Here is a 288,358-nt window from a genome sequence, read left to right on the forward strand (position 1 = left end):
AGTACAGTACACTGTTCATGGTGGATTTCATAAAACTCTCATCGTGGTGATTTGGTCGATCAAATCATTTGAGTGTTCAATTTCATAGACTTTTGAATAACAATCAACGAATTGATCGGTCTATCAAAGTTTCATGAAACCCATCGTTAATTAATCTGAATCAACGTTTGTCAGATTGAGATCTTTGAAATTAATCTTATAATATCTTTTATTTCCAGGGAATGCAAAGTGTTTTCTTCAATAAGGGAGAGAACTGTATAGCAGCAGGAAGATTATTTGTGGAAGAAAGAATCCATGACGAATTTGTGAGAAGGGTGGTGTCCGAAACAAGAAAGATAGCTATAGGAGATCCATTAAATAAATCTACATCTCATGGTCCTCAAAATCATTTAGCTCATCTGAACAAACTTCTGGACTTTGTTGAAATGGGTAATTATTAACAACTTTTTATTTTCAAGACTAGTCATGACTTACAATTATTCATTATACAGGAGGGTATTCCTTTATAGGAAGTACAAACGAATATGATCATTATGGAAAAAAGTCACATAAATAGGGACCCGAAAACGCCTTGTTTTTGAGATAAGGGGTGTTAGAGTTTGATTTTTTTTTTTCAGTTTTTTTTCCATAGCTCCCTTCCTTCCCTTCACAAAATATTCATCTTGAATGTGCCATATAAATTTTCATCATGTGATCATTTCATTACATAAAAATTAATAATAATTAATATAATAATTTTTCTGGAAGACTGCCCGATTCTTTCATTCAGATCATTCGTTGGTGGATTATAGGTTGTTCAGAAAAATGTGGAAAGAAATTTTGTTTCGGTACTAAACTTCTTGGTTTCTCGTAGTTTTGTCGCATCTGGTACCGATTGCGAAAAAAAAATTCCCTAGTAATCCTCAGGAAAATCCAAATTTTTATAAAGAACCAGTTAGTGACCAGTTTTGGTACTTATTCATAGAATCTGTTGAGTAGATTAATAATGATTCGATGAAATGTTCTAATTATCACGAAAAAGTAGGACTACAAGAAACACCTTGTAACTCGAAAACAAAGCTTTTGTTTTGGGTCAAGGTTTATAGGATTTTTTTTCCATGAGATTATTCGAGGTATCTCTCATTTTCCTTTGTACCTCAAATTTAGGAACTCCTGTATATATAAAATATTCTGTTTGTACTTTGTTACTTATTGCCAAAATCTCAACACATGTTCACTTTCAGGTGAAAAAGAAGGTGCTAGATTGGAATATGGAGGAAGGAGGTTAAATAGGCCGGGATACTTCTTCGAACCTACCATTTTCAGCCATGTAGAAGATAATATGAAGATTGCAAAAGAAGAATCTTTCGGACCTATCATGATCATAAGCAAATTTAGAAATGGGTAAATAAGTCACTTAATTTTAAAATTTGCTTATTCAAAAGCTTGTTTTTTTGTAGTGATATCGATGGTGTCTTGAAGAGATCAAACGCAACAGAGTATGGCCTGGCATCAGGAGTATTCACCAAAGATATTGGCAAAGCCCTAAAGTTCGCTGAAAAGGTAGACGCGGGCACAGTATTTATCAATACTTATAATAAAACAGATGTAGCAGCACCATTTGGAGGTTTCAAACAATCTGGATTCGGAAAAGATTTGGGAGCTGAAGCTTTGAATGAATACCTGAAAACTAAGTGTATAACTGTGGAGTATTAGGATTTTAGTGATATTTATTTTAATATTAGTGATACTTACTATATAAATTATAATTTATAACGATGATTTTATTTATATTAAAAGTTTTTTCTTTGAGTTCAGTTTTCGAAAACATCGCCATATTTGGTCCTAAACAAATTCTCAACATAGGTAAATTTAAAAAAAAAACTGAAAAAATATTCAAATGAAATTTGGTTCAAGAATAATTTCGAAAAAAATTCCCTTCTTTATCTATGCCCTTGAAAGTAACAGGGTCTCCCGAAAGCAACATTTTCGGCGCTTGTTCCCTGAAGACAGCTAAAGCTATATTAATATCTCGTCAACAGGTCGTCAAGGCAACGAACGGTCAAGTTCGATTCACTCATGACACTTGATTAGATTTAATTATGCAGGTTCCTTATAGACGATCAGAGCTATTCTCACCATAACGTGATCTAAAGCTCTCCTTCCAGTTCCAGAGTTCTAATGAACTCCAGTATCTGGGATGGCTTCAAGGACGTTAATTCCTCACTTCTACAAGTTTCGTGTCCAAAGCAGATTTTGTATTGGCTAGTGATGACGAGGCATTCCGTCACCAGGTGATCCGGAGTTTCTTTCTCCTCCCCACAGAATCTGCCCTCGTCAACTTCTGCTAGACCCATTCTCATGAGGGGTTTCCTAAAGCGACAATGCCCTGTGAGGAATCCAGTGAGGAGGTGTAGTGTATTTTTGCTTAGATCCAGATACTTCTTGGATCTCGCACTGTCAAAGTTTCGAAGAAACTTTTTGGAGTGATCCTGTAGCATACTCCTATAGTTAAGGGTGGTCCTCCCAGATGGAGATTATTTTATTTCGGTGCTCAGTCGTAGAGAGGGTGTGGGCTAAACCAGAATTGATCGAAGGAACTAAACAGAAAAAATAACAATTATAATTGAACCTTGAAAATACAAATTTCGAATACTATAAATACTCTCGTTGTCACTCACTTTTTGAAAACTTAACTTCAGTTCAGTGAAGGCCTCCCTGGGGATGAACCCTTCCACCTGGTTCAGTTGTCTCAATTTAGAAATTGAATCAAAAATCTTGGTTACCAAAATCAGTTGTTGAGTAGAAATCAATGTCAGGATCTAAGGATTGCCAAAATTGTGCTTGCCAAAATTTGGAAGTGTTTCCAAAAAGTAGTGGTACGAAATTTTGAGATGTTTCCTCAAAGTAGTAGTCCTAAATTTTGAGAAGTTTGCCAAAATGTGGTTTTTGATCGCGAAAAATAAATCAAATATTTATCACCTTGATATAAGAAATGGCAAAATAAAATATTGGTTCAATAAACGTAGATATAGGCAACAGAAAAATGCTCATACGATGCATTTTTTTCTTTTCTCCACAGCGAGAAAAGAAACGAAGAACCATCAGGCCACTCAGGATTGGAAATTCTTGATATTGCGAGCGCACCCTACCGGCTGAGGTTTCCCTTGAAGAGGAAAACTACAGTGGCGTAACATGTAATGTGGAGCGTTACATATCCCTCAAACTTCCAAAAAAAAACTTCTGAAACGGAGATTTTTTTTTCCTCGCTATCATAATGGAAATGAATTTCAATGTGTAATATGTCTAAACAATTAAATGAGGTAGTTTGGCGCCAGCAAGTTTGGAAACTCGCGAATTTCAAAAGATAAGTGAAAGAAACAAGGAATACGTAGCTTTAGGTAAAAATGAAAATTATTATAATGAATAGTTAACAGTTACAATCGAACAGAGCCAGATAGACATAGTATTTTAAGGTGAATAGGTTCATAATAACTGTGTTGCAATAAAAAACAATAGTCTTGCATCGGAAAGTTCAGACACAAAATTAACTAGATTCCGCGATAGTGTTTCTGTTAGAATATTACTTCATCCGAACAGATTACCGAGAGAGACAACCAACCCTACACTTGATAGTGTTATTGCATGTCGTGCGGTGGCGCTACGAGTCTGCGCGTGGCGAGGCCATCAAGAGAGAAAACAAGAATGAACCTTCGATGGTCGAGAGCGAACGTCAGGCATAAGACTTTAGAGTGACAGTCTCTTCCAACCTGACTTCTGTCAGGTCCTTTCGTTCTGCCTTGTGAACTTTACTTGCTTTTGAGATAGAGTTAGTTGTCTTGAGAATAAACGATTAATATCATCATATGTGTATTAGTGAATACTCTGTATTTATATAACCCAAATATATATAATCCAATAGGTTATAGGCTCAGTGCACGCTTTAAACTGCGCGACAATGTAAACACTTATTCTGAAAATATGTTGTGTAAACAACGAGAAAAACATTGAGGTAAGTTGAATTTCAACTTAATTATGAGGCTAGAGATATTTTAGTTAGTTCGGTGAATGGAAATGATTTGTTTCATATTCATTCCTGAAATGGAGAATTCCTGTATTACAGTATATACTATATTTGGTTAATGTGTTTACCTATCTATTAGACAAGGAATCAACTTTGATTCTTAACGGTTATTGACAGTTGATGTTTAGAGAAACGAGATATTTTGCTATACACAAGTTTTATAGATTTAAGTGATAGATTCAGATTAGAGAAATGAGATATTTTGCTATACACATGTTTTATAGATTTAGATGATTATGATTCAGATTAGAGAAATGAGATATTTTGCTATACACATGTTTTATAGATTCAGATGATATTCAGATTAGAGAAATGAGATATTTTAATATACACATGTTTTACAGATTTAGATTATGCAGATGTAGATTCTGCATACTCATTGTATCAAATTGATTTAGATGTTTGTAAATTCAGAGATTTCACATTCATCATTTGAGAAAGTTATATTATGTGAATTTAGAGTATTTTTCAGAGTCATCATTTGAGAGATGTACATACATCATTCGAGAGGCTTACATGAGGAAATTTTAGAGTGTTTATTTAAACCTTTCAGAGCCTGAGATTATGTAAACTTTAGGAATTGTGCTAACATACTTTCTGTTTTAGATTGGATAATTTTATAAAATTTACATACCACACCTAGAGTATTGGAGTATGTAGATTTGAAGATTCTACATACATTGCTTGGAGCATGTAAAATTGGATGTTTCACATTCCATAAACATAATCCAGAGATGGAGATATTTTGAGACTATATATATTGATGAAAAATTTGGGGAATTATTTATTTCACTAAACTACAAAAACTGCAGTATGGTAAGATTAGTGATAACTATTATTTCAGGGCTTCTTTCATACAATGCTTGCTGTGCTGTGTTGTTTGTTTGTAAGCTAGGGATATTATAGGATTCAAGTATTCATCCCGTATTTGTAAAATGGCCATACCTAACTCAACAGGTTTTCATTGCAGTGCGTGATACCGCTTTTGTAGTAAGGTTTACAAATATGAGGTGGTGATGTTTGAAAACTTAAATAACCCTGTTTCGGATTGTATCAGATTGCTGTGCGTCTGAGGCAATTCAGAAGCACGAAACAAAATTTTATATCTTATACCTGGTAGTAGATGTACTAAGAGAGCATATAATGCACAAAAATCTTAAAATACATAATATAAATATTTTGTTTCATAAATCCTGAAATAGATGGCAGCCAAAGGAAATCAAGGAAAACCATTGGTGGATTATCATAGCGATTCCACCATTTCCGTAAGTGCAGAAGATATAGGTTTCATGCATTACGAGGAAAGAGAGAATTGTCAAAACCAATGTAAGTCTTTCATGCAATTAATAATTGCCCATTTCCTTGATCTTAGCTGACTAGAAAAGTATCAACGAGTGATACGTAGATGAGAGATGCTAGAGAAATTTTAGAGTCATTACACAAAACCCCCTTTTGAGAAATTAGAGATCTGAGAGAGGAGAAATTGTCGACAATGGAGAGAGTACAATAGAGAGAGTAGAGTTATGAGAATATAAGAGTATGAGAAAAACCAGGTATATAAAAATTATTCATGTTACAGAGGTAATGAGAATATTTTTGAGATTAAATCTTAGATATTTAAGAGTTTGAGAAAACCCAGCTGTATTTAATAAAAATTAATTCATTTCACAGAGGTGATTAGAATTGAGAGAATAATTTTTGGGGTTAAATTCTAGAATACGAGAAAACCCAGGTATATAAAAATTATTCATGTTACAGAGGTAATGAGAATATTTTTGAGATTAAATCTTAGAGATTTAAGAGTTTGAGAAAACCCAGCTGTATTTAATAAAAATTAATTCATTTCACAGAGGTGATTAGAATTGAGAGAATAATTTTTGGGGTTAAAATTCTAGAGTACTAGAAAACCCAGGTATTTAAAATTAATCTATGTTGCAGAGCAGAATTCAAATTTTAAGATCTGGATGGACAGTCTATGATCAGAGCTTTTTGACAAACGATTTGTTGGACGTCATAGAGCCAAGTACGAGTAACCAAATTTTTTCAGAGGCTAACAAATCCAAGAGAAGTAATTGAGTATGAGATATTATCATAAACATAATTGAGGAGAATTACTTAAAAGAAAACTTTCAATATCCTAAGACCCTGTTGAAGTAAGTAGAGGTTTGAGGTTCTCCAGGAAGTGCAAGTCAAATGCGACACACACACTTCAGGTAAGAGCTCACTCGTACTCCACTAAAATGGAGAAACACGAATCGGTCGATGATTTCTGTGAAAGATTCGACTCGATAGTATGAGAGTATGAAGCTTTTGAGGTGTGATTGAGCTAACTGCTCAAAAAGATAAGATCTGCACTTTATCAGGCTGCATTACCAGGCATATCCGAGTTACGAGATACAGATCTGACCAGGAGACAGACCCCAAACCAAGAAGGTAATTTAGACGAGATCAGAGAGATTAGAGGTTAAGAAAAGGTCTGAAATTGAAGAGGAGATTCCAAAAGTTCAACGGGTACTTGAATTAAAATGCTTCCGTTGTAACAAAGAGAGACACTGGTCAACTGATTGCAATTTGAGGCAACAGAGTAAGTAAGTGATTCTGTTTCGATTGTGGGACAATCGAGTGAGAGGATTGCATTAACAATGGTGGCACGAACGAAACGTTAAATTTAAAGGATCGAGTAGAGGTAGGTTGAACAAGCCAAGTTTCAACACTAAGAACGAAGCCACGTAGACCAGAGAAGAATGAGAGAGAGTAAGAGATTCAACAAAGAGGGTCGCTCCAAGGCAAGAAGGGTTGGAAGTATAAAGCATAGAGAAACTAAAACAGGTAAACTTGATTCAATCATTAACTTCTTTGCAGATTCTGTAGCAACAGACCATATCATAAATGATTGTCTGACTTGAGAAACTTTGAGAGATGTCAAAATATGAGTATAGAGAGCGAATAAAACGAGATAGCAGTCATTGTAATCGATAGTAAGGGTGAGTTAATCTTATATTTAGATTCTAGAAATGAGAATACTAAGAAATTGCAAAATGTATTTGCAGAGAAAGAGATTTCTGAGAATTTACTTCCCTTACGTAAACTCGCAGACTCTGGGTTCAATATTTACTTAGATGTCCAAGTCCTAAGAGTTTACAATAAGATTAATAATGAATTTGTTTTAGAGAACAGGTCCTAAGAGTTTATAATGAGGTTAATAATGAAATTGTTTTAGAGGACAATTCCAAATCCTAAGTGTTCACAATAAGATTAATCATGAGATTGTTTTAGAGAGTCGAGCAACGATAAGCGAAGAAGATGAGATGAGCTTGCAATCGCAGACACATTCCAATAACGAGTTATTAGGTTCGGAGGGAGAACCAGAATCTGCGATTGGGAGGGAGAAGTAATACAATCTCATCTTTTCAACTAAAGAGAAAGTTCTACAAGTTTCAACTGACAAAACACATGAAACACAATCTGAGCAACAAGAAAAATTGGGATTGCAGTCATATCAGTAGAGAGGTAATTTAGATCGATAACTTGGAATCACTCCAAAACTTAGAACGTGAAGTATGTATCATATCGACAATGGAAAAATTACATTTTAAAGAGACAGGATGAGAGCTGAGAAACAACCAGTCGACGCACACTGACACGATGGGACTTATTAAACCACCATCTCATCCAGGTCAGTAAAGATTCATTAATGTCTACATAGAAGACTATTGGAGACTTGCTAAAGCATATCCATTAAAACAGAAGATGAGTTGGCTGAAGCATTAAAGAAATTCTTAATATCAACAAGAAACTTGTTGGAGAAAAATGAGAAGGTATATTATATCAGGTCAGATTAAGGTACAGATTTACCGAAAGGAAATTCCCAGAAGTACTGAGTAGAGAAAATATAGAGAATGAGAGAGCGGAGAGGTTTAACTTGACGATCCAAAAGAAGGTTCGTACATACATTTTTGATTTCAGACTACCTAAGAGTATGTGGGAGATTGGTATTGATGCATCTATAGATGTGTACAACAGAACACACAAGTCTATCAGATATCAAACACCGTTGACAAAGTTTGCACCAAATGCAAAATGCCACTTTGATCAAATTGAGAGATTTTGGATGTATTGGAAGTATTTGTAAGTATTATTATGTATTGCGATGTTCGCATACATTAAGATTCCAAAACCCAGCTTGAAATTTGGATAATGTGCCCTGAAAGCTGTCCTAGTGGGTTATACCGCTACAGGATACTTGACGTGGCATTCAAGCTCGAGCTACATGTGAGATTTAACAAGAAACTTGCCTACAAAGATGTTTATAGAAATAAACAACTTGATGATACTAAAGAAAATTACAGACCCAGGAAAATATAATCGACTGGGATTGGATGAAAAACTCGAAAGAGCCAAAATAAGGGAACTGCCGATCAAAAGGCCAATACCCTGCTACACTTAAAGAAAATCGTAAAGGACGTAAGCTATGCAAGGTTTCTTAATTACTCAGAGAATAGTATTTTAGAAATTGGGCTAAACGACCTCGGTCGATTGCCTTTGGATAACTAGTTATCAATAAAGATCAGCTATTAATATTATTATTTTAGGTAAATATGAAAAAAAAACCGATAGAGAAGAAGATATGAGGTTTTGCCTTATTTCTTCATTAAATCGAGAACCGATTAAATTCGAGGAAGCTATAAATTCTAGAGAAGGTCATTTATGGAAGAAAGCTATAAAAGAAGAAATTGATTCCATGATACAAAATAAGGTTTGGATATTGGTAGATAAAGAGTATCTTCAAATATCTGGAAAACGGGCAAACATTATAGACTCGAAATGGTATTCGAAAAAATTAGAGGCAAATGGTCTTACACGATACAAAGTAAGATTAGTCATACGAGGCTTTAAGGTCAAAAATATCTATGACATTAGACTTCCTGTAATTAGAGCTACATTTGCAATAATAAATAAGTATGATTTACATGCTTGTCAATCAGAAGTAAAAACCTGCCTTTTTAAATGGCACTATAGAGGAGATCTATATGGAGATTCTTGATGGAGTAGACATTGACAATGAGATCAAACGATCTTATGTATATAAACTCCGGAAAGCCCTATATGGACTGAAGATAAGACCAAAGAGATGTAATAAGAGATTCACTGAAGAGATCTAGAAACTTGGTTCAGAGAATGATATACATGAATCTTGTTTATATACATGGAGGAGAAATGATATAAATATAAAGAGAAACCGAGAAGAGAGGTATATAAATCAATCAATCAAATTATACCATGAATATATTAGATAGATTAAATATGAATGACTGCAATGCTCAAAATACTCCTATGGTAACCAGACAGATTGAAAATAGGATTAAGAGAAATCAATCGGAGAATCTACAAGATGACTCAGATAAACTAAAGATGAAAAGAGTTCCTTATAGAGATGAAAAGAGTTCCTTATAGAGATGAAAAGAGTTCCTTATAGAGATGAAAAGAGTTCCTTATAGAGAAGCTATTGGTAGCTTAATGTATCCATCAAATGGTAGACACTACGTTTGCTGTTAACTATTTAACGAGAAAACAAATGAAGCCGACCGAAGCTGATTGGAAAGGTGTAAAGAGAATCGTCAGGTATATGAAAGGTACTGTGAATTTAAGTCTTAAATTCACCGCTCAAACTGAATACTAAGAGGCATTTACCGATGCAACATTTAGAGACCATACCGACTTGTCATCAACTGAAGGGTATGTTATTAGATTGTTTGAAGATGTAATAGCTTGGAGGAGCCATAATCAAACCTATGTCACATTGTCCACTTGTAGAGCCGAATACCTAGCCATGAATAATGCCTATCAAGAATTAATAACTCTTGACAAGGTACTTAGATTTGTGATAGGAAAACTGATGTTTTCTATAACAGTCTGGTGTGATAACAAATCCGCTGGAGACTGCACCAAGAGAGATGGTGATCACAAACTAAAGGTATTTGATGATCGTTTAGATGACGACCTAATACCTAGAGAGAAATCTGGACTTAGAAGACATATGGCTGAAACACATGGTGATTTCATAAAACAATGTGTTGAAGAAAAGAAAATCACAGTGAGATGGATTCCAACCAAGGAGAATGTGGCTGACATAATGACAAAACCTTTAACCATCAGACGGTCATAAGAGATTAACTCAAAAACTAATGATTTAATACTAACTCATTGAATTTTTGTTTTCAGAGTATTTCTAGGGATTAGAGTATAAACTAATTGAGTTCTGTTTATAGATGAGACTTGGAGTGGAGGGCTGGTTGTAGTTCGATGATGAAGGGAGGGAGTGTTAGAATATTACTTCATCCGAACAGATTACCGAGAGAGACAACCAACCCTACACTTGATAGTGTTATTGCATGTCGTGCGGTGGCGCTACGAGTCTGCGCGTGGCGAGGCCATCAAGAGAGAAAACAAGAATGAACCTTCGATGGTCGAGAGCGAACGTCAGGCATAAGACTTTAGAGTGACAGTCTCTTCCAACCTGACTTCTGTCAGGTCCTTTCGTTCTGCCTTGTGAACTTTACTTGCTTTTGAGATAGAGTTAGTTGTCTTGAGAATAAACGATTAATATCATCATATGTGTATTAGTGAATACTCTGTATTTATATAACCCAAATATATATAATCCAATAGTTTCTCTTTTGGTTTTTTCTTTCTCCTGAAATTTTTTCTTGTAGGTTACTCATGACACCACTTAAATGGTTAAATTCAATTCTGTCAGTTCGTCCGTCCATCCGTCAACAGTATTCCGATTATTCAAATTTTCTTTTTTTGTCATTATAGTTTCATTGTCATTGTTGTATGGGGATACGGGGTAAGATGACGAATGAATATAGTAGCTCCTCTTTCATTGGGGAATGTTTATGAGCATACGGCATATAGTACAATGTAGAGGAGTGCCGATTCCTATACACTGTGTCCGTAAAGTATGGAACAAATTCATTTTTAGCTGAACAAATCATTTTAAGGAATAATTCTGAAACACGTCGATTTTTTATTTTAATTTACCGTATTTTAGAAAAATAATCCTATATACAGGGTGAATTACTTTCGAGTAATGACGTCACCGTCATGTTTTTAAATGGAACAACCCCATTTTGTCTCAATTTTCCGATTACTCTAGCTGAGTTGATTCCTAAAATGTATCACATGTTGATTCCAATTGGTACAGGGTGGACAAAAATACAATAGTTTTGTGTTTCATAAATTCATAATTGAGAAACTCATAAATGCCGACTGAGGAGAGAATACGTATCAAATCAATTTTATCACTGAGACACTGAAAGAAATCCTTCTTGAGATTGAGATATGCATTATCCAAGTCAACATGAACCTCCCTAGATGAAAAATGTACAAAATTAAATTAATTTTCCAGTATATGTGACTGACTGAAGGCATGAATCACTCTTACCTAATAAAATTAGATTCAGTTTAATTTTATCGAGCGATTCAAGATTAAAACCAATAAAATTATCGATTAAAAATCCAAAAGCAATGGATATATTCCCCATTGTATTTTAATGTATGGTGACTAGTGCCCTCTACCTGATTCGTTCCGAAGTTAGCAATCGTTAGATCGGTTCCCATCTAGGATTCGAAGATTTCAACACTACGTTGAATTATGTGTATTCATCATGACTAAGCTATCATAATCGATGGCAATACCATATAACTTCAAAGTATTTTTTTTTATTTACCCCTTAGTTTCTCTTTGAGAATTATTTAATCGAATTCTCTCTGATGGAGAGCAGCATAGGTACCTATAACATGTCCCACTTTCGGTTTCCATTTCAAAAATTGTAAAACAGTAAACAGCTTATTTGGAAAGTTGATGAGATAATAATTCATAAAATAGTGACTTACAATTCTTATTAGACACGAAAATTAAATGACAAAATTAATGATTACGAGTGTCATCTCTGATCTATCCCCGAAACGAAATATTTAGTTCAACTAATGCTCCATAGGTGACGTCCCTGAACTGAATTCAATACAGTGACTTAATAAACCACAGTGGCGACAAGCGTGGTCTTGTTTTTGATTAGCTGAGCCTAAATATGGCGGCTTTTTGTTTACATTCTCTATTTACCTGATTTTTGAAATTTATTTCGTATGTAAGGCCAATCTTATTTAGTCACTGTTTTTATTCTTCAGTTAAAAAATTCGTTCTATATACAATCAAATACTATCAGGTCCAATAATTTTGACTTTGATGTGTGTCAGTTCAGTTCAGTCGAATGTATTCTTAAGTTCTATGGTTCTATATCCCCATTCGCCATTTTTAGGCTCAATTTGAACGAATTGTCGCCACTTTGTTTAATTAAGTCACTATAGAATTCGATACAGTGACTTAATAAAACACGGTGGCGACACCAGTGGTCTCTGTCGGTTTCTTAGCCTGAATATGGCGACTTTCTTGTTTGCATTATCGGTATACCTGATTTTTGGATTTTTTTTAAATGAAAGCCCCATTTCATTACCTAATTCACTCTAATAGGTTTTCTTCACGGTATGAGGTATGAGAATTATTTTGAAATGTAATAAAAGAACTTCCATAAGAAATATGTTAAATTGTTTGAAATTGATGAGTGTCAATCAAAGGATTATTTATAGAACATTAGATTTAATATTCAAAGCAAGGAATAAAATGTTACCTGAATATCTGAGTGAAAACCTAAAATTTGCTAATGAGATACATAATTATAATACACGACGTCGAGATGATTTTTACATAGAAAAAGTTAATACTACATTAATGAATAAATCCAAATTTAGCAGGGGATTAGTTATCTTCAATAATCTACCTGAAAAGATCAAATATTGAAATAATTATAGAGAATTCAAAAAATATTTAATGAGTTATATTTATGAAGAATTTAATTAAGTTAGTGGATTGTATTTGTATTGTTTTCAATAGCCGAGTGCTAAATAAAGTTTATTATTATTATTATTCAGTTGAATACCTTTTTTCAATAGGTAAACAAATCTATCAGGCTTATTAATTTTAAGTCAGTTCAGTCAATCGTATTCTTAAGTTCTATGGTTAAGGCCTCCCCATTCGCCATTTTTAGGCTCAATTTGAACGTATTGTTGCCACTTTGGTTTATTAAGTCAATGTAGATTTGGATATGGTCAATTCAAATTTTCTGTTTCGAAGTAATGTACAGTTTGAGTTATATTTTAAAGGTATATATTTTTTCAAAGCAAGATTTCTCATAGGAAATCATCTTGAATGAAACACTTGCGCGACAAATATATTGCTCACCTACGAGGTAATAATTTTAACTGGTTTTCAATAAAAATCAATTTTAGAAACGGGTTGAGTCAAACATTATTCAAAATTCATAATTCACTCTGTAATTAAAAAAGTAGTTTCCAAGTAATTGTCATTAAATTTAGTTCGAGTACACTCTTATAATGCCAAAGAGTATTGGCTTTGCTATAATCACTTTTTGAGGTACACTGGGTAATATATTAAGAGGAACGACCGTTATTAAAAAAGTTGTCGAAAAATTTTATACAATGAAAATTCCAAACAGAGTAACGATAAGAGACACGTTGGCATTATTTTGTCAGTGTACAACCAAAGGCATTGTACAGAATATCCAAAATTCGATGCTCACTGAGAGCATCACAAGAACTATAAGACTCAGAGAAAAATCTTCAAGGATTCCTGAACTTCCCACTGACGTGGAGACCACATTATGTATTTAAAAGGGTTTGGTTGTACCGCGACCTTAAGGTCGGTAGAAACCACAAATACATATAAACAGTTCTGGGGTTTCCAAGGGCGTTATTGATGGCGAATGAATGGCTTCACATAAGTTACTTACTTACTTTACTCATTATTATTATTAAGTGTACAACTTTGCTTCCGCCGATGGCTATAGCGGTAAGTGGTAGTCGAAATAAATAGATCATAGATGTCATTCATTAAATAATTAGGTATTTGTGAACATGACATTTGACGTCATCGAAAATATCAGTGGATTTGTGTTTGCATCATAAAGTTCTCGATTAAACATGTCAGCTTACGCCTTACGAGCCAAATTCTCGTCATTTGTGGGAGATTTTATTTTCTGCTTTAATACGAGGAAATCTGCGGCTGAGGCTCATCGAATGCTCTCAAATACCTATAGTGAGGCCGCTATTAGTGAAAGAACGTGCCGAGAGTGGTTTCAACGCTTCAAGAACGGTGGCTTTGACGTCGAAGACCAGCATGGCTGTGGAAGAGCTGAGGTTTTCGAAAATGCAGAATTGGAGGCATTACTTGATCAAGACACGTGTCAAACGCAACAAGAATTGGCAGGATCATTGAAATTGAAAACGCCTGAAAGTCAAGGGAATGTTTCAAAAACAAGGAAATTGGGTGCCGTACGAGTTAAAGCCGAAAGATGTTGAACGGCGTTTGTTTGCTTGTGAACAGCTGCTTGCAAGGCAAAGACGAAAGTGTTTTATGCGTCGCATTGTGACTGGAGATGAAAATGGATTCAGTACGATAATCCCAAGCGCAGGAAATGATGGGAATATCCCGGCCATGCTTCCACGTCGACGGTCCAACCGAATATTCACTGTTCTAAGGTAATGCTCAGTATTTGGTGAGACCAGCTCGGCGTAGTGTATTATCAGTTGTTGAAACCAACTGAACCATCACAGGCGATCGTAATCGAACGTAATTAATGCGTTTGAGCCGAGCATTGAAAGACAAACGTCCGCAATACAACAAGAGACATGATAAAGTGACAGCATGACAATGCTAGATCCCATGTTGCGAAAGTGGTCAAGACATACTTGGAAACGTTGAAATGGGAATTTCTATACCAACCACCATAATCTCCAATTTTTTCAGCACGGGATTCGTATGCTGCCCAAAAATAGTAGAAAGTAGTGACCAGCGATGGATAATACTTTGACTCATAAATGTATAACCAGTTTTTTTTAATAACTTTAGAAAAAATGCCGGAAGCATAGTTGTACGCCTATGTATTAAATATTGCATAAACTTGAAAAGTACAAGGCATTAATTATCGTTCATTCAATTATGAAAATTGAATAAATCAGAGAATTGATAAGGAATTCTCCGAATGTGAGTTTGAAGGTATATACATAATATACCCGATGATAACCTTTCACAATCCCGGATAATGTTTCGAAAGCTTGTGAGATAGTTCTCCTAAATATCCATTTTCTATACATTGGCAGAAATTGAAAGATTGGTTTCAACTTAACCACATCCTTTACCATGACGCTAAACCTTCGATTTCATATTTTTTGCTATTAAAATTTTATTCACTCCTTGTATATAATATTTACCACCAGAAATGAAGAACATCTTCAAAACGGACAGAAAATAAATGATCTTGGTTTCAAATTATTCATAAATAGATTTTTTTTTATATGTGTCGGAATTTTATACAAATTGGAGGAAATATTTAATTAATACTATGTTCCGAATTGTTTGAAATTGATTTTTCATATATTTTGACTTCCTATGAAGATCACAAACATATTCTAGATATACCTATATTCTCCAAATTTTTCAATATGTTATTCGAGACGATTGGAATGTATAATTGAGAAAATTGGAAAATTCAAGGGGAGGCCTATGTCCAGGAGTGGAGCAAACAGGCTGTTGAAGGAGGAGGAAGGAGGATTTGAGATAATGGAACATAAGGGTTCTTCCATACCTCACCATGAAGGTTAAATTCACTCTTAAATAAGCTGCCATCAAAGGAGCCCCTTATAAAATAGGTATCATCAAAAGTGCTCATCATCTCACTTGAACATCTGAATTAACAATTGCCAGAACCTGTTTTGGATGAAATTCCTTCGTTTTATTTTTTCAATAATGAAATCACCAATTGCACCAAATCTCATTGCACCGTTTCGAAAAATCAACAAGTGATTAAGGTCTTATCGATTTGCCGAAGTTCAAGGTGATTCTAGAAGCGAAGAATTGATAAGCAATAATAGTAGTCATACTCTATAAGTAAAAATAAAAGATAAAATTCTGTCGAATTGCCTGAATTTCTAACTTCTTAACCATATGCAATCAATGAAACGAAAATTACAGTGACCTAAGTAGTAATTTAATTATGGACTACTATAGAATACCTACTGCATACTATGATAGTATCATCACAAATTTTATGGAATGGAGATCCATAGAATTTATGTACAGCGTGGGCCACGATCGATAGACTTTTACGAAGGACGGAAAGTACGATTTTATTGAAAAGTGGGTTTTTCTGCACCTATTATGTTTTAGTATGTCTCTTTGAAACCTATGATTTAGAACAACCCTGTTGGATTAGCAGTAATAGCATCGGAATAATGAATTTCTGAAAAAAAAACTCCATGATTAACCATCATAAATGCAATTTATCTAAACGATTTGACGGTCAAGTCAGAGAGATTATTCGATCGATAACTGGGAGGTCAAAGATTGGAAATCCTAGGGGCAGGATTCTGACTTAATTCATGAGTACTTTTCGAAATGTTCTAGGAGATATTGAACCAACTTATAGTAACTGACGAAGAAACTGCAACACCCAGAAGGAGCTGTATAAATTTTAATTTTTTTTTTGCAAAATCATATCGTAGATAGTACAACACGGAGTAAATGATTGAATTCGGAAAAAAAAATCGTGAAGGATTTTTCATGTGAAAAATTTTTGTTACTTGAATATTGTGTCGTTTTTCGCAAGTCTTTTAAAATTAACAAACCTGCTGTTCGAGGAGATCCAAAATCGATGTTTGTTTGTTGTTAAAATGCCTATAGCACGTGTACGCGGAATTTATCGCCAGCTATGTGAATTTGAAAGAGGTCGAAGTATTGGTTCACGAGAGGTTTGAAGTAATCATATCTCTTTTAATTAATTTGAAGATTAATTGATAAGAGTAGTTTTTCCTCCACGATTTCGTGCCAAGGTAGGGTCTTCATTTCGAGAAATCGCTAACCGTACGAACAGAAATCTAGCTACTGTTATGAGATGTTGTCAAACGTGGTTTGATAATCCCCAAAATCGAAAAAGAGTAGGCACTGGGCGTCGAAGGGGCACAAATGTAGTTCAAGATGGACGTCTAAGATTTATGGCCATAAGAGACCGATTCGCGACGACTCGATCTTTGGCTGATGAGTGGTTAGGAGAACAAGGCCATCCTATAAATTATGTCCGAACGGTTCACCGCCGGGTAAGGTCTTTTGGACTGCAGCATTATTGACCCCATATTGTGTTACCTCTGACGGTTGAGTATCGCCGGCAACGATTTCAGTAGTACAGAGAACGTCAACATTGGAATGTGGAATGGCATCAGGTCGTCTTTTCTGATGAATCTCGATTCTCCTTGGGTGCACATGATGGCCGAAAAAGTGTTAGACGACGTCGGGGAGGAAGGCGTGAACTTCAGTTTGATGTTGAGCGTCATGTAAATAATAATAAATAATAAAGACCTTTATTATTATTATTATTATTATTATTTACACTGGACAGTAGGCGTTATGGTATGGGGTGCTATTGCATATGCAAGTAGGTCACCTTTAGTCTTTATTCAAGGTTTAATACCTTGAATGAAGCTGCGTTACCCTCAAGAAATAGTGGATCAATATGTTCTCCCTTACTCTTACCGGCTAGAGAATCCAATATTTCAGCAAGATAATGCCCGACCTCATCTTGCCTGAGTTAATTCAAACTTTTTCGAAGCGACCCATGTGAATATTCTGCCATGGCCGCCCAGATCACCCGATCCTTCGCCCATAAAGCATGTTTGGGAGATCATGGGCAGAAGGCTTGGAAATTTACCCCAGCTCCCACGCAGCTCTGAGACATGAAGTACAGTTAGCTTGGGATAGAATCCTTCAAGAAGAAATAGACCATCATATTGCATTAATGCCGAGACGTGTTGGGGAGAGAATAGATAATCGCGGTGGACAAACAGATTATTAACAAATTTATTAAAAATAATTGTAAACCCTTCTTTTTTTCTCTTGATCTTGCAGTTTCTTTGTCAGTTAATACAGTTAAATCTAGCTAATCAATGCTGGATTTTAAGCACTTGAGTTGTTGTTGACTTTCACAGGACAATAAGGATAAGAAGATACTCGAATATTGAATAAAAATAATAAATTTCGAAAATGTGAAAATTTCCATCATTGAAATGACAGAGCCTTCGGAAATATTTTTATATGAGCTGAATATAGGTCAACAGTTATCAAGGAATAAATAAATACCAAAAATATAAGTTTCACATGTGGCCAATGCCTCCTTCATTTAAATTTACATCAGTTACTATTCACGATAACATAATCAATTAGTAATTTGCAGTTGCATATGAACGATAATATTAGATTACAGATTATCAGACAGAGAAAATGAGAAAATTTATTTATGTTTTGTATGCGAAGCGTAAAAATTAATATTATTATTTTCTTATTAAATATTTTTTCACCTCACTTCAAAATATTCTCGAATTGAGAAACATAGTGAGCATTTGAACAAGAAAATGATAAAAAACGATAAGCATTATACCAAATTGTTTACATTCGCTGAAACGAAAAATGAAGAAAATAACTCTAACAATAAGGCAGGAGCTTTGGAGAGCACGCACGATAAACATTATACCTACCAAATTGTTTACATGTGCTGAGAAGAAAAATGAAGAAAATAACTCTAACTCTAACAATAAGGTAGGAGCTTTGAAGCTTACTCTATTCATGCTCCGATTCAATTGTTCCCTTGGAGACCACATAACTATATAGGTTATATGTGTGGCCTTCGAGAGTGCAATTAGCTCGTGTCACTTATTTCTTTCTCGATTTTCTTCTTGAATTTTATAATCCTAATGACGTCATTAGTACTAAACTTTGCAGGAGATTTGAAATTGTTATTTTCACATACACGCAAAATTTCAACTTGGTTGAAGTTGTGACTGAAATATCAGGTTTTTATTTTATAATCTGCTTGAATCTCCTATGATTCCGATAACGTTATCAATCAAAATCCTTCTGTAACGAAAATCTTCTCATTTTTGTCTTTATTATATCTTTTTATAGAGCATCTTCACTTCTTCACTGAAGATGAATTTGTTTTGAAATTCGATTTGAGGTTTTCAGTATAAGTCAACAATATCGATTTCACATCAGAAGCTCAAAAAATATATGCAGTATGAAGTAGTTCTTTTTAGTCGAATGCAATCAAAATGTTTGTTGGAATAATACTGCTATCAATGCCAAACAGAAATAAACAATATGTATGATTCCTCCAATAATTATTTTATTATATCAACAATTTACGATGTTGCCGATGTGTTATTTGGAATGTCATCTAAATTTGATATTTTAAATTCAGTTCAACAATTACCTACTTAATTTATACCAACTACATATACAGGGTGTCCCGGGAAGAATGCGACAAACGAATACCATAAATTAAGGTCATCATGAAGGACCCGTATCAAGATGTTTCAATCGCCTGAGTGCCTTCGTTGGGGATATACAGGGTGATGTTCGTCTTATGAATGAAATTTTACAGTTCGATAACTCTTTAACTAATCGACCGAATAATTTCAAATTTTAAAGTTTTGTCACCCTTTCCTATCGCCTTCCTTCAACATTTCTGAATTCGAGTAAATCAGATCCGGACTTGAAAAATTTCTAACTTCTCTTATTTTCGTGCATACTGGATCATCCTGTACGTAAACATTATGATTTTTTTACGTTTTCGGAACCACAAAGAATCAATTCATTATAAAAATTCTAAATCTCTGCTTGGCACGGTTATACAGGGTGATCAATAAATATTCCCTTATGAGTGAAATTTTTTTAGTTCAATAACTATTCAACAAATCCTCCGAATAATTTCAATTTTTCAAGTTTTGTCGCCCTTTACTATCGCCTTCTTTCAATATTTCTGAATCGAGTAAATCAGATCCGGACTAAGAAAATTTAAGACCTTTTCTATTTTCTTGAATATTGAATCACCCTGTACGTTGATATCATGATTTTTTTTTGTTTTCGTAACCACGAAGAATTAATTTATGAAATGAGAAAACTTATGATATTGATGTACTGAGTGATCCAATATTCACGAAAATAGAAAAAGTCTAAAATTTTGTTAGTCCGGATCTGATTTATTTCATTTCAGAAATATTGAAGGAAGGCGATAGTAAAGGGCGACAAAACTTGAAAAATTGAAATTATTCGGTGGATTTGTTGAAGAGTTATTGAACTAAAAAATTTCACTCATAAGGAAATGTTTATTGATCACCCTGTATGACCGTGCCAAGCAGAGATTTAGAATTTTTATTATGAATTGATTCTTTGTGGTTCCGAAAACGGAAAAAAATCATATTGTTTACGTACAGGGTGATCCAATATTCACGAAAATACGAAAAGTCTTAAATTTTGTTAGTCCGAATCTGAATTACTCGAATTCAGAAATATTGAAGGAAGGCGATAGGAAAGGGTGACAAAACTTCAAAATTTGAGATTATTCGGTCGATTAGTTAAAGAGTTATCGAACTGTAAAATTTCACTCATAAGATGAACATCACCCTGTATATCCCCAACGAAGGCACTCAGGCGATTGAAACATCTTGATACGGGTCCTCCATGATGACCTTAATTTATGGTATTCGTGTGTCGCATTCTTCCCGGGACACCCTGTATAGAGAAATTTATGTATATTGACACAAGGAGAAATATGAATATGCGAACCTATAATAGCTGTAAAGGTTGTTACAAGGATACATAGGATTAAGGGGATCAGAATATGATAATGCGCTGTTCTAGGAATTAGTCTGATTTATGAAAAAATAACAAAAAAATTATACACCTTCCTAACATCAAGAAACCTAATCATCTAATCATGTACACTTGAATACGTAGGCGTACAACTTTTCTTTCGCCGTTTTTCTCCGAAATTCGAGGCTTCGTTGTAAGAAACTGGTTATACATTTATGATTCAAAGTATGGTCTACTGCTGGCTACTACTTTCTTCCATCTTTCGGGCAGCGTACATGTCCCGCGTTGAAAAAACTGGTCATCGTTTGAAGCAATCCACGAACCGATCTAATTTTTACTTCTTCATAAGACCGGAACTGCTGGTCAGCCAAGCCGTGTGCCATTGATCGAAACAAGTGATAGTCCGGGGAGCAACGTCTGGAGAATACGGCGGGTAGGGTAGGACTTCCCATTTCAACGTTTCCGAGTATTTCTTCATGCGAGCACTTTATCATATCTCTCATTGTATTGCGGACGTTCGTCTTTCGAAAGCATTTATTGCATTCAATAAAGATTGCCTGTTTTTGTTTCAGTTGGTTTTAACAACTCATAATACACTACGCCGAGCTGGTACCATCAAGTGCTCCGCATGACCTTGGAACCGTATCCTCATGATTTTTTGCGCTTGGGATTATCGTAATGAACCCATTTTTCGTCTTCAGTCAAAATCCTATGCAGAAATCTCTTCCGTCTTTACCTTGCAAGCAGTTGTTCACAAGCAAACAAAAGCCGTTCAACATCCCTCGGCTTCAACTCGTACGGCACTCAATTTCCTTGTTTCTGAAACATTCCCATGACTTTCAGGTGTTTTGAAATGGCTTGTTGCGACACCTTAAATGATCCTGCTAATTCCGGTTGCGTTTGACACGAGTATTGATCAAATAATACCTCCAAGTCTGCATCTTTGAAAACCTTCTCTCTCCCACCGCCATGCAGGTCTTTGACGTCAAAATCACCGTTCTTGAAGCGTTGAAACTACTCTCGGCACGTTTTTTCACCAATAGCGGCCTCACCATAGGTATTTGAGAGCATGCGATGAGCCTCAGCCGCAGATTTCTTCATATTAAAGAAAATTAAAACCTCCCGCAAATGACGAGAATTTGGCTCGTACGCTGACATTTTTAGTTCAGAATAACTTTATAGGATATCGCAAGTCACGTGTGCATTTTACAAGCTTTTAAGAATCGTCAGTGCATGTCGAATCTTGTATAGGTCTATCACAAAAGAGTTCTAGTGCTTGAGCACAAAGGTCTATATATGAATTGTAGATTTATAACGAATTTTGAACGAGCCTGTAACGATACGCTTCTTTTACATGAGTCATAAAACCTCCGATCAGTTCATCATTAAACATCAAAACATGTTGGAATCATTTTCGGGGATTCACAATTCAATATCGTAGAGCAAAGTTCAAAAATCTCTGAGTTTTTGACATGCGAAATTGAAGAGTAGATAAGATGAAGCAATTCGACTTAACTATGATAAACGACGCTTACACCTATGAAGAAAATTTGAAGGAATGAATGAATGTCACTTGAGCGCTTGTTCAATTAGCATCCTTAAGACCACGAATTCATATTATAGTTTCAGAAAAAATAAAATACCTGATAACGTACCTGGAATTTCAGAAAGAATTCATATGATGTCAGGTTAAATATCATTCATCGTCGACAACATCGAAAAATATTCATATCGAGAGTGTGAATGGCATCATAATAAGCTACATTTAGTAGCGAATATTATTTCGCACTGGTTGCTAGGTAAGTTGCTAAGCAACAAATGCGAAATGAAATATTTCTTAATCGATTTGCTATTTTTGATATCAAACACTGGGGTAGCTTATAGAATAAGACAACAGTTCTGTGATAGGAAGCCGAAAGAAAAATGTCAGTTTGTGTAAATATAATTTGGCTGTTATTTTCAACACTAATCATCATTGCTTTTCTAGAATTTTCAGTAATGAAACCTGTAAGAAGAAGTTGTTTTATTTCAGTGGACGTTATAGTTTATATAATTGTTGTTTTGCACTATCGTTCATCTTTAGACATACTAGTGGAATATTTTGTTGAAATCTGCATTAATATTATGATCTCATCAATTTATTTTGAACCTAGTTTTTTTGTCATTGTTATCGTCGTGAAAAACAAGTTGTCTTGATATGCAAATTCAGCTCTATATCTTCGGTAACAAATACTCTCTCAAATTGCCAACTAACAAGGGATTTAAGGAATATTACATCTTAGGAAGATTTACTATTTGGAGAGCTGGCAATCTTCAGGTGAATCCGTTCATGGCTGTAGTCGATGGATCCAAGTAAAAAATCCAAGTACAATAAAATACTCGGCACATAGTTCATTATTTTTTTCTTACGATAAAATCGTCAGAAAAACACCTGGAAATACCTATTGATTTCATTAAAAAATATTTTGAATTTATCACTCCAGCATTATTACCTTCGCAGGATCTGGCGATATTAGTTATGTATCGCGCATTTTAGTCGCAATATACCTACAAGGTTATCCACCGCGATGGTCTATAAGACGTTTATAACGGATTATATAATTAAGGATTTAGAGGAATCTTCTTAGAATGGTTGCTTAGCTTCTTGGTGGGTGACTCAAATTTGAGTAAGTATGGTGTCAATATCGATGTTACTCAGGGATCGGTGTTGAGGCTTTTGACCCTTCAGTTGGGAGATATGCAAATTTCTTCTACGGAAAGTGTAAAATTTTTGAGTTAACATCTCGAAATTTGAAATGGTGTATTAACTGAAAAGCTCAATACATCCTATTATGCTATAATTGCTATGAACTATGTTTGCCATTGAAATATTTTCTAGAATCTATATGTATTCTACAGTTTAGTTAACAGTCATTCACAATATGACATCTCATTATGGGGAGCTTCTATCGACATAAACAGAATATTTATAGCTCAAAAAAAGAATAATGCGTATGATTTTCAATGTCAGTCCACTTTCCTCCTGCAGGCCGCTCTTTATTGAACATCGCATCCTGACGGTTCCTTGTATTTATATATACAAATGTCTTATGAATACGAGACGTAATCTGAGAAACTTGGTTTGATCGTCGAACTATCACAATTATTTTACGAGAAACCAAAGAACATTGTCTTCCATAAAACAATAAAATTTGTTTTATAAGGGCATTAAAATTTTCAATAATCAACCTGATGAAATTAAGATTTTAAATGAATTCAAATTCAAGGATGCCATAAAGCGTATATTAATTGAAAAAGCTTATAACAGTGTGGGGGAATACTTGACAGATGACAGATGGTCATTTCAGATGATCCATGTTCACTTGTTATGTTTTAAAATTGTATTATATGTTTGTGTTCATTTTTCCCTTAAATATAGCTTATTATATTGTACTTCATCATATATGACTTGTTCAATACATTCTTTGTATTGTCGAAGGGATCAATAAAGAATTATTATTATGATGGGAAAACAATAATAATTTTTCTTCTTCCAAAAATATTTTCAGATCTCTACAACTTTCAGTTATACCAGAAACAGACTAGGTACTACCTCCTTATTTCGAATGGCACACCCAGTATATAACTGCATCATTAGAGCTTTCTCGATAAAAATTTCGGGAATATTCCACACCTTGGGTAAGTACTCAACGGTTCATGAGGAAATAGGATTCTCATAAAAAAATGACGGCGACGAAGACTCACATGTTTTTATTATTTCTGCAGAAAGAGATTTTTTTCGAAAAAAACTTTTTCATTTCCGATTCTGCTAATATGTAATTCCATAAGACCAAAAATGTACAGGGTGTTTATTCATCAGAACTCAAAGTAGAACCTATATTTTTCATGCTTGAGGTCAATTCTATGGATACACAAAAAGGGGTTACCCAAGCAATGCCTATACCTACCAGGAAAAACTTTGAAATACAAAAAAGTTGCTAGTCACCCCACGGTGATGAAATAAGTTGTAGTCGGTATAACTGGAAGTTATAGAGATCTGAAAATATTTAAGGAAGAAAGATCATTGTCTCTAATCTCAACATGCAAATTTTTAATTATGATTAATTTTCCATAAACTTCTAATAGTATGCACACCGACAAAATTAGAGGAACGGACAAAATCTCAACAAAGTTTGTAGTTCATTTTCTTTCGAACCCTTTGGCCTATTGTGGAAATGTTTTTTATTGTAACTTGATTCCTGGGGAACAGAACTGGGGAAATGCCATCCTCAGTTGCTTCATTCTATGTTATGAACAGGGGTGAATAAAAATAGTGCAAAAGAAGCTCTTATTCAGAACAGCCTGTGGAGTGAATCGAGATGTTGCCTTATCTTTTTAAAACAACTAATTTTTTCATGTAATTTATGTATCATTGTTTTAATTGAATTTAATTTCAAGAGCTTCACACTTGAGAACATTAATTTCTCGTTCAACGACAATGTATCGATGTAATTTTTCTCAAAATCAAGATATCTCTGTTTCTGAATGACTCCACAAGGTCTTCATTTTTTTTTGTTAAACCCTTCCAAGATTAATGAATTGTGCTGAATATGGATTATAATTCATTAACAAAAGGAATTGAATAATAATTTCTTCTTTTTCCTCGAAATATTGTTCAATTACTATGTCAATTGGACTATTTCATTTATTTTCACTGGATGTCCATGCGACTATTCACCTTTGGAAAAACAATAACATTATCAAACTCTGTCTAGGGAAGGGGTGTAACACTGTTATATAAATTCCAGTGTTCTATATTTGAACGTAAATTTTGTATCGATTTAAAGATATCTAAAACGAACATTATTCACAAAAAGAAACTTGCTTAGTATGGAAATATAAACTCAATGAAATAAATCTCATTCTTGTTTTCCATGATAGGTTTTTACTCACCTTTTTATATCACTGAGCAGTTGAACATCACTTGCCCCATGGAAATCCCGAGATCGAAATCGAAAATTCAGGTGAAACAGGTTTTCGGGAATGAGTAGTTACACCGCGTGTGCAGATTTACTAGCCTGGTAGGAATGTATTGAAATTGCTCCGTAAGCCCCTAGTAAAGACACAAGGATATACTTTTTTTTTCTGTGATTTAGACAGAAAATCAACAAATCATTTCACGATTTTTTTTGGATCAATGCATTCGAATTTCTAGATTTGTTGAGAAAATCTGAGATTCGTGTGAGCTGAGTTAGCAAGGAGTTGATTTTATCAGGAATAACATAGGTCACAGTCCGAGGATATAAATGTTGGTCGTTGGGCAGTGCACTTCAGTTATAGTGGACTATGGCTCAGCTAAGGCCAAACTGTGTGGGCCTTGCCCTAGTTCTTTTTATTGTGTTTCAATCAACCATAGCCCTTCGTGAGTACCTATATACTGAAATCTTCGAAAATCCACGATTGCGCTAAAAAACAAAATGAGCAAATTATCTCAAAACATCATAAACATCGATGATTTTCTTGTCATGAAAATTTTTATGGAAGAAACTTTTCGTTAATTTGAAGCTTCTTAGTTTATGTTAGATTATGTTATTTGTAATTAATTAGTTTCCACTTCCTCATTTATATAGATCATTTCATCTCATTGAATTTTTGGCAGCATTTGAATTTGATTTCAGTAGAATTTTATTGAAAGATCTACGAGTTTTATCACTCAACTCCTATTTTTTGACTGACGTAAACTCAGAAGCTTTTAAGCGCTCCTTCATTCATGCGAGAATTTTGCCATTGAAGACCACAAAACTGTATACCAGGTATATAGGTGAATGTGGACTCCTCGGGCGCATGAATGAACAAGTATTGAAAAGCTACTATTTTCCCCATTTTTCCTCGATAATCTGCTAGCATTCTCTATGGTTTTGAGGGCGCTTTTTACATGAAATTTCGCACGAAGTTTGGAAGTGTCATCCAATAGATATACAGGGTGTTACTTAACAGGAGATACAAAAGAAAATGACAGATTTCCTAAATAATTCTGAGAAAAATGTCCTATAAATATGGATTCAAAAATTTTTTCGTTATGTTTTCGAGATACAAGGTGTAAAAGTTTGATTTTTTCTCAATTTTTTTCTCATAGCATCTTCAATCCACAAGACATTGAACTTAAATTTGGCATATATTTCAATTTAAAGATTCCATCATGTGATAAGTTGATTTTGAATGCAAATCTTTAGGGTGACAATTTTTTTGGAATAGTGCCTGCTTCTTTCTAACAGAATCCAAATAATTAAAGGTCCAGTTAGTAAGCTGTGATGGAAAATCATTTATAAGTTTTGGTACTTATTTACCCAATCTGTAGTAAAGATTGATAAAGATTCGATAAACTGTGTGATTATCACAAAAAATTGGATTTTAGGAAATTATCCAAGGAATATCTCAACTTCCTTTGAATCTTCTATCTTGGAACACCCTCTATGCATACACGCTAAATCTCAAATAGATTTTATATGTACCTGGCCAATATTCTACTTGAATTTTTCATGAATCTGATCATAATCAGCTTGAATTTCTGCATGGAGCTTGAAATAATTCTTTTTTTTATCAACACCCAAAATCTCTACTCCATCGGTTTGGTGGTCACTGAAAGGTGTAACTTTTTTTCCTTATTTTCCTTTACTTTTAAATGATTTTGCTTATGCCATTATTATGAAACTATACAAGAGGAGAGACTTCAAATTATCATTCTACATCAATGTGCAAATCTTCAATTAAGTGGTATCTGCAGTTTTGAAATAAACAAAATTTCGAATGTCCAATTAACGAACATATCCCCGGAAATCGAAATTCGAAGCTACCCTAAAAATTTCGAGTTTCTGGGTACTTCCTTCAGTTCGTGAGGTATCGTATATTACGGTAAGACAAAATCGAATTTTCTGAGGACATATTCGTCATCAGTGCGTAGACCTTATCATTGAAGAACATTACAATTTCAAAATTCGAAACTTACTGACATTGTGACGGAATGATAGAGCTATCTGTTCGGTGAACAAGCGCTCAAAAATAATTTACTGCAAGCTAATTAATTATAAACGATTATAATTTCTATGGGGTTATCAGAATGACAGAAACATTGCAAATATAACTCTAAACTCTACAGTATTGATAAAATCGTTTGAAAATTGTGAAGCTGCGGCATCAGAAAACTCGGTCAATTCTATGTTTTCAATTTGAAAACTATAATTAGAACACAAATGAACGGAAACTGTACACAAGATCGAATTGATCATAAAATCATCATAATTAATGTTATTCAATGACCACAATGAATTAAGCAAAAAGAACAAATTTTTCCATGAGATTAGCTTACTCTAACCAAAGTCGTTTGGTCCTGAGCTCATAGTAATAAACATAGATAGATGAAGCATATGTCATTTTCAGTAAGCAAATTTTGTCTCCAACATGAATTATCAAATATGACATGAAGCGCGCGGAAATGAAAACATATCAGTGATACGATATTTCACTCAATTCGCGAGGGTCTCCACAAAGAACGCACTTTTTATGTCCCATATTGAATCAACGTTTCATTTTAACTCAAAATATATTGAAATAAATACCTAAATATATCAGAAATTCAGAAAACAAACTTCAAGTGCGCCAAACGACGTCAAACAAGCGATGACACTAGGGGAGCAAATTAGGACAATTAGGAAAAGTATCGGGTTCCAAATATTCAAATTTTGATATTTAATAGGGAATCACTCAAATAAATATATTACATTCAATATAATATAAATTCATAATGATATAGTAAAATTGTGGATTTGAAAATACATCACAATCCAACAACGTGATCTAACCATGTTGAGGCATATAAAATTGCATATTCTTCCTCTATATATGTTTATTACTCTTTGGTCTTGAGTAACCATAGTAGGTTTTCGAAAATTCTAATGTAACAGAAAAAAAATTCTTGTTGGCTAATTATAGTTTCTCTTCAGTAGGGTCCTGTGAACCAAACCAACATTAAGTAGTTTCAGTTTTGTTTTATAGGTATTCCAATGAAACTTATCATTGTATTTCCGCTCCTCTCAGCAAAATGTGTCATTAAATTAATTATCTGAATTGGATAATGGCTCCAGTTCCTCTGATCTCCAATGCGGTCCAGAGTTTAAGACAATAGGTACCTAAGCGCAGAAAGTTCACGTACAGTAATTGAAGACAACACTGACGGTACGTCTGTACATGGAAAAGTTCCGGATATATTTAATTGAAATTTAATTGTTAATAAAAATATTTTGAGGTTGAGCTCTGTAGACTAGAATAACTAATTGTTAATTGGATACGGAGAACCTATTAAGCGCTTTTCAATTTTTGCGCGTTTGTTTTAGAGATAATTGAATTATTTTCGAATTAGTGTTATAATAGAATTCGGAGTTCGAAACCATCAACAAGAGAAAGAAGAGAATATTTCGATTATAGCGAATACACCGAAATGTCTTTACGTCGCCGTTCTCAACATGTTGGCTTTTGTCCTTCAACTACGTGGAAAATTTTATATCCCCAAAAATTAATGAGCTAAACATCGATGACATTTGGTTCCAACAAGACGGAGCAACTTTCATACAGCGCATCAATTCATTGCAAAATCAATTTGGTGATAACTGTATTTCCAAAAGTGGACCTGCTGACTATACCCTTGTTTTGTGACTTAACGCCACTCGATTATTTTTTATGGGGTTATGTCAAGTCATTATCTTATGCCGACAAACCAGCCACTCTAAAAGCAGTAAAAACTAATATTCAAAAGACTTGAAATTTGGAATATTCAGCTTAACTTCAGAATGCCAAGGTTGAGTTCATTAATAAAAATAATAATAATAAAGCTTATTTGCTTTCAACACAACCTAATATAATATTCTATAAAATATTGCAAATAAACATTAAAGGACATAATCGAACCTAATTTCAAAACTGCATATTAGTTCTAGATGAAAATTTGTATTCAGATATAAAATAAAAATTTCAAGCTTCGTGTAGAATTTTATGTTAATCGCATAACAAAAGCCATAGAAAAGCTAAGATGAAAATCGAAAAAAAGTTACCACAAAACCGACAGGGTTGAAATTTTGAGAATCGATATTGAATACTAATTATGAGCTGATTATATCATCCAAACATTCAAAACCTTAAGAAATTCAAAAAAAAAATTGAATTGATCATTGATAATAATCATTTTAAGGTTCGTGAAAAATGTCGTGTTGCTAGCGCCATCTAAATCATAGATAATTATGCGAAATATCGAAAAAAAAAATAACATTTCAGTTACTTCAGTCCCCATAGGGGACTTGAAATATCAATTTCAAGCTTGATGCAAAATTAGAAAAGTTAAGCAGAAAGCTATACAAATCGAAATCTCTGGTGAAAACATCAAATATTATCACAAAAGAAATGAAAACAGGACAGTATTTCAAAAAAGTTATATAAAACATTAATTCTTCGGTTTGCGTGAATGAATTGTGTATTTGTCCATGGCAATAAGGATATTCCTGTAAAACTTGTAACTTGTAAGAAATATAGGTTCCGAAGTCTGAAGGCAAAAACTCAATAAACTGGGTACTACCCTGGAAATATTAAAACAACAAAGAAGGTTTTGAAGGTTTGTATGAAGTGAACAAACCCACAAAATATAAACCAAATCGGGCTGTTGATTTCCAAGTTATGGATATTGCAATTTAGGCCAACTTTCACCCTTAATCTCCGAAACTAGGAATCATAACATTCTACTTCTCTGATTTGAAGTGAAGCTTTTGAGCGCTTATTCATTCATGTCTCAATAATTGCTGTCTTGGATATACCTATACATATACAGTGGTCTCCAAAAGTGTTATTGGTGCATGAATGAACGATTCTCTTCCATTATAGCATTGGATTTTCAATAAAAGAGGAAGAATCAGGCTTTATTAGAATTAATTTTTCATTTTTTTTTGTTCATCAAAATATTTGCTCGAGAATTACCAGAATAAATATTTTTGAAGGAATTCAACATATCATAAAGTTTTTGCTCTCAGTCTTCTGTCTCAATAATTATTCTTTAAAATAATGATGTTATTCTTTCGATATAATTTGTATCCATAAACCAATAACTATAAAATTTCCGCAGAAAAATGTCAGACAGGATGTTCTGGAACAGTAGGAGAATTAAAGTTCACTCCAGGCACCACTTACAAATACGATTATGATGGAAAAGTAGACATACACGTCTCAACTGCTGAAGGTCAACACTCTACAACTGAAGTCAAGGCTACTGTCCTCTTGACTCAACAAGCTGACTGTACTCAAGTGCTGAGACTTCAGAATGTTCACATTATCGGACCAGATGGCAAGGTACCTATTTGAAAAAAAACATTAAGGATGTTTGAAGGATATTTCCGGAAGGTGGAGAACTTTTGCTTCAAATGAGTTTCATAATTAGGCTTCCAATATCAATGAAATTGGTATTATTATGCTTGTTATAGGTGAAATTTTTGTTTGAAGTATAATGTGGTCGCATCTCATTCCATTTTTGCAAACGTCTAGAAAATATATAGAGGTAATTCTTGAAGTATGTTAGTTTTAGACTTGTTGGTGGCTGTCCGAAGCGTGATATACCACATGAACAATTGTTTAGGAGATTTTAAAATAATTCTCTAGAGCAGCATCGTAGGTACCACATCGGTATTCAATTCTCCAGGAATATACACTCAATAATAGACTTTCTCCATTTACTATCTCTAGTTTATCAGCATGTTCTTAGAATGCCTAATGTACGCTACGACATTTTAGATTTCTTTTCCACAGTCTAATTTAGATTATATAATATTTTTAATTTTGATTTTTAATTTAATAGCCTTTTGATTTTATAGGCTTCATTCTTTGTTTGTTGACTTTCTTATTCTGTAATTGGTCTCGCCTATGAAATGATGTAATTATTGAAGAAATGAGACAAAATAAATATAACCATTGCGATAACGAAAGAGATCTACAATGTTGCTCTCATAGCCCACTCTAGAACAAAGGACACCCTTTTTGTTTTCCACATTCATCTATCCTCAGCTTCTCCCATCCATTTCTTTTGAACTTGGTAGGTTATATCATTCGCCCAACGTCTATGTGGTCTACCTCTATTCCGTTTTTGTTCTCTTGGTCTCCATTCCAACAGACTTTCAGTCCACTTACTTTCTTGATCTCTGACTATATATTCTGCCTAGCTCCACTTCAGTCTGGCAATCCCGACATTGACGTCTTCGTCTTTCATTCATCTCCCTATGTCGTAATTTCAAATTCGATCTCTCAGGCTTACTCCCAGCATGGCACGCTCGAATGCTCTCTTTGTTGTTCGAAGTTTGTTTGCGGTGTTTACAGTCAGAGAAATGGTTTGAATTCCATATTTCATGACGAGGAGAACAGAGGAGTTGAACAGATAATCAACCAATTTCCTAACCAAAATAATCTAGAATAGTAAAATCGACCGTTACAGAAACTAATAAGTTTATAGTTCTCTACCTCCAAAAATGTTTCAATCGGGAAAAAAATCAGCATCTTGTTCCGGGAGAATTAAACATAAATTCCTTTTCAGAAACGCTCAGGTATACAAAACATCGAGAAGCCAGTTGTCCTCAACAGCAACAATGGTGCACTATACGAATTCATCTGTACTGAACCAGGAGAGAATCAAAACTCTCTGAACTTGAAGAGAGCCATAGCCTCTTTATTCCAAGCCAATACCGAAAAAAGCACCGAAATAGATGTATTTGGCCAGTGCCCCACTTATGCAACAAAAATTGTAGATGGCGACACAACCACCATCACTAAGAACAAAAATTTAAACAAATGCGCTTTCCGTGAAAGCATCACCAATGATTACTTCACCTCCACATTCAATATTCACAGCGACATACAATCTAGTCCTGTTCTCAATTCTAATTTTGATTCCAAATTGAAGATCAAAGCGGGAGTATTAGATTCCGCCAATGTTGTTGAGAACTATTTATTTGTACCATTCTCAATAGGTCAGAATGGTGCGAAAGCTACAGTCGAATCTAAATTGACCCTCACTGGAACAAGTAAAGACAACCCATCCACCAAATGTTCAGTAGCTAAGTCCATAATCTTCGAAAATCCACATCCGGTAACCATAGCCAAAACAAACATGAACACCATCCTCAAGAGTGTCAAAGCAATATCAGATAATCTTGGAGCTGTGGTAGAGGATAAAGTTGCTCTAGAATTCATAGACCTAATTAAACTCCTTCGTGTGAGCAAGAAACCTGATATACTCTCTGTTTATAATCAAATCAGGTCTGGTTCAGGATTCTCTGATAAGGAAGCCGTGAAGAAAATATTTTTGGATGCTGTGTTGACTGCTGGAACTGGTGATACTATCGAAGTAGCAATTGAACTATTGAAAAATAGGGAACTTAGCCCTATGGAGGAGAAACAATTATTCGCAGGTCTATCTAGGGCACGACATGTTACTGAAAATTCGATCAAAACAGCAACAGATCTTATCAATAGAGCCAACCTGCCTAAAGAAGCATACCTAGGAGTTGGAGCTCTTGCTGGAAGATATTGCGCACAACACGAATGTGAAAAGGTTGATGCCGTCAACAGGATAATTCAAAAATTACTGAGCAAACTGGGTGATTTGAAAGCTGCTAATAGAAAAGAAGAAAACGATATGATATTTGTCATGAAAGGACTAACAAATATTGGTTTTCTGAACGACGCAATACTTTCGAAACTTGTATCCCTGGCTGAAGACAAAAAACAACCAGTGCGCCTCCGAGTATCTACACTTGAAGCATATCAAGCAGCTCCTTGCAAGGATAAATTGAGAGATAGTGCCTTGAAGATTCTGAAGGACATTCAGCAAGATTCTGAGATAAGGATTAAAGCATACTTGGCACTGACTTTGTGCCCCAATGATAAAATTGGAAAAGCTGTTAAAACTTTGTTAGATAACGAAAAGAGTCACCAAGGTATATTTCCGCTATAGTGATAGTTTCCTTTGAATTAATCAATTTTATTTCAGTTGGAGGGTATATTTCGAGCCACATAAGAAACCTTAGATCCTCGACAAATCCAGATAAACTACTAGCAAAGACCCATTTGGGATTCGCTCACACCCCTAATAGATTCCTATTCGATCCAAGGAAATACTCTTTCAATGGCGAATTTTCCTACTCCTTAGATGCACTTGGTATGGGAGAAAACGTTGAGGCAAATGTTATATACTCCCAAAACTCCTACCTCCCAAGATCGGCCAATCTGAACCTAACTACTGAGATTTTCGGCCAAAGGTTCAACTTCTTGGAACTTGCAGCTAGGCAAGAGAACTTAGATAAAGTAATCGAACATTATTTTGGACCCCAAGGTGTTATCAGAAAGGCTACTCTTCAACAAAATTACGACCACCTTGCTAAACCTGTAGCAAATTTTTTAAAGAATTTGAAGGAGAAAGTTGATAAATCCCTACGAGGTAATTATTTTTATCAGTTTGAGTGAATATCATTCAGAATTTCTTCCTATTTCTTCGAAGCTCGTCGAGATGTTTCCAAAGCAGATATTGAAGCTATTAACAAGAAAATTCAAATTAAAAGCAACGAACTCGATAAAAACTTGGATTTGGACATGAGTATAAAAACTTTCGGAAATGAAATTATATTCATGAATTCTTTCGACATTACTGAAAAACTTTCACCCCAAGGCATAATCGATGGTCTAATTAACAAGCTCAACAGTGGACTGGACAACTTGAAAAATTTCGAGGTAAGCAAATTCCTAAAATTATGGTCTGATTTCCTAGTTCATGTTTTGATATGTGTTCACAGAATACAATGAGATTGAATCTTCATTTATTGGATGCTGAACTTTCCTATCCAACATCTCTTGGTTTTCCTCTAAGATTAGGAGTTGATGGTGCTGCCAACATCCAGGTCAAAACTTCAGGAAATATCGATGTTCGTGATATTATCTCCCAAAAACCTGACAATGAAATGAAGCTCAAAATGTCCATCATACCTAGTGCTTCAGTTTCTATTGTAGGTAGATTTACCTTCGATACTCCTTTAATCGAAAATGGTTTGAAGGTAGCATCCACCCTCCACACATCAACTGGTGGGCAATTAGAAGTGAAAACCTTCAACACCCTTGGACTTGATGTAAAGTTCTACGTACCCGTACAAAAACAAGAACTGATCGGTTTGAAACATCAAATCATATATCAGTCTAAGGAAAATGGAGTCATCACAAATAAGGACATAAAATTCAGCCAAAACAAGGACTTCCACATCTGTGTTGATCACTTGGCTCCTTTCATCGGACTAGAATTTTGCGCTGATGTCAATGGTCCTAACCTATCTGGAAAGAAAGTGCCTATCTTACCATTCCCATTATCTGGTAACGCAAAACTAAGTATTAGGATGGAAAGAGGTGATATCGATACTATCCACTACAGGAGAGAAATCATATCAACAAGTAAGCATCATCTTTCATTCAAAGACAATCAAAAATATTAATTAACGTTAATTTTTAGAAGATGGCAAATTGGGTGTGGAAGCAACTTTGGAGTCTTTGATCCAGAATGAAAAAGCTGCAGGTTTGAAAGTGGAAGCCTATTTATCCCCTGAAACGTACATCAAAGCTTCTCTCACTTCGCCCATCAAGAATGCAGAGGCTGAAGCTAGATTGGTATTCAACGATAGAGAGAAGGTACTAGCAGTATCACTCAAAGACGAAAATAAGGTTCTTTATTCCGCTAAAGCTGGTATTCAAGTTGACAATGGTCCGGACAAAACAGTTTATCATCCCATTTTACAATATACCACCCCACAAAACAAATGTGAGTATAATTGAATACCCAATCCAACTTTATAATGACTACATTGAGGGGTTTGTGAACTCATGATATTCCTCGAAACCAATATGAGCACAATTGAAATAACTGAAAATGCCAAGGAGCATACAATAAGATTCGAAGGTTTTGTAATAGTATTCATATATAAAGGTACTAAAAAAATTATGTTTGACGTTCGCTTCGGTGAAAAATTTGTTTAGAAACTCGACTACCTACTTGCAAAACCTTCAAAATAATTTCATTTCGTTACCGTTCAATAATAATGAGTATTAAGACTTACTGCTCAATCAACTGACATTCTTTTCACTTTTCAGCACCTCAAACACCTCCTTTCCACATTGAGGGTAAAGTTGTCGCAGTCAGAAATGGAAATGATATAAAATACACTCTAGATGATATCACGTTAGTTATCCCCAACCATAAAAACATAGTTCTTTCAGGAAATTTAGGCACTAAAGGGCCTGCTTATTTCACAGATGTCAAGCTATCTGATGGAACTATTTCCGGTTCTTTGGCAGGTATTGATCAACTTAAATACATTAAAAAAAATTCATTCGAGTCATTCTAATTTTATTGTTAATTTATTCACCAAGAACTTCTCGTTTTGCAAAATCTAGAACTGGGTGCAATATAAAATTTTAGTTCACTTCGAACTTTCATCATTTCAGGACAACTAGAGTATCATCCAGATCTAGTCAAGATCCAACTTGAAGCAAAGAATTCCTTACAACCATCAGTCAATTTCAATGTTAAGGGGGAATTCAAGAAACAGAAGAACCCCGATCTTATTTCCAGCCATATTCAATTGATACATGGACCTGATCTTGAATCTAAGACAAACGTCTTGACATTGAGCAATAGTTTATCGGTTAAAAATCCAAAAGATCCAAAAGCTCTTGAAGTAATCACGAAGAACAAGATCACCTATCCGTCTTTCAAACTTAGTGGTAAATTCGATCTAGAGAAAACCCCTAAATCCCTACATTATGACACTTTCGGTCAATTCGGAGATCTAAAACTTGGTTCTGAGCTGAAAGTAAAAGTTAACTCCAAATCTGTTGGTGATTACCAATTGGAATTAGATGTCTATGACCTCAAGAACAAAGTAGAAATCAGATCAAGTAGACAAGTTGTCGGGCCTGAGGATTCCAAGATAAGTAGTTCTATTAGTTTGAACAAAAAGAAGTTGGAAGTCACTGGAAAAGTTAAACATCGAGTGAAGCCTGGAGATGTTAATATTGGAGCTGACTTGACCATGAAAACACCATACAACAAAAACCCATTCAGGTGAGTTCAATTTTCAGTATAATACGATCAAAAAGGTCTTTTCATCTAGAAGTTAATTGTATTACAACAAACTTGCTTCACTAATTCTACAAAACATCATCTCCTAATATACACTTGAATGCTGTTGATTCTGTTAATTAAGCTACCCTTCAGCTAATTGAAAGAATTGACACTTGACATGTGGAAGATAATAAACATGGAATAAACATTAATAGATGTTTTCCATTTCTGTCACTAAGATTAAAATATTAGAATAGGAAATCATTTCCTATTTTCACTAATTGATTCTGTATACTTTTCCACCTCAGATATTCTGAATTCATATGCAACTAATTTTTACATGAAGGACTAGATATATTCAAGAACTAGTGTCTTCTGAAAGGGTTTAATTTTGATATGTTAGCATAGTTCAGTTTTCATCACTGCATCATATGTGTTTTCAGATTGAATGGTCAAGTGAAAGTAAACCCTAGAGATCTCGATACACACTTGAAAATCCTTTCAGGAAAAGTACCTCTGATTGACGCTTCTCTCAAGGGCAACCGAGCTGGAGATATGAATGGTCACGTCAAGGTAAGAAGAATTTCAAAATAGGGAGTGGGTTTATTCCATTCATTTCGGAAGTCAGTTCATTTCGGGACAGAAAATTATATTCAAATAAAATTTCAGGTGAATCTCAAAGATACTGTAGCTGTTGAAGGTCAAATATCTTCAAAGAAGGGAGCAGGTAAAGGAAACCTTATGGTTGACTTCAAACCACTGAAGAAAACTGCAAAACTTGATACTACTTTCACAATACAAAAGCCTAAATTCAACCTATTGGTCAACTTTTATCCAGTATTCAATGAAAACCCGAAGAAGAAGATTTCGCTCAACACAAACAATGAGATCACTGGAACCACAATACATTCCAAGTGAGTATTTAGTTTCTGCTTCAAGATCTTCCAAATCATGGGTTTTTTGAGAGCTTGAGACCTGTAAATATTGTTGGAATGAATTTTTATTTAATATGATTTTCGGCATATGTCCACCGCGACTACGAGTTACATAGTCCATTCGACCAGTCCAATTTTTCACTACTTTTTCCAATAAATCTGGCTGTATGCCGTCAATGGTGGCTCAAATATTGGCTTCCAATTCTTTAGGTGCTGCTGGTTTGTTCGCATGAGCCAATGACTTAACATAGACCCATAAAAACTAATCGCTCACTATGCCGATTATTTTGACCGTTAAATGGACAACGTGCTTTATGAACTTCGTGAACGAAAATTTACACAATTTTGAAACTTTTTTTGACGTTAATAGATTTATAATGAATTTCCAAACTTGCGGTTCGAAACAATGATAATATCCTTGCCACTCTGTGGTAATTTGAGCTACAAAACTCTTTATTTAATTCATTTGAACTAATTGAGGTGATAGTTTTTCTTGTCTATCCCTTGCAAATCCTAAATCACCAACTGAATATTCCACATCATACAACATAATATCACTTTGTCTATAGAACTAATTTGGATCTTCTTGGAAACCAATTCTCTGTCAATGCTAATGCTCAAATGGGTAACCTCTTCAACGGCAAAACTACCGCAGATGTAGACCTCAATCTACCAGGACCCCTTTATCTGTCAGCTAAGCTCACAAGAGATGCCACAACAAAAGACGGTCGTGTTAACAGTAACACCGAAGTCATTCTAGGACAGAGCAGTGACAAGGCTACTCCAGGTAGAAAACTAACCATAAAAGCACTAGCAAAGGACACAAATCTCAAGGAGGGCGTTATGGATATCAAAGTTGATGTAGATGCTGACGATTCTAAAGGCAAAACTGCTAATTTGGACCTAACTCTGAAGAGACAGAAGATCGACGATAAGAGAATTTTGAAAGTCAACGTGAGTTAAATCTTTAAATTCGAATTTCTTTTCCAAACCATTACGTAATGTATCGTTTCACAGAACAAAATCACTAGTTCCCTCTTGAGCAGTCCGATCGAAACAAACTATAATGCAGAGTATTCTAAAGCTGGAGGTAACTTGGACTTGAAACTCTCTGTTGACCCTAAGGCTAGTCTGAAGATGAAAAGTGAGTAGAATATTATGAATCTCCAAGCTTTCACTTCTCTTCAACTATCTACCTGTTTTAGGTAAAATCACTGGTGATACATCAGCTTCACCAAAATCAGGCTCAGTGGATGTTGATCTTACAATTCCATCGCAAACTCTATCCAATGTTAAGACTTCCATTACATTATCGTTAAAACCACAACAAGGTATAGTTGATCTCAATGGAAGCCTCAAAACAACAAGTGTAAGTAAACTGAAGCATTTTCATGATATTCATATCAGTCTTCAGGGACCACTACCAAAACAGCTTTTTGAGGGACGCAAATGTAATCTGATAAACAACATTTGTGTTGATATTTGTTCGATTGTTGAATTGAGTATTTGGTCGATATACCTGATAATAAACAGCCATTTAAAACAAATCATACAGTCGTAACGAAAAAGAGATCAATAATTCCCAAGAGAAATCACATCAGTTTCTTTAGATTAGGCTTAATCGTTTATTCAAATTTAAGTGTGAATTTCAATATCACTAATGTCTGAACAATCTCCCAAGATTCCTCAAGACCTCTGCAAAAATAACTCGGTATCAATACTTGCTCAAATTGACTAATTGATAATAATTTTTATTATAATTAATAATTTTAAACCATGTCCATTCCAGAACGTTGCTACTCTCAACATCGACACCTCGGGCAAGTTGCATTTACAAGGAAACAAAAATAGTGGAAAAATTAAGGTGAGTCCAAGCTACTTCAACAAGTTAACTTCTTGAACATCAAATCATTTTTCATATCCAGGTCCACCAAGAATTGAGTAAACCTATCTCTATGACCATTGATGGTTCAGGAGGTTTTAATGTAGATACCGAGCAAATGACAGGTGAAACAAATGGAAACTTGAAGATCGTCTTGCCCAATAAAAGCGTCATCCAAGGGAGCGGAACCATAACAAGAGTCTCACCCAATGAATACAGCCTAGCAGCGACTCTAGATCTACCTACTAAAACTTACAAATCTAATAAGTTGAACGCACTTATCAAACGGTCAGCTGATAACAACATCAACACTCAAGCTACTCTAGAAAGTGATGGTCAGAGGACCACATTGAACTCGGACTTGTGTTTGAATCCTCAAGAACCAAAGATTGATATCAAGTTATATTGTCCAAATGGAAAACTCTCACAACTTTATGCAGGTCTCAAGAAACCCAGCAATGATAGACTCATGGCAAATATTAAGGTACGAATTAACTTCAAACCCATGAAAATAAATTACCGAAGCTCTCGACCATCTCAGATGACGTGTTTTTTATTTAGTGCTTTATTCATGTTCATACAAATTCCAGGTTTAAATATGTATAAGATTAAATAGCTCTTCAAAATGTTTCAATCATCAATATTGAAGGAGGAAATGTTTATTTCCAAGAAAAAAGTTGAAAACACTGATCATTCTCCTCCAAATTTGATAAGATTTCGATATTTCTTATTATTCGAAATGATTCTTGGAACTTAATAACCTTAAACAAATTTTGTCTTTCAGGTTCTGAGCGAAAGTAAAGACTTCCTTCTAGAGGGTAGTCTGGATTTGAACACAGAAGATTCAGAAAACGTGTACATTCAAGTGACAGAGAACTGTCCCAAGCTTAATATCAAGGATGTTGTCTTGAAGATCGGTGGTAACATGAATACCGTTAACATTTTGTTAACCTCAGCCGGAAAGAATATTTTATCCGGAGAGTAAGTAAAGAAAAGTTAATCATTGCCAAAACTTCAATATGATTTATATTCCAGTGCAAAAATTACCACCCGTCAAGAACAAGGCAAAAATATCGTTGAAGGGTCCGGTGATTTCAAGGTCGGAAATGACAAGAAAACAGGCAATTTCAAATACATCCGTACCATCCTAACATCCGATAAAAATGGAGAAAATGGAAATGAAATTTCTTTCGACGCAACTATTGGAACTAAAGCAATAGATGCCGAAGTCAAAATCACCGATAAGGAATTTAGATATATGTACTCCTTCTGTGAAGCTTCTAAGCAATGTGCCCATATTGAAATCGATGCTAAAACGATAACGAATGGTGAGTTAAACGTTAAATTACATTGAGCAACATAAGGGATTCACGGCTTGGCTTGATATTCAAGATACTTGGCTCAAACTCAAGCTCAAGTAGCTTGAGCTCGAGTTCAAGTCAAGTAGTAGTTGTTCAATGTTAAGTCAAGTACTTAATGAATAAATACTTGACTTGACATTGAAAAACTACTACTTGATTTGTGTTGATTTCAATTCAAGCTCAAGCTACTTGAGCTTGAGCCAAGTAGCTTGAATCTCAAGCCAAGCCATGAATCCCTTAGGAACATATAAAAAACCAGTGAGGATACAAGACTGCTTTAAGAGGGTTTACCACCACGTGGTTTTCCGCTTTATCAGTTTTCATTAAGTACCCATTAATTTCCCTTGTAGCGAAGTTGTACATATACTTTATCTTCTTTCTCCCTACAAAGCATATAAGTAGAGGGCAGCACTATATGATGGTCAATTCTTTTTTTCACAAAATTATAATTCTACCTCTTTTTTTTTTTGGTTTCTTCCACGAATGTTTTAAAAATATATTAGTTCTTGTGAATTGAACACATCATCAATTCTTTTGGGAGAAACGAAAAGTTACCTCTTTTTTTTTATTTGCAAATTGAAAATATTGTTATTCTCCAATGTAGATTATTGTTTGTAGAAATAATGTGAAAACCCCATTAAATCGATGGCTGTAAGAGGAAAAATCGATAATTTCGTTTTGAACTGAGTCACATGCTGGTATTCCCTCTTAAGTTTTTATCTATTGAGGATTCCAAAAATTGAAAAATTTAGGGAAGCACTGATATGAAGTCAGTGTGATTGAAAAATTATGGGAAGATATTTTTTCAGGGTTCGTCCCATAAGCTTTTTTGTAGTACGACGCTGGTGGATTCTAACATATGAGATGAATTCTATATTCTGTTCATAAAGTACTTTTTCTCGTAATAAAATATTTGTTATGAGTCGCTACATTCAAGTTCCTTGAAAATCAACATAACGAACCTAACGAAGCTATATTTCAAATTTTATCTTATCATCTCCAAAGCTGAAAGAGCTACGAAAAAAAAACTGAAAAATATCTTGAGATTTTAACGTCTATTTTCAACAGAAAAATACAGCCCTGAAATCATGATAGTGAATCTAGAACCTAAATGAGAGGTATTCTGAAAATGCGATTACGGCCGGCAGATAGGATGGACTCAAAGAATTTGAACAATAATTGGTCTTTAGTTAATCGTATCTTATCGTTTGATATAATTTCCGGCTTAAAATTCGAAAATTGCAGATATCGTGAAGAAATGATATATGACTCTGCTTTATATTCAATGAAATTTTAATTTTGGTTGCGTTCAATAACAATGAATAGAGAAGGAAGTTTTAGAATACAAAATATTAAACAAACAATAAAAAATAGGATGAGAAAATAAGAACTCCTAAATGCGTTTACACGATAAAAGTTTGTGAAACAGCTGAACGAAATACAATTATATGAAATTTTCACTGAAAAATTCAGATAACCGTGAATAAATTTTTTCTTTAAATGGTTTTTTGTTTCCGAATACTTATTTTTTTTTCATTTTATTGTATTCTGATTCTTCCTTTCTGATTGACTTGTCCTAATCTCAAACATATTTTTGCATCTTTTTCTATATTTCCGATATACCACATGTAATATACCTCCCTTACCTCAAAGTGATGTTGGAAATGGAATTTTTTAAATAATCATTTCTATTAAACCCAATATGGTACATCCATTCCTCACATCATATACCTACACTATCAAGACATATCCTTGCCAATACTGCATAGTTTTATAACATTTTAAAAATTGAACATTTACAAATATCCACATTTTCTACAGAGATCGCTCGATATGATGGTCAACTTGAAATCAACATCGATCTGAGAGTATTAGGATTACCAACTGAGTTTGGACTGAAATCCGTCACTCACAGAGACAATTTCCTCCTGGACCACACAGTAGATGTCCATTTTGAAAATGCCGCCAATAAATACAAATACAGTTTATCGATTCATCCTTCGCAATTTGAAATTTCACTTACTACTCCGAACAGAATTATTTCATTGGAAGGAACTGCAAATATACCCAGGTAAATAACCTGAAACCTTCAATAGGACTTTCAAGACTCGGAAGAAATCAGGAATGCTAATAAACTATATTTTCAGAACAAATCTTCAAAATGGTGGTAGAGCTTCGGGAGAAATAGCCTTCTACACTGACAAAAAGAACAATCCTCAAACAAAATCATCATTAACTGCTTCTGTGAATGTTGATGTTCCTGGTAAAACAGTCAATGCTGAGGCCAAACTGAATATCGTGAATATGAATAGGGTGAGTAGAAACAAACTGTCAGCAGACTTCAAATTTCTAATGATATACAGGGTGTCCCAGAGGTCGACGTTGAACAGAATTATGGTTACATTCAACAGAAAAATATTGAAAAAAAAATCTTAATCGTGTATTTTTCAAATCATATTGCATTTATTCATTCTTGAAAATGCACACCCTGTGATGATTTTTGAACTCCTGAATCTTTACTTTTTCCAATTTTATTTTTCGCATGTTATCCTCAATAGTGCTTCGAAAACTTTCCCGGTCACTCGGGAATTAAAGGGAATGAATAGGCCAACATACTTTCCAGAAAAGGAGTACAAACTCTTTTCAGTGTTCTGAAATTTGTCTGTGGTATAGACAAGTGTACATACAAGAAAGAGTTCAGGAGAAGGAAATCTTCCAGGATTGGATCATTCCAAAAAGTTTCTCCGAAACTTTAGCTTTGCGAGATTCAAGAAGTATATGGATCTTAGCAAGAATATACCGCACCTTCTCATTGGATTCCTCACTGGGCATTGTCGGCTTAGGAAACACCTCATGAGAATGGATCAAGCAGAAGATGACGAGTGCAGATTCTGTGGGGAGGAGGAAGAAACTCCGGATCACTTGGTGACGGAATGCCTCGTCATCACTAGCCGACACAAAATCTGCTTCGGACAAGAAACTTGTAGAAGTGAAGTATTAGCCTCCTTGAAGCCATCCCAGATACTGGAGTTCATTAGAACTCTGAAACTGGAAGGCGGGATATAGATCACGCTATGGCTAGAATAGCTGTGATGGGGGGCACAATAGACCATTAGGTCACAGAGGAACGGAAAGTCATTAATTAAATCTTAAACCTGTAACCTTCAATTCTCAGCTTGAATAATAATGTCACTTTTCGCCGAACCAACTATTCAAAATTGATATTTCACTCAAATGCCTGATCGATACCTAGATCATCAAGTTCTAGAAGAAGAATGAATTTCCTTACCTTACGAGGATGTTGTACTTCAAGCAATTGAAGGAGAATTCGGCAATTCAGCGAAGCACAGAAGTTCCAAAAATACAGCTCACTGACTATTGAAAAAAGATGAGCTCCGTCCATATCATGAGCAGCCAGTGAAAACTATGAACGTAGGGTTGCTTTTTGCCAAACCATTCTACAAAAAAAAAACGAGAACACCTACAATTCTTAGAAAAAAATGTACGGTCGGATGAATCGGCATTCAGAAAAGATAGTTACATGTACCTACACAATTAACACGTGAAAATCCAATTTAATGAGACTAAATAGATCTCAATTCTGAACGGATGACTCATAGGACTGTTCGAGTTACCAGAAGTCTCAAATGCTGAAATTTACATAGGTGTACAACTTTGCTCCCGCCATTTTTTCCGAAATTCGAGAGTTTATTGTAAAAAACTGGTTGTACATTTATGATTCAAAGTATTTTCCATCGCAGGCCACTACTTTCTCTCATATTTCGGGCAGCGTACGAATTTCGCGTTGAAAAAACTGGTCATCTTTTGGAGCGATCCACGAATCGAAACAATTCTTTACTTCTTCATGAGACCGGAAGTGCTCCTGTTTCATTGATCTAAACAAGTGATATTTTAAAGAGAATACGACGGGTGGAGTGGGGTTTCCTATTTCAACGTTTCTAAGCATATCTTGTCGAATTCCGCAACATTTCTCGAGCATTGTCATGCTGTTACATAACTTTATCATATCTCTCGTTGTATTGCAGCCGTTTGTCTATCAATGCTCGGCTCAAACGCATTAATGGGGTTCGATAAAGGTCGCATGTAATTGTTTCAGTCGGTTTTAACAATTAACAATACACTGCGCGGAGTTGGTCCTACCGAATACTGAGCATGACCTTGGAACCGTTAATATTCGATTTGGCCGTCGACGTGACCAGAATATCTCCAAGATTTTCTGCGCTTGGGGTTATCGTAATGAACCCATTTTTATTCTTCAATCATAATGCTATGCAGAAATCCCTTCCGTCTTTGCCTTGCAAGTAGCTATTCACAAGTAAACAAACGCCGTTCAACATCTCTCGGTTTCAACTCGTACGACACCCAATTTCCTTGTTTATGGAACATTCTCATAAATTTCAGGCGTTTTGAAATGGCTTGTTGCGTCACCTCCTAATGATTCTGTCAATTCTTGTTGCGTTTGACACGAGTTTCGATGGCTTGACGTCGACTTCAGGGACACCTTTATAAGAAGTGATCATAACCGCGTTAACTAATTTTTACTTATTTCTAGCCATTGACCATCAAATATACCAGCTTAGTGCCAAAACCTGATTTGATATCGTCAGGATCACAAGAATTGATAATTGACATTTTCGCCAGTCCTGATCAAAAAATAGTTGCTTCCCAAACACAGTCTTCTCAATACGACAAAAACACACATAAAGTTCAAGCTCAGACTTCAATAGTCGTGAAGAGTACTGGCTTGGGTATCGACATCGTTACAAATCTTGGTGCAGTATTGGATCCTAAGGTCCTAACTGGTAGTATTAAAGCTAGCAATCATATTGATTTGAATCGTAATAAATACGAAAGTGTTTTCAAATTATCTGCATCACCTAAAGAAGCTTATCTCTTAATCAAGGCTCTGAATAATTTAATCCTTGAAATTCAGTCTGCCATTACTTTCACCAAGGGAGAAATAGACGTCAATTCTCAAGTAACAGGCCTTGGATTTGAGCCAATAGAAGCTGATCTCCAAATAAAGAATTATAATAGTATTACTTTCACCAGGTTCATCAAAAGTGAGTAAACTATAAATGAATTCTTTGAATAGTCCGATAAGTTGATATTGGATATCGAAAATGAAAACTATAAAAGTATAATATCTGTGAAGGTGTTAATATGATTTCTCAATTTTTTCAGGTGATCCAAGTAACAAGCTTGTGGTCCGAGGATCTGTAATACTGGGTCAAACTGCTGAAGTCGCAATCGAACATAATTCTAAACCACTTCTCCAAATATCGATTGATTTGAGTGAAAAAAAATTTTTGAAACCTACTTTCAGAGTGGAAGGGGATGAGTTGAAAAAACTTTCATCTAAAATGAGAACTATTGCTCTCAACCAACTGAAAGAAACTATAATTAAAGTGAAGGAAACTGCCGAAAAGTTAGGAAGAGATGGAAGTGCCTTATTGGATAAAGCTAAGCTTTCAGTTCCAGATGCCACCCAATCTGTACAGTTCTATGAGAAAGAGGCAGCATCTTTCAAGCGTGAACTTGCGTCAGACAAAACTCTTCAAAACTTGGGTAAATTATTGTAAGTATGAAATAAAAAAAATTGTTCAGATAATAAGTGCGGTTTTTATGTCCAACAGGGATAGTGTTATCGATAATGCCTTCAACGTAGTTGGCAAAGTTATTTCAGAAGCTTGCCATATTATTGAAAGGACAATACAAGCTACCGTGGACACAGTTTCTGATGTGTTGAGCCATATAAAAGCCGCTCTACTTCCAAGACTCCAAGTCATTTCTCAGGAAATTCTAGAAGCTGCGAAGAATATCGCTGATAAAATTGCTGATATTGTAGCTAGTCTTATCGTTACAGCCAGTGAAATATTGAAGACTTTCGAGCCGCATTTGGAGGTTATTGTTTCAACGGTAGCTGATGTCTTACAAGACATCGTCAAAGCTTTATCTTCGTTCTTAGAAAATCTAAAAGATTCAGTGGTCCAACAGATGAAACTCGTTCAAACGAGACTAAGTCAATCTCCGATCGTCGCAGAAATCAAGGCTCAATATCATGATGTAAGTTTATGTTTAAAAGTGATCCTATACGTGCATTGTATTATGTTGAAAATTACATGGAAATGGAATGCCAGACATAAATTAACCATTCTCTCTTAAATCACTATTTCCGGTACTTTATTGACATAATGTAATAAAGGATTTTCCACTGAGAGGTTTCATTTTGAAACGAGTATATTTTGTGAGAAATCAATGGATATTTATTTCATTGTTAAGAGGAAGGTATGCCATTGAAGATGGAAAACGATATCAGCCAAATGGCCGCCTCTGCTACGGTTGCAGCACCATATCTTTTTCATGAACTTTTCCACATTTGCGGCTGTATGTCTTCAATAACTCCATTTTATCTTGAAAGTCTTGAATCGATTGGGAAGCATATAGACCTTATTCTTTACGTTGCCCCAAAGAAAAATGTCCAAAGTCTAAACTCCCACTGAAAAATTTTCACCATTCATGTAGTGAATTTTAACAATTTCATTGCGTTGTTGAAGCGTGTATCGTTCCATTTTTAGTAATGCCGTTGTTGAAAAAGGGGACAGCTCCAAACGAAACCTCTTATTGAAAAATCCTTTATATTGAAATAATATCTCACATGAATTTTCAATTCAAGTTATTGAAAAATGGTCTACCATCTAAAGACGTATTAGTGAATACAATGAGAGCAGCATTTGGAGTAGTCAGAGAGATAATTCCTTTCCCAGAAATACAACAGTTGATTGATGAAATTTCAGGATATACTGAGAAGGTAAGTGAACTGTATATTTCTCAGTGAGTGACCTTTAGATTCCATAAATGTTCTACAGGTGCTAACGAACCAACCTGTTGATGATATGGCTGAAATTAAGAAGATAAGTCATACTGCACTGACTCTCGTAACCAAATTATCTGGAGTCGTTGTCAAGGAGATTGTTCCAGATCTGCTACGAAACTCGAAGGTAAATAAGATATTCCATATGAGTCTGATCAACCAATGGAGTCAACAACTTTTGTGAGAGCGCTTATATGCTATTTCTTTGATATTTCAGATACCAGCTATGAACTTGGAACTACTCAGAAGATTACCTAGTCTTGGAACAGTGAAGGTATCGGCACTCAACTATTTACTACAAGAAGATATGACACCATTCGCAACATTCCTCCTTCGTCTGATTATGTCACCACGAGAATTCATGATTCCTTCCGAATGTAAGTGGAGGCAATTTTCAAAATACATATCCCTTACTTTTAACTATTCTAGTGAGCGCTATTGTTGCCCTGTCTGAGGTATTCACCTTTGATGGCAAGATCTACTACTTACCTGCTGAAAATTGCAACTACTTGCTGGCGGCTGATGCTGTAAATGGAAACTTTTCTATTGTGGGCCATTTCCAGAACAAAATATTCAGCGGTGTCACGTTGACTGATAAATCTGGCTCTATAACACTCAAACAAGAGAAGAAACTTTTACTTGACAATGGTGAGAACAATTATTTTTTCCTTAAAAGGTTAATGTCGTTGTGATTACTGATTGATTGTTCTTTCAGTTGAAGTACAAGTACCAGTGCAGAAAGACACTTTAAGAGTCTACAGAACTAACGCTTTCTATTTCATCGAGAGTAAGACTGGAGTCCAGATAGTATGCGAGGTTAACTTCCTTGGTTGTGATATCAAAACCTCTGGATTCTACCGTGGTCAACTCAGAGGCTTGTTAGGTAGGATAGAGAAAGAAATTATTATATTAATCAGTATACAGGATATTCTGAGGAGTCAGAAATAGTGTTCGAAATGTGTCCTAAGTATAAGGTGTAGTAAAAAAAAATCCATTATTTTCTCATGAAAAACAAGGTTTTAATTACCATGGTACGAAAGATTCGATTTAGGTTATATATGCGGCGTTTTGTTAGATAACTTGTTATTATTTTGAACGTAATATCATTAATACTCTCTCCTAAAAACCCTCGTCCCTATCGACAAAAAATTGAGTCAGTCGATTTTCGCAATCCCCAATTGAAGAGCATTTTTCACCTGCAAAATTATTGTCCTTGTGCAGGAAGAGATAGTAATCACTTGGTGCCAGGTCCGGACTATGAGGAGGATATATAAGAACCTTCTAACCAAGCTCCCGGGGCTTCTGGCGAGTCACCATTGATGTGTGTGGCCTGGCTTTGTCCTAATGGAACACAATTCCTCTTCTATTGGCGAAAGCTGGCCGCTTCTGTGCGATTGCTTTCTTCAGACGGTCCAATTGTTCACAGAACACTTTTGGGTTAACAGTTGTGCCGTACGGGAGCAGATCATAGATGACAATTCTCTGCTAATCCCACCAAACTCACAACAAAATCTTCCTGACCGTCAGTCCAACCTTTGCCCCCGTTTCCGCCGGCTCACTGTGTTTCGACCACAACCGTTTTTGCTTGACGTTGTCATGAGTGATCCATTTTTCATCAACAGTCACCAACCGCTTCAAAAATGAGTCGATTTTGTTGCAGTTAAGCAGCCATTCGCAAATGGAAATTCGATCCATGAGGTTTTATTGCGTTAACTCGCATAACCCATACATCGAGCTTCTTCTTGAGACTAGTCTTATGCAAATGTTTCCAAATGATTTTTGTGCAATCTTAACAGTGCTTGCATGACGGTTGGACTCGACAATGTTCATGATTTTATTAACGTGTTGGTGGTGTATCTTTGACATAGAAATTACCGGAACGGAATCGATTCAACCAAAATTGTGCGTGATTGGCTGTTACAGTATCAGGACAACAAACACTATTTACATTTTCAGCCGCCTGGCTTGCATTTTCGCCTTATCACAAAACAGTCAGAGAAGATTTTTCAGTACGAAATCTCATCTTTCTAACGCCACCTAGTAAAACCCAATCGGACTCATACAACGTTCGATACAGATAAGCCATCTATTGAAATAATGATGGATTTTCTTTTACTGCGCCTTATACATATGTTCTCGTATCTCTTGGACGAATATACACTGTTTCCTACTCCCCAGAATATCCTGTATCTGCAATTAAACCCTGTTCTGTTATTCACGAAACACCATGTATAATTGCTTATTCAACTGAAATCTTATACAGGAAATGGAAATAACGAACCACACGATGATGGCACCCTTCCAAACGGCAAAATAGTAGATAAATTGAACGACATAGCCTCTGCTTATACTATTGGTCAACAATGCGGATCATTGTCGCTGAAGGAGATCGAAGAGCCGAAAAGCGATCCACAATGTGAGAAGATGTTTGATTATGAGTCTTCGTTGAGGTTATGCTACCCATTCGTGGACCGAAAACCTGCCAAGAAGGCCTGTGATTTTGCTGCAGCTCAAGGCGTTAAAGATATTCACAGAATGATTGGTTCACTTTACTCTTATCAGTGTTACAAATCCAATGTACCAGTGGAGATTCCCGAAGACTTGAGTAAGATATTTTCATTATTTATCGATGTTATATTTTATTGTTATTGATAGGAGTTTCGACTCATCCGAAAATGACACCTACCTATTCAGTGTCTCAAATTGCTACAATCATTTTGGACAGATCTGAAGCTTCCATGATTTCATTGAGTTCTTTTAACAGTAGAATAATTTTATGTTTGTCTTGTTATTTGTTGAGGGAATCTGAGACAAAGACTGGCTAAATATCACAAATTCGATTCAGTAATGAATTCAACATTGGTTTTAACTGCATGAAAAAATAGTATATTGTGCAACAAATGGGGAAAGCCCAACTTTTCTCGCGAGTGTAGAAGTTTGTGGCACGAGCCTGAAAGGCGAGTGCGGCAAACAAACGAGCGAGAAAAGGACTTTTCCTACAACTGCTATGGAAAGTAACGTATTCTTCACAGCTTACTCAATTTCAAAACTATGTATTGCTCATACTGTTGGAAATATTATTCCCCACGGCACTTTGCCCACACCTCGCTTGGTAGACCAATGAAATTGGGCTTTTGAGTCGTTTCTATGGAAACGCAATAAATTAGCACATACTGTCAACGAAGACCATTTTGATTTGAATCAAGTCCATTACTTGAATTATTGAAATTTGTGCAGTTGTAGGAAAAGTATAGTGTACAACATGTGGAGAAAGTCCTTTTCTCGCTCGTGTGTTTGCGGCACTCGCCTTCAAGGCTCGTGCCACAAACTTCCACACTCGCGAGAAAAGTTGGACTTTCCCCACTTGTTGCACAATATACTCTTCTCCACTGTTGCACACTATACTTTTCCTACAACTGCACAAATTTCAATTATTCAAGTGATGAACTTGATTCAAATCAAAATGGCCTTCGTTGACAGTATGTGCTATTTTATTGCGTTTCCATAGAAACGACCCAAAGCCCAATTTTATTGGTCTATCAAGCGAAGTGTGGACAAAGTGACGTGAGAAATACTATTTCACACAGTATAAGCAATATATAGTTTTGAAATTGAGTAAGCTATGAAGAATACGCTACTTTTTATAACAGTTGTAGGAAAGATGATATTCTTAGAAAAATCTCCAATAAGGAAATGGTCAAATTCCTCCTCAATTGTGAAAAGGACAACGGATCGGATTTTTAAGTACACGATTGAAATTCAATGCAAACTTTGATAAACGTTGTTGACGAAAATGCAAGAATTGAAAAACTTTCTAGGTGAACAATGTACAAACTCCATAACACCAAGGAAATTGGAGGAACAATTCAATATTCAATTGCCTGGAAAGTCAGCTGATGTCCTTCTCTTGGTGAACACTGATAAATCCAATGAGGCGCTTTATACAGAATATGCACAAAGCCTAGTAACAGCAATTGTAAAAGAATTCAATAGCAAGGGAATAAAGTGAGTAGAGTGTGATTTTTTTTTTTAAACGTTTGAATCATAAATTATAGATCTTAATACCAATAAAAATCCTAATATTATGATTGGTCAGAAATAATGAATTCGAGAACATAAACATAATTTATAAATTTCAAATTTTTTCACAGCGATGTTGTGTTCCATTCTGTTGTCTATGGAGGTCCAAACCAAAAACCATCATACGTTACTGTTGGAGGACAAACAACATTCAAAGATAAGGCTCCAACTCTCAAATTCAAAGAATCGCCGAAACCCCAAAAATTAGTAACTGGAATCACAGACATCGATAGAATCATCAGTTTCATTTATGCCATGATGCATGATTTGAAAATAGCCTTAGGTACGAATACACTCGTAGATACATGAAGCATTATTCACTCAAAAAATGTTCTCTAGGTCTGACCTTGGAATATAACACCTACGCCGACGCTACCAACTATCCCTTCAGAGTGGAAGCAATAAGAACTACTGTGGGTATCAGCAGCGACCCTTGTGAAGAAGGACTAATAATTCCTCTCCAAATTGCAAAAGCTATTCTCATGAATAGGAAGGATATAAATATGAATTTGATAAGTCCAGTTAAAGATCTGAAGGTTAAAGATGCTCAAACTACCAAGAATGTCATAGGTTTCAATGCAGAAAACGTGATAACGCTTAGCGACGCTGCTTCCAAACCTACAGGAACTCCTGCTCTCCAGAAAGTCCTGGCCTACAACGATTTGTGCGCAGATTATACTGTTGGTGTAAGTTGAATTTGAATACTTGACTTAAATTTAAGTTAGAGGTAATCCAGCATTCTTTACGAATTGAGGTAATTGGTTTTCTAGCTGCAGTTGGGATGATAAAGACCAGCTCCTATACCATTTCCAAGGTTGTCTTCCCAATGATCGGGATGTATCAGTCTATTCTCTTTTGAAATCTTTGCCAATCCATCATCTGACATTCTGTCAACGTGATCTCTCCATTCCCTCCACCTGATTCTTGTCCATCTTCGAACATGCACAATATCCTTTATATCTTCTTTTCCTTTCTGGTCAAATAATGTAGGTCCGCTTTTGATATTAACATTCGTATTTCAGTGGTTCTCAAAAGATGCTTAGTCTTCTATGCTGTGGTCTCTATCGCGTATGTCACAACTGATCTAACGCAGGTCTTATATATTCTGACTTTATTCCTGATACTCATATTAACCCCACAAAAGAGTTTATTTTACTTCTATTATTTCATTATCATGAATTAGTGGACAAAATTGAGCTAGAATCAAGTAAGGCATTTTCAGTGCAAACCAAAAAATCATAACCATGGCATTCTCTTCATAGCAGGACTTATCATCTAGGCTGATTCATTTCTTAAACCGAACTCAAATCGTGATGCAGAATTATGGAAAATCGCCTCTTGTGTGATCTATCACACATTACATTTGCAAAACGTCCTGTCATTTTGTTACCTCCACCATTTAAGACACGGTACTATTTTCCCAAGAACTAATAGAGTGTAAGATCTACGATTCAGACCAATTTTGGAATTCACGAAACTGATTGTTCGATCAAGCTGAATCAATTCAAATTGAATAAGAAGACTAAAATGCTATTTGTTTATAGGTTGGAGGCAACGCTTTTGTATCAAGCAATATTATGGCGAATAAGGACAAAAAGGATCTTATAGCTCAGACAATGGCTAAAACTATCGTGGATAGTGCAATCAGTAAAAAGATCCAAATGGAATGTACATGTAAATATACTCAAGATCACCCTGTCAATCCTTACAATTATTGTAAGCCAGTGGATATCAAAGAAGCGTAAGTCATTATAACAATCAGATATGTGATGATAATTTGAATTTGGTTAGAATTGAATTTACCATTATGTTTCTAATAGGTTTTAATTAATATTGAGTTTCCTTTCAGGTGAATACTACATGCCAAGATGTTCTGAAACTTCATGTTCACGTCCTCATAACAAGTATTTCGTATTACGAATAATGTAAATACCACTATAATAAAACACAATTTCATATTTTGTCTTTTTGTCATTATTCACACTCCTCTGAATCAGATCATGTTAATGGATCAAACTCACTTCGGTTATATGAATTATGAAGGAATTTGATATCGATGAATGTATGAAATGAAACCTACATATATGAAATTCTAACTGACTAAATTGGCCATTCGACAGATTTTTCGAATTCCCTCAAATCATTCAGTGCTATTCATTGAGCACACAACACAAATGGTAGATATTTGGAATTCACATAAGTATATCTAAAAAATATTACAAAGAAGTACAGTGTGTTTTTTTAGAGCTATAGAACTTTAAATTGCAATAAAACAACGATGGATTATGCGATTGCCATGAATTTTATTTATCCGCAAGATAATCTTGTGACATTACATTTTAAATATGATTTCTGGCATATGACCGCCACGGCTGGCTCGGATGTAGTCCAAACTGGACGTCCAATTTTCGATGACTTTTTCCAACATTTGTGGCCGTATATCAGCAATAACACGGCGAATGTTGTCTTCCAAATGGTCAAGGGTTTGTGGCTTATGCGCAAAGACCAATGACTTTACATAGCCCCACTGAAAGTAGTCTAGCGGTGTTAAATCACAAGATCTTGCAGGCCAATTCACAGGTCCAAAACGTGAAATTAGGCTGTCACCAAACGTGTCTTTCAATAAATCGATTGTGGCACGAGCTGTGTGACATGTTGCGCCGTCTTGTTGGAACCACAGCTCCTGGACATCATGGTTGTTCAATTCAGGAATGAAAAAGTTAGTAATCATAGCTCTATACCGATCACCATTGACTGTAAGGCCATCATCGTTTTTGAAGAAGTACGGACCAATGATTCCACTAGCCCATAAAGCGCACCAAACAGTCAGTTTTTCTAGATGTAACGGTGTTTCGACATACACTTGAGGATTAGCTTCACTCCAAATGCGGCAGTTTGGTTTGTTGACGTAGCCATTCAACCAGATCGCTAAACAAAATGAAATGGATGTAGTGCGTGATACGTATTCCGCACAGAACCATTATTTTCGAAATAAAATTGCATTATTTGCAAGCGTTTTTCAGGCGTGAGTCTATTCATGATAAATTGCCAAACCAAACTGAGAACAAATCACTTGACAGCTGTTGAATCGGTCGCCATCTTGAACAGTAATGCCAACTTAAAGTTATATACCTCGAAAAAAAACACCCGTTATAAAAGTTTTTCCGCCCCGGCCCGACCCGCCTAATGGACGCCTAGCGTTAAAATATAAACTCAACATTTCCAGGGCAGTAGATACTTTGATTATTGGGTTTTTTCCTTTCGACTTTGAAATCTTTATTTCTTACAGGTTTTAGAGGAATATCGTTATTGTCATAAAAAAATACATAATTTAGTGTAATGGATTCAATTTACACTTCGAATGGCAAAATTTCTTCGAAAGAGCAGCAAACGAAATAATTAAGGTTTTATGTTACTTTTTTGAAATACGGTCCTGGTTTTAGTTATTTCGTAATAATAACTTTCAATTCCGACCGTCAAAAATTATCAATCATAGCTTAATTTCCAAGATCGACAAGTATTCGACAAATCAGGCTACACCGGCAATATTGTCAGTTGTTCTTGAGTGACGAACACGGTTTCGATTCTTCACAACACTCATTTGTCCCAACAGCTCAAATTTTTCCACCAGTTCTACGATTGCCGGTCGAGAAGGTGCTTCGTGACTACTCAAAAGTGCTTTAGATTGCAAACTGTGACTGCAAAATTTTCACCATTTTTCGTGAAATATGAGAAAGCACTGTATCAAGCTGATAGTGTTCGCGCGTCCCTAAACCATAGAAAATTCAAGCTAATTATCAATAAAAATTACCCCATATTTATATATTAAATGAAATTTATTTTTTTTGAGGTGAAAAAATTTCCCAAATGTTCGTGACGAGGATCGAATTATCAGAATCCTTCACTTTGATGAACTAACCGACAACAATAACATCATAATAACTCACTCCTCATGTATAACCCGTATGCAGTTGAGGTCTCACGATTGACGAGCTCTCAAAAGTCAGTTTTTTCACGAATTCTTTCGTTTTGGAATAATTAACACCGAAAGCACTAAATGCTTTGTAAACAGCCTTTGTTCATGCTATCGTAATTTACGTAGAAACACACAAATAATGACGAAGATTTATAATAAAGACTCGAAAGTTTGTTTCATACTTTCAACCACTGATAACTATGGTAATTCTGATAAATCTATTTATTGATCAATATGGAAGCTTTCTCAGAAGACTCACGTAGTATAGAAACATTCCAAATAAACAGCTGGAATTTGATCATTAGGATGTTTTTAAGATGGATATCCAAAAATGGGATTCAAAATTTATTGAAAGTTATATTTAATTAGGAGCAATTTTATTCCCTTATCAAATATTGAGGGAGAGGAAAATATGATTGAAAGATAAACAGGTATCAAATCTTTTTCTGAATTCTATTTGTTTCTCTATTTATGCCGAAGGTTCGCTCCTAGCAGATAGATCAACACACAGCTGTTGTAGGTGGCCATGAAAATTATATAACATTTGAGTTCCATTTTTCGATAAAAATCCTCTTTTGGAAAAAACCGATGAAAATTAAAGAATATTTCACTAATTACGACATAAAGATGCAAAGAAGGAGTGAAAAGGTTATCGGTGTTTTCAAAACCATTACTTATTTACGATATGATCAAACAACTTATTTATCGAATATGAAAAATATGGGAATTTTCTTCATGAACAACAATCAAGTAGCCCATAAATCTCAGTATTTTTTCACGAACTAGTAGAAAAACAACTAACTCACAAATGATAAACTTACACTCACATTTTACCATAGGTTTCAATATACAGTGTGTCAATTTGAAGAGGTATCTCCCTTGATATAATGCAGAAAGAGGTAATCTTTGATTCGCATGGGCACATTTTATACGTTTGGTCACAATCAATTTATATCAAGCCTGTGAGCGTGATGCCAACAATTTTTAATTAATAGGGGGGTTGAGTGACCCCTTGTTTTGAAGGTAATTCGAGGGTCTTTTCGAAAATGCCTTGACATTTTTTGTTAGTATTTACAAAAAATTCAAAAAACGGATAAAATAGGCAATAGATCACAGATCATTACCGAGAGAAATGGATTGGTAGAAGAGGCCGATTGAATGGCCACCACTCTTCCCAAACTTGACACCTCTGGATTTTTTCTTTTGGTGACATTCAAGGTGGGTCATGCATGTATAAAACACAGCCTCGAGTTGTAGAAGAATAGAAAGTGAGAAAACGCAGAGAATATCAAGATGAAGTTTTCCAAAATGCAAAGGCCGAATTTGATAAGGTTATATTTCCTACTACAAAATAATGGACGAATTTTCATGTTCCATTGCAACTCTTGCTGTCGTAACTACTCTACTATTTTTCTTTATTTTTTGAAAGTATTAACATGAAAGATCGAGGGTATGGCATTTTTGAAAGGCAATCGAATTACATTTAAAACAAGGCGTCACTTCCGATTCGAAATTTTAGGGGTTTTCCTGAAATTTTCAAGTAGAATATTCCATTCGAGAGTAATCGTCTTCACGACTGTACTGACAGAATTGAATTTGATCGCAGATTCATCATTAGTGAGTTGAGTTATATTGTTTGGGACCATTCAGACAAAAACCAATTATCAAAGAGAGAACATTTCCACAATAGTTGAAATTTTTTAGTCAGGTTAGATTTATATAACTCCTCTTCTAGAGTCGGCATTAAGGGTGAAACAGTGAAGGCGCCTCTATTTGAGTAGCGGCAATTCGGCCCAGTTTGCTGGCCGCCTTCCCATATTGCATCCTTGATTCTTAAAAACAACATTAAGATGTTTTGCTCCGCTGCGTTTTTAAAATTTCTTGTAATAAAAATCTCCAAAACGCCGCCTGTATAAATAACACATGGCAACCCATCCAATATACACAAAATTCCCTATTACACTCATTCAACGAGGGATAAAATTATTAAGTATTTCACAAAGACGAAAAACAACACTACCTACGCTTCGGACTTAGATGAAGTCGATATTTTCAACATATGGAAAATTCCTACGATTTTGAATTCGAAACTAGTTAATGATGAAAGGAATAATATATTAGGTATAAAGTCACTCAAATATCTTATTAAGCTCTTTATTAAACTTGGCCTAGCTTTCGGTCATTATTCGGTGGATTATACCTACTTTTTAGATTTTAATTGTATGACCAGGAACTTTTATTAAAAGGTGACTTTCATTGTTATGGTTCTGCCTACCTTTTCATTGTTAGGTCCAGATTAATTTGCCCTGAAGATGGCCATGTAAATGACCGAAAGCTAGGCCAAGTTTAATAAAGAGCTTAATAAGATATTTGACTGACATTATACCTAATATATTATTCCTTTGATCTTGTTGCAAAGTCGATAATTCTTTTCTAGCTAGTTAATGATAAATGCCAAATGTTTTCAACGGAATACATGTTTGTAATTCCAATTAGTTTTCGAAGCAATACTTAAACTTCGCATGCCCTACCGTCCTTTGTATTTTGGGGTGTGATAGGTAATCATTCTTAGATCGTTCGCAGTGTCATGTGGATATTTGGTGCTGTTTTTTTTCTGCGAGGGAGTATGGAGATCATGTTGATATCATTCAACAGGGGCGCCGAAAAAATCTTTGCTTCAGGCGCCAAAATTACTCGCGCTTGCCATTCCTTCTTCGATTAAAACGCAGAATTAAATATATTTTTCTGTTATTTATGATCAATAATTTCCATTCACACAAAAGCAGGGTTATTATTCAGCTGAGAGAAATTATCCTGATCAATTGGAAAGTTTTTTTTTTTGAAAATATGCCTGTGCAATTCCTTTCCTATCGAAAAGCAAATTATTGAATGAAACCTTTGTAATTTTCATCTGTTGAGAAGGCTTATAATAGAATCATTGAACTAAGACATTTTCCATAGCACTCTCAGATACTTACCCTCTTTATTATTGTAAGTACTTAAAATAAGTACTTAGAGAAATTAATAAGTTTATCGGCTGTTTAACAGTATTGCTAGGTATTATATATTCGGTCAAATTCATTGAGATTTGCTATCTGGTTTCATATGATGCATAGATATTAACACAAATCTGTTTTGAAGAACTATTTTTTTCAACCTGAAATTTCAATTGTGCCTTACCTCTCAGTTCCTATCCCAAACGATTTATAAGTTGAAAATTCATTAATATCAGTTTATATTCAAAAATAACATGAGTTAGTTGAGAAGAAAAAATTCATTCATCTTCATGGAGATTAGGTTAGCGTTAGGTTCCGTTTTTTGAAAATCTTGATGATGAATGACCTAGTACTTTCGAATGATATTCATAACTTTCATGAAAATGAAACCTAAGAGTCCTGATTTCCACGAAATATTTGTAGAATTTGTATGAAATGAATTTTTATCAATTGAGGACCAAATCCATCAAATTCCAATATGAATTATATTAAATTTTGATTAGGATTGCAACAACATTCATCAGAATTTTTCCATTCCTCCGATACACAGAATAAAATGTATACTTGTAGGTTGAAAACTTCATCAGAATTATAAGCGGCAGTTAAGGAACAAATTTCTGCGAATGCTCAATTGGAATTTTTCGATAACCTTTCAATCCATGCGCAAATTTTGGAAGACTTGTAAACCGAAATATACCTCATTCGAAAAGAACTTAATTATCTCTAGAACAAAGAATAGCTTGAAGAACAAACACCAAATTAGCTCTAAGAGAAACTTCTTATCATCTTGTCAACTATGGTCAAGGGTCATAAACTATACTATAAAAGAATTATCTCTGGCTTTTAGCGTCAGTTATGGTCAGCTATGGCTCAACATAGAAAGAGCTGGGGGTCATACACCCTAGTTTTTGTGCTTGTGTTGCAGTGCGCTTTAGCTATTGGTGAGTAAAAAGATTTGTGCGAATTCGGTAATAATGTGAGAAAAATCCCAGATTACGAAGAAAAAAATAAGTGCGTTGAGGAAACCTAGTGAATTGTGCTGTTGCCATACTTCGAAAGTTCAAGTTTCATCATTATAACCTATTCTTCCACTCAAGAATTCAATCTTCGAATTTCAAAGGTTTAAACTCAGAATATCGAAATTTTAAGAATACCATGTAAAATTCATTAATTCAATTTGAACCACTTAGTTAAAAAGATATTAATTTACGAATTCAAATTTCAAATTCAAATTTATTTCTAGAAGTTATTAATAAATATAAATATATGGTACAAATATCGCCTGAGCTGTAAACAGCTTGTGTGCTACCTTCTCTACCTATTACAATTATATGGAACGCAACTTCATCAAATTACATTTTTTTTAGCATGAAAGAAAGAAGGTTCATTCAACAAAAAATCATTCAATATTTCTTACAATGATCACAACTATAATAAATTTTGAAATAAACAAAATTTTATGAGCATAAATTGCAGAAGGTAAATCGACCTAAGCTACATAAAGAAATGTATCTTGTGTGCCAATTATCTCTCCCCAAAAAAACAATACATGGAGGTTTCTATTTGGGTTATTCACTATGAATTTTTTTTCATTAGTTGAGTTTAAACTTTAGAATGCAAAATTTCAAGAAGTTTGCAGTTCATTTTCTCTTGAATTTTTTTGCCTATTCAAGCAAATTTTGTTTTGAATTGTAGCTTGATTCCTGAATGTTCGAAATACCGTCCTCATTCACTTTGATTTTGTTATACAGGGTGAGACTTTGACTTGTACATATATTTCAACCGAAGTTTCCTGAGGTCAAAAGAAACACTTTTTTCCTTTACCATTTTTTCCGATTCGATTTTTTTGCTCACTTAGTATAGCGGGTGTCTGGTATAAACCGGTAATGAATGTTCGGAAAAGATTCATCACATCAATAAAAAACTATATTCCGAAAATCATTTCCGTCGATTTCATTTGCGAGAAATAACTGGAAATTACATTTTTTTATAGATTTTCAACAGCCTGTATCTTTTCTGAATGTTTTTTTTTTGCAATTGCGATATTCTAATTTTGAAAAGGTAATTTGAATGGATTTTTCATTGTATCAAAGAATGACAATCATACAATGTACTTTTTCGTCAATAGGTATATTTAAATTTCATTCTTTAACTCCTTTTCATTGATATTATAAATCCTTGTCCCTTAATATCACGATTCTAATATTGAGTCTTTCTCATTTCGATGAAATTTTCAATTTAGTTAGTTAGATGATGTATTAGGTATACATCAACTTCATCGGCAATTTCAATGAATAGTAATACATTATTGATAAATAAATACAACCGATCGAATAATTACCCGAAACATTTCATTGATTGAATGAAAATTTCTTGTCTCAATGAAAACAATTAACAGATATGTTAAATGACTTTCATTGTATTAATTTTTTTGCTCATTGGTTGAAAAATGATAACTTAAATAATCAAAACAATTAATTTTTTCCTAGAATTTATGCACACTCTTGGTTCAGGTTATCAATTGAGATTAACTTTGCGATTTAAAACATTTCTTTCTTGTTCTACAACAGTATGTACTATATGAAGTGTAATTTCTGTTCAAATTAATATATCGCAATAAATAAAAAGATGAAATATTCAGAAAAGATGAGACAACATTTATGTGATCGTGAACATTCTTGTGTCTAAGGTTCATTCCTAAATAAAAGCGTACTTTTCATTCTTTTTGTTCATTTCTGTATATATTGAAAAATGAAGAAACTGAGAACGGAATTCGAACAGTTATGAAATTAGCCGAAGGGTTCTAGAGAAATTCTACTGCAAACTTCGTTGAGATTTCATCCGTTCCCATAATTTTTGTATATTTTATGGGTGAATAACATCATACCGATTTTTGTTAAATAATAAATGTTTTTATTTTGACTGTCGTGCAGCTCTCAATTCAACTAAGAGTTTGTGAGGTTTATTAATGTCTTCTTTCAAGAAAATACTGATAAATTTTAATTTTTAGAAATGCTTTTAACATTCGACTCTGAAGTCGATATAAATACAATCTATATATTTTGATATAGTGTTTAATTTCTCGGAAAAATCTATTTTTTGCAGATATCAAATAAATAATTCATTGGACGCAAATCTTGAATCAAAATTTCGGAACGCTTAATTAGATATAAGCATTCATGTTATAAGTAGTTATTCAGTAAACCTACGAAAATACATATTTTGAAATTGTTGAACTTTTATTGAAAATTATCAGTGATTTCTTTATTTCATGTCAAATATTTTTTTAAGATTATTGGTAAGAAACCTTGACATTTGAGATGAGTTATATCGGCAATATGTCCTGTTACCCATAACTTTAATGATAATTGAGTTCTGATAAGAATTCATTAGAAATTAAACTATTTGTGAATTTCTATATCTATCACTGAAAAAATTCCATCAAATTTAGTCATTGTCAAGAGTTCAGTTCAAAGTCGAGAGATTAAGAAGGATTTGAGGATTCGAAATCAATTCTATAACTGATCTAGGACCAATCAGCTTGAATTGAGTATCTATCGCGGATATCAATGAGTCAAGTTCATTCTCAATAGAGAATTAGTAATCAATAATAGAAGTGTCTTTGAACCTGGAATAATAATCAAAATGAAAAATTTTGTTCTTGTTTTCCAAAACTGAAGATGCTCATCGAAGTAGTAGGCGAAACGCCAGGTGGAAATCTCAACGATGTTTGTAGTTCATTTTCTCTTGAACCCTTTGAGCGATTTTAGCAATTTTTTTTTTAATTTTATCTTGATTCTTTGGGAACCTAATTGCTCAGATATCGTCTTTTTTCACCTGGTCTGTCAACGAATCACTCCATAGTGTGTTCTGAATAAAAGCTACCTTTCCAAATGTTTGGTTCACACCTGTATATAACAAAAAACAAAGTGACAGTTATGAACAGAATGTTCATGAGAAATCAAGCTACAATTTGATAAATAATAACTAGAAACGGCCAAAGAGTTCAAAAGAAAATATACAACAAACTTTGTTGAGATTTTGTTTTTCCCCCCTAATAGTGCCGGTGTGTATATTATACAATTGGTTCCAATTTTTTATTCTGGAGGAATTGCCTTTCATTCCAGATATTGTGAATTGTAGAAATCGAAGAGGGGTATATTTTTGAAAATAAAGAATCAAAAATCGGAAATATTTGTTGGTAAAATATTACCCAATTAAAAAAAAAATAAAATCCTTTCCTAGTTTTTGGTGGATTAACTTAATAATCACTTAGGGATTCACTCAAAGAATGAGGCAATAGTTAAATGTTCGGTATTCTCTGATTGTCATTCAATTGATTTCGTTTTCTTTTTTTCAGACAATTGCAGAACTGGATGTGCCAAAGGTGAGTTGAATTAGAATTCTCCGAAAATAAAGAAAATCATATTCTTCTTGAATTCATTAATTTCAAATATATTTGTACCTATTCAATTAATTATTTACGCCGAAATTTCAGATTCTGGACTTTTAAACCTCAAACCCGGAACTACTTACAAATATGATTACGACGGCAAAATAAACATCCAACTATCTAGCGCAGAAAACCAACAAACGTCCACAGAAGTAAAGGCTCAAGTTCTTTTGACTCAACAACCTGATTGCAGCCAAATTCTGAAACTGCAAAATGTTCAGATTATTGGACCCGATGGAAAAGTCAGTAAAAACTTCAAGCTTTATTCGATAAATAACTACTTTTACCAAGGAGAAATACATGTCTGATTTTTTCTTTATTGCAGAAACGTGTTGGTATTCCTGATGTCGAGAAACCCATTGTCTTGAACAGCAATAATGGAGATATCAGCGAATTCATTTGCACCGAGAAAGGGGACACCCAAAACTCTCTCAACATCAAGAGAGCCATTGCCTCACTTTTCCAAACCAATCCAAATAAGAATTCAGAAATTGATGTTTTCGGCCAATGTCCAACCCAAATATCTAAAACTCAAGAGGGCGATGTTGTTACCATTACTAAATCGAAGAATCTCAACAAATGTGCCTTCAGAGAATCTATCACAAATAGCTTCCTGAGCTCTGCGTTCGATATAAACAGTAAAGTTCATTCAAGCCCAGTACTTGACTCTTACTTAAATATCAAGCAGAAGATCAAGGCAGGAGTTTTAGACTCCGCTAACGTCGTCGAGAATTACCTATTTGTTCCTTTCTCAGTTGGTCAGAGCGGAGCCAAAGCTACTGTTGAATCTAACCTTGTACTGACTGGAACAGGACATGACAAATCATCAACCAAATGCCAAGTACCCAAGTCCATCATCTTCGAGAACCCTCATCCTGTCAATCTACAGAAGACAAACGTGAACGTCATTCTCAAGAAAGTCAAAGAAATTTCCGAAAAACTTCAAACCAACGTTGAAGACTCGACAGCCATTCAATTCATTGATTTGGTGAAACTTCTCAGAGTCAGTAAGAAAACAGATATATTGTCTGTTTACAACCAAGTGAGGTCTGGTGTCGGTTTCTCCGATAAAAATGGTGCTAAAAAAATCTTCCTCGATGCAATTTTAACTGCAGGAAATGGTGATACTATTCAAGTCGCTATTGAACTTTTGAAGAACAAGGAACTTGGTGTTATCGAAGAAAAACAATTGTACTTTGGTCTCACAAGAGCAAGGCATGTAACCGAGGCTTCTGTTAAAACTGCAACAGATCTCTTGAATAGGCCTAATTTACCACGTGAAGCATATCTTGGAATTGGTGCTCTTGCAGGAAGATACTGTGCCCATCACTCATGCGAAAATGTAGATGTTATAAACAGAATCATTCAGAAGTTCTTGGGTAAATTGGGAGATCTCAAAGCAGCCAACAGAAAAGAAGAAAGTGAAATGATCTTTGTCCTCAAAGGTCTAGCTAATATTGGATACCTCAACGACGCTGTTCTCTCCAAACTTGTCTCTTTGGCTGAAGATAAAAAACAACCAATTCGCCTGAGAGTTGCTACGTTAGAAGCATTTTCAGCTGCTCCATGCAAAGATAAACTGAGAGATAGCGCCTTGAAAACTTTGAAAGACATCCAACAAGACTCTGAAATCAGAATTAAGGCTTACCAAGTTCTGGCACAATGTCCAAATGACAAAATAGGAAATGCCATCAAAGTTCTTCTGGAGAATGAACCAAGCAACCAAGGTAAAATAACGTCCTCCAGAAAAAGTCTTCATAATCTTCATAATCTTGATTTTTTGTTTTTTTTTTAGTTGGCGGTTATATTGCTTCTCACATCAGGAACATCAGATCGTCAGCTAATCCTGACAAAGCGTTGGCCAAGACTCATCTAGGATTTATACATACCCCATCCAGATTCGTGGTAGATCCAAGAAAATACTCAATCAATGGTGAATTGTCACACTCTGTTGACGCCTTGGGTGTTGCCAACACCGCCGAAGGAGACATTATTTACTCTCAAAATTCTTGGTTACCGAGATCAGCAGCATTAAACCTAACAGCTGAAGTTTTCGGACAAAGATTCAACTTCTTAGAAATCGCTGCAAGGCAAGAGAATTTGGACAAAGTTCTGGAACATTATTTAGGACCTCAGGGTGTTCTCCGTAAGGCTACTCTTCAACAGAATTGGGATAGTGTTTCCAAACCAGTTCAAAGCATTCTCAAGAATTTGAAGGAAAAAGTGGATAAATCTTTGAGAGGTAACAATATTGAAGAATTTTTCAAACTCTTATTAATAAATGGATCTGTTTTTCAGCTCGTCGTGATGTTTCTAAAGCTGAGATCGATGAAATCAACAAAAAGGTCCACATTCAATCCAATGAATTAGACAAAAATTTCGATTTGGACTTGAGCATCAAAAACTTTGGATCTGAGATCATTTTCATGAGCTCATTCGACCTTACTGAAAAATTATCTATCCAAAACGTGATTGACAATCTAATCAAAAAACTGAATGAAGGATTGGATAATCTGAAGAGCTTTGAGGTGTGTATTCAAACTCAATGAGTATGTTGTCATTGGATCTAATTTACCATCATATTCCAGAAAACTTTGAGAGCTAATTTGTTATTGCTTGATGCTGAATTGTCGTACCCAACCTCCCTTGGATTTCCTTTGAGACTTGGACTTGATGGAGCTTCAAACATTCAAATCAAAGCAGAAGGAAATATTGATGTCCGTGATCTTTTGGCAAAGAGTGATGGTAACGATGTTAACTTCAAACTATCTCTTATTCCTAGTGCAACCATCACTATCGTCGGAAGATTCAGTTTGGACACCCCTCTCTTAGAAAATGGGCTCAAAGTTGCCTCAACTATTCACACTTCCAGCGGGGGTCAATTGATAGTTAACACCTTCAAAGGTGGTTTAGGTTTGGACGTTAAATTCACAACGCCCGTTGAGAAACAAGAACTCATTGGTTTCAAACACGAAATAATCTTCCAAAGCAAAGAAAACGGTGTTACCCTCCACAACCAACGCCTGAAATTCTCACAGAATAAGGATTTCTCCATCTGTATTGACCACTTAGTAAATTATGTCGGTTTGGAATTCTGTGCTGATATCAATGGGCCCAATTTATCTGGAAAGAAGGTGCCAATACTTCCATTCCCATTCTCAGGAGATGCCAAAGCCAGTCTCAGAATTGAAAGAGGAGACATCGATACCTTCCATTATAGAAGGGAATTCATTACTGGCAGTAAGTTCAACACTTCGAAATGTTCGAAATTGATCACTTTCAAATGATCCTCTTTACAGGTAAAACTGGAATCGAAGCAATTCTCGAAACTTATGGAAAATCAACAAAGGGAGTTAGCTTGAAAGTAGAAGGATACATTGCACCAGAACAATACCTCAAAGTCAATTTCAACTCTCCCATAAAGAATGGTGAAGCCGAAGCCCGTATAGTATCTAACAATAAAGAAAAACTGATTTCTGCTTATGTTAAGGATGAAGTCAGTGTATACTCCGCTAAAGCCGGCATTACCATCGAAGGTGGTGGTGATAAGGTTATTTATAAGCCAATTCTGGCATACACCACCCCTGGGAAAAATGGTAAGTGAATCTTAATTTCCTTGATGAATTCTTCAAGCTAATGATGACTATTATGTTTAATAGGACCTCAAGTTCCACCATTCCATGTGGAAGGTAAAATCATAGCTGAACATAAGGGCAGTGATGTCAAATATCACTTCGACAATCTGAAATTGGTCATCCCGGGCAAGAAAGACATAAGTGTTAATGGTCTTATCGGAAGTGATGGACCTGGTTACCAGGCTGATGTTACAGTTTCTGATGGAAGCAATTCTGCAACAGTCAAAGGACATCTCATTGCCCAACCTCATTTGCTCAAGCTCGATGCTCAACTGAAAAACTCACTAAATCCAGATCTCAATTTTAATTTCAAGGGTGAATTCAAGAAAAATAAGGACCTTGAACTGATCTCTAGTAACATCCAACTCACCCATGGTGCTGACCTCAACTCTAAAACTAAAACTTTAACCTTAGTCAATGTGTTCAGCTTGAAAAATATTGGCAAAGATGCCCACCTTATTACCAAGAATAAAGTTACATATCCTCTTTTGAAAATCAATGCCAAATTCGATTTGGAAAGGACTACCAAGTCATTGGACTACAACACACTTCTACACTATGGCGAAATCAAACTTGGATCCGAACTGAAGATCCACATCAATGGCAAACATGTTGGTGACTATCAACTGGAATTCAAAGCCAATGGTTTGAAGAACCACATTGAAGTAAAATCTTCAAGGCAGGTTGTAACCATAGATGAATCAAAGATTGCCAACTCAATCTCCTTGAATGGAAAGAAATTGGAGGTCAGCGGTAAGGTTAAACACCGTGTTAAACCACATGATATCAATGTTGGGTCTGATTTGATGATCAAAATACCAAACAGCAAAACTCCATACAAGTAAGTGCCAGTTTGAGATTATCTCGTAAAAAGCATCACTAACACTTTTTTTGTAGGCTTAATGAAGGATGCAGAATTACCTCGAAAGATGTAGAAATCTACGTTAAGCTCCTTTCTGGAACTAGTCCATTGGTTGATACCCTTTTAAAGGCTAACAATGTTGGAAACGTGAATGGCCATATCAAGGTAGAAATATAGGACAATTCGAAAAGTGCCAAATTACCTACGTTCAATTCCTTCATTTCAGGTTGATTTTAAAGAAATTCTTCATATAAACGGAAACATCAAAGCTCAAAAGGGAGTAGGAAATGGAAATATCTTGGTAGATGCAAAATCTTTCAAGAAATCAGCTAAATTAGAAACGTCTTTCAATATCCATAGCCCATCTTATAATGTAGACATAACATTATACCCAGTTTTCAACGTAGACAAAAACAAGAAAATATCTCTATCTACCAAGAATAAATTCACCGGACTGGACCTCGATTCTTCGTAAGTTCAAGGCCTTAACTCTTTACAAACAATAATTAAATGATATATCTTCCCTTACAGATCTACATTGGATGTGCTTGGTAGTAAAATTATCCTGAACGCTAAAGCTCATCTTGGCAATCCAGTTAACGGAAAAACTCTGGTAGATGTTGATCTCACCCTTCCATCTCAACAATTTTTGGCTGGAAAAATTGTTCGTGAGGCTTCTAACAACAATGGTTTGATGAACATTGACACCTTAATCTCCCTGGAACAAAGAGATGCAAAGACTGCTCCCGGACGTAAAATTGTAGTTAAAGGAATCGCTAAGAATAGCAACTTCAAAGAAGGAATCTTAGATTTGACCATAAATGTAAATGCTGATGATTCCAAAGGTCGCAATGGCAACGTCGACCTAACTATCAAGAGAAAGAAGATTGGAGACAAATGGAATGTCGATATAAATGTAAGATAAATAAACGAAAATCTAAACTTTAATTTCAACTCTATTTTTCAAATTGTAGAACAAAATAACTGGTTCTTTATTGAAGCATCCAATAGAAACCGTATTCAATGCCGAATATGAAATCTTAGCAGGAAATTTCAAAGTGAAAACAAGTGCTTGCCCAAAAAGCTATATTCAAGTACAAGGTATTATGATCAATCGGAAAAAATGTACAAATGGTATCTAAGGATTTCTTTTTTCAGGAAAATACGATCTTTACGGCAAGAAGAATCCTATTTCTGGAGAAGTCAGCTTTGAAGTTGGAACACCACTTGAAATCCTATCCAACCTAAAAACCACCCAAGCTTTCAAGATTTCAAACCTTGAGTCGAATCCTGTTTCTGCGGAAATTTCTGGTTCCCTCAAAACAGTCAGCGTAAGATAAAATTTTTTTGTTTGATTCTTGTTCTAACATAACAATATAATAGTATTCCTATTCAAAAAACTTGAAAGTCCCATCGACTTGAAAAAATGGCAGCATTGGGGTATAATCCACCATGCCAAACATTTTTACACTTCAATAATAGTAGAAAAAAAACTACGCTCTATAGCATATTTCAATTTCAGTCCATTCCACATTTGAACATCGATACCAAAGGAAATCTCAAGATTGAAGGAAACAAAAATGTTGGCAATATCGAGGTAAATATTGCTAATTTTTCAGAAATCATATCGAATTAACTTGATTTTTCATTACAGTTTGATGCTCAGTTGAATAAGCCTGTTCAAGTATCCCTCACTGGCTCTGGAAACTTCAATATTGACTGGATAAAACAAGCTGGAACTATTAAAGGAGATTTTAAGGCTGTTCTTCCACAGCAAAAGATAATTCAAGGAAGTGCACTTCTAACGAGAAGCGGTCCCAAGGCTTATCATCTAGAAGCCAGCGTACAACTACCAATTGAAAATCACAAATCTAATAAATTAATAGTAGATACTAAACACGATGGAAAGGACATCAGCAGTCAAGTCCAACTGATATCTGATGGGCGAAAATATCTATTAAATACTGAACTCAGCTTAAATGAGAAAGCACCAAGTATAAGTTTGAAATTAGTTCAGCCTGATGGAAAAATCAGTGAAGTCAGTGCAAATATAAATAGGCCTAGCAATTCCAGAGTTTCGGCAAACCTAAAGGTAAGCTTCGAGAAGATGTTCTGAAATAAATAATTCACTGAAAATATATTCTAGGTGTTATGTGAATGCAAGAATTACCTGCTCCAAGTTGGTTTAGATGTAAATACCGAGAGTACAGACAATTTCTACTTCCAAGTTACAGCCAATTCACCCAACCTTAACATCAATGACATCCTCGTGAAGATTGGCAGTACTACAGGAAACAACAACTTGGACGTTTTGATCACATCAGCGGGAAAGAATATTGTTTCTGGAAGCGCGACAATATCATCACGTCAAGAGCATGGAAAATTGATCATAGAAGGATCCGGAAACTTCAAATTGAAAGATAAGAATCAATCAGGAAACTTCAAATACATCAGAACTTCCCTGACTACCGATAAAAATGGGGAAACTGGCGAAGAGATAACTTTTGATGCCACTCTTGGAAACAAAGCACTTGATGCAGAGCTAAAACTGACAAACAAAGAATTCAGATACTTGAATTCTTACTGCGAGGAATCAAAACAATGCGCTCATATCGAAGTCAATGCGAAGACAGAAGTTAATGGTAAACTCTAAAAGAATGTGAGCAATATAAATATATTAACTATTCTTTTCATCGTAGATCTCGAACATTTCAACAACCAAATCGAAGTTACCATCGATCTTCGTGCCTTAGGAGTACCAAATGAGTTTGGACTTAAGGCAGTCACCAAAAGAGACAAGTTTGTTTTAGACCATACTGTAGATATTCACTTCGAAAACGCTCTTAATAAATATCAATACAGCGTTTATATCCATCCAAAACAAGCTGGTATCTCTTTGACAACACCTAAGAGAACAATCGCACTAGAAGCTAATGGAGATGTAGAAGAGTAAGTTCCCGAAAAAAAGTTCTTAGATATCTATTTTAATTAATTTATTTTCTATAGTTTCAGCCTTCATGAAGGAGGTAAAGCAAATGTAGAGATCGCTTTCTACACAGACAAGAAGAATAAACCAAACTCTAAATCTTTACTCAAGGGTCTCATCAATATAATTATACCAAAGAAACACATTGACGCAGAGCTGAGTTTGATTCTCATTGGACAAAACAAGGTTTGTCCCTACCTCATGAATAATAATACACTACAGTACAATATACGTTTATAATATATTTCTTTTTGCAGCCTCTTAGCATAAAATATACCAAAGATGCTAAACAAGAAGGTTTTGCCTCTCAAGGCTCTGAAAATCTCATCCTGGATATATTTGCTGTTTCAGAAAAAAAAATTGTTATTTCTCAGCAATATTCAGCCAAATTCACAAGAGAAACTTATAAATTCGAAGGCGATTATTCACTGACTGCCAAAAGCACAGGATTAGGCATCGATATAAGCGTGAAGAGAAATGCATTATTCGATCCCAAATCTTTCCTTGCTAGCTTTGAGAGTTCTAGCACTTTCATTATAAAGAAAATAAGACACGATTCAATCCTTAAGCTCACAGCAACACCTAAAAATATAAACGTCTTGCTGAAACTCCTTGACAAGATCATTCTTGAGGTTAATTCTGATATCCTCATACAGAAAGGACTAATCACGTCCCACACTCTCATCACAGGTCTTGGACTCAAACCTGTAGTATCGAACCTGGAAATTATAGACTACAACACAATCAAATTAACGGTATTCTTGAAAGGTAAGTGGTTTTCATTAAATTTTTCAACGATATTCTTTGCTCAACGTAATCAAAATAGAAGTTACTTCTGTACATTTAATTATCAGAGATTTGACATGGTCAACCAAGATTCTCAAACATTGTCTAATGAATAACTTGCAATTATACTATAGACTTTTTCGGATGTTTCTTCCATTCTCCATGCTGAAATTTTGCTCATTTCAGTTGTTTGAGCAAAAAGTCAGTACTCGAATCAATTGAATTTCATATTGTTAGAAAGCTGAATAACTTTCATATAACTCAGTCAATTGCTGAAAAACTATATTCAAATGACAAATATCATTAAAAAATTTTCCCCGCAATATCAAATTTGGTTGAATTTCTCACATTATCACAAATTCTCTGACCCTAACTCTGATGGAAAACATGCCGCTGCTAAATTGTTTTATTGCAACTTCATTATTGTATTTTGTAATAACACAAACTACCAAATAATTCATTAGCTAACATTACAGTGCTTAAATTATTTATCATAATTCCAGATGATGAAAATACTAAACTATTAGTCAGTGCCGCTTTGATACCTGGACAAATTGCCGATGCTCGGGCTAATTTCGTGAATGGAGGAGCTAAAAAAGAACTCTTCCATGCCACCCTCCAACTCGATGAAAAAAATTTCCTCCACCCAGACTATGCTTTCAACAACAACAACATACAAGAATTCGCAGCTAAGGCTAGAGAAGTTTCAGAAGTAGAGTTGAAACAACTGTCGGTGAACATCAAGGAAGGGTCACAAGTACTCACTAATGACCTGAAACAGGCAGTGGAAATTGTTAAGGAAACCATACCTGATGCATCGAAAACGCAACAGTTCTACCAATCAGAGTTGAACAAAATAAAGGAAGAAATAACTTCTGACAAATCTTTGGTACACTTTGTTGAAATTCTGTGAGTATTATTCAAGACGTAAAATCAACTGGTTAACTGACTTTCCAAATGTTTCTTCTAGGAAAAATACCATCAACGTTTTAGTGTCAACCATATCTGAGATCATCACTGATGTGAGCCTTATCGCAGAGAAGGTTTGTGCTGCTCTTAATGGTGCTTTCTCAGGAACTATCCAGACCATCCAAACAAAAATCCTCCCCAAACTGAAGGAAATTTCAGAAGAATTGGCTTCAGCGCTCAAAGATATCAAAGACAAATTATCTGATATAATTTTCACTTTAATTAGTAAAGCTACTGAAATCGTCGAGATTATACAACCACAGCTCAAGGCTATCGCTGCCACATTATCAGAAGTATCTGAGGAAATACAGAGATTTATTGTCAAGTCATACGAGAGCATAAAAGCCGCTATCTTAGAAGAAATCCAACACATCAAGGATGAAATCAAAGCTTCCCCTCTCATTGCTAAGATTAAAACTCAAATCGACGTTGTAAGTTCGTATTTATTCGATTTTTGATCGAATATTAATTATTTATTTCCCAGATCATAAAGGAAGGGCTACCCTCTCAAGAAATCATAGTCAACACTCTCAAAGCTGCCGCTGGGGCTATGAAAGAATTTGTTGTTATTCCAGAGTTCCAGAAGGTGGTTGAACTGATTGAGGAATATCTTGAGAAGGTAAGGAGAGACAAATGAACGAATGAATTGTAAATAACGAAAATCTACATTTTAGAAAATAACAAACAAGCCTGTAGACGACGTTCATGAGATAGAAAAAATTGTGAGGGTCTCCATCCAGGGTCTGCAGAAGTTGACATCAGCTTTCACCAAAGAAATTATTCCTGATATCTCCAACAAATTTAGAGTAAGTGTTATCTCTTTAACTCAACGTAATCCTCAGTGTATAATTGAACGCTTTTAAGGTCCCTTCAATCAACCTTGGACTCCTGAACAGATTCAGACTAGAAAACGGCGATATCAAGATTTCTGCTGTTGATTATTTATTGAAAGAAGATACCAAGCCCCTGCTCAAGTTCTTATTGAGACTTGTTTTCGTACCAAAGGACTTCCTAATTCCAAGACCATGTAAGAAAAATATAATATAATCGTGAGTTTGGTAATGGAAAAAATTTCATTTCAGTGTTTGGAGCAATATCGTCAGAGGTGTTCACATTAGACGGTAAAGTCTTCAGTTTGCCTCGAAGCTGTAGTTTCCTCCTTGCAAATGACGCTGTAAATGGTAATTTCACAGTCGTTGCCGAGCGTACTAACAAGAAATTGACTGCAGTTACGTTCAGTGATAAGTCTGCAACAATAACATTCAAAGCAGGAAAGATTCTGTTGAATAATGGTAGGTTTATAATGTGTTTTTTTTCTACACATACTCTCCTATGAAGATTTGCTTATAGATAAAACACTACCACATTTCGTTTTCAGTTGAAACTGATCTTCCTATCGAGAAAGGAGGTGTACACGTACACTACTTGCCAAGTATGTATGTACTCGAAAGTCCAGTGGGTGTGAAAGTCTTCTGTTCCTTGACAATGGTAGGATGCACTGTTCAAATATCTGGTTTCTATCATGGACAACTTAGAGGGTTGTTTGGTAAGGAATATATAATCCAGACGTCATCGAAAAGGATATAATCAAATTGTTTCAATTACAGGAAACGGTAACAACGAAGAATTCGACGATTTCATCCAACCAAATGGCAAAATCACCAGCTCTGCATCAGAGTTTGTGTCTTCGTACGCCCTAGGCAAGCAGTGCTCAAATGTAAAATCTTTAGAGGGTAAAGACGCCAAGCCTGATCCGAGATGTGAGAAGTTATTCAGCTGGGACTCTCCATTGAGCATTTGTTATCCATTCGTGGACCGCAACGTGTTCAAAAGAGGTTGTGAAGTTGCTCTTGAAACTGGAAACAACGAGAATGTTCTCGAAACCTATGCATCCCACTACACATATGCGTGTTGGAAAGATAACATTCCAATGAATACGCCCCCTGAACATGGTAAGTTCTCTATTTGATAAATTCAGTCCTTACTAGATTTAGAATATTTCAAATATGTCACAAGTTTCCACTAAAAGACAATACTCATTTAGCCTTAAGAAGGGATACCACCACGTTACGTTCTCCTGATCTGTCAATATTTTCCTAGATGAGGAGAGAAAAATATAATGCCTAACGATTGAATGATCATAAAAGTTATGAATATTACAATAGTTCCAACTTTCGTTCGAAGAAAGTAAGAGTCTTTTCAAAAATTTTCACGAAATTAGAGTTACCCAAACTATTATTTTTTTTCATTCGAAAATTAAAAATATGATAATAATAATATTAATAATAAATATGATTGAAAATACCAGAATGTAGATTATTGTTTGAGGAAATTATGTGAAAATCCTATAAAAATTATAATTTTTCTATTTCTAGACCTGAAATGCAAAAACTCTTTAGTACCACACAATACCGGTGAGAAATTCCAAGTAAAACTTCCAGGGAAATCAGTTGACATTTTACTAGTAGTCAATACGGATAAAAGCAGTGAAATTTACTACAAAGAATATATACAACCTTTAGTCGGTAAACTGACCGACGAATACAAATCCAAAGGAATCACGTGAGTTATCAATTTTTTGAAATATAAACCAAAAAAATAACAATGCCTTTCAACAGCGATTTAACCTTCCAAATACTGACATATGGAGGTGAACACGAAACAACGACCTATGTTACTGTCAACAGCAAAACATCCTTCAAGGGTAACGCACCTAACCTCAAATTCTCAGATAAGCCGAAACCTTTCAAACTTGTAACTGGTATTCATGATATTGACTCAGTAGTAAGGCATATTGCTGTGGCATTAACAGAATTGAAAGTTGCTATCGGTAAGTATAAATATAAAAAATCTATTTTTGGTCTCTATCCCTCTAATGCTCCTCCATGGATGTTCAATGGAATAAAAGGAATTTACGTTATGTATGCAACTCTGATACTCAATCAAACAGAATTGCTGAGAATTAAAACAGAATCAAACAAACTCATTTATGAATATATTGAGCATTGTGGTATTGAAAGAAATGAAAAAACCCATGAACTTGCAAAAAGGGCATCAAGATTAATACCTGTTGCCAATTCAAGGCGGCGGTCTAACAATGAAAGTGAGAAAATAGAAAAACCCTCTGGAGGAATACAAAGAACTGACGTATACCAGAAAGGTTCTGAATCTACCAATAGCTGAGCTTCGGGTAATTTTTGAACTGCTGACAGGACACTGTCGGTGCAAATACCTCTTGTACCGCATAGGTAAGTCAGCAGATGAGATCTGCTGGCTCTGTGGAAAGGAGGTAGAAACAGCCGAACACATAGTATGCAAATGCACGGGGCTGACTGGCCTAAGAACCACTCACATGGGAAAGTCAGTTCTGGATACTCACGAAGTAATAGCCAAGGCTCCTAAAGATGTCGTCGTTTTCATTAAGAGCATCGACGGCCTCCTTGGGTTTGTATGAATAAGTAGGGTTAAGAACAAGAGATCAATTTGGTCACAGTTCCTGGCAGGCTTACAGAGCTATAACGACCCCCTGTCCTCTTTGCCACTACATAGTTGAATATTTAAAAAGTCAGGATACGAATACCAGTGATGAATAATAATGACCTTATTCATGAATATGGGAACAGTATTCACATGGTATATTTTTATATAGAGGCATTTTGGTTCATTGAGTATCAAAGTAAACAACGAATTACGTTAAATTTTATATAGAAGGAGGATATTCATATTTTGGTTTTCAGGAGGACATCTTCCCTTGCCTTCTCATTTGGAAGGCGTAACGTATCCATTCAGAGCTGAGGCTTCCAAACATATCGTCTACTTGTCAAATGAACCATGCCCATACACTTCCTTTATCACTCTGTTATTGGCACGTTTACCAGTGGAAATAAAGAATGAGCTCACTTTGACTTACATTTCCCCACTTAACTTGAAGACTAAGGACTCAAAGACTACGAAAGAAATCATAGGATTCAACTCGAAGAAAGTATATACTCTCTCCAATCCATCTGGAACATCCCAGTTGAACGATGGATTAATTTACGAGAATATCTGCGCTGACCAAATCGTTGCGGTAAGTTTTAAGACTTTTCCATTTATTATTTCATTATTAACTATACTCTTTTTGAATAGGTTGGCGGTAGCAATTTCGTTGGAGAGAACTTGTTGGCCAATAAGAACGACAAACAGAAGATACTGGACATAATATCAAAGGATATAGTAACTCAGACTCTTGAAAATGAAGTAGTTGTCGAATGTACTTGTGGCTACTCCTACCTCAATCTGTTCATTCCTCAAAATAGGTGCAGAGGTCTCAGATAAGTTCAGAAAATAATTTTCGATATTATATGCCAATATCAACAAAGTATTCAGTCCACACAAATGTATATTGCAATATCTACAAGAAAGTATTCATGCTTCACTTGACTGTTAAGATTGACACATATAATATAGGTTACGAATGTTTGAATTTTATATTTTATAATAAATATTATTTACAATAAATCGATCGTTATTTCATGAAAATACCAATTTGACATTATGAACATAAATGTTTAATTCTAATTGCAAAGATGAGAGAAAAAATTTAAAAGTATGAAAGGTTTATTCAAAAATGTACAAGTTCTTCAATAAGTTCTGATATATTTACAAAATATTGAATAATACTGGTTGTAACTTTCAATTTCGAAGTTATAACTTAACTCTTAAAAATAGGTGAATTATATTCATTCACTTATATACAAAAACTTAAAAGATATGGTTCTAAATCAGAATTATCTTTCGAACAAGAATCTTCAATTTGGTAGTTGATAGAGATCTGAGAAATATCCTGGCGATAGATTGATTCTGGAAATAGCTTCTGATTCTCATTATGTACGAACGCTGAAAAAGAAAAATATATAAGTGAAAGATTTACACTAGATACAAATGAAAATTAGAACTATGCCAAGAAGAAATTATTGCCTTCATATTGATGTTTTGACATTGTGGGAATCTAACATCAAGAATGTAAAGGTGGCATGTTCGACACATATTTTCATATTATATGTTTTTAAAGAATAATCTGAATCAGTTGTCTATTCATGACACATTTTCATACTCCTTTTTCGAGATGTGAAACCTTAAATTTGGTATTTCTCTCAATCTTCTAATGGAAATTGGAAATTTTTTTTCAAATTCTCATAGCATCTGCATTTTCTTTACCAAAAATTGAAGATAATATTTCTTCTGGGAGTTACATTTCATACTCATATCACCTCTAGGCACACTACAGATTTTTAATTAGTGGCCAGTTTGATCGGTCTTCTGAATATAATGGAATAAAAGGCATTGGACGTCATCATAGACCTAACACCTTCTCTTCTTGTGATAGATATATTCATTAGATTCAGGGAAGCTACCGGTAGGTCTAAGATCTAAGAAATATCTGAGTCTTGGCAAATATATGATACGCCTCCTCTCTGGATGCCTTACAGAGCATTGCCACTTCATGATACTTAGCCTATAGCAAAAAAGGACGAGTGCAGATTCTGCCAGAAAGAAGAGACTCAAAATCGTCTGGTCACAGATGCGTCGTCATCACTAGCCAATGCAAAAAATGCTTCAGACAAGAATTATCCTTGAAGCCATTCCAGATACTGGAGATCACACGAAATCTGGAACTGGGGGGCGAGCTGTAGAGTACGACAACTGAGGGCTATATCAGCTCTGATGGCCAATAGGCCATAAGGTTAAAGTACTCTGAAACTCCCCTTGAAGCTACATCTACGTCTAGATATTTAAGTAGATCAGTCTGCGCACTTGCTTATCGTTCCATTTTATACAATAGACTGATCAAACTAGCGACCGAAATTTCAGTAGTTATGAATAGAATTAATACAACGTAATGAAACTCTTAGGGGAATACATACCTAAATATACTCCGAAATGAAGACCTTCTTCAAATCAGGTACACTTCCAGCATAATGAAAAGGTTGTCTGTCATTATTCTCGAAATTCTGTCGATGTACATATTTACAATTTTCAATCACCCAAGTACTTGCATTCGTGTTAGGCAAATACTCGACTGATTTGATTTTCTTTCCTATGGTATGGGTACAATCTGACAATTTGGAACCTGACCTCAATAACTTCTTATTCTTATTCTTTTCATTTCGATCTTCCAAACTCATACGAGAGTTAGAACGTTTCACTTCATGTTCACAATATTGTCGATCCTCCAAAAATGCTTGGAAGTTTTCTAGAGATCGTTTTGAGTGTACCCTCTTCAAAAAGGAGGAATTGGTATTTTTCGGGGCAAAGCTTTCCAAGCTTGTGTCACATCTTGAGTATTTGGCTAGAAGCAAATCATTGTTGAACTTTTCCAAATGGTTATTGATATTTTCTATCATTTTCTTTTCGTTGCTTGGATTGATCTGAGAGCTTTGATAGAAATGAAAGTCTTCATTAGCTTCAGTGGTAATAGAACAACTACTTCTAGAGCTCAAAGTATCGAAATTGGTTTGTACAACATTATCGTCGTATTCTTCGTCTGAACTTGAGTAGTCCAATATTTGTTCGTTACTTTGTTTGATCTTAAGTTTGTCATCAACTATCGTTAACAAAGGTTTACTACTATTACTCAAACCACTAGCACTCATCTTTATTTCACTCAAACTGTCTTCACTCTTACTCAATTTCATTCTATTCAGTCTAACCAAGTTTCTAGAGTTCTTCAATATTGAGTTGTTCAAACCAGAACTGACGTATACTGGATTTTCCTCGATGTTATTGATACCCAGACTCTCGTGGCTAATGGTGTTCCTCAGGGGGAGAGGTTGGAATACCATATTGTTCTGGTGGAGGGCATTAAGCTTCTGATTTATATAGTTGGGACTTAGATGGTGAAGGTTTGAATGGCTCGGGCATTGGTCAGTCTCACAGTTAGGACAGTTGAAGAGTGGCATATCTGGCCTCTTCAAGTGGGATGTGTGAAGTGATGGGTTGGAAGATGTGTCTAGTTTGATACCTGAAAATTATCATTACTCAATAATTCCATTTGTAAAATGGTCAAGTATTATTTTCTATTAATTCAAATACTATATTATGTGAACCACCAGAATTTCGGGAAAAGGGGATATCTATCAGGGATCCGTGTAGTTGTTATTTGTGTTTACGTCAGATGCAAGATTTGAGTTTAAGGGTGTAATATACCAATGCAATTTCAGCACTTATTAATTTCATTTCTTTTTTTTCGATATGTGGGTGATCAATTTCGATGTGTGAGTGTTCTTTGGAAAATCAAAAATGATTCCAAAAAACAATCAACTGCATTTCGCCAATTAATGATCTTTCTCGCTAAATTTTTAAGAAAAAAATAGTGGCGACAAGGAATTTTTTTAATAATTTTTTCCTGCAGAAAAATATTTTTTCGGAAAATCCTTTCTCATTTTCGATTGTCTAAATACGTAGTATTAAATGACTGTTTTCGGTTTGGTCCAAAAATGTACAGGGTGTTTATCAGATGACCATGAACTTGCAAAACTAAAATTCATCAAAAGTCAAGTTTGTCAAATTAAAACTCATATTTTTTTTTATTTCAGTCGATTATACGTATAGAAAAAAGGGGGGTTACTTGAGCAAACCCTATGAATGTTCTGAGGGTGATCGAAAGAGAACTTTAAATGAGAAAAAAGCACAAATTCTGTGGGGAGTAGTCTGTGACTTCCGGAAAACACAGAAAGAAACGAAAATTCGATATTTCGATCTAGATTTGATATGTCTTATATTGTAATTAATTGTTCGTCGCGGAAGTCACAAACTACTTCATTTTCTTCTCATTTGAAGTTCTTTCTCGATAACTCTTAAAATATTGATTGATATTGCTCATTAGCTATAAAAGGCCATAAAAAAATCAAAATTGTTATTATGAAATTTTTTTCATATCGAACTACTCAAAATGATATTCACCTCTTTGATCTTTGTTCCTGCGATAATTATGTATAACGGGTAATCTTCCATCAATGCTCGTATAAAGAGAGCCATTTGTTATTGGGAATCGATGTTCTACTGTTTGGAGTACCTTGATGTTCCTCTCTTGGGCAATTTGGACGATTTCGAGGCTTTGAGGCTGACTCCCAAATGGTCGAAACTTTCCATCTAACCCAACTATAACAAAATTCATCGTAATACACAGTGCACAATGGAAAATTGAATATCATAACCCATTAGGTTGAATGATATGTTATTATGTTGATTAGTACAAACCATGTGGAAGTTTCTCATCTAGGTGGCTCCCAGAACATTTGTAGGCATCTGATACCCAATTGCTGAATCGCGAATCGACCAAACCAAGTCCAATGGGAAGAAGAATATCTTGAAGGAGTCCTAACCAAAGTACCACTCCTGCAACTGGCCATGGGTAGATCAGTTGGGGACACAAACAGAGAATCTGAAATGAATTAGTTTATTAGAATATAAGCACAAACATTGTTGAATGAGAAATAGCGGATTTTCAAGGCAATTCTACGTTGTAGATATCAAGTGAACTTCGTCGAAGATAATAATGATAATAATAATAAAATTTATTTAGCAACCGGCTAGTACAAAAAATAGAAAATCAACACAACAATAATATAATTTCATTTCTCTGAAGTGGCTATTCAATCTTCCGCAGAATGCACCCAAAGATGGTGCCGTCTTAATTTTCTCTGGGAGACCATTATACAAATGAACACCCTCATAGAACAAGGACTTCTATAAAGAAGTTGTTCTCACTGTGCAGATATTGAAGTTTTTTGTTGATCTAATATTGTAGTCATAAAAATTTCCTCTTCTTTCTAAGAAATCTTTCAGAAATCGTGGTACAAGATGTACAAGCTCCATCTTGTAAATTAGGGTTAGATTGGCCTTCTTGATATTTTTTTCCACAGATAACCTGTTCAATTCATTATGCATGACTACTACAGGTGTGAACTTACTACATCTTAGGATTATTCTTATGGATTTATTCTGTTGAACTTGAAGTCTACTTATATCTCCTTGTGTACATGATATCAGCAGTGCAGAACAATAATTAAAATGGGGCATAAGGATTGTTTTGAAGACCTGTCTCCTGGTCCACTCCGACAAAAATGCAGAAATACGAGCAAAAAATGATTTCCTGCACATATAGTCAATGTGCAGAGAAAAACTCAACTGCGGATCCAATACAACACCCAGATATTTAATCTCTGAGACATAATCTATATTCTCTTCATCAGATATTACAGGTATATGTAATCATATTCTAAAATTCAGATTTTTTCTAGATAGATGGGTGACAGCCATCTCGATTTTCATCCCAAAGCTATGAGAGGGCAATTAATTTCTCCAAAACCACCTCCCCTTCGGTCTACTGCCATCAATTGAGAAAATCTCCCACTGATATTAAAGTATTTACCTGTTAAAACTTAGGAAAGGTAATATTTCAAAAAAATTCAAAGGAAACTACCAACTTTTCATTCATTGAGATAAGAGGAAAAATAATTCGATTTGGAATTCGTTACTTAGGGCCGTTTTGCGGAGGGATCGACTTGCTCAAATCCTTTAGATTTTAGAACCAATGAACAGAGCCGTATCTAGGTACTATTGCGCCTGTGGCAATATATTAGACAGCGCCCCTCATTTTCGAAGATTTTTTTTCATCCATTATATTTTCTTATAGTATTTTTTGTTCATAACTTAAGTCCTAAATATTAGTTTTACTGGTCATTTTAGGCTTAGTACGCAAATTCTAGGGAAGGCTAGCAATATTTTCAATGTTTCCATTCGTCGGCATCGTTCGTTGCGAGGTGTATACATTTGGGATTCACGGCTTGACTTGATATTCAAGTTACTTGGCTTGGCTTGACTTGAAATCAAGTCAAGTTCAAGTCAACTAATAGTTTTTCAATCTCAAGTCGAGTAAAGTATTTATTTATGAAGTACTTGAATTCTATCAGGTGATTTGGTTTTTAGCATTTTGCAGTGTCACATCAAAAATAAAATAATGAAATGAGAAGGAACCTTGCAAAAAGCACATTCATTTATTAAACTATTTCGTATAAAAGAACCAGAAATATCAACAATTTTAAAATGGGCAACCAAAATTTAATCACTATAAATAATAATAATAACAATATAAAAAATACAATTTCTTAATATTTAGAAACCTTCAAGCACTGTTTGATTACATAATTTGGCTTTTAGGTTTTGCTAGCTTAACGTTGAGCTAGCCGAAGCCGCGATTTCTCCGACAATAGAGCGGAAAAAAATTTCAATAATAATAATAATATAATAATAATAATAATAATGTTTATTCAACATAAATAAACATGGTGAGTTACAGAGGTTTTTAATTCTAAAATTAACTACCTGTGCGTAACTATAAATTAACATTTTCTCTTATTTTTAACCTGTGGTTGTACACAACTAAACTTATTTTCTAATCAACCCTGATATGGAACAACACAAGACAAATACACATCAAAATATGTCTTATCTGGTAATATATGTCTAATCGGGTTATATATGTCAATAGGATAATATATTAGGCTGAAATTATGGCCAAAAATAAATCTTAAGTTCCAAAAGTGGTTCTGCTAGATTGATTGGGGTAAGCAATAAATATCGCAAATCAAGTCAAGTTCAAGTATGTATGTAATATTTCACGAGCTTGATTTTCAAGTCAAGTAGTTAGTTAAAATATCAAACTACTTGGTTTGATGAATCCTTAGAATACATGAAAACTGAGTTGTGATCTTTCGAATTATTTCGCCTGGTGCTTCAATATTTTTTCTCTTGATATTTTTGGGCGCCCCTGCGGACCTTGCGCCCGTGGCAAGTGCCACCTTTGCCACGCCCTAGATACGGCACTGCCAATGAAATCCAATAATATAAAAAATACAAGTTTTTATTTGAGGGAGGGTAGTTCAACAAGTCTTGAATGGTGAATGAAGCCAATATATAGTGCTCATATAATGAGTCGGCTCAAATAATAGTTAGAATAGTAACATAACATACACACATCGACAAAAGTGTTGGCACCACCTAGGTTTCTCAAGAAATGAACAATCTACGTTCTGGAAATGAGATCAATATTTTCCTCTATTTCAACTGCCATATATTTGATAGCAAATCTTCGTTTGTTACTCTTTGCTTTATGTAGGATGAGACAAACTAGGAACAAATGAGAAATTTGTCGATTATTTATTTTTGATTAATTATAGTTATTTCACAACTGAATCCAAATTCAATAGTCTGTATTACCTCCTCTTCTTTCGATCAACTGCCCATTACGCCTAGGCATTCCACGAATCAAGTCATTAATGAAATTTTCAGGCATTTCGTTCCATTCTTCCTGAAGGGCTAAACTCAATTTCTGAGTGTTGGCGATTGAATTGCTCTCCGTAAGTAATCACATACGTGCTCAATTGGATTCATGTCTGCTGAGTTTGCTGGCCAGTTCATTATTTTTGTTCTCCTGAAGAATGTTTTGAATCCTTTGTTTGCTGTGTGGTGGGGCGTTATCGAGGGCGTTATCATTCTGATGAATGAAATTATCCACAAAATCGTTGCGCAGAGGATCAATGATTGGTTCAATGAAGTTTTTTACGTTGATGGCACCAGTCATTGATCCTTTCAAAGATAATAAGAGGGGTACGGCGACCGAATATTATACCCCTCAGCACATTATTGATGCGCCTTGAAAGGGCATAACTTCCCGGGCGAAATTGAGTCGCTCAAGTTTGCCAGGATTTCTCCAAACCCTTTTCCGTCGACTATCACTTAGCAGCCAAGCTATCCTACTACAAAAGAGAAGATTACAAATGGAGGAAAAATTATCAATTGACGGCAACGAAGTTGAATGGCAAAAAGAAGCAAAATACCTAGGTGTGATCATGAATGCGGGACTAACGTGGAAACAACATGTTAAGTATGCGGTGGATAAAAACCAACAAAGCGATGAACCGTCTATACCCAAACATCGGAAGAAGAAGCCGAATGGACATAAACACCAAACTCAGGATAATTAAAACCGTTGCCAGACCCCAACTCACGTACGGCTCAGTGGCTTGGGGATACGCGGCAAAGAACCACATCAAGCGAAGTCAATCAACGGAAGATAAATATCTAAGATGGGCAATAGATGTCCCTTGGTTTGTTAGAAACATCCAAATCCACAGAGACCTAAAATGGGACAGAATGACTGACTTCATGAAGGAAAAAGCCGAAAGAATATTCGAAAAATTGATAGAACATCCCAACGAAGAATTGAGAAGGTTAATTGGTTACGACCCTGCCGAAGATGCAAGAAGAATGAGAATATACCGCAAAAGACCCAGGGATCAATTACGAAACGATGACCTTAATATATAGGAAACTCAGGAAAACACATCAAATTGAAGAAACAATCCGAATAAAATGGACTCCCGAATAACCCAGCACAATAGTGTGCAAGTAGAAATTTATACCACCAAGAGATAAATGGTTTATACTTTATAGGCTTTATGCCCGAAACCTAAGAAGCAGCCAGGATGAGCCAGGACCCTCACACTTGTTCTTCTTGCCTTAAATTTGAGGAATGCAACCGTCTCCTTATGATACTGGTATAGAGACTACCCATTTGTAGGTTCTCGAAAAATTACTTTGAAGAGCTGTAACGATTCCTTCGAGTGAAATTTGCGATATGATTGTCTTTCCTTGCACCTGTTGCTCTGGGTCGACCAGGCACCGGTCTCCGGGCAACGCTGCCGGTTTCCAGGAAAAGGGCTACTATGCGCCTAACTGAAGTTCGTGGAATATTCAAACGTTACGCAATCTGGTGGTTCGACAAAGTTTATTGATGTAGGGCTACTATTCTTGCCTGGTCAAACTGAGAAATTGGATGTCTCGGCATTTTCCACCGAATATTCTCAATACTACCTACAATTCTCTTTATTCGCTGAAAACTGATTAACTTCGAATACACCTGTATTGTCTCTAACAAGAAACATTTTTGCTGGCTTATTGTTTTCATTTAAGTGATAATATAGTTACGTTTCTCTACCTAAAAAATTGTCATATTACATTCAACAAGTAAAGGGTGTTTTTTTTAGAGCTATAGAACTTTAAATTGCAATGAAACAACGATGGATCATTCGATTGACATGAATTTTATTTATCCGCAAGATAATCTTGTGGCATTACGTTTTAAATATGATTTCTGGAATACGACCGCCACGGCTGGCTCGGATGTAGTCCAATTTTCGATTATTTTTTCCAACATTTTTGGCCGTATATCGGCAATAACACGGCGAATGTTGTCTTCCAAATGGCCAAGGGTTTGTGGCTACCCGCATAGACCAATGACTTTACATAGCCCCCACAGAAAGTAGACTAGCGGTGTTAAATCACAAGATCTTGGAGGCCAATTCAAAGGCCCAAAACGTGAAATTAGGCGGTCACCAAACGTGCCTTTCAATAAATCGATTGTGGCACGAGCTGTGTGACATGTTGCGCCGTCTTGTTGGAACCACAGCTCCTGGACATCATGGTTGTTTAATTCAGGAATGAAAAAAATAGTAATCATGGCTCTATACCGATCACCATTGACTGTAACGTTCTGGACATCATAATTTCTGAAGAAGTACGGACCAATGATTCCACCAGCCCATAAAGCGCACCAAACAGTCAGTTTTTCTGGATGTAACGTTGTTTTGACATACACTTGAGGATTAGCTTCACTCCAAATGCGGCAGTTTTGTTTGTTGACGTAGCCATTCAACCAGAAGTGCGCTTCATCGCTAAACAAAATTCGCTTATGAAAATCGGGAACAACGGCAATCTCATTTTGGGCACATTCGACGAATCTACGCCTCACTTGATGATCGTTTGGCTTCAATTCTTGTACGAGTTGGCTTTTGTAAGCACGCAAACCAAGATTCTTCCGTAAAATCTTCCATGAAGTGGATGGACACAGGTCCAATTCCTGTGCTCGATGGCGGATAGACTCATTCGGGTCTTCCTCAATGCTACGCTCTACAGCAGAAATAGCTTCTTCTATACGCACCGTACGGCGTAGGGGATGAGAGTTATCAATAAGAGTAAACGTGGTGCGAAAACGTTCCATGGTTAATCGAATTAACTGCTCTGATGGACGATTTTGTCGACGTAGTGCGCGATACGTATTCCGCACAGAACCATTATTTTCGAAATAAAATTTCACTATTTGCAAGCGTTGTTCAGGCGTAAGTCTATTCATGATAAATTGCCGAACCAAACTGAGAATAAATCACTTGACAGCTGTCAAATCGGTAGCTATCTTGAACAGTTATGCCAACTCAAAGTTATATACCTCGAAAAAAAACACCCTTTAGTAACGATTCTCCACCCAAAAAATTGTCGTATTACATTCAACAAGTACTTTCGACGATATGTGTATTTCTGTTAGAATAAAGAGCTGAAGATTCGAACCAGCAACCTCTTAGTATCAAGCTAGCATTGTCTATGCTGCAAGAAACAATACAAGAAGCGTTGAGTTTTCTCGAATTCGATAATTATAATACTAGCACTGGAGAAATGGTATAATACACGTTACAACATTAATCAACTACTCTTATTAACTACATATTACTATCATAAGAAAATATAGGCTCTTGCATAACTACCAACCAAAGTATTTTATTTCGCAAATCATCAATATGAAGGAATCGAAATAACGTTATTTACGTAGAAATCTATCCAGCAATACCCACCCATAAAATTGCTGTTACACATACTGAAATCATCGCATCTCGCGTAACTGTAGGTAGGTATTACATTTGTTTAATACTGGGATTTTCTTTTGATGCATCTTTCTGATGCATATCAAACGTCGGAAAATATTTCGATGTGAAGTGGAGCATAGAATTATGCATCTGTTCTTCTTTGAAAGTGACTTACTGGTGTTGATGTGTGATCATTACGATCAGACAACAATGGATGAGTGAATCCATATTTTAGAATTTCAGAGCATCTGTAGGTATATCTGTAAGTAGGTAATGGAGATTTCAAAATTGTATGGAATTTAGTGTCCAATAAATATCCAGTAGATTTTTATATTACTCAATCTGTTGTATTTCTACCTTGAACCCATATTGTGCGATTCACGGCGATGGCATATTAGACTTTTGTGGAAAACTAATCAAAATTTTGTTCTGAAAATTTGCTTATTGGGATTTGAGACAATGATCCTTCTCCCTAAAATATTTTCAGATGTGTATTTATTGATACTTTTTCAGCAGGGGCGCCAAAAAATTCTTTGCTTCAGGCGTCAAAATTGCTCGCGCCGGCCCTGTTAAAATGCATTAACTACTTGACAATTCGCATTTAGACTCATTTCATTGACTCGAAGTGTGGCACTTAGTGAAGGGGCTCGTTTGATATGGTTTTTTATGTTTTTTTGAGGGTAAATATTAGATGTACAACTTTGCTTCCGCCGTTTTGCAATAAATGGCTGCAGCGGTAGTCGAAATAAATAGATCATCAATGTCGTGCCATAAGCTTAGGTATTCGTGAACATAACGCCATCGTAATATTAGTCGATTTGTGTCTACATCATAAAGTAATTCTCGATTAAACATGTTAGCTAACGAGACAAATTCTCGTCATTTGCGGGAGGTTTTAATTTTCTGCTCAAATTTGAAGAACTTTTGCGGCTGAGGCTCATCGAATGCTCTCATATACCTATGATGAGGCCGCTGTTAGTGGAAGAACGTACCGGGAGTGGTCTGAACGCTTCAAGAACGGTGATTTTGACGTCGAAGGCGGTGGTATAGGAAAGGTGAATATGCAGAATTACAGGGATTACCTGATCAAAACTCGTGTCAAAAGCAACAAGAATTGTCAGGATCATTGAGAGTGACGCAACAAGCCATTTCAAGACGGCTGATAGTTATGGAAATGATTCAGAAACAAGGAAATTGGGTACCGTACGAGTTGAAGTCGGGAGATATTGAACGGCGTCTGTTTGCTCGTGAACAGCTGCTTGACGGCAAAAACGGAAGGGATTTCTGAATCCCATTATGACTGGATACCAAAAATGAGTTCATTACGATAATTCCAAGCGCAGAAAATCATGGAGATATCTAGGCCATGCTTCCACGTCGACGGCTAAACCAAATATTCACGGTTCCAAGGTCATGCACATTATTTGGTAGGACCAGCTCGACGTGGTGTATTATGGGTTGTTAAAACAATCTTAAACAATCATAGGCGATCGTTGTCGAACGCAATTAATGCGTTTGAGCCGAGCATTGAAAAACAAACGGCCGCAATACAACGAGGGACATGATAAAGTGATTTTACAGCATTAAAATGATCGACCCTATGTTGTGAAAGTGGTCAAGACATACTTGGAAACATTGAAATGGGAAATCTTATCACACCTGCCATATTCTCCAGACGTCGCTCCCTCGGACTATCATTTGTTTCGATCAATGGCACATGGCCAGACTGACCAGAACTTCCGGTATTATGAAGAAATGAAAAATTGGATCGACTCGTAGATCGCTTCGAAAGATGACCAGTTTTTAAAAAGGGAAATTTGTAAGCTGCCCGAAAGAAGGGAAAAAGTAGTGTATAATGAGTTTTTTACAATAAAGCCTCGAATTTCAGAAAAAACGGAGGAAGAAAAGTTGTACGCTCATGTAGATAAATAAAGCATTTTCAGTCATTCGTGAAATAACCTGTATAAGTTTAAATTCTGTTAGAGGAAGGTATAAATGGAACCTTTTTGATGCATTTGGAACTTCTATAATCCATTCAAACCCTTCAATCCGACAAACGTAGATATCGATTCATCCCATTATTACAGCAACGAAGTAATCTTGAGGTAGGTAATCTATGAATTGCGTTCCACCAACTTGAAATTCAGCGATAAGAAAATCGTTTTGATCGGAATCCACTCAACACAAATGGACTCAAAAGTGGGTAGACACGATACGGTATTTCTTCAACTGTTGTTGAGATCAGTCAAGTTTGACACGAAGCAATCCTAACGTAATTAGATTGTTTCATTACGTAACTGAAAACGCAATTATCAGATGAGGAAAACCTCTTCTTCCAGAGAAAATCCTTTGATAGATCTTTGTGAAGTCGACCAAAATTGAAAAAAGTTCATGTAGTGATTTTCGTTACCAGAAGTAATTTTTTATTTCAAAGTTTGGAAACAAGTCATTGATTCAACAATTATATTCACATTCCTCGTGGAAAAAATTCAAATAAATTATTTCATATGTCCGTTTTTATTAACAAAATGTATGAATATATTAATTTAAAAATCATTTCTTCCATTGGGAAATAATGTGGACATAAGAAGTTTAATCTCTGCAGAAATATAATTATATTTAAACGACATAAGCTACATCTCCATTGTGTAACAAGGTCGTGGCTGTTAAGCATGAAGAACATACGCTTTATATTTGTCAATTTTTTGTCGATTGTATATCATTCTCAAGATTAAATATACTTTATCAGTTTGTAGACAGCAGATTAACTGAAGTGGTCGAAAGAGTTATTAAAATTTCATGGATCTTCTAGTGAATACTGAATTGAACATATTAAAACCATTAGTGTCTTACAAACGGTTAATGTTTCATAACTTATTTTGCGAGTATTCATATTGAAGAATATCAACCAATTAATTTTTTCGAACCTTATCATAATTCTGGAATCATAAAGGAGAAATAGTTACATACTGTATATGAGAGTTTTATGTTTGGTTTTATTCCAATCCAAAAGTTCGTTATGAAACCCCACAAATATATTCGAAAAGAAGAATCAATGCCAAGTTTCAATATATTTATGTGCCAAATATTTTAAGTGAAGCTATTGACAATCGATGTATTTTTCATGGAAAATCAGTGTCAAAGGAAGCACTTTGTCTTTAAATTGATGAGTAATAAAAAAACTCTGTTGTTAGAGTTGATAGTTTGAAATACCTATTTGATCGCAATATAGTACACAGTACCTAGTTTCGTACAGTAAGGTTTGGCAATTCATCACGAATGGTTAAACGCTAGAGCAAAGTTTCCAAATTGTGGAAATTCACTTGGAAAAAAATAAATCTGTTCGCGAAATTCATAGAGTACTTTATCCTTTTCATTGTAAATATAAATAGCCTAGTGATAAAGCAATTCTTACAGTTATTGATCGCTTTCGCAATAATTTTACTGTTCTCTATTCAAAACCATCACAACAACAAGTCAAAGAAATGTGCGTACCGAAGAGAATATTGCTGCTGTAGCACAAAGTGTTGAATATGACGCCGAAATGTCGATGCATCGCCGTTCTCAACTTGTTAGCCCTTTATCCAGGCAAATTTCACGTGAAAATCTTACCTATAAAATACAGCTCCTGCAAGAATTAAAGCCAAATGATCATCAGGTACGACACATTTTTGCTGATTGGGCTAATTTGAAACTGGCCACAGAATACAGATGAACTTTTTTACCGAAAAATTGTGTAATGGAGCTCATTTATGGTTGAATGGCTTCGTGAATAAGCAATATTGCCATATATGAAACAAAGACAATCATTAAGCCATTAACAAATCACCATTATATCCATTAAAATTGACTGTTTGATGCGATTTACACGCTGGCGGCATCGTCGGTTCTTATTTCTTTCGAAAATAAGAAAAAGCTGCGGTTAGGGTGAATGACAAGCATTATCGAGCCACGCTAACTGATTTTTGTTTCCAAAAATTAATCAGCTAAAGACGGCGCTAATTGCCATACAGCGCGCTAAACGCTTCTCGATTACTTTTCATGGGGCTAACTGACAAAGATACTGCAAAATCCAGAAGGAGCTGTTTAAATTAATTTTTTTTTTCTTTGTAAAACATAGATAGTACCCCTAGCGAAAAGTAGGTGATTGAAATTTGAAGGAAGAAAGGAAGGGTTTGCAATTTTTTTCAATAAATTTGTTGAAAATGTGTTTACCCACCGTGATTATCTATGCACTCCCCAACACGTCTCAGCATTGATGCAATAAGATGGTTTTATTTCTTCTTGAAGGATATCAAGATATCAAGGATATCATCCCAAGCTATCTGTACTTCAGGTCTCAGAACCGCCAAAGTCCGTGGGCGCTGGGGTAAATGTCCAAGGCTTCTACCGGTGATGTCCCAAACATGCTCTATGGGCGAAAGATCAGGGGATCTGGGCTGCCATGGCAAAAGATTCACATGGGTCGCTTCGAAAAAGTTTAAACTAACTCTGGCAACATGAAGTATGGTATTATCACTATTTCTTGAAGGTCCCCAGCACTGTCATGTAACCTCGAATAAAAACTGAAGGTGACCTACTTGCATTTGCAATAGCACCCCATACCATATGTCTGGTGTTTATGACGCTCAACATCAAACTGAGGTTCACGTCTTTCTCCCCGACGTTGTATAATCCTTCTTTGGGCATCCTGTGCACCGAAGTAGAGTCGAGATTCATCAGAAAAGATGACCTGATGCCATTCCACATTGCAATGTTGACGTTCTTTGCACCATTGTAATCGATGCCGGCGATGCTCAACCGTCAGAGGTACCACAAGATGAGGTCAATAATGCTGCAGTCCAAAAGAGCCTATCCGGCGTTAAGCCGTTCGGACAGTTACAGGATGGCCTTGCTCTTATAACCACTCATCAGCCAAAGTTCGAGTTATTGCAAATTGGTCTCCAATGGCCATAAGTCTTAGACGTCGATCTTGAACTTCAATTGTGCCCCTTCGACATCCGGTGCCTACCCTTCTTCGATTTTGGGCATTATCAAACCACGCTTGACAACATCTCATAACACTAGTGGGATTTCTGTTCGTACCGTTAGCGAATTCTCGAAATGACAACCCCGCCTCCCGTAGACCAATAATTCGACATCTCTCAAATTAACTTAGCTGGCGATAAATCCCGCGTACACGTGCTCTAGGCATTTTAACAACAACTAAACATCGATTTTGGATCTCCTCGAACATCTGATCTGTTGTAAAATTCAAAAAAACTTGCAAAAAACGAATACAATATTTAGATAACAAAAATTGTTTACATGAAAAAACCGATTCTCTCGATTCTCGATTTTTTCTCCAAATTCATTAAATAAAACAAAAATTCAAACAGCTCCTTCTGGGTGTTGCAGTTTCTTTGTCAGTTAGTATATCTACCTATTATAATTAAAATTCATTCCAACATTTTTTCAGTCTTGTATTATTATTTCAAGTTCTCTTGAATTAACACCCGTTAGATCTACATTCAATTCGATCAAATTAAAAAGTTGGTGCAATAACTGGAAAAATTCTGAAGCCGTCTGCTCTCACAAATCGATTTCTTCACGAAAATATTTGAAAGAAAAATTTTGGAAGAAACCTTCGAAAACATTAAAGTCAATAACATAGAATATAATGTTTATGTTGTCAAAAAGTGAAGATTATTTCTCGGTGTAACGCTTCCAACGTCGCTGAGTATAGCTTGCGATCAAAATTGATTAACCTTATATGTATTTATCGGATTCAACTCAACTGTAGAAATTGCAAATGGAAAAATCTTAATCGAAATTACTTGGATTAATATGTTCATGGTTCCTTATGGAAGGTCAGGTTGCAACCGAAAGGAATACGATGAATCTATTTGTAAAGCTTTCCTTATTTCGCCTTCATGCCTTAAATCTTATCGTGACTGACATGGAACGATTGATAATTTCATGAACGAATCCAAACTCATTTAATATTAATGCATTACCTTTACCATAAACTTGCACACTGTCCAGATCTAAATAGACTCCGTGGAATTAGATATTCGAAATATACTGCTAAATAAGTTAAGGAAGACATTTTTAGGGTTTTTCAAGAGTTTCAATTTTTTTTTATCAATGTTCTTAATATGTGAAATCCAAAGGTTTACTCATTTATCTAACTCATTCTTTTGTCCATTTGTATCACAGTTTCAGGTGAAAACTTATTTGTAATGAATCAATTCAAAAAATTGAAAAATGAAGTTCATTGAGGCGTAGGGCCTCCTCGAGCATAAATCACAGTCTCAATAACGCCTTTACATATTTTCGATCACATTGTTGAATTAGCCTTGATCAAACCCCATCTGAGTTTTTGAAGTGTATATAAAATTGGCTGATGAACATCCGAAGCTCTTTGTAGCTGATCCCAAGCGTACTCAATGAGTTTGAGGTCTGGCGACCGAGGCGGCTGGGCCAAATGCGGAATACCATGGATTTCCAGAGGTTCATCACCAAAGGAAGGATAGGTCCATACCCAAACATGTCGACTATTCGAAAATACAGACCTCCATTGATCGTTCCAATTCACGTGCTCATTGGCCCATTTCAATCGCAGTCACATATAATTTTGAGTTTTTCCAACAAGCTTCTTCTCTATAAGTCCGGCCGGTCATGTATAGGGTACAAACACAGTGGAAGCCGGTAACCTGCTTACCGGTAGCCGGTACCGACCGGCGCTGGTAAGCTTTATAAATTATTCTATAATAATGAATTAGCGGTAACACAGTGCAAGCCGGTTGAAACTTGTCGGCGCTGGCAATCGGCTCCGGCTGCTTTGTCGGAATTGCAATTTAGTTCTTTCAAGCCGATTGACCTGCGCCGACTGTGTTGTGAAAATGAATGTCGACGCTCTCATTGCCGAAGTATACAAAAGGAGTGCAATGTGGAATAAAAATCATAAGTTACATAGTAACCGAAATATTAGCATTTAGATGTCGTGTTCAAGAATTGGTCAATGATTCAATTTATTACTGACCGGAAGTACATACATTCCCAAATACTTCGTCAAATTCATGTTCAAATTCTTCAGGCCAGAATATTTTTTCAGATAACAATTCTTCGGTATTGAATTTATCAATAACAGATTATATAGATTTATAAGTTATGTGAGGATTCATAAATAAAATATTTTAAATCAGAATCTACAACCTCTGAAAGTTTATTGGTTCTTCATTAACCCATATAAATTATCTTTTTTTAATCTTACCTATCATCCTACGATAAATTTTGTAATATAACTTACATTAAGTGGGGTCTATCCCATTTCAGCGATCATTTAAATAATTATTAATTAGCACGCATTATTTTACGCTGAAGACCATCGATTTATATGAGGTTTTCACTTTTATTCGTTTTGAAAAATTCGACCTACAAGCATTTGTTTTTGAATGGATTTTCACACAAAAATATTATACAAAAATTTTTGTCGAAGGTTGAAAATGCGTTTTTTTCTAAATTTAAAAATAAAGACGTTAAAACGTTCAATCGAAACCAAAACACTAGAAACGTTCAAAAGCCGCAGTTGCATGATTCGATAAGTACTCAAAGACTCGAGCTGGGAAATGTTTTCACTAGCATGAAAAAATTCGCAACATCTCTCTGATAACGCCTCGATCATATTAATATAGCCCTATTGGCTTCATCCACACCACGTTTACGTCAAGGCATTATTCCAGAACAAATTTTTTGATTTCGAATCAAAGTTGATTCTAAAGGACGTAAAACAATGACAAACTGCAAGAACTTGCCTGTGAAACTACAAAAGTTATCAAACGAAGACCAAAAAACATTAAGATATAAAAGAGTAAACATTTAATTTTTCATAAAGGTTGGTGGACAAGAATCGAAAATTTCTGAAGCAATCACAAAATTTCCAACCTTCCTTAACTTTTGTGGAGCAGTATATTCACTAATATACATATCTTGAAATCAACATCCGAATCTACTGACTTGCGACAAACAGTTAGGTATTCAAGAAAATTAAAACCAATGAAGAAACTTAACAGTAAAACATTTGATATTTCATAAAATCACCCTAATTTATTCAAGAAACTTCCATCAATCCAAGCATAAACAAACAAATCCAAACGATTTTACATTCTCAACACAAAATCGCAAATAGCAAGTGAATCAAGAATAAATTAGCCGTTATACACGAGATCGCTTGGATCTATTATTCAAATTGTAGGACTTTCCCTGATGTGTTTGAGGACAATATGGCTATTGTGTGGCATTGTAAACTAAATCAATTTATTTGTTTCAAAGCCCCACCCACAAGGTAAACGAAGTGGAGAGTGTTGTACAAGTGATTCAGAGTAACGGTGACACAGTTACTACTTTTTAAATTTGTTGTTGTTTTTATAGGGTTGGTCCCAGTGATAACAGTAGATTACCTTCAAATAAGGATTAAGAGTCAGAACAAATCCCAACAACATTCCGATGTATAGGGTGTTTTTTTTTCGAGGTATATAACTTTAAGTTGGCATTACTGTTCAAGATGGCGACCGATTTAGCAGCTGTCAAGTGATTTATTCTCAGTTTGGTTTGGCAATTCATCATGAATAGACTCACGCCTGAACAACGCTTGCAAATAGTGCAATTTCATTTCGAAAATAATGGTTCTGTGCGGAATACGTATCCCGCACTACGTCCATTTTATTTTGTTTAGCGATGAAGCGTACTTCTGGTTGAATGGCTACGTCAACAAACAAAACTGCCACATTTGGAGTGAAGCTAATCCTCAAGTGTATGTCGAAACACCGTTACATCCAGAAAAGAAAAACTGACTGTTTGGTGCGCTTTATGGACTGGTGGAATCATTGGTACGTACTTCTTCAAAAACGATGATGGCCAGAACGTTACAGTCAATGGTGATCGGTATAGAGCCATGATTACTAACTTTTTCATTCCTGAATTGAACAACCATGATGTCTAGGAGCTGTGGTTCCAACAAGACGGCACAACATGTCACACAGCTCGTGCCACAATCGATTTATTGAAAGACACGTTTGGTGACCGCCTAATTTCACGTTTTAGACCTTTGAATTGGCCTCCAAGATCTTGTGATTTTACACCGCTAGACTACTTTCTGTGGGGCTATGTATAATCATTGGTCTAATTCTAAGCGGATAAGCCACAAACCCTTGACCATTTGGAAGACAACATTCGCCGTGTTATTGCCGATATACGGCCACAAATGTTGGAAAAAATCATCGAAAAGTGAACGTCCAGATTGAACTACATCCGAGCCAGCCGTGGCGGTCATATGCCAGAAATCATATTTAAAATGTAATGCCACAAGATTATCTTGCGGATAAATGAAATTCATGTTAATCGAATAATCCATCGTTGTTGTATTGCAATTTAAAGTTCTATAGCTCTAAAAAAAACACCCTTTAGGTATGGAAAAAAGTTGTTTTTCGACTACTGTATCTTGTTCTATTCTAATCTAGGAGAAGCAAAATTTCTCGACGCATGATAATGTGATATGGAAAGGAACAATGCAAAAAAATCCATCAAACATATACGGACGAACCTATATATTTGAAGGGTATATCTCTCTGTATATTGATTTTGTCAATTTCTTCAATTATCCATAACGTTCGAACTACCCTATATTTTTCCATGTTATTTGGTAAGTTTATTCTCTGGAACAACTACTTCATATAGACATATCAACTGAATTTATTTTTCAGGTGTGGTCTAGGAAAAATTGGAAAATGAAACTCAACCCAAAAAACACTCTGTAGGTATATCAAAATTTCTTGAATTGGATAGGATATTCCAACAAAGCAGAAAAATGTAAATGGAGCAAGGTATTTCTGGAACTTGCTTGCGATTTTAATACTCAATAAATCTAGTAGTAATATGCTATGATTGCTACAAAGAAGAATTGACATTACAATAAATTAGTTTTACCAAATTTTTAAAAACCACATAGCTTGTTGTATTGAAGTGAACGGAAAAAATTTGAGCATCTACTGGACATATCTCTAACATAAAATAAACATTTGAAGATAATTCAAACTAAGCGAGTTTATTCAATCATAGCCATCTAAATGTATTATCTTGGGCGAAGATAGTGTAAATTTATTTTTATTTATTTAATTATGTATTGTTAACATGTGAAACAATCAATAGAAAAAGATATCTAATACCACATCGAGAGGAGGCCTAGCATCCTAAGCGCAAGTGGCTTGTTTTGCAAATATCCTACCCCTCGACCTGGTTTGCTATCTATAAACCTTCTCAAACATCTTAAATGTAGCTGTAACTTCGAAATGATGGCATTCATATATCGGGAACATTGCATGAAAAATATTCAGTATTCCATAGGAATTTCGAAAAACAAAGAATATACAGGGTGATCCCTCCAACTTCGGTGTCGAGCTCTTTCTCCAAAAATGAAAATGAACTCATACAGTTTTTATGACAACACGCTGTCATGCAAAGTTATCGGTAATTTTGATGCACTTGTGCAAGTACTTACGATAATTGCATTGTAGGAAGCGAAATAGCACTGAGATAATTGCACTGTTCATAGATGCATAGTTTCTATGCATACAAGTAATGTAACAGTTTATTCGGGAAATATTCCCCCGAATTACACTCGTGCATCAAAATGACCGGGTAATTTCGCATTCCAGCATTTTTTCTTTAAAAAACTGCATTCGGTCATTTTCATGACAACACGCTGTGATGCAAAATTATCGGTAATTTTTATGCACTGGTGTAATTACTAACGAAAATGTTATTCGAAGGAATCATTTTTTGAGAACCTAAAAAAGAAAGTGTGCACTTTCAAGGCGAATCAATAATGTGCTAGGGGTATAATGCCGTACCCTCTTATTATCGTTGAACAAACAATGATACCATATATGTAGAAAACATTATCTGGGGATAATGAGATTTCTTAGGGAGAGCAATATCCAATCGCAAAAACCCACCTTCAATTTAATCTCATTTCTAGAACAACTTTTGAAATAGTGTGCAATTAAAGAATTTATATTCAATAGTCATATACTACTGAATTTACGATTGAGTACGTTTCTAAAACATCAACAACATGAAAAATATATCAATCAACTCGTTCTGCGTTTCTTTTGAGAATTGTTTCTACTTCCAAAACTCCTACGCGAAACAATAATGAAAATATTTTCCATCATTTCAGACGTCATTATCTGTTCAAACATCCGCTTTCAATACGAAACAATGCATTATTTAGAAACACTCCTAATCTAATAAAGATGTTATTTCACCTCGAAGCTATCGACAAAATATGAATGCTTGTTCAATGACCATGTTGTTATTAGTTGAAAATGCTAAAAACGTGAAACAAGTTGCAACACCCTTTATATTCATTTTCGAACGCTTAAGTTCAACGAAAAGCTATTGAGAAACTGGTCTGGGATCACGTTCTTAGCATTACCAACATGAAAGCGAAACAATTCCCTTGTGATGCTGACTTCGAGAAGGAGTCGTTATTTACGATGCTTCCAGGGAAGAAACCAATCAGTTATCACGCATATTGCAGAAAAAAAAATTTTCAAATATAAAACAAATACAAAATAATTTCCAAAATTTTTTTATTGTATGCGACCATTGTTTCGCCACACTGTAACTTCATCGGTCTACATTTTTGATCGATCAGAAAACGGGGATTGTAGAAAACTACTAGGTGACGACAAAACTTAACATTGACAAAAAAAATATGAATATTGCGTAAGAAATCATTCAAGGGCGTAGAAATGGGGGGGTTACCGCAAAGATGTCCAAAATATTGAACTTCAGAACGAAAAACGAAAATTTTTCCATAATATGAACGAATCTTTTTACTTTTTTTTTTAAATCGACAGGGCAGCAAAATATCGGATCCTTTCATGGTTTATGAGTTTATTATCGCTTTCAAGATTATTACCTACTTTTATTGCACTACGAGCACGTCTATGTCCGAGGTTTATTATTTTCCTTTATCTACCCGTTCTATCCGCTTTGTTGGCGTCCCCTTTATTTTGTCATCTGTGAATTTTGCATTCGTTGTTCGCATCGGTATACACTTACCTAGTGTTTTCAGTTTTTTGTTTGTATTATTTTCGTTACAAAATTTTAATACTGCAGTTATTGAAGAACTGAACGCATCGCATTATGACTATAAAGGGTGTTCCTAAATTGGAGGTACAAACAAAAATTACAGATTCCTCGGATTATTTTAAGAAATAGTGTCCTATAGGTAACATCCGCAAACGATTCGTTTTCGAGATACAAGTGTTACAGTTCAAGTTTTTTCTCATAGCACCTTCCTTCAAAAGATATTTAATTTAAATTTGGTATAGATATTCCAGATTAAAATTTTCATCATGTGACATGTTACTTTTGAATACAGGGTGATATTAATTCTGAAAGAATGTTCGCTACTTTCCACCAGATCTTCTTTTTAGTGAACCCTAGTAGTTTAGAAAATTGTAAAAAGAAGCTGTGTTCCAGTAGGAATTACAATTTTTGGTTTCTTGTCGGTTCTTGTCAAACAATTCTTCAGTAATCCTCAGGAGAATTCAAATTATTATAAGATCCAGTGTGATGAATAAAATTAATTATAAGTTTTCGTACTTATTTAACCCAATCTGTAGAGAAGATTAATAAAGATTCTAAAAACTGTTATAAGCATCACAAAAAAGTAGGACTAAAAGAAACACCCTGTATATCGAAAAAAAAGCGTTTGCAGGCCCATGTATAGGACATTTTATTATTAAAATTATAAAGCAATCTCTCATTTTTCATCATACCTCCAATTCAGAAACACAGTATAAGGGTAGAACAATCGAATCGCTAATCAAAAAAATGATATTATTTCGAGTAATTTTTGCTTCAAACTCCGATATCAAACCTTTTTTTCTCACATTACAGATAATTGAGTAAAAGTTATCGTCAAAAATTTTTTTTCTATTACCCCCACAAAAAAAAAGATCTACGTCTTTGACATCATCAACTTTTTATTTCAAGGGATTCGTAGTGTGTTAGTCTTGTGCTCTTATTTTCAATATGGAGAATTTAGAATTTGTTGTTGAAGGTATGGTCCCAATCTTTCAAATCATTCGCATTACACTTATAGACTATTTTTTTTACGTAGATTCCAACAGATCAAAACATAATTAGTTCTCATTCGAGAATAATGAGTTTTTAGATTTTTGTCATGAATGATTTCGACATTGCAATCGAAACACCCTGTATGTTAATTGAATTTTTAATTAAATGAAGGGAAGCATTGCCATGTCTTCTGATATAAGCTGAAAAATCAGTGACTTTTATGCAAAAATCTCAATGTTATTAACATTGGAAATAAGGAATATTGGATAAAATTTAAAGATTTTTTCAGACAAATTTGAGAAAATGGAACCTCACATTGGAAACCCCTTTACATCATTATCCTTATAACATTCATACATTACACTTCACAAATGAATGTCTATCCAGTTTGAATGAATAAATGTTTCAAATATAAATCGTATGATTACTGACATAAAGAATGAAATATCCTGTTGATTAACCTTTCATTAATTAAGTCATTTAACCATTTTCCCACGAACATTAACATGAGTAAACAACTCATCTGGTCACTCAATTCTTCATTTATATCGTATAAGTACCTACTAGAGAATCAAGAGACAGGTTAATGCAAAAACTCTAAAATCATAACCGTGACATTAAAATTGTTATAATGAAATGCCAGTACATATCACAACTGCTCGCTTTTTAATTAAATTCTTTCAATCAGTTTCAAAGTTCTGTTATATCATTCAATTCCACCGGTTCCTGATCATGAAAAACAGTTAGTTTCACGAAATGGAATTGTTACTGAATTTTAGTCGAGAGAAATAAATAAGATTTGTCTCTACTCACCGGTTTATCATTATGAAATGTTAATAGTTTTTGAGCGCTTGTCTATGAATACCAGTCTTTCAGATTAAAGTATTGAGTATAAGTTTCTTTAAATATCAATAACACTCATTATATTGATATAATACTGAGAAATACTTTACGTAATTTTAAGAATTATCATATTAAAAGAAAGAGTATACCGAGTGTCCCAAGTTAACGTATACAGGCAATATCTAGCTTATTTGACAAGATAATGGAAAAATTTCTATGTAAAACATCAAAGTACCTTTCCAATGATGTATAAAAAAAGGTTCGTACATTTGACAGCCCTGTGGTAGCCACCCCTCAGTTTTCATTTTCAAATTTGACCCCCTGTATATTGTCAGTGGAAATTGCGTGACATTCTATTTGGAATACAACGATAGCACATACTTGGTATTATTTTATTAATAACAACAAAAACATCAACATTTTGCGAAGTATGAATTGCAACCAGAATACCTACTATGCAATACAAAAACGAAGAAACATTTGAAGCAAGTTTTTTTATTATGAAAAATTATCTACTTCTCATATGTTAGAAGTTTGTACAAACATGGGTGGAGGCATTACATTTTTATGAGGATATTTAAATAACGTAAAAGAGGTTACAAAATATTAATGTTGTTTGTTAATTACTAAAAAAACACCAAGTATCTGATATCGTTGACGTTGTATTCCAAATAGAATAACACGCAATTTTCCCTGACAATATTCAGGGGATGCCATTTGAAAATAAAAAGTGAGCGGTAGCAGCCACTAGCCACTAGCAGCCTACAGAGATGTCAATTGTAATAACCTCTTTTATACATCATTAGAAAGGTACTTTGATGTTATTTTTTTATTATCTTGTCAAATAAGCTAGATATTGCCTATATACGATAACTTGGGACACCCGGTATTGTAAGAGAAATCAATGGATGTTTATGGATAGGAAAAATCTATTTCCAAGTGATACTTACACATTTCAAAGGTATTTTGTAGTTATATCGTTAATTTTTTGTCCAAAAAAGTATAAACTGAACACATTAGTAAGTACTCTTCTACTATTTTACCTATCATTATCGATGGATATTTTAAAGCAAAATTTAAGGATCAGATAGTACTCAATAAGATCTTCAAAATGAGATACCGCAACACCACTCATCCTTATTCAAAATTAAGGGGTCGTAGTGACCCCCGTTAGGGGGTTGCTGTTACGGGGATGCAAAGACGGAAAAGTTGTTCCCCCTTGAATCAGATTTTTCACATTTTAATTTTGAAGCCGGAAAATCGAGTTTCCGTTGGACCACACTGTATATTCTTTTGAGATTAACTTCAAACAATATAACATGTTTCTAATGAAAATCTCAGTATTAGTAGAGGAAATGTAAACGGGGCATCATACATTTCAACGTATGATACAAGAGCACAGATAATGAAAAACATAAGCTAAAATTCTGTTTCCCCTGTGCAGTGATTGGTTCATGTATTTGTTTACAGAATAAGCTGACATATTTATATTGAAGGGCTTATTCTTCATTCAAACAACATTTTTTCCATCCTTTCTTTCCACAAAAAGTTGACGACGTATATATTATAATTGAACCTGAAAACAAAAAATAAAAGAACCAGAAAGAAGTAATAAATGTAATTGTTCTCATTATATTGATTTCAAGTTAGCCCTATTGTGAGAATGAATCTAAAACTGAATGAATCTAAATTTAAAAAGTATTCACCAAGTGGTCAATAGTTCTACACCACCCTCACATAGTGAACTTTCAATAGAAGGCAATTTGAAGAATACTAACTATTACAATGACCATATGACCAGTCCTGAGTCGATTTGAACACACCAAATTTTTCTCTGAAGGATCAATGATTAGACTTTTGTTGAAAACATTACAAAAACCATTCCGAACCCCAAAATTCCTTGTCACTTTCATTAGACTGAAGGAAAGTATTATCCATAAAGGTTTATGTGATTTTAATATGGCAGTTCTAGTATTTGGGTAAGATAGAATTGGAAATAAGTTCGGGTAAAAATGAAATTTATCCCCAGATTCCTTGACTGCAACCTGTCTACAAATATGAGACGGTATATTATGGTAAGGTAATCAATGTAAAGGTGAAGATTAATCATCAATAGTTAAACTGATAATTCCCATAGAAACGTTAGGCTATGCATCAATTTTATGAACATAAGCACTATTGAACCCTCGATTGGACCAAACAGAACAACAGTATTCAGTAGCAGAAAAAACCAAGGCCAAAGCTGCTGTACGAAGAGTGCTGGTATCAACACCCCATGAAGAACCAGCTAATTTTTTAAGAATATTATTCCTCGACTTCAATTTCGTACGCAAAATTTCTCAAGTAGCCTTTGAAATTCAAAGAAGAATCAAGTTTAAATCCAAGATATTTGGGAGTATAATTATGATTCAAGACGTAATTATTGGAAGTTACTTTCGATTTTCTATATTTTACTTGATCATTCAAATGAAAGAAGGAAACTTCTGTTTTATTCGGATTAGGGCATAAACGCAGTTATCTGATTTTTTGGAACAGCGTCCATGTATACATCAATCACATGTCAGGAAAGTTAGCGAAAACATAAGTACCCACATGTTCGCTATACTCGATAGAATTTTCAGATAATAACCATCAATTTGCGATCTCTTTATGTCGGAATCCAATTCACGTATACCTCTGGTAACAATCTACGGGTACGCTCATTTTCATTCCGAAATCGTCTGACTCGAACCCATATAAGTCAATATAGCATTCCTCATAGAAACTGAACGACACAGTTTCCCATGATATAAAATTTATACGTATTTTCTCTGCAACGTTTTGTATTCAGCACGTAGTATAACAACGAAAGTTTTTTCTTTTTCTCTTCACCGTGGTGCATTTATATTTATTTTAGTAGATATGCAGAAAAGACCAAGATGCAGCCTAATAGACATTTTCTAACCGTTGAAGTTTTCTGAATTTTTCGTATATTGTAGAATATACATAAGGAAGTCTATGGGTCCAACTCTATTCTATAATTAGTTCTGGAAATACAGGGTGTGCAAGTTGGAAGATAACTTTTCTTTAAAGTAACATTTCTAGTAGAAAAACAACTTGAATGAATCATTTTTGCGCGACAAATAAATTTTTAAATGAAAAATATTGTTAGATACGGGGTGAGTCGAACAGAATTCAAAATTGAATTCGTTTAGTTCATAATTCACCCTGTAATTGAAACATTCGTCCGTGGAATTTTCCAATTTTTCGTCATTGCTCTTAGTTCAAGTACTTAATGTACATAATGTCAAACAATATTGGCTCTGCTTTGACCAGTTTTTGATATACACAGAGTAAAGAAAATACAAAAAAGAAGAAGTACAATTTCAAGAGTGTAATATCATATCTGATTAATGTATCAGCAAAAATGCCATCAAAATAACCATTGTCAAATGGAAGACTTCCACACCATTACGTAGGAATCATAATCGAAAGTAACCCAAGAAGACTGTATGTCATCAAGGGAGAGTAGCGATATACCGGTTTCACGCTTGTTAGGGATCATCAGTACCGCATAACTCAACCCAAGATGACGAACAAACGAAATAGCAGGCACCTTATTTCGTTTGTTCGTCATATTGGGTTATACGGTACTGATGATCCCTAACAAGGGTGAAACCGGTATATCGCTACTCTCCTTCGATGACATGCAGTCTTTTTGAGTTACTTTCGATTATGATTCCTACATAATGGCGTGGAAGTCTTCCGTTTGAGAATGTTGATGGCATTTTTGCTGATACATTAACCAGATAGATAATTAATATCGTATGATATTACACACTTGAAATTGTACTTCTTCTTTTTGTATTTTCTCCATTCACTACCAAGTGCAGGTGTCAGCCATTTTTATATTATTTATTATACACAGAGTAAGAGGTGCCACCGTTATTACTAAAGTAGTCAAAAAGTTGGATAATTCATAGAAACTAACGGTAAGAGACACATTGGCATTTACTTATTGTTATTTTGTCAAATGCAATGCCCACTGCGAGCATCTGAAGAACTATAAGACTCAGAGAAAAAATTATCACCCCGATCTCTTTTTTCGAAATAATTAGATATCAGAAAGCAGATCTTGATTCGTTCAAGAGTTACAGGGAGTTTCTTAAAAAATGACTTTCAACAGATTTATTCCATTGGGAATAAGAGAGAATATTCTTTCAACGATATTCTTTTAACGATATTAACCAAATTGCAACACCATATCCTTTTCATGAAATTTTCCAATTTGCACATTTTCTACTGTATGTCCTCGATAACTTCAAGAATTCCTTCTTTAAGGTCTTGAATCGATTGTGGAGCATTAGCATGAACCCTATCTTCCACGTGGCCCCATAGAAAAAAGTCTAGAGTTGTTAAATCACTAGATCTCGATGGCCCATTTCGTTCACCTCTTCGACAATTAAGAAAGCTTTTAAAATTGCAATTGTATCGTTGCTTGTATGTCATGTAGGGCGCTCTTGTGGAAAATAAACATCCCACATATCAATTTCTTTCAATTCCGGCCATAAAAATCATTAATTATAGCTAATTCCCATTTTTTTTATTTCCGGCCGAGAATACTATGTAAAAGTGCTTTAGTTTTGCGAACTTTGACTGCAAAATTTTCACCATTTTTTTAATAATTTTTTAACAATTTCAGTGCGTTGTTGAAGCGTGTATCGTTCCAATTTTAGTGAGTTTTTACGTGCCAAATGTCAAAATAAGACAGCTACCCAGATAACTATTCAAAGAAAATGGAAACTCTTAGTGGAAAACCCTACATGATTGAACCAATTAATCAAATATTCACCTGTTGTTAGAATATCCAGAAAAAAAACAATTTCCATCAATAAAAATATTCCAGATAAATTATTATGTGTACCGACATCACCTTATTAAACCTTAGCTATTATTCTATGAATGATACATTCAACACGAAGAATTTCCCTCCTTCTCTCTTTGTGTGTGTGTACTGGGTCAGCAAATTGAATGCATAACAATAAAATTATTCGTCGTTGCAATAAGTAAATAATATTCCAATTGATAAATTGGCTGAATGGTCTAATAATAACTATGGGCAAAAGGGGCATTGCCTATTACCATATTTTATGGTCCATAAGTTCTGGATTCAGGTCGTATATAGTAAGTTGCAAGAAATAGCTTTAGGCATTAGGTCATAAGTTGAACGGTGGCCTGCTGTAGGTTAACGTGAGATGATACTCTCCAATTCGCTTTGTTGAATAGCTTAAATAGTTTCGCAGAATCTACTTCATGGTGTATAGAGTTCAAGGTCGTGACTTGCAATCATTAGTAATTGTCGAGTTTCTAACTCTGGTATTCCATCAATTTTCGATGTATACAAACTGTTCAGGAATAAACATAATAATTAGGTCATTTTACTTCTGTTGAAAAATTAAGTTGCAATCAATACGTTGCCCACCCTGTATATATTTCGTTTTGTGAAATCATTTTAAAAAACACTAAACGACTTCCTGAAACTTTTGTAGAAAACATTTATTTGTACCTCTTTTAGTACCAAAGTTAAACGGGGGGTCAAATTATGGTGAAAAACCCGGTACATTTTCATTTATCCCACTAGTAAAATTCAAAATTGTGAAAATTTAAAATTTTCTTATACAGGATGATTCCTAACTACGGTACGAAATTTCATGGAGTGATTCGTCAGGTCGTTTCAAGAAAAACGGTCCATGAACATATGTCCAGAGTTGCTTCGTTTCTGGTATACAGGTTGTTGAAATTTAAGGTAGTTATACATATATATATAAACTACCGTAAAAATGTATTTCTTTTTTTGGAGGTCTTTATTTTGTTAGATTAAACAAAACAGCTTTTCTTCATTTCCGAGTAAAAATCACCTTATTATCCTTTGTTTCCAAAGCAGGTGTTGATGATGCAATAGAGTTTTTTTATATCGAAAACGAAGCTATGATAGATATGAACAAAAGACAAGAGATCAAAAAGTTGTATTTCCAGTTGATAAATCGTATAAATTGAAAAAAAAACAAAAAGTCATTGGCGTACCTACTTTTTCCTCAATAGTGTTGGCTGTTGTGCCTACTTGAGCCTGAGACTAGGTTCAAAAATTTCAATCTTGTTAGAGCTATATGAGCGCCTCATAATTACTCAAATAATTTTACCAAATCGGATTAATAATATTTAATTCAAGATAATTTATAGATAATATCTAGAGTTTCTTTTCCAACTTGAGGATCATGAATTTGCCGAGATTCACTGACCGCAGGGATAGAGGTGATTTGATTTTCACATACAGGGTCTTGCACTGGGGTCTTATACACGCAACCATAACAACCTAAGAGACCATAATTTGAAGCTCCGCAAAGAAAATTTTCGGACAACACCAAGACAGCACTTACCAACCGAGTTTTTCAAGGTTGGAATTATTTGCCAATAGAAGTATCTTTGCCAAAAGAAGTAGTTAACTCACTCAGTGTTAATGTGTTCAAGAATCGGTTGGATCTTCTTAAATTATATGATGTTTGATTTAGTCTAGTGGTATATTTAATTGTGTTAGTTCTTTCGGGATTGCGTGAATTTCTTTTGAATTTTTTGGTACATAGTGAGAGCATAAACTTTTTTTTTTCTCCACATGTTTCGATTGATTATTTGGAATTTTGTGTTCATTTTTGTTAAATCTATATTCTGAGTCTTTTATAGGTTTTACCTCGACTCTTTTCTGTAAATAAATAAACTTCTACGCCCTTTACGGAGCAACTCCAGATATATTACGTTCGTAGGATCTTTTTTTCTTAAAACGACCTAAGAAATAACCCTCTAAGTTTCCTATTATCTGAATATTACTGTTGTTATGTATTTCAGAATATTTCATTCGAATTTCTTAATGAACTTATGATTTTTTCTTATGAAATTAAATATTCTGTAACGGAAAAAAAAACCACGTTGTGAAATAAGCATTTTGTTTTGCAGTCGACATCAAATTCTACATGAGTATTCTAAAATAATGATAATACCAGAGGGGTTAAATATATATTTCTTTTATTCGGTGGCAACTCTATTCATTCTGCCTTGTAGTTTCACACAGATTTCACGGTTATTTTTCATCATCATATGTTGGTAGGTACTTGGAACCCTCCTGTCACGGATTTATTTATTCTTTGTCATATTTTTGATACAGATAACAGTTCTGCCAACCAACATTTTCCAATGAAATAATCACTAGCTAAAAGATATTCATGAAAAATTTTCATTAATTTCAATAATAATGTAGGATCCAGTTTATTGTTCCCTGTAAATAATTGAGATGGTCAACCGGATGCTTGGAGACCTATTAGTCTCTTCAAGTGCCAAGGGCATGACAAATTCAATGAATTTCCAGGGAACGAATTGTTATTGTATATAGTGTAAAAGGGATGTGTTATTCTTCGGGGTGTCGAAGAATGTGTCAGAGATTTATTGGGGGGTTGATAAGGTTCGAAGACAATACGGTCGTGCCATATGTTTTTCTCAGGTTCTAGTCCTTCTAGAATATTCGGTTTCCAGGAATCCGCGAAGATCTTTGTGGGCGATACGGCAAAAATTTTATTGGACTAGGGGGATGGTACCTTCCCCTAAGGGTGTGGTCAAACCGAGACAGGGTAGTTCCAATCGACAGAGAGCACAGTTAAGATTAAACCGAAGACGGGTACAGACGGTACAGTTTAACTCAAATCAAAGACGAGACAAGTTCGGTCGGTCAACTTAAGACGTAAGACGAAAGGACGGTTCGCGGACTAGATTAAGACGAGTCGCGAACAAGTTAAAGACGAGACGACCGAAAACTTGAAGTACGACGAAGACGTTTCGAGTAATCAATTAAACGAGAGTTAAAGACGAAATTCAGTACCGTATACCGTATAGTAGTGAGAAACTTGTTATTAGGACGTTATTGGGATCTTCTCAATACTGAGTTTTCACTGTATAATTGTGGCTTTGTAAATAGATGTAAATAATTCAAAAGAGTTTCATTATTACAAATCCAACAAAGTCACGGAGAAAAAGACGAAAGGCCAGGTAATCGAATCATACCTCTAGACGATCGATTAACCAAGCCTACAATAATTCAGTGAATGCGAGAAAATAATGCGGTCTTGCATTGTCGTGCATTGAAATGAAGTCATCTCCAACAAATGGAGCATAGGGAACTACAGCTTCCTCAAGAACATCTTGTAAAGGGTGTTTTTTTACAGCTACAGAACTTTAAATTGCAATAAAACAACGATGGATTATTCGATTCACATGAATTTTATTTATCGGCAAGATAATCGTGTGGCATTACATTTTAAATATGATTTCTGGCATATGACCGCCACGACTGGCTCGGATGTAGTCCAATCTGGACGTCCAATGACTTTACATAGCCCCACAGAAAGTAGTCTAGTGTTAAATCATAAGATCTTGGAGGCCAATTCACAGGTCCAAAACGTGAAATTAGGCGGTCGCCAAACGTGTCTTTCAATAAATCGATTGTGGCACGAGCTGTGTGACATGTTGCACCATCTTGTTGGAACCACAGCTCCTGGACATCATGGTTGTCCAATTTAGGAATGAAAAAGTTAGTAATCATGGCTCTATACCGATCACCATTGACTGTAACGTTCTGGCCACCATCGTTTTTGAAGAAGTGCGGACCAATGATTCCACCAGCCCATAAAGCGCAACAAACAGTCAGTTTTTCTGGATGTAATGGTGTTTCGACATACACTTGAGGATTAGCTTCACTCCAAATGCGGCAGTTTTGTTTGTTGACGTAGCCATTCAACCAGAAGTGCAATTCATCGCTAAACAAAATAAAATGGACGTAGTGTGCGATACGTATTCCGCACAGAACCATTATTTTCGAAATAAAATTGCTCTATTTGCAAGCGTTGTTCAGGCGTGAGTCTATTCATGATGAATTGCCAAACCAAACTGAGAATAAATCACTTGGCAGCTGTTAAATCGATCGCCATCTTGAACAGTAATGCCAACTTAAAGTTCGAAAAAAAAACCCGTTATGTATCGTTGAGAATTTTGAGCTCAGTTTTCAATGAATAATAATTGGATATACCGGCCTGTTCCTTAATAGAGCTTGGCTTGTTTATAAAATTCCAGGGTGTTTTTTGAATACGTGTATCCCCAAAAGAAATGAAGATAGCAAGGTGAAATAAAAACTGAAATACGACGAAAAGGATGGTCCTTGTAATGAATTTCCGAACTGATACACAGGGTGTTAAGAAATTGGACTACAAATACATTTTCTTCACCCTGTATGAATAAGCCATCAACATTTATGGAGATTTCATCTGGGGTTTGTTTTAATACCAAAGAGTATATTTTGGTATAAAAATCGATGAAAAATTACAAAAGTTCTTAGTCAACGAACTTCAGCAAAATTTTAAGTGAGTGTTTCTTTTTTGGAACAGTTCCACATATTCACCGCTGGAAATGATACAAACTCATAGCCACTGTTCCTTTCATCGTCCTCCTTTGTCAATATTTATCAATGATACAGCTACTCAACCGTTAGATCTCCGTGCAATTTCTCTGTGGTTCTTCAGTTCCCAGACTTGTCTTGTATCCTCCCGATCACAGAGAAAGGAAGGTCGGAAATCAATACAGCTTGAAATTGATTGTGTTGACGAAACTGGTAACTGAATGGCATGAATTGTTTTATCGATATTACAACAAAGAACCGCTGTTATTTATTGCCAGTTGCCAAAGGGAGAAAGATACTCTGTTGCAATATCGTTGACTGTACGTATAAAATGGATATCCATTCGATCACATTTTATCTCAGAGAGAATGAAGTTTTTATTGAGGATACAACTTGAATCATCAAGTCTCGAGAAATAATTGCATTGTCTGCGTGAAGAAATAATATGAATAATTCTATGGTAGTTAGACCACGCTGGCTATCTATGGTATTTTCCTCAAATATAGAAATTTTATCTCTCATGCAGCATCAACATTAGGTAACATAATGAAACAAGGAGAATTTCAGTGACAAGACTGAAATACATTTGTGTTAAAGGAATTATAGGTTATGTAGAAAGTCACTTGTGATCTTAGTCAAGATCTTTATCAAATGTGTTTATCAAATTCGGCCATTCATCATGGCTATGTTTAGGGCGAATCAATCTTAACCTAACAAGTGAGGCAGAAACATAATGAAGAGAGTCATATCTATACATAAAAATCTTCTTGGTCTTGAAATTCAAAAACTGTAATCATTATCATAAGTCAAAACAACCAATTTCTCAAATTAAACAGGACAAAACAATACGTCATGTATCGTGAATAATGTCAAAAGGGCATTTAATTTTCCCAAAAAAATCGAAAAACCATGTTGCTAAGTAATATTTTAATAAGGAACATTTACTGGTAGCAAATGCCTACCAAATGTCAATGAAATCGTAGTAAAATTGTAGAAGTTCTGGCTGTTATAGGGCATAAAGACACGAAACGAAAGTTGTTCAGATGTTCCAAAATGCATTTCCAATAATTTTAATGAAAAAAAAAATATTTTCATCGATTGTCAGGCAAATTAAATCATTTCTACTTTGTTTAGCTAGAAAAAGTTGTATTCAAATTAAACGCACTTGATTCCATCTAGGTAAAGGAAAAATATACGCTCTTTTTATTTCCAAATAAATTTCGATTTTCAAGAATATCGAACTGATAAGTTTTCATTTTCCGATCAGCTATTCATATAGTGATAATTCACGAACAATGAATCATTAGAAATAAGATACACGTTGAAGAAAAGTTGAGGAAAGAGGGAAGTAAGGAAAAAACTGAAAATTCTAACATATTCTGGAGTTATAGGTTTGTTATCTTGAACGATTTCTTTCTCCATTTCAACGAAAATGTCCCTGTCCAAATGTCTATAATTTTCAAATTTTGATTCGAGAAAGGTCTCAACGATTTGGTTCGACTCTTACAGAATTAGAGATCAATACCAATTTTTTAGCTAGTATGAAGTTCTGGATGAGTAAGTAATATCTGGATGAATAAGTAATATCAATGATTAAGTATCGAAAAGATTTTTAAAATTATTTATTATTTTCAGATGTTGTGTTAAGGGGGTCTTTCTGAAATGTTCAATTAAATGCCATCTGGAAGCGTTATAATACATTAACTCAATTCTTTTACTAATATTTTTTTTTAGGTTTTCGTGATTTTGGTAAAATACATACAGGTACTTTTTGTTTTCATATTCATAATCAATAAATATCTCTCCAACTACTCGTTAATAATTTTCACCGGAATAAAAAATACAATAGTTTTGTGTGTGCTCATAAAGTAACGCGTAACATTCTTTATTAGTTAAATTAACAATATTATCAAAAATACTTATTGTCTAGCGGCAATTAGTTTGAATGTAACACCCTGTAGTTTGTCACATTGTTAGATTGATGAAAATGTATAAAAATAAGCATTAATTTCTTTCATATTCTGTCTGCTAGACCACAAGTACCAAACATGTTTGGAAACCGCTCATTTTTATTAATCTAAAAATGTAGCGAACTACAGGGTGTTACATCAAAACCAATTGCCGCTAAACATTAAGTATTTTTGATAATATTGTAAATTTAACTAATAAAGAATGTTACGCTTTATTTTATGAGCACACTCAAAACTATTGTATTTCTGTCCACCCTGTTCCAATTGGAATCAACATGTGATACATTTTTGGAATCAGCTCAGCTAGAGTAATCGAAAAATTGAGACAAAATGGGGTGTTCCGTTAAAGAAAAATGACGGTGATGTCATTACTCGAAAGAAATTCACCCTGTATATTAGATCATTATTTTAAAATACGGTATATTAAACGCAAAAAAGACGGGTTTCAGGATTATTTCTTAAAATGGTCTGTTTATCTAAAAATGAATTTGTTCCATACTTAACGGACACAGTGTATACAAAATCAAATTCTTAGGATTTCAAATCCATACAAGAATTTTCCATTGAATCATTTTCAAGATACTTGCAAAATAAGTGCATTTTCAAGTCGAACATTCCACAACTGCATTTTTCCATCCTATTAAAAAACTACGCATTATTTTTCTTACCTTACCTTTCATTCAAATGAATGATTAGAACATTAGAAGGAATCGTTCTGATTACGATTAGTTAATAGTTCGTTGAGTGACATTCAAGGTCGATCTCTATCCTGCCCATGTTATTTCCATGCATGACACGTATGAGTTTCAACAATAATAAACGAAATGGTACTCTGAATAGCAAGCAGGAAGTTCATTCCTGAAGGGAGATAAACCGCATTTCCGCAAAGTGTAAACAAGTTCTCATTATTTTCATATTGTGGTCACCTTAGCGAAGAAAAATATCATTTTGGTTTGAAACAGTGAAGCCACCATTTCAGGCGGCACTATTTGAGGGGCGGCAATTCGGCCCAATTTACTAGTCGCCTATTCATACTTCATCCTTGATTCTCTCTATCTTGATTTCTCACCTCCGGCCCCTTCAGTAAGGGCTTCAATAAAAAATAACAAATGGCAGTACAACCAATATACACAAAATTCCCTATTACCCTCATTGAAAGAAGAATAAAATCGTTATGCATTTCACAAGGACAAAAAACAACACTACCTTCGCTTTCGACTCATTTGGAAGGTGATGTTTACACATTCAACATATGGAGAATTCCTACCATTTTGCATTCGAAGCAATACTGAAACTTGGCATGCCCTACCACCCATTTTTATCTTGTGATGTGATAGGTTATAAAGTAATCATTCTTCGATTTTACACAGTGTCATGTGTATGTGAAAAATCAGATATAGTACTTACGCATTATTCATCGACGTCGAAGAAATCCAGGATCAAATCAAGTTATATTCAGCGACAAAAACATGAGGTGAATAGACACATAGACTTTTTGTTATATTTGATTCTTCTGCAGAAGCAGGCACGTCAAATATTATCATTATGAATTAATTGTAGTAGGGAAAAATGCCAGAAAAAAAAAGGAAATCCAGTGGAAAAAAGTTTAGAAAAAAACGATTAGCAAAAACATTTTTTCATCAGTGGCGCCGAAAAATTCCTTGCTTCAGGCGTCAAAATTACTCGCGCCGGCTCTGCATGCACCTTTAATATCTTCAATACATATTCTAAGAGCAACAAAGGGTTTTCCAATTTTTCCAATTTTTCCATTTTGATACTAAGATAAAACAGTATGTTTTAAGAGAAATCAATAGGTGTTCAATGTTCATTTCATTGTAAAAAAGAATTGGTATACAATTAAAGATGGAAAACGTTATTAACCAACTGGCCACGCCCACGGGTATGTCGATAATTTCACAAATTCCATCTATATCAGTTATGGAGTAATGCCCTTATTTTTCTCTTGGACTCGAAGGAAAAGTCTGAAGGTGTTAAATCGCAAGATCTCGGTGGCCGATTGTGTTCACCTCTTGGAGAAATATAACAACGCCAGGAAACTTTTTTCACAGAATTGCAATTGTTTCGTAACTTATGTGGAACGTAGCGCCGTCTTGTTGAAAATAAATCTGGATCATTTTGATGCATTTCAAGGACTCTATCATCGAAAATAAGACGTTGATCGACCTGCTTGAGTTTTTGTGTTAGTGAACTTTAAAACTCTCAAGATCTAAATCTTTGTACAAAACGCGGTGGAATGGCTCATTCCCAAAACTGGGTTTACCTCAACACTAAGGGCTACAACAGCAATATTATCAGTAGTTCTTGCTAAGAGTTTCAAAAACTCGAATTTTTCCACCAGTTTCACTATCGCCGGTTGTGATACACAAGAGTGCCTTGGCTTTGCGAACTGTGATTCAAAATTTTCACCATTTTTTGTATTGAATTTTAACAATTTCAATACATTGTTGAAGCGTGTATAGTTCTTTTTTTAGTAATGGCGTAGTTTTTACTTGTCAAATGTCGAATAATTGTAGCTTCAAAAGTGATAGCCTTCAGATAGCTGGCTATTAGAAATGAAAGCTTTTATTGGGAAACCCTATATCATACTCGTATAATACACAGGGTACAGGGTGTCCCAAATTCGATGCTCACTGGAAGCATCTAATGAACAATAAGACTTAAAGAAAAACTCGTCGATTTCTTTTTTCCAAATAATAAGATATCAGAAAGCAGATCATAGACATCTTGATTCTCTTCTCGAGTAACAGGGCGTTTCTGAAACTTTACTATTTCAAACATTCTAAAATGTTTCAGAGATAAATGTAGAGTATTGTTGGTTCAAAAGGAATACCCTTTATTTTTGAACGCAGATTTGTCGAAAAACATCCCATTACCGGATTTTCAAAAATGTCATCCGTTTCAAAGATATTTATTTCTTGAAATGTGACACATTTTATGAATATTTTCCATTTATTTGGAGTTTTAATTCATTTTTATATATTGTATGATTGTTATCGAGTATGTAATATATAGGGTGTCCGGTTTAAAAAACACCAACTCGTAAACACCCTGTAACTCGACAACGAAGAAAAATATTTACGATCTGATTTCTGATATCTTATTATTCCTGAAAAAAAAAGAGATCAGGGGTCCTTGAAGATTTTTTTAATTCTTATAGTTGTCGAGATGCTCTCAGTGAGCATCGGACAGCAAAAAGAAAATAATAAAGCATAGTGTGATGTTTTTACATAAGGGGTGATATTATGGGGTTGTGTTCGATTTACTACCCAATTTTTATCTATTGAAATTCTATTATTCCTTGAATTCAAAAGAGAATAAGGTGATTGGTGATGTGGAAATAATTATTATTGCTGCTACGTTTCTAATTTAATTTCCGCATCTTTCAATGCTCAATATACTGCATACATATCACGTCAATATCTCATCATAAACAAATGATACATATACCATGTGCGATAAAAACAAAGCAATTTGAAACTCATACACAACACGTGTTGTCGTTTATAATACAAGATTCGATTCGATTTCGAATATCGTTTCATACCTCGACGGCCTGTTGGCAAACTTTCACCTCTGGATAGATTGAAGAAAGTGAAGATCTTTGTAGATGTTAATGTGGTCAGACCGCAAAAAATCGCTGATGCTCTCCGATACTAATCTTGGATATAATCAATGCGTTTTACGGTTTGGGGACGAGGATTCTTTCAGTTAGATGGTTTCGCTGGTTTCCATTTTCACCTACGTCACAATGAAGTTCGAAAGAATGCTTGCAAGAGCAGAAAATATTTCATAGGCTTGACGTTGGTTGATTTTCACAAATACCTTCTAAAGTTCGAAGGGAAAGCTATTTGATTTATCTACGACATCATTCTATTTCGGCAGAATAGCAGAATATATTTAGAATAAACATTCTAAAATATTCTGACATATCTTCGTTCACGCGAATATTATTCAAATTTTAACGAGTTTCACACAATTTTAAGATACATACCACAAAATTATATCTTCATTAAATAAATAATTTATTCAATAGTTTAGAATGAATTCATTTTTGCAGTCTATAATTCAAGCGCACGTCAGGAATAATGGATGCATTATGTTCTCATATACAGTGTGCCAATTCAAAAAAGTGCCATCTTTGGTATATCGGCCACTATGCAAATAAAAAAGAGGTGAATTTTGATTCGTATCTTTTTATATGGTTGGTTCCAATCAATTTTTATCAACCCTGTGAGCACTATTGACTCAACTTGTATATTTTCCTGTTAGCACAACTTTTTAGTTTTTTTAACCCTCAGATTTCCTCAAAACAAGATAAAACAATGATACACATACTATTAATACTCACCAATATCGGTATATGATAAACCAAGTAGCAAACGATCAAAATTGGAATGATGGTTTCCAGTCCCATCCGGTACGGCTTCCCATCGTTCAACCTTTTCGATATACAGGGTTTTCGAGAATTCGTTGAACTGACAGTCGTCGATAGATTCGAGATATCGCTGTTCCATCCAGGCTCCCTCTCTTGGCAACATCCCAATCGATTCTGATTGCCGCTAACATAAAAATTTTGATGGCAATGGTTACTGCGATGTACGGAGTAGGTGTCATAATAACTCTTATCATTTCCTATCGTGTTATTATTGCTAAAACTGGAATCGCTTATGTCCGAGTTGGACTTCTTGATGTAATCAAAATTCCTGGTTTTCATCGACCACAAATTGCAACAGATGCAGACGAAACATATGAACGAAATGAAGGTTAGGAACAGATGAAGGACTATGATGAACACGTTGTACTTTAGATCCAAATCAAAAGGCATCAATTTGCATGGGTTTATGGTGAACGTGGTGATGTTTTCGAAATCGTCACCCAAGTTTTTCCTCGCCAACAATGCTGCCACACCAACGCACGCACAAAGTGTCACCAAACAAAACAAATGATAGAGCACGTGTGAAGAGTTCAAATAATGCTTTAATGTTTGATGCTTCCTCTTCAGCTTTGTTGAAAGGAGGCCTATCACAGCTAAAGTACACAAGTTACTTGCTTGGAAGGTATGGGTTGAGTTGAAGATCCACACCAAGATACTGCAGTACTCCATGTTGAAGATGTGTTTGTTCAAGGTTAGCACAAGGACATACGAGAATATCGTAAGGTTCCTGATGATGCTCAGTACGAAGAGAGAAACGATAGGGATATCGTAAGGGGCCCATTTTCGACAGTTCTTGAAAAACACCGCTGTGGTCCATACTAGGAAGATTGTGATTATTGGTATCGAGATGATTATTGCCAGTTGTTCGTAGGAATATTGAAGCATCTTCAAGGGAAAGCTGGAAGAAAAAAAATTGTTAATCGGGTGTTAATTCGAAAAACCATAAAATACATATATGACAAAATGATGATGATTTTATGTTTGATAAGTCTGTATTATGTTGATTTTTTCTTCAACGGTTTATTTTTTCCGATACATTGAGTAAGTATAATACTCAATGACTAGTCGTATCTATCCATTGAGAACAGAAATAACGTCAACAACAGATGTGTGTAATGAATTGAATATTGATATTGTTTTTGAAGAAAAAAATGCGTATAAAAGAAATCAAACTATAAACATTAGTAACTAGATCCCTTTTTCATGTATTGGTGGGGTTTTTTAGCATCTTAGGAGATCAGAAATGATTATCTAGGTATTAATTAATAATTATTGTTAAAGAGAATCTATGTTTGTGACTTCTTCAGAATATTGTAATAATCAGCAATTTTATATTATAATTATAATAATATTTTTTAAAATTGATCGAATCAAATAAAACGTATAAACTTGAAAATTTCAGTGTTTGGGGTGGCTCAAATCGGACACTTCTGAATGGTTTCTATTTCTATACTAGATTGACGAAAACTGATGTCGGTGCCTGAGAACCAATTTCCATAAGAAACTCATTGGCGAAAACCGCAACTTCATAGTATAACCCTCACATAGTAACAGCGTGTTTTTCGAAAATGTTTATTTTCGAAATATTGATGTGACTTTTTTCTGTTGAAAATTTTTCATTTCTATACAAACATTCTTATAGCAACTTTTTACGTAGAATTCAATGACGTTCATCGAATTTTCTCCGAACTGATATTTCATGAGACATCGCTGTGATTTTTTTTCAAATGTTATAATTTATATACGTTCGGATCTCCAGTCCTTGAAAGGATATCAAAAAAAAAAAATTATCCAATATTTCAGTGACCTCAACACCAACAGAGTTAAAAAATTTTGTTTGATGATACAAAATATCAATTTCAATATCTGTACAAAATTTGAAACTGATCACATAATCAGAACCATATAAAATAAAAAAATATATTGGAAAAAAAATACTGAATATAAAATACTCCATATTTTTTATCCATACTCGATTGGATTCAGATTTCACCTGTATGGATAGAATAATCATTTTTATCTACTCCTATTGAATGATATATTCATAATTCAACTGCTTTTGAGCAATTATCTATTAACAAATAGCGTGAGTTATAATAACTCACTACTATAACTCACTATAATAAATCGGAAAATATGGATCTGTGCTTCTATACTTCTCTGCTTCTATTCGATTGGCCGAAAGGGAACATTCCATTATTTTATTGAGGGGAGGAATGTCCGAGGGAATGTCACTTTTGACGTTTTCAAATTAAGTTGATATCAAATTATTGTGAATGTTCTGCTGAAGACGATTAATTCAGATAGTGAAGATGAAATATTATATAGGTATACATTTCCAAAAGACAAACAGCTAATGTTACAATACAGAATTAATTGCCCGAAAAAATATAAAGGAGTTTGAAAAAATGTTCAAGATTGGTGTAGCAGTAAGATCATTAAGTCATCGTTTACAGGGAATATTTTTTAGTATATTTTAATGCATTTTTATAGGCAACCATTAAGGTTTTTCAATAAAGTTCTATGTAGTACTCTGTACTGGATTCGAGTTAGCCGAAGCTAGTTCGATTGTGATTGGTGGCACTAAGTTTCTATCTCTCTTGTACGGGATCGAGCACATATGTTTATTTTCCGTTCCTTCTGTGTATATTCTAAGTCTGTATTTTTTTCTTAGTATTTATTGATCCACTCGTAGATAAAGTATAGTATTCAACTTGCGGTAATGGTCATAACTCGTTGAATAATATACTATGAACTCCTTGTGTTGATAAATTGATCAGAGACATAGAAAATTCATGAAGAATATCAAGAGAATATTACCCAATATTTCCGTGACCACAGAACCGATGAAGTTAAAATTTTGGATGTTGATCTGAAATACCAATTTCAATCTTCGTGCAAAATTCCGAGCTGATGGCGAGCTTAAAGCCAAATTTTGTATTGATAGCGTTACGACAATAGAAAATTCAAGTGAAACATCGTAAAAGAATTCATGTTTACATTTATTGTTATTTTTTAAATTCAGATTTTCATATGTGTTCGAATATTATCGATACAAGAGAAAATAATGAACCATAGTGTAGAATTTCCAGTGTGTTTTAATTTTGAGAGACGTAAAACATATATTTATTGCACTGTAAATAGACAGATATCTGGTCTGTGGAGTACCACCATCTAATTTTGAACAGATCATGAGTATGCACTGTTCTGTGAAATGGGGAATTACACATCGATGATCAGTTAAATTCATCCGATAGGTCCATGAACTCTTCGTTATTGAATAATTAATTACCTACAGATGTCAAAAAGATATGTCTTTATATGCGTTTTCACGAAAACGAGATTAAGAAGCCCGTTTCTGTAAAACGATACATGTGAGAAGTGAGACTTTTATTACTTCTCTTCCTCTGTCGCTGAACACCAGGAGTCGTTAAATTACGGTGAAATCAACCGATTTCATTTTTCCGACGTTGCAGATGAAATTACACTCTTCTTCTCTTCGAGATTCACTCCATGGCTATAATAAATAATACCTTAGTATATTTCGAAAAATGCTTCAAATAATTCAAAATATTGAATATTTCATAACATAATTAAAAACAGGTGTTTTTTTGCTGCATGAGAAGTTTCGGTGATTGTTGTCTATGGTTTGACAGTTGAGAATGTCAAACTGTGTTGACATTTCTGTTCAGTAAGGTCGGGCAATTCACCATGACTCGTTTAACACCAACCAGAACAACGCTTCAAAATTGTGGAAATTTATTTTGAATGAATAAATCTCTTCGCGAAATGCATAGAGCACTTTATCCTTTTTTACGGTCAACATTATTGGCCTAGTGGTCAAGCAATACTTGCAGTTATTGATCGTTTCCGCATAAATTTTACTCTTCTCGATTTGAAACCATCCACAAGACAAAGAAATATGCGCACCGAAGAGAATATTGCTGCTGTAGTTTGAAGTGTTGAAGAAGACACCGACATATCGATATGTCGCCGTTTTCAACTTGCTGGCCCTTGCCTTTCGTCTTCTTGGAAGTCGTAGTCGCGGCGGATATATGCAAGAAATCATATTTGAAAAATTCATTCCAACATTATTTCTATCTCGTGTTATCATTTAAAGTTCTCAAGCTCTTGAAAAAACACATATTATGTAATTTATGTCAATCAGATGTAGGTATATTTCGAATCTAACTAAACTAAATTAACTAAAACATTTCAAATTGATTTCCTATAGAGTTCTTGATGTCAATCGTTAAAAATTCGATAAGAAAATTTATTCCTAACATTTCAGATTGAAATGAATCATTTTGTCAAATTTTACAGATACACCTAGTTTGTTTTCACTCAAAATATCCTTCGAGAAAAACTGACCAAACACCATCAACGAAATGTGTTTCTCGAGTAGCTTCATCATAAAGCCTTTCAACTTTCACTTTATGAGTTTTAAAAATGAGTAAATTAGCTGGAATTTAAGAACTATAATAAATATGGTGTCTAACAACAGCTCTATCAGTCTCAAGTCTAAGCGTGGCAGGTTCTCATAATTTTTATCATGAGATAATTAGGTGACAATTCTTCTGAATTAGTTATTTCGTGAGAGGTAGATAACTACTCCTATAATTGGCCAATTTGAAAGTACCTAATGTTTTAAATTCGCGTCGATTAATGTGCTCACCCAATTATGAATTCAAGAAGTTTATTATTAGGTAGGTTTATTGAATTTTCAATTAAATTCAACTGAAAGAATCATAAGAAATTGGATATCTACGATGAAAATTGCCAAACCTCAGGGCTTATTATACAGTGTGGTCCAGATTTTAGTTCAATAAATAAAAATAAAAGGTAAAATTGAAAATAAATAAAATATAATAATAAAATATGATATAATAAAATAAAATGAAATAAATGAAAACAAAGGGGGTAAAATTGATATGAATACGTCTCTGATGTTGTTTAGATCATTGGTACTTCCTCATGTGGATTATTGCTCGTCAGTAATGTTTAATTTAAATAAAGGTAGCATAGATAAGTTACAAAAAGTACAAAATAAAGGTATGAGAATTATTTTGAAATGTAATAAAAGAACTCCCATAAAAAATATGTTAAATTGTTTGAAATTGATGAGTGTCAATCAAAGAATTATTTATAGAACATTAGATTTGATATTCAAAGCAAGGAATGAAATGTTATCTGAATATTTGAGTGAAACCCTAGAATTTGCTAATGAGATACATAATTAAAATACACGACGTCGAGATGATTTTTACGTAGAAAAAGTTGAAACTACATTAATGAATAAATCCACATTTAGCAGGGGATTAGTTATCTTCAATAAACTACCTGAAGAGATGAAATATTGCAATAATTATAGAAAATTTAAAAAATGTTTAATGAGTTATATTTATGAAGAATGTAATTAAGTAGTGGACTACATTTGTATTTTTTTCAATAGCCGAGTGCTAAATAAAGTTTATTATTTTTTTTTAACGTCTGCGTGAGGGGAAAACCCTATATGGGTGCCGAGAGGGTCCGCACTCTCTTATTATTATTATTATTATAACTTTGGCGTCGGATAGAACATCATTTTTATATATATTTTTCAATTATTTTGAGCCTGAAAGAGCCCTAATATAGGCCAAACCTATATTGGGTTAAATGATTCAAATTTCACCGTGTTCATACTGTTTTTAAGTTTTTTCGGATATAAGTCAATTATTAATGTTGAGTGCAAATTTATGTGAAATATTGTAATTCAACTTCAAATGCTTCAAATTAGTATTCAAAGTAGATAACGCAAGGCTTAGATGTTTCTTTATCTCTTTCTTTTTGATATTACGGCACAAGAAGAGTGACTAGAACAAAATTTGATATGTCATTTGAATGTCAACTGCCTGAAATTTAGATTTTCCGAGAAAAAATCATTCACAATTTTGCTTCTGCGTCTAGCGAAACTGGAGGAAGATGATAGAAAATATGTTTGATCACCAATTTCAAAATGAATTGTAGACCATTCTGAACAACATAAAATAAATAGTTTTTCGGCGTGCAGACAAATTTTTCAATTCTGGAAAAAAAACCTTCCCGAGCGGGATTCGAACCCGCAACCTCCGAATAATTTATTATTATATATTATTATTATTAGGAGGTTGCGAGTTCGAATCCCGCTCGGGGACGTACTTCTTCCAGAATTGAAAAATTTGTCTGCACGCCGAAAAACTATTTATCTTATATTTATTACACAGACGATACAATCCATCATTTTCGAATTCTGAACAACTTTGGTTTCATAACTGGCTGTTGATTAGTCGGCTTGCATGCGTGAATTAAATTTCTTGTGAGATAATAGTTTCAGAAGACCGAAAACAACGTGCCACAATGATAAATATTCAAGAACCTATCGATATAGGTAATTACCCAATAAGAATAGGTATATCACTAATTTCTCTCACTTCATAATATTAATTATTAATAAAATAACTTCATTAGCGAAATATATTATTTACTTCTTCATTCACTTCTTTAGCGATTTACCCAGTGAATTATTTTCAATCATGCATTCCTGTTTTGCATGAAATTTGAGTACCTGAGTAATGATTTTTCTGGATGCCTATAGGATCAAATTTGGAAGTTGAGGAAGTGCAATATTATTGTATTGATGATGAAATACTTCGTGAAATCGAGAAATGATAATTTCAAGAATAAACCTGTACTTATATTCAATCCATATTAGATTACAATAACTTATAAAGAGTTCGATTAATGAGTCATACACAACTGGATGGAATTTGTTTATAATCTGACACAGGATATTATTCAAAATTGAATCATTCCAAAAAGACAATATGCTTGCATTGTGTCATGCAGTTGCGATAGCACAGAGTACGCCACTAATAAGAAGAGAATTCCAGGGTGTGTTTTATATAAATATAGATTGTATCCAAATGTCACTAATGATTCTTGCAAAAGCTAAACAACAATGCCGAAATTTGCATACAATTCTGATATTGATTGTTTTGTATTGATTTAAATGGGAACTAAAATTACTTAGCTCATTTAAGAATTACTACTTTTTATCATTCACGATATGTGTCATAACTGTGTTTCAACATTTCTAAAAAGTAGGTGAGTGCTTGTTCCATGAAATGTTTATCTTTATTGAGAGCTGTTGCAGGTTGATGGGGTAAAATAATTTTCTAGTATACAGGGTGGTCTACGGTCGAAAGTACCCTAGACTTTTGCCGAGAACGAAAGGTACGACATTATTGAAAAATTGATTTTTTTTGGTGGGTACCACTGCTATATCGATCTAAAAAATTTTTAGCGCTGCAAAGTTGTCCCTCATATCAAAACGTACTAACAACTCCGATATTTCGAATAAAACACCACTTTTATCGCTTTGCCATACTTTCTTGATAATTTATGTATTATTTTCCTTGTCCTATCTCTAGCGGTTTTTGAGTGAATGACTGATTTACTGTTTTTTTTTGTGCAAAACAGCTTCAATTAAATGTTTATCACTTATGTAGGTACTTGGAATCCTAAAAAGCTGAAATTTCGAGTATGGATTACCAATATCCCGTATATCATGTAATAAAATACGTGCCTCATCATACAGGGTTGTTAGAAATCACAAACTTCAATGAGACATATTGAAAAGATAAAAAAGGCGTTTTTTTCAAATGGAATGACCTGCGTATCATAAGATGTATTGAAAAAAAATGAAATTTCCATTTCAGAAGATATAACATGTTCCTATCCCAATCAAAAGCAAGTTTTCATCCCAATAGCAATTTTCTACTATACCCAGCATAAAACAAACACTTCAATTATTTAAATTGAACGAGTTTATTCAATCATAGCCATCTAAATATATTATTTTAACTCCGTAATTATGGCATTTAGGTATGATAACATTATATGAGAACTATTCCGTATTTCACAAGGATTTCAAAAGGCGAAAAATATACAGGGTGTCTCACAAGATCCTTGCACATCAAAATCTATAAAAATGTTTTCGTGTAACCATCTCCTCCGAATTCATTAGCTCAATAATATAATAGGTAATTGCAGTTTGAAAGGAAAGTAGTTAAGTACCTCTAGTATTATGAAATCTGACCTTCATATTTTTCATTCAACCTCACCCAGAATCCTGTTACCTTTATCTGTTTCCGAATATACCGCTATTCAGAACCCTGCACGCAAAACAATCCCAAAATAAGGTGCAGTTATTGATAATAAAACATTAGCAGAATTATAAAATTAATGATTGTTAACACGTCATTCAATAAGTCTTGGGCCTGACAAACAGTTGGCACCTTCAGTGATTTTTTTCTCGATAGTGCATACCAAACTTCAAAAGATGCGTATCAAACCTCGAAACTATTGGAGGTTATATGACGCTTCATTTGTTGTTTTTGTTGTTTGAAAAATGGATAAAAAAGAGTTTCTTGTATTGATAAAACGCTGTTTTCGATGGGTAGAAATTCTGTCCAAACAAAGCAAATGCTTAATCATTGTTTTTTAGACTCTGCTACATTGAAAATATAAGTAAACAGGTGGTAAGCTGACTTTCAATCTAATGAAGAAGGGATTGTAGAGGTTGAAGCCACCAATCTGTCTACAGAAGTCGAATTTTTAGGAAAAAAATATGTTTTGAGTGGATTTCATATTTTCATATTCTTCAGAAGAATTCAAATGAGTTTCATCCTCCTGATAAATTGAAATCGTACATAAATAACACTTATTACTGATTATGTCGCATTTGAACTCGAAGAATATGAAGTTGTGGACCAAATTTTGCGTAATATAACAAATTTGACAACCAATTTTTGTTGCGTGTTAAGTCATTTAGTGCACTATTGCAGAGGTTTCACAAAATATGGATAGACTATTCTACTCGCTAATTGTAGTTCGAATTCTATAGTGGATCCCAAAAATTAAATACAAAATTATTTAACAATCGCCATTAAAATGTTTATGAACTACTCTTTGAAGCTAATGATTGAAGCATTAATTACTTTGAATTTAATCCCATGACAATGTAAAATCTTCTCAACAAGTCATATCATAAAGGCATCTACTTTTTCCGAAGAAAATCGAAAAACACGTTACTAAATAATATTTCAACGAAAAGCATGAGTTTAGTGCTGGAGGTTGCAACTGCAAGAATGCTTTTTGTTAAAAAAATATTACTTTGTTTTATTTTTTTTCGATTTTACAGAAAAAATTAAATGCCCGAATGGCATTTGACAACACTATTTCATGAGACCATAACTATCTACTTGTTATCAAATGTATTGTAATTTTTGGGACAAGAGCCTGTCAAGTTTTGCCGCGAGTAAATTCGAAAAAACTGCTGACAGGTTCTGTCATACAATTTTCCATCTAGAAACCATTAGTAATTTAGAATTGAGCGTTTATGATTGGTGGAAGTCAAGACGAGGGAAACAGTCGGATAGAAAGTATGTACCTACTAGGATAAAAAATCAGCTGTTATTATAAGTTCACTCATATAGAATAGATGTAATGTGCAATGTGCAAATAAATATAAATGAAATGTATTTCTCAACATATGGCAAGGCCATCTCGATTCTCGACGCACCCTGTACGTAAAAGGTAGAAAGAATACCGTTCACAAATAAAGGTTCGGTGGATCACACATAATTAACAATGTTATCTGTTTAAATTATAATACCTAATACAAAGGACTTCAAATGAGGATTGGTTACAATAGTCTTAGAAGATTCCAATAACCCTCTAACTTTCATATATCCGATTTCACTTAACTTCTAACAAAATATTTTATGGTCAAAACAAATGTCAACATAGAAGCATTCCACTCTCTGATAATTAGATATGCTGCATGCTCGAAGAAATCCAGATAAATATAACTGATTAAAAAAGTATTGAATCAATTATGGAAAAGTTAAGTAATACAGATTTCACTATAAAATTAGTATCTGTATTACGCTTCTCAAGTTATGGAATTCGAAGAAAATAAAATAATATACTCTCTTCTTGATTATACATTATTCCGAACATATCTTCAGCTTATTTGTAATTAAACAGAACAGATGATCGATATGAAATTGGTTAGATTTTTCTTACAGAAACAGTAGGTATAGTATAATCTCAGACTATATAAGTATATACAGGGTGATTCACCGCGATGGCCTAATATACGTTTATAAAAAACTAATCATAATTTTGTGCTGAAAATTTACATGTTCGGGTTTAAATAATGATCTTACTCCCTAAAATATTTTCAAATCTCTACAATTTCCGGTTATACCGAAAACATACTACTACTTCCTAATTTCAAATGACACACCCAAAATATTATCGCATCATTGTATAGCTTTTTTCATGACAATTTCATCTATATGCCATACTTACCTTGGGTAAAAACTCAACGGCTCTAAGTTAATGGGATTCTTATGAAAAAATGGTCGCGATTTTTTCGAAAAAACCTTTTTTCGATTCTGCAAATATGTAGAATTATAAACCTGTTCGCGGTTTGGACGAAAAATGTACAGGGTGGTCATCAGAAGATCATGAACTTGGACAACTCAAATTCACCTAAACTCAAGATTTTCAAATTAGAACCTATATTTTTTATAATTTCAGACGATTCTACGTACAAAAATAGTGGAGGTTAGTTAAGCAAACCCTATACCTAAAATAAATACTCCAAGAGTTATCGATGGAGAATTCTAAATGTGTGGAGTAGTCTGTGACTTCTGGAAAACATAGAAAGAAACTAAAATTCGATGTTTGGACAGATAAATTTTACATTTAATGAATTATAACTAATTTTTCGTTGGGATTGATGAAAAATCCATAAACCAATACAATTTTCTATTACGAATAATTCATTACAATTCTTGAAATGTCAAATTTAGTTATCGAAATTTAGTTTTTTTTTGTGTTTTCGGGAAGTCACAGACTACTCCACACAGTTAGATTTTGCGGTATTCATTTTTGCTTAATTAACCTGCACTCATTTTATACCTACAATAGAATCGACTGAAATAATAAAAAATATAGGTTCTAATTCGAAAATTTTAAGTTTTGATGAATTTAAGTTGTCCAAGTTCATGATCTTCTGATGACCACCCTGTACATTTTTCGTCCAATCCGCGAACAAGTTTATAATTCTACGTATTTGCAGAAACGAAAATGATAAAGGTTTTATGGAAAAAATCTTTTTCTGCAGAAATATTTGAAAAAAAAATGTGAGTCCACGCCGCCACCATGTTATTCATAAGAATCTCATTAACTCATGAACAGTTGAGTTTTTACCTAAGGTATGGCATATATCTGTAATTGTTATCAAAAAAGATATGTGATGATGTGATAATATACTAGATGTGCCATTTGAAATGAGGAAATAGTAGTATGTTTCTGATATAACCGGAAGTTGTAGAGATCTGGAAATACTTCAGGGAGAAAGGTTATTGTTCCAAAGCCCAACTTGCAAATTTTCATCACAAAATTGTGATCAGGTGGAAAACGTCTAATAGGCCATCGCGGTGAATCACTCTGTATAGTCTAGGTCTAAGAGTATAATAACCACTAATTCCAATAGATGAGAATTTATGATGAATCAAGATCAAAGATCTTTAGTGTTCTGAATGGTAACCTACAAAAAATTCGAATACTTATGAAATCAAGTCAAATAGGTATATTTTCGCATTCAGAACAATACAGGTATTCATCCCAATTATTTGACTGTGACGAAAGAGAAAGTTTAAGGCACTATACCTCGATCAATTCGACGTTTTTGCATTCTATTATGTCACGCCGATATTGATGAAAATTTATAGTTTTTTATGGGATGCAATCCATTTTTGGAGGCGTGTATCGTAATAGAATACAAAATGTTGAATATTTGAAGATTGCAACATTCGAGTTCTGTAACGGAATCGTGTAATAGTTTACGATGAGGAATATTGAGAAAGATTTCGAATTGAGATCAAGTGTCTTGGTTGAATACAGAATTCATTGTTACTACTCAATTGCTTATTGCTACAAAATTATAAAAACTTTGCATTCAAGTGAAATTTCATTGGGAATTTTCTTCTTGGTTTAACTAAGGTTTATCATTCTCTTGTTGTCTCTTTATTAGGATTTTTACCGGAGCAAAATTCATCTTGAATGATTAGGAGCATTATTGAAAATTTTAATTGGAATATCTCCATATATTTATAACCAATTTTCTATGAACAGCTCTAGATGACTCTTCTCAGTTGTAAACAAATTATATAAAAACCAGTCAGGAATGCTTTAATATTTGTTCCTACAACGCCTCTCTATAAAGATATATGTTTCGATATGGTACTCCCACAATTCAGTTTTTTGTGATAACTTCCAAATGACTCAATCGATTCTAGTAGTTTTTTTTTCAATTTGAGTCAATACGAATGATTTTTTTTTGCTACTTCGACAATTCAAGGCCGCGGCTAGGACCACCATACCGGACATTTTGCCGGGCGCCAAATGATGTGGGCGCAAAGTCAGTTAATAAAACAAGACCTATTTTTGACCGAGCTCCAATTTTATTGAAATCGAATGAAATAAATACGTTTTATTTAGCACTCGGCTATTGAAAACAATATGAATTTAATCCACTAACTTAATTAATTTCTTCATAAATATAACTTATTGAAAACTTTTTTAATTCTTTATGATTATTGCAATATTCGATATTTTCAATAGACGAATAAGGCAAAGCAGGGCAGCGATATTTTATTTTGCAGGAGCGCCAAAATTCTGGCGGCGGTTCTGTTAGTCATAAGTCATCAAATCGCCAGGGTCAGACTGACCCTAGCACTTAATTGTAAGGAACTTTTTTTATTGAAGATATCAGCAAAATTTCTCGATATTATTTATAATGATTCTGCTAAAAAAGAATTCGGTACAACATCAAAAAACTGCACCGTTTTAGAGTTACAAGCATTTTTATGATTCAATATCAAAATTTCCTCATGAATATTGCAAGCTGTTAGTTGTTGTATGGTTACAGAAACTTCCCTTCTTTTGATTTTTCAAAGTTTAGTAACATGGTGGAGTCAACACTTCACTGCACGACCACTATCTATGGCACATCTATGTATTATTAGATCATTGAGCTCAATCTACAAATGTCTAATCTTCTTTGTTGAATCATGCTCTATTTTATCCAAACATCTTCCAATGCTGATGTTCTAATATGTCTCTTACCTTCTTCCTCTCTTCTTTTTGGTAAAATACTCCCTTGTTTAGACATTATGTAGATGTAAAAGTACCCATCGTGACCTATTCTGAATTAGAAGAATTAGAAGAACTCTTAGATTCACAGCCTTGAATGTATTTTACTCAAAAAATGCTTGTCGTACAACTCCCTTGCCAACAGCAATAGAAAATGCATGTCCATATATTCAATGCATATCCACATATTGTGAAATTATTCATAATATTTTTTTGTTAAATGATTTTTTTCAATTAAAATGAATCCGAATGAAAACCTATGTATCATGTCAATTGAATTTTCAGTTGAATGAAGAACATAGATAAAGCATTTTCAGGAACATAAAGAGCTTGCAATATTCCTGAAAAAATAATTTGTTATTCAATCATAAAGATTCTTATTACTCAAAAATGGTAAATTTTTTCTATGTTGCACCAGTAATTTCGACTATATCTTAAACCAAAACAATTTTATGACAATCAAGTGACAAGGTCAGTCCGTCCCTGATGGTTTTGAAGATTTAAAGGGTGGTGTTGGAAACAAATAATTGAAATACTGCTATTTTTATTGACTCAAATTCAAAAAATTACCAGAATTCTCCGAGTCGTCTTAGGAAAAAATAAATACATTCCTGACTCCTTTTTGTACATATACAACTTCATTCACTCCTTATACAATTTATTCACACCTGAGAAAGAGTCACGGAGTGCCGGGTCACCCTGTAGAAATAACGTGAATTCAATGTGTTTTCACCTATGACCCAGATCTGAACTGAATAAATATTCGGCATGATTCGAGTCAATTATTAATCATCTTATATTATCCTGAAACTGATCAAATATTCAAATAACATTCAAATGGCGCCTACGTCACCATTTATATAAATCGGTACCGATATTTATTATACGCCTTAGTTATCTGGAATGCAGGTACTATATTCTATGAATATTCCACATCATTCGATCACAATATCCGATATTCACTTCCTACAACATTTTTCCTCTCATCCTACTGATAGTTCATAATTTAAAAGGTGTTCCATACCATTTAGGTTCGTTGATCTCCATCCCACGGACAAGGATGATTTGTTTACATTCTTTCTTAAAGCATGACGAAACTAAAATCAATTCAAATCGTGCTTTCTATTTTTGTCATCAGATCGAATATACAGTGTGGTCCAAAGAAAAATTAACACCTCGATTTACCGGCTTTAGAATGAAAATGTGGAAAATCACTCGGACCCGTCAATTTCTGATTCGAGGGGTAACAACTTTTTCGCTCTTCGCATCCCCATAACTGTAACTCCCTAACGAGGGTGAGTACAACCCCTTGATTTTGTATATAATTATGAGAGGTGTTGCGATACCTCATTCTGAAGATCTTATCGAGTACTATCTGATCCTGAAATTTCGCATCAAAATATCCATCCATAACGAAATGACAGGTAAAATAGTGAAACCTTTAAAATGTGTCGTATACGAATGATATTCCCGAGATAAATTCCACATTGCCTCTTTCACTATTTTGGCAGTTATTTCATTATCGATATGTATTTTGAATATAGTACTCGATACGTTCTTCAAAATTAATTATCGCAAACACCCTTCATCCCTATTAAAAATCAAGGGGTGGTGCTCACCCCCATTAGGAGGTTGAAGCTACGGAAATGAAAAAAGCGGAGAAGTTGTTCTCCCTCAAATCAGAAATTGATGGGTCCGAGCGATTTTCCACATTTTCATTTTGAAGTCAGAGAATCGAGTTGTTTAGTTTTCGTTAGACCACCAAGTATCTACCTTAGTTCAAATAATCTGGAATAAATCTCTGCATTCTCGTAATGTACCACGATTCGTACTACCTCTCTTCCAGGTATGTAACGGATGCTTTTTAGCTGCTTGAGAAGTTCCGATGGTTGTTGTCTATGGTTTGACAGTTGAGAATGTCAAACGATGTTGACATTTCTATTCAGTAAGGTTTGACAATTCATCATTAATCGGTTTACGCCATAACAACGCTTCTTAATTGTGGAAATTAACTTTGAAGATATTATTCTATATATCTATTCGCGAAGTTCATAGAATAATTACCTGGTTCTTTCAAAAGTCACCACTTTAATCTCAAGGTTTTTCAAGAGTAAATGATGGCACCAATGTTTCAGACATCCTAGATAAGGTTTGGCAATTCATATGAATACACGCCAGAACAATGCTTCCAAATTCACTTTGAAAAAATTAAAAAAAAAAATCTATTTGCGAAGTTCATAGAGCACTTCGTCCATTTTACGGTCAACATAATCGGCCCAGTGAGCAAGCAATTCGAGCTGTTGTTGTTTTCGCACTGATTTGACTCTTTTCTATTCAAAACCATCAACAAGACAAAGAAATGTGCGTATCGAACAGAAAATGGCACCTGTAGCGCGAAGTGTTGAAGAAGATGCCGAAATGTCGATACGTCGCCGTTCTCAACTTGTTGGCCTTTGTCCTTCGACTACGTGGAAAATTTTACGTAAGCTTGGCTCACGTACCTACAAAATACAGCTAGTGCAAGAATTATAGCCAAATGACCATAGTTTACGACGCATTTTGGCCAATTTGGGCTAATTTGAAACAGGTCGAAGATGAGAATTTTTGCCGAAGAATTGTGTTAAGTGATGAAGCTTCGTCAATAAGCAGAATTTCAGTATATGGAGCAAAGACAAATCACCATTACATCCTTTAAAATTGGCTGTTTGGTACCATTGACGCCATACGGCCAGATTTATTGGAAAAAGTAACGAAAAAATGAACGGATCAAATGGACTATGTAACTCGTAGCCATGGCGGATATATGCCGTAAATCATTAAAAAAAATAGATACAAGGAAAACATCTACCAGATCATAATAATAAAAAATTCATTTCAACAATATTTATGCATTGTATTATTATCTAAAGTTCTCAAACTCTTTGAAAAAACACCCATTAAATACCCAGATCGTTAAAACTAAGCTTCACTCTGTTCGAAAAATAATACTGGCTCTTACGAATATCGTCAATATGTTTTCAATCGACATTTCCGTTCACAATGAAAATCCGGTGTAGATGCGTCTGAAAATAACTAGAAGATAAATTTCTATTTCAATACACTAGAGAGGACTGTGACCTACTGATTCAACTAGAGAGATGGTGATGCATTGGAATGTTAAATGTTGAAATGTATTGAATAACAGACTCCCAATAAGATCTAGTATCAAAGGATATTCCATTTCGTCTAATTATATCTCAGATCATATTTTTGGCGGAAATGATGTTTTGCTCCGATTGACAGCAAATGTTGATATTACTTTTTCTGCCTAGGCAGCAAAATGATCATTCTCAATGCTAATGAAACATTCGGCATTATCCGACAATCGATATTTTTGCCACCTCCCTTATTTCTTATTTAGGAGTAAGTACTTCTAAATCGCTTTCACTGTCCATATTATAAATATATCCGATATTTTCCAAAAAATTGTCAGATATTTCATAAATTGTCAAACTATAATTTATCATGCACATATACATTTCCATAGCAACCAAACATTCTAACAAATGTGATTTCTATCAAATTTCTTTTCAATTTATCACTACAGAAAAAATAAAATGATTGTGGAATTGTTATGATTTTCAAATACAATATCCTACATATATCATTATAAAAAATCGAAGAAAAATGATTTGTTCAACTCAGCATCAAAGTAGCCTTGGCTGAATTCCTCCGCTATGAACTATCAGCCGCGGCAGTCAATCTAGGTACTATAGGGTGTTTTTTTTTCGAGGTATATAACTACTGTTCAAGATGGCGACCGATTTAACAGCTGTCAAGTGATTTATTCACAGTTTGGTTTGGCAATTCATCATGAATAGACTCACGCCTGAACAACGCTTGCAAATAGTGCAATTTTATTTCGAAAATAATGATTCTGTGCGGAATACGTATCGCGCACTACGTCCATTTTATCGTCGACAAAATCGTCCATCAGAGCAGTTGAATGCCGCATTTGGGATGAAGCTAATCCTCAAGTGTATGTCGAAACACCGTTACATCCAGAAAAACTGACTGTTTGGTGCGATTTATGGGCTGGTGGAATCATTGGTCCGTACTTCTTCAAAAATGATGATGGCCAGAACGTTACAGTCAATGGTGATCGGTATAGAGCCATGAATACTAATTTTTTCATTCCTGAATTGAACAACCATGATGTCCAGGAGCTGTGGTTCCAACAAGACGGTGCAACATGTCACACAGCTCGTGCCACAATCGATTTATTGAAACACACGTTTGGTGACCGCCTAATTTCACGTTTGGGACCTGTGAATTGGCCTCCAAGATCTTGTGATTTAACACCGCTAGACTACTTTCTGTGGGGCTATGTAAAGTAATTGGTTTATGCGGATAAACCACAAACCCTTGACCATTTGAAAGACAACATTCGCCGTGTTATTGCCGATATACGGCCACAAATGTTGGCAAAAGTCATCGAAATCATATTTAAAATGTAATGCCACAAGATTATCTATCGGATAAATAAAATTCATTCAATCGAATAATCCATCGTCGTTTTATTGCAATTTAAAGTTCTATAGCTCTAGAAAAAACACCCTTTACTTTGCTGTCTAATAAAACAAATACATAACTATTGCCATATCGTCTGAATTATCATTGCATTAACGACTCTAGAAATTAACAAATTTATTTAACTTATGAAATTTTACTCGATGATTTTATTCAATTGGGTCTGCCAACTCTTGCAATAATCGCAATATATTGAATAAATACTAAATAGGTACTCAGTTCCATGAATTATTCAATCTCCATCTACTTACAGGAATCATGCCAAATTTAATTGGTTATACTTGATTGTATAAAAACATTACAATGTCGTAAAATACCTAAAAAATATGTCGATATTCAATTCTATTTCCTACAAAAACTAATTCTTCTGATCTTCCGTAGTTCCAACATAACTGTATTTCCAGCGGATATGCATACTTGCTAGAGAAACATCCGTTTAATACAAGCATGTTTCCGTATTGGTTTATTGCTTTCAATAATAAATTCCCAGCGTTTGGGATTTCTCCAGGGAAAACTGAGATTTTGTACGGTTTGCGTTTTGGGATATGAAAAATTCAAATTGAATTTTACCCGATTGAATTAGATTTGTTACAAATTCATTTGAATTACCTGTCTTAGTTCCGATGAATACTTCGAACTTAAGGTTGATTGTCGTGAAGTGGGAATGATGTATTTTTTTCAGTACCTACTTTATGAGTTATGTAACATAACCTTTATTGATTCCTCAGAATACTTAGAATAAAAACCTATATTTGTATAAAAAAAGTCGAATAGATATAATTATGCAAAATAGACGATTCTACCTACCATACTATATTGGTAGCAAGAGATTAGTTCGAAAATTCAAGTGGAATAAAATATAAAATTGCCTAACAATATAAAATGTTGTTATAGTTTTAATAAATTCAAGAAAGATGTTAAAAATTTGTTAATTAATCTTGAACCATATAATATGAACGATTACTTCAATTCTGGGAATTTAGTTTAATTTTCTTTGAATGTTTTTTTTGACACTATTTCTTCTTATGTATGAGTTTTTGTATATAATCTGGAAATAAACTATCTATCTATCTATCTATGTTTTTCCTCATACGATTCCAAACGTATATTATTGGAAATACTGAACTAATACTTCGATGTTATATTTCAAGACAAATCAGTGGATCTTTATTTGATTTTGAAGCGAAAAGTATGCTATTAATGATGGAAAACAATATTGGCCAGGATATTAGCCAAATTGCAGCAACGACTAGGGTTGCAGCATGGAATTTTCCATCACCAATTCGCACATTTGCGGCTCCTCGATAACTTCACGAATTCCATCTTTAAGGTCTTGAATTAATTGTGGATCAAAAATTTTAAAGGTGTGAAATCATAAGATCTCGGTAGCCAATTGTTATCACCTCTTCGATAATAAACAAGCCCAGGAAACTTGTCTTGCAAAATTGCGTTCGTTTCGTTGCTGGTATGGCACGTAGCGATGTCTTGTTAAAAATAAACGTCAAAACCTAAGTCTTCCAAGATCAACGAGGAATCAACAATCTTTACATTTTTAATAACATTATAACGATAATCAAAATAGAAATAAAAAAAAGTTACCAACATTTTTTTTTTCATTCGCGAATTGAAAGTGTTGTCATTCTACAATGTAAATTATTATTTGAGGAAATTATGTAAAAACCTCATAAAAATCGGATGTTGGAAGAAGAAAAAAATCTCTAATTTCGTTTTGAATTGAGCAGTCAAGAGGTGGTATTCCCTCTTAAACCAAAAATTATACAGTAAATATGGCCAATCGATAGAAATACGTTTTTTTCCTGGTCGATTATTTCAAAACTCTAAATTGTGTTGTCTCGAGTGGAACTGAGACTTTTCAACTTCTCAAAGAGGCACCTAGCCCATCTACCAACGATCATGAAGACGAGGAACAGTCGCGAAACAGTTCAAATCGATTACCAATCCATTTACTTGTACAACTAGCCTTGACTATACCAAATTAGTTAACCTGAATTGTTGCCAATAATCGGTCAACATTTGTGGTCTTCGTCATGATTTCTTGCTCTGTTGAATCCTTGAGATACTATATATTTCAGATTAGAGAGGTCCTGAAGGTCAAGCCCGGCATCGATCATACCTTGTTATAATTGTAGGAGTTCCTCTTGTATTTTGTATCTATGAAGATGATTATCTTGCATTCGATCATTTCGTAACAATGTGGTGCCGTCCAATCGACCATAAAGACGATAACTATCAGGAGAAAATTTCCCAAATATCCAAAATTTTCAGTTCAGAAGATCGTATTTTTCCGCATAATCTGTGAAAGGTAAATAGAACACAATTTCATTCAGAATATCTTCCAAATTTCATTTCAATATAAGGCTTGGACCTTGCCATTTAGTGTGGTATACAATATCATCCAAATGTTCTCCGCGTGATCTTTTACAGGACTCTATCCTTGTGAGGTAATTTTTTTTCCTTGCCGGTACTTTTACCAGCAATATTTCACCAATAACTTGACGAATGTTGCCTTCCTGATCGTCAATAGCCTGATTATTATCGGTATAAACATGATCCTTCGTATAACACCACAAAAAAAAATCAAAGGCGATAAATTACAAGAACTTGGTGGCCAATTCAAATCACCCAAACGAGAAATTACGCTGCCTGGAAATGTATCTTGCAATAAAGCCAAAACGGATAGTGTGTGGCTTGTTGCACCAACTTGCTAGTATAGTGTATACAAAGTTACTTGGAGGAAGCTGAATTATTTGATTATACAAGAGTTGTCCAAGTTTCTAGAAATTCGTTTGGGGCCAGTGAATTTATTGCCCAACAATACTTTCAAATAAACCCCGGTACTTAGCGTATAGCGGTATCCACTTCAAAGGGACATCTATGGCCAAGCATTTTTATGGACTAGTTCGAGTGACTTTGGATATACCATACCACATCTCTTTCAATTCCAAATCATTAATTTGAGGGCTAAAAATCTCTAATCATTTGAATATAGCGATCATTCTCACTCCAATCACTTCACCAAACCAAATTTGCATACCATAAAGTTACTTTTTGTGGATGTAATGGTTTCTCAGCAGTTACAGAAGAATGCAGAATGTGCTTCATAGCTGAAGAAAATTCAATGCGAAAAATCGTCATCCAAACGTTATTGTTCAGGCACCCAATCGGCATATTATGTTCTACGCATTCCATGGTCAGTGAGCCTTAGTTATTATTTCAACTGAATCTCATAAGGATAGAGAAGCAATTCCAAATGCAAAATACGATATAGCGCGCCGTAAGAGAGGCCCAAATGTAGTGCGTGCCGAGAAATGGATAAATTTGGAACTTCTTCAACAATTTTACTAACAGCAGCAATATTTTCGTTCGAGCGTGCATTTTGATTATGTATGGGCTTAAAGACATCAGATCTAGTCTCTTCAAACTTTTTCACTCACTAAAATCTTACAGGCTCAGATGGAATGACCGAACATTAAACCCCCTAGCACATTATTGATCCGCCTTGAAAGGGCATAACTTCCTGGGCTAAATTAAGTCGTTCTAGTCTGCTTGGACCTCTCCAAACCCATTCTCGTCGAATATCAAACCTTTGTAAACAGAATCTTGATTCGGCCAAAAAAACAAAGTTGCGCAATTGTGGTAAAATCCAATCTTGGTTGTGTTCTGCCCTTTGCCGACTGGTAGCTCTATGTCCAGGTGATAGCCGAGGTACTCTTAAAAGTCTTCTTGCTCTTAAAATTGAGGAATGCAACCGTCTCCTTATGGTACTTGTTGAGACTACCCATCTATAGGTCCTCAAAAAATGACTTCGAAGGGCTGTTACAGATACCGTTCGATTCCTTCCACTAAAATTTGCGATATGATGGTCTTCCTTTGCAGATGTTACTCTGGGTCTACCAGGCATCGGTCTCCGGACAACGCTACTGGTTTCCAGGAAAAAGGCCAAGTCCGTGGAACTAAGAACTAAGAAATAGGATGTCCCGACATTTTCCACGGAATGTTCTCAATATTACAACGCTCGTTATTCGCTGAAAATTAACTTCGAATACACCTGTATTCTCCAGAACAAGAAATATTTTTTGCTGGTTTATTGGTCAAGGGATGAGATTCCATACACGAAAAATTGTCATGTTACATTCAACAAGTTGAGAGTTGATAGAGGGAGGGCCAAAACTTTTGACCATAGGTGTATGACGCTTCCCAGTATTGTGTTCAACGAAAACGGATGCATGTTTTTAAGTTATAGGGAACACCAAGCGTCACCACGCTATAAGAAGTTATGAGTCTAATGAACGTTCATACTCCTATCTGAATTATAATAACAAATTGAAAATTCAGTATGTTCCAAGACAATGATATCTTTAGAGTTGAGGCAACGAAAACATACTTAGTTGCTTGAATTATACCGCTCCTCTTGTTATCTATAGTGAAACAACTTTCATACATGAATGCAGAGGAAAATGTTGTCAATCATCTCAGTCTATTTGGGTACTCTCGATGTGCAACGACACAAATAAATAGGAGAAATTATCGACTTTGTACTTGGTCAATTGATGTATCTAACTTCAGATTTTGTAAATTAAATGTTTCCAATCCCAATTTCCTTTGATGTTATTTCGTAAGTTAGATTAGATTTTTGGAGTATTTTCGTATAATTTCATGAATAAATTCATAAGCATATTCGCGACATCAAAACCAACCATGTTGCCTAAATATAGCAATGTAATATAACGAAATGTATTGAATATTGGACTAATTACCCAGGCCAATTAACACAAAAGCGGTTGAACCAAAAGAGAAATTATAGTTGGATCGTTATCTTTCGGGAAAACATCAACTCCATATTATGAAAACATTCAATTAACAACACCGTTGGTTAAATAAATGAGTGTCAAAATGGGAATTTGAATTGATATGAATGTAAAACTTTGTAGGAAAGCGAAAGTTGTTTTCGATATGATAAAGTATACGTTTGGGTAGGTAATTAGTATTTGAACGTAGAATTCTTATAATTGTGCGAAACAGTTGAAGACACGCATGGTTACTGCATATTCAGTTATCTAATGGAGAAAAACTGAAAATACTAGACGGCGAATTATACTTAAGCAATCGATAGAAATAATAATAATCTAAAGGAAATAACAAAATTATATTCCATAAATTTTGATAATTGAAACAATTGTTTCACCAAAATTAATAATTCTTTCATTTCATTTGATAATGAATTTCTATCAATATATAATTGAATCCGTTACTCAGATCTTTATACAGTGTGGTCCAACGAAATTTATTTATTTCATTATCGATGAAAATTTTGAAGCGAAATTTCACGGTCAGATAGTACTCGAACTGATCTTCAAAATTAGTTATCGCAACACCTCTCATCCCTCTTCGAAATCAAGGGGTTGTACTCACCACCGATAGGGGGTTGTAGTCACGGGGATGAAAAAAGCAGAAAAGTTGTTTTCCCTCGAATCAGAAATTGACGGGTCCGAGCGATTTTCTACATTTTCATTTCAAAGTCGGAAAATGGAGGTGTAAAGTTTTCCTTGGACCACTCTGTATGTATATGGTTCGTCGTTTCCTTGAGTTGGAATATTCAAAAAACACGCATTCAAAAATCACGTTTATTTTAAAATTCTCTTTCGTGTTAATGTTCATTTAGACGAATGAAAACAGAATAGATTTATTCCCTACAATCCGATATAGGATCGTTCAACTCAAACTTATGACGGGTTTCATGGAAGCCTCAGAAGTACAGGGTTATATAACAGATTATAGAACAAATGGTATAAATTATCTAATTTTGTATTGACAAAAATATTCTGACTATTTTATGGAGTACTTTACTGTAGAACTCGAATACTCAAATTAGAAAAAATCGAGAAAGACTTTGGCTTGGCGTCAAATCAAGAGCGTTCAATCCATCCTTGGTCATTGAAAAACTATATATACAGGGTGTTCCACCATTGACGCGACGATCTTTTACGGTGAAGCCTTGAAATTTTCGAATGTTTTTTTGTATCATATGCCTCTATTAGAAATATATTCTCGAACTGTTTGGAAATACACTGGATGTGCCAAATGACCAAATATATGTTTTTCTTATGGAACACCCTGTTTTTTTTTAATTTTCAGATTGCATAGAACGAATGAACCCAAGTTTGTTCGAAGTTTCCTAATATGCTTAAAACTTACCGTTTTTGAGTTATATCGATTTTTCATAATTGGGCGGTATCTGGGAGAACCAGATGACTCCGAAATGAATGATTTTCTTCAAATGAGAATTTGCAATTGATTTCTAGAAGAACAGAAGTAAAAACTGACTTTTTGAAAATCATTGAAAACTCTATTGGGCGATTAAAATGAGACAATTCATTGATGACTTATTCAAACGTTAATATCGGGTTTGCTCCAAATGGCAGAACCATAATTTAATTTCTCTAATTCGGTGGTTATTCCGTTCATTCTTCCACATCTTGTAGAACAAAATCGTGCGAGAATATATCAGAAACGCACAGTTTTCATGGTTATATTTTATTATTCTATGTTGGTACTCCGAACTTTCCGCCACGGCTTTATCTGTCAATTCATCAATTTGCCTTAAAGAAATCAGTTCTGCCAACCAACATTTTTCAATGCAAAAATCACTAAATTATATTTATGGAAATATTCCATTAATTTCAATGAAAATGCAATGAATTAGAGAAAATAATGTATAATACTCGTACAGAAGGCTCATTCTACCACTCGTTCATTCCAAAACTCGCCACTTCGTGGCTCGTTTTTGAATTTTGAACTCGTGGAAGAATATCAATGCCTTCTGCACTTGTATTATAAATAACTATTCTCTAATTCTGTGGTTATTCCGTTCATTCTTCCACATCTTGTAGAACAAAATCGTGCGAGAATATATCAGAAACGCACAGTTTTCATGGTTATATTTTATTATTCTATGTTGGCACTCCGAACTTTCCGCTACGGCTTTATTTGTCAATTCATCAAATTGCCTTAAAGAAATCAGTTCTGCCAACCAACATTTTTTAATGCAAAAATCACTAAATTATATTTATGGAAATATTTCATTAATTTCAATGAAAATGCAATGAATTAGAGAAAATAATGTATAATACTCGTACAGAAGGCTCATTCTACCACTCGTTCATTCCAAAACTCGCCACTTCGTGGCTCGTTTTTGAATTTTGAACTCGTGGAAGAATATCAATGCCTTCTGCACTTGTATTATAAATAACTATTATAATTAGGTAGCAAATATTATTATCTCCGAAAAGTGCTCTACGAAATGAGATAATCTGGAATTCCTATGAAACATTTCATGTCCCAACCCGAAAACCCATACCTACAAAATTTCATGTATTACTTGGGCCCAGCGAGGATTATTCTTATTTGATAGTTAATAAATGAATTAGAAGCTATATTAGCAAGATTATTTAATTTTAACTGATGCTCAACTCCTTTCAAATTATTCACTGATACTTTTTAGGAGATATCAAAAAATCTCATGAATATATCTCTATTTAAGCGATTTGTAAATATGCACTTATTCATGTGCTAAATAAGTAGCGTGTGCAATGTAATGTGAGTAATCAACTTATTATTTATAAACAGTATATCATTGTAAAGAAAACATCCCAACGACTGTGTTTTTCCAATCACAAATTCGTATTTGTCTCAAACGGCAAGATTTGACTTACTGATAAAAAATTGAGAGAAATTTTCAAATCTGACCGGTTACAAACACTTAAACTCGCGAACTACAAGTGCAAAATCTACAGGGTGGTCCAGATTTTAGTGAAATAACTTTGCTTTCGGATGGAACAACTCTTTTCATTAAATAAAATCCTATAAACATACATATATCCTAACAAGCTTCGTTTTCGAGAAACAGGTTGTTAAAATTTGAAAAAACACTTAGTTTTTACTTATAACGCTATTTTCATTACACTCAATGTTTTAATTTTTGGGTATTGAAGTCTTGATAATGTAATGATTCGAATGTAAGGTAAGTGTCTCTTGCCAAAATTATCCAGTGGCGTATATATAGGGGTGCAATGATCCTTTTCTTATTGAAAATCTAAACCACTATCGTGTTTTCGAAAAAATTGTTTCATTTTAGAATCAACAGAGCTTCCATAAAAAAACAGGTCTCTTGAATTATTTTCATAGAATGTACCATTTTCGAGATATTAGAGTACAAAGCAAATACTATCCACAAAAATAAAAGATAAATTAATTTTTCAAATTTTCCCATTAGTGATAAATGAAAGTACAAAAATTGGCGTAGTGTATTTTAATGATTTCAGCTGGTATTTATTTATTTATTTAATTGAACATAAAACCGACAGAGTTGAGATATTGATTGTTGATACGACATAACAATTTCAAGCTGATCACATCACCACCAAGGACAATATCAAAAAAGAAATACCCAATACAGGGTGTTCCTAAATTGAAAATAACAAAGAAGAACGAGAGATTGCTTGAATAATTTCAAGTAAAAAGTCCTTCAAACACGGGCCCACAAATGCTAAGTTTTTGAGGTACAGGTTGCGTCTTGTATAGTGCTCCTTTCTTGTGATGATTATACCAGTTTATCGAATATTCAATCTACCTTGCTATATATTGTATAAATAAGTACCACAACTTTGATCTTTATAATAATATGAAATTTTCTGAGGATTACTAGAGAATTGTTCGAAATTTTTTACTCGAATTCGGTAGCAGATACGACAAAACTATAAGAAACCAAAAAGTGTATTACTCGACCAGATTTTCTTTTTACATTTTTCTCAACTACCAGTAGTCCACCAAAAAGAGTGCTGGAAAAAAGATTTGGACTCTGTTTTAGAAAAATTAAGATTATCCTGCAGATGTGCATTCAAAATTAGCATATCACAGAGAATAAAAACTTCAAATTGGAATAGGTATGTCAAATTTAATTCAAACATTTTGTGAAAGAAAGAATGAGAAAAAAACTTTAAAAAAAAATTAAACTTGAACTCTATGTGTCTCGAAAACAAAGCGTTTGCGGGTTCATGTTTATAGGACATTTTTTCTTACAATTATCCGAATAATCTGTCATTTTGGTACCACCAATTTAGGAACACCCGAGGGAACACCCTGTGTGACTGTGTCAGTGTGACAGCGGATCTTATCTGAATAAAATGTTGCATATATTAACAATTTCAATAATGAAATATCGAAAAAAATTATATTTCAGCGACAACAGAAATAACAAGAAAAAAAGGAAATCACTGACGTAAAGTCAGGAAATTTTGGGCGCTCGTTCATTCATGCGCCTTCGAAACCACATATAGGTATACCCTCACGTATACCTATATACAGTCCTGTGGTTCCTGTTGGAAAATTAGCGCATAAATGAACGTAAGCTCAAAAGCCCCGACTACAAGTCAGGACGTTCTTAATTTTTGTGTTTTTTTTTGGATTTTGGAAACTCACTTCTGTTTTCTTAATCCATATCCAGAAATGGCGAACAGTCACTTCACCACTCGCCGCACCAAAGCCAAAGAAAATCGGCAAGGAAAAAAACAACAACACGATGATCCGCGATCTAAGAACCGTCTAAGGCACCTTTCACATATTTTCCGTGTACCAACCGCGAGCGCGAATCTAACAAAACTGAACTGGCAGTGGCCACGGTGAATGCAGCCGAGGCGCGTTTTGTTACTTCAACATTTCCGAATGGGAATAGGAAGAACGATATATTGTTGGGTATCATATTTAGGTTAGTACGACGAAATACAAGTTCCTACGGTTATTGTATCGCGTGCGTTTTGTTTTGGACGTAGGTATATGAGCACTTCGAGCACCTTGCATTTTAATCAACTCCAGTTTTATTATTATTTTTTTTTTTTTTGAGCTACTTAATACAGGGTGATTCATCGCGATGACTTATTAAACGTTTATGGAAAACTAATCATAATTTTGAGCTGAAAATTTGCATGTTGAGATTCTCATTTCATGTTTTGTATGAGGGGCTGACAGTATATACTTTCCACGCATACAATTTCAAAGGGATAACATTACTCAACTCTACTTAATATCTACTAGTGATATCAATTAAAGATAAGCCAAATCAAAGAAATCATCGAAATATTTGAAAACATTCATTTTGACAAAATGAAATGGAGATCACGTATGATCTTCAAATGAAATCAAGATACCAAGGTGAAATCAAAACTGAAAGATGGCGAAAAGGATGGTTCTTGTTATGAACTGAGAGTACACTCTACAGATTTCCCGAACTGTTTCATAGGGTGTTAATAAATTGGACTACAAATACTTTTTTTTCACCATGTATAAATTAGCTATCAACATTTTTGGAAAATTTTTCTGGGGTTTGTTTTAATACCAAAGAATTTATCTTCAATTTGGCGTAAAAATAACTTCTGCAAAATTTTAGGTGGCTGATTTTTTTGCCGATGAGGTTACCTATTTATTTTTGATAGAATAATTGATGTGTACCTGACGACATTTCTTAACGATTACACCCTTACAATAACAATGAATTTTGTTCATAACTTTATCCACACAATGTATTTCATTAGTTCCTTCACCAACATCTTACTATACAGGATGATTCACCGCGATGGCCTACAGTGCCGTATCTAGAGCGTGGCAAAGGTGGCACTTGCCACGGGCGCAAGGTCCGCAGGGGCACCCAAAAATATCAAAAGAAAAAATATTGAAGCACCAGGCGAAATAATTCGAAAGATCACAACTCAGTTTCCATCAAACTAAGTAGCTTGATATTTTAACCAACTACTTGACTTGAAAATCAAGCTCGTGAAATATAACATACATACTTGACTTGACTTGATTTGAGATATTTATTGCTTGACTTAATATCCAGCTACTTGATATTACGTGAGCTTGATACACACGAGTCGCACGTCGTATATTTCTGAAGGGTCGTGGGCACTTAGACAAAATAAGGGGGTTCCCCGAGCTCCGAGATGACTGAAGCGATCTCCACCAGTGGCGTAACTAGAATTGACTCATGCGGGGTCGTTTACCCCCACTTTGGAAAAGCACAGTCTTTAAATTTTTTATATTCTTTTTTTAATTTGGTTGGGAATTGGGATGCCTAGACTGTCCTCCATGAATCAATTCCTTGTTCATTGAGGTTCTACGTGATTTTAGAAGAATCTACGCAAACATAATGAAATCATAAAACTCCTTTGGTGGCCGTCGTCTGAGAAAAACCGCAAACGGTGAATCTACGAAGGGTATGGCATTAAAAACAGATGGTGTAAATTTCAGTTGGAAATATTCCATCATCGGGTATTTTATAACGTGAAAAAAATGTAACTGGAATTTCTTCGACAAATTAAAGTGGCAGAAAATTTCAAATTTATCTATAAATCTGAAATATTCTCACTCTTCAATTAATTCCACATAAAAGAATATTTTTTTCTCATGACCTCTATTTTACAGAGAATTTTTACGTACCTTTGCCTTCCCAATCAATTCAATTATATATCAGTTCGATTCATATAATACTGTATTATGAGACTATATAGGCGCATATGTTCAATTACTGAATTTATAGGGAAGAAATAATCTCAACAGTAAAGAAAACATCAAAAATATTAATAATCGTGAATCGAATTGATTAATTCTAAATATGAAAATTGATAAAAAGTTTTCATAAGACAAGTATTTTTTATTTGGGATTTCAGATCCAGTTTCGAATACCATCTTGTATCTAATACCTCGAACACTCATGTTCAAAGAATTCTTTATTTGATTATTTTATCGTAGGTACATCTTTTCTAGCGATACCTTGCTTTTGGGCATGTTCAAAGGGAGAGAACTTTAACCCAATAAATCTAGCAGAACCACTTTTGGAACTTTAGATTTGTATTTGGCCATAATTTTAGGCTAATATATTATCATATTGAAATTTTTTTTCCTTTCTATTGTCGGAGAAATCGAGGGCGCAATAGTACCTAGATACGGCTCTGGCATCTTCATCAATAATTTCATCTTCGGAAATAGGTAACTCCCTATGAATAGACATCCTGGCTACGCCGTTGATTTTCACCTGTGGAAGTGTCATCACTCATCAGCTGTTGTACTCAAACGCGAAAAACTTCAAAATTCGTCTGGATCAACTTTCCTTCTTTTGATAAAGTTTTCAAGAAAGTTTGCTTGGTCATAATAAGATTTTGATTAGTTTTGAGATCATACAACACGTATAAAAATTTACATTACCCACCTCAAACTAATCAATAGAATATACTCAACCTACTGATGACCTCTCTTTGTGAATAAAAATGTTAACCCAGTAAATAATGGAATCCAAAATTTCTCCCTTTCAAAATATAACTCGCGCCTCTTCTTGACCAACTAAACTTATTGAACTTAACTATTTTATGGAATTTTCCCTCAAAAGTTCAGTTGGTTATAATTGTTGTAATTAAACCCAAGAGGAATCATATATTGGCCAACATACCGAATTTTTACTTGAGTAAAAAAAAATTCGGTTCCAAATTGATCTAGATCTTCCTTGAGGAAGATCTAGATCAATTTGTTTTTAGATCAATCTATTTTGCTGTTGGGCTAGCAATTAAAACAAGTCTTAAATTGACACATCAAAAAATCCTATAATAAACATGCAAGTTCCCCTAACACATTAGTGCAGAGCAAATCAAAGCAAAGAAACTGTAAAATAGTTCCACGTATTCCTAACAAACGATGTGTTGATTCTTGAACATGATAGGAGATAAATAGGCTCTTCTTAAGAATAATTAAGAAATATGTGATGTCTGAAAAATGTAAATGAAATACATATAAATACCCATCAATACCCATTTATTAGTGAAATTATTCTCCTCTATAAGATACAATATTATTTTCTGTTTCATAAACTTCAACTTCATAAAGTAGATCTGGTTTTTCCATAACTGTTTGCATCTGATTCCAAATGAAAACAGTCAAATTCTCTGTGGTACTTGGCCTTGTCTTGAAATATTGGACATCAATGTCCAGGTTTTTATGATCCATCGGCTTCATTATCGCTTCAGCCATATTTTTCTTCAGATCAGTCATGTTCATTATCATCCCAGTTTTAGGGTCAATCTCTCCAAATAATGTCACCTTTACTAAAAAGAGAAATAAGACTTAAGGGTGTGTGTAAGTGTTGTTAACGAGAGTCCAAACAAATTTACAATTAGTTCATGTAGACACTGCTCTTATGGCATGTGAACGCATACCCATATAATTATGACCATGTCCATTGATGTGATTACATTTTCCAAAAACATTTTTATTTTCTTCATCACTCAAATGAGGGCTACAAAACAAGTATAATTGGAAGATTAAAAATCAGTTATCCAGCATAATAAATACGGATTAAGGTTCAAGATAAAAACATTAAATTTTTTTTTTCAACGAAATGTACCTATGTAAGCGATGACAAGCTGAAAAGGTCATCCTCCTAGTCTGATATGCCCTAGGATTCCTCCTTTGATCTCCCATATTCTACAACAGGTTTCTCAATAAGTTTTAAACTTCAAATGAATTGTCTCGACGACTATACGTTGCACTTTATAGATTGTGATAATGTTATCTGATAATCAAATTTGTCATCAATCAATTCAATAATTGGGTAGATACGCAAAAAAATCTATACAAATGTTTTGGTTCGATTTCAAATATTGAAATTTGACATAACCTGTTCATTTGACGTATAGGGGATACGTGCCAGATGTATAAATAATTCTATGATTTCGGTGATTCCCCCATTTTGCGTGATTTTAAATGTAGATTCATTAATTTACTTTTTCAATTCCTAGAACTTCCAGAAAATTCTATTTTCATTTCGATTATTGAAAAGGAATAACTCAAACTAGTGTCATGTAATATATCATTCACCTGTTGGTTGCCATGGTTTCATTTCTAATACAATCACATTGAATGTGATTGTTAAAGAAATGAACGCTATGGACTTAATAGAAAACAAAAATACAATAGTGATAAATGCATCAAAAAATGAATTATTCAAAGTCCATGACAACTGGAAAATACTACATAGAAAGCTGAAAATTTATTGGAAAGTAGTGATCAACACCAAAGATGAAATAACAATGCAACTTCTAAGCAACTGTGAATTGCTCATTTTACCTGGACCTCAGTTACCCCTTGAAGAAAGTGAATTGAATGCTTTGAGTACCTTTATCAATAAAGGAGGTCGTATTCTAGTACTATTGTTTGAACAAAATCAGAATGATAAGAGCAATATACATATATTTTTGGAAGAGTATGGAATCATTCCAAATATTGATGTTTTGATTAGAACACATTATTACAAGTATTTCCACCCTAAAGAAGTATATATAAGTGACGGTGATTTCAATGATTGTCTAAAGAGTGAAAAAGAAAATATGACTCTCGTTTATCCTTTTGGTTGTACGATAAGTGTAAATAAACCTGCAGCTACTGCTTTCACAAGTGGATCAGCCTCTTTTCCAGCTGAGCAAGCTCTTGGTGCTATATACTACAACACCAACACAGGAGGAAAAATTATTGCCTTAGGTAGTGGCTATTTATTTTCTGATAAATATATCGATCAAGAGAATAATGATAAATTCAGAGAAATAGTAATCAATTTTCTCATCAACAAACATGAGGTTACATTATCACACACTGATCATGATGAAATAGATATCTTGGAAAGAAATATTCTACCAAACACTGAAGAATTAGCTAATAAACTCAAACTTTGTCTCACTGATGCAATTAGTCATACCCTTTCGATAGATCAAAAGGAACTTTTGGATCACAGGATGTATTCTATCAACACTAATTTGGTATCAGATGTTCTCAAGCTTTATGATGATTTGAAAGTTAAGCATCAACCATTAAAATTGATAACACCTTTATTCGAAGCACCTTACCCACCTCTCCAACCAGCTGTTTTTCCTCCAGCGTTTAGGGACTTACCCTTACCACCTCTAGAGCTATTCGACCTGGATGATGCCTTCAGTTCTGTTTTTTCGAAGTTGGCACAGTTTACAAACAAGTTTTTAATGGAATCAGTTGGAGATATTCAAGAAGATGGGCTCATTTTCTTCATTTCAGAGTGTGCAAAGATTGTGAAGATCGATGAGGAGGTTTCAGAACCAAAAGATATTTTACATGTAATTGGGGCTGAAATAGCAAAGTTTAAGAGTATTGATACTATAGCATAAATGTTACTATCCAATAAAATTTAAAATGAAATGAACAATTGACTACAAAATTAGACTACCTCCTTTCACACCCTTTTCTCAAACTTAGAGACTGATACCATATAAAATATGTACATATATGTATTTTACAATAGTTGTCCAAGTGGTCTTTTTTATCTCCCAATGTTGGTGAAAAATAAAAATAGGTAATTTTATACAGAATTTCAAGTATAATTATTTAGAATAAGTTTTGAAAAGTGTGAGTGATTCTGGAAAACCACTAAAGTAACTTAAGTTTAAAACAGATTCAATTCAATCTTATTCACAAGTAAATTTTTCATTTCAGAAACACAATCTGAAAAACTACGTTTTTTAATATGTTTTCATTATCATTTGCAATCAAGGCCGTAGCCAAGGGGGTCCAGAGCACCCTGTATAAATATATTATTGTACAATTATTGGTCACAAACTCAGCAATATTTTTCTAGAGCTGAAGTCAAGGACTAACAATTGAAAATATAAGTATAATTAAAAATAATGTTTATATACATATAGTATTTTTGGAAACAGCTAAGTTTCTTCTATCTGTGTATGAAATATATGTTCATTTCAACAAGATTCGCCCTGTATATATCACTCTTCAGAGTTTTTAGGTTGAATTCTTGAGTTAAAAAAGTAAATAAGAAATAACATACTGTACCTATTTTCGAATGATATTGTCAAATGTCTCACATAGAAAAACTATCAGAAAATAGATTGTGTTAATTTAGTTAAAGCAGAATATTTTTAAGGTTCAACATCATATATGGATGGATTTTTTAATTCGAAAAACATATTAAAGGTGCATATATATATAGATAGTATATTTCTGATTAGATTGAAACGATTATTTTATTTAATTATTACCAATGTATATCTACTCATTATCGGAAATAATGCCAGAATCCATTAATCCCATACATACCTAATACACATATTTCGTCATCTTAATCTTCTCAAATATAACCGCAGAATAAATTTGTGAAAATGAGTTTTTCAACAAATTCTTTGAAAGAAACCACTCCAATAATGCAAACAATTTTCAACGTTACATTAATGCCATTCTTGATAAAGCACGTAAACACTATATTTCTTAGCCATTTATTAAGTCGGTCCTACATTTTACCTAATTAAAATAAACAAAATTGTCACGTTTAGTGAGGCAAAACATCTTATAAAATGGCTGAAGCAAACAGAAATCCGGTTCACAATTAGTGAATTTTTCCATCAAAATGTTTCTAGTTTCGACATGTTTAACATTTCTTCTTTTCACATATAGTAAGTAGAAAAAAATATTATGAAATAATAATCTCAAATGAAAATCGAATTTTCAAGGTGCTTTTGGGCAAACTGAAACCATCACTTTAAAGGATCTTTTAATACCACCGCTACCATCCAATTCTCCTTCAATAAGTCCAGATCCAGTTCCTGAAACCACCATTGCACATGAAGCTCCACATGAACCTACTCCACCTACTACTACAGAAGCAGGTATATACAAATAGAATAATAATCGAAGTAATTTCTTTTAATAATTGGATATTTTTCAGCAAACGAATTGCCATCCAATATGAAATATATTAAAGAAGTACTAGAATTACTTTTACCACTGGAGGATAGACATTTGGAAGTCGTAAAAGGTTTGTTTATTAATCCGGAAATTATTGTATCCTTTAACAATATTTTCTTTCCTTTCAGATTTACTACCTGTGTCTATTGAACTTGCAAAATTGGCAGTCCATTTTAAGCAGTAAAATCGAATATTTTGAGAATGTTTAATTGCAATATTGAAAATGAACTAGTAAAATATACGTTTCACCAATAGTGTACTCTGTCTTTTCTTTTATAAATGTATAAAATACATCCTGCAAACTCGTATAACTGAGCATTATCCCACTTAGGGGCGTAAACTATGCCGTTCGAAATGTTGTTTTCCTGATAACTTCGAAAATACGATCGGTATGAATGTCATTCAAATTTAAAAGAACAATTCTCATGTTCATATCAGCCAGAAGAAGACAAAATTAAAAAAGAACCAATATCGGAAAAAATTATTCAATATTTCAGTTACAAGAGATCCAACAAGTGGAAATTTTGAAAATTTTTTCATGAATTAAGTAAATGCAAGCAGAATAACGAAAAAACAACATTTTTCGGGTAGATGATGTATAATAACAATTACAATTTTGAAGCAAAATTTCATGTTGGTCGCATCATCATCGAACTAGTTCGAAAATGTTTAGCCCAATTCATTATGTTAGGTCGACTGCTTCATGCAGGATAATGTTGAAAAAACGCAAAATTCTCATTGAGCTGCTACCACTGAGTCGCCATTTCTATCGACCACTGCTCCATTGAAACTGAAAACCAAAATGTTCGTTTTTGGAAGGCGATTGAACGCCCAATCTTCTATTCGTGACTATTTCTGATCCTGAAATGTCGAAATGAAGGTGAATGTAAACCGCTTTTTATAATTTTAATTCATGTTTTGTTGAGTGTAGAATGTGTATAATAGAGAAAATGTAAAAATAATTAATCTCTCAAATATTTTTGAACAAAACAAACATAACCTCTAGGTTTGCAGCTTTGTAATTAGCCCTAATTAGGGCCATTGTTTTAAAACAATGGCCAAAAATGCATATAGCCAGACATCTATTTGAAATCACCCCAGAAATATGTGTCAAAATAGAAACTAAAAAGGGCCTAATGTGGTACTAGGATAACGCTATATAAATCAAGTATTACTTCAATGATTCTAACCCGTGGTCATGATTTGTTTCAAAATATGAACAATATCAACAATATACAGGGTGGCCATTTGAAAACGAAACAGACGGGATTACAGACGAAATAAAGTTTTTCGATAGAAATGCTCGGACAGGTCGATTTCTGTTTCGAGGGGGACAACTTAAGATGTAGGTTACGGACGCATAGCGCTTCAACCCTTGCTGCTACAACCCTCACCCCCAAATTTTGAATAGGGAAGATGGGGTGAGTGTTACCTCATTTGAAAGGTATTTTTATACTGATTTCAGCACAGTAATTGTTTTTTCATTTTATGCATTAGTTCTCGAAATATTCTTAACTAAGTATTTGAAAATGAAGTGTTGTTTTCATGGCACTTGTAGTGTTTTGTGAAAAATCGACATTTTGATCTTCAAAACAACCATGACTGTGGCTTCCTTCCTAACTAACTAACGCATGAACATTTCGAGAACTAATGCATAAAATGAAAAAATAATTACTGTGCTGAAATCAGTATAAAAATACCTTTAAATTGAGGTATCACTCACCCCATCTTCCCTATTCAAAAATTGGGGGTGGGGGTTGTAGCAGCAAGGGTTGAAGCGCTATGCGTCCGTAACCTACATCTTAAGTTGTCCCCCTCGAAACAGAAATCGACCTGTCCGAGCATTTCTATCGAAAAACTTTATTTCGTCTGTAATCTCGTCTGTTTCGTTTTCAAATGGCCACCCTGTATAATAAAATCTTTATTAGTAAACTGTGACCTACACATAGGATATAACAATAAAAAAATTGTATTGAGTATCATAGTAACAAATCGTGTTCTCAATTTTGACTATGTGTGTTCAAGTCTCCGAAAAATGTTTTCTTTTTTAGTTTATAATCTTGATTTTTTGCTTTCGAAATCATCAAGGATCGCCTCTTGAGCGAAGGGCGGCCCTAGCCTTGATTTTGGGGGGATCACCGTTATGGGCTTCAAGTTTTTTTATGGGACCATTTCGTACCTTGTGTGCTTGAAACGCATATTAAGTGTTAGGTGGTTCCATTTTGGGAGGGGGTGTTATGACCCCCTTGACCCACCCCCTGGGAACGCGCTTGTCTCAAATTACTCAAATTATGCATTGCAATTGACATTTTTTGTGTCCTTCAGAATACCCGTGGCCTACCTGGGACTCGAACCCAGTTCTCCATGGTACAACGCTAGGCTCATGATGGTGAATCGACGGTATCAAAAAACATGCCAAAAAAACAGATTTGTCAAAATAAAACTTTCGGACTTTGCTTCACGATAACATATCAATTTATTTCTACTCAAAAATTGAAATTTTATCTAACAACCATCAGCTTATTCCCCCAACACCCTGACATATATGGCTCTGGTCGAAATTTTCTATAACTCCTTGTTCTTTACTTCTATCTTTCCAAAACTCAAATTTCTCTACAAATCACCATTTCGCGACAACCGATTTCAGTCTATAGAAGACAATGAAGACATATAACAGAATTCGCGTACTGGAGTTGATTACTATCTGAAAATCAGATGGTGAAATGCGCACTCTCTCAAAGGATTGGAGAGTATGATTCCGCGAGCACTAAGGCATTCAGTATTCCCTGCCTTATACACCTTATCTTAATAGTGGAGCATGTTCACTTTACCGTAGGACGGTTGGGTTTATATCCCAAGCGGAAGCTCTGACGTGAAGTCATGAGCTTTTGAGCCAATTGCACCCTTGGAGACCAAATAAATGTACATGTGGTCTCCAAGGGAGTAATTGGTGAATGAATTAACGAGAGCTCAAAAGCTCCTGACCCAGTCAGTACATTCCTAATTTGTTCCGATCAGAACATCACAAAATGGAATTCCAGATTCGAGAATGAATCATTTTTTCCAGATAACTTGGTAGCGTAAATTATTCTTAAAAATTTTAGAACACTTTAGCAACTATCATAAAGCACGTTTTCACATAATGAGGGTAATTAAAAATCTCAAGTGTAGGATAAATATCTAGAAAAAATATAGAAATGGTGCTGATCATATTGAGTGCTGGGTTGACTTCAATTTCAAGATGAAAATATCTGTTTTCCTTGGTGCATTTGTTATTTTTTCGATTTCTACTAGTGAGTATTTGATATCTGGAAAATGTAGATAAAACAAATTATTTTATCTATAATGAATTTTCATGAAGTAAGGATCGAATCTATTAAATGTTTTAAAAAATTCCATCCATTTCAAATACCATAATTTTGTTGCAGATGTTCAATTCGTGGAATCTCATTTAAGCAATATTGATTTATGGAAGATTATTCACCAGTTATTTCCACCTACAGTTAGACCTACCATAAGACCACCTCTTGTTATTTCTCCAGTATACCCCATACCTTTTCCAGTTGAACCGTCATTAACTGATCTTCCACCAAATAACAATGATCACAGCACTGTCCATGACGATGTAGCCATAGAAACAACTACACCACAACCATCAACTACAAGTCATGAACACTTATCCAAAGAACAAATTCACAAAGGTAAAGCAATTTTGCAATAATATACACACACAATGATTAGATTTCAAAATTATCATAAAATAATCGTTTTGATTTGGAGTCTTTGCAAGACTTCTTGAGTGTAGAATTAGTCAATGTTGCTTTTATTTACTTGATATTATTTTCCATTTTTTTACTTATCACAGAATCTGTTAGTTGTTCAAGGAACGAAAAAAAATCCTTTGTTGTATTACAAAGAAGTCTAAGGAATTTTGTTTTTTTTGTAGAGCTGAGGCGTGAAGTGCTCGATACCATCGCTCAAATCACGGACATATTGCTTCTCCTGCCAGCTAAAACTCTGAAATTAGTTTCTGGTAAATTGAAGAACGATCCCAAATAATGGATGCTGTAACATTTATTTTTTTCAGTAATTCTGCCGATTCTTGGGAACATCATTGACATTATTTCAGTATACCTCAAACTAAAGATATAGTTTCGATTTCAGCTATATCTTAAAATCTCGTCCAGAACAAAATCTGTCAATGATAAAAAATAAACGAAATTATTAGGATATCTTTTAATTTTTTCATGTACTATTTAATTGACACTCTGTATCTTTCACAAAACTATCAAAACTTATGATGATGGTTCTTGACTGAAAAAAAATTTTTGAATTCCATATCTAAAAATACTGACAAACAATCCTTAAGAGAGAGCTGTACATTATAATAAGAAAATTACATTTCATTCTTCTAAAGCAGCTTGATAGATAATGATAATGAATAAAGATAGGTCTTAAAACTTTAGTTCAATTTGAAACATATGTTTTTCTACAGAAAAATAATTTTTATTCGATATATAATTTGATATCAGCCCTAATTCAGATAATACTGGATGGGTTTTTGATTCAACAACAAAATCTAAACTTTCAATAAATGGAACATAAATTCAGTATAACAAAATAGGTCACATCACGCCCTTTTCTTATTCTAGTTTATTACTCGTAGCATTTTAATTCTGAAGCAACAATTTCGAATAAATCAGTTCACATTGGATCAAGGTTTGTGAAACCTAAAACATACATCAACTATTCAGAATTATCGAAACTTATAAAACCAAAGACCCAATCCTCCATAAAACTTGGGATGAATGCTTTAGTCTTCTCAAATTTGACTTTTGGTTTTTGTTTTTCCAACAAATCTTCGTACTTTTTTAGAGCGTCAGTGCATATGGCACCACAAACTTGGGTCATAAGCTTACCATCGGGTTTCATAACTTTGAAGGTCTTTTGTAGGACCTTTTCCATGAATGACCAAAGTTCAGGATCGTCAGATATGGGTACGTCCGTCAAATCGCCAAAAATATAATCAAATTTTCTACCTTCTTCAATGTAACCATCTAGAGCCGCCAAACAATCAGACACCAATATCTGTAAGTAACACAGATAGCAAAAAGTCGTTAGGCTAATTTTCTGAAATATGTGTAACTGGGTATATGATACACCAACAGAACTGAAGGTATATCCAAATTCATTCTTGTTCTCAATGATTTTTAATATTATAATTTAGTAGATAATTTCATGACATTAATTTTTTTTAAAGATTTCTTTTAAAGCGTTTGCCGCGAATACGGGTTAAATAGTCCATTCGATCAGTCCAATTTTTCACTACTTTTTCCAATAAATCTGGCGTCTGGTTGAAACCATATGTCATCAATGTTTGGCTGATCAATTTTTGGAAACAAAGAAATGATCAGCATGGCTCGATAGCGCTCGCCATTCACCAAAAAGGACAAAGGCCAACAAGTTAAGAACGGCGACGTATCGACATTTCAGCGTCTTCTTCAACACTTTACGCTACATCAGCAGTATTCTCTTTTCTTGCCCTGTTATTGGTTTTGAATAGAGAAGTAAAATTAGTGAGAAAACAATCAATAACTGCACAAATTGCTAACTAACTAGGCCGGTTATGTTGATCGTAAAATGGACAAAGTACTCTATGAACTTCGAGATCAGATTTATTTTTTTCAAAGAGAATTTCCACAATTTGGAAGCGTTGTTTTGGCGTTAAACGATTCATGATGAATACGTTCTATTAGTGTGACGTCACACACCGCCATTTTTGGTTCTCCTGTCAGTTTTCGGAATCCAAACAAATAAATTGTCATTCAAATCAGTACGGTGTCGTTGAAGAAATTGGCTTATTTTCATAAATAAGAGTATATGAGGAACGATTTCAGTATTAATTGATAGACAGAAGGAACGAGGTTAACACCAGTAAGTTTGAATCCTGTATCATTCCCCAGATTTTGTAAAAAGCAGTGTGTATTAGATGAACTTCAAGATCGAACTTACTGGCATTAATCTAGTTCCTTCTGTCTACCAATTAATAGTAATATTGTTCCTTAAATAATCTCATTTATCAAAATAAGCCAATTTCTTCAACGACAACGTACTAATTTGAATGACAATTTGTTTGTTTGGATTCCGAACACTGACAGGAGAACTAAATTGGCGGTGTGTGACGTCATCACTAATAAAAATGTCAACACAGTTTGACATTCTCAACTGTCAAATCATAGAAACCAACCATAGAAACTTCTTGTGCATATAAAAACCCCCCGTTATATGCATTGGACGCTAGTGAATTCAATATCGCCGTTCCGGTGAAACAATGACGTAACTGAAGTTTAATGAATTTTTCAGGAGAGAGGAAAAACTGATTTGAAATTATTAGATGTAGGTTTTGAAGAAGTGAATTCATTTCATTTGCAACGATTTTATGAGAACTAAGAGTTGATCATGGATACATTCAATTGATGTAAATTTGAATTGAGCATTGTAATAACTTAATGTTGATTTTGTAATTATGTCATTGTTTCACCAAAAATGTTGAATCAAAATGCAGCGTTTTTGTCAATATTTTTAATGGGTGAGAATCAATAGTAGGTACATTTAAATGATATGAGTTATAAAACAGAATCATAAAAATACTTATAAAACTCGGGAATTATTCTGTTGTCAACTAAACTCTTCAGATCTCTTTTTTTATTTTCTGTTATTGTAATTTTTTGTGTGTAAGCAGGTTTTGTTTTAATTTCTTTGATAGGCCGTAATTCGGAAACACGTCTCTTCTTTGGTCTGAATATTATTCTATCCCATTCCTTTTGGTTGAAACTTACTTTGTAACGAATAACGTCGCTTCCTTTCTGAAATTCAAGTTGTCTTACGTCACTTATTTTAAATTCTTTCCCATCGACGTTTTTCGATAAATTCGGAGCGATTTCTCCATATAAATCTTTTAAATCAAAGAAATTATTGAAATTCATTTCCTTCACAACAAGAGGATTGCCTCTTTTTTTTGAATTTCTTATTAGTGAAATATATTGGTCGGGCACGTAAATTGGCCCTGAGTTTTTAGCCCTTTTCAAATTTTTCTCCACAATACTATGTACAGCATCACCCTCGTTCTGAGTGTGCCCGCGAACAAGATATTTATGCGTAATTGTATTAATATTATACGCGTCCACTGCATATAAATAAGCTGCGATCATATATCTGAAATCAGATAGAAAAGTATATTTAATTTAAGGATAATAGGGTATTTCATGAAATACCTATTCTTTTGCTGGCCTCCACAGTTGTCAGAATAAAACACTATGTCGACACCAGGGTTCGATTTTGCAAGTTCTTCAAGATATAACATTATGCAGGTACCAATTTCGTTAACTCCCCTGTGGCCTAAACCTTCATGCCAAAAATAGCAGAGAGATTTATCCCTTCCAATTTCGGTTACCTGTAATATCAATTTGATTGAAAAACTTCAAATCAACAACCTACAACATTACCAAAAATGTTTTTTTTACTTACAGTAAAATTGTAGCAATTCAATCGACTTTTATAAAAAAATGCTGATGATTGCCCAGTTGGGACAGGTAATACAGCCTGCAGATCGTATACGGCTAACACAACTTCATTATTTTTGGCTCTTTCCTTGTCCTTGTCCTTTTCTTCTCTACTTAATTTTTTTTCTTGTAGATGTTCATTATATTTATTCTCCAAGGCTTCTTTATCATCACCAACTGAATTCTTGAAGGACTCGCAAAAATCACACTGATCCTTTTTAGGTATAAAGAATCCTATATTGTATTCAGTATTAAATATTCTCGCATACATATCATAGCTGGCAGTTGTTTCTCGGGTAGAAGATCTTTCACTTACATAGTGCCTATGTAATTCAGCAATCGAAAGACCACCGTCAATGAATTCTCTTGTAGTATCCTTTCGGACATAGTGACTCTCAACCCTTGGAATGGCATTAATATGGTCTCGTACCGACTTCACTATTTCTTCATCCGCCTTTTTATGTTTGCCGTGCTTTCCTCGCTTATCTTCAGCTACAATTCCAGTACCTGATAATTTCGACTCAATGACTGTTCGGAGTTTTCTCTCAGTTATTCCAAGGGTACGGATTAAAAATAATTTGCATACGCGAATTTTCCCTCCATTAACGACAAGATAAAATGCACTGTTTGGTTTACGGGGCACTCCAGAGGTGACTCGCCTATATTTAAGTTGAAGTTGTTCAATACACGAACCCAAGAAATCTCGTTGTCTCTGTAATGAACCCATTCCCCAATACTCCCTGAAAATCTGAGCTCTTGCATTCTCGGAAAATTTCTTTGAACATGCTAAAACGCATTTATCTGGACAAGGTGGTGCCATCTCCTTTGCCGGCATCAGTTTTCCTGTTCTGGACTTATAGCTCTTTCCACTATTCTTTAAGCTTTTGGCTTTTACGCTTGCCCAATTTTCGGTTCTGCGTAACCTCTTTTTACCTTTTTTACGTTGTGGGGAATTTTCTTTGCATTCTATAGCCTCTGAAATTTTGGGCAACTCTTGGACAATTGTTTCAGTTTCTGCGTCTATAGAGTTTAACGAACTGCCTAACGAATCGTTGTCACTTGCAGGCTCGTAATTGTCACTCGAACCTGCAGAAAAATCGCTTCTTGAACTTGTCTCCTCACGGTACAAATTTTCTTTAGTTCTAGTTATTCTAAGTTTGATTGAGCCTTCATTTTCTATGACATAGTTATTAGAAATATCAAGTAACGTATTTTCTTCAGGATTTGAAGTGGAGCATCCAGGCAGTGCAGAAATAACTCTTGAATTAGCTTCATTTTGATCTCCAAAAAGAGCGAGATTAACTATCTTTTCGGCTCTTGAATTCATATTAAGTACCTGGTTCAAGACTTGTATCTTCTTAAAGTTTCTGTAAAAAAGTCAAACATAAAGTAACAGTGGAATTTTTAATTATTCGAACAAAAGGAACGCTGTAGCCTTATTTTTATTACAAAAATCTTTTTGACATAAGATCAATCAACGACATTATTTCGAAGGAATAACGTCAAAAAATACATTTATGACATACCAAAACATATGAATTTGGATCAATATTGCCACAAAGAACAGTTGTGACATAAAAACTAAAAAAAAATAAAATAAAAATGACACAATGTACACTTACGTCGTTGTTCTCCTGAACTGGTGCACACAAATTTCAACTATTACGTTTAACTATGCAATTACGTCGTTTTACCACTAAAACAGTAACTCCTCCCGGGAAGTCTAACACGCAACTGACCTATGTGTCGTTATTTTCCAAGATAAAGGGGTGAAACTTCAATAATGTAACAATGACGTATTTGCCATCTTGCGGCCGTTGACGGTTGTACACTTACGTCGTTCTTTTTCCGTATAGATGCATCAATTTAGGACCTAATAGTGCTGTTGAGTCAAAATGTCAAAAATTTGCAGTTACGTCATTGTTTCACCGGAACGGCGATATAATATTGTGTTCTATCATCACTACTGGAAAAATATAAAGTTACCTTATAATTGGGTCCTGACATTTTATCTAATACATCTCCACAAAGAGTTCTCAAATGTTTAGAGCATGCCTTCATTACAACATCATCAATTTCAAACATTAGAACTTCTTTTGGATTCTCCTTTAGCAACTCATAAAGTAGAGCTCCATCTCCACCACCTAAAGAAAAAAAATCAATTATGTATAAACTCAAACTTACTCAAGTTCAAATATAATTTCTTACCTAATATAACAATTTCCTTATCCTTGTAATTTTCAGTTTCTCTCTTCATTATGGTGTCTGTATAAATAACATCTCTCTCTGAGATATCTAAAAGAGATTTGATAAGAAATAGAATTTTTTTTTAACATTCACTAACTTTGTAGGTCATCCAAAACAAGCATGTTACCAAGACTTTTAGAGTGTAATATTTGTACTTTTTGAAACTTGGTCTTTTCCTCAAACACAATCTTATCAATGTCATATTCTAGAAGTCTCTCATCTGCAAAAAAATTACATTATATCATCCACCAAAAAGTATCACCAGCATGCAAATTACATAAAATAAGTTGGAAGAATGCAAACATCAAAAATGCGCATGAAAATAAAAATGATATGTACAAACCTGATGTTGGAAAATAATGTGGGTATACACTTCTTTTGATTGGTACTAAAGCTCTGGATTTGAGAATCCCATTGACACGTTCACTAAGTTCTTGTTCAAAAGTCTTAATTTTCTATAAAATAAAACTAACTAGAATCTAATTTGGAGGTATAAAAGACTAAATTCATGCAAATACAAATTGATTCACTACTTCAATATATTATTCAATATTCAATTTTATTGAACTATTATTTTTGAGCTGGACGCATGGATTGGATTGTATCATTTCTTTTCCAAATAATTAATGGCAATTATTTTCAATAATATTTTTGCAATATTACATATTATTCTATCAATATTTGATGGATTGAATAGAATAGATATATGAATAATATTTAAATGATGAAATAAGCTGAAACCACTGTTAACCCCAATTAAAAACATTAAAACATGCAATAAAGGGGATGCAGAAATTCTGTTCAGTTCTCAGGCCTAACCTGAGCTTGTAATGTATACGTCTATTTTAGCTCCTCTTTTGATAGGGGGGAAATGTTTCGAACGATAACTGTTCAAAATCATCTTTAATTGCTTTTCAATAACTTTCAGTTGCTGAAAATCAGAAATTTTGCATCAAGGAAGAGAGATTTCTTCTAAAATCTATATTGATCTAATTGTTTCCAATATATCCACATTAACACCTTCACTTTGGGTTAAAGAAATCAATTAACTTTTTCACTGAGAAACCTAATTGGTCTGCATTCAGGTGCAATATATATCCCTGGGATACGTATTATGTGGTGTTAATATTTGAAATTTCAGTGCATATATCAAGAAACATAATTGATAATGCGGTATACCGATAATACTTACATCAAATGGAAATAGGAGATCTTTTTCTTCATTTGTGTAATATTCTATATTGATAGTGATCAGACCATTATTATAAAATCGGAGATTAACAACGGCCTCCGAGTCACATGAATATATTTTCAAAATTCCTTCATCTAGTTTCAAACGATAAAGTTCTTTCAAATTTTTCACGTAACTTCTAAAGACATTCTCAATATTGGTTGTCAAGATAGTAATTTGGGCCTCATCCTTAATTTTGGCTGGGTCTACAGTGAAATCAAGAAGGATGGTATGTGCCGACATCGTGTTTTTTATTAATTGAAAGAATTAAATTGATTTTCACTATTAATTTTGAAATAATCATGTGATAAACCGGCACATGAGAAAACCCCTACCATAACAATTTTTTATTCTTTTAAAAAAGTTGACACATATCAAATAACCTCTCATTCTATTCTTTTTCTTTGTATAATACCATTAGTCATCAGAAGACATCAATATCAAATATATGTACCAGTATTACTAAAGAGATTTATTCAACGCCTGGCAATTAAAAACCAATTCCACTTGCCAGGAATTCCGAATAACGAAAACGAGTGTATTTTCAAGATTTCATTTGAACCTTTTACCTTATCCAAGAAGTCCAACCTACCCCAAGGTTATCTCTGCAATCGTCATCTGGTTTGTCAGCTGTCATAACATAAGAATTCAAGATGGCTTTCGCCAACTTGACGTTTTGAATATAAAAATTTTTTAATATACAATTTTTCAATTTTCTATTAGGTTCCAAATTCTACATGTTCTGTTATCGTTTTTATGTAATGTGCTGTTTTCTTAGAGACAAGTTTCAAGCCTGCATATCTCAAGAAGTTAATGATCTTCAAAATAGATCATTAGAAATTTCTCATTAATGTATGGAATATATTATTTGGAACGATTATTTCGACGTATTAAGTTTTGAAAGTCATTGATGACCGATATTTGTTAGAATTATTAAAGAAATTAACACCATTTTTCTGATTGAATGATAATAAGTAATAAAAAAACACAAAATGGAAGCTATGCAGTATGAATTGTCTAGAAATATGACTTTATTGTTCTTTTTTGAACGCCTTATGGACAAAGGAGAGCCCAGAACCCTTCATGATTTGAGTTGCCAATTCGGATCTAAAGGATTCACGAAAGAAATGAGACAAATAGCCGGGGGTTCTCAAAGTGGTCTCAAAAAGTTTCTAGGGCAATATCCAAGTCTTTTTAAAATCGATGGGGAATATGTTATGATAAATATGTTCCAAAATGAAGATGGAAAAGATGCTGATGGTAACTAATTTTGTACTAGTATCATATCCTATATTATTACATGTTGTCTTTCAGGTGGTAAGGATTATACCACACAAGCAGTTGAATATTTCTCAGAAAAGCTTGCACAGTATGGTGAAGGTACAGAAGTGCCAATAAGAAGTCTTTTAGGGCATCGTTCTCAAGCTAATCCTGAAGTAAGACATGTATCAGGACAACATTTTCATGAATTCAGGGAATTTTTGTTGAAACACCCTAATGTGTTCACTATTGATGATGAGAAGGAGAGTGTGGTTTTAACCAATTATACAGATGTTAAATCCCATTGCCCTCCCGAGCTACATTTCCAACATGATGTTAAAATTGATCCTGAAAGTACGCAGACTCTGTTAGGTGAGTGAATATGGTATTGTTCAATAGGGCCTTTGGTGTCAGCTGATTTTGACAGGTGTTTCATGTGGGGCAAATAAACCGTACGTTCCGAAGAAATTAACTTCATCTCTATTTGCCCTCATTGAACAACCAAAACTGAAAAAAAATGATGGCATTTTGAATAAATTTGAACCAGTAGATTGAAATAAGACTGAAATAACAGAACTAACAGAAGAAATGCTAAGCGAATTAACGGTTGCTTGCCCCACAGTATCCCCTCCACCATGTCATGACATTTGGTGAGAAGTTTCAAAGGAAAATAATCAATTTCTCTATTTTCACACCTGCTTGGAAACAACGCCAATTTCTGAAACATTAAAGAAAGAAAATGCACCCATTTTAACACCACTAATAGATACTGATAAAATGAATAATTTATTTTTAATTCAGACTTTTGATGCTAGGTGAAAATATTCCAGAAATGGTTATTATTTCAAAATATTTCCAAAGATATAATTGGTGGTATAGGAATTTTTGAGTAATTTAAAATGTTGGAGATTAGCACCAAAGACTTCAAATGCCGATTTGTCAAAAAAAAAATACAATGGTGTTTGAAAAGTGTTATACGGCATTAAATATTTTCAACATAGTTTCAGAATTAGTGCTTCCAACATTTTGCTAACTTTGAGCTGCCATAAAATACTGTTTATATTGTGATTGATACATTTTAATACCATTTCTATTCAAATATCAACTAATGGGAGATGATTATTCCACACTTTAATCAAAATAAAGTTCAATATTACTATCACAATGTAACTTATTTTTTGTTCAATTCTTTTTTAGATTTTCTCGCTCGTTGTATTGACTTGAAGAAAGGTCCAATTCTGGTGGAACAACTCTTTCAAATAGTCTGCTGCAATCTTCCAGAAGACATTTGGTCGAACCTCTTCAACACTCCTACTCACTTACTGAGTTTCCTGAGACTGTTCTCTGACAGCTTCCACATCCAGTCTAATCTGGTGACTTTACTGCAGGCCCCCAAGATAAATCAAAAGCACATAAGTGCTGTTATCAAAGATGTGGCAGCAAAGAACAAAGCTAATATGGTGAGGAAATTTTGTAATTCAAATAACCTCATTTTGTTTGCAATTGAAATTTTATGTTTTATTTATTTTTTTCAAAATTGGTTTGATTTGTTTAATCTACTAGTTCAACAGTACACAATGCCATACACATTTCACAGGTTTTTGAATATTTTGTCAACCAATTGTTATGTTGATTTTATGGAAAAAATTCACAGTGTGGCCCCGATGCTGGGAAACGTTTTATGATGTCATTTCACTACTAAGATTCAAATGATGAAGTGATTTGTCTATGGTTGAAGATATACTTTTGAAATCATATTTTTTCTAATGAACTTTATTTTCTTTTCAAAATAAGAAAAAAGACATTGATTATTCCTTTCCAAATAAATTATCAGATATAAACTTTATACCAGATATTTATTCTTTATTTATAAATATTCGCAGGATCTAATGATACAGAATGAGAAAAATCAAAATTTGAACAATATCCCTCCACCTACTCCGATTATTTCGAACAACACGAACAATAATAACGTGAACAACAACGTGCCTGTCGAAAAAGTTTCAGTGCAAATTCAACCTCAACCTCAGAGTCCAAGATCGATCAGTGATAGGCTCAAACAGCCAAAAATGCAGCAAAAAATTAACGAAAGCCTCAAAGCTAAAAGTCCAGAACCTCCTGTTCAACAATCAATGCCTTCTGTAGCAGTTCAGGATGATAGAAATAAAGGATTCAATCTCAAGCAAAGTGAGTTGATCAGGGTTTATTTAAATTCATGAATTTCAATTATTCGATTCGATTTCATAAACGGAGTTACTCATTGTTTTGAGAAATCTTTGGATGTGGAATATTCTTCATTATAATAGGAAACTATTGTCAAATTTGCAGTTTTCATATTTCTCGCATAACCAAAACAATATTTTCTGTATTCCAGCCCTTGTTAAGAAACAATCCTCAGATTCAAGCGAAGATTCGAACATGTCCCAAGACGCCAACCGAAATCGAGCGCAAAATCCCAACCAGAGCTTGAAAGAAAGGATTAACTCCCTAGTTCTGAAGACACTGCAAGAAAACACAGGCAGGGAGAACAGACAGAACATGCTCAACAATCAAAACACCATCCTACATAGCGACTCTTGGAAATCGAAGGTATTTCAGAACACTAGGGTGATATGCAGCGAGAAAGACTGCCAAATGGTGGTCAATGATATCATGAGAAAAAATCAGCAGTCCGCCAAGAAGAACATGGGACACGAGGACGAGGAAGAATGGCCTTTTACAGAGGACAAGATCGTAGTAGGCTTTGATTGTGAGGGTATCAATCTGGGTCTCAAGGGGCAGCTTACTTTGATTCAGATCGCGACTATGACCGGATTTTCGTATGTATTTGATTTGATCTCTTGTCCTGGAATGATAGAGGGCGGTTTGAAGAGGTTGTTGGAGAGTCCAAATGTTGTAAAAGTAAGTCATGAGCCGAACATGAGATTTTACCGTTCCTTGAATTATTTTCCATTATAGATTAGTCACGACTGTAGAAATGACTCGGTAAACCTTTACAACCAATACGGCATCACTCTGAGATGTGTTTTCGATACTCAAGCCGCTCATGCAGTCCTGACGTACCAAGAGACTGGACGACCGGTGTACAAGGCTCGTTGCGTGGCCCTCAACGCCCTCTGTGAGTACTACGGCGCACCGGTCAACCCGATGAAGGACCAATTGAAAAACATTTACAGAAGGGATCAGAAGTATTGGTCAAAGAGACCATTGACCAGGGAAATGGTATTGTATGCTTCGGCAGATGTTTTGAGTTTGGTAAACGAGAAGATTTATTATCCCATTTGTCGTGCTATTAAGGAAGAAAATAGAAAGTTGTTCCTTGAATTGTGCCATGAACAGGTAAATGTTTATTGAGAATTATTAAGAATGCGATGGGTGATTTTTCAGAATGACTTTGAAGAGGTGTTATTTTTTACTCAATTCAATTTTTTTTCTAGATTTTCATGAATATTACACCGGATGAGGTGAAATTGAGAAAACGACAAAGAAAAACAGAGAAAGAGGTTACTCAGTTGAGAGCAAAATTAGCGACAGCTTCTAAAAGTGTTGTATTGAGCAACAGAGAAGTTAGGCTTTTGAGGTAAGATCTCTAAAAGTTATATTCATTTGTAGGGCTCTTATTCATTTAATCTTCTCCAATAGGTTTATAGAACTTACAGATGAAGAAAAAGAAAAACTCAAATCATCTGCCAAGGTGGCGAAAAAACTGGAAAAATTGGAGAGTCTGGGACAAGAGAAAGAGCAGGATTCTTCAGATGACGAAGATAATGACCAAGATTATCCCAGTTTGGAATCTGACATGACTTCTCCGAAGAACTCTGGCCCCACAAGTCTTACGGAAAGTATGCAACTCGTCGATACCATTTTGAGTAATTCGAAAATTGATAGATTCGACAAGATAGAACGATTGGAGTCGATTCTCACCGCCACCGCACTTCTCCCCTCCAATATAGATAGTCCAAACGTTGAACTTGACAGATGTCATTGCAACTGTCATTTGGGTAGACAGCTTAGTAATGGACTGAAGTCTGATAGGGAAATAACGCCTAGTGGAAATTTCAGTAGTGCTTTCCAGAATTCTGAAGAAGTGCTCCCAAAGGATAACCATTCAAACATGGAAACTCAAACATTGAGTACTGGAGATATCGTTGTTACAAAAATTTATTTCAACGAAATGACTGACTAGGGAATTTCTGTTAAGACGACGGGTAGTTTCATTAGGTTAACAGTCTGAAAAGCAGAGTGAGAAATTTTCTGAGGGATCAGAATTGAATTGAAACAAGGTAATGTCAGTATAAAATTTTTGTGCTCAATTGATATTCGAAACATTTAAGTAGGAAGATATATGTTGAAACATTATCTATGACTAAGCTTCAAACATCACTTTTTCAAAGTATTTTTCAAGTTCTCTTTTCTTATTCTTTTATATTTCCAAGCAGTGGCGACGGCTTTTCAAGAATAGGGGCGGACCAAGGAGGGGTCAGGATTTTCCAAGGGGGGACCAAAATTCTTTCGACGGAATCGAAATAATCAAAGGGTAAAGGAAAAATATATGTATTCATGAGTTTTTCATAAAAAACGTGCAGCTAAGGAACAAAAATTTTTGAACATATAGAAACAGAAAGAGGACCCTTCAAGGGAATGTTCCCCGAGGGGGCATTTCAATGTTCGGGAGGACAAAGTGTCCAAACGTTTTGGAAAAATATTAACTTACGTTCTCATTCAGTACTTGAATGGAGTGAAGTTGAACGTCGTAACTGAACCTAGGTGCCCCTTAAATTTTCTTCTGGGGGCACAACCCCCAAAAGAAACACTGAAGGAAACAAGAAAATCAGAAAATATTATGAAATAAAGTAATAAAGTCACTCGATTACTGAAAAGAATAATAATAAAAAAATTTGTTGATTCTGCGCTTCTTTCTTCGGAATGGGAGTATGAAACAAAAGAAAAGGATAAATATTAGGGGGGCCCGAGCCCCCTTTGACGTCGCCACTGCTTGCAACTGCAAATGGGCTAACATCGTTTTGATATTGGTGAAGTTGATTCTTAAATGCCAAAGAGGTTTCAAGTGTGGTTTGAAGTACAGTTTTAATAGTGTTTAAATTAACTTTCATTTTCATTGGTATTTTTGGATACTTCTAACCAAAAAAAAAACTGAGAATTATCCAACAATATGAAATTTTTTATTTCTCTGTTTTTCTCGCCAATGATAACAAAAGTTACTAAATTCTAGTTGGTCTAACAAAATGCCTTAAAGCAATAATATCGTTGTATATAATAGAAATAACAAGTAACTTTTTATGTATATACACTTTGAGAAAAAATTAATAGATGGACATTAGATCCACTATGACTGACAAACAGAAGTGCCTCAACTGCTTCATTCTTTTGTCAGTTCATCAATACTGTTGTTCTAACGTTGAACTAGAATATTAATAATTCTTCTTAGGGGCAATTACCAATCTATTTCTCTGTGATAACTTTATACACTTTGAGTTTTTTTTATGGTTGATCATTATGTTTTCTTCGAAAATCCTTCAGCCAAAATAATTTTTTAAGCAGCCATATAAAGGAGTTGCCTTATGATTTTAGATATGTTTATTGATTAACAAAGGTGGGAATAAAGTCTTTTCAATTCAGTAGTAAAATTTTAATGATTTTGTGGGCTTGATTATCAATTTTATTATTTTTATGCTGAATAGAAAATTTTATATTGGTTTATAACAAATTTTTAATTATTATTGCAAAATGGTTGATGGAATTTTCAAACCGTTTATGTAAACATGGTGCAAATCGAATACTCTAAAATTAAACAAAAAACATGTTGCAAATTTATAGGTGCTGTGTCTTGACCTTGATTTTCAAGTGTTCAAGATATGTCTTTGACTTGTACATATATTTCATCAGTAGAATATAGGAATAAATTTACCTAAGCCCTGTATTACAATAGACTTCAGGACTATTTTCGATGCATGTCAAGCATGAAATTCAATTGAAAATTTTTTCCTGCCAACACAATTTTAATCGGTTTGACGTGGCAAACTGAAATTAAGAATCTGTAAGAGTTTTAAGTGAAGCTCTTTGTAATTTCACTCAATGTTTTGTTGGTTTTATAATTGTATTAATTCAGAAAATGTGATATTGATCTCTCAAATATTTATCAGAATAGTATATACTAAAACAAGTTGTAGAATGGGCTCCTATTCCAACACGAATGCGAAATTCTAATGCATAAGTCTTGGAATTGCCTTCTGCAACGAGTATTAGACGATATTTTCTCTATTTCAGCTAAGTTTTTGTGAAGTATTATCGAAATTCAATGAAAAATTGAGATTATACATCCTAGTACATTTGTAATTGTTGTCTTGATTGTTGTCTTGATTGTTGTCTAGTACATTTGTATTGTATCTTGGCAGTTGGTGTGACTTACGAAAGTTGACAGATTATGGAATATGAATTTGAATTGGACTTTTCGAATTTTGAAATAATTTATAATTACGCATTAAATTCGTGAAATATTTCAGCCAAAATCGATTCAACACCAACAGAATTAAGAGAAATTGCGAATAATGCCGCAATTCTCTTCACTTAATGAGTAATGAGTTCATTACAGCATTGTTTTTAGAACTGTAATGAACTCATTACGACACTGAAATAGAGAAAAACCTTGAATATAACCTCAATAATAAATTCAAGAGTGCAGCTCTGCAATAACCATTAAACAATCTTAAAAAAAAGCATAGTGTAATAGTGCCAAACAGCTGTCAGAAATTCCCAAAAATAGACGTCAAAATTTACACGGAAAAGTGCTACTGTAATATGGGGTTGACCCTGAGTCAGGATAAAAAATGTTAGCAATGTCAGCTGTATCCATATCCAACTGTGGATGCTATTTCGATAAAGTAACATATTATATTTGTTTATGATTTCTATTTTAATTATGGATTTTCATCGATTATTGTCCATTTCCATTGTTGGGTATATTTATTTCTTTCAATATTTAATTTTCCATTTTTAGAAACTTTATACTGCAATTGTTTGGAATTTTGTGGGGTTTTATGCAACAGAATAGCAATATTCTTGGTTTTACAAAAAATTCTAATTTTAAGAAATGGTGTAAGACAGTGTTTCTTTCAGTGAAGATTCCATTGGTTTAAGATATGTACAAGTCAAAAATTTTCCCCTCTTCTGAAATGTATATTATTACTCACTTTATCAGAGTGAGATTTGAGTACTTAGGGCCTTATTTAATTATGAAACTGAAGATTGTTATTGTTATTATCACTAAATATTGAATTATAAATGTCAATTGATATATGATGATGAACCTATTTTCATCGATAATGATAACAAGTAGATGAATTAGTAAAAGGACATAGTTGGAACGTTCTATTCACTAATAATTATTGATCATTATTATCAGATTATTTTATATTTATTGGTTATTTATAGTAACAAACTTGTCTTAACTTCTTGAATACAATTTAAGATAAACTTAAGACTAATTGCAAAGTCAAATATCGATTAAATCAGAAGCAATATTTGTATAGATTTATACAATATGTATTTGCTAAAAAATGGTTTTTAATAATTGTAACTCGATGACAAAAATAAATAGAATAAAATATAACATTACTTCTTTTATTCAATTAGTAGTCATTTTGTTTGTTTGTTAGATTCATATCTAAAAGAGGAAGAGAACCATTAATCGAATCAAATTCTGACGTACAAGTAACTGTACACTTTATGAAAGGAGCAATCCAGTCAGACAGGCAACTAAGAAGTGATATGATGATGCACATTTTCATCATTTCATCAGGTGACCATTAATGATTAATGAAGAAACCAGAATATTTTTTTTAAGTTGAAAGAGTCAAAAATCTTGAAAAGGAAACATCTTACAGAAAAATGGGAAATCGACTTATGATAGAACCTCTTCCATTTGAAATGCTCCTTGTGAGAGGCATGGGGGTCAACCTTGGAATTGCAAATGGGAGCCACTTTTTTTTACTGCAGATTCGTATTCTACGGCAAAAAATACAACACTTCGTGGCTCCTTTTTGAATTTTGAACTCGTGGAAGAATATCAATCAGTCTTCTGCACTTGTATTATGAAATGGTATTACCTATAATAAACGACAAACTATTTCCTCATATCTTGGTGATAGGTGAAAGGAATGTTTCAATTTCAGTGTATAAGTATTTTCCACAGAATATTTGAATATGTTATCAGAGAAACTAGCATGGAAAGTTATTATGGAAAAACCATTTTCCATAAAACAAAATTCTGAAAATTTGACTGGTTTTCAAAATTAAATGGATAAAGACAATTTCTGATACCTTTTTGTTTTTATTTGAATCTCCAGTTTTCTCGAAAGTTGAAAATTATTTCATGCTTTTACATTTTGGCGAAGCGTTATCGAGCCAGCCAACACCACGAGTCTACTGGGAAGACACCAGCGACTGTGATGAAACATTCCAGTGCCACATCTAGCACCCGAGAAGAAACTTCAAGAATCTCAGAGAACATCACGAGCCTACTGAAAAAAAATCACTGCCCTTTAAGAAACTTTCAGAGCCATATTTCAAAAATCTCAAAGAATAACATGAGTCTACAGGAAACTATCCAGCACTTGGGAAGAAAATTTCCTTTGTCACATCCGATGCCCAAGAAAAAATTCCCAGAACCAAAAAAAAACCAAAAGTGAAATGTTGTTTTAAACAAAAAAAAACATTTTCGTCCTTCGAGCTGGATTAGATTGAAGATTTAAGCCCCTTATTTCAATCACACAAACCAGATCCCGTGAAGAAATTTTCCAGAACCACAGCCAGCGCCCAGGAAGAAACTTCCAGAGCCACATTCTATAGTCAAGTGTTGTTTTAAACAAAAAAAAACACACACAAACCAGATCCCGCGAAGAAACTTTCTAGAGCCACATCCAGCGCCTGAGGATAAACTTCCAGAACTACATCCTATTATTATTATTATTTGAACTGGGGTCGTTTTGGTTCGGTAAGGATTCCGGGAACTGCGACCATGCAGATCTTTTGTTCACTACCCTAGTCATTCATAGAAACCCAGGGAGTTCGTCAACGGCGTTAATAAAATTGACAACCTCCTTAGGGGCCTTGACCGTTACCTCTCTGGTATTCAGGACCGGCTTACCCATGTGAATGGTTCTTAGGCCAGCCAGCTCCGGACACTTGCATATTTAATAAAAAAAAAATTTATCTTCAATAAAATGATACTTGCATATTGAATTAAGTGTTCGGCTGTTTCTGCTTCCGATCCTCAGAGCTTGCAAATCTCGTCTGCTGACTTTCCGATACGGTACAAATGATGTTTGTACCGACAGTGCCCCGTCAGTAGTCCCACCATCACCCGAAGCTCGGCTCGCAACAGCTTCAGGAGCTTTTTGGCGTAGGTAGGTGAACTCTTCACGAATTTCTTTGCCTGAACAAGTCTAGGAGTGTTAGTCCAGTGGATTGTCCTGCTGTTCAACTCCCATAGCTGGACCGCGGCTTTATATTGGTCTTTCCCCATCCCACAGAAAGGCTCAGGTCCAGCAGGTGTTAACCTTGATGCACTTTTTGCAAGATCATCAGCTCTTTCATTTCCTTCAACCCCACAGTGCCCTGATACCCATAGTAGAGTCACCTTATTTCCTCTGGCCAGTTGCTTTATGGTGTTACGGCACTCCCAAGTCAGCAAAGACCCCTGACAACACGATTCCAGGGATCTCAGCGTGGTTTGGTTGTCCGTGGTGATGTAGATATGCGCCCCCTTGAGGTTCATTTTGAGAGACTCCTGGGCGCATACATAAACAGTCATTATCTCGGTCTGTAGAATCGAGGGCTCACTTCCCAGGGCTTTAGAGATCCTCAGTTTAGGTCCATATATCCCAATGCCGGTGCCCTTCTCTGTTTTTGATCCATCTGTGAACCATATGGATGAATCTTTGTCCAGACGATTTACGAGACTTATTCTTTATTTTTCAAAGGGTGTTTCAAAATCGTAGGTGGTTGGCATAATATCCGATGGTTTTTCGAGGAGGTTTGAATCTAATTGATTCAGTGTCCTCATATGTCCAACCCAGTTTCCAGGAAGGAGCTTTCCATTAAGGGAAATTTTTATTGTCAAGTGTTGTTTTAAAACACAAACACACCAGAAGTTGAAGGAAAAGTCTATAAAACACTCCCTTTGGTGGAACCTTGTAAATTAAATTATTTGAAACACAATATTTTAGGCCCTTCGAGCATGATTTGATCAATAATTCACGACCCATATCCCAATCATACAAACCAGATCCTATGAAGAAAATTTTCAAAAAACACGGCGGTTTCGTGTTTCACGATTTTCGGATCAGCCTGATGTAGAGTTAGAAAAAAAAAAACTTAAGCTTATGCGCTGAGTGCTGTCGATTCCGTCAAACTTTAAATCATCCTCCTAGCTCAAAATTTACAAGATTTAACGCCCTTCTGGTATTTGGCTTCTCCTTAAATGCTATTTTTGCTAGCCTACCCTCCCCCATTCTATCGACATGTGCCTTCCACTTTCGTCTTCTCCTCTGTACTCATCTGACTACATCTGTTATCTAATCGCAGGTCTTTCTAATGTCGCAGCCTTCTTCTTGTCAAACAGTTTCAGTTCACTCATATGCTTTCCCCCAACAGAGCGAAGTTGGAAACCACGGAACAGCCTCTCGGCTATTTATCCAGTCTCTTCGTATTTGCCTTGGTTCAGCAGACTGATTCCCAGGGGAGTAGGAGTCTAGATCAAGTATAGACTTGATCTAGATCAGCCTGCGCTGTAGCACCCTCTTACAGTTCTTGAATTGATAATAAATTAACTCAGGTTGGATTAGTTCGTACTTTGTATTTTTCTGTGACAGTAACGCGTTGACTACATACCCAATATTTTCCCTCAGGAGTGAAACATGTTAACACTCATAGGGTAGGTACAGTCTGAAAGGACAAAATGGTCAGGGAACAATTAGATGCTGAACAGGAAGTTTTTCAAATATACAAGCTGTCTCTATCAACACTGATCACAGTCTGATGCCAGAGCTGCTTAGAAATAACAAGCTCCTTATTTCCGTTTTGGTGGTAAAGAACTCCTCATTTATATTAAGCGGCAATGTAAGCCCCCATGCAAGTAAATCCTGATACTGTGAATCAACCCTTGAAATATTATCCTTACAATTAAAGAAGAGATGGGCATAATCACCATACTCAGCACAGCAGCACAGGGGAGAGTCCTTAACCCCGATCTTGTACAAATGTGAAAGGAAGGTACAATGTCCTGATCTAATTCTGATCATGGTTGCGATCATCTTTCTTGGCAAATTATGTTCTTTAAACCATGTCTTGACCCGGTTCAATCAATGAGGAATATAACCTACTTTCTGTCAAACCTATATTCATATACTCCCTACTCCAGTCAGACCAAATTCTTCTCCTGAAGCCAGGCCACAGTTCTCGCGGATTCTCTCTTAATTTGGATTCTCCTGGTAGTCCCCTGCTCCGGTTAGCCAACATAACAGCCGTATCATTATGAGGGATATAGGAATGACTTGGAACCCAAAAAAGGACAATCCGTATTTCCATAGTTTTTGCCTTGAAAAACATTGTCAGGACGCTGTGATGATGTCTATATTGGCATCTATTCTTCCACTTTTCAACCTACTCAAGTTTCCAAAGGAGATATAAATATTGCTTTTGGAACATTTCTTTCCGTATGATTTGAACCGCTTCAATTATGGCATACATCTCCGCAGAGAATACCGACCAATGATCTGGGAGTTTCGCACATGTCTTCATTGGCCATGTCGGAATCCACACCCCACAACAAACCAAATCCGGACTATGTTACCTAGCAGATCCTTATACATCTCAACAAACCCAACAAATTTCACCCTCAGTAAACAATTCAGCATTGCTACATTTTGAATCGAACCTTTCTTCAGATCATACTGATACATTTTTACTCTCTGGGTTCTGACACCCACATCAGTTAAGAAGCAGGGTAGAGAGGAGTCCTGCCACACGAGGTCACCTTGACTCTCCAACATCTTAAAGGCCTGCATATACCCCGGTATAAGGTCGTTGAACCACAAGTCATCCAACATACCAGGATCCCACATAAGCTGACGCAGAGAATGGAACGAGAATCTATGCAATTTTGTCACATATTCGAATGATAGCCATAATCTTCTTTATTTCAACTCTCGCCACTCTCAGAGAGTAGGACATTCGTGGAAGTGGTCTTCATTAGACCCAAAGATGTCCGAATGGCAGCGACTTGGATTTTATCCAGCTTCTTTAAATCCGCTCAGGCACATCTCCCATACAGGATGCCCCCAAAGTCCAATAGGGGCCTGATAAGGCCCTTGTATATGTTTAGGAGGTTATTGGGATGAGAACCCCAAGATGGTCTGCAAAAACTCTTTATAATCTTGCATGTCGCCTTGGCACACATGTTATCGATATGTTTGCCCCATTTAAGCTTCTGCTGGAATGTGATCCCCAAATTATTCACTTGTTGCGTCCAAGGAAGGGCCTGGTCATCAATCACGATCTGGCTCGCTACCGGTGGTGAGACTAATCTTTTTTGGTATTGTTTGGACCTGCTTTTTTTCAGGTTCCTGTTATACTCTTTCTTGGTCACTCGATAAGCATTCCTATAAATTCCATCAACACTACTAACTGTATAGAGAATATCCAGTCTGTTTTTGCATTCTGCCACCTCTGGATCCATTCTTCTCCTTTGCCTACTTCTTAGTGTGATTCTCCTGAGTGGGAAACATCCATTGAAACATGCCAGATACAACTTCATAAAACATTCCCATTGTCCTTTAACGTCTCTTTCATCTATTTCTTGAATTTCCATCCATTCTGAACGTCCCGAAGCGTTTAGAAAAGTATCGATGTTTTCTTGATTGAAAATTCTCCACATTACTTTTTTGGTCTCTGTCTTGCCAATGGTAACTGTAAGTTTTTGTGCGGCATGGTTAGAAATTTGTGAATGAAGGATTTCCCCCGAAATACTATACCTGTTAATTAGAACATTGTCCACACAAGATGCTGCTGTTTCAGTTATGCGAGTGTTTTCGCTAATTGTATGGTATACACCATAGGAATTGAGCATTGAGCACATTTGTAATCTTTCAATGCTATCCTTGCTGACAAAATTTATGTTGAATTAACCCGCTATTATCATCGTTGTATTAGCCTCATTTGTAAAGAGTGCTACCAGTTCTTCTAGTCTCCGTAGAAATGTCTCGAAATCTCCACTTGGGGGTCTGTATACTGCTGATACAATGATCTTTGTCTTGTAAATTTCAAATTCGCAAGCTGAAATCTCAATGTAATTTTTTACTGAGTTCTCCATTCCTTCTTTCTTTACTTTCCCTAATAAAGCATCTCTGGCATATATGGCACTCCCCCCATGTTTGTTCTCTAATGCCCGCCACTCACGAAGCGTTTCTTCCAGTGTTTGGTAGCTAGCGTCGAAGAGATTCCAGTCGGGCAATCAAGTTCATACACTGATTTACAGTCGTACGGCCGTGTCCCGAGCTGTCTGACTGGAATCTCTTCGACGCTAGCTACCAAACGCTGGAAGAAACGCTTCGTGAGTGGCGGGCATAAGGTTCTGCAGAAACTTGCAGCCAGGTTGTAGTGTTCAATTTTATAGATCGGAAGTTGACTTGCGGTTTTCCAGTGTTCTGCGACGCATAGGAATGTACACTTGTTTTGGGCCTATAGGAACTCGTTCAATTTATCTACACAATTTCCTATCGATTGTAAATTCTGATGGATTACTGTTATTTCATTTTCGGGGTATTCTTCTCTTTCCTTCTCTGGTTGTCTAGTTATACTAGTTAGACACTATTATATTAGGCCATATTTCTGGTTTCTGTAATTCATCGATCAACGAGATGTCGGTTGAAACCTTGAAAGCGATACTGCCAGCATCCTCTTTTTTGGGCAACATATTAACTGTGAACTCTCTGTTTAAACATTTTTGGACAAGAAAGTTTTTGATGTTATCTTCCGTTGCCTTTAAGCTCACTCTGCCCACATAAAGCCACGCCTTCTTTTCAGCACTGGTGAAACTGCATCTAGTGGTAGATTAACAATGTCACTATTTCCCTCTCATTTCGTGACCTCCTCCTTTGGGTTCCCACTATTGTCCAAATATCTTCTCTAACCTTATTCTTCCTCACATGATCTTTTTTTCCAGATAAAACAATCTGTTCTGCATTTATAAATTTCTTGGTGTTATTGTATATCCCTGTTTGTTGTTAACATTCTTGGAAGTATCAGATTTTTTGATCGCATCAGCGTAGTTTTTAGTTGGAGCTGTTTTCTTGTCATCTTTCTGTTTGGGTTGTATTTTTCCACCATCATCTTTATCTTTGGAGTGTGCCTTTTTGTAGTCATCTACATCCTTTGATTTTTTCTTCTTACCTTCCGTTTTAGGTAATATACTCTCTCGTAACAGTAATATTAATCTGCCATAAAATCTTCTTTCCAGTTTCAGCAAATTCCTCCTTTACCTTTATTTTGTTCCTGTTCTTCTCGATCGTTTTTTTTGGATTGAGACCTTCTCAAAATTTTGTTCTTCTTTCATCAATTGTTTCAAATCTTTATTAAGTTTTTCAATCTCCTCTGATTTGGCCTGTACATCTTCTCTATTCCTTTGATTTTCTTCATCAAGATCCTTTATTTTACAGACAAGAGTATGATTTGTAATTTTAATTTGTTTACCTCATCCCTTAATTCCTTTTCAATCTCCCTGCTGGCATTTAAATCCTCCAATATTTTAGCGACCATATTCTCAGAAGCCTGCAATTTCTCGTGCAGTCCTTTCTCACTCTTCTCTAATGCCTTTATATTCGCCTCATATTCACTCTCCGATAAAAAAAACTTCGTTTTCGAAGGTTTCACTATTTCTTCTAAGAGTTCTTATTTGATTTTACCATTCAATACCCAACAGACTCATTTTATCTATTTGGTCTGACAACTCTGTCACCTATATCTCGGTCTCCTCTTCAATGTGAAAAATTTTCTCCAACAAGTTATTAATTTTCTGGGTATACTCCTTTAGTTTCCTCACTTGTAAAACTTCTTTTCCAGACAGCTCAGATGAAAATGTCCAAAACATCTCATACATACAGTGTGACTGTTTCCTTTCTTCTTACAGCATTCATAGGTGAAGTTCATACTCTACCAGTACTTGCCTGTTTGAGGGAAAATATATTTCCCAATATCTCACTAAACCACCACCCGAGGAAGTTTGAAATGTAAACCTTGTTAGTGTATGGAACTCTTTACACATTAATGTCTATGCACCATCTGCCTTGTAATAACAAAGGATGACGACAAAAACTCAACAGTTCTGAGATATTCTCGCTATTCACCGTCAAATTTTCCAGAATTTCGATTGATGCATTTCTAATTCCGTTCCCCATATATTAGAAAAGTCCTTAAATTCAACCAGTGCCGATTTTCAATCCCGGATTTTTAAGCAATCAACATCAACTCGAACTATCATGCAGAGCGGTAGTCAAAGCTAACCGTCCGCGATAATCACTTAATATGATTGACATAATTTTTAGATTGCAAGTAGACAGCTATGCAAATTTTCTAAGAAACCATTCAACCGGTCAACAACATCAGCCACATCTCATCCCGAGCTCAAAACGACGAAATCATCCGCATATTGAATTAACTCAACATCCTCCGTTAGTATCTCTGGCGGCAACGGGAATATAAGTCGAACAGAGGAAGGCTCAGCGGCGATCCCTGCATCAATCTCAATGTCTTCATGATTTCCTCCCGGAACTCTTCCTCAGAATCCCCCCTGATGGTGACGACTCTGTTCCTAAATATCAGGTATATCAAGTTTGTTATGTTTCGGGGAACCCCTGTCTCAATGAGATCCCACTAAAGGATATTCAGGTCCACACTGTCATATGCACCGGATATGTCAAGGAATGCTGCCACTTCTACAAGAACTGTTCACAGGATGTTAAGTAAGGAACAATTGCACCCGTATCATTACCAACGAGTCCAATGTCTTCTACCAATTGACTACCCATTAAGGCTTACATTTTGTAGAACCATGCTGAGAAGCGATCCTGATTTTTTTAATCGTATTCTATGGAGCGACGAATCTTCTTGCAAAAAAGATGGCTTCCTCACTTGCATAATTTGCATAGTTGGCAGATCTCTAATCCACATCTAATGAGACAAGAAAGATCCCAGTACCAATTTAAAATTAATTTGTGGACTGGGATTTTTGATGGGCAAGTGATCGGTCCATTTGAGTTGCCAGAAACACTAACAGCTGACCGATACCTTCATTTTCTAAGACATACACTGCCACTTTTTTAGATTTAGAAGACAGGAGACGGATGTGGCTGCAACATGATGGCTGCCCTGCACATTTCGCACGACAGGTACGTGATTTTTTCTTTTGTGGATGCCTTTTATTAGAAGATGTTTAGCGTGCATTCGTGCAGAAGGCGGACATTTCGAGCACTTACTGTAATTTGAAATAAATAGTGAAAGTATTACTGTGTTTTATTTAACCATTATTAGGTATCATCAAAAATCCCTAAAACTCTCTTTCATTGAAATAAGTACCTCAGTTGTTATAATAAATTGTAGTCCGAGCACCCAATAAAATAATAACCTGTATTATACCATTTCAGAACCGAAATAAAATAGACAATTTATTTATGAAATGTTCACAAAGGTCTCAATACATTTTTTCTTCTCCATAACGACTGAAACTTAAAGAAAAAAGTAAGTGAATTTGCAAACATGAGGATTATTCTACTTTTTTTTTCTAAATTATGCAAGATGGTAGGAATTTGGTAGTTTATCTCATAGTACAGCTATTTGAGAGTAAAATAATAAAAAATGCCCAAAGAAATAACAAGATTTGTGATCACAGCATTGAAATTAGTGAGTAAAGGTGCACTTTTTAGAAAAAAATGAAATTGTCCGATATCTCGAAAACTATGATATTTTTACTGAACATAACTTCACATTTTCTGGTCGGCCATGACCTCCCCTATTCGCCAGTAAAGGATTCTCCATTAATTACGCCACACCTGTATGTAAGCCTCCAGAAGTGTGTGACAATCAGTGGTAGACCTTCCCCTGCGAAAGCCGAAGGATTGTGCCGAACCAAGTCGAGCCTCGATAATCCCCTCGATTCTCTCCTTCAACATTTTTTCCAGTATTCTGGTTATAGATGGGGAAATAATATTTGGGAGGTAATACATTAATAGGGAGCCCCCTTCTTTAAGATGAGGACAACCAGAGACGTCTTCATGGCAACGGGGGTGTATTCCCCTGCAGAAGACCATTATATAGGTCTAAGAGGATGATCCTGAGCTAGAATACTATAATCCAATCCATCCGAACCGAGTGGAATTTTTCCTCACATACAATGCATATTGTAGTTCCCTAAGGGAGAAAGGCTCAGAATAGTTAACGTATTTCAGCCTCAATCTCTGTCCCTGCAGCATTGATCCGAAATCCCATTTCCTTCATACCTCGAAAACCATTTCACCAACCTCGAAAAATGGTTTATGTCTCTGATTGATCTGTGAATTTCCTAAAGGATTCTCTCTTCTTCTTCCTAATTACGCGCCTGGTTTTAGATATTTGCTTTCTGAGCTGTTCTCGATTGTGGAGTTACTATTATACTCAGCCATATAGATCCTCCTATGGGTGATTTCTGCTGCTACCTCATCATCTCACCAGTGGACATTGTGTTTAGAATGGTTTTGGCTTGTATATTTCGGGATAGATCTTTCCGCTGCCTTTTGAATAATATCAACGAGTTCCGAGAATTCCCTTATCTGATGACTATTCATCAGTTCTGCTAGACTCCGGATAAATTGTGCCCAGTCAGCTTTTTTGGTATTATATTTCCTAAGAGACCTTCTACTATTATTAGGAGGTGCAGTGGAGCTATCCAACACTTATATGAAAATTGGGAAATGATCACTGGGGCCAGAATCAGCCATCACCGTCCATGAACATTTCACTGCCATGTCACCCGTACACATGGACAGGTCCGGAGCACTATCATGTTCGTGTGGGCGCATATAAGTCTCGTTGGTGACCCATCATTGAGGAGGATGAGACAACTATCCCTTAAAAGAGACTGCACCTCACCCCCATTATGTTTTAGTATACCCTATCCCCATGAGGGGTTTTGTGCATTAAGGTCTCCCAAAATTATCCTTATAATATGCCCCAGGTATTTGTGCTTTCTTCTCTTTACTATTACTATTCCAGGTCTTTTCTAATTTTCTCTAGCACCTCTTTATTCGTTATGTGTGCTATCCAAGGTATCCTGAGCATTCTCCTATATAGCACATTTCGAAAGTTTCCAGTTTTTTTTTATATAGGAATACGGATAAGACATAGCATCTCAGGTGTCTTATCTTCGTTTCCAGAGATAAGTTATGGTATTTGAAGATGGTACTCATTTTGTTGAAAACCGTCCTAGGCCTACCTATGCTACTTTTTATTTCTTGTGCGCCGTCCCATTTCTAATTTATTACAGTAGAAAGGTAGTTATACTGCTTTACTTGTTCTATTCGAGTTCCGTATAAGTATGAGAGAGCTCCTCTTATATTACTTTTGCTCATCATCCTCTCTTTGGTCTTCTGCACATTGATATCAAGACTACATTGTTGACTGTGGTGCGTGATGTGGTCCATTAGTTTTTGTAATTCCTTCAAACTGTCAGCTATCACAATGGTATCGTCGGCGTATCGAATATTGTTCAGACTGACTCTGTTCAAAAGGTTCATTACATCAAAAGCTTCGTTGAAAATTCTCTCAGAGTACAAGTTAAAGATCAACGTAGATAAGACACAACCTTGCCTGAACCCAGGTAATATCCTCACTTGATTCTAGAAGATATTTGAAATTATCCGGATCTTTAGCATCCAAACTCGATTTTTCGAGAATATTGACCATTTTATGATGTTGAACGCGATCAAAGGCTTTTTCATAATCGATCAGACAAGCGTACACGTCACAGTTAATGTTCACATTGTTGGAACAGTACTTGAACCGAAAAAAGTGCCTCCCTGATACCAATACCATGAACTCGAAATCTGTTCCTCGCTTTTCCTATAGATTCTTTAATGAATGATCCTAAGAAACACCTCGAACACATGACTCATAAGGCTGATGGTCCGATCTTCCTCATATCTTTTTGCCCATGGGTTTTTGGGCATAGCTATAATTTCCGATTCAGTCATTCTTCGGGTATGTTCCCAGAGTTGTAGATCCTGTTGAAGATATCACTAATCCAGGCTATTTCTTCCCCATCCAAAAGTTTAAGATAGTCGGCTTCTACGTTGTCTGCCCCAACTGCTTTTTTAGTTTTTAGTTATTTCACTGCCATCTCCACCTCATGGATCAGTATTATGGGACCCCTTGGCTTCTTCTGATAGTGGATTATTGAGTTTTGATCTTTGATCTTCAAAAAGCTTTTCCAAGTACGATTTCGATCTGTTTTTTAAATCTTGCTCTTCAATGATAACCTTTCAATGTGTGTCCATGATCTTCATCACTTGTCGCTTCCTGAACATACCAGGAGCCTCTTTCTTTTTTTTGTGTAATTGTGGTACCTGGATTGAAGTACAGGGTGCAGCAGAGCCGACTGTTTCAAAGCCGAGTTTCAAAGGGCTTTTTAAGAAAAATGATAAAAGTTACGGAAACACTGTTTTATTCATTTCAACCAGTAGGAAATATAGTTTTTTTGAAACGATATCCCTAGTATGGCTGCCGTCAGCAGAGACACACTGATGTAGTCGATTTTGAAAGTTTTCAACCGCTTTGCGGCATATCTCGATCGGTATGGCCCGAATTTCTTCGGTTATTCGCTGCTTGAGTTCTGTCAGGGTTTGTGGACGATGTTTGAAGACCTTATCTTTAAGGTGGCGCCAAAGGTAGAAGTCGTAGATGCTCAAATCTGGTTATCGCGCTGGCAAACCAACGTCCCCTCTCAGTAGGACCAGTCACACTGGGAACATCTTTCTCAAAACAGCTTATGAAGTTCGAGCTGTGTTGACTGTAGCGCCATCCTGCTGGAAGCAGATGCCACCCATATCGTGTTATTCAGCAAGTTCTTTCATTTTAGGCTGTAGGAAGGTTTCCAACATTGACACATAACGCTGGGAAGTTACTGTGACGGTGAGATTTTCCTCCTCGAAAAAATAAGGGGCTATCACTCTGAATTTAGACACAGCACACCAAACTGGGACTTTAGGTGAATGGAGTGGTCTTTAATGGAGTTGAAGAGGAAAACATGTAGCCTTGTACCGGAAATTTTGCTTAATCACTGTTCCATGAAAATGAAAAAGTGCCCCATCACTAGTGGAAAAAGTTGTTTCGAGGAGATGTGCTGAAACGATTTTTGCGGTTTACGCAATCAGCAGCACTCAACTCTTGAATAAGCATGATTTTAACGAGTGGAATGATAAATCCTCATGCACGATTCCCCTCATAAATCGGTCTGACATTTTCAAAGCTATCGCATGCCCCCGTGCAGAGCGTCTTGGTGAATGCTCGACTGCTACTCGAACAGCCTGCACATTTTCCGGTGTTCTTACCGTTCTCAATCGTCCATGTCCTCGGCCTCGTCGTGTACTTCCTGTTTTCTCAAGTTGACGAGTTTTAACATATGGCGCCGAAACTCTAACATTGACAACTGCAACTGCCAGAAAACTTAAAGTGGTGCAAAGAAGGATCGAAAGGTCTATGCTGGGTGTAACACTGAGAGATCACATTAGAAATGGAGACCTACGAAGGAGAACTGGCGTAGAAGATGTTATCACCGTTGTGGCAAAACTTGAATGGAGCTGGGCAGGTCATGTCGCACGGATAAGACGGGAACAGTGAACAAAGCGATTGCTGGAGTGGAGACCACGAGCAGACAAGAGAGGTAGAGGAAGACCGCCTACACGATGGACGGTCGGACGGACGACATAAAAAGAATATCTTAATAACTGGATTTGGACAGCGCAGAACAGAAGCGAGTGGAATAAAATGGGAGATACTTATGTCCAACAATGGACGCAACGGGTTGTATGATGATGATGACGAGTCCTAGTTTTGATTGTATTTGCAGAGGGGACTGAGAGGTTGACAGGAATGCCGAAATGCCTGCTGGGTCGCGATCACAGAACGGTTATTTTCGTAAAACGTGCAAACGGCAAAGCCTCGATGCACTCCGGTCCACATCATGGTGCTGACTAAAAAATACTGACTCTAAGGAACACAAAGATCCCTTCCGCACCTACCTTCCCCCCCACATCCCGAGAAATGATCTGTCAAAACTCGTCAATCGGCTCTGCCGCACCCTGTAGCTCTATTTCGACACATCTTTTCAGAGCATCCATCTCTTTGGCTTCCCCGATCTTCCTTCTGATCTGTAACGAAACTTTCCTATATTCTTCTTGATTTCCTTTCAGTGTCCTATTGTCGCATTTGGGGCTCGGAAAATCCAAGAATGATTGTTGAAAAGCCTCTTCATGCTCAACGTGTCTCTGTTTGGTGCAGTTTTTGGGCCAATGGTGTTATTGGACCTTACATATTCGAAAAGGGGGCTTGTCCAACTGTTATGGTGAATGAATTGCGCTACCGAGCTGTGATTAATGATTTTTTTATGGTCGGAATTGTAGGATATCGATGTGTACGATATTTATTTTCAATAAGACGATATTACATGCCACACAAGCAACGAAACAATAGCAATTCTGCAGGGAAAGTTTCCAGACCGTGTTATTTCTCTAGAAGGTGATCACAATTAGCCACCGAGATATTGTGATTTAACACCTTTACACTTTTTTTTTGGGCCACGTAAAAGATAAGGTCTATGCCAATGCTTTGAGATTGAATTCATGAAGTTATCGAGAACACTCAGCCGCAAATGTGCAAATTGGTCATGGAATATTTCATAAAAAGGATATGGTGCTGTAACCGTAGCCGTGGCGGCCATTTGGCTGATATCTTTCCCATCGTTAATGCCATACTTTCCTCTTTACGATGAAATAAACATTCACTGAATTCTTTTAAAATTTTAATTTCAAATTGAAACATACTTTTGAAAAATCCTTTTTAAAAAATCATTTCTCGTGACATGCGAAAGGTTGTGAACCACGGGTTGCCGACCTCCGAGTTAAATTATCAAATTTCACTTGCGTTTGTGCAATATAACTACGTTACGTTTTGTTTCAACGACCTGAAAGTGTCAAATATATTTCTAGCAAGCAGATAAAGATTTGTTAGTTGAATTGACATTTATAACCATTTACTATTTCTAGAATGGATAGAGCTGCAAGCACTCATTTCCTGCTTTACTTAATAGATGGCGCAAAGTTTGAATTTCATTTCCGCCAAATGAAATAGCAAAGTTATTCCAGAATTTCAAAAGCTATCTTGGTGTTTCGCAAAAATGCTCGTGGCATGAAGTGCGATGTTCTATGTAGAATAAAGAACGCAAGAAGACCTTCAAACCCTTATACGACGTCATTTGATTTGGTTTACTGTGAGTGCCCAAGGATTCGAGATCAATATTTGGTGGTCCACTGACGTAACAGCGTCTGGATTATCCGGACGTAGGGCGTCGGCAACGTCAATTTTAAAAACTGTGCCAAAATACTTAGAATTCAAGTAAATATTGAATTGTTATGACAATAAGTGATAATATCAAAATATAAAGTTTGAGAGTGTGGAAATCTTCGACCGCAAAAATGAGTGTTAAGGTAAGATTTGCTATATTTAATACAACATTAATCTGTGAATTTCTAAATAAAAAAAACCAATATATTCAATGAATTTTACCGTGTCAACGCTGTTTGACATAATTACAATATCAACTTTATTCAAAGTTGATGAACGTTATGCATGTTTTTGCTTTTCATATGTGTTCTGATGAAGTGGGATTTCAGAATATTTTTAATCGTAATACGTACAAATTAATTCTTTTTCAGCAAATATACCTACATTGGCAATTGAAGATTATCGCATCTAACACTGTGTTTTTATTTTGATTTACTTTTTATTGACAATTAATATCTTTGAATGATTCATATTTCGAATTTTAAGAGCTTGTTTCCAAATTACTAGTGTTTACTTTGTGTTTCAATTTTGATTTAATCCCATTTTCGTATAAGATGTCAAAATAATGATATCTGTTTCAAATAAGATTTTATGAATGTTTTTATTTTCACCAATTTTGTTGTTGTAAAGTCTTCCTAAATTAGGAGTACAAAAGAAAATGGGATATTTCTTTGATTTGAAAAAAATGACCTAGGTATATAAACATGGACCCGCATACGTTTTTTTTTCGAGGTACAGGGTGTTTATTGTAGTCCTACTTTTTGTGTTGATTATACCAGTTTATCGAACCTTAATTTATCTCCGCTACAGATTGGGTGAATAAGTACCAAAACTTATAATCAATTTATTCATGACAACTTATTAACTGGATGTTCAAAATAATTTAGATTTTCCTTAGGATTACTAGAGAATTGTTCGACATTTTTTTTCTCGAAATCGGTTGCATTTAACACAAAAATACAAAAAAAACAAAAAGTGGGGCACTGGACCAGAGCTGTGCCAAAGCATTCTGCTTTGTGCTTTCGAAAGCACTTGAAGCCTTTTTGTGCTCCCGAGCACTTTTTAAAACCAGTACTTAGTGCTTAGTAATCGAAGCATTTTCGCAAAAGGCTTAGTGCTTAGTAATCCCAAAAGTGCTTTGGCGGATTACTAAGCACTAAGCACTTCCGAATTTTTGTCATAACGCGAATATGCGCCGACGGTTTGGTACCCTTTGATCGTTTTACATTATCTGGTTAGTCTTTGATCGTCTTGAAATTTCAAGACGATCAAAAACTAAACAGATGATATAAATAAATACGTATTATATTTATATTTGTCTGATTCAATAAAAAATCAATACATTTGTTAAGAAAAAGGAAAATATGAAATTGAATTTCAAATCGTTATTATCATGATTTTGAAATTTTCATTTCATTACAAATCTTAAAGGTTATGGAGAAAGTACCATTCTCTTTTTTTCAACAGGGACGACATGTTTCTAATCGAAAAATATCAATAAGTATCATGGGCGCCCGCAGGGGGGGCCAGGGGGGGCCATGGCCCCCCCTGAGATTTTGATTGCCTCATTTTTCAGCACAACAACCTCAATATTACTTCCTCAATCCTAAGGACATGGAAAAAAGGAAATTAATGGATTCACAACAATTTTCCGGTTTTCAATGACAATCATGGACGCCTTATCGTTTTTCAGTAATTTTCATTTTGCCCCCACTGAGAAAAATTTCTGCGGGCGCCCATGATAAGTATTTTAATATTCGCATGATTGAGGAAAGTCTATTAGAGTTGGATCAATACACCGTAGTTAGCTAGAATGTAAACTATAAATGTTTCGGGAATTATATAATACTTGGTCACAATTCCTTTATCTACTTCTACATAAATCATATCCTTACTTCTTATGCTTGCGTTGTGTTATACAAAGGAATATTCTACCTTTTAAGTTTTTTTATGAACATTATTTTCATATTTTAATTAAGTTATTTTGATCTCTTGAAATAAGATATTTTCGAACATGAAATATTTGATTATACAGGGTGTCCTGGGAAGAATGCGACAAATGGATACCATGAATTAAGGACAGCATGAAGGACTCGTATCAAGAGGTTTTAATCTCCTGAGTGTCTTCGTTTGGGATATACAGGGTGATGTTCATTTTATGTGTGAAATTTCACAGTTCTATTACTCTTTTACTATTAATAATAATAAATAAACATTTTGGAAATAAGTGATGAAACTAACAATGAGTACAATATTTAGTACAATTTCCAAACGAGTAATATCATCGTATGATATTAATTATTTATCTGGTTATCTAATGTATCAGCAATATAAATTGCCATCAACATAAACCATTGTCAGACAGAAGGTCTCCACGCCATTACGTAGGAATCATAACCGAAAGTAACCCAAGGAGAATGCATGTCATCAAGGGAGGATAGCGATATACCGGTTTCACCTTTATTAGGGATCATCACTAATCGACCGAAAATTTCAAATTTTGAAATTTTGTCACGCTTTACTAACGCCTTCCTTCAAAATATCTGAAATCTAGTAAATCAGATACGGACTAGGAAAATTCCAGACTTTTCTTATTTTTAAACTAAGGCATTCGGGCGCAGTGTGACCAGATTTAGTAGAAATCTACTAAGAAAAGTTTTTTGTTGGAAGAAATCATTTGGTTTTAAAAAATCTAGCGTTCGCAGGACCATATTTATAGGACTTTTTTGTCTTAAAATGATCCGAAGAATATGTCATTTATTTATCCTTCAAGAAAGGACTTCTGGAAAACCAAGAAAGAAACTAAAATTTTATTTTTCTATAACTAAATTTGGCATTTCATGAATTGTAATCAATTGTTCGTTGGGATTTTCGAGGAATTCATAAACCAATAAATTCTCAATTACGAATCACAATATAAAATGTCGAATTTAGTTATCGAAACAACGAATTTTAGTTTTTTTTTGTATTTTCCGGAAGTCATAGACTACTCCACACAGTTAGAAATTGCGATTTCTCCCCATAAAGTTCTTCCTCATTAACTCTTGAAGTATTCATTTTAAGTATAGGGTTTGCTCTTTTTATACTAAGAATTGACTGAAATAATGAAAAATATAAGTTCTCATTTGAAAATCTTGAGTTTTCATGAATTTAAATTGTTCAAATTCATGATCTTCTGATGAATACCCTTTACATTTTTGATCCATACGACAAACAGTCTTATAATAAGTATTATGTTTTTGTAGAATCGAAAACCAAAAAGGTTTTATCGAAAAAAAATTTTCAGCAGAAATATTCAAAAAAATGTCTTCGTCGTCACCTTTTTTTCGATAAGAATGCCATTTACTCATGAACCGTTGAGTTTTTACTCAAGGTTTGACATATATCTGATATTGTCATGAAAAAACTATCTAATAATGCAATAAAATACAGGGTGTGTCATTTGGAATGAGGAAGTAAAATAAATAATAATATTTCTTTGTATCATGTATCATCACTACTGGACTACTACCTGGTGGCAATAATATTCGAATTCTATGGTTATCACTCAGAGGCAACCTCAAGAAATTCTTTCGTTATTGAAGTCGCCGATTGAAGTTATAAATGTTGCTGGTTTATAAATAATAAACGAAAATCCATTAGACATAATATTATTTTCTTTCCTTTGACAAACTTTCTCGGAATTGTTGGAATTTTTGAGGGCTGCAGACCCAAAGGTTCCGCTAGCTGTGCTAGACTGGTTATGAACATTTTGGAGATAATTTGATATTATTGGACATCAGATATATTCTGATTAAGTTATCATGGTCTGTCCTCAAAGAATATCCAAAATATGTCGTTTCTTGAAAAAGTCAATTATTCTGACGTTATCCTATAGCACGAAATGATGTATGGAAGATCTTGGAATTTGTATCAGATTTCATAGTTAGTGTGGAGCAGTGTATGAAAAATTATCGATGGCGGTGCCTAATATAACTGAGAAACATCATTTCTCAGTCGGGTTAATAATATTTTAATAGTAATATTTATTCATATATGTAGGTACATCATCACATTGTACACTATAAATATTCACCGTCAATAATTTTCACGGTTTGTCATAAAAATTCAGTCAAAGTTAAAAATAAATTACCTACATAAACAGACATTTAAAAACTCGTTTAGGCTATATATTGTGCAGCAATAATTCCTTCACTCTTTTATTGATTGTTCATGAAATCTTTTGATGTCATCGGAAAATTCATTGTATAATTTTTACATGTGAAATTTGGGACTTGCTGAGTTTTCTTAAATATGACATAGGAAGAGCAAAGTTATCTTTCTCGCGAGTGATTCTTTGCAAATCATTGGCGTAAAACCTTTTTTTAGCATTTTCCAGGGATTTCGCTGTCTTGTTTGCCAGGCTGCAGATTTTGTCAGCTTATACATTCACATATAAATCATTCATTGAGAGAATGAACTAGATAAGTCCCAGTACAGTGGCGGATCATGGAGGGGGGTCATGCCCCCCCCCCCTACCGGATCTTATAAATATAAAAATGTATCCTGAATCATCGAAAAAAATGCGTGGACACTCAGAATGGTGAAAGATTGGATATGATCTAGAATGGTTGAATGGATCTAGAGAGGTTGAATGGATCAGAGAGGTTGAATGGATTGGCATTAATGCATATACACAGGACCATTTGCTGCAGTCTGAATGTTGAAAATATTATCCAAAGATACGCTAGTCAAAAAAATAGGAGAATATGTTATAAAGTTTTTAATATTTGATCATAAGTTTTCATTTAATAGGTGTAGTAAAAAGCAATCCATTATTTTTCCAATAGATGGCTTTAGTTCTCGCGTGGTACGAGTCTGATCGGGTTCCATTATACAGGGTGGCCACTTTTTCAATGGGATTGTATTGGTAACTTTTAAACCATAAGAGTTAGAAGGTCGGTCAAATGGAGAAAAAGTTGCATGCATAGAAGCATTATCAAGCAGTTCAAACGAATCGAGATTATCAGGGCAGGTTATTGAGATATCATAAATTCTGTCAATTTGATTTTTCTTTTTCTCCTACTTTATTTCAAATATTATCAAATAATGTTACAGGAATTTTTTATTCGACAGTAAATTGTTCTCAATTTGACGTAATCAGATTTCGTATCCAACGTTTCGTGCTCTCTGGGCCACCCTCAACCTCATTTTTTTCAATACGGACCTGTATATTTTATGAAACTTTTCGAAATAACTTTTAACGCTGAATTCAACGATATATCATACAATGTCATTCAAAGTTGATTTTCAGGTGATTCAAGATTGACTTGAAAACTTTAGATAGAGCTGGTAGGATGGATATTGGTCTATAGTTCTCATAACAATCTGGATCTCCTCCCTTCAGTATTGGTGTTATCACCGCAATTTTCAATTTTTCTGGAAACATTTCCTGTTCAAAACAGTCGTTAATGATTTTGCACATTGGTTCTATGATATGTGGAATAATCTTCTTCAAAAGATACTGGCCTTTCTACTGAAAGGCCATACACATCTTTGCTCTTCTTGTCTTTAAGGGATTTTGTAACATTCAAAACTTCTTCCTCCGTAACAGCTGAAAGAAATACATCGAAGAAGAATTTACTTTGAATTTCTTCAGCAGTTCTGATGACCTAGATTGTTGATAAAAGTTCTTTTGGTTTATTAGCATCTATTCTAGCATTTTCGGGTTCTGGGCGTCGAACAATCAAATCTCATCCCAAACACAGAGAGCTCTTTGATAGATAAATACCGCCAAAAAAGAAAAACAAAAAAAAAACATTTTTTCGGCAACCGTCCGGGAAGTGCTCACTTCCCGGACGCTTTTTCTCTGAGAAAGAAGCATTTCCCGGCCTAGTCCGGAAAGTACGTACTTCCCGGACTAGGCTGGAAAAGAATCATAGAATCCATAGCAACCGAGATAACGGCTGACAGTTCATATGAAATTAGTTGTCAAAAATTTGCATGTTTTTTGATCGCAATCGCAATAAAATATGGAAAGCAGCAGCGATAGTGTTATTCTACATGGTTGCCGAAAAAATATTGTACGCAACACGCCCGAAAATGGTTTTTTTGGACTCACAGACTTCCAGGACTCGCTTACGCTCGTCCTGGAATTTTGTCTATTCGTCCAAAAAAACCCTATTTTCCGGACTTGTTACGTAAATTACTATTTCGGCAACCGTCCGGGAAGTGCTCACTTCCCGGACGCTTTTTCTCTGAGAAAGTAGCATTTCCCGGCCTAGTCCGGAAAGTACGTACTTCCCGGACTAGTTCGTTCCTGTCATTGTGAATATGAAAATCTTGGTAGGTATATTTTCAATAAATGCAGTTGATCATTACCATAGCATCAACCGAGATAACGGCTGACAGTTCATATGAAATTAGTTGTCAAAAATTTGCATGTTTTTTTATCGCAATCGCAATAAAATATGGAAAGCAGCAGTGAAAGTATTATTCTACACAATTGCCGAAAAAAAGTTGTACGCAACACGCCCGGAAATGGTTTTTTTTAGACTCACAGACTTCCAGGACTCGCTCACGCTCGTCCTGGAAGTCTGTGAGTCCAAAAAAACCCTATTTTCCGGACTTGTTACGTAAATTACTATTTCAAAGCTCCAGTCTGGATAATAATTCATTTTTGATTTTTGTTCAACTCATCAAGAACTACTCTACATACCAAAAATTCAGCCAAATTCAGCACCTAAATGTACGGGGTCCTTCAGAAACATACCTACCTAATTTTATGTATGAATTGCGTGATACTTGAAGTGTTTTTAGCGTCACCTTTAACTTGCCCTCAACGCTCATCTTCACCAAATACAATACAACGTTATTCGTTATTGGCTAGCATTATCTCCCAACGCATATAAATATTTGAACAAATATATCGCGTCAGTCCACAAGCGGTTCTATTCCAAACTCATTCCATTTTCAGTTTCACTCGACATTCAATCAATTCTCGTCTAGAAATAGCAGATAATTTATTCACCAGATAAGTTGGTATCGATTTTTCAGTTCGCGAAGTGAATAAGTTCAACGCAGTTTTTGTTCGAGGTGAAATTTGTTGAAAAGACGATTTGTTGTGTTTTCTAGGGAAAAGGAATAGTTATCCAGAAGAATATAGGAAACTGGAGTGGAACTGTATGTTTTCAATAAATACTTTGTTATAACTTTAATTATACCGGGTGAATTTTTTAAATTGAATGAGTTAAAATCTCCAAAAAGGAAATAACATCTTACGGAAAAACTCTTTCTAGACAAAGATTGATGGTTTTTACGGGGTAGTCCACTTATTCTGAAACTTCTTTTATTCACTTCACCCTTGTAGGGGGGGAGACAGTGGTCAACTTTGAAATTTCAAATGGAAATCCCTGTTTTTTATTAGAGATTCGGGTTCTACGCCAAAAAAATTCAAATGTTTTGTACGAACAATTTTTCATGATTCGTCACAGATGGCTCTGCAATAGATTGTTTTCAGTACATGTACAGGGTGTCTCGAATTCGATGAAAGCATCTTGCAATTATAAGACCTCAAGAACGCCCGATCTTTTTTTTTTGAAATAATAAGATATCAGAAAGCAAATCATAGATATCTTGATTCCTTCTCGAGTTACAAGGCGTTACTGTTATACTGTTACTACTGTTATTACTGTTTTAAATATTTCGCTTTATCTTGGTTTCTGTTCGTGATAAAAAAAAAATTTAAAACTTTTTTTTAGTAATTTTTATAGTTTATATGACATTGTAGTCTTAACGAATCATGGAAATTAATTACCCATTGTTTCAGAGATATAGACGAGAGTTGATGTTACTCAAATGAGACACCCTATATTCTTCAAAGCAGTTTCTTAGCCGAAGATTTGTCGAAAAGCTTCTCGTTTCGGTTTCTCAAAAATGTCATTCATTTCAGAGATATTGAATTTTCATGGCACACTTTATACACTTATATACATACAGGGTGTTTCAAATTAAGTCGGCGCCATTGCCAACTCCGTTATTATTAATGCTACGATGTCGTTTAAATGGGCAAACTAGTAGCATTTTTAGTGGTCTTCTGGATGCCGAAAACAAACAAAAAATTGACAGTCACGTTGTCATAATATTCCATAAAATAATATTGTTTTCAGTGGAACACCCTATATTTTTTCATGTATTTCGATTCGTAATAACATTCTCAACACTAAAGCTCATTTGACTTTTTTCGTAAAGGTGAAAATAAGACAGTTGTATGAATAGGAAACATGTATAACAAACTGATTTGATAAAGCACTATAAAATATCGAGTAAATGGTAAAAAACACTGCCTTATTGTTGAACACATATTTGGGCCCTTCTAATGACACTATTGATTCACAAAATGAATGCGGCTAGCGAAATGGCTTTAAGTTGGGAATTATCGTTTTGTCTATGAATATCAAATAGCTAAGTGGTGTCGATTGAGTGGTGCTACATGATGATCACGGGTTTCACGAGTTCACAACCCAGCGCATTTTTTTTTTTTTTTACTGTCTCATTTTGCTATTATTAACAAACTATTGTCATTCGTATAAGTACAAAAAATGGTTGTTTGGAGAATCAGGTTTATTCGCCAAAACAAATAAATTTTTTGTACTAGTGAAAGAAATAAATATTTCAAAATAAGTCGCTCATATTCCACTTCAGGAAGAAAAGTGATATGAGATTTGTTGTTGAGAATGTTATTACGAATCGAAATGAATGAAAAAATATAGGGTGTTCCATTGAAAAATATCATTTTATGAAATATTATGACAACGCGACTGTCATTTTTTTTGTTTTCGGCATCGAGAAGACCACTGAAAATGCTACTAGTTTGCCCATTTAACCGACATCGTAGGATTAATAATAACGGAGTTAGCAATGGTGCCGATTTATTTTGACACACCCTGTCAATAAACATATAAAAATAATAATAATAATATAAATATTTCTCATTTATTTCCAGATTTAATTCATTTTGTGTCCATTGTATTATTGTAATCCAGTAATTTATAGGGCATCCTATTCAAAAAACATCGACTCTATCTCTGAAACTATAATTAATTTATAATTAAATGGGAAACACTATAAATGCATGAAGGAAATGGAAGTGGGCTTCCCCCACAAAACTAACTACGTCTATTCGAAGCATTTTTCCATAAGATATTTCCTTTTCCATCGAGTGGAATGTATTGATGCCTCCGTCATATAATTTATTCAATTATTGCCGATTTCACAAAATTTTGTACAAAACCATTGAAATTCCATAATATTCGTAGTATACGATTGGAAACGAATTTATCTTATTAAATGTATCAGTGATTTCTTTAATTGAGCATTTATAATGTTACTTTCAGATTTCTGAATTATATACACCAGCAAAATTAGGGAAACGGACCAAATCTCAACGGAGTTTGACGTTTGTTCCTGAACCCTTTGGCCGATTTTAGCAATTATTTTTTAAGTTTTTGCATGATTCCTCGGGAACATAACCGTTCGAATGCCGTCTTCGTTTACTTTGTTATTCATTAAACAGGGTGGTCTAACGAAAAATGAACACGTGTACTTTCAGACTTCAAAATGAAAATGTGGAAACTTGCTCGGACTTGTGAATTTGTGATTCGAAGGGAACAACTTTTCCGATTGTTTTCATCCCCTTAACAGGGGTAAGTGCAACACCTTGATTTTGAATAGGATGAGGATGAGTACTATCTGTCCTTAAAATTTCGCTTTGAAATTTCCATCGATAATGAAATAACAGTGAAAATAAATGAGAGAAGCATTGTGAAATTTATCTCGTGAATATTATTTGTATCCGACACATTTCAAAGCTACATATTTGATTTTGATTTGATTTGAAGTGATTTAGTAATTAATACTCTTCCACTATTTCATTTCGTTATCGATGGAAATTTTGAAGCGAAATTTCAGTATTCCATAAGATCTTCAAAATGAGGTATCGCAACACCCCTTATCCCTATTAAAAAACGAGGGGTTGTATTCACCCCCGTTAGGAGGTTGCAGTTAAGGGGATGCGAAGAGCGTATTATAAATAAAATAAAACAAAGTTATTTCCGCTGAACTAAATACTTTCCATTTCAACGTTTCAAAGTATGTCTTGCCCACTTTCGCAACATGGGATCAAGCATTGTCAAGCTGTAAAATCATTTTATCATGTCTCTCGTTGTATTGCGGCCGTTTTTCTTCCAATGCTCGGCTCAAACGCATTCATTGCGTTCGATAACGATCGCCTGTGATTGTTTCAGTCGGTTTTAACAACTCATAATACAAGACGCCGAGTTGGTCCCACCAAATACTGCGCATGACCTTGGAACCGTGCATTTTCGGTTTGACTCTGGATGTAGAAGCATTACTAGGATTTCCCCATGATTTTCTGCGCTTGAAATTATCGTAATGAACCTATTTTTCGTCTCCAGTCACAATGCGATGCAGAAATCCCTTCCGCCTTTGCCTTGCAAGCAGCTGTTCACAAGCAAACAAACGCCGTTCAATATCTCTCGGCTTCAACTCGTACGGCACCCAATTTCCTTGTTTCTGAATCATTCCCTTGAGTTTCAAGCGTTTTGAAATGGCTTGTTGCGTAACTCCGATTGATCCTGCCAATTCTAGTTGCGTTTGACACGAGTTCTGATCAAGTAATAGCTCCTCTCTTCCACAGCCATGCTGGTCTTCGACGTCAAAATCACCGTTCTTGAATGAAACCACTCTTGGCACGTTCTCTCACTAATATTCGAGAGCATTCGATGAGCCTCAGCCGCAGATTTCTTCATATTGAAGCAGAAAATTAAAACCTCCCGCAAATGACGAGAATTTGGATAGTAAGCTGACATGTTAAATCGAGAATAACTTTATGATGCAGACACAAATCGACTAATATTTCGATGACGTTATGTTTACAAATACCTAAGGTTATTGTATTTGTATGATCTAAGTTCTATTCATTTCGACTACCACCTACCGCTACAACCATCTATTGAACAACGGCGAAAGCAATAAAGTTGTACACCTAATATAGGTACTTTCATATTTTTCATGTTAACTTTCGATCCAGTGTATAAATTAAAATTAACTTTGAGAACTTTGCGATTCAAAACATTGATTTCTTGTTCAACAATGGTATCATATGAAATACTGTCATTTCTCTTAAAACTAAGACACGCAATAAATAAAGAGAGGACATTCTCAGAAAAGATGAGGCAATATCTCAGTGGTCTCGTCTGTCTACGAATCACTCTATATGGTTTTCTCAATAAAACCTTACTTTTCATTTGTTTTGTTTCACCTCTGATATAACAAAAAAGAAGTTGAGACGTTAATTCAAAAAAATTATTCTTTATATCCGCCAATGGGTTCAAGAGAAACTATAAACTTTGTAGAAATTTTGAATGCTCTCCTAATTTTGCCGGTGTATATATTTATTTTTCAATACTTTAAATTTGCTTTCATCATGGACCTTGGATCATTATTTTCGACAATGAACCTTTAGCACGTTTCGTTTGAGGACTTCCACCCAGAAACTGAGAGATCTGATTGAATGAGATTTGGAAAAACAATAAGTGTTTATATCGCATTGAAGATTCGAAATTGATAGTATGGGTCATAAACTCATTGGCTATAAACGTTTCAAAACTTCATTTTCCTGAGTGGGCTGTATTGACATATTTATTTAAGACTGTTTGTCCGTTTGAATTGATTCAATTGATGAGTAGAGAACAAACATTTTCTGAAATGATGGTCCTTCGAGCCGGATTAAAACAAGCGACGCAAAAATAAACATTGGTTCTTAAAACTAGGAAAACACGTGTAACAAACTGATACCAAAATCCAAGAGAACTCTAAGACAGATCATTGTAGGGGCACCTCGTGCAGCATATCTATTTTTAATGAAGCAATCTAATTCTTTCACAACTCTGTTCTGGAAATTATTATTATCGGGAGCCGCCGGGACTCGAACCTGGCACCTTGTCGCATCTCGGTGAGTGAGTCCTACACTCTTAACCTCTAGGCCACCGAGTGCTGTGTTTATTGTTGCTATGTGGAGCGTTATGAGAAGCCGCCACATGACTCCTTCCCCAGTGACGGAGGAACGAAACTTATGCATGTTACGAGGTCATCGGTGCAGCCGGGTGATTGCCGCCTAATCAGAGCTGCACCTCGCGGCATCGTGCGGACGGTGAATTCCGCCTATTCAGGTCCGCTATACCACGGCAGACCAAGGAGCACGTATTGCACGTCATGGGAATGGACGTCTAGAGTTTCGTTGGAAATTGCTGATATATGGGAGCTACGCATCAACCTTCTGCTTTCCAGGACACATCGTTAAGACAGCCATTCCAATCACGTCGGGGCCACCAATGTAGGATTTCACATATGCCTACTTATGCGTTTCGTCCCTGGCACACCGGACTCATCAGTGTGACTTTGGTACATTTGTGTGTGCCGTGTCACAGACGCTTGGGGAAATTATTATTATCGGGAGCCGCCGGGACTCGAACCCGACACCTTGTCGCATCTCGGTGAGTGAGTCTACACTCTTAACTCGTAGGCCACCGAGTGCTGTGTTTATTGTTGCTATGTGGAGCTTTATGAAAAGCCGCTACATATTCATTAAAAAAAAAATGAACGAAAGTAAAGAATCTATCTACAATTCTTAAATACCCATTGTGTGTCTCCAATGTAACTTATAGATTTTCGTGATTACTATTTTTTTTTCGAGGATGGTTCACTAATTTGGATAATGCAAAGATGAAAAATTCGTCAATTCCGAATTGTAAATATCCAGCCTGGGGAAGATGAGAAACTCTATGTTTTAATGAGAATATTTTATTAACATCTTCATCAATAAATTTCCACTTGGAATTAAAATTAAAAAAATGAAACCTGACATATCGGTCAACAACGGAAATACCAAATGGTAAGAAATTTGTTGCTATGAGATTTTTGAAGAATCCAAGATGAGCTCAAATTCTGACCAAATTCCATAATGAACCTTAGTAGAGGGTTTTTCAAAAACAGGCATAAAAATTTTCGCCATTTTTGTAGTAAATTTTAATCATTTTAATGCGGTTTTGGAGCATGGATCCACTTTTAGTAATGATGTAGCCTTTACTTGTCGGATGTCAAAAGATGACACTGATGATAGCTGCCCAGATGGCGGTCTTTTCAAAATGAGACCTGTTATTGGAAAACCCTTTATATTATTCACAGTGATAAATATCCAGCGCTCACAATACAAGGAAAAACATAAATTTCCTTCTTCAGAATTTTCTATTTTTGGTTTAAGGAATTTCAAGGCTGAATTGAGAAATTTCATTGAATCAGATTTTTATATCTCATTGAATATTAAAGCTTGAAAATACGGTCTCCTATATTTATAGGCTATCTGTTTTATAGGTAAACTAAGGTCGTTTATTATTTCTTTGTCGACAGAATAAGTTTAATCTTGATTACATTTTCAAACTGAATATGACTTCCTCGAAAACCCTAGAAGAATTAAATGTTCCGAATTTGTTATTTGGAATCTCAAAAACGTACACAATTACACTAAATTGCAGAAACCATCAATATAAAATGAAAAAGCATTTTGAAATGAACGGATAGGAATATTGAGATTCGCGCAAAAGAGTTTTTGGCCATGTTCAGATATGATGTTCATCAATGCATATTCTGGTGACAATATCAACATTATATCATCGAGTTTATCATTTCTACTCAGATAACATACAACGTTTGCATTCTGCAACTGGTCGACATATTTAGATAAAGCTGAAAATTACTATTTTCAGCTCTATCGATGTAGTTATATACGGGGTGTCCCATTTGAAAAAAATCTTCATTGTGATATCTTATGAAATATCAGTTTTCAGAAAATTGAATAAACGTCATTGCATTCTAGGTGAAAAGTTGCCATAAATCGTAAATGAATATTTTCGAAAAACAACATGTAACTATGTAACGGTGATGGCCATGGATTTGTAGTTTTCGCCAATGAGTTTTCCATGAAAATTGTCCCTCAGACATCGACATCAGTTTTCGTCTATCTAGTATAGAAATAGGACTTGAAATGGAATTTCATACAAGCGCAAAATCTCAGCTCATCAACATTTCTTCGTCAATATTTTTTCAGGATTTTTATAATTCCGTGATCAACTTGATTTTTTCAACAAAGCTTAAAATATCTATTTCAAATATACACACATTATATCATAGACTTATTATCCTATCCTGATACGTCTATGCATTATATCAATGCCGTCGGTTTTTTGGGCATGAAAATATTGGGTATTAAATTTACGATATTCTTCTTGATTTTTTTTGGTTCTGGTGACGCCATCAACATTAAATCACATGGTGCTTCAAACTATTATTATACCTATAATATTATAATGCAGAATTTAATCTCCATCTGTAGTTTTTTGAAATTTGCTGGAAAACAAATTTCATAATATCAATATTATCCAACAATTCAATATATATTTACAAATATAAATGGCACATATCAAACTCAGTTTATTATCAATAGAGGAGAGTGCTGCGTTTACCTATAAGCGTGCCTAAAATTTGGCGATGGAGTATGAACTGTTATTGTATCTTATTGAATTAATTTGTTTATCTTCAAGCCCAGGAATTCGACTTAGATATACGGGTATTAAAGGTCTTTAATATTTATTTGATCTACTTCGCCCTGACCTACTAGATTTCGTCATGTGCATATTTACATCATATGTGAATATTTAATTTAGCTTAGCAAGATTTTTCATAGCCATGAGGGTTATTATCTCAAATCGCGAGTAAATATATTTACAGGCAGGTTGTTTGGACCCACAGAGATAGAGAAAAGTAAATAGCACGTTGTGGTTATTTTTTCTTGAAAAACTTAATTACTAACAAAGAAACTGCAACACCCAGAAGGAGCCGGTTAAATTTTAATTTTTTATTGGTGAAACATAGTATAGCAAGGAGTAAATGATTGAAATACGGAGAAAACACGAAGGGTTTACTATTTTCTTTAATAAATTTGCCAATAATGTGTTTGTGCGATTATCTATACACTCCTCAACACGTCACGGCATTGATGCAATAAGATGGTCTATTTCTTCTTGACGTATACTATCCCAAGCTATCTGTACTTCATGTCTCAGAGCCGCCAAAGTCTGTGAGGGCTGGAGTAAATTTCTAAGCCTTCTACCCATGATGTCCCAAACATGCTCTATGGGCGAAAGATCGGGGGATCTGAGCGGTCATGGCAAAAGAATCACATGGGTCCCTTCGAAAAAGTTTAAACCAACTCTGGCAACATGAGGTCTGGCATTATCTTGCAGAAATATTGGATTCCTGAGCAGGTTAAGGCAAGGGAGAACAATTGGCTCCACTATTTCTTGAAGGTAACGCAGCGCTGTCATGTTACCTCGAATAATGACTGAAGGTGACCTACTTGCATACCCATACCATAATGTCTACTGTCCGGTGTATATGACGCTCAACATCAAACTGAGGTTCACGTCTTTCTCCCCGACGTCGTCTAATCCTTCTTCGGCCATCATGTGCACCCACGGAGAATCGAGATTTATAAGGAAAAATGAACTGATGCAATTCCACATTCCAATGTTGACGGTCTCTGCACCACTGTAATCGTTGTCGGAGATGCTCAACCGTCAGACGTTACATAAGATGTGGTCGATTATGCAGTCCAAAAGACCTTATTCGGCGGTAAACCGTTCGGACAGTTATAGGATGGCCTTGTTCTCCTAACCACTCATCAGTCAAAGATCGAGTTGTCACAAATCAGTCTCTAAAGACAATAAGTCTTGTACTTAATTTGTGCCCCTTCGATGTCCCGTGTCTACCCTTCTTCGATTTTGGGCATTATCAAACCACGATTGACAATATTTCATAACAGTACCTAATTGGATTTCTGTTCGTATACGGTTAGCGGTTTCTCGATATGACAACCCAGCCTCCTGTAGACCAATAGCTCGACCTCTTTCAAATTCTCTTAGCTGGCGATAAATTTCGAGTACACGTGCTTTAGGCATTTTAACAACAACAAATTTCGACTTCGCATCTCCTCGAAGAGCTAGTTTGTTGTAATATTTAAAAAACTTGCAAGAAACCACTACAATATTCAAGAAACAAAAATTGTTTATATAAAAATACCTTCACGATTTTTTTCTCAAAATTCAATCATTTACTTCTTGCTATACTATCTATGTTTTACCAAAAAAAAATTTTAATTTAAGAAGCTCCTTCTGGGTGTTGCAGATTCTTTGTCAGTTAGTATATTCACAGACAGGCTGTTTGCACCCTAAGAGATAGAGAAAAGTAATTAGCATGTTGTGGTTATCTTTTTTTTTGAGAAACTTATGATTCCGTCATCTGCATTTCACGATTTTCTTATGTTCTCGTGTTATGTTGGTCATAATATTTGCTTTAGGTTAAAATGAAAACATTATATAGACGAGTCCCAAGATCTGGTATTTACTAGATATTCAACTTGCTAATAAAATTTTTTCTAGTTACTATTCTAGTTATTCGAATAGGTGTATCTACAAGAGAAATCAAGATATCAAGGTGAATAAAAATTGAAAAATGACGAAAAGGATGGTCCTTGCAATAAACTGAGCGTAACCTCATTTCCCAAACTGTTCCACAGGGTGTTGAGAAATTGGACTACAAAGACATGGTTTTTTTCAACGCGTATAAATAAGCTATCAACATTTTTGGAAAACTTTTCTGGAGTTTGTTTTGATACCAAAGAATTTTTCTTTTTTTTTGGCGTAAAAACAATTGAGATCGAAGAAAAATAACGAAAGTTTTTGGAGATGGGGGGGATGGTACTGGGGGTAATAATACCTCCCCCCTAAGTATAAAATTTCAGAATTCTCTCAAAGACGAAGAACGAAAATTTTTCCATGAAATGTACCAATAATCTTATTACTTTTCTTTGAAACGGCAGCAAAAAATCGACCCCTTTTACGGTTTATGAGTTTATTATCGCTTTCAAGATGATAATTTTTATTGCACGTCTATGTCCGAGGTTTATTATTTTCCTTCATCTAACCGCTCTGTCGGCGTTCCCCTTGTTTTTCCATCTTTCCATTCTTGTTTTCGTCATCGGTATACACTTACCCGTTGTTTTCGGTTTTTTGTATCATTTTCGTCACAAAATTTTAATACTGCAGTTATTAAAGAACTGAACTAAGTTATTCGCATTGAACTATTGTCTATGCTGTGTTTTACAATTCAATGTGTTGCATTCAAATTGCAATTTATTTGAGAAGACACCAGTTTTGAATCGACTATACAAAGTGTTCCTGAAATGGAGGTACAAACCAACGAATATGACAGATTCTTCGGATCATTTTAAGAAATAATGTCCTTTAACATGGGTCCGATTTGTTTTCAAGGTACAGCTGTTAAAGTTCGAGTTTTTTCTTATAGCATCTTCCCTTCACAAGACATTTTACGTAAATTTGGCATAGTTACTCCAATTCAAACTTTTCATCATGTGATATGCTAATTTCAAATGCAAATCTACAGGGTGATATTTTTTCTGGAATAGTGCCCACTTCTTTCCACTAGAACTTTTTTTTTTGGTGAACCACTGGTAGTTTAGAAAAATGAAAAAAGAAACTCTCGTCCAGTAATAAACTTTTTTGTTTCTAGTCAGTTCTTCAGTTATCTTCGGGAAAATTCAAATCATTTTGAAATGAGATGTCACCTACACCTCTTTCTCTTTTATGGAGATTCATAACTTTTTTTCAGTAAAATAATCGATTCCTCTATCATATTTACGTGAAAAAGCTACCCTTGTTACAAGTCGCTACGATGGTAACTACCCACTTTCCACTAGTATTAAAACTATTATTAGTTTAAGATTCAACTATGGAAGTATTCCATAAGAATATTCATTCGAATAAATAACCTTTCTTGTGCTTTTACTTGAGTGATTCTTCAAACGAGATGAATCCTCTCATGATACAAGAGATAATCATGAATTCCTGGCTAAAATTTGCGGTATTTTCATTGTCGATCTAGGTTGAGTTGTCCTCAAAGTACTCAGAAGAACCCACTAACCCACAAAACATACTGATCTGTTTGTGACGCAGGTTTATTTAATTTATTTTGACAAGCTAAAATTGGTCTGATCGGACAGTTAATTCCAGGTTCATATTACAGCGGTGTTAGCAAGATTGTGTATGTGTATTTTGTTTGAGAGTAAACAGAGTGTTACATATTAGTTGTTTCTTTTATGTCCGATATCGGTGATATTTTGGGGAGGAAGTGAGTTTTTATTGTTGATCATAGAGTAATAATCATATATAGAAGGGGTATACGCAATTTTCACATGTCCCAAACATGGTTAGATTACGTTATCGGATAGTTATATATTTTCAAATCCACCATTTTACTATATCCTTATGAATTTATTTTATATTGAATGAAATAAATTTTTTTCAGTGATTCCGAATTAAATATGCAAATTTGAATATTTGGAATCCGATATTTTCCCTAATTGTCGAATTTATAATGAGCAGAATATTTATTGTTTTTTATATCTTCTTGCTGGAATATAAGATATGGCAACTTTTGCTCTTCTAGTGTCATCGGTTGTTTCACGCCGTTAGGCGCGCTTGAAGTTTGTTTTCTGAATTTCTGATATATTTAGGTATTTATTTCAATATATTTTGAGCTGATATGAAACGATGATTCACTATGGGATATGAGAAGTGCGTTTTTTGTGGTGAAACTCGCGAATTGAGTGAAGTATCGTGGCACTGATGTTTTCATTTCCGCGCACTTCATGTCAAATTTGATAGTTCATGTTGGGGACAAAATTTGCTTACTGTAAATGACATATGCTTCCTCTATCTATGTTTATTTCTCTGAATTGTTGATGGAAGCATGCTTTAGGAGAGGATTGTTAAAATTTAAGTGTTGAGTGATTTACATTCTCGAAAATTAAAAAGTTGTACCAATCCTTTAATTATGGTAGTTCCAAAATAGCGATATGCATTATTGAGAGCAGTGGCGTAACTAGAGTTGACTCATGGGGGGGTTATGGGTAGTGGCAAGTTTTAGCGAGTGACCCTGAACTGAAGTGAAAAGCGGGGGGGGGGGTGTAGATATCGTTTCCATTCGAAGATTCATGTGAAAAACTCTTTCAAAAAAATTATTTCATCATACAGGCACAATATATATTATACTATTGAATGCTACACTCAATAAACAATGAAATACGTGTAAGAATTTAAAAAAAGATTGAAAATATTCTAAAATATAAATGTATGAGTGAAAAATGCTATCACGCTCCTCTATACAATCATTCAAGAAAGTCTAAATTCAAGACGGCGAGGTGTTTTTGCCAGCTCGTCCAACACTTCAGCAGCATTGATAACTAGCTCTCTGTGAGTATTGAGCATAGCAAGCCCGTTCAACCTTTGCTGGCCAGTTTTGTTCCTTAAATATGTTTTCAATCTTCTAAGAGATGATAAGGACCTTTCACTGGTTGATGTCGATATAGGAAGAGTGGTAAGAATTTTCAGGAGGGTGTTGATAGTGGGGAAAACATCCTGATGGCAGGCAGTGTAATAATTGATTGCCTTCCTTGAGCTAATTTTCAAATCTTTCACCCTCTCGTATCACATATGGAGTTCCCCTATGGCAGCGATGTCACCAATTTGAATATCTTCCTGATAGAAATTCAGAAGCTTTTTAAAATTTTCTTCCTGTGTTCTGGTGACTTCAGCATTACTGGTAGAGGTCGGTATAAGACACTCAAAACTTTTCAATACGTCTTGATGTTTCAGAAAGCGACTATTTAATTCACTTGAAAAGTGATCTTAAAATGGCAAAAACAGGGATATCTTAAAGTATGATTGAGGATTGTCGGTTTCAATGTTTCAAGAGTTTGTCGTCCAGTTCTTCTTGGGGCTTTTATTGAGGTACTGAGTAATTCAGCCATAGTCTCTGATGCGTTAAATATGGTTGCGAATTCTTATTCAGCATTGGTTCTGATTTTTTCTATCGTCCCTTTTAGATTAGTCACCATGTTCATAGCATTTGAAAGATCGATATGTTCATGCTGCAAAAATCGAGCAAGGGGTAAACTTAAGGAGAATACTCTAGCCATCACTTGCAAACTCATTATAAAGAATGAACTCTGAAGTGCACATAAAAGCTGCAATGCCATCTACGCTGATTCTACATCCTTCCACTGTGAAACTTATTCAAGAGCCTCCTGGACAGCAGGTAACATTTCTTGAAGTAGTAATATTGAATCATGGCGCTCAACCCACCTAGTTGGACAGAGTTGTTCTAGACGAGTAGATTTGGCTTCAGGGAACAGTTTATCAATTGCTCTTGTAATAACCTCCATTCTTTTTGGGGTGTTAAAAAACACACATAGTTTTGTTGCAGTCCCACAGCAATTTCTGATCTCAGAAATTGAACATGATGCACTTATAGCAAGGTTTAAGCTATGGGATACACAATGGACATATATTGCAGTCGGATGCTCTTCCATTACATATGCCTGTGCTCCGTTGAATTTTCCACTCATTGCAGCGGCCCCATCATATCCTAGTTCCCTCAAATACTCTGCATCAATTCCAAATTCGCGTAATGATTTCAAAATGACTGTCGCAAGGTTTTTACCAGTTAAATCAGAAACAGGTACAAACTGAAGGAAATCTTCTTTAATATCATTGTTGTATAGGTATCTAACGCCGATTGATGCTTGTTCTTGTGTTGAGATGTCTGTCGTATCATCTGCAAGAACAGTAAAACATTTCGAGGAATGTTGTGGCCGTTGTGGGGAAATACATATAATATCACATTCGAAATTTGTAATTTTTACCCCAAAAACACCCAAGTGAAAAACTGAAATCCCCAAAAAATACCCCAAGAAATGTTGTCCCCCAAATTTTCCCCAGAGTGTTCAAAAATCCCCCAAATTTGATGGAGAATACCCCAACATGAAACATGACATCCCTGGATGATTGCAATAAGCAATAACATAATTAGTCAGACGGGTCACGTGACTTGCTAGGCCCAGAGGCGCCGAGTATTGAGGGGCACTTACGGTGCCCCGATTCCCTCAAATGATAGTATTATTCGCTCTTGGTTAGGCGCGGTTTTGGGCGAGAAGACTATTCTACTTGTAAAAGTTAGAAATAATACTGAAAAGAGAGGGAATTTTGGTATCTTGCTTAAATAGCTGATGAATGAGAAAATTGTTTACACTTCAAATAAGCATTTTTTCATGCAGTACAATTTAAAAATATTTTTCTTCTCACAATGATACTTCTGTAATTCCACAATAACAATTTTGAAAAAGCAAAATTTTGCAAGTTATTTTTTTAATGTTATGCCAAAAAAATTTTTTCCTTCTGAACAATGGGGGGGGGTTACGTCCCCAATAACCCCCCCCCCCCTCGTTAAGCCCATGATTGAGAGAAACATTTGTTTTATGTCATTGCTTGACAATAAAGTGAAAAAAGATGAATAAATTGATTGTTTCCATCATTCTATTATTCCAAGTTTTCTATTGTTCGCTCGCAAATCTGAATTGATGATTTTATAATAAATTAAATTTCAGTTCAATCTTTTACTTGATTTCTATTCAAATGGAGGAACTAGCGAGTAACGTCACCGTCGAGAAATGTTGAATTATGTAACTTAATTTTGTCGTTTGTTTTCAATTCTCAAATCAAAATTTGTTTGTACGATATAAACATAAAAGGATCACAAGGAAGGTGAAATATTTTGAAAGAATGCAGAAAAGTTCATTATACTCGGTGCACAAAAGAAGAGAGATACGTCGCATCAATATCATTCAATTATGATTAAGCGCTCGTTCCCCGAACAGATCAAGGTATACAGGGTGATTGATTGGTAAATGAGCGGAGATAAGGGTAGATAGGGGACACTGAGGCGAGTCAGAATAACCTTTTTGAAGGGTCTATCTCTCTTTATGAAAAAGATACAGAGTATTTTTTTGATTTTGTAAATTTTTTCAATTATCCATAACTTTCAAAACTCACCATATATTTTCATGATATTTGGTACGTTTATTCTCTGCAAAAATTACTTCATACAGACATAGAAATAGGAAACAACCTATAGGGAACTTTCGCGGTAATTCATATAAATTTTGTTCGAAATTACTATTGGTCTATTTTGAAAGGTAGTTCTGTGATTTCGACCTTCCAAAGTCGCATGCATATGAACTAGGGCTGGGACTTTTTCGCCTTTTTGTATTCGAATATTCATCCATAAATTTATTCGATTATTCGAATAATTCATTCAAACAAATATTCATGCTTGATTATTCATGAGTAGTCATGAATATTCAACTATTCGTTGATTATTCAGTGATTAATCAATGATTATTCAGTGATTATTCAATGATTATTCAGTGATTATTCAATGATTATTCAGTGATTATTCAATGATTATTCAATGATTATTCAATGATTATTCAATGAATATTCAGTGACTAAACTCATGTTTTAATAAACCAATAAAATCCGAGCGTTTTGTTGAGTGAATATACACTTTGCGACGTGGTATAATCGTTTTGGTGTTTTGCCTCTCGCAATATACGCTCTATTAGTGTGACGTCACACACCGCCATTTTTGGTTCTCCTGTCAGTGTTCGGAATCCAAACAAATAAATTGTCATTCAAATTAGTACGGTCTCGTTTTTAGAATCAAATTGTCGTTTGGTAAATACAGAGATTTTTTTATCACATAACAACGTACAAAATACAATAGATCCTTGAATAGACGCAGTAAAACCTTCACTGGGACAATACAATCTACATAGAACCTTTACAGGTCTAGAGGTACAAAAAGAATGATCGAGGGGATTCTGAGAGCATTAAATTCTTCAAGAATACACTTCGTGATCAATTATACGGAATTTTCAAAAAACTTTGTTTTCTGATTCAGTTTTGTTAGGAAAGAAGGATGTTACTTCAGTCGATGTGTGTACATTTTGAGACCATAGATTTAAAAGAATATAAAGATTCGTCGGTTCGCAATTCAGAATACATGAAACAATATTTGACCACTGAAATAGAGCAATGTCCAGAAAAAGCAATGCATACGGAATAGGAAGGCAAGGTTACATTTTCGAATGTAGAATCTTATATTATTATTATTAGAACTCTTTATTGCTAAATTCATATGTTAGAATCTTATATTCTATTTTTATATTTTTTTATTGATGAAATCCAAATTTTATTAATTTTTCTTTGGCTGAATACCTTTTTCTACTACTATTAAATGAATAATTTTAATTCAATTGTATCTATCAATTTCAATATTATGTAATTTCCAGTAATTTCAATATTAATAAAACGATTTGTCCGTAGTGAATCACAAAACCTTGTTTTAATCATTCCTGAATAGTGAGTCAAGTGATCATTCAAACTCTCATTCAAACTTCATAAATATCCAACTACTCACTGAATAGAAAACTATTCACTGATTATTCATGAAAAGAAAAGTAGTCATTGATTATTCAACTATTCAGTGAATACTCGACTATTGACTGATTATTCATGAATAGAAAAGTAGTCATTGATTATTCAACTATTCAGTGAATACTCGACTATTCACTGATTATTCATGAATAGAAAAGTAGTCATGATTATTCAACTATTCAGTGAATATTCATGATTATTCGAATAATGCAAAATGCAATTATTCGAATAATTATTCAATGATTATTCGAATATTCAAATCATTCATTCATGATTCCCAGCCCTTATATGAACTCAAAATAAGTTTGAGATTTCAACTGAAAAAACATTGAGTAAAATGGTTCGAAAATGCAAATGTGATCATGAAATTCAAATTATGATGGTTTTTATTTTTCCGAAATCAATTGTGCCACCAAAATGAAAACCAAATTCCACTAGTAAGCATTAAATGGTATGGTATTCTACGCTGAAATAGAATAGCACCTGGTTATAAATTTTACAATTAACTACTCTGTATAGAACATTTTTTATCATTTAAAATGTGAAATCCACTTTAGAACCGCAAAGGCCACGAAACAATGATTGTTTCGTTCATTATAATATAAAGAGTTAATCATGTTTTTATTTTCAAATAAATTCTCATCAAGCGAAGAACGAATCAATACTGTACAATTTTCTATTTTCCTTTCAGATGACTAGATATACTAATGCCGACTTTACGGATGATGACAGTGTCAATAGTGTGCAACTGACAGGAAAGTTTGGTAAGTTATTAGAATTCACCATAGGAAATTTTTAAAGCAATAACCCTGTGAAGACTTTACATTCGCCATTCAATTCAAAAAAAAATTTCGAATTATTTTACTTGAACTGATTTGTCGGTTGGAATAGAGAATAAGGACATAGAGGTAACGAAGGGAGGTTTTTGGGGACATTGATTAGAAGAGATTAAAAAAAAATCGAGTAAAAATAAAAAAAAAATTATAATCCATTGGAAGATTTTGCTTTTTCAAAGTGCGGGAAAAAATAGTAAAGAAAAAAGTGTTCCTTTTGACACCAGGAATCTTCGGTTAAAATATATATACAAGTCAAAGACTCGCCCTTTATAGTCCTGTTTTTGTAGTCTAGCTGACACATTCATTTCCTCTGGGAATAACATATTTGGCATGTACATAAGCTGTAGAGTCTAGAGTCCCGAAAGGAAATATTATAATGATAAGGTCGAATTAAATGCATGTTTATTTTGTTTTTTTTCATATGTGATATATAAATGGATTATCCATCGAAAGATCCTATCTCAATAGAAAACGAAGTAAAATCTCGTTTTTACTTCAATGTAAAAGTATGTTAAAGTGCATTTCTAGACAGAGCAAATTGAAAGAAATATCAAAGATAACAAACAGATGTTTCACTCTCCGTATTTACGAATAAAATCGCTGCAGATATTTCTATATCCTTGAGTCGAGCTTACCTATTCAAATATATGAATTAATCCGGGATGCACTCATCAGATTGCAGGATCGATTCTTGCAACCAACTCCAGTGATAAGTGATTTGGTTTCTGCAGAGGTTATGTAAGTTGAAAGCGGTATAAGAATCATAGTAAATTATTGTAGCTATCAACTGTCACATCAATCTGACGATTTAAATTTGTTTCGAATCTTGTATAAAAGATGAGTTAGGATGTCTGTCATTTTACTACATCTACTACGTTTTTACTACGTCTAGTTAACTTGCAAGTTTTGCCTACTAACGGCCAAGTGATTGCCTTATTGGTCTGTGGTCTATTATAAAATGGATGCATGAAGACGAGAATAGCCGAGACACAAGTGTGTTATCAAACCATCTCTGTTGAAGACACTCGCGAAACACCTTTGGGGGAGTAATTTCCCCCCTTTCTATGAAGCCTAGTAGTGGTTGAATTATTTCCTAGACTCGCAGAGCTTGGCTGTATAGGCTATGCAGACATAGTATTACTAGTTGAGCAAAATTCGAAAGCATCTTGTGCGACTTAATACAGGAAGGCCTTAGAATAATTGAACAAAGGTGCTTGTCAGTGAGGCTGAACATTAACCAAGTCCATAGTAATTCCATCCACTCGGAAAAGGAAACTTCCAGCTATGAAATCCCTCTCTTCAAATGGACACACCGTAGAGTTAATCTGAAGGCAAATACCTGGAAATAACACAAGACACTTCTGTAGAGGAAACACATTGAGGTTAAGGCTAACAATGCAACAAAGGCCTTGATGGCGTGTGGATCTTTGGCTGGTAAGACTTGGGGTTATAACCCACAAAACCGCGATGGATGTACGTCATGATTGTGAGGCCAATAATAACCTATGAAGCTCTAGTCTGGCATGCTAGAGCAAGTCAGAACAGCAAGAGGAAAGCCCTTGATATAATACAAAGGTTAGCCTGTGTTTGTATCACTGAAGCTATGGGAAATTGCCCAACTAGGGCATTGGAGATCATTACAGATCTCACACCTTTTCATCTAGTGATAGAAAGGCCATTCTAAGACTATCTAGGGAAGGTACCGGCAATAAGGGAATTAGGAATAAGATAGCCATTGACTAATTACAAACCATCAGCAAACCTTCCCAGTGACGGGATGATAAAGAATATTACCATCGAAAAACCTTCATTACTAAGTAGAAAAGAAGATAGGGAAAAAGATTAAATGAAGAGGCCAGTGGATGAGCAAGAAGGAAAGAAGAAGAAGGAGAGGCCAACACACTTGCGAGAAAAGTAGCACAAACTCCTTTCATCGGCCTGGAACCTTACTGTGGTGTAGACAAATGTACCTACAAGAAGCAGTTTCAGGAGAAGAAAAAACCGAAAGAAAAATACTCTGGAAACTTCCTGGTTTGGATCACTCCAAAAAGAAGAAGGAAGAAACTTGACTCTGCGAGATCTAAGAAGTGTCTGGATCTTAGTAAAAATATGCACCTCCTCACTGGATTACTCACAGGGCATTGTCGCCTTAGGAAACACCTCATGAGAATGGGTCTGGTCTAACAGAAAATGACGAGTGTAGATTCTGTGGGAGGAGGAAGAAACTCCGGATAACCTGGTGACGTAATTCCCCGCTATCACTAGCCAACGCAAAACCTGCTTTGGACACGAAACTTGTAGAAGTGAGGAATTAGCCTCTTTGGAGCCATCCCAGATACTGGAGTTCATTAGAATTCTGGTACTGGAAGGCGAGCTATAGATCACGTTATGGAGAGAATAACTGTGATAGGGAGCACAATAGACCATTAGGTCGCAATGAAACGGAACCTCCTTAATTAAATCTAATCTAACTTGGAAGTTTTGTCAACTAACGGCCAAGTGATTTGTCCTATTAGTCTGTGCAAATAATTCCTTTCACTTCTTATTGACAAAATGCAGAAACCTGGAGTTTCACCTCTCTAAAAGTATCATCATTGAACAAAACCACACGGTTCGCTGTACCTATTTCATAAATATAGGTAATGATAAGAGAAATTTTTCTTACTCTATCCCAGACAAACTATCTTGAAGTAACGAAGAGCCTTTCTAGCACTTCTAGGTCTATCTAATGAAATACTAGATTGATTTGGTTCGCTTCACTGCCAAAAGTCACATTTTCGTATAAGCATCATAGACCTTTTTTTTGGTATAATAACACTGGAGAACCCAAATATAACAAACATAACAACTGGAAGGCCCAAATATAGAGTAATACGCATGATCCAGTGAGCTTCTGGTGTAAAATCACACGCTGCCCACAATGTCGTTGATCGATTGCAGCTTACAAAAAAACTACGATTTTAGTTGAAAATATTTTATTTATCTCTACACTTTCAAGAGCCATTTCAAATGAGGGAAGTAGATAGATTGTTCTTCTTGAATTTCAATGATTGTTTCATCACTAACAATGTTCTTATAAAATTTCAGGAATTAGCACCACTGCTACTCACATTCGGTACCATGCTGGAAAAAGCTTGTGGAAACAGAGATCGAAACTGGAAAAAGCATTGTTGGCTCTCTCAGCAACCCTCATCTTTGTGATATTCGTTTTAGCCTGTGTGGTTCATACTTTAGAACATAGGATGTTGAGCGCTAAGGTGAATATCACATAAGAGTGTTGAAGATGCAATAGAGGAGGTATGTTTTCAGAATTTTCATGTGGAGTTGGCTGAGAAAGCACCTTGCTTAACTAAAGATTGCATCAAGATATCTAATGACATATTACAAGCTATGGATACGTCAGTAGATCCATGTGACGACTTCTACTCTTATTCTTGTAATGGATGGATACAAAATAATCCAATACCAGATGGCAAACCTCAGTGGGGAACTTTCTCTAAACTAGATCAACAGAATCAGGAAATAATAAAAAGAATCTTAGGTTAGTATCGAAAAATATCTTTGGAATTATTTTATTAATTCTTCATTCAGCTATGCATTCCAGCTTTTGTGTTAATTTTACAGCTGATCAATTCTAAAAAATTAATTCTATTATTATAGTACATTGGCGTACAACTTTGCTTCCGCCGTTTTTCAAACAAACGCCGTTCAACATCTCTCAACTCGTACGGCACCCAATTTCCTTGTTTCTGAATCATTTCCATGACTTTCAGGCGTTTTAAAATGTCTTGTTGTTGTTACTTCCAATGCCAACTACCTATTCTTGTTGCGTTTCACACGAGTTTTGATCAAGTAATGCCTCCAAATCTGCATCTTCGAAAACTTTCTCTCTTCCACCATGCTGGTCTTCGACGTCAAAATCACCGTTCTTGAAGCATTTAAACCACTCTCGACACATTCTTTCAGTAATATCGGCCTTACCATAGATATTTGAGAGCATTCGATAAGCTTCAGCCGAAGATTTATTCATATTGAAGCAGAAAATTAAAACCACTCGCAAATGATGAGAATTTGGCTCGTAAGCTGACATGTTCCTTCGAGAATAACTTTATGATGCAGACACAAATCGATGGCGTTATATTTACAAACATCTAAGCTAATTGTATTATTACATCTACGATCTATTTATTTTGACTACCACTCACCGCTACTGCCATCTATTGCTAAACGGCAGAAGCAAAGTTGTATATCCAATAGATAATAATAGATAAATACTCTTTCCTACAACTGCTATGAAAAGTGGCGTATTCTTCATAGCTTACTCAATTTCAAAACTATGTATTGCTCATACTGTGGGAAATATTATTTCTCACGGCACTTTGCCCACACCTCGCTTGGTAGACCAAACAAATTCGGCTTTTTAGTCGTTTCTATGGAAACGCAATAAATTAACACATACTGTCAACGAAAGCCATTTTGATTTGAATTAAGTCCATTACTTGAAGGAAAATAAAGATAATCGATTTATGCATTTCCATTATAAAACAGTACAAAACTTTTCTATACTCATATTTGCCTCTCAGTGCAGTATTTTTTGAACCAATTTCCCTTTCCTATCAATCTGAACAACACTTTCAGCATGGTAAATTTTTGAGCTGAGATAATATTTCAGAGAAACCAATAAGTCAAATGAAATCAAAGGCAGAACAAAAAGCCAAGATGTATTATGAATCTTGTTTGGACGTCAATGATACTGTGGAAACACTTGGCCCGAAGCCGATGATAGATTTGTTGAGGAAATTAGGAGGTTGGAACATAAGTGACAGCGGTTTTGACCCGAAAAAATGGTCTTTTCAAAATACTGTGCAGACAGTCTTGAACAAATATAACATCGGAGCCTTCTTTTCTTACTCTGTTGGTGAAGACGATAAGAACTCCTCGAGACATGTGCTTCAGATTGATCAGAGTGGCTTGACCTTACCTTCTAGAGAGAATTATCTGAACAAAACAGAGCATGCTAAAGTGCTTGAGGCTTACTTGGATTACATGACTAAGGTGGGTCCCATACATCAAATCTTAATCATATACCCGAAATTGCTTAATAATTTGATCCAGATTCGTAAAATTTCATATATATATATATCTCTTTTTTGTCGAAGCCTTGTTTTATGTTCTTGGAAATTTCGTTTTATTATCATATTCATTTGTCACTTCATTGAAAATTTCTTGTTAATCTCTAATTAACACCTTCGAAAGGGTTGAATAATTTTCTGATAGATTTTCATAAATATTCAATATTAAAACTTTTAAAAATTGGATGTTGATTTCTCAGGTTGGTATTCTTTTGGGAGGAGAACCAAATTCTACGAAACAACAAATGTCAGATATCATTGAGTTTGAGACTAAACTCGCCAATATAACAACACCAGGTGAGCTCAGAAGGGACGAAGAGTCATTATATCATCAATTCACCATAGCAGGTTTACAAGAGAGAGCTGGATTTGTGAGTATAATGGCAACATTGAAAGTTAAAAATATCGAATTCATTTTAACAGAACTGATATATGAATATTTATTTGTATTAATTTACAGATAGATTGGAGGAAATTTTTCGAGCACGCAATGAAGGTGGTAAATAAAAAAATAACTAGCAAACAACATGTCGTAGTTTATGCTCCAGAGTATTTGGGTAATTTGACCAACCTCATAAAGGAATATAATAGAACAGCCGAGGGAAAAATGTGAGTATATAAATCTCAGCATTATCAGTAGGGAGGTTTTATGAAGATCCAATCCACTACTACCACATTTAGCAACTGTCGTTTTAACTCCCTTGTCCACTAAACTGTTTAATTTTTTTAATTTTTTCTTGGTTGTTCATTTTCCTTTCTTGGCTATGGTACTTTAATTGGTTCTATGCATTTTAAATGTTTCTCATGTTTTATTCTTATCTACTTATTACTTAGTATTAAATCATTCAGATTCATTTAATGCATCAATTTCTTTACAGGTTATATAAAAATAGTTTTTAGATCTACTGTCTCGATCAACCTACCGTTTCTATTTAGGGTCGATAGGTTTACAATTAGAATAATAATGCCTTATTTCTTTTTGTAGAGTCCTTAACAACTATCTTATATGGCAAACAGTAAAGTCTTTCACTGGATGTTTGTCAAAGGCTTTCAGGGATGCTTACAAAGGCCTCAAAAAGGCTTTGATTGGTACAGAAGGCGGTGAGGAACCTCAATGGAGGTATTGCATACAGGACACTAACAACGTTCTAGGTGAGAATAACACAGAGATATATTGAAACATTATGTATTTAATTTTTTGTTGGTGATTCATTGCTGCTTAGGATTTGCCATTGGTGCCATTTTTGTGAGAGAAGTTTTCCACCAAGAATCTAAAACGCAGGCTCAAGAGATGATCAACAATGTTAGGAATGCATTCACTAGAAATTTCAAGAATTTGGATTGGATGGACGAAGAGACAAGAAAAGCGGCGGAGAGTAAGGCCGATGATATCTCCGACATGATTGGTAAGATTATTTTTGATGATCAGCTGATCAGTGTGAGTTGAAAACAGCATCTTACTTCTGTATGATTCTTGTATGTATAGTATATCCAAAGTCAAATGGAGGAAGCTGAATATTTCGATTATACAAGGGTTCTCCTAGTTTCCAGAAATTCCTTTGGGGACAGTGAATTTATTGCCTAACAATACTTTCAAATTAACCTCGGTATTTAGCGGATGGCGGCATCCGCTCCGAAGGGACATGTATGGCCAAGCGTTTTTATGGACTAGTTCAAGTGGTTTTGGATATACTATACCTAATATGTTATTACGAAGACGTATAACCTTTCTTCCGCCGTTTTTTTCCAAAATTCAAGGCTTTATTGTAAAAAAAAACTGGTTATACATTTATGATTCAAAGTATTCTCCATCGATGTCCACTAGTTTCTCCCATCTTTCGGGCAGCGTACGAATCCTGCGTTGAAAAAACTGGTCATCCTTTGAAGCGTTCCAATTTTTTACTTCTTCAATAAACTGGAAGTGCTGGTCAGCCAGGCTGAGTGCCATTAATCGAAACAAGTGATAGTCCAAAGAGCAACGAATGGAGAATACGGCGTGTGGGAAGGACTTCCCATCTCATCGTTTCCAAGTATGTCTTGACCACATTCAAAACATGACGATCACCTGTGTTTTCTCCTGTTGGTTCTAACAACTCATAATACACTACGCCAAGCTGGTTCCACCAAATACTGAGCATGACCTTGGCCATCGAAGTGCAAGCATGGCCGGGATATCCCCATGATTTTCTGCGCTTGGGATTGTCGTAATGAAACCATTTTTCGTCTCCAGTCACAATGGGATGCAGAAATCCCATCCGTCTTTGCCTTTCAAGCAGCTGTTCACAAGCAAACAAAAGCCGTTCAAAATCTCTCGGCTTCAAGTCGTACGGCACCCAATTTCCTTGTTTCTGAATCATTCCTATGTCTTTCAGGAACTTTGAAATGGCTCGTTGGGTCACTTACACTGATCCTGCCAATTCTTGTTGGGTTTGACACGAGTCTTGATCAAGTATTGCTTCCAATTCTGCATCTTCGAAAACCATCTCTCTTCCACTGCCATGATGGTCTTCGACGTCAAATTCACCGTTCAGCGTTGAAACCACTCTCGGCACGTTCATTCGCTAATGTCGGCCTCAATATAGGTATTTGAGAGTATTCGATGAACCTCAGTCGCAGATTTCTTCTTATTAAAGGAGGCAATCCAAACCTCTCGCAGCAAATGACTACAATTCGGCTAGTAGGCTGACATGTTTAATCGAGAATAACTTTATGGTGCATACACAAATCGACTAATATTTCGATGGCGTTATGTTCACAAATACCTAAGCTTATTGAATGGCATCTATTTTACTGCTACAGCCATTACAAAAAGGCTGAAGCAAAGTTGTAAACCTAATATAAAACCATGTGCTTATTGATTCATTCCTCGGTATTCCTTCAGGATACCCGGATTTCATCAAGGACATCACACAACTCGATAAGAAATATGAATACCTATTAGTCAGAAAAGACGCTTACTTCGACAACACCCTCAGCATCAACTACTACAACCTGGTGAAGAATCTGGAGAAGATCGACGAGCCTGTGAACAAAACTGCTTGGAGTAAGTTAAGTGGATAACGATCTGAAGCAAACATAGTAGCTTTTTTTTTAGGCATGTCACCGTCTACCGTCAACGCCTATTACACCCCGACTAAGAACCAGATGGTCCTGCCGGCAGGAATTCTTCAAAATCCCTTCTATAATCCAAAGCATCCAGCATCCCTAAATTATGGAGGTATTGGTGTGGTTATGGGGCACGAATTGACACACGGTTTCGATGATCAAGGTAGAGAGTTTGACAAAGAGGGCAATCTGAACCATTGGTGGAAGAATGAAACCATAAAGAAGTTCAAGGACAGGACTAAATGTTTTGTTGGACAGTATAGTGAGTACATTGTATCTTCCCATCAATTATTTCAAAGATAATGATAATTAATGTAGTTTAGCGAGTCTTTCTCGGGTCAAATATGAATGAGCGCCCTCTCTGTCTGAGGATTGCGGTGTTTCATCCCGTGATCACTGGTGGAATCTTCAATTTGTCAACCCAGTGATATCAGCCAAATACATTTTTCCATTTCATCGTGGAGCCGTGGAGGGGTGACCCCGCTGTAATGCGGCAGCCACTATAAACCCGCTGGAGCCGCATCAAAGTGTGACGCGAAGCCTATAACGCCACCTCTTGGGCAGACAGTCACTACAGTAAAAAACTGACTCTTGAAAAAAATTACTTTGCAAACCCAAAAACATTTGGCCTCAGTGGTCAGGGTTGTTTCGGGGCAACATATCTATATTGGACCTATAAGATTTCTGAACTGAGCTTTCTATCTGTTTCGACTCACAAATTTTTTTGAGCTGTGCAGGGTAGGATGAATCCAACTTCCCAACAGTTCAGTTAGTTTTGATCCAAAGTTTTTGTCGATGATGAAAAGCCGATAGAATATGTAAAAGGAAATAATTTCATGTCCGAAAAATTTCTTTGATAACACAATTGTTTCGTCAATTATATGTTGCCTTCTTCGAATGGGTGTAGTTCTACATTACATCAGTTTCTCTGAAAAATATTTTCACAATTTTTACAATTTCATTGCGTTGTTCTATCATGTAGTTTCATTTTTATTGAAAGCGTAGTTTTTAATTGTCAAAAGATGATAGCTTCAAACGCCTAGACATTGAATATGAACCCGGAATCTCTTTCATGGCCGACAACACTCAACGCATGGTGATGTATTGAGTGCTGCCTGCATAATAACATGCCTAAGTGCTGCCTCGTAAATAGTTGTATAAAGAACTTAATTTTGCACTATAATATCACTGAATCATCCTCTTCAGAAACAAATGATGAATACTTCTTAACAAATATATAATATACATGTAGATATCGATTCTATCTGCTTTATTGTTGTGACTATTATGTTAGCCGCTGATTGTGTCACAATGAAACTATACAGGGTCCTGCAATAGTGCGTTAGGCTTCCATAGCTGCCAAATCAGACGTTTTAGGAATTTTGTTGAAAAGCATTTCCTTGTACTTTCTATGCTGCATCTCAGGAAATTATTTTCTGATATACAGGGTGTTCCCAAATAAAATTATTCAACAAATGGGTGATTTTTTAAGAGGAACATCCCTTACATTTTTGCATATTTTCAATGCTCTTCAATACCTCTATCATGATGCGAAATATTAGGGATATTTTCCAACGGTACGGATCTTATTCAGAAAAAACTGCAAAATTTCGACGAAACAGTAGTTCGGTAAAAGCCCTTTACCGATTTCCAGAAGCGATAGAAACATGAATTTGATCAGAATTTCTTTTAACTTAAGAATTTGACTAGTCATCGTTCCTAAATGATCAACCTCTCTTATACAGGGTGTCCGTTATCAATGTCCAAATATGAAGACTTTCAAATTGTTTTTTCACGATTTTTTCAAATCGAATCGAAATTTCTATGGCGAAGAAACGAAATTTCATCTCCTTTCATCAACTACCAATTTCCATATAGGAGGTGTTTTGATGTATGCACTCAGTCAAAGACACTAATATTGATAATCTCAGCTATTTTAAATGTGTAAAGTAGCCTTTGCAGGTCATCCTTATTTTCCGCCATCAAGACTGCATAATCAGCATAGCATAAAATCATCTTTTCTCTACTTCCCATTCGATAGACTCTGTTCTTGACTCAATCAGCCACCTTGAGAATGTATGCACTCAGTCATAGACACTGATTTTGACAATCTTAGCATTTTTGCTACTATTTTAAATGTGTAAAGTAGCCTTTGCAGGTCATCCTTATTTTCTGCCACCAAGACTTAATAATCAGCATAGCATGAAATCATCATTTCTCTACTTCCCATTCGATAGATTCTGTTCTTGACTCAATCAGCCACCTTGCTTTTGATTTTACGAGTTCATTGTGTACCTAAGCTTGTATTTTATAATTTCGGTAAATATCCTCAATAGTTTTTATGATGTTGACTCGGTGTTTGTCTATCATAGAGGAGGTGCACCACATCTTCGAGTCTTATTAAGTCGAACACTTTTTTTAGGTCTACAAAGCAGAGGAATGTTGGCTTATCATACTCGACAATTTTGTTGTATAACAAGAAAGATTAAACAAATAATGTAATAAACTGGTCATAACCTGTTCCTGAACTCAAGGAGTGGGATACATATTACACATATTCTCTGGACGAAAATAACATATCATAATCAGTACATACATACTTCGACGATCAGAAACTACTAACAAGTAGATGCTTCGTGATGGGGCTCAAATGTCTATTATTAGCATTTACTTCGTTTCCATTCATGCCCATAAATGACTTGAAATGAAAGTGAATCAACGTTCATTTAAGTACAAATATGAATGCGTCCTACTGTGTACTTATCACTTAACAATATTCTTTTCACACGTATAGTAACAGAGGTAATTCGTTTCAGACAAATTCAAAGTCAACGCCAAATCAGTAAATGGAAACCGCACCCTTGGCGAAAACATAGCAGATAACGGTGGTCTCAAAGCTGCCTACAACGCTTACTTAGAATATATGAAGAACCAGCCAGAGCCTCTCAATTACCCCGGCCTCAACCTAAACCACAAACAGCTGTTCTTCGTGGCCTTCGCCCAGATCTGGTGCTCAGCTGTGACCAACGAGACCAGCACTCTCCAGATAGAGAAAGATCCCCACAGTCCAGCGAGGTACCGCGTTATTGGCGCCCTCTCTAACCTCAAGGAGTTCGGGGAAGAGTTCAACTGTAAAGAGGGCACCAGGATGAACCCCAAAAACAAGTGCGAAATTTGGTAGACAAGATCTTTCGGTGTCTCGAATCTTGTTGGTGTAAAGGAGTATGTGATAGGGGTAGAGGGCTTTATTTTTTGAAGTTCCTCTGTGTTGATAGTGTATCTGAGGAGCCATGGCCTATTTTAAGTACAACTGAAATTTTATTTACTTCCATTGTTGCTGTTGCGTCTGCGAAGTATAGAGTATTCATGACATAATATTAGTGAATATGGATTAAGTTCATCTTTAGTTTGAACAAGTCTCTAGCAGAACGAAGCATCTTTTTCAGTAGATCTTCTGTCTATTTTAGTATCTTCGTCTGTTAAGAGCTTGGCTCTTCACTGGTTTAGACACTTGGAATTGTAGAGATAATTCTTTGAGGTTGAAGGTACTCCTCATCATTTCGATAATTTTCCTGTCCCCATAATCGGTCAAGGATACCTGTGTTTTCCCTTTAATGAATCGAAGGAATATGCCTATGCTAATTAATTTATGGTTTATGACTCAGTATGTTTTCCTCTGGTCAGTCTGATTTGAATTGTCTATGCTTCATCTTTTAAGATGCTCAACTATAAGTTCCCGCTGTTTTTTTTATGGAATTTCAACTTTTTATTAAATGGTTACAAATGAATCAATAGAAGTATTGCCCATTGTAAGCTAAAACTTTTTCTCATCTTTCTGGTACAGCTCGAATACCGTTAAATTAAAAGTGTTCATCTTTTGAGGCTATCCAGTAATGAAGCCATTTTTTGATGTCTTCATAAGAGTGTGACTGCTGATGAGCTACATCATTTGCCATCAACCGGAACAAGTAATAATCTGACGGCGCAATATCTGGGGAATATGGCAGGTGGGGTAGGACATCCCATTTGAGAGTTACTAGATAAGATTTAATGGGTTTAGCAACGTGAGTTCAAGCGTTGTCATGCTGTAGATATACTTCATTGTGCATTTGCTTCTATTGTTGTCGTTTTTCGCGCAGTGTTCGGCTTAATCGCATCGATTAAAGTCGATACCGTTCCTCAGTAATGGTTTCACTCGATTCTAACAGCCCATAACGAATAACATCGAGCAGGTCTCACCAAATACACAGCATAATCTTCGTATCATAAATATTCTGTCGAGGCGACGACGTATAAGCATGACCGGGCAGTCCCCATGACTTTCTCTTCTCTGGTTTGCTGTAATAGATCAATTTTTATCACCCGTCACAATGTGATGAAGAAAACTCTTCCTTTTTTGCCGCTGAAGCAGTTGTTCACAGGCAAAAACATGACTTCCTACGTCCTTGTCTTCAATTCATGAAGAACCCAAGTTTCCTGTTTTTGAATCATACCCAACGCATGGAGTCGCTTGGAAATGGCTTGACGGGTAACTCCTTTTGTTGCAGATAGCTCTTTTTGTATTAGGCACGGATCCTCTTCGAGCAATGCCTTCAATTCAGCGTCTTCGAAGGTTTTTGGCCTTCCTTCACACCGACGGTCGTCAACATCAAAATCACCGTCTTTGAAGCGATGGAACCAATCAAAGCACATTGTTTCACTCAGAGCAGCATCTACGCAAACTTTTTGGAGCTCTCGTGTGCTTCAATCACTGTTTTCTTCGAATGAAAGAAGAAAATTTACACTTCCCGCAAATAATGAATACTTGGCACAAAATACGACATATTCACACAACCAAAAGTATATGACGCCAAAACAAAATCACTAATGTGCTTACCATTCGTTTACCAAATGTTCAAGCTTAGTTCACGATCAGCATTTACTGCTGAAACCATCTATTGACAAACAGCGGGAACTTAGTTGGTTAGACTAGGTTCCTACAATAATGATCAAAAATGTTTTCCATGAGCAAGTTTGTTAAAAATGCAGTAGACTGCTTATAGAGGAAAAAAGGAGAAGAGTCTCACTGAATTATATTTTACCCGAATTTATTTGATTCTAGATTCTGTTTGTACTAGTGTCGATGTGGTAAAATCATCTTAATTTGATCTTCTTCATTACAGAGTTACCTGAAATCAATTTTTCGAAATTTTTTAGCTAGTAATGAGAAAGAGTTTGATCGTTACCTTTTCTCTGTGAGATGGTCGAAAATTGATTCTTTGCCAAATTAATTCTTTCTATCTATAGTGCATTGACAAAAATGAAGAAATATGTATTGAAATTTCATATAATATCTACAGCGTTCATTCAGAATGCCGCAGTGACAAAAATAAAGAAATATGTATTGAAAACTCATATAATATCTGCAGCAATAATTCAGAAGAATATGACCCTGTATCATCTCTTATATACTTTTTTGAACTTGTAGATAATAAAACATAATATCAATTCAGGCTGCAAAGGGAATCATTAAATTTTATAGCTTGAAAAGCTTTGTATGGCCAATGCTGTATTATATCTATCATATTGAATAGAGGTATGTTAATTAGGTAGAAACTAAATGTACAGAAATTATAATGGTTACTTTAGTAGGATGCTATATTTGGATTTTAATATAAAGGATTTTTAAGAGGTGGATATATTTGGAGTGGATATAAATAACAATTTCAACGTTTTGTCAATTTGCTCAATATGATCGAAATGCAGAGAAGATACAATTTGAAGAAAATAGAATTCGAACTTTAACAATATCCATGTATTATATCAATTCTAGATAAGTATTTATTCTACCAAATTTATTTTCCTACATCCATTTATGAATTCATGATTTGTTCATGGAATGAAGTAGAAAAATTAATTTGGCATGATTGTGGTTGAGAATCTGATTTCAAACTACAATTTATAAAGTCAATTAATCCTATCCTGCATTAACACACCAAGCTTAAAAATATCATAATTTAAAGTAGATATTTTTGTTCTTTGATTTCAGCATCTTTTGTCTACATTATGACAAATAAGATGGATATGTTTTGTTGGAAACAAACTACATATATAAATCCAGAAAAAACAAATCGAACTCTGTCTTATGTACTTCATGTTGATTTATTCATTCAAATTAGTTTTTATATTTTAAAATAAGAGTTCGAAATGGAATTCGAAAACAAAAAATGCCAGAAGTATTATTAGATTATTATAAAAATACTTTCAGACAATTAAATTATATCATAGGGAGATAAATACACATGAAGTATTTCGAATTGAACATAATGAACAAATGCAATTCAGACAAAGATAATTTATAGGTACATATCTAGTTTTCTTGGAGATTCAAGGGTTTCTTGAAGTTGTGTCGTTTTTGCATCAGTGTCATCTTTTACAGAAGCTGCTAAAAAAATCATATCAGTTGAAGATCCAGCTAAAGCAGAATGAACAAACCGATTTATGCATATTTCCGTATATGTATATATATTTTTACTGTGATAAATAGATATGTAAATAATGTGAAGTAGTTTGTATTGTGTTCCTTCCTATTGCATAGGTAAATCTTTTCACATGCAAAAAGTAGTATAATAGGACAATACTATACGGCGTTTTCAAATTCAAATGAGTTGGTTTGTGAATAGGAATGAAAGGACTGATTTCAAAAGAAAATGATATGGAAAAAAACCGTTAGACTGATCTCCGTAAATATCAATATTGATGGAAGACGAGGCTTATACAGTTTTAATTATAATATATTTATTGTGTTTCACCTTATTATCCTGCAGATGAGTTATTCGAAAACTTTTTGTAGGCCATTATCTGTTGCTGAGGTGGCATTGCTCCTATTGCTTTGTGAAATAATACAAACGATATAGGTATAAGATGTCTCGTTCATATGTCAAAAAAAGTCTATTAATTATGAAGATACACTATTTGGCAATTTATTTCTTGAAAATAAGGTCTTCCAAATGTCTACTCTCGCGTTTACGAATCACATTCAATATATCACTAATATACACACATCGTCAAAACTCTTCCAGAGAATGCACTGGCCAGAAAACTCACCAGACATGAATCCAATGGAGCACGTATGGGATTACTTAGGAAGAGCAATACCCAATCGCCAAAACCCACATTTAACTATTCAGGAATTGAGTTTAGCCCTTGAAGAAGATTAGAATGATATGCCTGAAAATTTCATTAATGACTTGATTTGTGGGATGCCTAGGCGTATTAGGCAGTTGATTGAAAGAAGCGGTGGTAATACGGACTATTCAATTTGGATTGATTTGTGGAATAACTATAATTAATCAAAAATAAATAATCGATAAATTCAGATTTTTTTTTATTGTTCTTATTTTGTCTCATCCTGCATAAAGCAAAGAGTAACAAACAAAGATTTTCTATCAAATATATTGCAGATGAAATAAGGGAAAATATTCATCTCATTTCTAGAACATATATTGTCTATATCATGAGAAACCTAGAGGGCCAAGACTTCTGATGATGTGTGTATGTATATTTACTGATGATATATATTCTGATGACGGCTTGGAAATATTGCTCCATTTTCCTGTGAAATATTTTGGTTTTAACTGGGCCAAGGACGTTTACTGACGTGAATTTTAGATTCAAGGGAACTCCACAGGTAAAAGTCCATAGTGGTCAAATCCGGACTGCAGAAGGGCCTATGAGTGTCACCGCTTTTGGAGATTGATTTGCCTGAAGAAATTTCATGAACTTGTTACAAAGACACATTGGATGTGATTGTAGTTACTGCATCCTGATGAGACTTGTTCTTTGGCTATAACCAAGAAAGTTCTGTAGTACAGACAACAAAAACGTATCTAACATCCTCACTTTACGTCCTGTATTCTTTGTGTAAAGCCCATATGGTCACCTTTGGCGAATGAAGTTGTTTCTGATAGTTGTGTTTTGGATTGGTTGCACTCCAGAAGCGGCAGTACTGCTTATTTACTTGGCCACTGTGGTAAAAATGAACATAGGAGCTGGGTTTGATAAAGGATGGCATACAAAGGACTGTTATACCAACTGCTTGCGGCCGGTTTCCCTCTCTCCATGATCCAACTGGTAGCCTTTTACCTACATTTTCGCAAAATTAGAGCCCACATTGACGGAGTGCTCTGTTCAGAGAAAGCACTCTTAGCCGGTGTGCCGCAAGGATCTCTGCTGTCACCGTTAATGTTTACATTATACGTATCCGACATGCCGAAAACGAAAAAAACCTTCATGACACTTCAAGTTGACGATACCATCATTTTTCGATTTCGTGGTGTCCCAAACTGACACAGAAGCCATCTTAAGACTTCAATAGTGGTCCGCTCGATGGAGAATCGAAGTGAACTCTGATAAGAGCGAGGCTGTTCCCTTCAGCCGAAGGAGGAAATTTCATTTAAAAATAATATCAATATTTCATTGATACAAACAAACAATTTTTAAGTAATAATGATTGGATAAGCCAAACCTGTTATCCATGTACCTATTTGAGCATAATGAGAAAATCTCCTTCAAGCTTCTATTTGTTATTTTTCAATTGGTTTGGCTGCATAAATATTGTTATGGAAACATACTGTATTAATACACAATAGCAATTGTTGTCAACTCATATGATTAATGAATTCAATAGTTGTGACCGAGGTTGTGACTAAAGACGGCTTTATAATAACAATAATATTTTATTCATCCTGAAAATCAAACAAGTGCATGGGACAGATCAGAGAAAAACATAATCAACTAGTTTCAAATGAGTCACAAAGATAATCATTCACACAATGCTAATTATTTTTCAACATCAATGCTTACAACATTGCTAAATCTATTTACTATTTAATCTGAAATTTCAAAGTAATAAAAGTTGATTTAGAAATTCGCATTATGTTTTTTTCTGATGCAAAATACGTTCAACTTTTAAAACATGGCTGTAATCTTAAATTTATGCTTTCCTGAACATGGATTATGATAAAAAGAGGTATAAGTGCAAGGTGTCTCAAAAGAAAGTTTATATTTGTTCAGCTCTGAATGTGCATAGGTCATCGTTACACCGCATTTGACTCAAATATCTTAATGCACTCCCATGAAATTCATTTGGTGCAAGAATTGAAACCCCAAGATGCCATTCAGACGTTAGAATACGTAAACCAGATAATTGAGCGTTTTCAAACTTTTACCAATATCATATTTTCGGATGAAGCTAATTTTTTGCATTCAGAAAAAACACATTGGTTGAACGGGAACGGGTAGAACATTGACATAGTGCACCATTCACTGACAGCCATCGAAAAACTCTATTTGAATTGCAAGCTTTGGAAGCTTGTATCTGATGGAAGATTAGAACAGGCTTAATCTCAAAGATTCAGTTGATAAACCGCGATAAACCAATCGTGGTACGAAACATAGGGTCAGAGATTTTTTTCGGGATTTGGAAGAATAAAACAGACGAGTCAACACATCTGAAGGGGGCACTTTCGCTTCATGAAGATTGAAGACGAGACCCTCTTGACCTACTGCGTCGAAAACCTCAGAAATATCCAGAAAATTGCACCAGTTACCTGCATCTATTCGAAACTGGTCGATGGTCCACGACTTTGAGCAGCTGATCTGTGGTGGAGTGTTTGGGATGGAATTCAAACTGTTCGTCTTGGAGGATGTTCTTGAGCCTGATGTTATTGTCCAAGCTGAAGTGGATGATCCATTCGGCGACACTCCGAATTGATCTCATTTTCACCTTAATGACACGGAAATAAGAAGAAATGCTACTACTGGAAGGATATCCATTAGAAATGTAATAATCAGATATCCACAAAGGTGGCTTTATAGGCTTCAATGTCATCGCGAGAAATTATCGGCTCTTACTTTTATGAAGATGAAAAGGGGCTTCAACTCACTGCGAATTCAGAGAGTTATGTAAGGCTGTTAGATGAGTTTTTGTTGCCTGAACGGCAAAACTTTTCTGGCTATTACTGAAGAACATAGTTCGAACAGGATGGAGCATCTCCACACACATCCAATGTGTCTCTGCCAAAAGTTCGTGTGAAATTTTTCCAGCCAAATTAATCTACTGGATATGTGTCGTTCATAAGTCCCCCGTATTGACGCCTATGGACTTTTATCTCTGGGGTTTCCTTAAATATAATATATATAATTACGTTAGTAAACCAACTTCCCTGGCCCAATAAAACAAAATATTCGGCATGAAATGGAAACCATCACAGAGCGTACTTGCCAAGCAGTTATCAGGAATCTAATTAGTTATACTTAAGATGCACCTGGTGTGTTTACTGATTCGATTTTGTTTCTTTTTGAGAGATCCACCTGTTGCTTTGGTGTTCAGCTTAAGTTAAGTTCTGTAAGGTGGCGCTCTTCAAAATTTTTCGAATTCCCGTTATCTGCTAGGTGCCGTTTAAAAAGGAAATACTGATTTTAGACACTGCAAACATTCACAATAAATTACAATTCAGTTCATATCGAATTTTCACTCAAATGAATGGAATATAATGATAGACCATAGAATATAAAATATTATTGTTCTATAATCAAAGTTCACGACAAGAGTGTAGATACTGGGGGGTAATTACACGGTGTTCCTAAATTGGAGATACAAATGAAAATGACAGATTTCCGGATCATTTTAAGAAAAAAAGTCCTATAATATGAGTCCACAAACATTTTGTTTTGAGATACATGTGTTAAAGTTTAAGTTTTCTTCTCGTATAACCTTCCCTTCACAAGGTATTTAATTTGAATTGGCCGTAGATATTCCAGTTTAAAGTTTTCACCATGTGATATGCTAATTTTGAATGCAAATATATAGGGTGATATTTTTTCTGGGAGGATGCCTGCTTCCTTCCTCCAACACTATATTTTGGTGAATGGCTGTTAGTTTAGAAAAATGTAGAAGAAAACTCTGGTGCACTACTACACTTTTTGGTTTGTTATAGTTTTGTCGTATCAGCTATCGATTTCGAGAAAAAAATCTCTAGTAATCCTCAGGCAAATCCAAATTATTATAAAGATCCAGCTAGTAAGCTCTAATGAATGCATTAATTTTGGTATTTATTTACCCAATCTGTAGCGAAGATTAATAAATATTTGATAAACTGATATAAGCATCACAAAAAGTACGGCACACTAGAAACAACCTGTATATTGAAAGTAAAGCGTTTGTGGGCTCATATTCATGAAACTTTTTTTTCTCAAAATGATCCAAGTAATTTCTCATTTTCCTCCGTAACTCTAATTTGAGAACACCCAGTATAAGGTAAGAACAACCGAATTAGTAATAAAAAAAATATTTCGAGTAATTTGGTTCAAACTTTGTTATCAAACTTCTTTTTTTAAAACTACAGATATGAGAAAAAGTTGACGTCAAAAATTTTTTTTTCGATTATCCACCCCAAGAAAAAAAAGATCTACACCCTTGGTTCACAAGAGTCGAGAATTGAGAGAAATGTCAAATGTAAACGATGTATGCGCCATCTGAAAAAAATGCGATCCTTCGAAATCAAGTAGGTATAAATCTGAAAAATGCCCCGTTTTTTCTGAAAGTTTTTCAGGTATAAGTAGACACACCAGGTTTTCTATGCATCTCAGTTATACTGAGTGAGTATCGTGAAAGCGAGGGTTGACATTTGGGCGACATTATTTTTGACGAACAGCTTATTTTTTATTTTTTTTTCATATAATCTTTTTTGAGAAACCTTATATAAATTTTTAATGGGTATAAATTACCTGAATGAGAGAATAAATTTGAATTTAATTTGATCTAAGTGGAACATATATCCAAATCCAATAAATAACAATATATTTCACTAGATGATCCAATTATAAATACAATATTATAATCACATATTGTATTGTAATGTATACATAATGAACTTCTGGTTCTGAATAATAACTCTCACACAGTGCTACCTATTTTCAATTATGAAGTTATGCCTACGACTATAAATATGTATGTAAATAAAAAATTTCGAATATTACGATATATCTGATTCATTGATTCTAAACTGGAAAATCGAAGGAAAATTAAAATGAAATATGAAACGTATTATTATTAATAAACTAAAGTGTAAAATTGTAGATACAATGACCTTGAATATAATCTTCTACTCCAAAATTTCTGGGGTTATGAAATGTTTGATATCGATATGGAATTTTTTCATATATTGCATCTCTTGATTCCATGACGGTTTTGAAAAGGAGGAAGTCTCTTAAATGGTATTTAAGATTTGATTTTTTTATTTTTAAGCCCACAGAAGGACTTAGGAGAAATGGGTGCTTGATGCTCTTTTTGCAAGCATACTAGTTCGTATATATCACGAAAGTTGATCTTTTAAAATGCATGTGTACATCTTCATATATCAGTTTGGGATAATGCGACAAAAATAAGGAATGACAATCATCTGTACTTTTTCTTCTTAGTGTGCTTTCTCCTTCATTTGTACAGTGACTTCATATTCAAAACAACAAGAGGGCCAAGACTTCCAACATTATCTGCAATAAGTCATAAAGTTAGTTACCCAAACAGTTGAAAAAAAAAGAAAGATAACATACATTTTAGGAAGAGTTGAAGAAATATATGAGAAAACAAATAGTTCAATTAATACATAGTTGTACACTGTGTTAAAAATCTTTGTTTGATTTACAATCAAATATTTGAAAAATAAAAAAATTGTATGCACGTTTCTTCAATTTAATTTCGAATGTTTCTTACCACTCAGCTGTTTGTTGGCGATGATTTCAAATCAGTTCCTTCAATTATAAAATCTTCTAACACATCCTCGGAGCATTCAGACAACTTTATCCTTACAATTCAGAACAATATGAGGTCAACACACCTGAATCTTTGCTCACCTAGTATGAATCACAGGAAAAACAAAGTTCAAGCGTGGTGACATTTAAAATTCTGCAGCGAAACGACGAATTTCATTGCTGAAAAGGAAAGATCAAGTCCAACAACTTCATAGTTCACGTCACTTTTGGTGTATTATTCAAATCCCTCTAGAAAGTGCACAGACATCCGCCTTCAGGACGGCAAGAATATTTGTCATTTATAAATTTAAATATTCAGCCTTCAACTCACCGAACCCTTCGGGGATGTTTCATTGCAGAGGTGAAAAAAGCTATTTCCAAGCTGATGGTTAGTTCTTATTCGAAGAATTACAGAAAATCGTAAAGATTTTGAATGAAATTTAACGGTTTATTTTATATAAGAAATAGAATCTATTTATCTAATATGAATATTTTTACCAATCAGAAATGGCTGAAATAGTTCAATATTTAAATACTAAAAAAATGTTCAAAAAAATCCCCTGAGTGTTGATTTAGTTAGGGCTTTGAGTTTTGAAATAGGAAATAAGATTTATACTCAATGGTTAGTACTAAAAATTCAACACCAGAGCCAGCTGTTCTTGATACTAATTTTAATTTGTTCGGCTAATTTAGGATTTTATTTCAAATCATTACTTGAGCATTATAATAATTCGTAGGGAAAATGCTTGTCAAATAAAAGTACTAATGATTAAGATACAAGAAATTATCAAGGCCACAAGTGCTTTTATTTTCAATAAAATATTATACATAGGTGTACAACTGTGCTTCCGCCGTTTTGCAATAGATGGCTATAGCGGTAAGTGTTATTCGAAATAAATAGATCCTGGATGTCATACAAGCTTAGGTCTTATGAAGAAGTAAAAAATTTGATCGATTCGTGAATCGCTTCAAAAGTTTTTTCAACGAGGGATTCGTACGCTAATCGAAAGATGGGAGAAAGTAGTGACCAGCGATGAACAATACTTTAAATGATAAATGTATAACCAGTTTTTTTAAAATAAAGCTTTAAATTTCGGCAGAAAACGGCGGAAGCAAAGTTGTACTCCTATTTACAAAACAATTTTGTTTGGTGTACATACAAGTACAGTACATAATGTGGATTAGAGTTAGCAGACCTTCAAGTAATGTTTCTAATAGATTGCACAAAATTGTTGTTAGAATATCGACTTTATATTCATTCTTTTTTTGAACTTACATATGTTTATAACAATACATATATTGAAAAGATGAAGAAACAATAATTTACCTCTTGATGGCTGATATATTGTGGTTTACTTCTCAACTTCGACACACCTGAAACTTTGCTCACCCTGTAAATCACGGAAGGGCAAAATTTCAAGCCTATCGAGGATGAGAAAACAGTTTTTTTCAGTGAAATGATGAGCTGACAGGATATCTGAAATGAGAAATAACCAAATGAATAATTCACCTTTTAAAACATGACAGATATTTTTTGATTTAATAACTACTATAATAAAACAACTATAATCTTGAACCGAAAATTGAAATAACCGAGAAATCATACCAATTTGAGTATTTATAAGCTGCTCAGGTATTTGAGATCATAACTAAACTTTAAAATTTGTAACTTTTCGGAAGTACAGGGTGGACACTTTTGAATGGGAAGTCCTATTTCTATACTAGATGGACGAAAACTGATGGCGGTGCTTGAGGGCCAATTTTCACCCAACAGCGAAAACTGAAACTCCTTAGCTATCACCGTTACATAGTTATAGGATGTTTTTCGAAAATGTTCATTTTCGAAATATTGCTGTTACTTTTTTTCTGTAGGAAAATTTTTCATTTCTGTGAAAGCAACTTCTTACGTAGAATTCGATTATCTTAATTGAAAAATTCAAACGGTCAAGATGAGATTTCGCGATATTAAGAAAAACAAAGTAGAATCACAGAAACTTCAGATAGAATATCAACAAAAATGGAAATATATATAAGTGAATCCGAAATTTTTATATGTACAAGAATAAAGAATGAAATTTTCTAAATTAACAAATTATTTCACTGAAGAGGTAAAAGTCCTAGCTCTATACTGAGCCAATCCTCCTCCACCAAAGTTATGATGAAGATGAAAGTCTAACAGTTCTTCAATAGTAAGGCTTGTGAGCTGAGAATTGACAATGATGTTGGGCTGTGTTTTGACGAGGGATTCTCAATGTAATAATCTAACTTTCAGCTTTCATCAGGAACTCCAATCAGGAATTTAGTATAGAAAGAAATACAAAAAAAACCTTTTTGAGGGTTTTACGAATATAATAGAGGAAAACAATTATATAAATTCCACTGCGATAATTATTGATATTCATTTAAAGAAACCAGGAAAAGAAATGAAATGACAGTTTCACTGTATCGGGTACACATGCACGAAGATACGCATTGGCGTACGACCAGATTTTCATTAATAACAGATTTCTCGGTTGGAATTTTTCAATTGAGCTTTATGTGAAAACTCGTGCTGATCGCCTATTCAGAATCACATAAAATCCAAGCAGAATAATATCGAATAAAAATCAAGAAAGACTGACGAGGGCTCAAAGTGAAAAGCTTCTCAGGGCTTTCCTTATGTTTTCGTTTTAAACGTTTTCTCTAATTCTGTGACGAATCCGTTAATTCTGACACATCTTGTGAAACAAAATCGTGCGAGAATACCTATATCAGATTCGCACAGATTTCATGGTTATAAAGGGTGATTTTTTTCGAGGTATATAACTTCAAGTTGGCATTACTGTTCGAGATGGCGACCGATTTAACAGCTGTCAATCGATTTATTCTCAGTTTGGTTTGGCAATTCATCATGAATAAACTCACGCCTGAACAACACTTTCAAATAGTGCAATTTTATTTCGAAAATAATGGTTCTGTGCGAACCATTCATAAGCGAATTTTGTTTAGCGATGAAGCGCACTTCTGGTTGAATGGCTACGTCAAAAAACAAATTGCCGCATTAGGAGTGAAGCTTATTCTCAAGTGTATGTCGAAACACCGTTACATCCAGAAAAACTGACTGTTTGGTGCGCTTTATGGGCTGGTGAAATCTCATTGGTCCGTACTTCTTCAAAAACGATGATGGCCAGAACGTTACAGTCAATGGTGATCGGTATAGAGCCATGATTAATAACTTTTTCATTCCTGAATTGAACAACCATGATGTCCAGGAGCTGTGGTTCCAACAAGACGGCGCAACATGTCACACAGCTCGTGCCACAATCGATTTATTGAAAGACTAATTTCACGTTTTGGACCAGTGAATTGGCCTCCAAGATCTTTTGATTTAACACCGCTAGACTACTTTCTGTGGGGCTATGTAAAGTCATTGGTCTATGCGGATAAGCCACAAACCCTTGACCATTTGGAAGACAACATTCGCCGCGTTATTGCCGATATACGGCCACAAATGTTGGAAAAAGTCATCCAAAATTGGACGTCCAGATTGGACTACAACCGAGCCAGCCATGGTGGTCATATGCCAGATATCATATTTGAAATGTAATGCCACAGGATTATCTTGCGGATAAATAAAATTCATGTCAATCGAATAATCCATCGTTGTTTTATTGCAATTTAAAGTTCTATAGCTCTAAAAAAACACCCTTTATTTTATTATATGTAGGTTTTCGGAACTCTTCTGCGTCGGTTTTACCTATTATTATTTATCTGTCAAATTTGTGATATAGAAAACTGTTCTACCAACCCACGTTTGCCAATGCAAAAATCACTAAACGATATTTATGGAAATATTTAATTATTTTCAGTGAAAATTCAGGGAATTAGACAAAATAATGTATATTACTTGTACAGAAGGATCATTCTATCACTCGTTCTTCCGAAAACTCGCCACTTCGTGGCTTGTTTCTGAATTTTGAACGCGTGGAGGAATATCAAAGCCTTCTGCACTAGTATTATAATAACTATTCCATACTAGACATTATTGCCTCACTAAGCGACGAGCCAATTTCGCGTTGAACATAAAACCGAGAAGGATGAAACAATTCGATTATCCGACTTCCAACTTTTACACTTCCCAGAATCTAAACAGTGAATATCCGAGAGAAGATTAGAATTTTTTTTCGAACTTGAGCTTCCCAACAGTTTACAGCAGCAATTCCCCCCGCTCTCATTGTACCGCGCCACCTGGACAAACAAATTAAAAATCCCAATTAGAAAACGAAAATAAACCGATCGAAAACGGCGGTCGAAGCGGTATCGATGAAAGCTTATTTTCGGAGTGGAAGGCGTCTGGAACCCGGTCGGATCATCGGAAATTTATTAATAAACCAGTCGATGTTGATTGAGCCCCTCTCCCCCTATCGACGTGTGCTACACGCCTATTGCCAACGAAAATTGGTTATTACGGTATTCTAAAAATTCCTCCCGCGCTACAAAATCGACGAAAAATCCTTTCGACTCCTTCGACAAGCCAGGGGTGGGGTCCAAAACCCCCCTCTCACACCGAAATTTTTTCAGAAATACAGGATTCCAATTTCACCGAAAATACTCGCTACTTTTCAAATTGATTTTATTTTATTGCATATTCAGAGGTATTTCTCAATAATTCATAGGTACATTTGGTTTACTTTTCTTGAGTTATTTTGAGTAGTTCTCGTGTTATTTGCCATTGAACGAAAAAAAAAACTGACCAAGGTCTATAAAAATTGTGTATTTCCCGAGAATACAATCGGTGTATTGTGTATTTTCTCGAGAATGAAATATGAAAAAAACAACATTCGTCCAGTACTACACTTTTTGGTTTCTGGTACCTAGTTATTGTCGTATCTGCTAACGAATTCGAGAGGAAAAGAAAATCCAAATTATTAGATCCATTGGGTAGGCAGTGCTGTGTTTAATCATAAGTTTTGGTATTTATTTACCCAATCTGTAGAGAAGATCAATAATGATTCGATAAATTGGCATAATCATCATCAAAAAGTAGAACTACAAGAAACACCCTGTATGTCGAAAACAACGCGTTTGCTAGCCGATATTTATGGGACTTTTTTCATTAAAATTATACAAGAAATCTCTCATTTTCCTTTGTTCTTCCAATTTAGGAATCCCATCAGTTTATTGTGAAAAACAGTCCTGTTTCGTTGAGAAATTTTTCCATTTCAATTGCGATGGTCATAGAACAAAAAAAACTTATCAACTAAACCATATCCAACACCTCCTCGCTATTAAAAAAATGTTTGGGGTTGCCGCCGCCTTCAGATGTTTTTTTCTGATCTTGGTACTTATTTGCTCAATCTGTAGCAAAGCGTTTGCGAGCCAATATCTATGGGACTTTTCTCCTTAAAATTACTCAAGGAATCTCTCATATTCCTTGGTACTTTCATGAACTTTGATCCTATCAATTTATTTTGAAAACATCCCTGTTCAGTTGAGAAGTTTTTTCATTTCAACTGTTATATTTGAGAACAGAAAAACCAACTGAACCGCATCCAACATCTCCCAACATTCAAAGAATGTTGCCACCGTCAAGTGGTTTTGTCGTCATGAAAATTCTTTCTCATTTAGAACTTGAAATTCATTTTTGGATTCTTCAAAACTTTTAGGTTCTTGAGTTTGGCGATTCAAATGTCTGTTCAACATCACCTTTTGATGGTAAGTACAATAATACAATATACTTATGATGAGAATGCGTCCCCCTCAAAACAGAAGTTGAACTGTTTTGTTTTTAATCTTTGAATATTCTTCGTTTCTGAGAGGTGGTCAAATTTTCGTTGGGACATCAACTATTATTGTTGTTGCTGATTCCGCAATATTTATCTAGAGCCCAATAGAATTTTTTCATAGCTACAGAATTGCGTCGCGCGATTCCTGTAAGCTCCGAAAGAAAGGCTATAGACGTCTCGCGAAATCGCGTTATCGGCCTACGTGATATATCGGATAAGTTGTTCAGCAAAACTCGATCCGATCGGTGTTGTCCGAGGAATATGGATGAGAAGTGATTCATGCCCGGACTGAAATAGATCCGTTGAGTCGTTGCGCGTGTAGAAGGTGCTTTATCCGAACGAAATTTGCATTTTTGCGTGAAAATTTGAAATGCCGAAGAGAAATATTGCGAGATCAAAGGTATCCAAGGCGTAGAGACCACGTTTTTCATTATTGCTGTGCAGATCTAATTTCGAGAAGGAGTCGACACACATAAAAATGAGATATTCAACAAAGGTGATCCTGATATATTCATCTTTTCCAAAACGTATGAGGAAATAGTATATTATGTGTAAGTTTGACAACCTTCCTACCTACAGTCGGTGACGACTATGGCATCCATAGAGGTATATCATATTATATTTCTTTGGGACCATCTGGTGCTCTTGGAGACAACGTTCCTTCAAGGGAGTCAGTATATGGCTAGTAGTACATAAGTCTATAACATACTTTTCACGTTATCAATATTTGTTCATTTCATTATTGTTAATTTCATTTATACTGTGAATACCAGCATTGTGTTTTGAATCAGGTACCTAACTAGCATATGTATGTATTACCTGTATTTAATGTATGTTCTTCAATTTCAGTATTATACTGCATCAATAATTGTTGGTATTTATATTCTAAATAAACCAATCCTTTCTTCTGATAAGTTTCAAGAAGCGAAACTTATATATGTATTTATTTTGGTGCGAAAAAATGAAAATTTCTTATGTGTGGAGCCGGTATTTTGAATCGAAAATATTCCATAGAAATCATTCCTCGAATTTCTATATAATCCTATAATAAGTTTTCTATTACAAAATCCGTTGGCGTTTTGTGGTGAAAATATTATATTCATATTCGTAATATCGTAATCCTCATAACTAACAGGGTGAAAAAACTGGAATAAATAATAAATGAATTGAATCTAGCAGCTATCAATGTTGGATTTGAAATGAACTTGAAGCTGATGCCAGCATTCTTCGTACGGCAGCTTTGGGCTTTGGTTTTTTCTGCTGCTGAATATTGTTGTTTATAAATTGGACAAGTATTCACCAAGAGGTCAATAGTTTCTTCTATACCATATTCTATTCTATATTCAATAGAATGTCATTTGAAGAGCATAGTATTGCAACCATCATGACCACTTCTAAGTCGATTTAAAATACACCAAATTTTCCTGGAAAGATTGAAACCTGGAACTTCCTCTGAAGGATCAACGATTAGACTTTTGTTAAAGACATTTCAAGAACTCCATTCCGGACGCCAAATTTCCTTGTCACTTTCATTAGATTGAAGGGGAAGGTATTAATCCATAAACGTTTCCATGAATTTAATCTAGCAGTTCTTGTATCTGGGAGGTAAGATACAATTGGGAATAAGTTCGGGTAGAAACGAAATTTATCCCAAGATTTCTTGACTGCAACCTGTCTGCGAATATAAGGCAGAAGTATATGTGATAGCAGTGGTAATAAATGTGGAGGTGTAGATCTAATAGTTTCACTGATAATTCTCATAAAAACGTTAAGCTGTGCATCGATTTTATGAACATGAGCACTATTGAACTGAACAGAACAACAGTATTCAGCAGCAGAAAAACATAAGCATCAGTACTCCATGAAAAACAAGCTAATTTTTGAAGGATATTATCCCTCGACTTCAATTTCAAACGTGAATTCTTCAAGTGGATTTTAAAATTCAAGGAAGAATCAAGTTGAACTCTGGGAGTATAATTATGATTCAAGACGGAATTATTCAAAGTTACTTTCAATTTTCTATATTCTTGTTGATTATTTAAACGAAAATTTGATCGATAAGCTGAGTGAAAGTGTGTTTTATTCACAGTTACTTTCGCAGCCACAAAAAGGATAACCCTTTACGAACAAAACTGCGCTCTACGACTTTTGTTACCGAACGCATCAGTTGTAGATCACCTTTCAATCCCATCCGACCGTCCGGAGGATGCACAAACAAGATCATGTACCATGAGAACCGACCTAATAGCGAAATCGTGGTCACGATCGAACCTTTTTTGTGCGTGCACCGCTTCAATTTCCAAAGATACAGGCGGGATGAAGATCCAGAGTCACAAGGTTAACGTTCCGCGTTGAACTCTTTACCCCCCCTCTCTCCTTCTCTCTCTATCACTCCCCCATCGAACAACAAAGAAATCCGGTGACCCAGTGACTGCTCCCGGAGGAGATTTTGTACCGGAGACCGACGCTTCGCATGTACCTAGATCTTTTGTTCTGCGTTCAATGGGCCACGAAGAAAATGCGTTCACGTATTCTGGAATGAGGGGAAGTGAGGACAGGTCACGTCAGCTTTGACCTTTCTCGTGACAATATCTGATTAACTGCCTGGTTGAGATGAGGAATTCTCACAGCATCTCATTAGATCTGGTCCATCATTGGTTGTCGTTCAAAACGAACGGGTTCAATTTGAGCGGCTGGAATCGTTCTAAAACGTGGCTTTTGTTTATATTCTGCAACATGAAGCAATTGAATCACAGAAAAAAGAAATAACGGAGACATACAAATCATGGAAAAAACCTGACATGGAGATTTTATTAACCTGAATGATCTTCTTCTATAAGATTATTTACAAAGAACTATGTTGAATCAAAATATAATCGTGATATAGATATCGTCAAAAGTTTTACCTCCCCCTATCAACTCTCAACTTGTTGAATGTAACGTGTCAATTTTGTGTGTGGTATCTTCACTATCTAATCACTTGAATGAAAACAATAAACCAGCCTGATCAACCCAGAGTAACATCTGCAAGAGAAAACCACTATATCGCAAATTTTACTCGAAGGAATCGAACAGTATCTGTAACAGACCTTCGAGCTCATTTTTTGAGGACCTATAGAAGGATAGTCTCAACCAATACAATAAGGAGACGTTTGCATTTCTCAAATTTAAAGCAAGAAGACTTTCAAGAGTACCTCGGCTATCACCTGGACATAGAGCTACCCGTCAGCAATGGGCAGAACACCACAATTGAATTTTTATTGAAATAGAAGGAATATTTCCATAATTATCGTTTAGTGATATTTGCACTGTAAAATATTGGTTGGCACAACTGTTTTCTATGTTACAAATTTGACAGATGAATTCGTGACCAGAGAGTTTCGAGTACCAACATATAATACTGACATAAAACCAAGAAATCTGTGTGCAACTGAAATATTCCAGCTCAATTTTTTTTTTAAGGTATGACAGAATGGAAGGATTTGCCGGCTCTCTTTATATCATTATTAGTTTTTCTTTTTCGCGGAACCATCTCAATAACAGAGCAAGGTAGGTTTCACCGCGTGAAACATATTATCTTAAAGTTTTGAATTACAGTGGGGTTACTTTCTGCTGAATATAATTTCTAGAAATACTGACAAATTGAAGGCCAAGCTGCTTTTGCTTGACATTTTATATTAGGTGTACTAAAACGAAATCCATCATTTTTACAATAGATGGCTTTAGTTGTCTGTATCTCGTCCGATCGGATTCGACTAGATGGCGTTAGAAAGATGAGATGTCTACAGTGATAAGACTATCAAGTCACTGTAGAGATGTCGTACTACAAATACTTTCGTGATAGTTTTGTGATTAGTTGGCTCGGTTAAGTTTGATCGCGCATCAAAGATGGACACGCCAAGTAGATGAAAATGTAAATAATGTTTATGGTCCTGATACTGTAACAGCCAATCACGCGCAATTTTGGTTTCGTCGATTCCGTCCCGTTAATTTAGATGTCAAAGATGCGCCGCGCACTGGAAGAGCATTTGTCGAATATGATTATGGACATTGTCGAGTCCGACCGTCATTTAAGCAATGTTTCGATTGCCCAAGAAATAAAGATTTCACAAAAAACTGTTTGGAACCATTTGCATAAGACAGGTTTCAAGATGAAGTTCGATGTATGGGTATCACAGGGGTTAACGCAAAAAAAACATATGGACCGAATTTCCATCTGCGAATCGCTGTTGAATTGCAACAAAATTGCCCTTTTTTGAAGCGATTGGCGACTAGTGATGAAAAGTGGATCACTTACGACAACGTCAATCGAAAACGGTCGTGGTCGAAAAGCGGTGAGCCTACGGGCTAGGATTAACGGCATGGAATGTTTTGCTTTATATTTGGTGGGATTGGCAGGGAATTATCTACTTTGAGCTGTTTCCCTAAGGCACAAGTGTTAACTCTGAACAATTGGACCATCTGAAGGAAGCAATCGCTCAGAAGCAGTCAGTTTTGGCCAATAAAAGAGGAATTGTGTTCCATGAGGACCACGTCAGACCTATTGATATTGACTCGCCAAAAGCTCCAGGAGCTTGGTTTATATCCACCTTATAGTTCGGACCTGGCACCAAGTGATTTCCTTGATTGATTGGCTTCAACGTAGACTTGTGAAAATCGATTTTTTCAATGTTTTGCCAATAGGGACGGGGGCTTCTATGAAAGAGGCATGGTGATATTACCTTCAAAATGGCAACAAGTTATCGAACAAAAAGGCGCATATTTGACCTAAATCTGATCATTCTAACTATGGTAATTAAAGCCTTGTTTATCATGCAAAAATAATGAATTTCTTTTTACTGCACCTTAAGAAATCTTACATCCTTCATTTCCAAAATATTATGTTTACATGTTCCACGTCCGATACGGCAGATAGAATTACCTACTTCTCTCAGCAGTGTTTCTGAGAGGTAATCGATAGGTTTCCCGTTCGACCAGAGAAAAACTTCTTCGACAACCGGCTAAAGTTCACGAATCGAATCACCCCGTATTTATAGAACAACAATTCGAATGAGTAACACACCACATTTCCAAAGACCCTGTTTCGTGTTATACGATCCCATCTTGAAATAGTGTATGATTAATTTCTTTAAGTGCTCTTGAGAAATTGATATTTCGAGGCTGGCTCGAAACACAATTCAATCAGCCGGTGATGGTTTCTTGAACGATTTATTAATAAATTTCCCGATATCGACTGGGAACACGCTCCTGCGTTGAGGCGGCAATAAGGACGACGCTGTTGCTGAATGAAACATCTGGGTAGCATCGATCTCCGGCGAGGTCGCCTTTATTCGGGGATTTCTGTCCTGACAACTACGACGTTTGAGGCTATCAGGATGTTTCTGACTTCCGTGGGAACATTTCACTTAAAAAAAAAAAATACAGAGAAGAATCGTCGCTGTTTCAGAAGCATTTGCACGGTTCAGTGATATTTCGAATCGATTTCACTGATTGATACGGTAATATTCTGAGTTATATATCGGGTGTCCCAAGGTAAGTGGCCTATTAGATTATTATGGAAACTATTGATGGTAAAGATTTCAAATTTTGTGGATAGATATTTGGCCATGTAAGGTACATTTTTAAAATAATTTCACATTTCCAGTGTTGCCGGATGTACGACAATTTGGCAACAACTTTGTATTTTAAAAGGGACATCCGGTATTTCTATTTTTTTATGATACTCCATAAAATATTAAATCTATTCACTCTTACTTTTCCATACCTATCTTTAACGGTTTTTGAGTTATTAATTATTTTTCGAAATTTTAAATCAAATTGGCGTATTACGAAAATGACTCTAGTTCGCTCAATATTTGAGATTTAAGTCAAAAATTTTGCAAGTCGTTAGATATTGATCTGATCTGTGTCACTGCTCTTGAATTATGGTTGTCAATAATACAGGACGGACCAAAAAAAAACATCATTTGCCAAGTTACAAAATTTTAAAAAAGTCTATTTTTTCAAATTAGACACCTAGTATATTTTTCAATTTTTGGAATCAGTACAACACACTCTACAATTTTTCTATTCACGTCCCTATACCTATCTCAACTGGTTTCCGAGTTATATGCGTTTATTAGATTTCACATTGATTCAATAAGCGTTAATTTCTTTTGCATTGTTATTTTCTCTTGTCGTTCATAGATCGATATATCAATGAATCAGTTCAATCCATAAATGTCAAAATAAACAATTATTGCCTAACAGGTGTTTTGTTCCGAGGTTTTTCTATAAATAATGGCTCAAGAAAGATATACACATATAACGCATATAACTCGGAATCCAGTTGAGATAGGTATAGGGACGTGAATAGAAAAATTGTAGAGTGTGTTCTACTGATTCCAAAAATTGAAAAATATACTAGGTGTCTAATTTGAAAAAATAGACTTTTTTACAATTTTGTAACTTGGCAAATGATGATTTTTTTTGGTCCATCCTGTATTATTGACAACCATAATTCAAAAGCAGTGACACAGATCAGATCAATATCTAACGACTCGCAAAATTTCTGACTTAAATCTCAAATATTGAGCGAACTAGAGTCATTTTCGTAATACGCCAATTTGATCTAAAATTTGTAAAAATAATTAATAACTCAAAAACCGTTAAAGATAGGAATGGAAAAGTAAGAGTAAATAGATTTAATATTTTATGGAGTATCATAAAAAAAATAGAAATACCGGTGTCCCATTTAAAACAACAAAGTTGTTGCCAAATTGTCGTACATCCGGCAACACTGGAAATGTGAAATTATTTTAAAAATGTACCTTACATGGCCGAATATCTATCCACAAAATTTGAAATCTTTACCATCAATAGTTTCCATAATAATCTAATAGGCCACTCACCTTGGGACACCCGATATATCGTGCAGCCTTCTGTTTCAATTGTAATATACTAACTTACAAAGAAACTGCAACACCCAGAAGAAGCTGTTTAAATTTTAATTTCTTCTGCTAAAACATATAAATAGTATAGCAAGTAAATTATTGAATTTGGAGAAAAAAGCTTTGAAGTTTTTTTCATGTAAACAATTTTTGTTACTTGAATATTGTAGTTGTTTCTTGCGAGTTTTTTGAATTTTACAACAATTTCGAGGAGATCCAGAGTCGATGTTTAGTTGATGTTAAAATGCCTAGAGCACGTGTACACGGAATTTATCGCCAGCTAAGTGAATTTGAAAGAGGTTGAATTATTGGTCTACGGGAGGCGGGGTTGTCATTTCGAGAGATCGCTAACCGTAAGAACAGACATCTGACAACTGTTATGAGATGTTGTCCAGCGTGGTTTGATAATGCCCGAAATCGAAGAAGAGAGAACACCGGACTTTGAAAGGGCACAAATGAAGTTCTAGATCGACATCTAAGACTTGGGGCCAGTAGAGACCGATTTGCGACAACTCGACCTTTGACTGATGAGGTGGTTAGGAAAACAAGGCCATCCTGTAGCTGTCCGAACAGTTTAACGCCGGATAAGGTTTTTTGGACTGCAGCATTATCGATTCCATCTTGTTTTACCTCTGCAACGATTACAGTGGTATAGAGAACATCAACATTGAAATGTGGAATGGCATCAGGTCGTCCTTTCTGATGAATCTCGATTCTCCTTGGGTGCCCATGATGGCCGAAGAAGGGTTATACGACGTCGGGGAGAAAGACGTGAACCTCAGTTTGATGTTGAGCGTCATGTACACCGGACAGTAGGCGTTATGGTATGGGGTGCTATTGCACATGCAAGTAGGTAACCTTTAGTCTTTATTCGAGGTAACATGACAGCATGCGTTACTTTCAAGAAATATTGGAGCTATAATTTCTCCCTTACATTAACCGGCTCGAGAATCCAATATTTCAGGAAGATAATGTCCGACCTCATGTTGTCAGAGTTAGTATAAACTTTTTTATCATGGCCGCCCAGATCCCTGATCTTTCGCCCATAGAGCATATTTGGGACATCATTGGTAGAAAGCTTGGAAATTTACCCCAGCATCTACGAACTTTGGCGGCTCTGAGACATGAAGTATAGGTAGCTTGGGATAGTATCCCTCAAGAAGAAATAAACCATCTTATTGCATCAGTGCCGAGACGTGTTGGGGAGTGTATAGATAATCGCGGTGAACAAACACATTATTAACAAATTTATTAAGAAAACTTGTAAACCCTTCGTTTTTTTCTCCAAATTTCAATAATTTACTTCTTGCTATACTATCTATGTTACAAAAAATATTAAAATTCAAACAGCTCTTTCTGGGTGTTGCAGTTTCTTTGTCAGTTAATATAATAATTTTCAGCCTATTTGCAGGCTAGATGAATTACTTCTAGCCATGAACTACTACTATCATACTCAAAAGGAAGAAAACAGTGCACAGAAGTAAATAGGAAAATCAGTGAAGAGTGTGAAGTTAGTGTAGGTGTAGCTCAGGGCTCAGTATTGGGACCGGTTGAATACTTGTTATATGTACATAGTATGAAATATGCTGGACTCCGAGCTAGGTATTTCAAGTTCTGTGATGAAACTGTGATTGTGTTCTTCGGTACTGATGCAACAAAAATTGAGGAGATAATAGTGACTTAAAATGATACTTCGAATAGCTATGCTATAATATACTTATAATTGATATAGAAAAAAATCGTCTACATGGTGTTGCAGCTAACAGGAAAACCATCAATAAGTATGAATAGAAACATAAATAACATTTAAATCAAAAGGATGCAACAGTATAAATACTTAGGATTGACAATCACTGATAAGTTAACGTGAAATGCACATGTGAATGGCATTTGTTGAATTATTCCAATTTTGGGAACCATAAGAAGGCGTAGACACATTGAATGGCAGTAGTAAATATCTTGTGTATAACTGTTTCATTGGGTTGGACTCAATGGCTTTTAAATACGAATATTTTAGAGCCACGAAGAAACTGTTAAAAATGTATATGTACAGAAAATGAGAAAAACATTTATAGATCTTTTCCTATTTTTGCTTCAATACTCTGTTTGAATCTTACAAAATTTGTATACTCTTGAATAAGTGAACATAAAGTCAGTAGGTATTCAAGAGTATAAAAATTCTGTACGTGTATTCATTTGAAAGGTTTCAACTCAGTTGACTAATAGCACTATTAACCTTGAAAAATTTATAATTTCTATTATCTATCCGTTAAGCATTGAATAAGGAGAACATATTTTTATCTATGACTGTCCCATTCCGCATGTGCAATTGTTATTGACGAAACAGTCAAAAATGGGCATACCTACATCATAATATTGTGTCGCACAACTTGTGAATGATCTGAAGGAGGGGAAATGATTCAAAATTGACATCCTGTGCTATGTAGTATCGAATAAAAGATGTACCGCCCAAGATTAAGTAGGTTTATATGTATAAGCACGAGTTGAAATTATATAAGGATGAAAGTGCTATTTGTTTCTGAATGATAAGAAAATATAATTGGGAATTTTAACTGCATTCATTGGATTGAATAAGTACCTACAAGCTTATATTTGAACAATAGTAGTGTGATATAACCTAGGGATTTTTCAACTTTTTGTATAAATTATTTCTATGGATGTATATGGTCTCTGAATAACTAAAATAATTGCAGATTCTTCAACTTTTTATAAAGCAGTAGGTGATATCCTGAGGCAAGCTGACGTAATATTTCATGCTCACTTAATAGCAAACGTTGGATATTTTCGAATGAATTTATTCAAATTAAAAAAACTATTTGAAACCCTTTCCGTATAACACATCCTAACATGAAAATGTTGAAAAATTATAAATTTTGTCACAAAAATCGCAAGTGTTATGCTCCGTCATAAGGGATATGAATTACTCCGTCAACAAATGACAAACAAATTTTACATTCTAGTTTTTGCGGAGTCTTCATTAATTTTGCTTTTTGTGTACGAAGCGAATACGAAGAAATGAAGGAAAAAGAATTAACACAAGAATAAGAAAATCTGCCATCAGATGTAGGAGATGCAGCGTTGAAAGCAGGAAGTTTATTATTGCCCCAAAATCTAGGATGACGTATGAAAAGAAATAAAAAAGTTAAAACATTCTATCTACCCTTGCTCTTAAAGTGTTCCTTATCTACAATTATGGTTAAAGTGATATTTTATCTACTCAAAAGAGTTGCTATAATAAAATTTCAACATAAGCTATAAAAAAAATATTAATGAAGAAATTTTACTTACATGTTTTGAGAGTAAGAAAGATCTAAAAGTTTACACATCTTGGACACTATACTCAATCTTGAGGTCTGAATTGATCTGCAAAGAAATATTAATATTAAAAAAAAATTAAAACATTGACAAGCATATTGAAAGGCTATCTCCCTCAACGTGTAAATAGAATAACTGTCATTTAATTTCTATTAAAATTTATTTCCATCAAGACCGAACAATCCAATGTTTTTTTTGGAAGACATATTGGCTACTTCTATACAGAAAACAATTTCAACTCTGGATTACACAGAGTGATCATAATTAATATTCGAACATTTACTACAAATAAAAGTCAAAAATTTTTTTTATTTGGAATGACACACCTTGTATTTTAATATCTAATTGAAAGTAAAAATTTCGATACCGTTTTAAACGATTTTCCTGCGCCTATATCGTATAGCTTTTAGCAAATTATTGGCCATTATTTGTACTCAATGTTTGTATATTATTATATTGTATTGATTCTGATCACTCTGCATAATCCAGAGTTGAATTTTTCTCTGCATAGAAGTAGCTCATATGTATACCCAAAAAAACATTGCCTGTATCGGCGGTGTTACGCCAATTAAAAAAAAAACTATATTTTTAATTCTTCGCCGTCTTCTCGTAAATGGTGCTTCTAAAAAGAGTGATCTAAAGAAACTCATCATTATTTGAGATTGCCATTCTATTTTTGAATTCATATACAAGATGTTACAATGGAAAAAGTGTAACTTTGGTCTATATCTTTTGTTTTCGAACACCCTGTATATATGAAAACAAATTTAAATTATGCTAATACCCTACGTTTGATATTAAATCAGAATATATTGAAATAAATACCTAAATATATCAGAAATCCAGAAAACAAACTTCAAGCGCGTTAAACAACGTGATACAACCGATGACACTAGGCGAGCAAAAGTTGCAAAACCTTGGATTTCAGCAGGTAGACACAGAAAATAATGAATATTCTGCTCATTATAAATTCGAAAATTATGAAAAATATCGGATTCCAAATATTCAAATGTGCATATTTAATCGCGAATCACTCAAATAAATATATTTCATTCAATATAATAAAATTGTGGATTTGAATATATATCACAATCCGTCAACGTAATCTAACCATGTTGGGGACATGTGAAAATTGCGTATACTTCCTCTATCTATGTTTATTACTCTATGTTCGAAATCAATAGAAATAAGTCACGTTTCATAACGTCAATGGGCGCGTTCAGCACAAATATCAGTAGCGTAAGTAGCTCCGCTACTGATAGGTATCAGTTTGTTAAGTTAGTGTTCTCTGCTAGACGGGTTGTCCTTTTCTTGACAGCAATAGGTTCTGTGGACTCTTCTTGAAGGTTACGTTATGATGAGAGACAAATTTCTATTATGATATCGATTTAAATTTCCAAGTTTTCTTACGGTATTATTACTATTTTCTTCATCATATGGAAAATTTATTCAGAGTAACTTTTCAGAATGCTAATGAACGTATATGTTTCAAAGAAAAATAAGTACAATCTTTAGTACAATTTCCAATAGAGTAATAACATCATACGATAATAATTATTTATCTGGTCAATTTATCAGCAATAGAAAACTGCCATCAATACAACCATTGTCAGACAGAAGGTCTCCACGCCATTACGTAGGAATCATAATCGAAAGTAACCCAAGGAGAATGCATGTCATCAAGGGAGGATAGCGATATACCGGTTTCACCCTTATTAGGGATTATCAGTACCGCATAATATGTTTCAGTTTCCTTTATGGCTTTATTTGAAATTTAAATTTCGTCCCAAAATCACTGTCACAACTATATCACTAATGCCAGTTACTCAACATGTTACCAAAAAGTAGAATAATGACAGAATGCGTTCAGCAGAAAATTCACAGAATATTGACAACTTTTGAGTCTGCGAGCTCAATCAGTTTAAAAAAGTTTCCCTTTTCAACTTTCAGTTTGTGGTGTTTTCTCAAAAGCTTGCGCATATTTTGCAGCCTGGAAACGTATATAGCGGTACTATTTCATCAAAGATTAATTCCACCTCACAACAATCATCTAGAAGGCACATCAGCGCCAACCAACGATCCTTCTTCAACCCACATCATGCTGGCAGGTTCTCATGGAAATCGCAACGGCCTGCTAGAATGGGCACAACCCAATAAAATAACAGCCGGAAGATTGATGCAATTCGTGTTAGATGACCATGTAAAGAGCCGGCTACGCGAATCGGTAAGACCGAAAAAGGAAATTGTAAAAAGGTGAAATAATAAGGCTGAGTCGGCACCGTGAAGAAATCAGCGGTGGACGGGGACGGCACCGATTCAGCCGTTTACGGTGGGCATAATGGCGGTATGCGAGAACCGCCTTCGGGTCGGCGAGGAACGGGAAAAGGTGTTTTGGTTGCGGGGAACCCCAGAGCTACGCAGCGCCAAGGACGTGAGATATTGATATTGGGGATGAATCACTACAACATGCTTTTTTCGAGAGGTGTTGACGACGGATAAGCGATTATTCATTTGAGTTGGTCTTCGCTTAATAATAATGATGAAAATTCAAAGACAAAGCAAGCACATTGTATGAAGCAGATGAATCAACACCTTTACAACTTCACAAGGAGCAATTGTCATACAACCACCAGACAATCCAAATAAACTTTTTTTTGTTGTTGTTAAAGCAGGGGGAATCCATTTACAGACGAACCTTATCCAAAGGAACAAGTGTGAGGGTCCTGGCTCATCAAGAGCGAGAATACTCACTAAACCTAACCTGCTGCTTCTTAGATTTCGGGCATAAAGCCTCTAAACCATTTATCTCTTGGTCGGATAAATTTCTCCTTGCACACTATTGTGCTGGGTTATTCGGGAGTCCTTTTTATTCGGATTGTTTCTTCAATTTGATGTGTTTTCTTGAGTTTCCTATATACTTAGGTCATCGTTTCGCAATTGATTCCTAGGTCTTTTGCGGTATGTATTCATTCTTCTTGCATCTTCGGCAGGGTCGTAATCAATTAATCTTCTCAATTCTTCGTTGGGATGTTCTATCAATTTTTCGAATATTCTTTCGGCTTTTTTCTTCATGAAGTCAGTTATTCTGTCCCATTTTAGGTCTCTGTGGATTTGGATGTTTCTAACAAACCAAGGGGCATCTATTGCTCATCTTAGATATTTATCTTCCTTTGATTGAATTCTCTTGATGTGGACAATCCAAGAAAAACTACAAAGTTGGAGAGAAAAACCCCTACATGGACGACATTTCAACGAGGTGAACCAGGATCATGCCGACATTGAAGCGTCGAACTATTGACTCACATGAGGTGCCATGTATCCAGAAACGGAAGGTTTTCTTTTAGCCATCCAAGATCAAATGATCTCAACTAGAAATTACTGCAAGGATATCATAAAGGATCGAACTATTACTGACGATCGATGCCGTTATGGGTTTCCAACGAATGAGACAATCCAACATATCACAGGAGAATGTGAAATGTTTGCAGGAAATGAATATAAAGAGAGACACGATGCAGTAGGAAAAATACTACACCAATGATTGGCAACTAAATTAGAACTACTTCATTCTGAATAAGCGCCATACTACAAGTACCAACCGTAGACCATCCTAGAAAACGAACGCTATAAACTGTACTGGGAGCGTACAGTTTTCACTGATAAAACAGTCCCTAACAACAGACTAGATATATAAGTATTAACGGGTGTTTTTTTTCGAGGTATATAACTTTAAGTTGGCATTACTGTTCAAGATAGCGACCGATTTAACAGCTGTTAAGTGATTTATTCTCAGTTTGGTTTGGCAATTCATCATGAATAGACTCACGCCTAAACAACGCTTGCAAATAGTGCAATTTTATTTCGAAAATAATGATTCTGTGAGAAATACGTATCGCGCACTACGTCCATTTCAATTTGTTTAGCGATGAAGCGCACTTCTGGTTGAATGACTACGTCAACAAACAAAATTGCCGCATTTGGGGTGAAGCTAATCCTCAAGTGTATGTCGAAACACCGTTACATCCAGAAAAACTAACTGTTTGGTGCGCTTTATGGGCTGATGGAATCATTGGTCCGTAACTTCTTCAAAAACGATGATGGCCAGAATGTTACCGTCAATGGTGATCGGTATAGAGCCATGATTACTAACTTTTTCATTCCTGAATTGAACAACCATGATGTCCAGGAGCTGTGATTCCAACAAGACGGCGCAACATGTCACGCAGCTCGTGCCACAATCGATTTATTGAAAGACACGTTTGGTGACCGCCTAATGTCACGTTTTGGACCTGTGAATTGGCCTCCAAGATCTTGTGATTTAACACCGCTAGACTACTTTCTGTGGGGCTATGTAAAGTCATTGGTCTATGCGGATAAGCCACAAACCCTTGACCATTTGGAAGACAATATTCGCCGTGTTATTGCCGATATACGGCCACAAATGTTGGAAAAAGTCATCGAAAATTGGACGTCCAGATTGGACTACATCCGAGTCAGCTGTGGCGGTCATATGCAAGAAATCATATTTAAAATGTAATGCCACAAGATTATCTTGCGGATAAATAAAATTAATGTCAATCGAATAATCCATCGTTGTTTCATTGCAATTTAAAATTTTATAGCTCTAAAAAAAACATCCTTTATTATTATCCTCTTTGAAGAAGCCTTTCTTCGGAACCATAATATTGTGAAATATCAAGTGTAACTGACGATCTACTTCCGTCGAGCGAGAACTGAATAATAACAGAAGCAACACATGGTCCTCAGATTCAACTTGCCTCCGGTTACGCTTCCTTAAACCGCTGATGAAATCCCATATGTAAATTTTTCAATGTGATTATAAACGAATTTAGTACGACGCGGGTGTAGAGACTGAGCGACTGTCGCACGCCTGGCCGATTTTCCACGGGCTGAATCGTCGAGCGCGAAAATTGCGTTTCTTCTCGGGAAAATGACGTAACATTGCACAATCCTGCGGTCGCATTGTTTTTCTAGATTTCCGACGAGGCTCGCTCGATTGAAATGCGGTGCCGGCGATGTCTCAATAGCAGATGTGTATACTTAACGAGTATCGTTTTGAAATGTAGTCACGTGATCGGTATTGTTCATTTTCAGAGTTGGATGCTGCTGCAGCAGCACGTACTGATGATGAAGGAAGAAGGGAGGAAAATGTTGCCTTCCGTGCATTCTTTGGATCTCAATAATAGGTTGGAGTGTTTTTCATTCCGGTCTATTATTTCCAATAATAATCGTTCGGGTTCGTTCCAAGATTTTTTCAACCTCTCTGAAGCTCACACCGTAATAAACTTGATACTGAGCTAATTTTTTCAACACTCTCCACAGTTTATATGTTGAAATGTTCAAAATTCAAATAATAGGCCAATTGAAAAGTCCCCGGTCTACAATAGTAAAAAACACATTTTTTTTTTAAAAAATCGATTTCATTATTCAACATAATTGCCTTCGAGGGTTATACAGCGATTATAGCGATCTTCCAACTTTTCGATATCATTTTTGTAGTACGATTTGTCTTTCCTTTCCAAATAGCCCATAGTGTCAGCGATTACTTTCTTTCCAGCGTTAAATTTCTTTCCAGCGAGCATTCTTTTGAGGTCTGAGAGCAGGATAAAGTCGCTGGGGCCAGATCTGGCGTATACGGTGGATGCAGAAGCAATTCGAAGTCCAATTCAAGCAATTTTGTCTTTGATTCCATTGATTTGTGACACGGCGCATTGTCTTGATTAAACAGCACCTTTTTTTCTTCAAATGGGTCCGTTTTTCAACGATTGTATCCTTTAAACGATCCAATAATGCTATATAATAATCGCTGTTGATGGTCTGGTCCTTTTGGAGGTAACCAATGAATATTATACCTTGCGCATCCCAGAATACTACTGCCATAACCTTGCCAGCTGACTGTCGATTGAACTCCGGAGTGAAATGATGGAGCCATGTTCTATCCATTGCCACATATCGACGCAAAAATTCAGGTTTATTGCACTTAAACAGCTTCAAACACTGCTCAGAATCATTAACACTTTGTTGCTTTCGATCGATTGTGAGCGCGCGCGGCACCCATTTTGCACACAGCTTTCTCACGCACAAATATTCGTAAATAATATGATGTACATGTTCAGATGATATCTTCTCAACACAATGTCTGCTATCTCAATCAACTTCACTTTACGGTCATTCAACATTTTTTTGTGAACTTTTTTGATTTTTTCGTCGGTGACAGACTCTCTTGGGCGTCCAATGCGTTAGCCGTTTACGGTGCTCATTCAACTACGATCAAACTTAGCATACCAATGCAGACCCCGGAAACTCTTCATCAAGCCAAGATTTTTATTCAGCGGTATGTTTTGTCTTCAAAAAGCAATACTTTATCAGCACACGATTTGTTCTGGATTTTTTGAACGGTTGCGAAAACGATAGCTACCTTCGTTTTCTTTTTCAAATTTCTCCTAACTTTGCGGTTGATATCCTCGATATGGTCCAAAATAGCATTGTTATAATTAGGGCTGCATTAGCTGATAAGGTTATCTGCGAAAGTTTCAGCCTCTGGACTACATACTATTCCTTAAAGATAGTTAATCTGTAGTGATGGTCTCCTACCTTATGTCATTGGCCAAAAACTGTTGCCTTCATTAGAAAGAGAGATAAGTTTCTCTTTACAGTGATCAATTTTTGAGATCCATCTTGAATCTAACGTTGAGCTGATCGAACTCAACCATCCTCAGAACTGAGTTTTCTGAGTTCTGCGCCTTGGTATGTGTTCATCCCTTATGAAATTCTTGGCTACCGGGACAATACTCGGTCAACTTTGTCTCTGAACTTGCAGAAATGCAGTTTGTTAATCATACTTTATCAAACGCATTGGTCACGTCCAAGAAAACAGCCCCTGAGATTTGTTTGCGGTTAAATCCAACCGTGATTTGTTCCCCTACTTGACAACTTGTTGCACAGTGGAGTGTTGGCCTTGAAAACTTCAAGTATATGATCTTCTTGTCTGCCGTTGTTGTCTTCAATCTTTACAAAATGACCGCTTTCGTTAACTTATCGATGCACGAGAATGATCAGGCGGTAGTTATGCAGGAATTTAGCTTCTTTGTCGGCCTTGTGGATTGAAACCACGTGACCTTTCTTCCATTCTTTAGGGAATCGTCTTAATCGTAGCCAAGCAGTTTTTGTTAATGCTACTTAAGCTTTCCAAGAGAAATTTCGCAACGTCAGGTTGGTGAAATATGTTGTCTAGTCTTGGTGTCGTTTTCACTTTGCTTGACATTATAGTGTTTTGGATTTTCTAAACAGTTGCAAAACCAATAATTTCCTTCGGTTGTATATTGAAATATCTCCTAACTTTGCGGTTGACGTCCTCATAATGGTTCAAATCCACATTGTTGTTTTTAGGTCTGCAACGGCTTTCAAGGTTATCTGCGAAGGCTTCAGCCCTATCCTCTGGAGTATATTCTTTGTGAACAATGAATCTGAGGGGTTGGTTTCCTATCTTTAGCCATTCGTTAACACTATTGCCAGCTTTGGAAGAGAGATTAGTTTATCTTTCCAACGATCATTTCGGACGTTTTTGACTCTAGCGTTGAGCTGATTGAACACTAGAAGGTTCTCAGGGCCGAGTGTGTTTTGAGCTCTGCCTCTTGGTATATGTTTATCTCTGATGAGATTCTTGGCTACCAGGTCTAGTAAGAGGCTAAAAGTTGAACCATGGAGAGTGAAATTAAAGTGGTTGCAAACAGTTTGTATAGTAGTCCATTGTGCCATACTTCATAAAACGCTCCCAAAGGATTTTTATGGTATACTTCCTATAAAATACGTCATGAATAAACCATGCTCTCATTCCTGTCTGTCAACGTATATTCCTGCTCCAAAACCGCAGCTCCTAAATTGATCTCATAACGACCAATCAATCAATCAATCGTGGGACTCATTGGCACACGTCTCCAACAGGCCGCAGACGTCCAATTAATTTTTTTTTCGACAGAGGAAGACCCTGCCGTCGTCGCCGTCATTTCGAAGCCGACGTACCGCGTCAAAATTCAATAAATTTCGTCCGGTTTCCTTTTGGATCCTCTCCAACTGGAGGGGTCCATTTGTCACCGCTACCATCCCGTCCCCACGTCCGAGAGAACGCGCGAGGCCTTCTAATTAGGTTTTCTCCGAACGGATAGAGGCGACATCTATCCGCCGATTAACTAGGTAATTCTGCAGGCGACGCGAAGACGCTAACTCGATGGGCGACAGAGTATTATAGGAAGGAAGTCGTTTAATGAGGAATGGACGGACGTAAACAGCCTCCTATTTATTCCGTACTTCTAGTAAACATGCTCATTATTTTTTTTTATGGAAAATTGAGGATTTTCTCTGCGCTCTTGTGTTTTTATTATGGTGTGCTTCTTTTTTTGAAAGTTCGATCGTCGAACCGATCTCTCTGCTCAATCATGTCACATTTTCGCCTGTAATTTTCGAAATTAATAAACACAGATAGAGGGAATATATACAATTTTTAAATGTCCCCAACAAAGTTAGATTACGTTGTCGGATTGTGTTATATTTTCAAATCCACAATTTTACTATATCATTATGAATATATATTATATTGAATGAAATATATTTATTTGAGTGATTCTCAATTAAATATGCAAATTTGATAATTTAGAATCCGATATTTTTTCTAATTGTCGAATTTATAGTATGCAAATTATTTATTATTTTCTGTATCCACCTGCTGAAATCAGAGGTTTGGCAACTATTGCTCTCCTAGTGTCATCCGTTGTTTCACGCCGTTTGGTGCGCTTGGAGTTCGTTTTCTGAATTTCTGAAATATTTAGGTATCCATCTCAATATATTTTGAGTTGATATAAAACGTTGATTCAATATGGGACATAAGAAGTGCGTTCTTTGTATTGATTGATTGAAATATGGTATCACTGATATGTTTTCATTTCCACGCGCTTCATGTCAAATTTGATAGTTCATGTTGGGGACAAAATTTGCTACTGAAAATGACATATGCTCCCTCTATCTATGTTTGTTACTGTGAGAATCACACCCATGTCAACATTACACTGAATATTTCACACTGAAAAAGTTTTAAATTTCAGTGGGAGGAATATAGATTCTTATCTAACAATTCCAAAGATTTATTATTGGAAATTCGTCTGACGATCGTCCGGAGCTTATTCCCGGAACCTCAAGTGCTGTGCAATAAAATCCATAATCTCTTATATCACATTCGTTCTGTGAGCTTAAGAACCCGATCCATGAGTTTCAAAAGCAAAAAATGAAAGAAACCAACAAAGAAAACTACTCGATAACATAAACCTCGTATTATGAACACGTACAATAATTTCTACCATAAAATTTCGGCTCATGAATCCCGCAGTTTGAAAATCCATAAAAATTTGAAATTGCAGGCGCTACAAATCAACTCATAAAATTCGAGAATATTAATTCTTCGAAAATATTACTTCATATAATGAAATTGAATAGGCGTGATGGTGAATTATTTTTAATTTATTTTAGGCATGTTTTGGGGTACATAAGATATACGTGAGATCATCAGACACTTATGTTATTGTTCTTTTTAATACAGTTGAATTTCAGGCAAACCTTGAAAACCTCTGAAAGAATAAATCATAAACAACAGTCAGTGAAGAGCTGCTGAATTTGAAACTGCATTCTCTAGAACTAGATATTTGTTCTTTCCTTCAGCTAATGATTGGTATAGATGTAGGTACAGCTTCGAAAAGGTGCACGCTGGAAAAGGTGTTGGTAAAGGTCAATGATTGATTTTACCCACATAAATACTTCGAAAGTTACATTACGTAATCTTGTTAAAGGTTGGACTGTGATATTTAAATGAGGTAGGTATACGGGTAATAAACATGAAAGAGCCCCACCTGCATTTAGGCTTTTGGTACCGATGACAAGAAACTCTAAAATAGAGCATTAGAGACATTAGAGAACCGAAAATAATCCAAAGATTGCCTTTAGAATATGAGGAGAAGTAGAAACATAGATTTGATTGAACCATTTCGCTTTTCATTCAAATCCAAAAATTTCGATGAATTAGTAAATTTTCTAGTGAAAGACCAAATAAATTATTACAATAATTTTCATAAATGAATTTTCATTATGAAATGATGGGTTTTCCAATAAGAGGTTTTATTTTAAATAGCCTCCTATCGGTTAAATTTGAAGCTGTCATCACTTGGAATTTGAAAAGTAAAAACTACGCCATTTATAAAAATGGAAAGAACACGCTTCAACGACGCTCTGATATTGTTGAAATTTACTACAAAATGGTGAAAATTTCTCATTTACAGTTCGCAAAACTAAAGCATTCTTAGGCCGTGAAGCACCTTCTCGGCCGGCAATAGTGAAATTGATGAAAAAATTGGAGCTGTTGCAACAAATTAGTGATGTAAACAATTGAAAACGTGTGCGTCGCTCAAGAACAACTGAAAAAGGCTTAGGTTTTGAGACTTTCAAAGTTCGGTCAATAAAAGGACACAGAATTGGCCAACGAGATCTTGTGATTTAGCACCTTTAGATTTTTCTTTGGGGTCACCTTTTTGGCAATGCTACATAATCGATTCAGGAACTTATAGATGGAATTTGTGAAGTTATACAGACGCATGTGTGAATTGGTCATGGAAAATTTCATGAAAAGGATATGGTGCAGAAACCGTAGCCGTGGCTGCCATTTGACAGAAATCGTTTGCCATCAATAATGGCATGAAATGGTTCCTCTTAAAATATACACTTTTTTTAATATAAAAATGAAACCTCTCATAAAAAACGCTACCTATAAGTATGTAACTAATGTCATTTTTTGAAAATATAAACAAGATTTTTTTGATACAACAGCATCACGTATTGTGTAATGCAGAACATAGTGGAACAAATCTTTTATCTATAATTCGATTTTTCATTCAAATATCTCAATATATATCCCTTTTTTTCGTTATGAAAAGAAATTTCCATATAAAGTTATATCATGCATATATTTATTCCCCAATAGAAAATTTATCTTATTCTTTGTTTTTCATTTCAAAATAATAAATAAATATTTATAAATCGATGGTCCCCAGAGTAAAATAAAGCGTACTTATTCATGAACTGATCGCTGCCTCTCAAGTAAAAAACTCCATGAAATTATGACTCATAAATACTCAGAAAACACCAGGTGTTATGTTCTCGTTAGTGCAAATTAGTTCATTTATTCAGGTTTAGTGGTAAGAAACAGTCTATTAAGAATCATCGAATCTGTCTCCGAGTTATTTACTGAACATTCATCATACCCGATTACGTATATTGATGACGGCACCGATGATCTCTGTTGTGATGTCATCCTCACATGGTTTCGCATTTAATGCCACTTGATTTTAATTCAAGGTCGGCTTTCCCCTATTCAAGGTTTTACCGCATGTTCATTTGACGTTTGTTGATGCCTTATCTCCGGGGCCTTTGTCGGAAAAGTAGAAAAGCTATCGAATTTCAGTCACCAACCCACGGACGTACAGAATGTCAATCAAACGTAGGCTTTGAATTAAAGTCGAAAGACAAGATCACAAGATTTCTGTGATGTAAAAACTGACAGATGCGTTTCATTGTACCGCCACACTGTTAGCCACACTCACATGTCTGTTGACATATGTTCTCTACGCAATCTTGATGAGAAAGATATGTATGTATGTGTCAGTTGGGTACTGAAGTTCGATAAGGAGGCATGGAAATTTCAAAATTCACGATAGATTTAAGCATCATCCACAAATCGAAGAATTAAATTATTTATAATCCCCAAAAAAGAATAGAATTTGGAAGTAGTTTTTTTTTGTAAGATTCCATATATTATTGAAGATAAAATATACCAAAAATGGACGAATTGAAATAGCAATACTTAATCGATATCTGACCTACTCTAGAGTTTCTATATACACTCTGTCCGTAAATTATGGAACAAATTCATTTTTAGCTAAACAGATCATTTTAAGAAATAATCCTGAAACACGTCGATTTTTTATTTTAATTTACCGTATACATTGTTAATTTTTTGGAGAAGAATAAAATTTTATCTGATAATCAATACGGCTTCAGGAAGGGCAAATCTACACAGGATGCAATAAAAAATGTAGTGGAGAAAATTTACCAATGGTTGGATGGAAACAAGGTAGGTCTGTGCGTATTTATCGACCTTGCAAAGGCCTTCGACACCGTATCGCACAAAAAACTATTGCGAAAACTTTACCTCAATGGCTTTCGGGGCAAAGCACTCAAATTAATGGAAAGCTATTTATCAGATAGGACCCAATTTGTGAAGATAGATGAACATACGAGTAAAGGGAAAGCTGTTGAATATGGGGTTCCACAGGGGACAGTATTGGGACCAATTTTGTTCATTATATACATGAACAGCTTATTACTAATGAAAAGAAAAGGAGAAATTATCAGTTTCGCAGATGACACTGTCATAATGTACGAAGATAGTACTTGGAAAAAACTGAAAAAAGAAGCAGAGGGAGATCTTTCAATTATAAAGCAATGGTTCAGAGAGAATAAATTAACAATAAATTTGCAGAAAACAAAATATTTACCATTTGTTGCTTATCAATCAGGACTTCCACATATGGGCAATTTGGACGTTGACAACGAAACATCAATTCCCGAAACTGAATATATAAAATATCTAGGAGTTACAATTGATCGACATCTAAAATGGGACAAGCATATAGATATCTTGGTGATCAAACTGAGATGTTTACTTACCAAGTTTAGATATCTCAGGAAGTACTTGGATACAAAAAGCTTGATGATGGTATACTCAGCTTTATGTCAATCCCAAATGGCATATGGGATAATAGGTTGGGGTGGAGCGTATAGTTGTCATATGAGGAGGGTTGAGGTGATCCAGAAATGGATGCTACGAATTATCTACGGAAAGCCTCTTCTGTATCCATCAGATGAATTGTTTACTGTTTCCAGGGTCATGAATCCCCACCAATTATTTGTACAGCAGATTTTAAATGGCATAAGTGAAAAGAAGATTCAACTCCAATTAACTAAGTGTGAATATGAAACACGGAACAAGAGGAATCAATACCTTACTCCAAGAGCAGGAAAACGTATAGGCCAAAGATGCTTTGCCTATCTGGCCCCAAGAATATATGCCGCTGTTCCAAAAGAATTGAAGAACATCACAACACTCATTAAGAAGAGAAAAAGATTGAAAAATTGGGTAATTGACAAGGGCAGAAGATATTTTAATTCAATAATAAATCCCCAATAACGCTCACCATTTTTCACTGATTTTTGCTAGAAGAGAAATGAATAAATTACTTACTGGATTCAACCTTCCTCCATATAAGTATATTGATGTAACTTGAAATAGAGAATGAGCTTTTTGATGCAGTGTTGTTTGATGACCGAGTAGCTGATAGTAGACATGACCGAATGAGTGCGCCCCTGAGTTTATGATATAATATATGTATATAATTGTATGTATAGAATGGGCACTTATCTATGATCATTACTGTGCTATTGAGTTTTTGTTGATTTTTATATTTTTATTGAAATATGTTAAAAGAATTTGATCTTGATTTGTGAATTTATTTGAATACTGGCTACTGCATTATATTTTGTTTATTTAGAAGTCACGTACAGGCTCACGCCTCTGTGACTAAATGTAAATATACCCTGTAGCTTACAGAATAAACCATTTTATTATTATTATTATTATTCATTATATTACATTCAAGTAATGACGTCATCGTCATTTTTTTTTTAATGGGACACCCCCATTTTGTCTAAATTTTCCGATTACTCTAGCTGAGCTGATTCCAAAAATGTATTACATGTTGATTCAAATTTCTAAAAGGTGGACAAAAATACAATGGTTTTGTGTGTGCTCATAAAGTAACGCGTAACATTCTGTATTAGTTAAATTAACAATATTATCAGAAATACTTATAATCTAGCGGCAATAAACAAATAATGACATTTCACAAAAAACCAGACGACTATGTTTTTTTTTAAATTGATAAGAAATAATTTCTTTCATATTCTGTCTGCTAGACCACAAGTACCAAACATGTTTGGAAACAGCTCATTTTTATTAATCTAAAAATATAACAAACTACAGGGTGTTACATTCAAACCAATAGCCGTTAGACAATAAGTATTTTTGATAATATTGTTAATTTAACTAATAAAGAATGTTACGCGTTACTTTATGAGCACACACAAAACTATTGTATTTTTGTCCACCCTGTAACAATTGGAATCAACATGTGATACATTTTTGGAATCAGCTGAGCTAGAGTAATGGGAAAATTGAGACAAAATGGGGGTGTTCCATTTAAGAAAAAAAAGACGGTGACGTCATTACTCGAAAGTAATTCACCCTGTATATTAGATTATCATTTTAAAATACGGTAAATTAAAATAAAAAATCGACGTGTTTCAGGATTATTTCTTAAAATGGTCTGTTTAGCTGAAAATGAATTTGTTCCATACTTTACGGATACAGTATATAAGTTTTGAGAATAACTTCCATGGTTACGTAGAAGGTAACACACGCGCTAGAACTAAGTAAATGTTCGGTAAGCGTAGGGATTCGGTCAAGAACCCTGAAGAAGAACTTAACAGTCAACGAAGAGAAGGAATTATCCGCAATTTGCCTTATTGAATATCGATATAGAGAGTTTCTCTTCAAGATATCAACATTTTCACGGGTTTTCATTGCAATCGCGGCTATTAACGTAACTGTATGCATTTCCATTCACGGTTACATTTTTATGGTTAATCATTATTTGATTGAATCCAGCCTTGTGATTGTATCGCTTCAGAAAAATTCCATCATTTCATATTGCAGAGATATTATTTTTTGATAACTTTTGATAATAAGATTGAGTATACATAACTCCCAAGAATGCCCAAGAAAGAATATATTAGTACTTGGTATATTGATCTATGCTTAATATTTTGGTATTTCGGACAGTTTTTCTCTTCAAATTTATTTCATCAACGCTTTGGCGGTCCACCCTATCAACATGTTTATAGAAAAATTGGCTGTTTGAAACCCACAGTATCGTACATCATGATTTCGTTATTAAATGTCTCAGTTTCCTCAATACCACGCTGAGATCCCTGGAATCATATAGCCAGGGGTCTCCGCTGACATAGCAAATGTCCAGAGGCAATAAAGTAACTCTAGTATGGGAACCGGAAACTGGGTTGGACATATGAGGATATTGAATCAACTAGATTCAAACCTCCTGGCAAAACCATCGGATGTTATGCTAACCATCTTCGATTTTGAAACTCTCTTTGAAACGGCATAACTGACCGACCTAGTGCAATAAGTTTAGTAAATCGTTTGGAAAAAAAGTCATACATAAGGTTCACCGATGGATCAAAATCAGAGAGGTACTGGTATTGAGGTATATGGACCTAAACTGAGGATCTCTAAAGCCGCGTGAAGTGAGCCCTCTATTTTACAGACCGAGATACTGGCTATTTACGTATGCGCTCAGGGGTGCCTTAAAGTGAACCTCAAGGGGGCGTATGTCTACATCACAACGAACAGCCAGACCACGCTGAGAATCGTACTGCCAGGGGTCCCTGTTGACCTGGGAGTGCCGTAACACTATAAGGCAACTGGTCAGAAGCAATATAGTGACTCTACTATGGTTAACAGGGCACTGAGGTGTTGAAGGAAATGAAAAAGCCGATGAACTTGCAAAAATTGCATCAAGGTTAACACCTGCTGGACCTGAGCATTTCTGGGGGCTAGGAAAAGACCAATATAAAACTGCGGTCCAGCAATAGGAGTTGAATAACAGGATAATCCGGTGGACTTACACTCCTGGACTTACTCAGGCCAAAAAATTCGTGATGATTTCACCTAACTACGCCAGAAAGCTCTTGAAGCTGTCACGAGCTGAGCTTCGGGTGATGGTGGAACTGCTGACGGGACACTGTCGATACAAACATCATTTGTACCATATGGGAAAGTAAGCAAATGAGATTTGCAGGCTCTGTGGATCAGAAGCGGAAATAGCCGAACACATGGTATGCAAGTGTCCAGAGCTGGCTGGCCTAAGAACCATTCATATGGGAAAGCCGGTCCTGGATACCCGAGAGGTAAAAGCCATGGCCCCTAAGGAGTTTGTCTGTTTTATTAGCGTCATTGATGACCTCCTTGGGTTTCCATGAATAAGTAGGGTAGAGAACAAAAGATCCACATGGTCGCAGTTCCCGGAAGTCTTACCGAGCCACAATGACCCAAGTACAAATAATAATAATAATAATGGGCAACGGAGCATTGTGAAGAAAACGAAAAAGCCGATAAACGTGCAAAAAGAACATCAAAGTTTACACCTGATGGTCCTGAGCCCTTCTGTGGGCAGCGGTACAACAATGGGAGTGGGACAATAGAATAACCCTCTGGAGAAACACTCCGGGTTTTCTCAGGCAAAAAAACGTGTGGTGCTTTCACCGACCTACACAAGAAAGCTTCTGAAGCTATCATAGGCTGGGCTTCGGGTAATGGTGAGAGTGCTGATAGGACACTGTTGGTGCAAATACCTTTTGTACCGCATGGGTAAGTCAGTAGATTAGATCTGCAGGTTCGGTGGAAAGGAGGTAGAAACAGCAGAACATGTAGTGTACAAATGCGCGGAGCTGACTGGAACTACCCACATGGGAAAGTTAGTTCTGCTTACTCACGGAGTAAGGCTTTGAAGGATGTCGTATCGACAGTCTCCCTGGGTTTGTATGAATAGGCAGGGTTAAGAACTAAATATCAAATTGATCGCAGTTCCCGGAGGGCTAACAGAGCTGCAATGACTCCAATTCAGTGAAAAATATATGTAATAATAATGTTTTCTCAAAGGATTTTTGTTGCTTATCTTTCAATATAACGTATTAAAATGTCCTTGTATAAACGCAAAGTTTATTCATCCTGACAAATTATAATAAAGCAAAGATATACATATAATAAACAAAGTCGGTGTTCAATAACAGAATACCTTCACGCTATCAAACATGTTATTGATGGAAGTCGTACAAAACACTGTGAAATTTGAAAGAGATCTAGATCGTTTTTTAACCTTCTCCATCCAATCTATTACGAACCGATTTCTTCCAAAACTGAATCTAAATCCATCCGGCGTTTCTTCTCTCCGCCCATCGAAGAAGTTACCCAAGAATAACAGTTACACGCCAGTACCTCTCTGACAACAATAAAAGGTCCAATTCGGCCCGCACGCCTGATCCCAAACCGTAGATACCGCTACGAAACAATCTCAAGTCATTTTCCGACGACTCGGCTAAGTAGGCCGTGCCCGCGGGGGAGGGATTGCGGACCAGATCGCTGCTTTGTTCTCGCGCACCACGCGCATCCAAGCATTATGTCATTGCGAGATAGGAAACGCAGTAAGCGTGGAGGAGACAACGCAGTGTTTTGTTACCGGCCCGGCCCCCCCGCGCGCGCCATTCAACAGGTTCCGGGGGGTGGGGAGAGGAGACGTCGCCGCCGCCGCCGACGGGTGAATTACCAGGTCGCGCTGGATCTCGGGAAAACTCTGAGGAGAACAAAATACCAATTAGAAGGTGGGTGGCTGTGATGAATCATACTATAGCGGGGAAAGACGTCGTCGTTGTAAGTCGATCGCACGGGGAGGTGTTTGGGTATTATTGCTGTGTGGAATAATTGAGGCTGGAATGTGTTTGTTGATTGTGTTTGTGAATTATATGCGATGAGCTCATGGTCGCTGTGTTATAATATGTATCGCGCGAACGCGAAACTTGGTTCACCGAGCAGGATAGGATGTAATTCGTCTTGTTACTTCCGTTGACAGATTTCGTGAAAAACTCTGGGAGAATTATTAAAGGGCTAGGTCAAAAGATTCAAATTTCACCTAATTCTCCGAATGAAGCAGATTTGTAGAAAAAAAACTCCTGGATCTTGCACCAAGACTGGCAATAATGTCAACGAAACTAAAATTATTCATTCAAGTCAAGACAGGGCTCTCATAGAAGAGAGGAACCAGCACCTGAATGTATGAAAAATAGTTACCGATTTATTTGAAATGTTAACTTTTTTAGAGTCCTTTATGCCCTTAATAAGGAAATCTGATCAGAAGGCTCTTGTCAACGCTTTTTCCAAGTTATAGGGTGTTTGAAGCCGATGAACAAAAAAGACATCAAGGTTAACACCTGTTGGTTCTGAGCGAGGTCCTGAGCCTTTCTGTAGGCTTGGAAAAGGCCATTATGAAGCAGCGGTACCACAATGGGAGTGGAACAATAAAGTGTTCTGGAGGAAAATTCCGGGTCTTGGTCAGTCGAAGAAATTTGTGGTGGTTTCACCGATCGTTACCAGGAAGCTCTTGAAGCTACCACGAACTGAGCTTTGGGTAATTATGGGACTGCTGATAGGACACTGTCGGTGCAAATACCTTTTGTACTGCATTGGTAAGTCAGCAGATGAGATATACAGGCTTTGTGGAAAGGAGTTAGAAACAGCCGAACACATAGTGTGCAAATGCCCGGATATGGGAAAGTCATGAAGTAATATCCAAGGCTCCTAAGGATGACATCGATTTTGATAACAGCATCGTGTTTGTATGAAAAGGTAGGGTTAAGAACAAAAGGTCAATTTGGTCGCAGTTTCCGGCAGACTAACAGAGCCGTAACGTTAACAGTATCGACAGCCTCCTTTGGTTTGTTTGAATAGGTATAGGGATAAGAACAAAAAAAAAAACGATTTGGTCGCAGTTCCAGGCTAACAGAGACAATAATAAATAGGGTGTTCGAAGTAGATATAGCGATAAAGGATACAAATGTAATATTACCATAACTTTCGAACCAGAGGACATATTTGAATACTTTTTTCGGTAGTTTGCAGCTTAAATGGTTATTCTTCATGGTCGCTAGGGTCTTTGAATTTTTGAGGGCTATTTATGGTCTCTACTCATGAGTTACTTGACTAGCAGGAAATGTTAACTTCGAACACCCTATAACTTGGAAACCACCGTTAACCTTCTGAGCAATTTTTCTTTTAAAGGACATACAGGTCTACAGCATTTGAACTTAACCAGTCACTATTTTTCATACTGTGGCGGCTTCTCATAAAGCCCACATAGCAACAATAATAAAACACAGCACTCAGTGGCCTAGAGGCTAAGACTGTGTTCTCACTCACCGAGATGCAACAAGGTCCCGGGTTCGAGTCCCGGCGGCTCCCGATAATAATAAATTCACCAAGCGTCTGTGACACGGCACACACAATTATACCAAAGTCACACTGATGAGTCCGGTGTGTGTGCCAGGGACGAAACGCATAAGTAGGTATACGTGAAATCCTACAATACATTCAGGTGCCTGCTTCTGAGTAGCATTTTCAATTCTAATAAGCTTTAGGAATAGATTGTCAGACATAAGTAGGTACAGGTAATCACTATATTCGGTGAAACTTCAGTTCGATCAAGATCATGGTGCCAATAAAAGTTTTGGGAGTTCTGCAAAAGTTCCCAGAAGACATCTTTTAACCCGGCCGCATATTACCACGCAGCCCAACGACAGATATCACACTCGATCAGTGGACAACGCACAGTGTGTTCGCATATTGGGGGATCAGTTTCTTTGTATTGAGACTCAGAGGTTGTAAATCAGTGAGTGCAGGTTTATTTTGGTGGGATTTATGTAGGTAGCTAGATTAAAGTGAAGTTGATTTGGTTCAGTTTGTTAACTTGCATTTTTGTGTTGAAATGTTGGAATAAATCTTCAAACACAAAATTTTTCGAATTGTCAAGAAAGAATATGTTATAGTGCTGATTCCTCCTTGATTTGTGTCTTCAATTTAGATCCCAAATTGAAAGGTTTTGTGAAATCTGCATTCAAACTACGAAATATGCTTCCTAACATTTCAACAATTAGATCCACCGATGAGTAGAATACGATAAGTTACTGTAATAATTATTCAATTAAGAAACCCTGTATGAAGAAATAGATTTTCCTTCAACCTCAAAAAAAAAAAATTCAAACCAACAAACAAACCAAGAGTCCACCAATCTCAACCTCTGGCGGCAGTCAAGACTTAAAACCAGAAGCCTCCGCTGTTCCTTTCACTTCACTTCGAGAAAGTAACAACTATGACCATTCTCTCTTTGGTTCGATAAGCGGTCTAGAGAAGACGAAGAGGCGACGACTCTGTTTTTCTCCTTTTCCAACGTGCGGAGCTAGGAGGGAAAAAGACGGCACGAATATTCAAGTTTCATCGCCAACAACTACGAAATGTATCGAGTCATTATTCCTTTTCGTGAACGTGGAGCGTTGGTCTTAAATGGATCGGAGTTTACGGGTCTTTGCCTCGTCCCAATCTAGAAGAATCGACTGAAAGTTGCTAACGGAGGCATGAATGCACGAAGATGCTTGGTTTGGAGTGTTTCGAGAGAGAAAGAGAGAGATCTTCATTTGAGTAGAGTTTGTTTTCACGACTTTGGTTGGATTTTACCCTATAGGTTATGGTTATCTTTAGCATTCTGTTCTATATTAGGTGCGTCACAGATGAATAGAAAAGAGGAAATATAATTCTAGTATACAGGGTGTTTCACCATTGACGCGACGCTCTATTTCGGTTGAGAGGGATTACTACTACGTGGCTTTCCGCGTATCAGTCAAACTTTGTTACCCATTTATTTCCCCTCTGGCGTTCCTTTGTACGGTTTACGGACTTCAATTTAAGTTCTTATATATGAGTAGAGGGCAGCACTGTACGAAGTTCAATTATTTTTTTCACAAAATTATAGCTTAACCTCTTTTATAATGAAGGTTTTCCTTCACGAATATTTATAAAATAATATATCAGTGCTTCCTAATTGAACATTTCGTTCGCGAAAAACGAAAAGTTAACAGATTTCTATATTCCCAAATTGAAAATATTGTCATACTACAATGTACATCATTGTTTGAAGAAATTATGTGAAAACTCCATAAAAAACTGTGGTTGAGAAAGAAATCTTATAATTTCTATAAGCAGTATGTTAACTTAGTAGTATTCCCTCTTGAGCGCTGAAATTTTCGAATTTCTTTTGAAATTGCTTGGAAATACACAGGGCATACCAAAAGAGTATAAAAGACATAACGTATGTTTTTTCTCATGGAACACCCTCTCTTTTATTGAATTTTCAGATTGCAAGGAATAAATGTTTGGAGTTTCATATTCATAAAACTTTTTTGAGATACGAGTATGTCGAGTTTTCGAAGTGGGTCTTTGGGAAAATATAATCCTGACGATTCCGAAGAGCGAAAGTATGTACTGACTTTCTGATAATCATTAAAAACTTTACTGGGTCTTCAAAATTCATTGAAGACTCATTCAAACGTTAATATCGGGATTATTTCAAATTGTATACCCTGTATTTCTTTTTTTATTAGATAGCAAATTATGTTCGAAAAATTTTCTACCAAATGAGAAAATAAAATAGGGTGTGTCACTCGCATAAAGCCCAATATTAACGTTTGAATAAGTCATCAATGAATCGTCTCGTTTTGAACACCCAGTAGAGTTCTCAGAAAGTCAGTGCTAACCTCTGTTCTTCTTATTTACTTTTGAAATCTCATTCGAATGAATGCATTCATTTTGAAGTAACTTGTTTTCACCCATTTCAATTTATGAAAATTCGAAATTTCTCAAAAACGAAGCATATGAAACTTCTAACAAACTTGGGTTCATTTATTTCATTCAACCTGAAGATTCAATGAAGAACAGAGTGTTCCATCAGAACAATAATATATTTGGTCATTCACACTTTTTTGGTATACCCTGTGTATTTCCACTCAATTTGACAACGTAGCTCTTATGGAGCCTTAGGATAGTGTGTCGAAAAAAAATTGAAGATTTCAGCATTTAATCGTAAAAAAGCATCGCATCAATGGTGGAACACCCTGTATAATATACTAGATTGGAGCACACGTGAAATAAATCCCACTCTCAATTTTGTCAGGTATTGTTCATAAAGTTTCACACAACGGTCTTCGAGAGGCTCTTCTCCAAGTCTTCCCCTATGCTCTGCTGACCCCTTTGGTATCTATATGACTTAAATGTCATTGTCTATATGACCCACTAATATACAGGTAATGTAGAGAAAAGAAATATCGTACAAATTTCACCACTTTTCTTTATCGAGTGTTAACGAACTCGAGTGTTATGTTGCCAATCCAGAACATCTGTCAATACTATAATATGTTATGTCAATCACATGCGTGGGTATGAAAATGAATATTTATATCATTATGTGCTTGACAAAACCAAATTATTATGTTTATTATCTCTGCAGGTGCTTATTGATGAATGAATATTTTTATTCCGACTGTGAAGGTTGAATAAATGAGATGAAGAAGATGAACGTCCAAATTGATGATAGTAGAGGAAAATAATAATAATTTTGAAAAATCTGAACAAGAATTTATTAATTTTTTTTTGTGATACCAGAAAAGCTCAATTTTATTAAATGAAACCAATTAGCCTATGATATATTATGTTCATACCCAATTATTGCAATAGAAAACTACGTCAAAAAAAATTTTGGCAAAAATCTCCACTTCAAGAATCGAAAATTGACATGCCAAATCGAGGATTACTGATGAGAAGAGTGGGGAGATTGAAAGCTATTTGACAATATGGTAACCCATCGATATTCCAATTCTGTGAATGGGTGAATGCCCTCGAATATGTTTCAAGATGAGGATCTATGCACCTATCAAAAGTCTATAGTCTCCGTTGAACTCTTAACGATGTGGTGAGAAAAATAAGACGCCAGAGAAATTTTAAGGTTTCTCGTTCCACTCCAATACTTCGGAAGAAAACATTGCTTCCCTAGAAAACATATGAAATTGAAACAGTGTCGTTTTATAACCCACCAAATTTTGACGCTCGAACTGTAAAAACCTGCAAAAGCTATAAATTACTCTTGAAAAGTTACCACTTCTTTGCTTGCAGTGAGTGTTCTTAGGTTGATTCATACGCTTGAGTTTGAAAGCCTACAGAATCAGTGAAATGGCAATAGAAGTTTCATGAAATTTGGAATACTGTGAGGCAAGCATAGAAACAAGACCCTCATATTCGAAAAGAATGAACACGAAAATGAACATTTTCCAGTAAAATAAGAGATCGATATATAAGCTCCCAAAATTTACACGAAAGGATCCATAGAACTGAATGAAATGTGGCTCTAGATATACTTCAACCAGCTCAAGAGTAAAATGCTCGGTATAGGTATCAACTTTCTCTGATACTGATTAACTTTAATAATTTAAAGTTATCATTTATTGATTTGGGTCAAAATGAACCAAAAAATAGAATCAAAGTTCCTGAAGACCTTCTGTTATTTAAATTGTATATATTGATTTGCCCACCTATTTCACAGAAGAGTAAGAGAGAAGATCTATGACTACCGTTTTCGGCCAGTTTCTTTCAGTTAGCCTAAGAGTTCCTGAAATCCAAGTTTTCAAAACAAATATAAAAGTTCTAAGCTTGTAAATTCAGTTTTTGAACTATATGGCACTGACGAGGAAGAATTGTATTGAAAAATACAAAAATTGCGGAACGTACGTCTGCCTTTATGTTAATTTAGTTAATGAATTTATCAATCGATTATTTAATTTCACAGTTTTGGATAATTTATTTTTCTTTGTGTCGATTCTAATATTTTATCAATTTGCTGGTATTTCTTGATCGAAGTATATATCAATAAGATACATATATCAAATAGGTACTATGATGTCATAATTTTGAAATGATAATTTTTGTTTTCTGTACTAAATCTAAAATGAAACCTTGAAAGAAATACCATGAATTATAAACCTGAAACCTATTTGGAACGTAGTTAATAGTAGATGTGATTCATGAGAATTTTTGAAACAATAAAACCGGAAGTATTACGCGTATCATTCGAAAATAAATCGAATTCGAACGAGAAATGCAACGAATTATTTTAAACATCCTATGCTTGCAATAATAGTCATAATTGGATTCTGTATACATCTGGTTGAAATGAAATTTATCGCTGTCTTCCTGTTAGGACCAGAAGAACATATTTTCTAATATTACGCCAAGAACAATTCAGCTACCTATTACTTCCTCTCTAGTTATACCAGTATTAATTAAATCTCTAACTGGAAACATCGATTGGAATCATGTCATTTTCTCAGATTTACGTCTCAATTACCAAGACGACTAACACGTTGCAACCACAAAATTCATAACACAAACAAGCTTCAGGGTTTCCTCCTGTTCTAAAGGGTGTGCGAAACATGTATCAAACAACATCGGATTTCATAAGTTCGTCTACAAGCTGCCAGATGAGATGGTGATATGATTTATTGTGAAACTTTTAGCCCCTAATTATTTTGTTTAATGGATTCAGACTTTACTTGATGGAAATTCATATCAATTTGATAAAAATAAACACTCTTAATTTCCACAGATTTTATTATTTCGACAATTTCAATAATTGAATCCATTGCAAGGTGTTACCTTCCATAATACATTTTCAACTATACAGGGTGAGTCTTTGACTTGTACATATATTTTAACCGAAGGTTCTTGAGGTCAAAAGAAACACTTTTTTCATTTACCATTTTTTCCGATTCGGCCCTGTTAAAAAGATATAGCCATTTTAAATTTTCAAAATGAGCTAATTCACCCCTGAAAACCGGAACACTGAAGTTTTCTCAAGCATAAGATATACCTCTTGAACCTTGGAAATAAGCTACTAAATTAGAAAAACCATCATAAACTCACGTTTAACATTCCATTTGTTGAACAAAGTAGTGTTTATAATCAAATAAATGAGTTATTCCAATTTCGTTGACGCTAAAGATTAAATATTCTTCTCTTGATTTCTATTTCATTTTCGATAATTATAACGAATTGAGCTCGCTACCACCCATATTAGCTCTGATACTCATATCCATTCATTCATTATATTTCATTTATATGATATCGTTGTTTATTTTTCGTGCAAGAATTAACCTTAAAATCTCAAATAAATAATATTCATCTATGAAAGATCTAACACAGACTATAGTAATCTGTGGTTTTAAGTTTGAATTTCAAATTTCGAGTGATGCCAAATATAAACACAGCAGTTCGGTTCGAATAATCTATGTTCTAAGTTCTAACCTAAAATTTTCATTTACAGTTTACACTGTTATTGTTATAAGATATTTGTTATGAAATGAAGCATTTGATTTGTTCCAACTATCTCATAAAAATATTGAAATGCATCAATATTTTTGAAACCATCAGTATGAAAATATGGAAATATGTAAAATATTCTGGCTCTGTAATCAATGGAAAATGTTAGACTCCACTTGTAATCAAATTTGTTGTTAATGTGTACCTACATTATAGCCAACTTTACTACTTAATTCATCTTGATTTTGGCATTGAAAATAAATGAGAAGTATTCAATGTAAATATCCACAATAGAATATTTGGTTTCTTTCAACTCACCTAATTTGTTTTCACATTAAAACAATTATGGCCCTCTTGGAAGTATGTCAATCATAAGCTCTTAGGATGAATTTATGGAATAGCAAAAGAATAAAAGTATTCAATCTCAATCACATGAAAATTTGTCTAGTATGTACCTAGTCCTAGTGATATGTTTCGATGTGAGTTTGAATGAGCCGAAGAAGAATACAGTATTGTTCGATAGCAGCAGTCTTTAGTGGGATATTGATTGTTGTCATTATAATGGGACTATTTTGTGAAAACTTTTTTAAACATGGGTTTTATGAATAATCTGGACTTTTCAAAAAGAATGTTGATTTTAGTGAAGTATCTTCTTATTATCAGAGCTGTGCCAAAGCTCAGTGATTTTTAATCAAATCGAGGAGTTGAGGTGAGCTTATTCAAATAACTTCATTTTCAAACTAAGTTGGCTAGTACTTCAATTCTTAAATCTGAGACATGACTTCATAGTAAATATTCATTTCTGTGGTTTTTTTTTCCACAATAGAACAGAGTTGCATTCAGCCAAAGTACCCAATTTTTTGAATTTCACAGATAATTTTTTTTTTTTAAGATCAAGTTATTCGAAAACGGCGCTTTGTACGAGAAAATATGAAGAATACTTTTATTTTTCAAATTAGCCAAATATTCTTCAATGAACGTTCAAATTACTATTAAGAGTTGGTTTCTTCGAATTTCTGGTATTTTTATGGTATGTTATGTTCATAACAAAGAAACAGAAGAATGTGTATGGAATCTGGTGTTCGGAGAAGATGTATCACATCAAAAAAAAGCTATATTTCAAAAATCATTTCCTTCGATACAACCATTTACGAGATATAGCCGAAAATCACATTTTTTTAACGATTTTCAACAGCCTGTATCTTTTTAACCGGGCCGAATCGGAAAAAATGGTAAAGGAAAAAAGTGTTTCTTTTGACCTCAGGAATCTTGGGTTAAAATATATGTACAAGTCAAAGACTCACCCTGTATATTAGGTGTACAAATTTGCTTCCGCCGTTTAGCAATAGATGTCATACAACAAGCTTAGGTATGTGTAAACATAACGCCATCGAAATATTAGTCGATTTGTGTCTGCATCATAAAGTTACTCTCGATTGAACATGTCAGCTTACGAGCCAAATTCTTGTCATTTGCGGGAGGTTTTAATTTTCTGTTTCAATATGAAAAAATCTGCGGCTGAGGCTAATCGAATGCTCTCAAATACCTATGGTGAGGCCGCTATTAGTAAAAGAACGTTTCGAGAGTGGTTTCAACGCTTCAAGAACGTTGATTTTAACGTCGAAGATTGATTGATTGCGAGGGAAGACAGAAGGTTTTCGACGATGTAGAATTGGAGGCATTACTTGATCAAGACTCGTGTCAAACCCAACAAGAATTGGCAGGATCAGTGTAAGTGACGCAACAAGCCATTCCAAAATGAATGAAAGTTATGTAAATGATTCAGAAACAAAAAATTGGGTGCCGTACGAGTTGAAGACGAGAGATGTTGAACGGCGTTTGTTTGCTTGTGAACGGTTGCTTGCAAAGCAAAGACGGAAGGGATTTCTACATCGCATTGTGACTGGAGACGAAAAATGGGTTCATTATGATAATCCTAAGAGCAGAAAATCATAGGGATATCCCGGCCATGCTTCCAAGTCGACGGACAAACCGAATATTCTTGAATCCAAGGTCATGCTCAGTATTTGGTGGGTCCAGCTCAGCGTAGTGTATCATAAGTTGTTAAAACCAACTGAAACAATCAATCACAGGCGATCGTAATCGAATGCAATTAATGCGTTTGAGCCAAGCATTAAAAGACAAACGACCGCAAGACAACGAGAGACATGATAAAGTGATTTTACAGCATGAAAATTCTCGGCCCCATGTTGCGAAAGTGGTCAAGATATACTTGAAAACGTTGGGAAATCCTACCACACCCGCCGTAGTCTCCAGACGTTGCTCCCTCGGACTATCACTTGTTTCGATCAATGGCTGACCAGCACTTCCGGTCTTATGAAAAAGTGTTAAATTGGATCGATTCGTGGATCGCTTCGATAAATGACCATTTTTCTCAACGCGGGATTCGTACGCTGCCCGAAAGATGGAAGAAAGTAGTGGCCAGCGATGGACAATACTTTGAATCATAAATGTATAACCAGTTTCTGACAAAAAAGCCCCGAATTTTTGGAAATATTACTGTAATTCAATAAAAATTGAGTGAATTAAAGAAAATAATGTATGGGTGTGTTGCTTGTGAATAGCTGCTTGCAAGGCAAAGACGGAAGGGATTTCTGTTTCGCATTGTGACTGGAGACGAAAAATGTTAAAACCGACTGAAACAATCACAGGCGATCGTTATCGAAGGCAATTGATGCGTTTGAGCAGAGCATTGAAAGTCAAACGGCTGTAATACAACGAAAAAACGGAGGAAGAAAAGTCATACGCCTATGTAATAAAAATCTGTGGAAATCTAAACTGTCTATTTGCATCAAATCCATAACTTTTTGTCAACGAAAACTTATTGAAAGAAAATAAAAGTAGAATCGAGAGTAAAATATACATTATTATCACAACCTGTCGATTATATAATACGCATGTTTACAATTCGTTAAAAATAATGGAGGGACAACAAACGCGAGCATACACATAATGATGTGGGTTTTGTACATACCAGATAGGAATGTCAATTTTTTTCCTATTACTCTGGTTCCCTTCGATGTTATCTTGGACAGGCTTCCCATTGTTCGATATTCAATTATTGTCACTCAATCAAAAGTGGCGAAGCAGCTGAAACGACGGCGTTGGGTTGTAAACAAGGACAGCTTGAAGGGATTTGTTCCAATGATTGTAGATCGTAACAGCCACCCCTGAAATAATTGAATTTATCGAAACAATTGTACACGTGATACATTTCGTAGAATCAGAACTCTGAATATGATTAATTAACTCTTCATAATTATGAAATGAAGTGAACAATTCGAACACTCGATTTCATGAATATTTCATAGCCATCAAAGTTGAACGTATTCAATTAAGGCGTATGGGGTATGTAGATCTATCGATTAGGTGAATCTATCGGTTATGTTGATCTGACGAATAACGACTATATTTACCTATACCTACTATTCTAACTATAATGAAATATTCACAACTTGACAAATTCGAGCCAATCAAGGAATATAACTTTTATACTTAGTACAATAACAATAATACCATCACACATGTTTCATGATATTATACTTATTACCTACATTTTGAATTCATGGATATGATTCTTCAGCTAGGAAAATGAATGGGATATAGCTCGGGATATAGCAATATTGTTTGTACTTAAATTCAAGTGAAGAGCTCTCATTTCGATTTTTTTTCCTAGAAGATCCCAAAACTTTTTCATGGAGCATAAATGTTTATCTAGGAAAAAATACACAGGTATACAAGATGTTCCTTAAGAGTCTGTTTACACCACACTGCTTGGGAAGCAGAGGAGTCGCAACGTAAAGGGGCAAGAGCGGGTGGGCGTCGACTATCGTAGTAAAAATATAGAGAACGTATTAGGCCCTCAGCCCAGAGAGAATGAATTTGTAACGCATTGGGATGATCTCGTTTCTTTCTCGTGTTCTACTAGTGCGTGTCGGAATTTGCGGCCGCATTTTTGACATTTTGATGAAATGAAATGATTGTCAAATGGTCACCTATGATTATGGAACTATGGAACTCTTTTTTAGGTTTCGAAAAAGACTCTCTACTTTCCATAATTACTTGATATCGAATTGAGAATCCAAATACGCTTTGATATACCATTATCCTCATTTCTTGAATTGTAAAAATCCTTATGAATTAAATGGCGTGGATTTTGAAATATCTGATCCAAAATTTCATTGAGAATGTTGATGAACTCATTTCATAAATATCTACAGTTTTGAGGAATAGTACTTTGTTATAATAATAAAAAAAAATCAGCTTGGTTCATAATGATATATTTCAAATTGCCTTTTTTTTTTCTTCAATTTTGCTTATCCTGAAGATCTAGTTTGTATTGGGGATTCCTAATAAAATTTTTCTTCGAAAACTCTTCATCGATGTTGACTTCGATAAATAAAAAGTCCTTCAAAGTCCATACGACAAAGGCATTTTTCTGTTTCAGCTATATTTAATTGTCCCTGAAGTTGAAAATAATATTTATGACTTTGTTTTAATCGATATTTCTAATAATCATTTTTTCCAAATATGTGATTTGTTTCCTTTCAATAGCGTCCTTCATCATATTATTTCTTGCTGAAAACAGGCATTTGATTTCAATTGAATGATTATTTTTTTCAACAACGCCATCTGAAGAGGCACCTAGAAAAGGCCATTTTTTATTAATAAAAATTCCACTGTTTGTGATCTTCGAGCACAATTCGTTCTCTAATAGACGCTTCGCACGATCTTCATTTTTTTTTCTCGAATCTATAGCTTTTACAGAAAAATGTTTTTATAAAATACTTTCAACTGTTGAGCAACAACTTGTCATAGGAGGCATTTTACATATTTTCCCAAATATTGAAGCCGTCAACAATTTCCTCCTCTACTGATGCCAATCAGCAGAATCAGTTTGAAGCTGTGTTTTCAGCTCAATTTCATTATAAGCTTCTTCTGCTTTGATTAAACCCCTCAAGAATTCAGCCCTATATTATTGGAATGTTCCCTCATCTATGTATGGTTTTTCACAATTTTCTCAATAATTATCTGACCCTACAGAGAACTGTAGTTTATCACATTCTTCACCGGCCCTAGAACACTACGTGCTTTCGAGAGTTCTCGTAATTCGTTACAGTAGTACCTCAGTAAATGATTGGTACATTCTATTTTCTGAACAACACAAGGTGGGCAAATTTCGATGTTTTAGCACTTCAACTTTTGAACCAGAGGATAAAGACAAAATCTGATACCCCATTCTAGTTCTCTTTTTCTGGGAAACTAAGAAAAGTAGAGTTATTCATTTCTGGCTAACTTCTTTTGTTTTCGAGTTATAGGCGAAAATTTGAAAAATGGCGATATCGGAAAACATTGATATCTCCGCGAATACTCATGATAGAGCTCTGAAATAAAAACAACATAGAGGCACTTCTTTACGTAAAATCCAGTGGCCTGCTCGTCTTTTCAAAAGGGTTTTTAATTATGAAGCTATGACCCAAAGTTATGTTTTTTCAAATAGGAACACTAGATTTTTATGCTATTTTTTGAATGCTCAATCTTTCCTGATTTCAAAAATATATAACATCGTATGGTATCGTATCAATATAAATAATGGAAAATGGTCAAATACCTTTTTCCATAAAATAATAAGGTTTTGTACCATCTAAGAGTCTCAATATTTCTATGGTTTCAACTGTTGATGAACACAGAAAAATTGAGCTTCTTATAACAAGAGTAGTATCAAGAATTTTTTTTTTTGTAACAACTACTGTCCCCATCGGCAATCATTTTGCTGTATCAATTTGTACATAGGTAAACTGGAACAAAATCCTTCAGCTTCTATGGCTGTCGAAGATGAATTTCAATTTTCATAGTGTGTATGCACTGTTGGTGTTACATACTTCATTGTGTACTCTTTTATTTTGAAATCATTGTAAAAAATTGTCTTTCTTTCTTTATACAGTGTAAATGAAAAACAAGGGACATTCATAGCATTTCGAAATTCTACACATAATGCGTACGAAAACTAATTTCGACTGAAACCCTATTTTTATTTCCTTCACCAAACGCATATTAGATAAATTTTATTCAAAAATAAAGGAGTGACTGGAATGTTCTTTTAGAGAAATTGCTGAATATAAACAATTCGGAATGTAGGGTAAATGCACTGGTTCTCGACCAGTTAACAGAAACATCGATTTCGAGCACGATTTTTTCACACATAAACTTATCAAATTCCAATGGTGTTGGTTTTCATCGATTCTTTGGCGAGTTTTAAATGATTTGTCATATAATTTTAAACGTTCTTTCCGTATTTAACCTTTGAAATGTGGAAACATATAGAAAATCTCAATAACCTTCGGTTCTCGACCACGCCGCAGAGTTCTCGACCATTTTTGTGTTAGTTTTCGACCACTAATAATAGTGGCCGCTCCACTTAAAACTGTTATAAAAAACTTTAGAGCGAGATGAGTGATTAGTACTTACTTTCGTACCGTACCATCGACATCACTACCTTTCACTCAGATGGGTTTCAGATGAGCTAATCAAGTAAGAAACACTCGAAACGTAAAAAAAAATTATTTTGCAAAAGTTTCCACTTTCTATGAATATTTCAAAATAGCAACTCATACAATATTATTTGGTTATTTTGCTCTTAATATCTATTTAGAAACTAATGAGTAAATAAAATATAAAACACCGACCACCAGTGGTCGAGAATTAAGTACAATCAAATTGGTTCTCGACCGCGAATAAACAAAGGGTAGAAATAAGTGTTTCAACGTTAATTCGGTGGTCGCAAACTAATATTCAGAAAGTAGATATATAAATGAATCAGGGTATCGAAAAAAAACGAAAATGATCCAACAGAAATATATCGGTTGACATAAACAATTATTGAAGTAACATATTGGTTCTCGACCACTTTGGTCGAGAAATAAAAGATACAAATTTTCCAATACCAGTTCGCGACCACCGAATATTTAACGAAAAAATATACATTTATCTGCTTCTTGATTGAAATACACTCAAAAATATATCTTATAGTTGATATGGAACAAAATATACACACATAATTCATTTAAAATAAGAAATAATTACTATTTTCTGGTCATATATCACAAAGCACTTTTCTAAGAGAGGACGAGAAAGAACCCTTTTCTATGATAGACGATTATAAACTATTTTTTAACGCGAAAACTTTGACCTATACCTCTACTATGCAAACTATCTTGGAAGGGTAGAATGGTCGAGAACACGTACCGCGAAAATATTTCGCACTACATGATATATTTTTATTATTATTTTATCTCAAATCACGGAATGGTCGAGAACCAGTGCCGGTCGGCTAACCAGTGCATTTACCCTATCCAAAGATATTTCCCTGCATAAAAGGTTCAATTCAATACACATAAACAAAATTATAAGGAGAACTGCACAGGACAAATAGATATGAAAACTTCTAGTAATACCTCAACCCGAAATTGAGGATACCATTCTAGGAATTTCAGTTTGAAAATGGTTATTTCAATGTCGGGTATATTCTTCATTTCTACATAAAATCAATAAGTAAGTAGAAATATACGTATAGGTACAAAAATCGACCATTTTAAATTTTTACTCCTTAATGCCTTCTTTCAGGTACCTATGCAATGCTGAACCTACCTAGAAACTGTCAAATTGTCCAGCAATGAAATAATACGGTACACAAAAGAGTACCGAATAACCTTTATTTACAACTGATGTTTATCTGATGTGACAATGAAATCTTGAAATAACTCTAATCAATTCAAACGAAATCACTTCTTGTTAACTTTTAAAGTATTATTCTCAAGCAGTAGCACAATACCGAATCTTAGATAGGTTCTGAACTACCCAAATTTTGTATTATATGAAATATGTTAAAAACATGGTAATTTGCCAGCCATCATTACATCCGAATCGATTTTTTCAATAACAGATTTTTATTTTTCTCAAACTTACGAACCTTCGGTTCGAAGTAATTAATTGACTATTGCATCCAATCCGAAACCTTCCATGAGGAATACATCTTTTCATTCGAGAAAGTAACATGAAAATCAGACATATGGCTTTAAAGATAATCAATGCTGGAATAGGAACTTGCAGGTTTAAGCGACAAAATATTTCAAAAGGTTTTCAAGAATATATTTCCTAAAAGACGGTCCTGATAGCTACAAGCCACGCCCCTCAGGGAGGAGCAACGATTTTTAGTTCACAATTCTGGCACTCGAAACAGATTTACAACGTCACATAGAATTTTGAGTAACTATGATGTAATATATTTCTCATTGGTATCATTGGAAAGAAGAAAAAATAGGCTATGACCATGTTGTATTAGATTTTTGAATTTGGGTCAACTGAAGCACCAATAAATTGATCAAAATTTGTATTGAAAATCGTTCTTTCTACGTCAATAATACAATTAATTTGCAACTTTAAGTGAAATTATTACCTAACGATCATACAAGGGATAAAGACCTTCCAATATTGTTTTGAATCATCTCGATAGCGTTTACCGTTTCTGAGAAAATCAAGACCGAATTAGTTAAGAAAACGCCTGAATTTGCGCCGCGTGAACGGACTCTTAATTGAAGGTACAGACGAGAATGGCAAAAAACACAGGCCGTCAAACGATTCGTTTTCGAGATACCGTGTTTCTTGTAGTTCTTGTTGTAGTTTGTGATGGTTACCAGTTTATCGAAACTTTATTAATCTTTGCAACAGATTGGGTAAATGAGTACCAAAATTCATAATGAATTCATTCATCACAGCTTACTAACAGGATATTTATAATAATTTGGATTATCCTGAAGATTTCCAGAGAACTGTTTCAAATTTTTTCTTCTAGAAATCGGTAGCAGATACGAAACAACCACGAGAAACCAAAAAATGTAGTACCGGACCAAAGTTTCTTTTTACATTCGTCTAAACTACTAGAGGTCCGTCAAAAAAAATTCCAAGAGGCTGTGCTGAAGAAAAAAAATCAACTTGTAGATTTGCATCGAAATTAGCATATCACATTTTGAAAACTTTGAATTGGAATGCTCGTCTGTATGCCAAATTCAAGTTGAATAATCTTGTGAAGGGAAGGTGCTATGCGAAAAAACTTGAAAACAATAAACCCGAGAATAAACCTTAAACACACTGTACCTCGAAAACAAAGCGTTTCCGGTCCCCTGTTCAAAGGGGTTTTTTTTGTCCTAAAATGATCCGATGAATCTGTCATTTTCGTGTGTACTTTCGAACTGTAGATAACTTGAGAATATTAGGATGGCGTGAATCAAAAGGGTGGAAATTTTTTCATTTGATTTTTTAATTCTATACATACCGAATCGAAAACTATGGAAATTTTGAAGAGGTGTTTGCAAGAATTTTTCACACGATTAAACCAGAATCAAGACCATATTAATTTTGAAAATCTAAGATACACAATCCATGAAAAAATTTAACATGAGATGTATAGGTACTCAGATCATGATCATATGATATTTTTTTCAAAATGAAGTTTAACCAATGATTTTGAAGTCGAAACACCTGAATTTGAATAATTTTAAGAGTTAATTTTTTAAGATAAAGGGGGATATTCTTTGTATGATATTTCGCAACGAATGCAAACATTCTGAATGCGTAACATTAATTTCATAACATTGCATCGAATGAAATATAAGGAGTAGCAATAAGCGACATGTGGCTGAATAATTGTTAGTTCAAATAATATAAATTTCACTTAATATTTATATCTGAAATTAAATTATCATTAATATCAATGATGAAATTTTGGAATAATTCCAAGGAAACATGTCAATATCTCGAATATTTTCAGTTTTAGGGAGTTTTGAATGGAAAATGCTGAATTCGTTCATTGTCCGAAAAATTTTTTGGGAAATTTGGGAAACGTTTGCATAAATTAAAAAAAAATATAATTACTCTACTATTTCGATGGTTCAAATAGGTACCTATCATAAATTTATCGCAAAGTATACAATATGAACTGAACTTGTGTATGCTTATTCTGAAAAATAGCCTTAGGTTTCAACACCAAAGCATTCCTAATTATTTAATTTGGTGATAAACCATTGTGTGAAATTATAAACGTTTTTTAATATGCTTCTACTGGTTATTTGGAAATCACGGGTACCTAACAAGATACTCATAAAAAACTGAAACAGCTTCTGGCTTATTGAAATCGTCATCCTTGATTTAAATCCTGATTTATTTGACATTTCACTGATTTCAGTGAATATTCCGAGGACCATTCATATAGGTACAAACTAAGTTGGTTAAAATTTCAAAATCAGAGTCGAGAAATGTATACCTATTGTTACTGAGTTGGGAGATGAATTATGAAAAGATTGCACAAAATATCGTGAATGAAACTCATTCGCAGGAATACACGAAATTGAAAGGAGAAAATTCAACGAATATCGAAAATAAGTAAAAGAATATGACTTCTGATTTAGACGTGAATTTATTAATTTTAGAATAGGCTCTGAACTCACTTTTTTTTTTTCGTACTTGAACGTTTATAATGAGGGAAATGATTCACTCCAACTGAAAATGTAATATGAGAATTCACTTCGTAATACAATTGATGGTAGGTCTACCCAATTTATTTCAATGGTATTTTGAGTTTGAACATTTTTTTTCGTACTTTAACTTTAACGAAGAAAATGATTTACCTCAACTGAAAATTAACTAAAATGAAAATATGACAATTTACTTCGCAATACAATTGATGGTATACCCAAATTCCGAAAAATTAAGGATTGCCATCCGTAACAGTTTAAACAATGATGTAAATTGAAAAATCATGCTCAACAAGAACTGCAAAGTCATTAAAAATAAATTTTACAAAACTTGTCTGAAAATCGAATACTCAATACCTCCAGTTAGAAAAAGAACCGACATCTTCCTACGAAAATATGACCAAAAAAATACAAACCGTCACTGGATCCTGTCTTAAATCCTCCGAAAAACAAAAGAGAAACTAGGCAAACAATAAAAAACCGTCTATCTAAGTTCTACATCAGCGTTTTACACAAAATAAAACCAAAAAAAACACCGAACTAGGGCTCGCTTGGAGAACGACCCGACCAACTCACACGAAGGCGAATCAGAGACTGACCGGCTTTTGTCTCGCGCTTCAGCTTGGAAGTTCGTCCTACGCGTTCGGCAGGCCTCGGCGCCAGTCGTTAAAGTTCACAGACGGGATCCTGCGTCCGGCGAGCTTTCCCGTCTCTCTCCCTCCCGATCACGCCTACTACTCCCCCGCATCAAAGGACGTTTCGCCGAATCGCGCTGTTTCGACATAGCCGACGTGCGGTAAGAACCAAGGCGGCTGGGTACGTACGGCCGAACCGATCGTATGAATATCGAAAATTCCGAATAATGCCTCACGATCTCTTTTGACATCGGTGTTCGACGATCTGAGGATTGCCGGATTTTACAACGGTTCTTCGGCGGTTGGGACAGATGTCGATACCTCTTTATTGCGGTCGGTTTCGGAGCTTTTTTTCACGTTCGCCAGAAGTCAACAATCAGTTCACTAAATTTTAGGCGGTTTTCGGGGGATACAGGACGAATAAGCTTCAACGAGAACAGAGGAAGTTTGAAACGATTGACAGAAAACTATTTGTGAAAAATACCAACAAAAAATATTGAAGTTTAGTTTGAATCGTATTTCAGATAATGAAAAGATACAGGAAAAAAAGAGAAGAAAAGCCGCTTGGAAGGACAGAAAACGAGTGCAGAAAGCTCCGATATTCTTGAACGAGTTCAAAATTCACGCACAGAGTTTAGAATTGGAGAATTCACGGCTTGACTTGATATTCGAGCTACTTGACTTCAAACTCAGAGTAATAAACATAGATACTCATTTTCAGTGAGCAAAATTATCGATGGCGGTGCCTAATATAACCAAGGAAGATCATTTCTCAGTCGGGTTCTGGCCGCCGAACATCCAAATTCCATCCCAACCAGAAATGAGAGCTCCCCGATTGATGAGCAAAAACCCCGAAAATTGCGAAAAATCCATTTTCAAAGCTATATATCTCGAAAACTGTCCATTTTTGAGCTTTGGCTATAGACACTTCTGATCAGTTTATCAAGAACTACAACATATCAAAAATTCGGCCAAATTCACGGAAAGCCATTTCCCATATAAAACGTGCGGGGTCCTTTGACAAGGAACGCGTGGGAATGAAACATATCAGTAATACGATATTTCACTCAATTCGCGAGTTTCTCCACAAAAAACGCCCTTCTTATGTCCCATAGTGGATCAACGTTTCATATTCACCCAAAATACACTGTGTCCGTAAAGTATGGAACAAATTCATTTTCAGCTAAACATACCATTTTAAGAAATAATCCTGGAACACGTCGATTTTTCATTTTAATTTACTGTAGTTTAAAATAATAATCTAATATACAGGGTGAATCACTTTCGAGTAATGACGTCACCGTCATTTTTTTCAATTGAAACCCCCACTTTGTCTCAATTTTTCGATTACTCTAGCTGAGCTGATTCCAAAAATGTATCACATGTTGATTCCAATTGGTACAGTGTGGACAAAAATAATAAATTGAATTTAAGCAATAATTAAACCATATACCAAAAATATTGTAGTACTAAACTGTCATTGAACACCAATAAATTACTGAACAAATAATGACATTTCACAAAAAACTAGGCGACTATATTTTTTTTTTATTGATAAGAAATAATTTCTTTCATATTCTGTCTGCTAGAGCACAAGTGCAAAACATGTTTGGACACAGCTCATTTTTATTAATCTAAAAATGTAACAAACTACAGGGTTTTACATTAAAACCAATTGCCGCTAGACAATAAGTATTTTTGATAATATTGTTAATTTAACTAATAAAGAATGTTACGCGTTACTCTATGAGCACACACCATACCAATTGGAGTCAACATGTCATTCATTTTTGGAATCAGCTCATCTATCGGAAGTTATCGGAAAATTGAGACAAAATGGGGGTGTTCCATTAAAAAAAATTATTATCATTACACGAAAGTAATTCACCCTGTGTATTAAATTATTATTTTAAAATACGGTAAATTAAAATGAAAAATCAACGTGTTTCAGGATTTTTTCTTAAAAAGGTCTGTTTAGCTAAAAATGAATTTGTTCCATACTTTACGGACACAGTCTATATTGAAATGAATACGTCAATATATCAGAAATTCAGAAAATAAACTTCATTTCGATTCGACAACGTAATCAAACCATGTTGGGGGACTTGTAAAAATTGCATATACTTCCTCTACCCATGTTTATTGCTCTATGACTTCAAATCAAGTCGAGTAGCAGTTTTTCAATGTCAAGTCAAGTATTTATTGATCACATCAATAGAAAAATTATGAAATGAGTGGAATCTTGCAAAAAGCACTTTTTTGCTTTTTTATTTTTATTAGGCAACTCCCTTCGTTTCTCCGTTTCTAGAACTTATATTCAAAATGTTAAATTTCTAAAACTATGAAGATCTACCAAATGATTTCTGCCTGATGAAAATTTCATAGAAATGCGAGAAAACTATTATAAAAGTGGGGCAATGGGGGAGGTCAATGAGGACATAAATCCCCATTGATCAGAAAATGAAAATAAATTGAGAATTAAAATAAAAACGAATTAAAGATTTTTGCTTTTTTAAAGTGGGGTTAAAGTACCCCCTATGAGTCAACTCTAACTTACGCCACTTCTCTCCTAACCCCTGAAAAAACCAACAGTGGAATAGCAAAAAAAACAAAGCTTTTATGAAAAATTTGAATCATTCGATGATTTGAGAAACTCCATCAATTTTTCAACAGTTTTCAATTGTTTTCTCAGAGAGCATCATATGTTTTGGAGTATTCATTTGACAACCCAACTAATCAGAAATACTTATGATTAAAGTATATTTCTGTTTTGTAGGGTTCGTAGGCGAAACGAGGGGGTTATTGGGGACAATAATGTTGGAGGATAACCCCTCTCCATTCATTAGAAGAAATTAAAAAAATTGTGAGTAACAATTAAAGAAAACAAAAATGTATAAAAAATCAATAGATTTTTGCTTAATCAAAGTGGAGCTACCCCCATGAGTCAACTCTTGTTACACTGCTCAGATCTTCTTTTTGTATAAGGTCCGGAATTTATATTCCCTTCGCCTCTACTTTCCTCTCACCTATTTTTTGCTTTTGTCTGGTCAGGAGGTTTTCCTCCCTACTTCATGTCACTTTTTTCTTCTACCTAGTTCTTTGAAAGAGGTATTTCCTCTTATCGGTCGTTCTTACTTTAATTTGTATTATCTTTCTTAATTCCTTATTCTGGGGCTCTTTCAACGTCTCTATGGTCTTCTTTCTATGCTTATTGACTATTTCTTCAATAGTTTCAATTTTCAGTTCTTCTCTGATTTGTTGGTTAGTTACATACCATGGGGCGCCAACCGCTGTTCTTATTACTGAATTTAGTGTACTTTGCAACTGGTCATTATTGTTGTCCTTCGTATTGTACCAGGTAACTCCTGCATACGTAATGCTTGGTATTAGCACTATTTTTATTATCTTCAGCTTGTTTTCTAAAGAAAGTTTACTTCTAGGGTTGAGCAATGGGTACAATCTGCCGTGCAATTGCC

General features: G+C 35.0%; 12 protein-coding genes across 16 annotated transcripts in view; 8 read left to right on the top strand and 4 right to left on the bottom strand.

Moving 5' to 3' along the window:
• LOC123676944 (cytosolic 10-formyltetrahydrofolate dehydrogenase) overlaps window positions 1-1,791 on the top strand; it is a 6,175-nt gene extending 4,384 nt beyond the window's left edge. The window contains exons 12-14 of the mRNA XM_045613286.1: window positions 219-429; window positions 1,224-1,383; window positions 1,440-1,791. Coding sequence (XP_045469242.1) covers window positions 219-429; window positions 1,224-1,383; window positions 1,440-1,695 — 627 coding nt within the window. The 3' untranslated portion in view covers window positions 1,696-1,791. The remainder of the gene's footprint in view (window positions 1-218; window positions 430-1,223; window positions 1,384-1,439) is intronic.
• Window positions 1,792-26,088: 24,297 nt separating this feature from the next.
• LOC123676945 (apolipophorins-like) lies at window positions 26,089-54,116 on the top strand. The gene is made up of 34 exons (XM_045613287.1): window positions 26,089-26,241; window positions 30,982-31,205; window positions 32,437-33,838; window positions 33,892-34,338; window positions 34,399-34,628; window positions 34,691-35,336; window positions 35,395-35,700; window positions 36,030-36,233; window positions 36,384-37,002; window positions 37,446-37,575; window positions 37,672-37,916; window positions 38,507-38,891; window positions 38,955-39,081; window positions 39,143-39,306; window positions 39,727-39,801; window positions 39,863-40,303; window positions 40,604-40,800; window positions 40,855-41,147; window positions 43,002-43,251; window positions 43,328-43,493; window positions 45,754-46,264; window positions 46,386-46,779; window positions 46,838-47,267; window positions 47,878-48,012; window positions 48,071-48,202; window positions 48,293-48,452; window positions 48,505-48,723; window positions 48,791-48,958; window positions 50,339-50,680; window positions 51,894-52,080; window positions 52,227-52,438; window positions 52,495-52,841; window positions 53,700-53,896; window positions 54,005-54,116. Exons 1-34 carry the CDS (start codon window positions 26,166-26,168, stop codon window positions 54,006-54,008), a joined length of 10,065 nt encoding a protein of 3,354 aa, XP_045469243.1. The 5' UTR covers window positions 26,089-26,165; the 3' UTR covers window positions 54,009-54,116.
• A 5,818-nt stretch (window positions 54,117-59,934) lies between these two features.
• LOC123676946 (apolipophorins-like) lies at window positions 59,935-77,318 on the top strand. Its single transcript, XM_045613288.1, has 32 exons — window positions 59,935-60,068; window positions 63,488-63,514; window positions 63,626-63,822; window positions 63,906-65,307; window positions 65,376-65,822; window positions 65,879-66,108; window positions 66,169-66,820; window positions 66,880-67,176; window positions 67,240-68,056; window positions 68,113-68,242; window positions 68,304-68,548; window positions 68,609-68,993; window positions 69,052-69,178; window positions 69,236-69,408; window positions 69,600-69,674; window positions 69,732-70,169; window positions 70,224-70,719; window positions 70,777-71,026; window positions 71,084-71,249; window positions 71,321-71,831; window positions 72,353-72,758; window positions 72,820-73,249; window positions 73,303-73,437; window positions 73,493-73,624; window positions 73,683-73,845; window positions 73,901-74,110; window positions 74,197-74,364; window positions 74,426-74,770; window positions 75,194-75,380; window positions 75,437-75,648; window positions 76,556-76,887; window positions 76,947-77,318. Exons 1-32 carry the CDS (start codon window positions 59,993-59,995, stop codon window positions 77,133-77,135), a joined length of 10,050 nt encoding a protein of 3,349 aa, XP_045469244.1. The 5' UTR covers window positions 59,935-59,992; the 3' UTR covers window positions 77,136-77,318.
• Window positions 77,319-77,399: 81 nt separating this feature from the next.
• LOC123676947 lies at window positions 77,400-144,985 on the bottom strand. Its single transcript, XM_045613289.1, has 6 exons — window positions 144,747-144,985; window positions 117,345-118,329; window positions 81,060-81,243; window positions 80,763-80,960; window positions 78,725-79,821; window positions 77,400-77,696 (listed from the first exon to the last, which is right to left on the bottom strand). The coding sequence occupies exons 2-5, from the start codon at window positions 118,314-118,316 to the stop codon at window positions 78,725-78,727; spliced, it is 2,451 nt and encodes an 816-aa protein (XP_045469245.1). The 5' UTR covers window positions 118,317-118,329; window positions 144,747-144,985; the 3' UTR covers window positions 77,400-77,696.
• Window positions 144,986-148,107: 3,122 nt separating this feature from the next.
• On the bottom strand, window positions 148,108-149,003 carry LOC123676950 (6-pyruvoyl tetrahydrobiopterin synthase). Of its 2 annotated transcripts, XM_045613292.1 has the most exons (4): window positions 148,852-149,003; window positions 148,714-148,793; window positions 148,526-148,605; window positions 148,108-148,414 (listed from the first exon to the last, which is right to left on the bottom strand). In XM_045613292.1, exons 2-4 carry the CDS (start codon window positions 148,788-148,790, stop codon window positions 148,137-148,139), a joined length of 435 nt encoding a protein of 144 aa, XP_045469248.1. In that variant the 5' UTR covers window positions 148,791-148,793; window positions 148,852-149,003; the 3' UTR covers window positions 148,108-148,136. The 2 variants fall into 2 exon arrangements, with proteins under 2 accessions (XP_045469248.1, XP_045469247.1); XM_045613291.1 differs by having other exon boundaries at window positions 148,714-148,983.
• A 29-nt stretch (window positions 149,004-149,032) lies between these two features.
• LOC123676949 (intraflagellar transport protein 52 homolog) lies at window positions 149,033-150,537 on the top strand. Its single transcript, XM_045613290.1, has one exon. It carries the CDS (start codon window positions 149,246-149,248, stop codon window positions 150,500-150,502), a length of 1,257 nt encoding a protein of 418 aa, XP_045469246.1. The 5' UTR covers window positions 149,033-149,245; the 3' UTR covers window positions 150,503-150,537.
• A 1,101-nt stretch (window positions 150,538-151,638) lies between these two features.
• Window positions 151,639-152,349, top strand: LOC123676951. The gene is made up of 4 exons (XM_045613294.1): window positions 151,639-151,798; window positions 151,856-152,011; window positions 152,071-152,160; window positions 152,219-152,349. Exons 1-4 carry the CDS (start codon window positions 151,753-151,755, stop codon window positions 152,272-152,274), a joined length of 348 nt encoding a protein of 115 aa, XP_045469250.1. The 5' UTR covers window positions 151,639-151,752; the 3' UTR covers window positions 152,275-152,349.
• A 2,876-nt stretch (window positions 152,350-155,225) lies between these two features.
• On the top strand, window positions 155,226-156,320 carry LOC123676955. The gene is made up of 4 exons (XM_045613299.1): window positions 155,226-155,383; window positions 155,519-155,791; window positions 156,037-156,123; window positions 156,178-156,320. Exons 1-4 carry the CDS (start codon window positions 155,332-155,334, stop codon window positions 156,240-156,242), a joined length of 477 nt encoding a protein of 158 aa, XP_045469255.1. The 5' UTR covers window positions 155,226-155,331; the 3' UTR covers window positions 156,243-156,320.
• Window positions 156,181-163,578, bottom strand: LOC123676954 (spermine synthase). Its single transcript, XM_045613298.1, has 6 exons — window positions 163,092-163,578; window positions 162,243-162,354; window positions 161,997-162,119; window positions 161,861-161,947; window positions 161,639-161,796; window positions 156,181-157,178 (listed from the first exon to the last, which is right to left on the bottom strand). The coding sequence occupies exons 1-6, from the start codon at window positions 163,371-163,373 to the stop codon at window positions 156,837-156,839; spliced, it is 1,104 nt and encodes a 367-aa protein (XP_045469254.1). The 5' UTR covers window positions 163,374-163,578; the 3' UTR covers window positions 156,181-156,836.
• LOC123676953 lies at window positions 158,648-161,451 on the bottom strand. 2 transcript variants are annotated; one of them, XM_045613296.1, is made up of 4 exons: window positions 161,275-161,451; window positions 159,618-161,019; window positions 159,365-159,543; window positions 158,648-159,305 (listed from the first exon to the last, which is right to left on the bottom strand). In XM_045613296.1, exons 2-4 carry the CDS (start codon window positions 160,977-160,979, stop codon window positions 158,717-158,719), a joined length of 2,130 nt encoding a protein of 709 aa, XP_045469252.1. In that variant the 5' UTR covers window positions 160,980-161,019; window positions 161,275-161,451; the 3' UTR covers window positions 158,648-158,716. The 2 variants fall into 2 exon arrangements, with proteins under 2 accessions (XP_045469252.1, XP_045469253.1); XM_045613297.1 differs by lacking the exon at window positions 161,275-161,451 and having other exon boundaries at window positions 159,618-161,219.
• A 175-nt stretch (window positions 163,579-163,753) lies between the features above and the next one.
• On the top strand, window positions 163,754-168,948 carry LOC123676952. Its single transcript, XM_045613295.1, has 8 exons — window positions 163,754-164,390; window positions 164,445-164,762; window positions 165,588-165,850; window positions 166,274-166,577; window positions 166,765-167,291; window positions 167,349-167,729; window positions 167,828-167,970; window positions 168,033-168,948. The coding sequence occupies exons 1-8, from the start codon at window positions 164,123-164,125 to the stop codon at window positions 168,574-168,576; spliced, it is 2,748 nt and encodes a 915-aa protein (XP_045469251.1). The 5' UTR covers window positions 163,754-164,122; the 3' UTR covers window positions 168,577-168,948.
• Window positions 168,949-186,818: 17,870 nt separating this feature from the next.
• On the top strand, window positions 186,819-226,196 carry LOC123676956 (endothelin-converting enzyme homolog). Of its 3 annotated transcripts, none has more exons than XM_045613300.1 (12): window positions 186,819-187,198; window positions 211,275-211,347; window positions 214,507-214,676; window positions 214,729-214,960; window positions 216,092-216,474; window positions 216,752-216,922; window positions 217,012-217,160; window positions 217,537-217,703; window positions 217,775-217,957; window positions 219,433-219,594; window positions 219,646-219,918; window positions 222,473-226,196. In XM_045613300.1, exons 1-12 carry the CDS (start codon window positions 187,187-187,189, stop codon window positions 222,835-222,837), a joined length of 2,340 nt encoding a protein of 779 aa, XP_045469256.1. In that variant the 5' UTR covers window positions 186,819-187,186; the 3' UTR covers window positions 222,838-226,196. The 3 variants fall into 3 exon arrangements, with proteins under 3 accessions (XP_045469256.1, XP_045469257.1, XP_045469259.1); XM_045613301.1 differs by lacking the exon at window positions 186,819-187,198 and adding an exon at window positions 193,965-194,216; XM_045613303.1 differs by lacking the exon at window positions 186,819-187,198 and adding an exon at window positions 205,337-205,376.
• Window positions 226,197-288,358: the final 62,162 nt, after the last annotated feature.

This window comes from Harmonia axyridis, chromosome 3, assembly GCF_914767665.1.
Source record: "Harmonia axyridis chromosome 3, icHarAxyr1.1, whole genome shotgun sequence".
NCBI lineage: Eukaryota > Metazoa > Arthropoda > Insecta > Coleoptera > Coccinellidae > Harmonia > Harmonia axyridis.

Excerpts from the sequence above, each read along its gene's own strand:
- LOC123676947 (XM_045613289.1), bottom strand. The coding sequence starts at position 118,316 with ATGCTTCAATATTCCTACGAACAACTGGCAATAATCATCTCGATACCA. Across the intron at positions 81,244-117,344 it reads TTTATCATATACCGATATTG|ATTCTCTGTTTGTGTCCCCA; the intron begins GTGAGTATTAAT and ends AATTCATTTCAG. Across the intron at positions 80,961-81,059 it reads AGATGAGAAACTTCCACATG|TTGGGTTAGATGGAAAGTTT; the intron begins GTTTGTACTAAT and ends ATTTTGTTATAG.
- LOC123676956 (XM_045613300.1), top strand. Across the intron at positions 214,677-214,728 it reads ATAGGATGTTGAGCGCTAAG|AATTTTCATGTGGAGTTGGC; the intron begins GTGAATATCACA and ends GTATGTTTTCAG. Across the intron at positions 217,958-219,432 it reads TGATATCTCCGACATGATTG|GATACCCGGATTTCATCAAG; the intron begins GTAAGATTATTT and ends GTATTCCTTCAG.
- LOC123676954 (XM_045613298.1), bottom strand. The coding sequence starts at position 163,373 with ATGTCGGCACATACCATCCTTCTTGATTTCACTGTAGACCCAGCCAAA. Across the intron at positions 161,797-161,860 it reads TAAGGAAATTGTTATATTAG|GTGGTGGAGATGGAGCTCTA; the intron begins GTAAGAAATTAT and ends TTTTTTCTTTAG. Across the intron at positions 157,179-161,638 it reads TGTCAGGACCCAATTATAAG|ATATTGGTGTCTGATTGTTT; the intron begins GTAACTTTATAT and ends TGTTACTTACAG.
- LOC123676955 (XM_045613299.1), top strand. The coding sequence starts at position 155,332 with ATGAAAATATCTGTTTTCCTTGGTGCATTTGTTATTTTTTCGATTTCT. Across the intron at positions 155,384-155,518 it reads TATTTTTTCGATTTCTACTA|ATGTTCAATTCGTGGAATCT; the intron begins GTGAGTATTTGA and ends ATTTTGTTGCAG. Across the intron at positions 155,792-156,036 it reads CAAAGAACAAATTCACAAAG|AGCTGAGGCGTGAAGTGCTC; the intron begins GTAAAGCAATTT and ends TTTTTTTTGTAG.
- LOC123676953 (XM_045613296.1), bottom strand. The coding sequence starts at position 160,979 with ATGAATTCAAGAGCCGAAAAGATAGTTAATCTCGCTCTTTTTGGAGAT. Across the intron at positions 159,544-159,617 it reads TGAATTGCTACAATTTTACT|GTAACCGAAATTGGAAGGGA; the intron begins GTAAGTAAAAAA and ends TTGATATTACAG. Across the intron at positions 159,306-159,364 it reads GGAGGCCAGCAAAAGAATAG|ATATATGATCGCAGCTTATT; the intron begins GTATTTCATGAA and ends ATCTGATTTCAG.
- LOC123676951 (XM_045613294.1), top strand. The coding sequence starts at position 151,753 with ATGTTTCTAGTTTCGACATGTTTAACATTTCTTCTTTTCACATATA. Across the intron at positions 151,799-151,855 it reads ATTTCTTCTTTTCACATATA|GTGCTTTTGGGCAAACTGAA; the intron begins GTAAGTAGAAAA and ends CGAATTTTCAAG. Across the intron at positions 152,161-152,218 it reads ACATTTGGAAGTCGTAAAAG|ATTTACTACCTGTGTCTATT; the intron begins GTTTGTTTATTA and ends CTTTCCTTTCAG.
- LOC123676949 (XM_045613290.1), top strand. The coding sequence starts at position 149,246 with ATGAACGCTATGGACTTAATAGAAAACAAAAATACAATAGTGATAAAT.
- LOC123676945 (XM_045613287.1), top strand. The coding sequence starts at position 26,166 with ATGGCTCAGCTAAGGCCAAACTGTGTGGGCCTTGCCCTAGTTCTTTTT. Across the intron at positions 46,780-46,837 it reads CAAAACTTGGGTAAATTATT|GGATAGTGTTATCGATAATG; the intron begins GTAAGTATGAAA and ends TATGTCCAACAG. Across the intron at positions 48,959-50,338 it reads TCAACTCAGAGGCTTGTTAG|GAAATGGAAATAACGAACCA; the intron begins GTAGGATAGAGA and ends AATCTTATACAG.
- LOC123676946 (XM_045613288.1), top strand. The coding sequence starts at position 59,993 with ATGGCTCAACATAGAAAGAGCTGGGGGTCATACACCCTAGTTTTTGTG. Across the intron at positions 66,821-66,879 it reads AAGGGAATTCATTACTGGCA|GTAAAACTGGAATCGAAGCA; the intron begins GTAAGTTCAACA and ends TCCTCTTTACAG. Across the intron at positions 76,888-76,946 it reads GCGCTGACCAAATCGTTGCG|GTTGGCGGTAGCAATTTCGT; the intron begins GTAAGTTTTAAG and ends CTTTTTGAATAG.
- LOC123676950 (XM_045613292.1), bottom strand. The coding sequence starts at position 148,790 with ATGGGAGATCAAAGGAGGAATCCTAGGGCATATCAGACTAGGAGGATG. Across the intron at positions 148,606-148,713 it reads GCTTGTCATCGCTTACATAG|CCCTCATTTGAGTGATGAAG; the intron begins GTACATTTCGTT and ends CTTGTTTTGTAG. Across the intron at positions 148,415-148,525 it reads ACATGGTCATAATTATATGG|TAAAGGTGACATTATTTGGA; the intron begins GTATGCGTTCAC and ends TTCTCTTTTTAG.
- LOC123676952 (XM_045613295.1), top strand. The coding sequence starts at position 164,123 with ATGGAAGCTATGCAGTATGAATTGTCTAGAAATATGACTTTATTGTTC. Across the intron at positions 164,391-164,444 it reads AGATGGAAAAGATGCTGATG|GTGGTAAGGATTATACCACA; the intron begins GTAACTAATTTT and ends GTTGTCTTTCAG. Across the intron at positions 164,763-165,587 it reads AAGTACGCAGACTCTGTTAG|ATTTTCTCGCTCGTTGTATT; the intron begins GTGAGTGAATAT and ends ATTCTTTTTTAG.